The sequence below is a fragment of the Hydractinia symbiolongicarpus genome, chromosome 10, assembly GCF_029227915.1.
Source record: "Hydractinia symbiolongicarpus strain clone_291-10 chromosome 10, HSymV2.1, whole genome shotgun sequence".
In the NCBI taxonomy this organism is placed as follows: Eukaryota; Metazoa; Cnidaria; class Hydrozoa; order Anthoathecata; family Hydractiniidae; genus Hydractinia; species Hydractinia symbiolongicarpus.
In genome coordinates, this window is record NC_079884.1 from 590,016 (window position 1) to 812,607 (window position 222,592).

The window sequence follows — 222,592 nt, forward strand, 5'->3', positions numbered from 1 at the left end:
TGTTCATCTTATAGAGATGGCTAATTTAGGAGACGTTCGCCTTGAAAAATGTTGGAATACGAAGTTATATCGTAGAAGCATAACTATACGAACCCGCATTTTGTATAGAGGCTATGTTCAAAGCGAAGAAGACCATACCAATTTTACAAGGTCTAGATTTTGGGAAATTACTGTCATATTTCCAATATCTATAATATAATATATTTCATAATATGCCATATATATAGAATTAAATATATTTTAAGAAAATCAGGATATTAAAGATCAAAACAGATACTTGTTGTACTTAGTTTGTTTACTATTATTTAGGACGACCTGTGAGTTTTCGTTTTGTACGTCCAATGGTATTGCATATATCGGCTAGGCACGACGTCCTCCGCCTTGACATTCAAGGATGTCTTAAGGACATATCAGAGGGATGTCCATTGGTTGAATTTTTGGGACCTCTAAATGACGTCATAACTCGCCGTCTATACACAGTCTTACTTTCAGCAAGCATTCAAATTGGACGTTTTGATTTTGTCGTCCTAAAAACAGGACATCGACCAGTATTACACACGACGGATATTAACAATGACAACGCATAAAATAGTCGCTAAATAATAACGTTACGTGTATTTTTTTCATTGTACAAAGAGACATTGTCTAAAAGTCTCCGACTAAACCATATCTAATTAAATGCTGGCTAGTTTATTGCGAAATGCACCAATGGAAAATCCACCTTGGCTGGCTCAAAGACAAGATGAGGATAACAGTTATCTTGACTAAAAAAGTAATTTATATGTTTTGCATGTCATAAAAATAAGCAGTTGACTTCTATTTTTGTAATTTCTAAAAAATGTAAAGAGGTGTTTAGGAAAATCTCTTAAAGTTAATAGCGCCCTTTCAATATTTGCGACATAATTATACTTTAAGACCGATTACAGCACTTCTTCGATTATTCATTATTTGAACAATGAGAATTTTAATTCTGATACAATAGCCGAGACTAGGCGAAACTAAGCGAGACGAGGCAAGATTATTTTAAAAGCAAACCAAATCGACATGTTAGAAGCTGTAGCCTATAGCGCGCCTCTCTCACCAAAAGTTCTTTGCTAATGGTGTCCTTTCGTACAGTACTTCACGCTTCACAATTTTATCCAGTGATGTGTTTCACATTATCTCTCCTTGTCTGTATGTTTCAGCTTTCCATACTTCGATTTTCACTTATTTTATGTAACTTTAAACTTTGGTGGGCCTTTATCAATTTTGTTGGCGACGTTCGAATCTCAAGGTTTTAAGTTCCGCTAATTACGGATAAAGTCATTTGTTACTAAGCGAGGTGATGTATTTAGCAGTTTCAGCATTTGTCGGTGGTCAAAAATAAAATGGTCTGACAACCATTTCTTAACAAACGACACTAAACATGCATTTTTTTGTCACTGACTATAACCATGTTTTTCATCACTGTTTATAACTTTGTTTTTTTTTTCTCACTGACTGTAACCATATTTTTTTTCGTCACTGGCTATAACCATGTTTTCGTCACTGGCTGTAACCATGCTTTTCGTCACTGACTATAAACATGTCTTCGTCACTGACTATAACCATGTTTTCGTCACAGACTATAAACATGTTTTCGTCAATGTTTTCGTCACAGACTATTATAACCACATATTCGTCATATTTATACAAATATTAAACTAGTAAGTGTCACAGTTTCCAATTTTTAGAAAAAGGAAACAGTGATGCATGTTTATGGAAAGCATGGAAATATATTTGGTAGGATAGCCCTATCTTGTAATTTTAACATTGTATCCTCGTCCAAAGGTGTATGCGTATGAACATCTACTATTTTGTTATCACTTTCTGTTTGAATCAAAAATCAGGTAAGCATCGCCATTTGTGGTTATGTCACAATCTAAGTTTGGTGAACTTCCAAGTATGTATATTGATGTATATTTTTTATCCCCTTTAGTTACTATCGCTTCATTAACAAACTATTAGTGTAGAAAATTTAAAAAATAAATAAATAAAAATGAATACTTTTGACCTTCGTTTAATTTCAAAAATAGTAAATTTACTTAAAACAATTTTTCGTCTGTAGGATACCTTTTTTTTTCAAGGTGATTGTCTACAAAATAATTCAGAGTAATATGAAGCTGAAACTACAGTAGTGTACATTGTATGTCCATTATTTCATAAAGGAAAGAATTTTGCAATTGATTGCAATACGCATTTACTGAAAAGTTGCAATTGATGTTGTTCATCTGTCAATACTCTCAGTATTGACAGATGAATAAATAATAGTAGTTTTGATGTTCTCAAAAATAATTACTTTGGGAAAAGTGCGAGACGTTACGTGCTTAGGTAAGTAGGTACTAGACCTACTTGACACGCCAATGACATGTTGACGGTGTAGTAGCCATGCTGTGTGAGACTGACGTAAGCACAACAACATTAGTGGTCTACTCGTGGAATTGCTCGTCAACAGTAATATCCCTAGTTTATAAAATAAAATGTATGCGAAGGAAGTTATCAGCAATATCCGGACTTAGCTGGGGTACTTACTTTACACTGAATTTGCATTTCTGAAATCTACTTAGAATGATCCCCTTGTGGCGAGATGTCCATGGAAAGACTCACCAATAGCGGCATTAATGAACAACCAACAAAAAATTTTTTTAATGCCACCTTTGCGGGGACTCCCCCAAAAGATGTTGTTTTGATTAGGTACATTGGCGGTGCTGGATTATATTTAAATATATAAAACTGGTTTTAACAAGGGGCATTTCATATGTCTCTATGCATTTATATATTTTACAAAAAAAATACCCACTCTCTGGTTTGTGACATGTTATTGCCTAATTTTGAGACTGCAACTTGAATACATCCTAAATAAACACATCCTAGATAAATAAATTTTCGCGGCCATAGACAATGGTATCATTAAGGGAAAATGTTACATTTTATAAAAATTTCCGTGCTGGACATGACTTTTTAAACGTATGAGTATCTAGTATGTCTAGAACAATGTCAACATTTGTTTAATAAATTTACAATAACCACAATGAATAAACTATGTATGTATGCCTTGATTTACTTGAGATATGTTCTACCAATAATCGAATAAAATCCAGAGTGCTTATTTGAAATTAACGATTTTAGAGCAGTTATTGACTGTAGTGTTCTTTATAAGCTCTTATAAATTTTATATAAAAATTTTTGCTGAATAAAAGGGTTTTTTTTATTATGACTTTCAAATATTGTAAATCTATGATCATATTACGAGAGTCGTGATATGTGTTAGGTACGTGTAATTTTTTTGCTTTGTGGCGTTCAACCTATAATTATAGGATGTGCGTTGCTTTCATTAAAAATCTTATAATCAGATGTGACCCTACTTACTTACTAATTAGGGCCTCGTGCAATTGAGCTCTGGCGTCATTTTGATACGTCGTTAAAGTCAATTACTTTAATGAATTTGAATTTAGGTCTCGAGTTATTTGTTTAAAAATAAAATAATTTTTTTCTTCTTGTTATTCGATACACAAAAAGTATAAATGGAATAAAAATTTTACAGGGATATATTATTAGGAACATGTAATTAAAGGGAAGTTTTACACAATGTGTACCGGTACGCTTAACAATCAACGTAAGTCGGCTTCAATTAATGTCACCCTCCAACCTCTTCAACCGTGTGTTAAAAGAAGCTCTCTTAAAGATGCCAAACAATGCTGCAATCACAAAATGCTAGAAACAGGCATCTATTACTACCTCTGTCAATCTCGTCACTTTCAGTGTGACATCATTCTGAACGTCTCATTTTGTGTAACCGCAGCAAATGCTTTGGGTCAAAGATCAGGCGTCAGATTTAAATGTATGTTGATTTAGGTGGCGCGTGTAGTGAATTATTTCTTGACATCATTTAGAACGCAATTCAGAGCCTCTGTTCTTAATTTAAAAGATCTTTTTCAAATTTTGTATTTCAAGGAAGTTTAGTTTACTGTTTCATTTTTGAATTTAGGGTGACTAAATTCTGTATGTATTTAATTAAACCTCAGAAAGTTTTGGGATAATAGCTTTATGGTCAGAACTTTCATTTGAGACTTTTCAGGTCACGCCTTGATTTAGGTAGAGGTCGGCGGTCTTTTTAATTAGGCATCACTTTTGTTAAACATGTGATTTAGTGTTCTTTTTATTGGAATTTATGACGAAAAATCTTTTGGGGAAAAATGTTTACTTGGCAGGGGTATCGTAATTTTGAGACATGTGTTCGAATATAAAAAATAGCTGACATCCATGTAAGAGTGTTGTATTGTTTTTTATTGGTTAAATTTTGACTACCAGTTTGTTGTCAAGGTGTTGTCAAGGATAGATACGGGTGTTAGGAATAAAACTTTGGGATTTTCGATCCATGGGGATGATGTCCTTTTTGATTCTAGTAAGACGAACTTTTTTCTTTTTTCTTTACAACGGTTATTTTTTTATGCGGTATTGTACAAATGCACCGAGTCAAGTTTCTTGAAAGTGGCAAGTATTGTTTAGAAGCCTTCAACGGTTATACATACGATCTATACATACGACATTTTTCTTTCTTTCTATGAAACATACTAGAAATTATAGGTAGTATTCATTTGTTATACATAAGCCCAAATTCTGACAAAAAGTTTATCTTTTATAGATTGCATAGCCACTTGCAATGCACAAGCTCTCGGAATATAATGGTTCATTTAAACAAGGTAAAAAATTGGATTTGCCATTGATGGAGTTTAAATTATGACAGATCTGATAAATGCTTTACTTAATAATTGATGGAGGTGTAGCTAAAATTTTAATTGGCACTGTTAGAATGTAATTGAGGTTGAAGTTAAATTTCTGGAAAGGCTAATGTTGTCACTATATATGTCTAAATTTTTAAATAATAGACAATAAAGAAAAAAAGGAGGAGACATTACTGTTATTAACAAACCATAAAAATTATTTCTTGTGCATCAATAGCACTTTACTATTTAGGAATCAGTAGCGTTGAAAGCAAAACACCTCTGTGCGCAACATCCATTAAATTGTAATTTCTATTAAATATATTTTTAGGACAAGATACTTATTACTATTATACAATGGTTAAAAATTTATCGTTTTGCATACAACCAAAAAACAGGTCAGAACATTTAGCCCTAGTTAGCTCAAGTCATTCTGACGCACGGTCTAGTGGTCAACCTTAAAAAATAGAGCGTTTTGTGTCTGTAACAAGGTTCCAGAACATTTTGAACGCATAAAGAAAGTAATTCAATGGCGAGAAGCTTTTCTTGTTTTTGGAGTCCTTTCTAATTCTTGATCTATTAACTTCAACCTTTTCAATGTGGTTTTGACTTATTGATTCTTTGGCACCGAAAAAAAAATATTAAGTAAAACATCAGGAATGATGCTACTCTTCAACTGCGTTGCATCTTAAGTGGGAGATACGCATAACATTGCTCTAACTTGCTTTGACGATCCCTTACAATAATATTCAATAATATTCAAAGCCTTTTTGTTAAACTAATACCATTCCATAACTCATATTAAAAAGTAGGACGTGCAAAGTGAAATATAAAAGATATATTGATAGTGTTTTACTAAACGCAACCTTATATCCTGTCCCAAGAATAAATGTTTAAATTGTTATTGTAGCTAAATATGGTGGTGCTGAAAGACGTGTGTGTTGACTTGTCGACAAAGAATGCTGTGTTATACTTAACCAATTATACATCATGATGAATAGTGCATTTGATGAGGAAAATAGATTTTATGGTTGTTTAATGGTTACATAAAATTTCTTGCACTTTTTCTCTGACTGCGAATTATTTATCGTTTTGTAAAACGTACACGCAACAACTTATTCAAGTCTTAAACATGGCTTTAACCTGCAACGAATCAAAATAAATTTAGAAAGGAACACTCGATTTTCATGGATCGAAATATGGAGAAGTTTAAGGGAAAGATTCAATTAAATAAAAACTTCGCGTCCGTCTTTACTGTAATTTCAAACAAGTTATCCACGTCTCTATCAAACATTTTTTCGCGTTTAAACATGTTGCCTTTTATAGTGTCCTGGAAATTTACTGACAATCAGTTTATTATATTATTTGTAATGGTTATTGTAAAGAATACATATTAAAAATTAATTCTGGTTCATATTATACACACCATTCTACGCTAAATTATTATCTAAGGCATTTAAGAAAAAATAGAGGAGAAGATTAAATCAATATTTGAATGAATATTATCTGCTGAAAAATACTTGGTACGTAAGTCGATAAAATCCAGTAAAAGTCATATGTGTAAACAATGGAAGGCGAATATATAGGCTATTGGCAATTTCCCTATCGCGAATCTAGCTATGAACCGGACATAAGTTAGTGACAAGAGGGTGCGCTCCGAACTTTTTAAGGCAGAATTTTAGGTTGTTTATTAACATTGAAAATCTTACACGTAACGAATTTTCTAGTTTCCAGATTTTTCGCATCTTTCTACACTGTGAAGCGGATTGCTCCATAATGCAAATATTGCGGAAAGTGAAGATGCTGAAATAAATCCAAATTATTCGCCAAGGGATGCTGTTTGGATATCCACTTTTCTCTTTTGTTACAATCTATGAAAAAAAGATCTTTTATCTTATAAAATTTGGGTAAAATACTTATCTAAGTAACGGATCCTACTTCCTCCTGCTGATATCTGTAACCAAAAAAAGTTACATGCATTTCCTTCGTTTTGATTAAATTTTTTCAATATATAAACTAGTCCTGGATTGTGGTGAAGGGGCAGTGTCGGTATGAAACTTTGCAGTAGAAGTAAACACGCATAAGCTATAAGTGCGTGTGAACAGTCGTACAGCATGTCTAGATAATGTATTTACAAGATAGTTGAAATAGCGAATAACATCAATGCAACGACTTACCCGAAAAACAGAAACACACTGCTGATTGAGTTAAACATAATCTCTAAGATCGGTATGGAAAACATTTCTGTACTTTTGTTAAGTATTATATCCTTTTTTATATTCTCTAATAAAAAGATTTAGTATAGCTAAGAACCCTTCTTTTCAAAAATCTCTATAAGTGGCACATTTTAAGTTTTTATGAAAAAGTCCAAGTAAGATGGAGATTCGGTTACAGACCTGTGGGGTTAGCTAATTAAAAAAAAAACATAAGGAAAACACCTCCTCGTTGAAACTGACGAAAGCATTGTTTTAACTTTTATTGTAACCAATATTCTCCACTATATTTATTAGCTGTCCTTCAGACTGCGATGTTTTCATACAAGTTGCGTCATCATATAGCCTTCATTGCGTTATATCTAAATGAACACAATAAACTCCTGTTATTCCAGGTATTAAGCTTCCAAAAAGCTCATTTAGTACCATTTTGGCTTCTATGAGCGTCTTTAAGGTTGGATGTCGAAATATTAATCCAAGAATAACCACAATGTGTCATATTAAACATCAAACCAGACTCATTCATTTTTCAACAATAGAGGCTTCTTTCCAAATTCATACAACTACAAAAAAATATCGTAATTCCGCAGGATTTGGTAGCCATTATGGCTATTTTGAACAAAAACATCATCACTATTACGTCAAAGCAAATCTGCGGCTAAGAAAGAAAGCAATCAGCTGTGTCTTATTTTTTGCTACTTTAGAGTGTAATGTTGACAAAAATATACTATTTGTCAACATTTACGCTAATAATAAGAGGCCATCTGTTCAAGACAGGCTGCTACCCTTCGCCTGCATCAATTTTTGTAGGACAAGCGGCTCCAACTAATCGATCTTGCTGATTTATTCCAAATACACTAAACTCAAAGCTTCAATCTGACTTTTATTCCTCATGTTGAGCTTTGTATCTTTTGGGACAGGAAATATAAGATCATAAGCCGACATCATTGCCTTTACAGTACTATTATTTTGAAAAAATGACTAAATGAATTCCGTAATTTGATTTCCTCTCTTGTCACTGTAACAAGCGAAAAAAGCTTTCACTGTCCCATTTGAATAAACGATACTTTGTGCAACATTTGGTGTTTAGGTATAATTCCATTTTGTCTGAGCTTTTACGCTCTCTATTTCTAAAGTAGGAAATGGAGGAAGGAAGGGATTTTTGCACAAATGTAATATGTCTTGAAGTCCATCCAGAAACACATTAATTATGCGATAGAAGTGTGGGTATTACGTTTATTTTATTTATAAATTGAGGGATATATTGTATTGTATCACCTTGTAATCCCGTCACAGTTTGTAATTCAATCCCACTTTGTAATCCAATTTTTTTATACTTTGTAATCGCATCGCAATTTGTAATCCTTTTTTGTCGCTATTTTTAATCCCAAACCTATCGCAATTTTCAATCCTTTCATAACGCACTTTGTAATCCCCAACCAAGTGCTATAGAATTACTAAGTGTGGCAAAATTGGCCGGATCAAAAGTGATACATGCATAACTATGAAGAACATAATTTTGCCTAACTGTTTTAAGCTATTTTATTTGTTAATATTTTTGACCAATTTTTAGTTACCAGCTAAAGACATTTATTTGCCATTAGAGCTAAGTAGGCAGTTTGCAACCAATTTACATCTATATTTGACTATTTTTTCGTCTTTCTCAATCTTTAACTAGCTAACCATCTGAAATTTACTTGCATGCTATATGTACCATATTTATTCATGCAGCAGGAGATTGTCTCATTTTGGAGGAAAGAATACGGAAGGAGAAACAACTCTTTTAATTCTATTGAAACACTGCGTGAGGTTCTAGCAGGTGTCTGTATAGAAACTTAATTTGAAATTCTGGCGGTTGTGTGACTAAATTATTCGTGAATAACAATTCGCAACTATGATTGGTTATAAAAACAATTAGATAATTTGATGATGAATTTGATGATAATACCAAAACAAGAAGCCACATTGAAATTGGTAAAATTTCTTTTGTTCTTATGTTAACATAATTAGCGAAGAAGCGCGTGCTCGACACTTTCGTAAACAAAAAGAAAAAGTTTATATCTCGTTTTAAAACGACGTTCTGTTATAAGAAGTTATTTCTTTAGTTAGAATAAACATTAATCCAGCACACATTTTGTCGGCACTCGTCCGGCGCATATCTATCTATATTGTTTTTCATGATCAAAGTGGTATACTCAAGCCTGCAAAAATAGGTTTATATCATGGTTAAACGCTTATTTCCAAACGTATTGTTGAAGTTTTTAACAGCAATGTTTACCGACTTATATTAGGCACACTTTCCATACAAATATCACGTGCCTGCAGCGTGTTACAGTCAGATTTTAATAGAAAAAAGTTAGCCCCTATTAAAGGAGAATATGGAATTTGATCATTTTTTTGCGAAAAAGACTCGGTCGAGCACCTCACGCACTGATTCTTTTGAAATTAAAAACAATAGAAAATTCAATACATTTAAAGCATACAGAAATGAAGTTGTTTCTCCTTCCGTATTCTTTCCTCCAAGGTCTCATAGATAAAATTTGCTTAGCTGTTGGAGTTCTCTTTACCGAAAAATAAAATTTCTGCTGTCGCGTAGAGAGCCAAGTCATGCAGGCTGGCCAATTAATGCTTACTGGTAAAATTGGTTTTTTTCCTTCGGCTGAAAAGCCATCTTTTTGCTTATTTGGTGGAGTAAGCACAAATTCAATATTTTCGCAAATTTTTTCGACAAAAATTTTTTACAATATTTCAGCTCAACTTTAGTATTGAAAACTAAAACGCGGTTATTAACGAAAGTTTTACTGATTTTCAATATTTAACATTACGTTTTCTTTGTTAACTATTAGCTACGTATTTATTTAAAACAAACAAACGAAATACTTTTACATTGATCATTTTTTACTGTCATCATACTGTAACGAACATAAAGAACACGATGTTTTTTATCTGCACGAGAAGTTGATATGTTAAAGCATAATGTCCCACATGATAACCTTTTTGATTAAGCTTCTGTGAATAATATAGTTTTTCCAGGATAACGTATGTCGTTACAGCTTAGCTGAACATTGGAAACGTGGCTATTGATTGATTTATCGAAAGCAAATCTCAAACAAAATTACACAGCTTACAACAGACAGCATATTCTTAGTAATCAAAAAAGCAGTGTCTTGAAAAAAATTATACTTAATATGGAAAAAACATATCCAATTTCTTTGCGTCTTTGATGTTGAAAGGTAATATGGGTAACAAATGAAACTAACTATATAAAGTCCGACACTTTGATTAATTTATTTCGCAATTAGTTAAATGATTGGTGTCAAGTTTTATGCAGTTGAACAATTCTTATATTTATTTTCGGCAGTAGTCGCTGTTTTAGGATTCATGACCATTGGCACCACTTAATTTCGTGATGCATATTCATGCATACTTGTTGTACTATCATAAACATTGACAAAGGGATATGACGAGCAGCAATCCGCCACATGGCTACACACATGACAAAGATAAAAGTACGGTTTATTGAATAGCAATCAAGTTAACTCAAATGCATTTAACGAAGGTCTTTATCAATCAGAAACAGTCTAATATTTTGGAACATGAAAAAAATGCAAGGATCTGCGCAAAACTTGAAACTAAAGAAATGATTCCTCTCGCCAGGATGTACAAAAACTCCATTTTAATTATGTTAATTAATATTGGTACAAGTTGGGACGCAAGGTAACGCTTATTATTCTCATGGGCTGGACGTTTCGGCACTTTAGTTTAAATTACTCATCAAACAATACTTATAAAAATTCGTAAAAATCATATGTAATTATCTGTTTGAGCGTGCAGTTCCTTTTATGGTACAATATCCTCCAAAAGCAAAAAAGTTGTTTTGGTCATCTACCAAAATAGACACATTAGTTAACTAACTTCGTTTCGGCAGAAAGTTCGGCGACCGTTTGATGTTTCCTTAGATAACTTCCCGGAAAGCTGTATTTAAGTTTAGTTATCAGTCAAAAAGGGTAATAAGTCATGTTCGATTGCATGACATAATCGAACATTCTAATATCAAATGGTAAAAAACTAGAATGGTGTCTGTGTAATTGTGCCGGATTTGTACAGCACGTAAAAGACATTGAGTTATTATTATGGTAAATCAGGTCATCTAATTAACATGTTAATTGAAAGTCGGTGTGTTTGAAGTGAAAAGTTCACGCTAAAATAAAGGCAGAGGTTTAATGAAATTAGAAAGTTCTTCGAGGAAGCTGCTAATTGCAATTTTAAAGTTTAAAAGAATAAAAAAAAGGTTTACTGTATTTTCAAGCGGGCAATACGGGTTTTTAGGCATTTTTATTGGCTTGACGACAGGCCAGTCATTGCACCGACAACCTCGTAAGCTCGGTCGGTACTTAGACCTCAGGCGATATTTTGCAGTACAGCCCGGGGTAATCAGTTATTATTGTATTATTAATCACACAAAATCTGTATTAAAGTACCAAACTTTCCGTCTGTGATCTGAAGGTGGTAGCTGGGTGTAGCGGCGGATGAATTTCATGGATTTTCACGTTTTTATTATTTGTGATTTAATAATACCCTTAGTATTCTAATGACTGTGGCTTAGTTCCATTGTAGTTTAGGAGGGACATATACCGTTTCTTTAATTTGCTTCTCCACAACTAAATCAATTTGAGTTGTGGTCGAAAAATGGTTTGAATGGAGGAGTTTCAACTTTCATTGTAAGTGCGTTACAGATGAAATGGAGAATTAATTTTCTGACATCCAGTCACAAACCACTTTTCTTAGTCGTTAGTAACTTTCCAGGGTACATAGTTGTTAGCAAAGATAATGTTTTAGTATTATACAATTTGGCAATCTCGGCAAAATGAGTGATTAATTATTTTTATTTTTTAAGTATTTTTATTTGTTGTCAATGTTTTCCCTTGCATAAAAGAAGCCGAACTCCAACTAGAATTTCCGCTCAGCTGATAAATCGCCACGTTCACATTAAATTAGAAGTACTGAATGTTTTTTTATTTTCATTTACAGTGGGTGGTGATTTGTGAAAGAAAAACTAAGGAAAAGAGAACTCACAAGAAGTTATTGTTATAAAAATTACAGTTCTACTTCCTTAGTCATTTCGGCACTTTTGACTTTAATAACGATTTAATTTCGTATCCGGTCGTTGCTATAAATGTACCTGACTACTCCTTGACTCATATCGCAACCAAAAAAAATATGAGCAATATTTGAAGTATGCTACTAACAATAACAACAAAAAATACCAAAAATAACAACAACAATAACAACAAGGATAAAAAAATAATAGAAAAAGCGATAAGACACACGTTATATAATTTTTATATAATTTTAAGATGCACAATGGTCTCCTTAGAGTACAACATCAACAAAGCCGAAAAATTTTTTGCTACTAATTTTTAATTTGGAAAGTCTGGATCCCGTGTCGGTGATTATAACCGGTGGCCGTTAGGGTTGGTGTATTTATTATATAAAATAATATCAAAACACTTTAGTGTTACGGAATATGTTTGAAAACATTAGACCCAGGCATTGTCGCCACTGAGTCATTGTGATTATGTATATAAACATATTCTGCCAAATTTTGAATTTAAAAATAATAGTTTTCTTTCGTTATTTGCATTGAAAGCATTTTTCATGCGTTGTCATGAGTTTCGGTAGTTGCTTTCTAGATGTGCTGTATGCCTTTGACGTTTGTGTTAATAGGAAAGCGATATTATCTTGATAATAAGTCAATAGCCTCGCCTAGCTACTGTTCTTATAATGCGAGTTTGCGACTAAATATACAAAGAAACCAACGGCTATAATGCAGTATAACTTTCTTCGCGCAAAAGCAGTAAAGAAACAGAATGCTATGAAAATCAGTAGATATTTAAAAAATTAAAACAAGTTGCAAGTTCCACTCACCAAAATGTTTGTTTTTAAACATTCCATACAAATGACGCCTAAATTTAATAGGTCAGCGAACACGACAAACATTTAGTCCCGCGTCTTACTGTACATTTGTCTGGTCACTCTAATAAGGCTACAACTAACAAGTGTCATGGAAAGGTCAACACATGTTCAATCGCGTCATCAATGGCAATTTGTTGATACAGAGAAATGCAACACTGATATTAAATGAACTCAGATAATAACTATGATCTTGTAGCGATGTATGTAATGAAACTTTTCTAGTAGTTAGAGCCCTCGCAAAATTGAATAAACCTTAAGAACACTTGCAAAGCAGGAAGTTTTATTTTTAATACACAATCCGTCTTTTGTTGCGCTGTCATACTGTTACAAAAAAGTTAGGTATTTGATTTGTCATGAGCATTTAATTGCATCGTTTAGAGTTTTTAGCACTAATTAAACTTCCAATACCTGTAATAGATTCTAAAATTAAACATTAGAATTATCCTATAATTTTATAATTGAATCAAATGCAATTCTGACCAGTAAACACAAGGAAACTAATTTCCAAATAATTAATTATGTGACGTATAAGATGCGATAACCAGATGCTAATCGCACCTGTCTCTGCTTTGTCACGTATACAAAGAACACTGCTTCCTGTTAAAATCGTTCTTTCCCCGCTACGACATATTTTCATTCTTTTCTATTTTTTTAGGACCTTGTATTAGTAACAGCAAATGCTATATTATTTGTTTAATCATGTAAATTTGTCAAATTACTAAAATCTGACATTTTTTGTCTCTCTTTCTTGTTTCCTTAACGTAGGAATAATTTATGCCAGAGTAATGTCTGGTCTTAAAATGAATCTGGTAGCGTGAGTGTCAATAAAGTTTTCGCCATTCTTTCTCCCTGAATACAAACAAGCAAAACAACGTTAAAAACAGGAATTCAAAGAAACATTCAGTTACAGCAAATCACATGTAAACATAATTTCTTACAATATGTGATAGGAAATTGATCATCATTATAATTTAATAAGTCGATCATTTGCCAGAAGCCCTTATTGCATGACTGTCGCCACATTTAAAGTAATTTCGCAATGTGGGTAAGTTTTTTTATCCGCTCCTTACAAAGTTATTAAGTACAGAACTTCTGAAATGTTTGTGATTGTAGGTCTTCATGTGGTTGTCAAAACCGTGAATTTCTAATTTCATTGAAATATAAATTCAATTCAACAAAGGTATCTACACTATGAACATTAGCTACGTAAATCAGAAATTAGAAATGATGAAAATTGTTGGTGGTCTTCGAAAGTGTTTAAAAAGATGGTTGACTGTTCTTAAATCGTTTTATTTCAATCGTCATATTTCGTGAAAGAAATAACATAATAAATGTTTTTATAATTTAATTAACTCCATCACATTTTAAAGTTTAAAGAAAAAGCATATTTAATATACCAATGATAATGAACCTTCAACAGTAACAAAAATACGTTGAAACAAAATTATTTCAAGAAGAGATTTGACAATGTGGAAAAACGCGTACGTACTGACTAGCGTGTGTAATTTTTGCAGTTTAAAACTTTTGCAAAGTTAACTAGCTGTAAAAGGTCTTTTAAGCAAAAATATTGCTGCGGGTGAAAAACCTCAATAGAATACTTTTTGTCTCCAATATCGCCACTCTCCTTTTGATGATTTGACTATAAGAAAGTCACATTTTTAAATTCTTGACCAACCGCAAAACATATTTGAATAGTTTTGCGTCCCTTGCTTAAATAATACCTGGAATAATCATCTCCAAATAATACCAGTAAAAAGTTATCTTTATCGAGCCGCAAAATTAGACACGCAAAAACTAGTAATTCATTTACCAAATTTGATAAACACAACCTGTGATTTTTTTTTTCTGAGATTTTAAAACCTTTACTACCTTATTTACACGTATAACCTTTTCCCACGTGTTAAATTTCTCCACACATTGAGCAAATCTGAGTATTTTTTCTGCGAACTATTATATATTGGACTTAAGCTGTCTAATTTTTTGAAATTACATTTTACCGGTTGTCACTTTTTTAACTTGTAAAAGTTACAAAGTTTTATTCCTTTTTTCCTCTTAATAAACTAGCTTTTGCTAGAAATTCGTTAGAAACTAATTAATGAAATGTACTGACTGGCCTCCACTATATTATTAGTACAGCGCCACCACATAAATTTGTTACAGTAAAAATACTTCTGTTTACATGATTTCCGTTGTCGAAGTGTTATGCAATTAGATTGAAGTTATCTGGTTTTCCGTTGCTATGAGACTGTTTTTTTCTTCGTTTTTTTTAATTGGTAGAACGATTTTTTTATAATTTGAACAACAATCTGTTACAAGAAAATGTAACAGAATGTTTAAAAATACCAGAAGCATGATGCACAAATATCTGCTTGATTTCATCGACAACATTGCACTTGGCAAGAGCTATATTCCCTTGTACATGCAATATCCAGTGTTTTTCCAGAAAAAAAATGCTTAATTTTACTCAACTTTGAAAAATGGTTGTTACGGCAAAAATTCGAGTTAAATAAACATTTTAAGGTGTGACTATAAGCGCGTGTAAAGTTATTCCCAGCACGAAGAGAGTTAAAGGGGAATTAAGCGCCAAACTTAAATAGCATTATTTCGGTTAACATTATGTTCATTTCCCAAATTCTGTTTAAAATTATGAAAAATAAATATTATTTGGGTTGATTTTCATATAAAAGTTTCCCCTTCTATGAGCAAACGGTAAGCGCCATTTGAATTTTCCGAGGCCACGGCTGATTCTGGAGACTGTTATATCGTGACGTATGTTACGCTGAAGAAGCATAAGCTTACGATGAGCGCAAGCAGTGAGATATGGCAAATTTATAACCTCCTGCTCTGACTCCCCTATTTCTGGACTATTCAAGTGACTCTAGTGAAACGCCAGTAACAGGATGTTACATGAATGGCCTGAATACTCCAAACCAGAACTTGAAAAAGTGACTTATGAATCTAGTGAATTCAAGCAGAATTGAAAATTTGCATTGGTGTACCTGTCTTGTGGAATGCAAGTGTTGCCAAGAATTTTCCAAATTATTGAACGACAAGTTGAATAATAAGAAATGCATCACAATGCACAAGAATTTTGAAATTTTATGTTTGAACCGCACAGTGTTGAGACAGTCAACATACGACATCGACGATACCAGAAAAAATATAATGAACTCTCCACATATACTAATAAGTAAGTTTTTCTTCAAAAAATATGTTTCCATATTTCTCTAGATCATATTTCTCATAGTCACACCAAAATAAAACATTCTTCGTATCTTCTTATCTTCTCACTTTTCGCTTTATAATCTTACAGGTCCACGCACTATGAAAATACCCACCATCGCAGGTTATTTAATTAAATTAAAAATCATTTCATTCCTTAAATATTAAATTAAAAAGGAGAAGAGCCCTTGTGCCTCAAAGAACAATTTGTTTCAAAGTTTTGACGAATGAATAATTTCAATATATTTTATCCTGGTTTACACTATAACTTAAACTTTGATTCGTTGTACTGAAGTGAGGTACACCAGTTACTGACAGTAGATGGCCTGAGTACATTATTATGAAAGGGATGCCGCGTGGTGATTCCAGCTTGTTTTGTGTGAAAAATAAGGGAAGAATTTCATGATCCAAATGGAAAGTATACTGGTTTCAAAGAATTTGTCGATATACAACGGGACTTCGCATCTTCAAACAAAGAATAACAATAACTAAAAAGCGAAATAAAGTACAACGGGCCAGAGTTATTTTTTTTGGATCGTTACGGTTGTTCACATTACTTTAAAAAAAACGAAAAGATCAAAAAATTGAATGAGCGTAAAATACGTCATAGATCTCCGTCGCAGATATTGTTTGGATTTTAACATGGCGATTACTATTGTCAACTTTTATGCTAGAAAAGGGATGTAAATTCAAATAATTTCAATTTTGTTTATATACCATCAAAATATGTAGGGTTTGTATAAGATATTTCCAAAGAAAAAAAATCTGGGCTTAATTCCCCTTTAAGCTAACCCGGAAACTCCTTGATTTTAAAGTTTGAATGGAATTTTCAGCAAACTTAACAAGAGAATGTAATAACAACAATCTGCTGTATGATTTTCTACCTATCCTAAACTATATTAACTACCTTAAGCCGAATATCCACTGTACGATATTCGCGAAGATTTTGTGACGAAAAGTAGAAAGCAACTTTTCGTCATGTCGAAAATCGCGACCAATCAAATTCGAGTATTCATGTCGATCGTCGTAAAAGTCGTCCCGTGGAGGTTCGCCCTCATATTGAATCGATATTCCCACAGATGTATCCTATGAGAGAGCTTCAAGCCTATTGTCCATTAACAGTCATTATTTTGTTTCTTTTTACGTTTACCAAGGAATTTTTATATAAGCTGTTGCATGCTTGCTACTGATTTTTCAACGTGAAAAGAATACTATCTAATCCTTTAATTTATATCGACTCATAAGTAGATCTTTTTTTGTTTCTTTAGTCAGTGATGCAAAAAAAGGGATATTTGTTATGTCATAATTTAGTATTCTGCGATTACCACGCCAAGAATTGATTGCTCAACGGATGCTAAAAATGTCAACAAACAACAAGGAATTATGTATGATTATTTTAAAGTAGAATACTGCAACCATAGTGACCTTGATAGATGTTTTAATTGGAAGTATGGAGACATGCGGTAAAACATCCTGAATCGTCGACGTGAATTGTATGAGTCATGTTAACTTAAATAAAAAAATTAATCTTTGTTGTCAAAAACAAAATACATTGGCGGTTGTTCAAAAACCACCTTAACCACAAATTTCGCTGCTTATGCAACTTTTTTCCATTTGTTCCAGTTAAACTTATTAATTTGTTAGTTCCAGCTAATCTTATTTAAATATCTTTTTCAATTCTTCTTAGCTACCATCCATCTATCTTTCTTACATCCGCATTTTTTTCCAATCTTATCTTACACTTTTTGTTGATTTTAAAAATTGTATTTTAATATTTTAATTATACCAGAAAATTTGAATAAATAAGAAAAGTGCTGTGTGCAAAATTAGCAGCAGCTTTTCGGTATATAATAAATTTTCAAATTCACAAATATTCTTTGAGGAATTGTTCCTTTCTTGTTCTTACAATGGTAGTAATTTTGTGTTGATACTAAAGAAACTTAACAAACAATTTTAAACTAATGATAAATTTCACTTTTGGAATTTTAATTTTTACCAGTATCAGTGGTGCGCAGTTTTTCGATTTATACATATTAAATCATTGTTTTTTCTTTTAGTTGCGAAACCGATCAAAATAAAAAAAATAAAAATAAATAGGTTTCACCATTTAGAGCAGAATGTCATATAGATAATTTGAAAAGCATATAAGCTCACTTTTCTAAGTTTCATTGAATGTAAACAATCACTTTTCTTATTTTTATTGTTTAAAGCAAAAATATATTGTATATATTCAGGGAAAAAAATTTTGCCCCAAAAATTCCCGACTCAAATATTTGTACTAACTCAGTAATGCCTTGTTTCAACCTCATGTGCACAAATATGCAAGAGTTATATTTAACACAGAGTCCAGATTATTTCACAGACAGACGGATATTATTGCTAAACAGGATATTACTGTAACAGAATAGTCAGGAAACCTGTTGGTCAGGGATTTCATTTTGTCTAGACAAACAATTAGTCTAAAAAAATGTTGTCCACAATCTCATTGTGGATTGTCACTGTTTCTGAAGTTCTAGCGAGGTAGTCTTACAATAGCTTCTTATCACATCAGCAATATTCCTTCTTACAAAGTCTGAAGTTTAGAATCTATCGGTATGTGTTGCCATTGTTGAGTTAGCTAGTTCTAGGACGTATGGGACAGGACATAAATAAATGTGGCATATCTAAAGAAGGCGTGCACAGAGTTCTAAATTTATAACAGTATTTTTCTAAGTGATTCGGAATTTCTTGTCATATCCTGTTTGCGCATGATTAGGATCAATCCCAATTGTGATAGCAATTCGATTTCTTTTCAATTTCATATGTCCTTGAGAAACATAATTACAAGAAACTCCTTTTGCACTGATAAGATCTCCATTCATCACTTTTATAGGATTTTTATCTTGTGAAGCAATCAGAAACATTGTAACATATGACAACAACATAAACCGCAACAATCACAGATCATTCATGAAGCTAATGACAAATTGGAGACATACGGTAAGCAAAGACAATCAAATAAATCTTAATGGTTAATGTAGTAATTAAAAATATAATCTCTTTCCCTTCTTAATTAATGACGATTATGGAAATCAAAAATGTGAATAATTTGGCATGGGTTTTATGTGAAAACTTTTAGATTTTACTTCTAAAATTCATCTCTTTGTTAGTAAACAGTAAAGGAACACCACCTTAGCCCCCCTTTCCCCTTCACTTTAACATTTTTGATAGAACTAGTTTTTGCTTAACCTATATTCTCCACCGAAGGTCAATTTCGGACAGTGGTACACAATTTTTTCTTCATTAGATTTGAATTTCAATAAATACATCCTCCTCCAAAGATTATTTTCGGATAGTAGCTAATCCACAATTACTTTAAACTGCCTTTTCGCCTTACTTTGGATTGTTTATAGCATGCAAAATAGGTAACTAATTTTAAATAATCACTACATTTTAGAAGTAGCATTTTATTTGCTACAGTATAGAAATACTTTGCAAAAAAGGAAAATTAAGTTAGGCAAAGAATGTCCAATGTCATTTCCGTTGGCAAATTCGTGCAATAGTGATACCAGCGACTGAAAAGCGTTTTAAGTGTTAATATCTTTTACTTAACATTTTGGACAAGAAAGGATTGTTGTTATAAGTAGGTTTGGGCGTTAACTTGGGCGTTTACTTGGGTGCAGTTTATACAAATTTGATTGCATGACATGGTTCTTTTGTTATTACGAATAGTAAAAAGCTCTGTAACATTGTTTTTGTCTGTGCTTCAATATATTTCTTACAGTTTTTATTTGTACTGCAAAAGATAAGATCCTAGAGAGTTATAGCGCATTTAAACAAAGATCTTAATGCAAAAGCAACAATCGTTTTTAGAATCACCCAGAACAATAACGTATTTATTGGTCGAGTCCTAATTAAAAAGAGTCAAATTACTAGAATCATTGTTATAAGGCTCGTTCAAGAATATGGTACGATACCAAGTTTGTTTACGTTTTTAGAAGCAGAATGAGAGAGAAACTAATTATTTTCTAAACGCTGGTTTTAATTAGGCTGATGTTTTTGTTATTCAATCACACTTTTGCTATCGATATCAAGATAATATAGGAACAAACTGAGGACATTTTTCAAAAATTGATAGATGGTAATATTTGTAATTAATGATATGGAAAGTGGTTCTGTTGTTGCTATCGGAATATTAGTAATTTTCAATATTTTTTCCTTTTCAGAAGGAAGTCAGCAAACAATGCAGACTGCATGTTTGTAGACGAGGTTATAGAAAGGACACTTAAAAAAATGTCAACATTCTAAAAAATGTCGTGGTGAAGGAAGTAAAATAAACAAGCCAACGAATTCTCGACCGTTGCAATTTAAGGCATGAATGAAGAGACCACGTTTCCTTCTTTTTTGTTTTATTTATGCAAACTCATTTCTATCGAGTTCAACGTCAAAGATTAACGAAATAAAGCAATAGAATTTTAGCTTATACCAACACATTTGCTATGCGTCACTTCCTGACTAAATATCGCACAATATTGCGTTGATCAGCAAATATTCATATGTAAAACAACTTTACGTTTTTCAATTTTGTTTTTAGTTTGTTGACATTAATTAAAATTTCTTTCACAACGTTTTCGATTCACAATACCTAAATACTCACAAAAAATGTCTAAATCGGTTAAAATATCCAAATATCAGTGAGGAGATCCAGTGTCATGATATTCTGCGTAATGTTAAGAAAAAAATCTTCTTCGACAAACACTTCAAAAATATTCTACATATTCAATCGCTTAACGAATTGACAAGCACCACGACTAAATCGAGAGTTACGGAGTTACGGATCATGATGCCAATACTGGCTAAATTTTGTCGTTATAATTTATATCTTGATTCACTGTTAATCACAGAGTTATGAAACACCATGAAAAATATTGATATTAGGTCAAAGTGGTGAAACTCGATTGTTTTTCCTTCTCTCTGTTAGCTTCATGCAGTGCAAGTTATTTCCATCGAAGCGACAAATTTCTAGCATCCTGAGACAATATGGTAATGCAGTAAAGGGGGATTTTGGTAGGCAATTGAAGCTTCTTTCCTTAGGAAAGTTAAAATGGTAAATATTATTCAAATATTGAATGTTCCACCTATTTGGCATAAATACATATTTTAATTTTTTTTTATTCGCTTGCAAAAATGTACTAAAGAAGTACTAATTTAAATTTGAGTCAAAACTTTTATTGTTAAAAATTAAACATATTTGAACCGTTGATAAAAGATCAATGGATGTACGATCATTTAGACTATAGTAGAAATTAAAAAAATAAATGTGAACGCTGAAAAAATTGGTAAGGATAACGTGCATTGCGGTTTCATAGAGCCTTTCTGTATACTAGTGTCAACACACAATGTGTTCTGGTCGCTCAAAAGGTTAAAACATGAAAAAAATGTGCTATATACATGAAAATGAAATTTGATAAATAACAAAATAAAATTTGTTATTGATCAAAATTTTTCACGGGTAGAAAAATGATATTATAACAAGATTCCCATTACAGAGGACGAGTGGTTATGGATAACTTTTCTTGAATAGCTTTTTCAGCCTTTTATTTTCCTTCTCAACCCTTGTTTCTCGTTATTAATACACCTTAATCATCTTCTTAATTGATTTAAAGACTGGCACTAAATTCACCGAGAATTAAAAAATGGTTCGTCCAAAAAATTAAAATTTTTATTGGTACTGAAAAAGAGTAATAATCCATGTGTACCCGAATTTTGCTTTTTCTTATTCATTGATGCAAATAATTTGTTTAAGACGTTCCAAATTAAAAATTTTGAAGAAAAAAATTCAAACAACATTTGAAAATGTCTGTGATGTCGAATTACAATATCAATTTGTAAAAAAACAATTCAGACGAACAGGGTAAGGTAGCCGCAAAAGGTGGACCCATTATGCCAACTTTACGTCTAGTTAATTTTCAACAAAAGCATTTCATAAATCGCAAAAGATTAGCCATAGATAATAACTGTAGCGACATAGCAGCACACGTCAAGCCATTATATAATATGACCCCGCGCGTCTTAATTAACCCGCGTCAAAGCAATTGACTTTTCAACGAAAGTGCGGCTATTGACGTTCCCTTTCATTCTAGTTCCTGCGGATGTACAAGAGAATATTTTCTGTTGTTGTTTCGTATCCTACGCCGGGTTTTTCATTCCCTCGCAGTAAATCTTAATAGACATTTTTCGTATTTGATTTCTTTGATGCACCGCAGTTTTCACCTTTTTTGCAACGAAGCATATAATATTTTTAAAATCGTCGTCTAAAAGTTGAGAAATGTTGAAAAATTATAATTAAAATTAAACAACAAATATACAATCCGATACAACCATTTTTTTTGCAGCCGAACTTCCTTTTAAAAATGAGGCATTGAATAAATCAAAAAATAAAACGTTTTTTACAAAGGTGACGCAGCTCTGTAACGGCCGTAATAGTGTCAAGTCAAGTTGAAATTTTATACACATACCAAACTCGCCTTTATAAATAATGTAGGCCCGGCTAAAATTGCAGAGGTTAAAATTCACTCCAACCTCTATAATTTAGCTTTCAGGTGTCTACTAAAAAGCTTATATTTAAGAAAAATAACTTAACAAAAACTGTACTATTTATTAGCTATTCAGAAAAGAAATACGAGAAATCGAAAGTTTATTCTTCTGATCGTAGATGTAATAAAATTCTTTATCTGATGATAGCTCAACAATTTAAATTTCAGCATAAATAACCAAGGATTATGGAGACGAAGGTCATGTTGTAAAACAATTGAATGAGGAAATTTTGATCACTTCGTAGGTTATAACACACCTTAATTAGCGTTCAAATACATCACGTTTTTGATCTGTCAAGTCATTATTTGCGTTATCTTTACAATTTTACGCAGTTTTTCAACGTAAAAGACAATTTCACGCCCCATCTCAAGCATTTCGACCATCATTAATATGCTTGAAGTGACCAGTAAGGTAGCTGCTTCCTTACTGAGCCGACCTTGAATATTTTGTTTGTCGTTGTTAAGCTCTGAGAAAAACTCATCTTCCCTAATGCAAACAGATGCTTGTGTTTAAACTTGCCAGCTTCTTAATTAAGAATAATTCAGTATATTTCCTTTCACGTTTCACAGCACGCAAATACTTGTTTTTGTCTTTGAACTAACCCATGTTATTTCTCGTAAGATTAAGAAACAATTTTACTTAAAGTTGTTGTTCTTCCTTTCTCTCTTCCTGCATAAAAAATAAAACAAAACCTTTTTTAAGCATGTTGGATTTTTTTTACTCATCACTAAAAATTTTCTTAATAAATAAAAAAGTTACATCTACATACTATCTATATATTTACATTTCTTGCCAAAAAAAAGTTGCTTGGCTAGCTTAAAATGGTAAAAATAAAAATGGGAAGCTACAATCAAAACACAACAATATGCAAAAAGTAAAAAGGGTAGCAAACAAAAGTCACGACAAATACTTTACTGCTTTGTTTTGGACGATCATAAAACAGAATCATGCTATTTACCCACGCGAGTTTATATTATACTCATTTGTATACTTCTCAAATTAATTCACTTTACAGTATCTGTTTCTGTCGTTAATTGTAATAATTAGAAGAATAATGATTTCATTAGCATTCCTATATTATTAAGTCATTCTGTGTTACATAAATATACACATTCGGTTTTAAGTTTTAAATATCATCTATATTTACATTTATCTCTATATAAATTTCTTCGTAAAAGTCATTAGCAGGAATCTGAAGTTGAGTTGATTATTTTACGAACTGATTTGATGTTCCTTGTGTCGCAACGTGTGTCTCCTTACGTCAACTTTACGGTAAAAAGCACGACCGCAAATCTTGCACGCAAAAGGTTTTACGCCAGAATGTCGCCGCAAATGGGTGAGCATGTTCGATGATTGGCTAAACAGTTTTCCGCAAACTTCACATTGGTGAGGTTTATGTCCACTATGCATCATATCGTGTTTCTTTAGATCTGATTTACGAAGGAAGCTTTTATCGCATTTCGTACATTGAAACGGTTTTATATTCGTGTGAATAAGTCGGTGTGTTGACAGACTGGACATGCGTTTGAAAAATTTCCCACAAACGTTACAGTTAAATCTGGATTCAGCACTGTTGGCTTTGATAAATGGTAATGGAACCACTACATCGTAATCTCGTTTTGTATGATTTAATTCAGGGTCAGGTATCAACTGTGGAGGAGCAGAGAGATAGGTTGGTGAAGGTATGATTTCATTATCACTCTCCATGGTGATTGAGGAACAAGGTGAGTGCAGAGAATCCAAGTCTGAGCTTGAGTCTATAAATCAAAACAGGAAAACAAATAAGATAATGTTGATATAAACATATTAATAAATTACTCATTTCAAAGGTATGCTCAAATTGGTCTATGGTAACCAAGATGATTTCTATCAAACAAAGAAAAACATGAAATATGGCACAGAATAACAAAACAAAGGAAATAAACATTATAATATGTATAACTTGAATCAATTATAGAATAATTTTCGTCTCATTAGCAATTTTTAGGCTAGGCGTCTAAAATGATGGGCTGTGATGTCAAAATGTCAATTTAATAATCACCCAATGATTCGACATTTTAGCAACAATGGTCACAAGAACAAAAGAACTGATTATATGGAAGATATCTTTACTGTTTTGTTAAGAATTTGCCAAATGGAACATTTATTCGTTAAGGAAGCTTGTCATTAACTGTATTTGTTCAATTTGATTGGAGCGATTACTTATATAACAGTTTTTCAAAGATTAGCAAATCTGTTTCGTTTCGACACGACGCCGAGAAACAACACAAAAAAGCGTGCAGAATAAAAAATGTGATATAACATATTATGTAATTAAACCGAAAGCAATTGTCTTACCAAACGGCATATTCAAGTTAAATAAATTTTGAATATTAAACTCCGCGCTAAAATTTAACAACTCTCCAAAAAACATTTTCACTTCAACTATTTTGTTCTTATTGCACTTTTTAAATCTTCCAAGTCATCCGTTAAGAATTTTGTTATTCAAATGAATCCGCTACAAATTGCTTTTTTAAGTTTGGGACTTGCTTGTAGTTTGCAACGATAAATACTTATTATATTTTCTAATCTCTTTCTTTCAAATTTTAATAGATAGATGAGAAGGCGAAGAATAGAGATAATAGTTGTATTGTAAATTTGATATTCCCAAGGCTTGCTTACCGTATGACGTTCGCCTTTGTTTTCTTTGATACCATCTCTCTTGGGACATTCTGTGTGAAGTATCCATGGTTTCCTCAATATCACAACTTGCATAACTACAAAAGCGATATCGCTTTATTAAAAACACTTTAGGCATGATTCGAACTGTCGGGATCAAACAATGTATGATAATATTTCCACTTGTGTCCTACTTCTAGCTACACGTGAACTGATTTGAAAAACCAACAAATTCAGGCTTTTATATAGTTCCCTTGATTGACAGCCGTTTTAATTTATCGCTCATTAAAAGCATTCTTAATTTCCCGTATATTGTTTTAACGAGTAGATTTGATAACACCTAAATTATTCTAATTAAGTCATCTAGATTCGCAATTACGTTCGTTAAACAATGATAAATGGCATAAATTTCTTTTTCTTGCGGTTTTTGAAAGGTTGTGAAAGTTCATAAAATAAGAGAAAAAGAGTTAAAATCGTTAAATATGCGCATTACATCGTATTATAGGTTTATTGTCATGTTAATGTCTTCCTACGCGTTGCTTTAACAACATATCCAGAACAATCGAGAATCACTCATGCTGAAAAAGATTCTTTTGTTTCTTTTTTTGTCAGAACATTGTGGATGACTCAAATTGTATTTAAATAAAAAAAAGATGCAGTTTTCCATGCTTTAAAAATGCTGAGAAAAAACATTGTAATACATACATAAAACTTCATTATGATATGCAATTCTGCTCAATGTGATTCTTTTTGATTGCTGTATGATGTCTTATTTGGCTAATGTAGAAAATAGAAATAAAAAAAATCATATTTTCACACCAGACATAACCATTATTGATTGGTTTATACCATAAATGAGAGTTGAAGGATATTGTTTAATTACACTTAAACTATGGAGCCAACATCAAAATGTTTTCTTTGAAATTTTAATACCAAAATATCCTGCATGCTTTGCGTCTTATTTTGATTTAAATTGTTTTCGTTAGTTTGTTGCTATAAACAAACAGGAAGTACAAAATAAAGAACGGAAAGAAAACATCGCTTGTGCACATTTCATGCAATTTATTTGCCAACTCAATTTCAAAACTTGATGAAGCATCTAATTTAAGTCGTTGTTGTGGTATGGGAAAGTTTAGCTCATGTCCAAAACATTGTTCCCACTCTTATGTAAAATCTATTCTTCTATATATTCTGTAATAACTCATTAGAAGTAATAGTGGTCGGCTAATAAATTTGTGTTCTACTTAGCTGAAATCTGAACGATACTCCATGGTAATTACCATTTAATGCCATATTTAAACGAAGCCGCGCTTGTATGAGTCATTTCTAGAAAAATATGCACAATTTCAGTTCCAAAATTTCCCCCCTTGAATATTTTATTTTATAATTACAAAAGGAAATTTGGCTTGTCATATCTTTTTACCCTTATTCAGTAAATCATTTTAAAAAACAGTTTAGGTTTAGGAAATTTAAAATTCAATAGGCAATACCATGCGGATATTAGGACTAATAGATCTTTTCCAGATGTCGTTATGGTATGGTGCGGAAACTTGCTTCATACTCGGTTTTTCTGAGCTACAGAACAAAGAAGAAAGGAGTGAATATATGTTTCCGTTCATTCTCTTTCAGAGTACTAATCTTTTGACATTTTGCTTAATATTTCTTTTAATCGTTTTTTGATTTACCTAACAGTCGGAAGTATGTGAAAGGATGATTTAGAGCAAAAGAAATTAAAATCGAGTTTAAAAGAAATAATTTATAACCTCCACATGTCGCAACTTCAATTCTTTCTTTTCCCCTTAAAAAGTCTGCAATTTTAACTAAGGCATACGTGAACTTTCATGGAGCATCATCACTGGCAGTTTCGGTATAAGTTCAATATAACCATGAAAATTAAAAGACCTGTTTCTCTGCAAATTTCCATAGTTAAACTCACCCACACATTTTAAGCCACGCAGATTAGAATACACTGTGACAAAGAAATATATTTGGCATTTGACTAGCAAAGGCTATTGTTGTCTAATTAGCTACCATGCTTTGTGTAAATGCATTGACCGTTTGCTTTCCTGTTCGCAACGTGGTTAAAAGTTTCTATTGTTCTAAGATTACAAATGATGCTTTGTTGACGATTCTATGAATAGAGTGACGGTTGGCGTAAAAATTCAGAGTCAATGTTGTATTTCGGAACATGTTTTTAAGAGTTAATTGTTCTCCTTTTGATACTTCACGTTTTTATAATTTCCCCTTAAAAATCATTTCAATGGAGAGGTTAATGTCCAAAATATATACGAACATCATAAAAAGATTTGTTGTACAAGATTTTCTCCTTCTTTTCCGCAAAGCTGAAAGCATTTCTCAATTTGTGGTGAAAACGCAATATAAGTGACGTTCTTAATAAAATCTCGTTAACAGGAAACCATTTCTCCTAAATCATTTATATTGGGAAAAAGGAGTGACAATCAGCAAACTTGAGCTGATTTAATTGGCATTTAACTTTTCTATTGTTAATCAAGCACAATCGCAATTATAGTCTTGATGGCGTAAGGTCATCTCTTGTTGAAATCGTCAGTGTCTTTAAGCATGATGTACCTTCCGGAGGATTTCTTTCTATTGCGCACAAATGAATGTATATCGGCGGAAGCCAATGTCATTCAACGATCTTGAACCTATAGAAATGAAACAAATTTAACTTTCTAAGATTCTTTGATCTGTTGGAATTACCAAAATCAGGATATTTTTTTCTTTTTTAAGCTTCATGCAAAACAAATATTCATTTTCTTAATACTTGCAAGGTTACTTCTTTCACAAAAGTACCAATATTTATTTTTAACTGTTGACTAACAGTCATGAGTTCATCTATTGGCCGATAAAGGTGAGTAACCTCACATTTGGTGGATGAGGGAGGAGGAAGGCGGAAGAGGGCGAAAAACGATGGCAGTATTATAAGCATTTTAATATTATTTAACTGAGTAAATTATTTTCAGGTCAAACCACAGTGGGATCCAATCTTGTTCTGATGTGCAGAAACAGAAACCTACTTGATTAACATGTCCGTTAATTTTCAGTTTTTTAGTGCCGCAATAGACATTACCATGCACTCTTTTTCATTGGGATTCTTTGAGACAATTAAGGGTGGTATGCGTGACAAACAATGACAGCGATATTCGTCATCGGTCTTACAAATTATTTTGATGAAGTTTATCATTTAATTAATCGCAAATATATTCCTCGTTTGTACATTTTGAATCATGCGTTTGAAAAATAAATTCGTTATTAGAACGAGCGTGTTACGATTGCATCAAACAAATAGGGTAAAAAAATATACTAGCTTTGAAATGAAGTTAATGTTGGTAAAATTAGACAAGAAAAAAGGAAAAACAAACAATGATAGAAGTATCAGTTAGATTGGTGACGATTGGAAACCGGAAAGTGGTTTTTGACGCAGGTAGAAAGTTGCTGAAGTGGTTTGTACAAGTTTGGAGTTACGTAATCTCGCAATATACTAAACAAAAGATTTAAACGTTTGTGAAAAATATCTAAGCGACCAACGCTGCCGGGGATTTAAAGATAGCAAAGTCATAGTGGTTTAAAATAATAGCAAATCCGATACACAGTCAGCAGATTTCGTGGACGTGTTATGCAATTTTTTATTCAATAACACGGAAGTGAGATGAATTATAAAAATAAGGTCAAAAAGTTAGTCAATTGTGACTAATGAATTATACCTCATTTTTATTTTTCGTGCATTGTCTAAAAGCGTAGGAGAGAGGAACATTGAGATCGTTCTAATTGGCTACTTAAATATCACGTGCACCTCCCCTTTTCATTGTTGCCCTTTGATTTAGATAAAACAATTTCGTCCTCAAAGAGAAACATTATTGTTTTTCGCGGATATGGCTGATTGATTTATCTCACTTGTTTCGCCCACGATGCGCATTGTAGTTTTCCTCTTCGAAATATTTTGTCTCTCACATTTTCAGTTTTAGACAAGATAAAATACTGGATAGCATTAAAAATAAACAGAATTTAAAGTATGTCAGAGAAGCTAGATCTGTAGCTGTAATTTGCAGTGGAATTTTTTTGTTGAAAAGAGAATTCAGGCAACACTTCAGTAAAAATAACTTTAGAAATAACTCAGGATGCTTTGTTGCTAAAATGTTGCTTATTTCAATAATTCCAAGAATTAATCGTAAAAAGGAAAACAAAGAACTTTTATGTTGCATGATGGAAAGCTTTATGTTCGCCACGTCATTTTGTATATTTTGTGTCATTTAATAAAAAGCAACAAAATCTTGAAACTTTAGTGTATTTTCAATTTTTCATTGAATCTAACACCTTTCTAATTTGTTGTTTCTAAGAACTCTCAGTACGGTCACGTCGCCCTTGTTAAAAATCAAACAAACAGAAGTAGTTGTCTGTCGTTCAGAATCAAAATAATTACAACAGACTACCTTGGGGCAGACCTTTTCTCTATTTTTTTGTCTTCTTTTGATTAAAACTTTTGAAATTTTACTTTTAACGCTAATCCGTAACACATCTTTTTTATATAAGAAAGGTAGTCTGGATGTTTTTAAAAATAGAAAAAATATCACTGTTATATATTATTAAATAATATCTTTTGATAATAAAAATTTTAAAATAAAAATAAAATAAATAACGAAACATATAAAAAGTTCAACCACTATGTTTTCGTGCTTGTTCCCATTTTATTTTTTAAATCAATTCAACTGAATTAATCAAAGTATAATATCCCAAGACAACAACAACAGACAACAAAAATAATCGCGGCAGACAAAAAACAATTTTCACAAGCTAAATAAGCAAAATAAAATAAGAAGCGGTAAGATTAAAATTTGCGAAAATTGTTCCCTTTTTTATTAGATAGAATTAGTATGATTATGTAAATATAATAATGCGAAAGTCATTTGGAGATAATTATAATTTCTTTCACTTTTTGACGTCACCGAGTTTTAGTTTCCTTTTTATTGATCTCTTTGAGCACGATTTTTTCCCAGACTTATTCATCAGATTATTGTTGTGAAAAATTAAGCTGTATATGGGAGGAGAGAAGTTAATTATCTTTATATCAATTTTGTGGAGGATTACAGAATAGAAGTAGTTGTGGACTGTGTATCTAATTCTTTTGTATTCTGTATAGTAATGACATCTTTTGACTGAAATTTGTCTGACGTCAGTATTGTAATTGTTATGACCCGCTGGATTGAATCAAATAATCAGACTGTAAAATCTCTTTGAAGTGTATATTCGTAGGATAAAAAATCATCTTAAAAAGTGGCTGTTTAGGAGGAAATGCGTAAACCGCAAATTTACCGCACGGCTAGTATCTTGAAATATTGAGACCAATTTACTTAATTTAATATTTGGAAAATTTGACATATGATTATTAGTGAACTATAGTCTTTACAAATTTCGTCAAAATAAAATTTAAGTTAACATTGCTACGCCAAATCGAGTATTTACAGCTCACATTTTTCATTTATTTTCATTTTAACAACGACAGTGTACATCTTTCTGTGCACTTTATATAACTTTTACCAGCGCATTATTTTCCTTCTTTCGATTAAAAATTAGGATAACGAGATGCCAAGCGTATTGCTATGAGCAAAGAAACGGAAAAAATTACATTTCATCATAATGCAAAATTTTTCGCAGTTTGTTTAAATACATATAAAAGGCCATTCTTTAAGAACAAACGAACATTAATCAAATTCAGCCTTGATGGAATTAGAAAGAGCTGTCAAATAAATTTGCGATGACGCAGTTCGACAGAAACAAATGTCCACTCTATTTTTTGCTAATTTCTGTCTCCTTTTTAATTACATAATTAGTTTTGGTAAATAATAAGTAAAAAGGTTGGAAATGAGTATGAAAAAATTGGCGCCTTTAAACTACAATGCCTTATTGAAAAATTACAGCCTTAAATGAAGTAACTCAAACATCATCATTTTCCTTATTATATAAATTATACAAGGCAAGTCAAGATTTTTTTAATTACCAATATACATTTTGACTAAGATTTAGTGATACCTATTTTTTGTATGTTTGCTAACAAATACTCATTATTCGCACTATAATAACATTACGTGTAAATTCTCTGTGACATTGCAATTTGCCATAGTATCTGCTAGTTTGAGTTTGGTCTTAAATCTAATTTCTGTACGTCTTATAATCGTGTCCTTGCTTGATCATGGTTTTTAACAACTGTGTTAAAGAGTTGACTACTAAGAGCCAATATTCGGCTCAATTTATAGTTATGTCAGAACAAATTTGTTGCATCATGAGCAAGAACAAGTTTTTTGTTGAGAATGACGGTGTGTTTGGTAGGAGAAGCAACGCAACTTTTAGAATGATTTGTATCCCTAAATAAAGTGTTCTTAGCAAATATTCGGCCCAATTTTATTTAATGCTTAGATACCAGACAATTTTAAAACTTAAGATTTTTATTACAACACTACCATGAACTACAAGCTAAAACGCAGTGAAATTCAAATTCAATAAAAAGAGAAGACGTTTTGAAGTTTCCTTTCTCCATAAAAATAACTTAAATTGTCAGCTGTATCAACCCGTCTCAATCTAAAACAAAAAGAATGCAAGATATAATAATATTAGTTTCACTTTAATGACTCAAAAAATGTCTTTTTTCGCATGGACCTTTGTGACATTAAATTCTGTGGCAGCACTTTTTACAATCAGTTTAACTCTTAATCAGGGAAGTTTATAAAATACATTCTAAATTGTGCGTCGGTTTTTCAATATTGTGAAAATAAATCAAATTATACTTAACGGGCTATTAGCTGGTAATTTTCACCTAGCGTATGTAAACTCTTCTTTATAACTCAATCATGTTCGAAATATAATAAAACAAGACGGCTAATTTTAAATGTCGACGCCACAAGTAATTAAATTGGTTGTTTCTGTATTAGAGTCGGCGTTTTGAAACTGTCAATGTTACAGCGAGGCTTTAGGTTATTTGATTAGATCATTTCTCTTGGAACACGCCAATTGCTGTTTCACATCAAGACGGCAAAATTTTCCCTCAAATTTAACGACCTTTGTGGCCCCCAACGTGGATTATTTTTTTGTGCAGGCGTGCTAGGAAATGCCATTAGCAAATTTTAAAGTTTTTAAAAACGGACGACAAAAATACCTTTGTATTATTAATTTTTTCCAAAAAATCCTAATTTCCTCACGTAAAATATGTAGCTAATCTAAGATTAACTAAGTAACCATAAATATATTATTTTTTAAATGCAAAATTTTTGTAAGAAATGAAAAAAAATTCAAATTGATTGCTCCAATGAATTCTTTTTAGGATCAATGACTTTTAGAAATGTCCTAATTAAGGTTTGTCTATAAGTTTCATTTAAATAATCATTCAGAAAAGCAAGTCTCCAATGAAAAAACTTCACACTTTGTAAACTTCCACATATTTTGAACCGTAAAACGTTAGGGCCAGACCAAGCATTGGACAGACCTATTAAAATCAAATCAAATCAATACTTCTATACTTCTCAAGAATCAACTTTGTAATGATAAAGGTAGTGCAGGTTAAACATGGGCAGAGACAGCAATAGTCACCGTCATAGAAACGTTGGCAGTACTTGTAAATACCACCATTGTAGGGAGTTTCCATTACTGCTAGTTTCTACCTTCTTTTTCATTTCCAATTTAACCGTAGATGTATGGAAAGTTATTTTTTCTTATTTAACTAAATCAGAACAAAAATAACAAGCGGTTGAAATCTATTAGTACACAATTCATCTTTAGAATGCAAATCACAAATTTTTAGGATGAAAATGACAGGCTCAGCCTCCAGTGTCATTGAGACTTATTAAAAAACTATTAACATCATTCGCATGCCTACTAGCTTCCCAAAGATTAATTAATGGTGAGATTGAAAGGAATCAAAAAGTCAACCACTGGCAGAGTGTGATTTCTCTCTAATGTCTTTTTAAACAGTCATTGATAAATTAATAGTAAATCGTAATTCCATTTCCCAGCCATAATCGTTAGACAATCGCTTTTCACCTCTTCTATTTAGAAGCCTTCAATTACCTTTCGCGGCTTCATTATCTTTACAATGAACGTGATATAAGCCAAAATGAGATTCGTAATCATCCCTTATGCTAAATTTTGTGTTTCCTTCCGAGATGTAATAACGACATTTCGAGAGTGAACCTAAGTAAAATATTTAAAGAATGTTTTTGTAAAACAAACAAGCCAAATTATGCTGAAAGTGACTGAAATGCCATTGTTTAAGACGCATTGATGGTGTTTAAAGCTCTCCCTAATTACCTACTAAAATTTTATGTCCTCCCACTCAAGAATATTTCTTATTACAAGAAAACATTTATTACAGTAATCTAGGGTTACTTTAAGATCTTAATTCGTATAACTGAATTAAATCTAAGAATATAATAACGTCTAGCTTTGCTCCAAAAATTTGGCCTCTAAAAACAGTTTAGTCAATTCAAAACACTTTACGGTTTCAAAAAAAGCTTAATGGTGAAAAAAGAAGCAAAAGGGTAATGTATAATGAAGTAGAATACAAAGAAGCTTGAGTTACGAAATCTTAGATTACTGCTTTTAGTTGATTTATGACCTGACGTATATATACACAATCAATACAAATCAACTACCTTCTTAGTAATTGTTTAAAATGATTGATGAATACGACACCACTAATGTGAGATAAAGACCGCAACTGTGCGCATAGTATGTTAATGAGGCCATCAAGGTTAGCATTGCGCTTTCAAATGCTACGTAATATTTATTTATATGCTTAAATACTCTTCCCTTACGTTTTGACGCAAAGGGTTAAAAACCATTTAAAAAGAAATTTAGTTGGTTTAGTGCTATTAGGCAATAATTCAAGCGGAATACATCAGTGAACAGTTGCACAATCTCAGGAAGTTGGGATAATTCTTTTCAGCATATAACTGTCTTGTTCAGGCCCCTTAAGTTCTATCGTTTTTATTAGCGTTACGAAAATAGAAAAGGAAATTGTCATCATTCTGATTATAATTGTTTTCCAAGATAGCTCTTTCATTGAGGCTCCTGTGAAAACGGTCCTGCTATATTCAAAGCTCCCATTTTAGCTCTATAAAATAGATTAAGTAAAAAACCGCTGAATTAGACAACCGCCTTAGATATCAATCCTATTTTACGCAAGGCAACCTTATAGTCTCTTGCAGGACACTACGGAGTTTATACCAATGACTTCCCGCACGTGAAGGAAATGCACCAATACCTTGGAATATAGCATTTCTTCTTTACCAGCAAGCAAGGTAAAACGAAATGCTAAGAACTTTAAGATTTAAGTCTTTTCTTAAAACTGCACTTGTCACGCAAAAATACTGGGGATATATACATTTACTGCTGACGACAGAAGTTTTTGATTTGTTTTACACGAGCGTTAAAATTCCTAAGCAGAGCTACAATATCAATCTAATGGGTTTCAAAAGGTGCCGCTTTCCAATTAAGTAATGACTAATCACTTTGTTTTAAATACATATCTGGCCTAGTTTGTGGCCACGATTTCAAAATCGTACATGGCATCAAGTTAACGGTTGACCGTATGTGCTTCCGCAAGTGATGTCTGCCAATATTCTTTTTAAAAGTGATATATTTACATTCTCAGATTTAACATAAATTCCCAAATCTTATTTCTACATTTATACGATTATCTATTCGAACAGTCAAAAGATTTAAACTTCCAATAAGAGATAATTAAGAGTTAAACTAATTGCATTTTCAGCTCTAAGTATTAATACACAGAAATAACCTCAGTATTATGATTAAATTTGCATACATAGAAAGGGAATGTTTCTCTGCTATTTTTTTAAACTAGCAACATTGGGCCAAGGGTTCATACACGGTTTGTTAAACAGGCTTTGGCGGAATAGCTTTTTCTTCGTAATTACGTCGTCCGCGGTTTGGTGCAGATAAGGCTAGCAAATCCTTTGCCACAGTTACGAACTGCGGATTATGTTATGTGTGGGAAAATGTGTAGGTAACGCTGGTGTATATCATGTGTACATTCAGAACACAGGAAGGGCACTGCTAATAGTGTTTTTAATACTAAATTAGCTATCCTGTATGAACATTCGGGTATTGTAACAACCAGAGTGACCAGAATATCCAGCAGTAGAAATCTTATATTTTATTTATGGAAAGAACAACTCTAACTAAGTTTCATGGCATAACGCCAATGCAAAATAGAGAAGGTATAATTATTAAACCATTCTTGCAAAAAAGTAAGACGTTGCCAAAACGATAATACAATTGGTCATTGTGTTAACAGCCATTGAATGAATTAAGCGTTAATCTAGCTTAATTGATCGACGGTATTGGTGTTGAAAGACCTGTATTACTATATTGGACTGAACAAATTTACAAACTAAAAAGATCAGAGATTGTGGTATACTATGCTGCTATATATTGAACTGTTTGAATGTCCATTTAAGAGCATGTTAACGTTATTAGAGACTCTTTCTACAAAATATGCAATTAAGGAAGGATAAAAAAAGTGCTGAATTTGTTAATGAACATGTTAATTGCACAGAAAATCACGTCCCATCTTTAATTATCGAGGTGATTTCTTTCATGTTTTCCAATATGTCATTTAACCTAAAATCTTAGAATCTATCGTGTTGATACTATTGACATCATTGACAACAGATTAGCAAGGATATTTGTCCGCTTTTGGTCTCTTTATGGCACGTACTTGAAAATTGCCTATTTTAAAACTAGTTCAACTCTCATCTCGATGTACTAACATCTAGTACATCTGTTCCTTTATTTATATGGAAAAAATAACCTACCCGACATGCTTTCGTTAATAAATTTACAACAATAAGCCGAATGTCCTTAAACGTCAAATTTTTTTTTCGTAATTGGACTGTTAAAATCATTTTGAAAGGATTTTCAAACAACACCTCATATTTTTTTGAATTTCTGTATCTACAAAATAAGTTTAAGTGTGTCCTGTCATGTTTAAAATTGTTTAAATATTTTTTTTTGGTTAACAGCACCTCTTTACGTTTAAAAGCGCAAATATTTTCTAATTACACCCATAAAAACTCATATTAACTCATATTAAACAATATTGACCAACAGTTAATTTTTTTAAAAAATTTTTGTAAATTTGGCACTCTGTAAAATTATTCACAGTAGTAAGCAATATGAATATAACATTCCAAGTAACATATGTACTGTGTAACTGCTTGGAACCCCAATAATTCTTCTCAAGCAAAAGTCATGAAATATATGTCATTAGACCAAACTTTGCTGGTACCAGCTCATTTTGGTCCACAATTAATTTAAGCGATTTAAAAATGTTATTTGTTATTGTTTAGAAAGCAAAAAAATCCAAATTTTCTGGACAGTTTAAGATTGCCAAAAACCTATTATTTTTCTTGTTGCTCAAAAAGTCTGAAAAATAAATAATGCACAAAATTTCCCAAAGATTAACATTTTGCGAAAACTAATTTCGCAAAATGTTATTCTTCTAAAGTAGGTTAACGTTTAAATTGTAAACTAGCCTAAATTATTCGTAAGACTTAATTTTCAGTAGAACAAAATTTTGATTGAAAGGTACACCCTTTTTATGTTTTTTATTTGTTTTCCTTGTTGAAAAAACTCCTTATGATAGTGAGCTAATTTCAAATTTTTAAAAAGCCTAAATCATTTGTTAGACTTACCAAAACTTAATTGTACTTGATAGTGAGTTGATTTCAGCCCGGCTAATGTCATAGACTCCAAAAAACTGTATTTCAATAATAAAAAAATTAAAGGTAGCAAAAATCTTGTTTCTAACTGGATCTGAAGGGTTTAAGTGTATTTCAGGCATTTTCAGGGATCAAAGATAGCAGCAGGCTAAATAGGAATGTCCGAAAATGAAAGTTACCTTAAAACTAAACATTGTACATGGTCCACACAGTCGAACAATTAACTTGTAAGCTCATCAATATACGAGCTGTGATTCTGATTGTGTAACGTAGCACAGAAAATAGTGTAATGATGCGTACTAATGCTTTCTCAATGAAATATCCCATTATTTGTATAGATAACAGATTAATCATCACTTCTTTCGTGTGTTTTTTAATTTGTAATATTTTATAGATAATAATATGCATTCAATCAACATCAAAGATGAAATTTTCGTTATCTGTATCTGTATCTGTCATTTTTCTTATTATAAAGGGGAAGGAAATTTTAATTTGTAGACATAAATTTTAAAAACAATTTAAAGATTAAGTATTATAGTATACAAAACAGACTAACGTGTTATTTATAAGTCTTATAGAAAAAAAACATAAGTCTATAAAAATTGACACTTCCACGGTGTGTGTAGTTCAGAGCTTTTCAAGAAAAAAAGGTTAATTAGAAATTCAGGTGTAAATTGCGTATCTACTCACAATGATATTTATAAAGATATATCGTAGAGTAAAACACTAAAATGAAGATTTGACTTTTTTTTACTGTAAATCCAGTAAAATAAATTTATAAGCTTTTAGAATGTTTGTAAGGATAATCTTTAGATGTGATTGGTTTCTGCTGTTTGTAATTTTTATCCTGGCAAGAAATAATGAGATAACTATAGTGAAATATTTTTTAGAATGATCAGCAGCGAATATTTTTAAATTCTGATATCCTGTCATTTACAGAATATTTAAAAAGTGAATTATGTTCACCAAAATGGGAAACAATAGTTTTTCTTCGGGCCTTATTATAACAGGTCTTATTACAACGAAAGCAAGTATAATTATGCAAACGTTAGCAACGCTGAGGATTAGTATTTCGCAATAATTCTAACTCGATTACATTAAAAGTAGAATGAAAAGCGATAGTATGAATTTATTATAAGAAATTATTTGATAAGAAATTACATAGTTTCTTATCAACTTTGTGCAGGTGTTATTGCGTGTTTACAGGACTAATAAAAACTTTGCTCTTTTTGAGTCTATTATTATGACTAACTGGCATGAAACCAAATATTAATATTTCTTTTTAATAGCATTTGTCAATGTATTCACGAAAACAGTATAATCAACAAGGAAGTGAGTGTCAATCGCTAAAACATAGATAGTTTGCTATCATCATCAATTATTATCGATCATCACCATCATCCTCCTAATGTCTCTTTAGAAAATAAATCATCATTCTCTCAATGTATCATCAGAAAAGCAAATTATTAAAACACTCCTACATGGCTATGAAAAAGTTTTTATACCGCAGAAGAGAAAGTATGCCAAAAATGGTTTCAGTCTCTATCATCATTGCCATATCTTCTTTCCTGTTTTGGCCCACCAATGTGATATCTCTGGTCGTTAGCCAGTGGAAATATCCATGGATTCGCCCGTCAACAAAATATTTACTCTACGTTTCGGTGTAGTCATTTTGAACAGAATGCAGCTATTACTAAATAGATGATAATTCTATAAACCAGAACTTAACACAGTTCTATAGCCTCGAAAAAAATGCTAGGAACTCAATAAGAAATTAAATTTTGAAATCTTTGTTTACGAGGAAGTATTAATTTTGTGTTTCTTCTTTCTTAAGTTGTCCGATTTATTGTTACAATAGGTAAGCAGTTCAAAATTTGAAACAATATTGGCACTGGCAATACTGAAAAATAATCAGAAAAAATCAGCATTATATCGAGTCATTGTTCACTGTTAAGTCCTTAACGAGCTAACCACAAAATACAAAGTTATCGTAGAAAACAGTAATTAACTGCAAGTTCTCTGCACCCAGTCACGATATCACTATCACTACATGGCACTGTTTCCTTCTAAAAGGAAACGTAATTGTATGTCATGTGTTCATTCAATACAGAGTGGAAGGATAGTATAGTCTTAATACTTCTGTGCGTTAAAGACACAATTTTAGTGTTTTTACGATCCCTTCCACAACATCGTAATTAATAATAACGCAATCTATGATGCAGTTTTTAAGACTTATCTCGTCATTCACTCCACATTTATAACGTAAAATTGCAATATGGCAACAGCAGATCCTTCATAATTGCTTTAGAGAGAAGAACAGAGAAAATCATGTTTTGATTTTTCGATTTTTAGAAATTCATGTGTGATAATGTGGCATGGTAAAAATACAGCATTGCCAGTCATGTTTATTTCACTACAGAGTTCTTACCGACTAAAATGTAGGCACAACACTCCTTTTTATTTTATTTTGATTCATCTTAGTTTTATTTAGGAATTTTGGTCCGAAGGGAATAATTTGACTGTGTATACAGCGGATGCGAAAAAAATTCCTTTTTATAAAACGAGTATATTTCTTATTTCATTAGCTGTAGGTTTTATCTACAATATTAATATTAAAGTCCTGTTAAATGACTAACAAAAAGGATAAGAAGGATAAGAAATATTTCTGTTTTTAGTATTATAAAGAGTGAGTATATTAAGAATTGACGTCCAAGGGTTAAAAACTACTGTATAACATTTTAAGCGTACCAAGGCTGAAAGAAATCTAAAAAGTAAGCATAATTTTACCTGATCTTTATAACTAAGCTTAATAATTTGACCCGCTGTACAGACAGAAGCCTCGAAAAGTGAGAAGAGAATGTCACCTTAAAATGAAAAAAATGACTTTTACAGCGAAACAATATTTATAATCAACATTGTCTTTCACTCCTCAAAATAATACTCGAAAATTCTATGGTGTTATGTCGCAGTTCTGGCAATCGGTACAAACATAAGCGTATTTTGCGGCTGAAATAACAGTTTTCATAAGCATACTGAGATTAAGATCAAAATGCAGTAAGCTCATAATAAAAATATATTTAATGATTTTCTAATTAAGCAACCGAAAGAATTTTATGTCTTGGATGCTGTTACTTAAAAGTCTGTCCAAAGCAGTTTGGTAAAGTGCAAGCGATACTTTGCCATATTAAGTGTAATTGTTCGTATCAATCCGAAGAATTAAGATATTACTGACCAAAAAATTCCATTAGGATGCATGTGATATTTATAAATATCAATCAATAACCAATTTAAGGGAAACTAAGACAGACAAATAGAGGCGTTTGATTTCGCTGTAAATGCCATATGTCATTGTCTAGTTGAATAGTCATGGTTAATCGTAACGATCCTCCCTTACTTTTTATCGCCTGAAAATAACTTTTAATTGCATTTCGCGGCTTCATTATTTATTTGGTGAACGTGACAGTTGTCAAAATATTTCCTTCACCATCTTTTACATAAATTTGCGATCACTTTCTGAGTTAAATGACACAATGTTAGCCTAGTTTAGAATAAACAAACAAATATTTAAGTCTAAACATTGAGGTACAAGAACTAAGATAGTTTTGATCCCTCAATAATCAGCGCTTTTGTGTCATTTAATGTATCTTTAACATATATTGTTATTTTGTCATTACATTTGAAAATAAATAACACGTAAAAAATATCTTTTAATTTGTTGCTTTAAATTTTGCTTTGTTCAGTGTTTCTTTACTCAATAAAAAATTGATTTGAGTGCATATATGATGTGGGAGGACCACGTTGTGATTAATGGTGAGTGCTTATTGAATAAATTACATTGAATACAGTCACTAATGTCTGTTGTCATATACACACACATTTCCTGATTTAAGTATATATAATTTTTATTAGATATGAGAAAACGTTAATCTGCTACAAATTACATTTTACCAACTTAATAATAATTTATGAGAAGAGGAGGAGGAATATTAGCGATATTTCATTATGCTTTTTTAAGATTGTTAATGATGTTATAACTTTTATTTATATTTTACACTTTTAATGGTGTTAAAAATAAAAAGGAGCGGCTTAATTTTCTGTCTCACATATCCCAGATTGCAAAATGGACGGTTAGACAGTCAAATAGACAATAGATAGAAGAAGAATTTTTTCGTAAAAAAATAAAATTTGGTATGCACGTCCTTACCGCATACGCAATGGATAAGGAACAGGGAGGAACAAATAATTAGTTTGAACAGGAGGCTAAACTCTGTGGAATGACCTGTATTTGCACGTTTATGAGGGACTTTGCTTTTGAATATTCGTCACTCGTTGTTAGTACTGTATCCAAGACAATTTTTAAACCCAGATAATTTTTTTTCATTTATTGAAATTTCTTCGCATAAATAAAGTACGCGCAAAATGTTTTAATACAATTTGATGTATCGTCAAAAAAAGTTGTCACGTAGAGACCAAGATTTTAACAAAAGTGCATTTGTTCAAACATGTAGGTTTTAGTAAATAGTAAGTAAGTAAAAAGGAAGTTATAAATAGAATTGACGTTACATACTGATAGTCCCATACATGTTTTACCATATATTGGTAGATATGGAAACGTGGTATAACATTCTTAGAATGATGTCACCTTTAAACATTGTAAATAAGCTGTAATAATTTACTCGTTTAGCTTTGCGTGGTTGTCTTAAAGAATTCTTTTTATGTGTGAGATATAAACAGACACAAAACTTAAAAAATAGTTACACTGCTTAAGAATGGTTAAAACAACTCCTTAACCAGTTATAATGTCAGAGAATTTGGTGTGAAAGTAGAAGGGAGCGTGTTTAATAGGTGATCTATGATTATTCTTACTCAAGCAAAAACTTATTTCCTTCAGATGTAGCTTCAGAAGAATGAAATATCTTATTTTTCTATTTTTCTCCATATTAAACATATAAGAAAAGGGCAAAATTATTATTCATACATCCTCTATTGCGAGGCGAAAGGGTGGAGAATGAATAAATTTGGCGCATTATGATGAAGTTTCCCTTTGTCTTCAATAATTATTTATGAATTGGTAACACAATGTTACATATAAATAATCTCTACTGACGATTAAATATGAAATTAAGGCTACCTGAGCTAAGCTATATTCACCCTGGTACAATCATTAATCAGGTAAAGAGAGGATGACTTTTATATCTGGAAATTGAAAAAAGCGTCAAAAACCAACTACATAACTTATAAAATTATCGTGCAGGACCACTAGCAGCAATGAGAAAATTTTTAAAATTAATTCTCTTTGGAAGATGCGATGTATGCGTATGACTGTATTTATTTAACCCACTAACCCTATTAATTTCGGTTTTTATATATTACTTTTTTTGCTGAGCTGTATGACAATTCTGAGTTTTTATATTTAACTATTAGGCAGATTTAGCTATTATGCGAAACTACACTTGAAAATCTCTATGAAATTTTTCAAATCAGGAAAACATAATAACCTTCGTTAGAATTATCACTAGAGCAACGCAACTTTATTTTCTCATGGAAAATATTTCTGTAACATTTTGACACGTGTTTAATCCGATTTCCCTATTATTCCGATATTTAACCGAAAATCGGATTTTCGTGCAATTTTTGACGTTTTTTATGCGAATTATGTAAAAATTGGAAATCATAATATAATAGTCGGTGGCCAGTTTATAAATCCACGGGTTCACCTATCCATTTTTACCGCATTTCGTGTGTCTGGCTACTGCAGTTAACATTTTGCGTGACAGACAGACAGATATATACGGGTACTATAACATAGATAACCTATATTTGGCTGTGAGAAGCTTCATACAAAATGTGAAATTTCGCTACACATCTAAATTAATTCATATTAAAGTAGAAAGTGGTATTTTAAACAACTTTCAAGCTTCCGATGTCGTCACAAAGAAAATGTTAACATAAGCAAAAATTTATAACCGCAATTGTGGTTTTTTTATGGCGTAATACAATTGTACCACGTTTCATTCAATTTCACAAGCCTATCAATCTATTACCCCGGTCACAATAAGTTTGGAAAACCCCACCCTCGTCCCCAGGTCCTTTTGTATTTTTGATATGAGAAAAGACGACGAAAAATACCCTGGTATCTTTGAGTGATTCTTGGTCAATATATGGCCAGATTATGCGAATACGCTCATTTATGCTATTAAAATATGGCGGAACTTTAGCTGTTAGAAAATTTATGTTCCAGCAACAGAAAACATACTGATAATTGTATTGTCTCACGAGTAAAAAAATACAGGTAAAATTATCTTGGTAACTGCACTAAACGCCTTTAAAGGCTGGAAAAGAAGTAAGTTGTGCTGTGCAGGTTACGTAATACTTTGATATAGTTTAGCTAGCTGTACTCAATAGAAATTTTGCTTGCTGAACTTAGCTAGATAGTTCATTATTTAGATTTCAAATCCAGTTTATAACTAAATAAGTGAATAAGTTGTTATTTTTGTGACATTCTTAATTCTTACGGTATTTAAGTTCTTCTAATTCTTATGATTGGTACAATTGTTAAAGTCTCGCTTCATAGATATTCAGTAATCTTGAAATTTGTTTTTAAAGGTTTTAGATAGTTTGCGAAAGTTTCTGAAAACTCTGTTACGCAACAGATCAGAACTACTTTAGGAGAATTAATTCTTGTGAGAGCTAATTTTTGAAACACTTTTAAATCTTTACGAGAATTATTTTTTTGCAAAGTTAGCAAGCTTAAAATACCTTCTTAATTTGAGTACATTAACAAGTATGAGTCTATGTACTAAAAGAGATAAAGCTAAAGGTGTCCAGAAAAATGGGCTATAAAAATACTTCTCCTTCGAAACCGTACTTTTTGCTAGAAATAAAATTGAAGTACGGACTTGAAACTTGGCACGACAACACAAAATATTTTCACTATTATCATAGTTTTTGAGTTCCTGTTTAACCAGGGACACCGATAAATGATTTTGACAGATATATCAATTTTATCAGTATACAAAAATACCTGTACAAAAAACATTAAGAAGAGCAATTTTCATGATTGAAATATGTCAGAGTCTAAGTGTTAAAACTTTGTGCCATGTTTGATTGGTGCAACCCAGTTGCATAAAGTCTTCCATATTCGTGTTGTAAAATTGTGTTGGAGAAGGCCCATAAAAAAGGTCAACAAATACCAGCTTCGGCTAGGTTGATTTAACCTGCCCCTGTATGAATACGGTTAAGTTAGTTATGGAATTCTAGGGAGATTTTGAGAAACTAGATCCCTTTTCACTTCCTCGAGTTTAATAATTACGTTCTTTTCTTAAATAAATTCACAAATTTTTACCTAATATTTGATAAAGTTTTGCAAATAGGGTCCCAAGAAATACGCATATTTTTGGGATTTATTTTCGTGAATCTATTAAGAAACAAAGAAACAGTTTCTAATCCTCCCTGCAAATTTTACTATGAAAAAGTTAAGCTAGCTAGCTAATAGCTAAATGTAAACCAAAAACCAAGCTAAAATAATTAAAGCAAGCTGTCATTAATACGCCTACATTAGGTTTTTGGCCACCAACTACGTCCCAAACATAATAAAAACATTGTTAGCTAGCTAGAGCTACATAACACTTGTTTTTCTGAAGTCAATAGTCTACTTTATTATTATGCCGTTATCTTCTTTCCTAATGTACAATGCGATATCATGAACTTATCAGAGATATTTCAATAAATCTAAAAACGTAAAACCAAGCGTTTTTTATAAATTTAACTTAGCTTTACAATAAAGTTTTGTTGTTTACAAAATACAAAACCGCTGCCCAATGCACCATTTTAATCTTGACCTGAAAAAGTGCTGACTAAGGAAAAAGTCGTAACAATTAAGCGAAAATGTGAAAGCCAGTCATATTACAAAACCCGGTCAACAATACCAGGGTATTTGTCGACGTCTTCTCTTATGTCAAAAAGGAAAAAAAACCTGGGGACGAGGGTGCGGAAAACCCTAGACTGAACAGGTTTAAAATAGAGCACTTATCACCTCGTGGAAACATCCATGTTAATATTCCCTTTGTACGTATCTTATGGAAATGTCCACATAAAAACGTGTTGTGCACGTGTTTTGTTGTACAACGCCGGAAATACGCCCTTGCACGTATTTCTTTGAAATTTTTTCATGGGAATTTGCTTGTTCATATCCACTGTGTCGATATTTTCTGTGCACTTGTATTCCGTTTTTGTGCTTGCCGTAGCACAACCCTCTATTGACAGAGAAGAACACCAAAATAGACCGTGTAAAAGTTTTCCCGTCTATTAAATTCCTCGAGAAATCTCCCATCGTTGCAAAGTAAATAAATATATATCCCATTTGTTGTTTCATATTACTGCAGCACGACTTTTTCTTTGTGCCCAGTTTGCGGAAAAGCGATTTATATATAAGAATATACTCTATATGTATATTAAAGATGAAATTACATAAAATGTTAAGACAATTCTAAGAATTTTGCTCACATTTTAAATGGAATTTTAAAAAAAAGTATTTTCCTCTGTCTGTCAGTGGAATTAAACTGCTTGAACAATAACAGGGTTCATTTTTGCACCAGTTTATATTTTTAGTTCTTTCAATCTGCACTATGCTATGAATATGCTAACAATATATCAGGAATAACTTTTGCCTAGCAGTTAAAAATATTCATATTTTTAACTGTTAGGCAAAAAACACTATTCTTATGAAAAATAGTGTTTATTTTTAATAAGATAATGTCGTGGCATATTGAGTCTAGACGCGTACTTTTCAATCCATAAAATCATGACGTTATTGGTACCAATCAGATTACCCTTCATTGGGATGCATATTTTAATTACAAACATTTCTCAATGGCTAATTTAAGAAAAACCAAAGTAGCAAAAAGTGGGAAAGATTGATTTCGCAGCTAAATGCCAATAGATTGACTCATGAAATATTGCTATGTCTAATTTTAAAGTCAAATCACTCAATCCACATACGATTTTGACCACGAATTTGGGAACGAGATGATTCAGACTATTGTTTAGATAATTGGATACAGGAACCTAGAATGTTGTTTAAACTATCTGAAATCAAAATTTAATTACATATCGTAAATTTGTATTGCTTCATCTTTATGTCGTTAAGAACACAATAAGCAGTTTATCAATATTAAGGAAGGAAAATTAATTTGACAGCAAAACAAATATTCTAGTTTCTGTCTCTGTAAACAAATATTTCACTTTTTAAACGTATTCCAGTCTTTCGGGTCATCACCTTTTGATAAATAGGTGTTAGACTTAAAGTGAAATTGGGTCTATGGTAACAAAGTCACTATGTTAAAAGTATATGTCATGAGTAAAAGTAATTTTTTGCTGGTCTGACGTGGCATGTACTATTTTATTAAGGGGAGGAATAGACTTAACTTCTTGTATTTCTTATGTACCAGAAACAACGTTTGGCGTATAGTAATACTATTTTTAACGATTTTAATTGATTAGTACTGTGAAGATTGAATCTTCGACTGCAAGTTTCTCTTTGTTCTCCTTTGTGATAGAATGTAGAAAAGCATATGAATTTTTAATCTACATAAAAGCAAAATCATATGGAACTTTGCAAGTGAGATTTTTCTACTTATTTTTTATAGGTATTACCTAAGGAAGTGTCGCGGCTGAATTTGGATTACTTAAAGTGTCAGATTTTTCTGCGAATAACTACGGTCGTAAAAACGTATAGCTTGCGCAAGATGTTTTTTTTGCCGCCGCTAAAAAAAAATTAAAATTAATATCAAGCTAAGATGAATGTACTGCTTGTTTTAAAGATAATTTTAATCAAATTTAATCAATTTAAGTTTAATCAATTTAATAAAGATTTTAATTCCCAAATTCGTGAAGATGTATTCGGAAGAAAACTACTTTATCTACCTGCGACACTAACCTATACAGCCAACGGATTAATTGGTATTTTCTGCAAATATACTGAGTAATAAAATTGCCAATTAAAATTAAACAAAATCCCACTTCGAATTCCATTCATTTTCAAGCAATTAAGAAATGTAAAAATGTTAATTCTTTTATTAATGACTGACGCAGTTACAAATTACCGGTAGTAAAGACTCATTTATTTTTGTTCTTTCTTTTTATGAGCGCGTGCGCATTTTGAAAGAATTACAGATTTTATCCCAATGCTCATGTGCTATCTGAAAAACTCGCGAGCCTTTTGCGATATAGCAGTCAAACGGTAACGAGCCTTAAGACCAGTGAAAATAACCCGCAATTTAAATCTTTATTTTTATTCCAGTTTTGGTACGGTGTGTAGAAAAATATCAATTTATTCAAAAGACATGGTAGATACAGGACATTCTTATGAACTAACACCATACTATTTAAAAAGGACAAAAAATATTTTGATATAATACACAAGTGTGGAACTATCGTAAATTATTAACAAGTGTTACCGTAACTGCAAATGCAATATTATTAAACGCACAAAAAACACACTATTCAATATATGACTTACTTTCACGAACCCATTTAACACGTTCATACATTCATTTCGCACGGAGTAGGACGAAAATAATGGCTTTGAGTAAATTAACCCCAGAGTAACATGGTTATCTTAAAAACGAGAACTTTGTATCAATCATTAAAAGAATATTGTCTTGAGAGGCTAATTTCAACAAAGTAAAGCCATCAAACAAATACTCTCTTGGAAAGAAAACCGCTATGCAATCTTTTTTCTTAAATACAAAGCAATGGATTGGGACTGGAAAACAACCGCTAGTCGCAGCACATATTTACATATGATCTGAGCATCTTTTTACAGCGAAAGTTGATTAAACAGCTCAGATATAATCTAAGTTATATTATTTTATTTCACCATACTGTGATTCACTTCCCGTTATGCAATGAAAAGGCATAGTACTGATAATTAAAATATAATGTACTGAAGTTTCTCTGAGGAAAAGTCGCATTAAAAACGAAGACGTTGTATTAATTACTAAAAAAATATTGTCTTGCAGGGTTACTTTCACCAAGTTAAAGCCATCAAAGAACTTCTCTTTCCAAAGAAATTGGAAATGCTGTAACTAAAGATTTATTATTTCCATAATACAAAATCACTTAAAAAAATACCTCTGATTACCGTTTTTCTGCATTATTATTTACAAGCCACAGTTTTTTTAAAAAAAACCTAAAAGTAATTGCGGTGGTTTTTGTTTCATTAAGGCTCCTGCGATACTGGTTCTACTACATTTACAGCTTCCATTTCAACTTTAAACTGCTAAACTAGACAACCGTCTTAGATATCAATCCTATGTTATGCAACGCAAAGCAACCTGGAGTGATTCAGGCTTTTATAGTCTCTAACATGACACTGCGGAGTTTAAAATAAATGACCTTCCGTACATCAAGCAAACGCCAAGGTACCAGTAGTCAAAGTAAAACGCAATGCTACAAACTCCGCTTTAATTTTTTTCTAAACTGAAGTTTTTACGCCAAAATACTGGGGATATATATTTACTGTCGATGACAAACGTTTTTGATTTGTTTTACTCGAGCGTTAAAATTCCCAAGCACAGCTACAATATCAATCTAATGGGTTTCAAAAGGCGCCGCTTTCAAATTAAACAATGACTAATCACTTCCTTTTACGCATATTTCTAGCCTAGTCTGCCATATTCATTTTTGTGGCTGCGATTTCGAAATCGTACATGGCATCAAGTTAATGCTTAACCGAAGGTACTATCGCAAGATATCTCTGCCAATTTTCCATTCCAAATACAATACCAATTACAATTGCTCATTGTATCAAATCCCATTGAATTGATTGAGCGACAATCAAGGTTAATACACCTTCACCCAATGAGTTTTTCTTTGATGTCTTTAAACTTTTTTTAAACAAAATAAATGTGTTTTTTAAAATCCTTACAAAGAATTTGTTACAACAGGTTTTTTAATTTTGTCCTAATTAAACTGTGCCTAAAACAGAGTCATGTTAGTACAAGAAGAAAATTAAAAAGATTTTGACCGAAACATTAATACCACCAAAACAACATTTTCACATGACGGACTAAGTTTACGGTTTATTCAAACACCAATTCAACAATGTTGAATATGATATTAAAATATGGCGGAGCTTTAGAATATTGACGGTAGAATATTGACGGTATTGGTGTTGAAACTGACCTATATTACTATATTGGACTGAACAAATTTACAAACTAAAAAGATCAGAGATTGTGGTATACTATGCTGCTATATATTGAACTGTTTGAATGTCCATTTAAGCGCATGTTAAGTTTATTAGAGACTCTTTCTACAAAATATGCAATTAAGGAAGGATAATAAAAGTGCTAAATTTGTTAATCAATATGTTATTGGATAGAAAATCACGTCCCATATATAGTTATCTAAGTGATTTCTTCAATGTTTTATATCTTGTCAACAATGGCACGCATCCCAGTTTTTTAAAACGTGTTTTCCTAATACAGTTTACATCATTAACAACATACTTGCAAGTTTTTTTTCGCTTTAGTCTCTTGACGATACGTATTTTAGAATAGCCTATTTATGTATCTATTTTTTTCCTTGCTCATTTCATATGATAGTGGGCTAATAGACTTCATATGATAGTGGGCTAATTTCAGCCCGGCTAATGTGATAAACCCTAAAAAGCTGTATTTTTATTAAAAAAAATTAAAATTAGCAAAAATGTTGTTTCTAGCTGAACCTGAAGGGTTTAAGTGTATTTCAGGCACTTGCAGGGATCAAAGATAGCAACAGGCCAGATGGGGATGCTCGAAAATGAAAGTTACCCAAAAAATTAAACATTGTACATGGCTCATACAGTCGAACAATTCATTTGTAAGCCTTTTAATATACAAGCTGTGATTCACTTCTGGTTGTGCAATGAAGGGCGTAGTAGCACAGATATTAAAGTAATGATGCGATGAAGAATCTCATTATTTGTAAAGATAACAAATTAATCATTCATTTGCGTGCTTTTTAATTTGTAATATTTTATAGATAATAATTTGCATTCAATCGGTGTGACGTCAAAGATGAAATTTTCGGTGTCTCTATCTGTCATTTTTCTTATTATAAAGGGAAAAGGGAATTACATTTCTATACACAAATTTTGAAAACAATTTAAAGATTAAGTATCGTAGTATACAAAAAAGACCAACATATTATATTACAATATCTAAAAATACTAAGTTGTTACGTAAATTTTACGCTTTGTAAGTCATGAGTTTCATAGAAAACAACAGAAGCATATGATACGGTGTGCGTAGTTCAGAGCTTGTCAAGAAAAAAGGTTTATTAGCAATTCAGGTGTAAATAGCTTATCTATTCACAAAGAAATAACATATTTAAGGATATATCGGAGAAAAAAAGTGAGTAAAACAGTAAAATTAAAAGTCAATCCTTTAGATCCAGTAAAATAAATTTATAAGCTTCTAAAATGTTTTGTAAAGATAATCTTTAGATGTGATTGTTTTCTGTTGTTTGTAATTTTTATCCTCATATGAAATAACGAGATAACTAAAGTAAAATATTTATTAAAATGATAAACAGCGAATATTTTTAAATTCTGATATCCTGTCATTTGCAGAATATTTAAAAGGGAAATATGTTCACCAAAATGGGCAACAATAATTTTTCTTTTAGGTCTTATTACAACAGGTCTTATTATAACGAAAGCAATTAGAATGATACAAACATCCGCAATGCTGAAGGTTAGTACTTCGCAATAATTCTAACTCGATTACTTTTAAAGTATAATGAAATGCGATAGTATGAAATATAGTTTCTTATCAACTTTGAGCAGGTGTTATTGCGTGTTTACAGGACTAATAAAAACTTTGCTATTTTTGAGTCTATTATCATGAATTTACAGGCTCAAAATCAAATATAAAGATTAACGTATCGATCATTGAAACACAGGTAGTTTGCTATCATCATCATCGATCATCATCAATTATTATTATCATCATTAGTCATCATCATTCTCACAATGTGTCTTCAGAGAAATAAGTCATTAAAACACTTCTGTAAGGCAATGAAAGAGTTTGTATACCGAAGAGAAAAAGCCTGGCAAAAATATTGTCAATCTCAATTATTATTGTATATCTTCTGTCTGGTTTTAGGCCACACATGTAATATCTCCTTAACGGCGCAATTAATGGGCTTTAGCCGTTAAAGAAAAACAAGAGTTATCAATGGCGAGAATATCCTATAATACTTACTATTACACGTAGCTTACAAACGATGCCTTCTCATTTTACAAAATTATAAAGTAGACTGGAGAAATGTATAAAACAAGATTTATATGTATCTTGGTCGTTAGCCATGGAAATGATAAAAGTTTCGCTCGTCAGCAAATCATTTACTCTCAGTTGCAGTATTAAAGAGGCTAGTCATTAACCCGTGATAAAATACACAGGGCGCCCTTCTTTAAATTACACGCTATTCCGGCCACGCAGGCACAATACGGCTATTATCAAAGAGATATTTCTATCAGAACTTAACACAGATCTATAGCATCAAAAAACAAAACAAAAAGAAACAAACTAGGAACACAATAAGAATTTAAATTTTGAAATCCTTGTTAACGAGGAAGTATTAATTTTGTGTTTCTTCTTCTCTAAGTCCAATTTATTGTTACAATAGGTAAGCAGTCCAAAATCTGAAAAAAATGGCACTGACAATACTAAAAAAAATCATAAAAAACAGGTATTTACTCCAAGCATTTCTGTTATATATGAAGCATATATTATAGGCAATGATTTCAAGTGCAAAAAATGACCCTGATAAATGCCTTTTTTGCATCAGAATCTTATCGCATCATTGTTCTCTGTTAAATCCTTAAAGAACTAACCACAAAATCATCGAAGAAAAAATTAACAATAATTGCGGTGATTTTTGTATCATATTAACTGTAAGTTCTCCGCACCCGATCACGACAGCACTATCATTACATGGCACTGTTTCCTTCTAAAAGGAAACACGATTGTATGTGATGTGTTCATTCAACACAGAGAGCAAAGATAGTATAGTCTGAATACTTCTGCCCATTTAAGACATAATACAAGTTCATTCACAATACTTTTCTTCAACATCGTAATTTATAACAACAGAAGCCTTGATGTAGTTTTAAAGAGTTATCTCGTCATTTACTCTATATTTGTACCCTAAAACTGCAGTATAAAAAGAACAGATATAACCTAATTGATGCCTCGGATATTTCCCAAGCTTTGTTTTTAATAGGATAATTAGCTGTCTCGCGGAATGATTAATATTACTGGATAAATAAATATCGTAATGAAAAAGAATTATCATCTTTTCATGGAATTAAAATTAATTTTTCGTTGTCCAATAAGGTAAAAACAGTGTGGTGAATGCGTTTGGGATTCAGAATCAACCCCGTTATATTAGCCAACAAGATATTTCAGTAAACTCATTTTGCTTGAAGTACTTGCTGTGCACATAATAAGGTGTATACACTATAGAGAGCATGCTTAACACTTCTTCATAAGTGCTTTAAAGAGAAGGACAGAGAAAATCATGTTTTGATTTTTCGATCCTAAGTAAAACAAGTGAACTACAGAAGCAGAAATTCATGTGTGACATATGTGGCATGGTAAAAATATAGTACTGTTAAATATATCCTCTGAAACAATCATGTGGTTCAATCTGTTCTTGTTTAAATCTTTGTGGCATCTAAAGTACAAACTTTATAAATCTAATTGGACTTTATTTACAAAGTATATACCGTTCCACAAATATTTTAGAGATTCGGTTGAAGTGTTAGCGTATGCGGCAGTCGTGTTTACTTCACTACAGAGTTCTTACCTACTAAAATATAGGCAAATCAACCTTCCACCGCCTCCCACCCAACCTTTCACAATGTCTAACTCTAAAATTTTATTTACTTTGATTTATCTTAGTTTTATTTTGGACATTTTGTCCGAAGGGAATTATTGGACTGTATTTTCAGCGGATGCGAAAAAAATTCCTTTTTAATAAAGCGAGTATATTTGTTATTTCATTAGCTGTAGGTTTTATCTACAATATTAATATTAAAATCCTGTTGAATGACTAATAAAAAGGATAAGAAGGATAAGAAATATTTCTGTTTTTAGTATTATAGAGAGTGAGTATATTGGGAATCGACGTCCAAGGGTTAAAAACAGTTGCATAATTTTTTAGGCGTACCAAAGCTGAAAAAAATCTAAAAAGTAGGCATAATTTTACCTAAACTTTATAACTAAGCTTAATAGTTTGACCCGCTGTACAGACAGAAGCCTCGAAAAGTGAGAAGAGAATGGCATCTTAAAATGAAAGTATCGACTTTTGCAGCGAAACGACATTTATGATCAACTCCTTAAAATAATACTTGAAAATTCTACGGTGTTGAAATATGCCGCAGTTCTGGCGATCGGTATAAACATAAGCGTATTTTGCGGCTGAAATGACAGTTTTCAAAAGCTTAGATTAAGAACAAAATACAGTAAGCTCATGATAAAAATATATTCAATGATTTTCTAATTATCCAACCGAAAGAATTTTATGTCTTAGTGAATGCTGTTGTTTAAAAGTCTGTCCAAAGCAGCTTGGTAAAGTGCAAGCGATACCTTTGCATATTAAGTTTAGACAAGGTAATTGTTCGCAGGTTAATCCAAAGAATTAAGATATTACTGGCTAGATAAAAACTCCATTAGGATGCGTGTGATATTTATAAATATCAATCAATAATCAATTTAAGGGAAACCAAAACAGACAAATAGAGGCGTTTGATTTCGCTGTAAGTACAATATGTCATTGTCTAGTTGAATAGTCATGGTTAAATGTAACGATCCTCCCTTTTCTTTTTATCGCACGAGAATAGCTTTTAATTGCATTTTGCGACATTATTACTTTTTTGATGAAAGTGACAGTGGTCAAAAAGAGTTCCATCACCATCTTTTACACAAATTTGCGTTTGCTTCCTGAGTTTAATGATACAATTTCAGCCTAGTTTAGAAGGAATTAACGGATACAGGAAGTCTAAACGTTGAGGTACAAAAACTAAGAAAATTTTCATCCCTCAATTATCAGCATTTTTTGTTTCATTTAATGACAGAATAACGTATATTGTTATTTTGTCATTAGATTTCAAAATAAAAAACATCTTTCAATTTGTTCCTTTAAATTTTGCTTTGGTCAGTGTCTTTCTTTACTCAATATAAAATTGATTTAAGTGCATATATGATGTGGCTGGACCACGTTGTGATTAATGGTGAGTACTTATTGAATAAATCGCATTGAATACAATTACTAATGTTTGTTGTCATGTACGCAAACAGTTCCTAATTTAAGTATAATTTTATTAGATATGAGGAAACGTTTATTTGCTTCAAATTGCATTTTACCAACTTTATGAGAGGAGAAGGAGAAGGAGGAATATTAGTAATATTTCATTATGCTTTTTTTAGCTTGTTAATGATATTTATTTATATTTTACACATTAAAGTGTGTTAAAAATTATGATGAAGCGGCTTAAATTTTTCTCTCACGCATCCGAGATTGCAAGATCGTGAAATAGATAATAGATTGAAGAAAAATTATTTCGTGAAATAACAATTTGGTCTTCACTTCCTTACCCAGTACGCAGAACAAATAATCAGTTTGAATTCTGTGGGATTACGTGTGACACGTTAGTAATGGGTTTTGTTTATGAAATATTTTTAATTACTACTGCAAAACGACTGCTGTTAGTACTGACAATTTTTAAACCAAAAAAAAAAATTGTCTCATTTATTGAAATCCCTTCGTACAATTAAATTGCTAAACATGTAAAAAATATATTTAGATATTTTGTCAACGAGAGTTGAGGTTTTAATCAGGTGTTAAAGTTTTTCTGAGAAGTAGTATTATATATAATACGCCGGTATAAACGTATGCATATATATAAATTACAATGCTGGTTGGCATATAACAACGGCAGGAGCAAGTAGAAGACACAAGGAGTCTTATCATCGAACTCCTAGTGTTGAGCTTCTATAATAATACTTATAAAGTATACTTTCCTATATTTACAAGAATAATGTTTTCTCACACTCTCAGTCTCAGTTTTTTCTATGTGCTACAATATCTATCCTAAAAATACTTTATTTTGTCGATAACTGTTCAAAGTAACTTATCTTTTGTTACTTTTTTAAAAGAGATAAAAGTATCAATATGCTACGTATTTTCATTTAAGAATGAATTCCATATAACGGGACCTCTGTGTCGAATGGTAAAAGTAGTAGATTTAAGAATGGTTTTTGGAATAATAAAATTACTTTTTGCATACCTGGTATTGTATCTATGCTTGATATTGGAAAACTGATTTGTGAAAGTTGTAGGTAGCAATCCATGTCTAACTTTAAACATGAATTTTTAGCCAGATAAAAATGTATTTTCAACGTATAATCCTTTCCCAAATGTAAGGCGTTCGTCACGTGGAGACCAAGAGTTTAACATAGGTGCTTTTGTTCAATTTAGAGGAAATTTTACTAAATAGTTAGTTAAAAGGGAGTTATAAATAGTATTGACGTTACATATTGATAATCACATTCAGGTTTTACAATATATTGATAGAGATGGAATCGTGGTAAAGCATTTTTAAGATGACGTTAACGTCTATTTTTGACATTGTATATAAATTATAATAATTCCCTCGTTTAACTTTACGTGGCTTTACTAAAAAATTATTTTATGTGTGAGATATAAACAGATACAAAACTTAAAAAATAGTTACACTGCTAAAGAATGGTTAAAACAACTCCTTAACCAGTTATAATGTCAGTGAATTTGGTGTGAAAGTAGGAGGGAGCGTGTTTAATAGGTGATAAATAATTACTCCTACTCATGCAAAAACTTTTTCCTTCAGATGTAGCTTCAGAAGAATGAAATATCTTAAACATTGATTATGTTTATTTTGTCTGTTTTTTCTCTACATTAAACATATACGGGAATGGCTAAATGAAGTTTCCTCTTGTCTTCAATAAGTATTTATTAATTGGTAAATTTTACTTGCGAATAAAAGTGATATTAAGGCTACCTGAACTTATATTATTAGTCGGTTAGAGATAGGACACCTGGATATTAAGAAATTGAAAAAAGCGTCACAAACCAACTACTATAAAATTTTCCGCGCTTAACCACTGGCGAACAATGAGAAAATTCTATTTTTTTGCGCACTTGGATGCGCAAAAAGTTGTACGTGGTCACTTCAGTAGATGTGTATGCGTATGACTGTATTAACTCAACCCAGTAAGACTATTCAGTCGGCCGTTTATAAAATACTTCTTTTGCTAAGCTGCATTATTTGGTTATTACGCAAAATTACCGTTGAAAATTCTTTTAATCGGGAAAACATAATAAAAGGATTATCATTAGAGCAACGCAAATTTATAATAATTCTGTAAAATTCTGACATGTGATTGATCTGATTTTCAATTATTCCGATATTTACTCAAAAATCGGATTTTCGTGCAATTTTTGACTTTCTTTTAAGTGAATTATGTAAAAACTGGAAATGATTTTAAATAGCTTATATTTGACAGTCAAAATCTTTGTACATAATGTTAAAATTCGCACTAAATTTAAATTAATTAAATTTTAACCCTACGGACGCTTTTTTGGAAATAACTCTTTAATGCTATGTTCCATGGCTACAATACTTAATGAGTTTCAATAATTATCTATTAGACACCTGCATGCAAAATTTTTAGGTCCCATACCTTTCAGAGGCTTTCATATTGGCTATTACTCGAAACTACCCTAAAATTCTCTACAAAACCCTTATAAGAAAGAAAATGTAATAACTTTTGTTAGGATTATGTTTAGAACTTGAAACTTACAACACAACTTTGCCTCATCAAGAAGAATCATTGTGCATGTTTTGCTGACATGGGTAATCTGATTTCCCGATTTTTAGGGTTTTACCCGAAAAACGGTAAAAACATGATTTTCGGGCAATATTTGGCAATTTTTCATACCATCTATGTTAAAACCAAAAAATATGTTAAATAAGTTTTATTTAGCTTTCTGAAACTTTAAACAGAATGTAAAAATTCCCTCTAGAACTAAAGTAATTGAATTTGAAGCAGATAGTGGCATTTTGAACGAATTTTAAGCTTTTTATGACGTCACAGAAAATGTGCTGACGCAAGAAAAATTTATTGCTGCCATTTTGCTCCTTTTGTGACGTACTATAATTGTGCCAAGTTTGATTCAAGTTGGACAAGCCAATGAAAAGTTTTTGGGGAGGGGGCAGATTTTGCTTCGAAGTCACGACGTGATTGGTACTAATCAGATAACGCTTACATTGGGATGCATATTTCAATTACAAATATTTCTCAATGGCTAATTTAAGAAAACCAAAGTAGCAAAAGTGGGAAAGTTTGATTTCGCAGTTAAATGCCAATTAGATTGACTTATGAAACATTGCTATGCCTAATTTTAATGTCAAATCACTCAATCCACATAGGATTTTGACCGCGAATTTGGGAACGAGATGATTCAGACTATTGTTTAGATAATTGGATACAGGAAGCCCTGTTGTTGAAACTATCTGAAAGCAAACTTTAATTACAGGTTGTAAATCTGTATTGCTTCATCTTTATGTCATTTAGAACACAATAAGCAGTTTATCAATATTAAGGAAGGAAAATCAATTTGACAGCACAATGAATATTCCACTTATTCTTACAGGGACAGAAAAAATATTGAAGTCTTTCGCGGTTATCAGCATTTGATAAATAGGTGCTAAAATTAAACAGCAACCAATGTTTGAGTCATAATGTCTCCACAGTACAAAGTCACTATGTTAAAAGTATATCTCATGAGTAGAAGTAATTTTAAAATTTTAGCTGATCTGTAGGCAAAAATGTAACAATTAAGCGAAAATGTCAAAGCCAGTCATATTACAAAACCCGGTCAACAATACCAGGGTATTTGTCGACGTCTTCTCTTATGTCAAAAAGGAAAAAAAACCTGGGGACGAGGGTGCGGAAAACCCTAGACTGAACAGGTTTAAAATAGAGCACTTATCACCTCGTGGAAACATCCATGTTAATATTCCCTTTGTACGTATCTTATCGAAATGTCCACATAAAAACGTGTTGTGCACGTGTTTTGTTGTACAACGCCGGAAATACGCCCTTGCACGTATTTCTTTGAAATTTTTTCATGGGAATTTGCTTGTTCATATCCACTGTGTCGATATTTTCTGTGCACTTGTATTCCGTTTTTGTGCTTGCCGTAGCACAACCCTCTATTGACAGAGAAGAACACCAAAATAGACCGTGTAAAAGTTTTCCCGTCTATTAAATTCCTCGAAAAATCTCCCATCGTTGCAAAGTAAATAAATATATATCCCATTTGTTGGTTCATATTTCTGCAGAACGACTTTTTCTTTGTGGCCAGTTTGCGGAAAAGCGCTTTACATATAAGAATATACTCTATAGGTATATTAAAGATGAAATTATATAAAATGTTAAGACTATTCTAAGAATTTTGCTCACATTTAAAATGGAATTTTAGAAAAAAGTATTTTTCCTCTGTCTGTCAGTGGAAATAAACGGCTTGAACAATAACAGTGTTCATTTTTGCACCAGTTTATATTTTTAGTTCTTTCAATCTGCACTATGCTATGAATATGATAAGAATATATCAGGAATAACTTTTGCCTAACAGTTAAAAATATTCAAATTTTTAAGTGTTAGGCAAAAAACACTATTCTTATGAAAAATAGTGTTTATTTTTAAAAGACAATGTCATGGTATATTGAGTCTAGACGCGTACTTTTCAATCCATAAAATCATGACGTTATTGGTACCAATCAGATTACCCTACATTGGGATGCATATTTTAGTTACAAACATTTCTCAATGGCTAATTTAAGAAAACCAAAGTAGCAAAAAGTGGGAAAGATTGATTTCGCAGTTAAATGCCAATCAGATTGACTTATACAATATTTCTATGTCTAATTTTAAAGACAAGTTATTCATTGTTTATTGTCACACAATAGACTTGACTGCGCTAACATGGTTTTGGCACTTTTGAAAAGATATGATGGCATTTAGACCTATGTTTAGATAATTGGTTACAGGAAGCTAGAATGTTGTTTAAACTATCTGAGATCAAAATTTAATTTGTATTGCTTCATCTTTATGTCGTTACGAACACATATCAATGTTAAGGAAGGAAAATCAATTTGACAGCAAAATAAACATTCTAGTTTCTGTCCCTGTAAACAGAAATTTCACTTTTTAAACGTATTCCAGTCTTTCGGGTCATCACCTTTTGATAAATAGGTGTTGGACTTAAGTGAAATTGGGTCTATGGTAACAAAGTCACTATGTTAAAAGTATGTCATGAGTAAAAGTAATTTTTTGCTGGTCTGACGTGGCATGTACTATTTTATTAAGGGGAAAAATAGATTTAACTTCTTGTATTTCTTATGTACCAGAAACAACGTATGTCGTATAGTAATACTATTTTTAACGATTTTAATTGATTAGTACTGTGAAGATTGAATCTTCGACTGCAAGTTTCTCTTTGTTCTCCTTTGTGATAGAATGTAGAAAAGCATATGAATTTTTAATCTACATAAAAGCAAAATCATATGGAACTTTGGAAGTGAGATTTTTCTACTTATTTTTTATAGGTATTACCTCAGGAAGTGTACTTAACATGGTGGGTTACTCGAGGCTGAATTTGGATTACTTTAAGTGTCAGATTTTTCGGTGAATAACTACGGTCGTAAAAACGTATAACTTGCGCAAGATGTTTTTTGGCCGCCGCTAAAGAAAAATTAAAATTATTATTAAGTTAAGATGAATGTGCAGGTTGTTTTAAAGATGATTTTAATCAAGTTTAATCAATTTAAGATTAATTAATTTACTAAAGATTTTAATTCCCAAATTCGTGAAGATGTATTCGGAAGAAAACTACTTTATCTACCTGCGACACTAACCTTTACAGCCAACGGATTAATTGGTATTTTCTGCAAGTTTACTGAGTAATAAAATTGCCAATTAAAATTAAACAAAATCCTACTTCGAATTCCATTTATTTTCAAGAAATTAAGAAATGTAAAAATGTTAATTCATTTATTAATGACTGACGCAGTTACAAATTACCGGTAGTAAAGACTCATTTATTTTCGTTTTTCTTTTTGTGAGCGCATGCGTATTTTGAAAGACTTACAGATTTTATCCCAATGCTCTTGTGCTATCTGAAAAACTCGCGAGCCTTTTGCGATATAGCAGTCAAACGGTAACGAACATTAAGACCAGTGAAAATAACCCGCAATTTAAATCTTTATTTTTATTCCAGTTTTGGTACGGTGTGTAGAAAAATATCAATTTATTCATAAGACATGGTAGATACAGAACATTCTCATGAACTAACACCATACTATTTAAAAAGGATAAAAAATATTTTGATATAATGCACAAGTGTGGAACTATCGTAAATCATTAACAAGTGTTACCGTAACTGCAAATGCAATATTATTAAACGCACAAAAAAAAAACACTATTTGATATATGACTTACTTTTACGAACCCATTTAACACGTTCATACATTCATTTCGCACGGAGTATGACGAAAATAATGGCTTTGAGTAAATTAACCCCAGAGTAACATCTTTATCTTAAGAACGAGGACTTTGTATCAATCATTAAAAGAATATTGTCTTGAGAGGCTAATTTCAACAAATTAAAGCCATCAAACAAATACTCTCTTGGAAAGAAAACCCCTATGCAATCTTTTTTCTTATATACAAAGCAATGGATTGGGACTGGGAAACAACCGCCAGTCGCAGCACATATTTACATATGATCTGAGCATCTTTTAACGCGAAAGTTGATTAAACAGCTCAGATATAATCTAAGTTATATATTTTATAACACCATACTGTGATTCATTCCCGTTATGCAATGAAAAGGCATAGTACTGATAATTAAGATATAATGTACTGAGGTTTCTCTGAGGAAAAGTCGCATTAAAAAGGAAGATGTTGTATTAATTACTAAAAAAATATTGTCTTGAAGGGTTACTTTCAACAAACAACCATCAAAGAACTTCTCTTTCCAAAGAAATTGGAAATGCTGTAACTAAAGATTTATTATTTCCATAATTCACTTAAAATACAAAAAATACCTCTGATTACCGTTTTTCTGCATTATTATTTACAAGCCACAATTTTTTTAAAAAAAACCTAAAAGTAATTGCGGTGGTTTTTGTTTCATTAAGGCTCCTGCGATACTGATTCTACTACATTTACAGCTTCCATTTCAACTTTAGACTGCTTAACTAGACAACCGCTTTAGATATCAATCCTATTCTATGCAACGCAAAGCAACCTGGAGTGATTCAGGCTTTTATAGTCTCTAACATAACACTGCGGAGTTTAAAATAAATGACCTTCCGTACATCAAGCAAACGCCAAGGTACCAGTAGTCAAAGTAAAACGCAATGCTACAACTCCGTTTTAATTTTTTTTTAAAATGAAGTTTTTACGCCAAAATACTAGGGATATATATTTACTGTCGATGACAACGTTTTCGATTTGTTTTACACGAGCGTAAAAATTTCCAAGCAAAGCCACAATATCAAACTGATAGTTTTTTAAGAGGTGCCGCTTTTCAATTAAACAATGACTAATCACTTCCTTTTACGCATATTTCTAGCCTAGTTTGCCATATTCATATTTGTGGCTACGATTTCGAAATCGTACATGGCATCAAGTTAACGCTTAACCGCAGGTACTATCGCAAGATATCTCTGCCAATATTCCATTCCAAATACAATACCAATTACAATTGGTCATTGTATCAAATCCCATTGAATTGATTGAGCGACAATCAAGCTTAATACACCTTCACCCAATGAGTTTTCTTTGATGTCTTTAAACTTTTTTTAAACAAAATAAATGTGTTTTTTAAAATCCTTACTTGGAACTTCATAGAATATGAAATCCCCAGATTCATACAGCAAACAAAGAACTTGTTACAACAGGTTTTTTAATTTTGTCCTAATTAAACTGTGCCTAAAATTGAGTCATATTAGTACAAGAAGAAAATTAAAAAGATTTTGACCGAAACATTAATACCACAAAAACAACATCTTTTAACATGTCGGACTAAGTTTACAATTTATTCAAACACCAATTCTAAAGTCAAAACATCAAAGTTCTAAAATTTTACGGAACATGTAATTCTGTAAACGTGTATTGATCGGCGGTTATGGTGTTGAAAGTGACCCGTATTACTATATTGAACAATTTTACAAACTAAAAGATCAGAGATTGTGGTATACTTTGTTGCTACATATTGAACTGTTTGTCCATTTAGGCGCATGTTAACGTTATTAGAGACTCTTTCTACAAAGTATGCAATTAAGGAAGGATAAAAAAGTGCTAAATTTGTTAATGAACATGTTACTTGCACAGAAAATCACGTCCCATATATAGTTATCTAAGTGATTTCTTCAATATTTTCTATATTGTCAACAATGGCACGCACCCCAGTTTGTTAAAACGTATTGTCCTAATACAGTTTACATCATTAACATCATATTTGCAAATTATTTTCGCTTTAGTCTCTTGACGATACGTATTTGAGAATAGGCTATTTATGTATCTATTTTTTTCCTTGCTCATGTCATATGATAGTGGACTAATAGACTTCATATGATAGTGGGCTAATTTCAGCCCGGCTAATGTGATAAACCCTAAAAAGCTGTATTTTAATTAAAAAAAAAAAAAAAATTAGCAAAAATGTTGTTTCAAGCTGAACCTGAAGGGTTTAAGTGTATTTCAGGCTCTTGCAGGGATGATAGCAGCAGGCCAGATGTGGATGTTCGAAAATGATAGTTACTCAGAAAATTAAACATTGTGCATGGCTCACACAGTCGAACAATTCATTTGTAAGCCTTTCAATATACAAGTTGTGATTCACTTCTGGTTGTGCAATGAAAGGGCGTAGCACAGATAATAAAGAATGATGCGTACTAATATGCTTTTTATATGAAAAATCTCATTATTTGTATATTTGTATAGATAACAAATTAATCATTCATTTGCGTGCTTTTTAATTTGTAATATTTTATAGATAATAATTTGCATTCAATCAATGTGACGTCAAAGATGAGATTTTCGTTATCTCTATCTGTCATTTTTCTTATTATAGCTAAAGGGAAAAGGGAAGTATATTTCTATACACAAATGTTGAAAACAATTTAAAGATTAAGTATCGTAGTATACAAAAAAGACCAACATGTTATATTATAATATCTAAAAATACTAAATTGTTACGTAAATTCTATGCTTTGTAAGTCATGATTCTCATAGAAAACAACAGAAGCATATCACAAAGAAATAACATATTTAAGGATATATTGGAGAGAAAAAAGTGTGTAAAACACTAAAATAAAAATTCTTTTTTTTCCTGTAAATCCAGTAAAATAAATTTATAAGATTCTAAAATGTTTTGTAAGGATAATCTTTAGGTGCGATTGGTTTCTGTTGTTTGTAATTTTTATCCTGGCATGAAATAACGAGATAACTATAGTAAAATATTTATTAAAATGATAAACAGCGATTATTGTTAAATTCTGATATCCTGTCATTTGCAGAATATTTAAAAAGTGAAATATGTTCACCAAAATGGGCAACAAAAGCTTTTCTTCGGCCCTTATTACAACAGGTCTTGTTACAACGAAAGCAAGTATAATTATGCAAACGTGAGCAACGCTGAAGGTTATTATTTCGCAATAATTCTAACTTGATTACTTTTAAAGTAGATTGAAAAGCGATAGTATGAAATATAGTTACGCTCGTCAGCAAATCATTGACTCTGAGTTGCAGTATTAAGGAGGCTAGTCATTAACCCGTGATAAAATGCACAGGGCGCCCTTTTTTAAATTACATGCTATTGTGTGCGCCTGTAGCACGACTTTTTCTTCCGGCCACACAGACAGAATACGGCTATTATCAAAGAGACTAGCCGTTAACCCGTGGAAAATTCCACGGGGTCGCCCGTCCTTTATATATCGCATTTCGTGTTTCCGCCACGGGACTCGCCTATCGCAGACAGACAGACAAAATACGTCTATTATTAAAGAGATATTTCTATCAGAATTTAACACAGTTCTATAGTCTTATAAAACAAAAACAAAAAAAAGAAACTAGGAATTTAATAAGAACTTAAATTTTGAAATCTTTGTTTACGAGGAAGTATTAATTGTGTGTTTCTTCTTTCTTAAGTTGTCCAATTTATTGTTACAATAGGTAAGCAGTCCAAAATCTGAAAAAATGGCACTGACAATACTGAAAAAAAATCATAAAAAACAGGCATTTACTCCTAGCATTTCTTTTATATATGAAGCATATATTACCGACTTTCAAACAGCGCAGTCTGGACACGAATAAAGCGCTTGTAGGGACAAATTTTTAGCTTGTTTTTGTGTGACTTGATAGCCTAGTCAAGTTTCTTAGTCACGTAGAAAGGCGGAGAAATGTGTAAGCTTTTGTTGTTTCTTTCCTAATTCTTTGCTTTTTATACTAACGTTTAACTTTTAAATAACGTGTTGAAATGGTGCTGCTAGTCCTCTCTTTGGTATATTAACTTTATTAAAACAAGAACAACTTACAATTATTAACTTTTACAAAGTTCAAAGCTGGATGATGGTAAAAGGGTATTCTTAGCTCTGTGCCTGCAGAAGCAATGAGCCTGGACTGAAGTATCTATAAGAAAATTACGCACTGCTAGATATTACACATCTTTTCCTTATAATCAACTTTCATGGTATGAATTAAGTATAGCTAGATGGCTAAAAACCACCATATGTACAATGTAATGTATGTTTGGCTATGGCTACAACAAGGACAACCAAAAAGAATTAGAGGTAGCTAGCTAATTGTTGCAAAAGTAGAAGAAAAGGATAATCAAATATCCAGCTAAAAGAATCAAGATATGGATAATTTTTAAAGAATATTTTTAAATTTGGACGAAAGGTTATTAAAAATGCCACAACTGCATATGTAGCTAATACTGTCCTTATCAAGTGATTATCTAAAAGCGAATATTTGACCCCGCCAACTACATAACTTTATGGTTAAGCATTTCTAAAAATAACTTGTGATGGATTGGGAAGTCATCAGATGAAAAGCGAATTATTAAAAACATTCAAACATCCATTTAGCTTTTATAATTTTATTGTTTTGATGCAGACAAAGTCGTGGATGCCGACAAAGACGTAATCAAGACATATTTTCAGACAATGTATAAGGAACTGACATACATATTGGAATATAGATATATTGATAAATGCTAATGCCAAATTTCGCTAACAGATTCATTGTTAATCCTGTTGGGTTTAAAAGTGAATTTTAAGTTTTTTTATTATTTAATTCAACTTTTTCTGGCTAACTTTCTTTTTTGAGAAAAAGATTTTAAGGATAAAGGTAATTTTTAAGAGATGGATTTTTACAGAAAGAAGTTTTCATGATGTTTTTAGGCTTTCTTTTTTAGTTTACAAGTTCACAAAAAATTTTAAGAGTGACTCATGTGTTTGCATGTGTTTACAACTTATTCGCTGAAATAAATTCTTGTCAATAAGTATAAAGAGAACATTTCCTTACTTACATGTAATTTTGCTATGATATCTTTCCAACCTTTTCTTATTCTTGTCAGAAAAGTTTGACCTACCATTCCCCTTCTAACCAATTATATATATGCAATTTTGGAGTTTTTTTTGTGAGAATTAATTTTTTTATATCGGGTATTTATTATTAACTAAAAGATTATATATGTCAAATGTTGATGAAGATTTTTGCAAAAACAGTTTTGCTGATGCTGAAGATTTAGTAATTTTAGTAAAAGAAAAATCAGTATTGTTAAATAATGAAAACTTTATTGTGGATAAAAAATGAAAAACTTTGTGGTAGAAATTTGTGGATGTTGGATTTTTTTTGTAAATTTAGGCTTAAGGTAGATGTAACTAACAGCTAACATAATGATAATATAAGAAAAGTATTTACAGTGATGTTTTCCTTGCCCCTGCACACTGGCCAGTCTAACTAAATCTAACTGGCTTAAACTACACCTTTCACCACACCTTTCGTCAGCTATTTAACTAGCTAGTTAGCTAACTGCACTTGCTTTGTTTTGAAATATAATGGTATTAACTATTGGGGACAATACTTTTTAAAGGTAACAATAAAAAATAGCAATGTGGTGCCAACAATAACATTTCTTTCTGGTTTAACACGTTGGACACTTGACTTTTAGCTAGGCTAACCTTCTAGTCATTTAATAACCTTAAATTTTGTGTCCATAAACCATTAAAGAATACTCTCCTTTAATTTTAGTGTTATAATAGTAAAGCAAGGAGGTATAAAAGTTCTTTTGTACCTCCATGGGTAAGCCACAAGTTAAAGTTTCTGTTAATGTTGTTGTTGTCTTCTTCTTTTTGCGCTACCATTATGAAAAATTTGTCCCTACAAGCGCTTTACTCGTACCCAGACTGCGCTGTATAAAAGTCGGTAATGATATGCAATGATTTCAAGTACAAAAAATGACCCTGATAAATGTTTTTTTAGCATCAGAATCTTATTGCATCATTGTTCTCTGTTAAATCCTTAACGAACTAACCACAAAATCATCGAAGAAAAAAGTAACAATAATTGCGGTGATTTTTGTATCATATTAACTGTAAGTTCTTCGCACCCAGTCACGACATCACTATCATTACATGGCACTGTTTCCTTCTAAAAGAAGACGCAATTGTATGTCATATGTTCATTCAATACAGAGAGCAAAGATAGTATAGTCTGAATACTTCTGCCCATTTAAGACACAATTTAAGTTTATTAACGATACTTTTCTTCAACATCGTAATTTATTACAACGCAAGCCATGATGTAGTTTTAAAGACTTATCTCGTCATTTACTCTACATTACCCTAAAACTGCAGTATAAAAAGAACAGATATAACCTAATTGATGCTTCAGATATTTCCCAAGCTTTGTTTTTAATAGGATAATTAGCTGTCTCGCGGAATGATTCATATTACTGGATAAATAAATATCGTAATGAAAATAAATTGTCATCTTTTCATGGAAATAAAATTAATTTTTGGTTGTCCAATAAGGTAAAAACAGTGTGGTGAATGCGTTTGGGATTTTGAGAACAGAATCAACCCGTTATATTAGCCAACAAGATATTTCAGTAAACTCATTTCGCTTGAAGTTATTGGTGTGCACATAGTAAGGTGTATACACTATAGAGAGCAGGCTTAACACTTCTTCATAAGTGCTTTAAAGAGAAGGACAGAGAAAATCATATTTTGATTTTTCGATCCTAAGTAAAACAAATGAACTACAGATGCAGAAAATCATGTGTGACATATGTGGCATGGTAAAAATTGTACTGTTAAATTTTATCCGAAACATTAATACCACAAAAACAATATCTTTTAACATGTCGGACTAAGTTTACTTTATTTATTCAAACACCAATTCAATGATGTTGAACATGATCCTAAAGTCAAAATATCAAAGTTCTAAAATTTTACAGAACGTGTAATTCGGTAAAGGTGTAAACCCGTATTACTATATTGAACAATTTTACAAACTAAAAGATCAGAGATTGTGGTATACTTTGTTGCTACATATTGAACTGTTTGTCCATTTAGGCGCATGTTAACGTTATTAGAGACTCTTTCTACAAAGTATGCAATTAAGGAAGGATAAAAAAAGTGCTAAATTTTTTAATAAACATGTTAATTGCACAAAAAATCACGTTCCATATATAGTTATCCAAGTGATTTCTTCAATATTTTCTATATTGTCAACAATACAGTTTACATCATTAACATCACATTTGCAAATTTTTTTCGCTTTAGTCTCTTGACGGTGCGTATTTTAAAATAGCCTATTTATGTATCTATTTTTTTCCTTGCTCACTTCATATGATAGTGGGCTAATAGACTTCATATGATAGTGGGCTAATTTCAGCCCGGCTAATGTGATAAACCCTAAAAAGCTGTATTTCAATTAAAAAAATTAAAATTAGCAAAAATGTTGTTTCTAGCTGAACCTGAAGGGTTTAAGTGTATTTCAGGCTTTTGCAGGGATGATAGCAGCAGGCCAGATGGGGATGTTCGAAAATGAAAGTTACTCAAAAAATTAAACATTGTGATTGGCTCACACAGTTGAACAATTTATTTGTAAACCTTTCAATATACAAGCTGTGATTCACTTCTGGTTGTGCAATGAAAGGGCGTAGCACAGATAATAAAGTAATGATGCGATAAAAAATCTTATTATTTGTGAAGATAACAAATTAATCATTCATTTGCGTGTTTTTTAATTTGTAATATTTTATAGAATATGATGTACTTGCTGTGCACATAGTAAGGTGTATACACTATAGAGAGCAGGCTTAACACTTCTTCATAAGTGCTTTAAAGAGAAGGACAGAGAAAGTCATGTTTTGATTTTTCGATCCTAAGTAAAACAAGTGAACTACAGAAGCAGAAATTCATGTGTGACATATGTGGCATGGTAAAAATATAGTACTGTTAATAATATCCTCTGAAACAATCATGTGGTTCAATCTGCTCTCTCTTTAAATCTTTGTGGTATCTAAAGTACAAACTTTATAAATCTAATTGGACTTTATTTACAAAGTATATACCGCTCCACAAATATTTTAGAGATTCGGTTGAAGTGTTAGGGTATGCGGCAGTCGTCTTTATTTCACTACAGAGTTCTTACCTACTAAAATATATAGGCAAATCAACCTTCCACCGCCTCCCACCCAACCTTTCACAATGTCTAACTCTAAAATTTTATTTACTTTGATTTTTCTTAGTTTTATTTTGGACATTTTGTCCGAAGGGAATTATTGGACTGTATTTTCAGCGGATGCGAAAAAAATTCCTTTTTAATAAAGCGAGTATATTTGTTATTTCATTAGCTGTAGGTTTTATCTACAATATTAATATTAAAGTCCTGTCGAATGACTAATAAAAAGGATAAGAAGGATAAGAAATATTTCTGTTTTTAGTATTATAGAGAGTGAGTATATTGAGAATTGACGTCCAAGGGTTAAAAACAGTTGCATAACTTTTTTAGGCGTACCAAAGCTGAAAGAAATCTAAAAAGTAAGCATAATTTTACCTAAACTTTATAACTAAGCTTAATAGTTTGACCCGCTGTACAGACAGAAGCCTCGAAAAGTGAGAAGAGAATGGCATCTTAAAATGAAAGTATCGACTTTTGCAGCGAAACGACATTTATGATCAACTCCTTAAAATAATACTTGAAAATTCTACGGTGTTGAAATATGCCACAGTTCTGGCGATCGGTATAAACATAAGCGTATTTTGCGGCTGAAATAACAGTTTTCATAAACATACTGAGATTAAGATCAAAATACAGTAAGCTCATGATAAAAATATTATTAATGATTTTCTAATTATCCAACGAAAAGAATTTTATGTCTTAGTGAATGCTGTTGTTTAAAAGTCTGTCCAAATCAGCTTGGTAAAGTGCAAGCAATACCTTTGCATATTAAGTTTAGACAAGGTAATTGTTCGCATGTTAATCCAAAGAATTAAGATATTACTGGCTAGATAAAAACTCCATTAGGATGCATGTGATATTTATAAATATCAATCAATGATCAATTTAAGGGAAACCAAAACAGACAAATAGAGGCGTTTGATTTCGCTGTAAGTACAATATGTCATTGTCTAGTTAAATAGTCATGGTTAAATGTAACGATCCTCCCTTTTCTTTTTATCGCACCAGAATAGCTTTTAATTGCATTTTGCTGCATTATTACTTTTTTGATGAAAGTGACAGTGGTCAAAAAGATTTCCATCACCATCTTTTACACAAATTTGCGTTTACTTCCTGAGTTTAATGATACAATTTCAGCCTAGTTTAGAATGAATTAACGGATACAGGAAGTCTAAACGTTGAGGTACAAAAACTAAGAAAGTTTTCATCCCTCAATTATCAGCATTTTTTGTTTCATTTAATGACAGAATAACGTATATTGTTATTTTGTCATTAGATTTCAGAATAAAAAACATCTTTCAATTTGTTCCTTTAAATTTTGCTTTGGTCAGTGTCTTTCTTTACTCAATATAAAATTGATTTGAGTGCATATATGATGTGGCTGGACCACGTTGTCATTAACGGTGAGTACTACTTATTGAATAAATCGCATTGAATACAATTACTAATGTCTGTTGTCATGTACGCAAACATTTCCTCATTTAAGTATAATTTTATTAGATATGAGGAAACGTTTATTTGCTTCAAATTGCATTTTACCAACTTTATGAGAGGAGAAGGAGAAGGAGGAATATTAGTAATATTTCATTATGTTTTTTTTAGCTTGTTAATGATATTTATTTATATTTTACACATTAAAGTGTGTTTAAAATTATGATGAAGCGGCTTAAATTTTTCTCTCACGCATCCGAGATTGCAAGATCGTGAAATAGATAATAGATAGAAGAAAAATTATTTCGTAAAATAACAATTTAGTCTTCACTTCCTTACCCAGTACGCAGAACATATAATCAGTTTGAATTCTGTGGGATTACGTGTGACACGTTAGTAATGGGTTTTGTTTATGAAATATTTTTAATTACTACTGCAAAACGACTGCTGTTAGTACTGATAATTTTTAAACCAAAAAAAAAAAAATTGTCTCATTTATTGAAATCCCTTCGTACAATTAAATTGCTAAACATGTAAAAAATATATTTAGATATTTTGTCAACGAGAGTTGAGGTTTTAATCAGGTGTTAAAGTTTTCCTGAGAAGTAGTATTATATATATTTCGCCAGTATAAAAGTATGCATATATATAAATTACAATGCTAGTTGGCATAAAATAACGGCAGGAGCAAGTAGAAGACACAAGGAGTGTTATCATCGAGCCTCTAGTGTTGAGCTTCTATAATAATACTTATAAAGTATACTTTCCTATATTTACAAGAATAATTTCTCACACTCTCAGTCTCAGTTTTTTCTATGTGCTACAATATCTATCCTAAAAATACTTTCTTTTGTCGATAACTGTTCAAAGTAACTTATCTTTTGTTACTTTTTTAAAATCAATATGCTACGTATTTTTATTTAAGAATGAATTCCATATAACGGGACCTCTGTGTCGAATGGTAAAAGTAGTAGATTTAAGAATGGTTTTTGGAATAATAAAATTACTTTTTGCATACCTGGTATTGTATCTATGCTTGATATTGGAAAATTGATTTGTGAAAGTTGTAGGTAGCAATCCATGTCTAACTTTAAACATGAATTTTTAGCCAGATAAAAATGTATTTTCAACGTATAATCCTTTCCCAAATGTAAGGCGTTTGTCACGTGGAGACCAAGAGTTTAACATAGGTGCTTTTGTTCAATTTAGAGGAAATTTTACTAAATAGTTAGTTAAAAGGGAGTTATAAATAGTATTGACGTTACATATTGATAATCACATTCAGGTTTTACAATATATTGATAGAGATGGAATCGTGGTAAAGCATTTTTAAGACGACGTTAACGTCTATTTTTGACATTGTATATAAATTATAATAATTCCCTCGTTTAACTTTACGTGGCTTTACTAAAAAATTATTTTATGTGTGAGATATAAACAGATACAAAACTTAAAAAATAGTTACACTGCTAAAGAATGGTTAAAACAACTCCTTAACCAGTTATAATGTCAGAGAATTTGGTGTGATAGTAGGAGGGAGCGTGTTTAATAGGTGATAAATAATTATTCCTACTCATGCAAAAACTTTTTCCTTCTGATGTGGCTTCAGAAGAATGAAATATCTTAAACATTGATTATGTTTATTTTTTCTGTTTTTTCTCTACATTAAACATATACGGGAATGGCTAAATGAAGTTTCCTCTTGTCTTCAATGAGTATTTATTAATTGGTAAATTTTACTTGCGAATAAAAGTGATATTAAGGCTACCTGAACTTATATTATTAGTCGGTTAGAGATAGGACACCTGGATATCAAGAAATTGAAAAAAGCGTCACAAACCAACTACTATAAAATTTTCCGCGCTTAACCACTGGCGAACAATGAGAAAATTCTATTTTTTTGCGCACTTGGATGCGCAAAAAGTTGTACGTGGTCACTTCAGTAGATGTGTATGCGTATGACTGTATTAACTCAACCCAGTAAGACTATTCAGTCGGCCGTTTATAAAATACTTTTTTTTGCTAAGCTGCATTATTTGGTTATTACGCAAAATTACCGTTGAAAATCTCTATGAAATCCTTTTAATCGGGAAAACATAATAACAGGATTATCATTAGAGCAACGCAAATTTATAATAATTCTGTAAAATTCTGACATGTGATTGATCTGATTTTCAATTATTCCGATATTTACTCAAAAATCGGATTTTCGTGCAATTTTTGACTTTCTTTTAAGTGAATTATGTAAAAACTGGAAATGATTTTAAATAGCTTATATTTGACAGTCAAAATCTTTGTACATAATGTTAAAATTCGCACTAAATTTAAATTAATTAAATTTTAACCCTACGGACGCTTTTTTTGAAATAACTCTTTAATGCTATGTTCCATGGCTACAATACTTAATGAGTTTCAATAATTATCTATTAGACACCTGCATGCAAAATTTTTAGGTCCCATACCTTTCAGAGGCTTTCATATTGGCTATTACTCGAAACTACCCTAAAATTCTCTACAAAACCCTTATACGAAAGAAAATGTAATAACTTTTGTTAGGATTATGTTTAGAACTTGAAACTTACAACACAACTTTGCCTCATCAAGAAGAATCATTGTGCATGTTTTGCTGACATGGGTAATCTGATTTCCCGATTTTTAGGGTTTTACCCGAAAAACGGTAAAAACATGATTTTCGGGCAATATTTGGCAATTTTTCATACCATCTATGTTAAAACCAAAAAATATGTTAAATAAGTTTTATTTAGCTTTCTGAAACTTTAAACAGAATGTAAAAATTCCCTCTAGAACTAAAGTAATTGAATTTTAAGCAGATAGTGGCATTTTGAACGAATTTTAAGCTTTTTATGACGTCACAGAAAATGTGCTGACGCAAGAAAAATTTATTGCTGCTATTTTGCTCCTTTTGTGACGTACTATAATTGTGCCAAGTTTGATTCAAGTTGGACAAGCCTATGAAAAGTTTTTGGGGAGGGGGCAGATTTCGCTTCGAAGTCACGACGTGATTGGTACTAATCAGACAACGCTTACATTGGGATGCATATTTCAATTACAAATATTTCTCAATGGCTAATTTAAGAAAACCAAAGTAGCAAATATTGCTATGCCTAATTTTAATGTCAAATCACTCAATCCACATACGATTTTGACCGCGAATTTGGGAACGAGATGATTCAGACTATTGTTTAGATAATTGGATACAGGAAGCCCTGTTGTTGAAACTATCTGAAAGCAAACTTTAATTACAGGTTGTAAATCTGTATTGCTTCATCTTTATGTCATTTAGAACACAATAAGCAGTTTATCAATATTAAGGAAGGAAAATCAATTTGACAGCACAATGAATATTCCACTTATTCTTACAGGGACAGAAAAAATATTGAAGTCTTTCGCGGTTATCAGCATTTGATAAATAGGTGCTAAAATTAAACAGCAACCAATGTTTGAGTCATAATGTCTCCACAGTACAAAGTCACTATGTTAAAAGTATATGTCATGAGTAAAAGTAATTTTTTGCTGGTCTGACGTAGCATGTACTATTTTATTAAGGGAAGGAATAGACTTAACTTCTTGTATTTCTTATGTACCAGAAACAACGTATGTCGTATAGTAATACTATTTTTAACGATTTCAATTGATTAGTACCGTGATAATGGATTACAAATTTCTCTTTTTTCTCCTTTGTTCGATCAAATCCAGATATTTCGTGAGAACTTACTGATATATTTTTAGCTGATATACTTGTGGCAAATTTTGGAACAAAGGTTTGAGAATACAACTTTAATTCCCATAACTCGTGAAGATGTATTCCTGAGAAAATGATTTTATTTATCTTTATGTATTGGTATTTTCTGCAAATTTTGCATTAATTTAAATTTTTCTTTAATACCTTTGTTCTCGTGTAGACAAAAGAATAATAAAATAGGCAATTAAAAATTAATAAAACCTACAATTGAATTCCTTTTATTTTTAAAATCTTACTTTTGACAGTTTCTGATTGAAATTGTATAATGCAAAAATGTCAATTCCTACATAAAAGACTGACGAAGTTACAAATTACCGGTAGTAAAGGCTCGTTTTTATTGAATTGCATTTTTCCCTTTGAACAAAAATCTCACAAAGGTTTTAGATTTTACAGAAATTAGAGATGTTGTCCCAGTGGGCATGTGCTACCATAAAAATTCGTTAACCCTTTGAGGTACTGCAGTCAAGCAGAAACGAACCTCAAAACCAGTAAAAAGAACTTGCAATGCAAAATATATTAGTTTTATAAATTTGAAAGTATTTTTACCTCTCACTTCTTTAGTGAGATTTTGGTACTGTGTTGGGAAAAAGAGCAGTATATATAAAAGACACGAAACATTCCAACACCATATCATTTAAAAGGACAGGTGTTGTGGCTAAAGTGTGTGGAACCTTGGTAAATCATTATCATAATTAAGTCCTACCTGAAACTAAAAAAGCAACATTATTATACACAGAGGGAAGATCAAGATTTCGATATCTAACTTACTTTTATAAACCCACTGAAGACATTTACACGTTAATTTCGGCAGGAATCTAACGAAAATAATGGCTTACAGTACACTAGCCCCAGAGTAACATCGTTAACTTAAAAACAAGGTCTTTGTATAAATCATTGGGAGGCTACTTTCAACAAATTAAAGCTATAAAAGAACTACTCTTTTCAATAAAAAAAACGCCTTTAAGTATCATAGTAAGTAAACAACGGTGGCATCATAAAATACAAAAAAAACGTTCACACAATATAAGTCATTATTATTCCCATAAAAGACTTATCATTAAAAATTAAAGACTTCTACTTCTACGGCGTGCGTGTTGAGAGCTTGTCGACAAAAAAGATTAGATTAGATTTTTAGACATGAAAATTAAGTAGATATGTCACACTGAAATAACACATGTTTTAAGTATATATCAGAGAAAATAGGAAAGTAAAAAGAGTAAAATTAAAAATGGATCTTTTCTTCTGGAAATCCAGTAAAATAAGTTTAGATACCTATTTAAATGTTTTGAAGAGGAACATCTATATGCGATTTGTTTAGGTTATTTGTAATCTTTATATGCACCTTGGTATGAAATAGTAAAATAAATAAAGTAAAATATTCATTGAAATGATAAGTAGTGAATTTTTTTAAATACTGATATTCCTAGCTTAAGAACACGTAACCGCCTAAGATACAGAAAAACACACATCAGTTTTTGTTTTGAATAGCAACCGTCAATGTACTAGAGAATATTAAAGATAGTATTACTAACTAGGCAGTGATTACTAATCACCGAAACACGGATCCTTCTGCCATAATCATCGATTATCGTGTGTTATCATTGATTATCACCATGAATGACTTTTAAGGGAACAAAATATATTAAGACACTCCTATATATCTATGGAAGAGTTTTTTTCCCGGATTGAAAAAGTATCATTACAGGCGCTATCATCATTGCCTTATTTTCTATCTTGTCTAAATCTACAAATTATTATTGTTATTGGCGAAACTGATTGTGCTCATCCTTTAAGTGAAGTATAAACAAGAATTATAAATATCATCAATGCAAAGGTTGTCTTGATTTTAATGTTTTGGTGGTGTGAAATTATAAATTTGCTGGAGAAACACATAACGTTCATATGTAATATTACAAACTCAGCCTTATCACGGATTTGTAGCCTTAAAGGAAATGTAAGGAACTCAATAAACACTTAACCTTCGAACTCTTTTTTTACGAGGAAGTAATATTTTTTAAAGCAGTGTACTTCAAGACTGCCTTACTGAAGAAAAAATCGTAAAAAATCAGTTATTTACTTATAGCATTTTTATTATTATTTCCCTAATAGACAATCATTTAAAATACAAAAAAATCCTCTAATCACGCTTTTTCTGCATTACCATTTTATCGCATCCACAAAATTATCTTAAAAAACGTAAAAGTATCGGGGTGATTTTTTGTATCAATAATTGCAACTCCTCTGCACTCAATCGCGACATTATTATGACTTACACGGCGCTGCCTTCGTCTAAAGGGAAATGTAATTCTTAGTGGACGCTGTTCCCTTAAAATTTCGTCAAAATCAACTTGGTAAAGGACAAGCGATTTTTTTGCATATAAAGTGTGGCCATTATCTGTGCGTACATTGAGACATTAAAGATATTACTAACTAGATAAAAACTCCATTAGGACGCATGGATATTTATAAATGTCAATCAATGACTAATTTAAGGGAAACCAAAACAGAAACAAATTGTGGCGTATGATTTCACTATAAAACGACATATACCATTGCTTTGTGGAAGCGTAATGGTAGTTGCAAAGTTCTTCCTTTATTTTTATCGCCTTTCAATAGCTATTTATTGCGCTCAATTGTATTTTGCGGATTCATTGTTTACATGATGAACGTGACAGTTGACATTCACTTTGCCAAAATTTGCGTTCACTTTCAGAGTTCAATGATAAAATGTTAACCTAGTTTAGAATGAATAACGAATATAGGTAGTCTAAACATAGAGCACAAGAACAAAGATAATTTTATCACTTGAATATAAGCGCCTTTTGTATCATTGAATATCTCTCCAGCAATATATAATGATATTTATTGTGTCTTCAGCAGCATTTAGTATCTGTTTATACATCACGAAGACTCTAAGTCGCCATAAGCTACTTATTAGCAAATATTAAATAGGTTGGGATAAAATATTGAAAATTATTCAGTCAAGCTTGTGATGTTCGAAGAAGCGAAAGTAAGTCGAATATCATTAAAACGAGGCTGATAAATTTCGATATTCGATTTCACTGAATCCAGCATACGTTTTTTTATCCTCTAAAAAAAAGAAACAATTTTTTGCAGTCGCTCTCCCGTCAATATTCTTTAGAATTAATTAAGTTGTGTTTTTTTCGAGCCAGTGAAAAGATAAAAGAGTGTTAAATATTTATACGTCCAAAAATTTTCGATGGAGCAATTTGCTTACGGGTGACTGATAACTACCCTTATGGCATTGACATATTACTACTGCTTCGTACATAATATTTTTACCATCACTGAATTTATTGTTGCCTACAGTTTAGTTGCATGGTACGAATAAATAAGATTGTTGTACTAACAGAATCTAATCAATAGAGATACACAAGCTACAAAAATGATACCAAATACCCAGGCGGATCCTTTAGGTACTGTTGGCATACTGATTGTAACTTTAACACTTCGTTTTTACCTTCCTGTTTACCTATTGCGACTAGCTCTACACGCTCTTGTTCACTGATGTTATTGACGATGCGTTTTACTCGTTGTTGAATCTGTTTCTTTAGCACCGTATACCGCTGATTTTCCTGCACAAATAAGCTGAACTCAAAGTCGTTTACGAGCGAGTAGTCTGATACTCTCATGCTTCTGTGCCTTTACCTCTAACCTTCTCGAAGCATTCCTATAACTCCTGTAGCTATACACATCGGTGCGCCTAGACCTGTGGCTAGTGCTCCGAGTCCGCACCCAGTAGTGATCATGCTAACGCCTTGCAATCCATGATCACAATACCAAACCCACTTACTATGCATCTTGAACTTTTTTGCGAGTGTATCACTCTCTTTAATCCCCTTGTGGAGGTAATTCGCAATTTCTTCAATTTTTTTTAGTCTGTATGTCTGTTTTTCATCCTGCATGCTGTCGTCCTCAGGCGCAGTAGGTGATAATGTCGGATATAACTTCACACTATCCATACTTTTTCTATCAGCACCTGCATGGTAATTGCTGTAAAAGCTACATTTTTGTCATAATGGTATTTAACTGGAGACTGTCTGTTGGCCTCTTCAGAGGAAGGGAGATAGCGGGTAAAAATTTCATGTAATCATACTTTTGTAGGTTGTTTCTCTGATATTCAGTATAGCAAGAATCGTAGACTTTTTACCAACAGAAACACAATAGTGGTTATTCAGCTGAGGACAGACAAGTCGTAGTCAATTGTACATAACAGTCTTATACCACTTACCACAGTCGCCCTTCGTGAAATAGTTACCATCAGCCGGCTCCGTACGACTCCTCAAATCCCTTTGCTTACGGTCGATCGAAACAGGAATCCTACAGAGACCATTCTTGCGCACAAAAACCATGGCTTTTCCCTTGACTTTTGCGTTAATATGTGCCGCTATATCTTCAATCGTATACAACCTGTTCTTGAACGTGATCCAGGTAAAATTGTGAGCTAGCCCCACTTTTGTGATAATGGCACTGTTGGTGAGCAACATGTTAAACCACGTAGGTCGAATACTGATCGACTTAAACGCAATCCTCGTATACTGCCCTAGGTAATTGTCAAAAAGCGTGGGTGTAACGATGTCTGTCATACAGAGTCGTTTATATTACTTCTAGAAGAAAGGATGAACGTTGACTCGTATAATTCAAGTGCTTAGTACAAAGTTGAATCAGGGAGAATGGCCCCTGCCTATCACAAAGTTAAAACGCATATCGACACGCAACGCGCGTATACCAGTGGTATTACCAGAGTTTACCAAATATCCTAACAGAATCCTAAAAACAGGCAGGGCAGCCGTTGGGGTACTGGAACATTCGGGTCAATTTCGCAACGCATTGTGCTACAAAAGCACTGGGATTTCTATAAAGCATATGACAGATCTTCAACACTTACAAACAGCATATTTTGCTTCCATAGCTACTACCATGCGCAACGTATATTCGGAAGGATGAAAGTAAGCATGCCTTTCGATGATGGTTTCAGCCGGTACAAGACTCCTTACTCAACATTTGGATCTGCAAAAGTGTGTTGCGAGTAGATTTAGAACAGAAGGTGCTGTAATTGCCAATGGTGACAGGTGGCAACATGTTGAGGGTGACAACGCGAAATTCATCACGCCTACAAGTCAGGGTTTTACCTCGTAAGGTTGACCAAGCTTGGCATGTCCATAGGAGTTTGTACAGTGTTGATACTTGAAGGTTGAAGGTTGAAGCAGTTTCCACTCTTTCCGGCAGCCAAAACATGCTTTCCTGTATGTACAACTTGAACATCCGAGGGCCCACAGGATCCTAGAGAAGTGTATAAAAAATATGATGCTTTTACTATTATTTCGTGTCGCCTTGCTCAGTGGCGGCGTAAGCAGTGAAAGCACCGGAGCACGGCGAGAAGGATTGGCCAATTAGACCCACTTGCCTGGTCTGGGAGGCAGTAAGCCAGATGGCACCGATATAAGGTGGCGTGGGAGATGAGCTCGTAAATTGTCTGATTGGGATCACTTGCTCATCCCCAGAAGATCCGTGCTCATATGAAAGCCAGTGGAGAAAACTCGAGAGTAAGCTTTTGTATAGATTGCCAAAAAAAACCCAGTTGGATTCTAAAGTACAAGCAAGGAGGTTTAAAGAGTGAAAGAGATACATCTCAGTGATTTCTATTGAAACCATCCGTTGCCAATTTGCAGGTTGCTTTGTTTTCACATTCAGTTTTGTAAACAAAATTTTTTAAAACTCCCGCGTAAATTATAAAAGTAACGGTTGCTCATTGTTATTTCTGCATAATTATAAATTGTTCTTATAACGCCGTAACTGCTGCAGTCGTCGAGACTTTGTGCAATGAACACTCACATCCTCGAGACTTTTTGCAATCAACACTCACATCCTCGTTTCAAATGTGCTGATCTCGGGAGATTCTTGGGGATTGAAGATATCCGTACTTCTTGCAGAGCGCTTAAAATAGCTGGGGAAACCCGTGCTAAAATACTTGTCACGGGATCGACAAACCATGCAAGCCTCAAGAAAGGTAAAAATTGGTACGATCTATTTGTCACATCGGATGCTGCTCTGGAGATTACTGATTTAACGAACCTACAGATCAGATTCGTCTGTACAAGACTCTTGTCATCAAATCGGTTTAGCGCCAGTTTGTTCAACCTTGGGGTTTGCTTTTTCTGCTGGATCAGCACAGAGTTTCGTAATATATAGAATAACAAAAATTTAGTTAGTTATTTGCTCAATGTTTGTAATATTATTGGTATTTTATGTATTGTTTACTTACTTGTAGTTTGAACCTCATCTTTAATCCAATACTATTCACCTTTCGTCGGTGAGACTTTACAGCTAGCGTGTTCATCAACACATTCTTCCAAGGTACAGACTTATCTTATCATTGACATAGTAAAATGTGTTTTTTCAGCTTCTATTTAAAGAGATTGGTCGTGAAAAAAATATTTAAGCGAGGCTTTGGAAAAAAAAGGTAAACAAATGTCAATGATAAAAAGTATTTTATTTTGAGCCATAGATAGAAAAGGATTTTTACCACATATGATGTAAGGTTATTAGCAGTACTAAATAAGCTGGAAGATTTTGATAAATATATCATTAAGATCTCTCTTAGCCAAGCAGAGCTAGATAGCTTTTAATTGACCTGTTGTTGTAGACCAACAAATCTTACTAAGATAAAACATAACATCTAAACAAATAGATTTTGTATCCAGTCAATTTTAATTTTCCATGCCTGACATCAAAATCTCCTGTTTTTCCTATGCCAAATATATTTACACTTAAAAACAATTACGCTGAGAGTGGCTGAAAAATAAGAACACAATAAGAACATAGAGAGAGCAGAAGTTTTTTTGATAAGACTCTTAAAAAACACAAACGCACACTCAAAAACATGGGGAACATCTTTCAAGGAAAAAATTTCACCGAATCAATTGTTACTATTATTCGAAACGTGTGTATACTTATAAAAGGGATGTTACATTGTAAATACTTGCAATATACGTACAACAAAATAAATTTAAAATGCTGAAAATATGGAAATATAAGAACAATTTCAATCTCTATAGAATAGGATAGAATTATTTATTCAACAGTTTAGCTTTACAATGTTGGTTAAAATTAGGTTAAATAGCAAATATTTGAAATAGGGCTATCACTGTTAAGGACCAAATTATTAGCCAGGGGCAATGACAAGATGTTGGTAACCTTTAACAAATAAACAAACTAAACAAAAATATAAATTTTATACATTCTATACATAAACTTGTGCAAAACAATAATATCACGTATACTGATTATACTAATACTTAGCTGTACAATGAGAAGAATAACTGGCTCAACATAGATTTTAGCTTGGGTGGGGTGAGAGAGACTAATTAAGTAAAAGGGAGAGCGCTTTGAACATAATTCCATGAATGAATGGACTGTAGTCGAATAGAATTTGAGTCAAAAGATTTGGTGGACACAGTGGGGGATTTATCAGACCAACAGTAGATCCACGAGTCCGATGAGAATGGGAAAAGTCAACATTGAAGGTATAGAGAATTGCCTTAAGAAGATTCTCATGAAATAGATTGTAAAGAAAAGTTACATTTTTCATATGAACCAAATCAGGAAATTTTAAAATACCAAGATTAAAGAAAAGGGAGGTGGAATGGGATTGTTGCTGTTCAAATGAGGTGACTCTCACTGCTCAAAGGTTGAAGACAGTAAATACGGTCAATGAAGTGATGAAGCTATAGCTCCATTAACCCTCTTGAGTTTGATGGCAACCTCATTGATCTGAGATTTCCAACTAAGTTCAAAATCTAGTAAAATGCCAAGTTCCTTATTGCAGTTACTACGGAAGAGTCTTTTGCTGTTGATGAAGATTTTCAAGTCATAGTTTATAGGTTCAAGCTTGTGCTTAAGCAGGATATATTCAGTTTTACTTGCATTCAAAGAGATTTTGTTGCCGTTGAGCCATTGAGAAAGAAACTTCAAATCCATGTTGATTCTTTTTGAAAGGGACTTTAACGACTTGTTAAAACATATTAAGTTGGTCTCATCAGCAAAATGATGAACCAATGAATATTTGATAGCATAATAAAGGTCATTTATATAAATGAGAAGCACATGGACCCTTGCGGGAAACCATGACTAATAAATCTGTAACTGGATTTAAGGAGCAAAATAGATCAAGATACCAAAGTGGAACAGTTTTCTAAGAGGATTTCGTGGTCAACAGTGTCAAAAGGCTTCTGGAGGTCAATAAAAACACCACGCATACTGACCATTATTAATGCATCCATAATATGTGTGCTGTGGAGTGTTTTCGCCTGAATTCAAACTGTTGAGATGACAAGATATCATGTTGTGATGTGACACGTTTGTAGATCAGTTTTTTAACCTTTTCAATATTAGATAGCAAAGAGATCGGTCTATAATTTGTGCCGTCAAGTTTGGATCCTTTTTTAAATACAGGAATAACCTTGGCAATTTTTAATTGGCATGGAAATACACCAGAAGAGAAAGAAAGATTGATCAGAATTAAGAGTGGCTTGGCAAATTCAGATTTTAGAAGAGCTAATAATTGACTAGAAATACTAAATGGACCTACAGGCAATACATGAAGCCAATTCATCAATGTCAGTTGGCGAGAGAAAAATCGAAATAGAATTTCTGTTTTCATGAAAATGAGAGAAGTGCTTTGGAGAAAAAGGAATATTGGTATCAGTGTATGGTATCAGCAATAGAAGAGAAATGATCATTGAAGGAATTAGAAATTACGGAAGGATCATTGGCATTAGTGTTATGAAGATTGAGACAGGTAGGAAAAAGAAGATTTAGACTTTTTGGAAGATATGATAAAATTGAAGCCTTGCCACACCTTGTGAATACTGCCCAGGTTATCACTGAAATAGCTTGCATAAAATATTTTCTTCTCCACCTGGACAAGGTTACAATTAAGTTTCTATACTGCCTATAACGTTTACTGAGATCATATCTAAAGGATCTTTAGTCTTTATAAAGGATTTATAAAGACGATCACGTTGATAAATAGACTTAATAATACCTTTAGTCATCCAAGGATTTAAATCACGTTTGTGTTGGCGCTTAGTCAGTGCTTTTGTTGGTGCATACTGCTTAAGGAGGCCTTAAACTCTGTTATAGAATTTTTCGAAAGAGAGGTCTGCATTGCCAGAAGTTATTTCAAGAGTTTGTTCCCAGTTTGCATCAAGAATAAAACTTTCACGATCAAAATTTTTTCAATCTCTGACACCAGTCTTAACATTAGAAGGAGATTACACTGTTTTTTTGTTGTTTTTTTTGTTAAAGATAACAAATTGAGGCAAGTGGTCAGAGATTGTAGTACAGATATTACCAGACATGGTGTCAAGGTCAGATGCGTTAGAGATTATATTATCTACAAGAGGACTGGAGGAGTTTGTTATTCTAGTAGGAAAAGTTATGTGAGGAAGCAAGGAGAAGAGAAAGGTAAATCTAAAAATTTCTCGACAGGTTTGTCTGTGTCACAGTTTAAGAAGTTAATGTTAAAATCCCCTAAAAGAACCAGCATTTTCTTTTCTTTAGAGACAACTTCTAACAAATACAGTGAATTGAAATCAGCTACGGACATACAGGGATGTCTGTAGGTGCATCCAACAACTATACCCCTCCCCCTGTTTTGGGTCATCTCTATAAAAACAGATGCAAGCTGTTTACTTTTGAGCAAGTTGGTTTAATTCATCACGGCATACATAATCGAGTGATGATGATGTATATAAAAGTGCCCCGCCATTATTAGAATTAGAAGGGGTATGTTTAAAAGAATAGTTATGTAGGGAGAGGGAACATTTTGGGTGGAGATCTTAGTCTCAGTAATACCAATGATGCTGAAGTCAAACCCCCAATAGCTTATTAGGAGCTTAAGTTCGTCAAGATGGAGCGAAAGAGAGGCAATATTTAAATGCAATGCAGAAAAAATTGTCTTTCAAAACTCATTGGAGGCAAATTCTTTAATTTTTTAATACTTATAGTTGACTCCTCCCATGTCATAGAACTGATTACAAATTTTAGTTGAAAAGGAATTTGATTGCAAGAAGAAAGGTCTCAATAAATTCATTGAGATGGCAGAGAAGCTCTCAATACCATTACAAGCAGGGGAATCATTTTGTAGCAGAGAGAAGATTTCTTTGCGACATTTGATGCAGTGCCAATTATCATTTGGAATTTCGTAGGAAGGTATAAACAATATTAGTCAGAACGGATAGTTCCTGGAGAAATTCTTTATTGGCTAGCAACATTGATTTAAATTCTATGTGGTTAGCCCCCTCGAGGGTATAGCTCATGACATGTTTAGAGCAGCTTTTGAAACCTAAATCGAACTAAGATAGTAGATTAGTAAAGCCTTTTTGATATAACTTTTAAAAACGATAACTAGCCACAACTTGCTTTTTCACAAAAACTTCAAAGTTTTTAATGTCACGAGTTTTCCAAGACCGCCATTTTTATTAAAAAAACGTGGTATAATACACCGGATATATTTGAAGGGACACTTTATTAACACCGAAAATCTACAGTTGAATTTTGGCCTTAAACTTTAGCTAGCTATCATCCTTCATTAAAAGGTTATTACTAAAGTGAAGAATAAACGCTTACCTTCGTACATCTATGAAGAATTCATATTCCGTTCAGAATTTCTTGAAAAAAACACGTTTTGTTTTTTCTATACATACGATAACAACAAATATGGCTGGTTGACCTTCGAGCTTTTTCTCCAACTGATTTCCTTGGAAATTGTGCAGGTAAATCATTTCGAAGGCGAGAATAAGCCCCTGAGAGCTTTTTAACCAATTAACTTTGGCGGAATTCAGTGGATAACCTGATGATTTTCTTAATCTTTTTATGTAAAATTGTCGGGATTCTGTACTGAAAGAATCGGTAATTAGTCATATTGCGAGTAACGCACAAAATGAGCTGGAACCTAGTAACGAGCCTTCTCGCATTGTTTGTCTTAACAATGAGAATTTGAATAAACTAGTCGTTAGCCCGTGTAAGAATCCACGGGTTCGCCCGTCCTTGTTATACCGCATATTGCGTACGTCTCGCTACATGCGCAACTAAGCTACCATTTTGCGTGACAGACGGACGGACAGACGTATACATATCAGTATTTTAATATAGATCTCTTATAATAATACGGAGCTTCTGTCTGTGACTTTTGCAAAGTGGATAAAATTTCTTTGATAAAGTCTATAAAATATCGCCTATAAATTTGTTCTGTAAATTAGCAAACTTTGACGTTAAGGCAATATTGACGTCAAAGGAAAGTATATTAAGATTAGTGAAGCCATTGCATTGCACTTTTAAATTTAAGGCTTAATAACATGGAAACGGGTGGAAATAACTGACGTCATCTCCTGCGTGGGACCACCTAAGACCAATTTGGGTAAGTTTCCCAAACCTGGGTCCCCAAATCCGTTTCGGAATGGCTGGGTTGATGACGTCATCAAAATCCTTTAAACCCTAATATCTCTGCAACCGTTTGTCAAAAGTACATAATCCTATACATTTTCTTGATCAGTGTTTCAAGATCTATACGATAGAGGCAACAGGTATACAAATTTCTAAAAAAAAATTATTAGTTTTGACGGGGCCATTGCTGACGTCAGCAAAATCTTTACATCCTTATATCTCATTAACATCAAAATTTTTATCCTGCTTTAGTGGATTTTCCACGGGCTTTATCGACTAGTCTATATAATAATGCGGAGCTTCTGTCTGTGACTTTTGCAAAGTGGATAAAATATAAAATACATATACATACATAAAACGGTTCTGTAATTTATCAAACTTTAACGGTAAACAATATTAACGTCAAAGGAAAGTATATTAACATAAGTGAAGCCATTACAGTGCACTTAAAACTTTGAGGCCAAATAACTTGGAAACGAAGTGGTGACGTCAATAATTTTTCACCGCGTGGGTAACTAGGGACCACCTGGGACCAATTTGGGTAAGTTTTCCAAACCTGGGTCCCAAAATCTGTTTCGGGATGGACGGGTTGATGACGTCATCAAAAACTCTTCAAACCCTAATATCTCTGCAACCGTTTCTCAAAAGTACATGATCCTATATATTTCCTTGATCATTGTTTCAAGATCTATACGATGAAGGCAACAGGTATACAAATTTCTAAAAAATTTTTTGGGGGTTTTGACAGGCCATTGCTGCCGTCAGGAAACATTTTAAACCTTTATATCTCATTAATTGCTTATTAAAACCACATGATCATATACGTTGTCTTGATCAGCAGTTTACGCTCTACACAATAGAGGCAACGTGAAAACAAATTTCCATGAAAAAATATTTTGTTGTTGACAGATCATTGCTGACGTCATCAAAATTTAAATAATAGTTCTTTTTTACTGTTATTCTGTCTAAGTGGATTTTTCCACGGGTTTTATCGACTAGTCTATATAATAATACGGAGCTTCTGTCTGTGACTTTTGCAAAGTGGATAAAATATAAAATACATATACATACATAAAACGGTTCTGTAATTTATCAAACTTTAACGGTAAACAATATTAACGTCAAAGGAAAGTATATTAACATAAGTGAAGCCATTACAGTGCACTTAAAACTTTAAGGCCAAATAACTTGGAAACGAAGTGGTGACGTCAATAATTTTTCACTGCGTGGGTAACTAGGGACCACCTGGGACCAATTTGGGTAAGTTTTCCAAACCTGGGTCCCAAAATCTGTTTCGGGATGAACGGGTTGATGACGTCATCAAAAACTCTTCAAACCCTAATATCTCTGCAACCGCTTCTCAAAAGTACATGATCCTATATATTTCCTTGATCATTGTTTCAAGATCTATACGATGAAGGCAACAGGTATACAAATCTCTAAAAAAATTTTTTGGGGTTTTGACAGGCCATTGCTGCTGTCAGGAAACATTTTAAACCTTTATATCTCAATAATTGCTTATTAAAACCACATGATCATATACGCTGTCTTGATCAGCAGTTTATGCTCTACACAATAGAGGCAACGTATTATTTTTATTTCGCCGGTATAAACGTATGCATATGTATAAATTACAATGCTGGTTGACATATAATAACGGCAGGAGCAAGTAGAAGACACAAGGAGTGTTATCATCGAGGCCCTAGTGTTGAGTTTCTATAATAATACTTATAAAGTATACTTTCCTATATTTACAAGAATAATGTTTTCTCACACTCTCAGTCTCAGTTTTTTCTATGTGCTACAATATCTATCCTAAAAATACTTTCTTTTGTCGATAACTGTTCAAAGTAACTTATCTTTTGTTACTTTTTTAAAAGAGATAAAAGTATCAATATGCTACGTATTTTCATTTAAGAATGAATTCCATATAACGGGACCTCTGTGTCGAATGGTAAAAGTAGTAGATTTAAGAATGGTTTTTGGAATAATAAAATTACTTTTTGCATACCTGGTATTGTATCTATGCTTGATATTGGAAAATTAATTTGTGAAAGTTGTAGGTAGCAATCCATGTCTAACTTTAAACATGAATTTTTAGCCAGATAAAAATGTATTTTCAACGTATAATCCTTTCCCAAATGTAAGGCGTTCGTCACGTGGAGACCAAGAGTTTAACATAGGTGCTTTTGTTCAATTTAGAGGAAATTTTACTGAATAGTTAGTTAAAAGGGAGTCATAAATAGTATTGACGTTACATATTGATAATCACATTCAGGTTTTACAATATATTGATAGAGATGGAATCGTGGTAAAGCATTTTTAAGACGACGTTAACGTCTATTTTTGACATTGTATATAAATTATAATAATTCCCTCGTTTAACTTTACGTGGCTTTACTAAAAAATTATTTTATGTGTGAGATATAAACAGATACAAAACTTAAAAAATAGTTACACTGCTAAAGAATGGTTAAAACAACTCCTTAACCAGTTATAATGTCAGAGAATTTGGTGTGATAGTAGGAGGGAGCGTGTTTAATAGGTGATAAATAATTATTCCTACTCATGCAAAAACTTTTTCCTTCTGATGTGGCTTCAGAAGAATGAAATATCTTAAACATTGATTATGTTTATTTTTTCTGTTTTTTCTCTACATTAAACATATACGGGAATGGCTAAATGAAGTTTCCTCTTGTCTTCAATGAGTATTTATTAATTGGTAAATTTTACTTGCGAATAAAAGTGATATTAAGGCTACCTGAACTTATATTATTAGTCGGGTAGAGATAGGACACCTGGATATCAAGAAATTGAAAAAAGCGTCACAAACAAACTACTATAAAAATTTCCGCGCTTAACCACTGGCGAACAATGAGAAAATTCTATTTTTTGCGCACTTGGATGCGCAAAAAGTTGTACGTGGTCACTTCAGTAGATGTGTATGCGTATGACTGTATTAACTCAACCCAGTAAGACTATTCAGTCGGCCGTTTATAAAATACTTTTTTTTGCTAAGCTGCATTATTTGGTTATTACGCAAAATTACCGTTGAAAATCTCTATGAAATCCTTTTAATCGGGAAAACATAATAACAGGATTATCATTAGAGCAACGCAAATTTATAATAATTCTGTAAAATTCTGACATGTGATTGATCTGATTTTCAATTACTCCGATATTTACTCAAAAATCGGATTTTCGTGCAATTTTTGACTTTCTTTTAAGTGAATTATGTAAAAACTGGAAATGATTTTAAATAGCTTATATTTGACAGTCAAAATCTTTGTACATAATGTTAAAATTCGCACTAAATTTAAATTAATTAAATTTTAACCCTACGGACGCTTTTTTTGAAATAACTCTTTAATGCTATGTTCCATGGCTACAATACTTAATGAGTTTCAATAATTATCTATTAGACACCTGCATGCAAAATTTTTAGGTCCCATACCTTTCAGAGGCTTTCATATTGGCTATTACTCGAAACTACCCTAAAATTTTCTACAAAACCCTTATAAGAAAGAAAATGTAATAACTTTTGTTAGGATTATGTTTAGAACTTGAAACTTACAACACAACTTTGCCTCATCAAGAAGAATTTTAGGGTTTTACCCGAAAAACGGTAAAAACATGATTTTCGGGCAATATTTGGCAATTTTTCATACCATCTATGTTAAAACCAAAAAATATGTTAAATAAGTTTTATTTAGCTTTAAACAGAATGTAAAAATTCCCTCTAGAACTAAAGTAATTGAATTTTAAGCAGATAGTGGCATTTTGAACGAATTTTAAGCTTTTTATGACGTCACAGAAAATGTGCTGACGCAAGAAAAATTTATTGCTGCCATTTTGCTCCTTTTGTGACGTACTATAATTGTGCCAAGTTTGATTCAAGTTGGACAAGCCTATGAAAAGTTTTTTGGGAGGGGGCAGATTTCGCTTCGAAGTCACGACGTGATTGGTACTAATCAGACAACGCTTACATTGGGATGCATATTTCAATTACAAATATTTCTCAATGGCTAATTTAAGAAAACCAAAGTAGCAAAAGTGGGAAAGTTTGATTTCGCAGTTAAATGCCAATTAGATTGACTTATGAAACATTGCTATGCCTAATTTTAATGTCAAATCACTCAATCCACATACGATTTTGACCGCGAATTTGGGAACGAGATGATTCAGACTATTGTTTAGATAATTGGATACAGGAAGCCCTGTTGTTGAAACTATCTGAAAGCAAACTTTAATTACAGGTTGTAAATCTGTATTGCTTCATCTTTATGTCATTTAGAACACAATAAGCAGTTTATCAATATTAAGGAAGGAAAATCAATTTGACAGCACAATGAATATTCCACTTATTCTTACAGGGACAGAAAAAATATTGAAGTCTTTCGCGGTTATCAGCATTTGATAAATAGGTGCTAAAATTAAACAGCAACCAATGTTTGAGTCATAATGTCTCCACAGTACAAAGTCACTATGTTAAAAGTATATCTCATGAGTAGAAGTAATTTTAGCTGATCTGAAGGCAAAAATGACGTGGCGTGTACTATTTTATTAAGGGGAGGAATAGACTTAACTTCTTGTATTTCTTATGTACCAAAAACAACGTTTGGCGTATAGTAATACTATTTTTAACGATTTCAATTGATTAGTACTGTGATAATGGATTACAAATTTCTCTTTTTTCTCCTTTGTTCGATCAAATCCAGATATTTCGTGAGAACTTACTGATATATTTTTAGCTGATATACTTGTTGCAAATTTTGGAACAAAGGTTTGAGAATACAACTTTAATTCCCATAACTCGTGAAGATATATTCCTGAGAAAATGATTTTATTTATCTTTATGTATTGGTATTTTCTGCAAATTTTGCATTAATTTAAATTTTTCTTTAATACCTTTGTTCTCGTGTAGACAAAAGAATAATAAAATAGGCAATTAAAAATTAATAAAACCTACAATTGAATTCCTTTTATTTTTAAAATCTTACTTTTGACAGTTTCTGATTGAAATTGTGTAATGCAAAAATGTCAATTCCTACATAAAAGACTGACGAAGTTACAAATTACTGGTAGTAAAGGCTCGTTTTTATTGAATTGCATTTTTCCCTTTGAACAAAAATCTCACAAAGGTTTTAGATTTTACAGGAATTAGAGATGTTGTCCCAGTGGGCATGTGCTACCATAAAAATTCGTTAACCCTTTGAGGTACTGCAGTCAAGCAGAAACGAACCTCAAAACCAGTAAAAAGAACTTGCAATGCAAAATATATTAGTTTTATAAATTTGAAAGTATTTTTACCACTCACTTCTTTAGTGAGGTTTTGGTACTGTGTTGAGAAAAAGAGCAGTATATATAAAAGACACGAAACATTCCAACACCATATCATTTAAAAGGACAGGTGTTGTGGCTAAAGTGTGTGGAACCTTGGTAAATCATTACCATAATTAAGTCCTACCTGAAACTAAAAAAGCAACATTATTATACACAGAGGGAAGATCAAGATTTCGATATCTAACTTACTTTTACAAACCCACTGAAGACATTTACACGTTAATTTCGGCAGGAATCTAACGAAAATAATGGCTTACAGTACACTAGCCCCAGAGTAACATCGTTAACTTTAAAACAAGGTCTTTGTATAAATCATTGGGAGGCTACTTTCAACAAATTAAAGCTATAAAAGAACTACTCTTTTCAAAAAAAAAAACCCTTTAAGTATCATAGTAAGTAAACAACGGTGGCATCATAAAATACAAAAAAACAACTGAAGTGTTAAAATACAATATCTAAAACTTACTAAATTGTTTAGAAACGTTCACACAATATAAGTCATTATTATTCCAATAAAAGACTTATTATTAAAAATTAAAGACTTCTACTTCTACGGCGTGCGTGTTGAGAGCTTGTCGACAAAAAAAGATTAGATTAGATTTTTAGACATGAAAATTAAGTAGATATGTTACACTGAAATAACACATGTTTAAGTATATATCAGAGAAAATAGGAAAGTAAAAAGAGTAAAATTAAAAATGGATCTTTTCTTCTGGAAATCCAGTAAAATAAGTTTAGATACCTATTTAAATGTTTTGAAGAGGAACATCTATATGCGATTTGTTTAGGTTAATTGTAATCTTTATACGCACCTTGGTATGAAATAGTAAAATAAATAATGTAAAATATTCATTTAAATGATAAGTAGTGAATTTTTTTAAATACTGATATCCCTTTATTAGCAAAATCTTTTTCAGATCTTTTTATCATGAAGTAACAGGACCCAAGCTTAAGAACACGTAACCGCCTAAGATACAGAAAAACACACATCAGTTTTTGTTTTGAATAGCAACCGTCAATGTACTAGGGAATATTAAAGATAGTATTACTAACTAGGCAGTGATTACTAATCACCGAAACACGGATCCTTCTGCCATAATCATCGATTATCGTGTGTTATCATTGATTATCACCATGAATGACTTTTAAGGGAACAAAATATATTAAGACACTCCTATATTTCTATGGAAGAGTTTTTTTCCCGGATTGAAAAAGTATCATTACAGGCGCTATCATCATTGCCTTATTTTCTATCTTGTCTAAATCTACAAATTATTATTGTTATTGGCGAAACTGATTGTGCTCATCCTTTAAATGAAGTATAAACAAGAATTATAAATATCATCAATGCAAAGGTTGTCTTGATTTTAATGTTTTGGTGGTGTGAAATTATAAATTTGCTGGAGAAACACATAACGTTCATATGTAATATTACAAACTCGGCCTTATCACGGATTTGTAGCCTTAAAGGAAATGTAAGGAACTCAATAAACACTTAACCTTCGAACTCTTTTTTTACGAGGAAGTAATATTTTTTAAAGCAGTGTACTTCAAAACTGCCTTACTGAAGAAAAAATCGTAAAAAATCAGTTATTTACTTATAGCATTTTTATTATTATTTCCCTAATAGACAATCATTTAAAATACAAAAAAATCCTCTAATCACGCTTTTTCTGCATTACCATTTTATCGCATCCACAAAATTATCTTAAAAAACGTAAAAGTATTGGGGTGATTTTTCGTATCAATAATTGCAACTCCTCTGCACTCAATCGCGACATTATTATGACTTACACGGCGCTGCTTTCGTCTAAAGGGAAATGTAATTCTTAGTGGACGTTGTTCCCTAAAATTTCGTCAAAATCAACTTGGTAAAGGACAAGCGATTTTTTTGCATATAAAGTGTGGCCATTATCTGAGCGTACATTGAGACATTAAATATTACTAACTAGATAAAAACCCCATTAGGACGCATGGATATTTATAAATGTCAATCAATGACTAATTTAAGGGAAACCAAAACAGAAACAAATGGAGGCGTATGATTTCACTATAAAACGACATATACCATTGCTTTGTGGAAGAGTAATGGTAGTTGCAACGTTCTTCCTTTATTTTTACCGCCTTTCAATAGCTATTTATTGCGCTCAATTGCATTTCGCGGATTCATTGTTTACATGATGAACGTGACAGTTGACATTCACTTTGCCAAAATTTGCGTTCACTTCCAGAGTTCAATGATAAAATGTTAACCTAGTTTAGAATGAATAACGAATATAGGTAGTCTCAGCCACAAGAACAAAGATAATTTTATCACTTGAATATAAGCGCCTTTTGTATCATTGAATATCTCTCCAGCAATATATAATGATATTTAATGTGTCTTCAGCAGCATTTAGTATCTGTTTATACATCACGAAGACTCTAAGTCGCCATAAGCTACTTATCAGCAAATATTAAATAAGTTGGGATCGAATATTGAAAATTATTCAGTCGAGCTTGTGATGCTCGAAGAAGCGGAACTAAGTCGAATATCATTAAAACGAGGCTGATAAATTTCGATATTCGATTTCACTGAATCCAGCACACGTTTTTTTATCCTCTAAAAAAAAGAAACAATATTTTGCAGTCGCTCTCCCCCGTCAATATTCTTTAGAATTAATTAAGTTGTGTTTTCTTCGAGCCAGTGAAAAGATAAAAGAGTGTTAAATATTTAGACGTCCAAAAATTTTCGATGGAGCAATTTGCTTACGGGTAACTGATAACTACCCTTATGGCATTGACATATTACTACTGCTTCGTACATAATATTTTTAACATCACTGAATTTATTGTTGCCTACAGTTAAGTTGCATGGTACGAATAAATAAGATTGTTGTACTAAGAGAATCTAATAAATAGAAATACACAAGCTACAAAAATGATACCGAATACCCAGGCGGATCCTTTAGGTACTGTTGGCATACTGATTGTAACTTTAACACTTCGTTTTTACCTTTCTGTTTACCTATTGCGACTAGCTCTACACGCTCTTGTTCACTGATGTTATTGACGATGCGTTTTACTCGTTGTTGCATCTGTTTCTTTAGCACAATATACCGCTGCTTTTCCTGCACAAATAAGCTGAACTCAAAGTCGTTTACGAGCGAGTAGTCTGATACTCTCATGCTTCTGTGCCTTTACCTCTAACCTTCTCGAAGCATTCCTCAGACCTTATAACTCCTGTAGCTATACACATCGGTGCGCCTAGACCTGTGGCTAGTGCTCCGAGTCTGCACCTAGTAGTGATCATGCAAACGCCTTGCAATCCATGATCACAATACCAAACCCACTTACTATGCATCTTGAACTTTTTTGCGAGTGTATCACTCTCTTTAATCCCCTTGTGGAGGTAATTCGCAATTTCTTCAATTTTTTTTAGTCTGTATGTCTGTTTTTCATCCTGCATGCTGTCGTCCTCAGGCGCAGTAGGTGATAATGTCGGATATAACTTCACACTATCCATACTTTTTCTATCAGCACCTGCATGGTAATTGCTGTAAAAGCTACATTTTTGTCATAATGGTATTTCACTGGAGACTGTCTGTTAGCCTCTTCAGAGGAAGGGAGATAGCGGGTAAAAATTACATGTAATCATAATTTCGTAGGTTGTTTCTCTGATATTGAGTATAGCAAGAATCGTAGACTTTTTACCAACAGAAACACAATAGTGGTTATTCAGCTGAGGACAGACAAGTCGTAGTCAATTGTACATAACAGTCTTGTACCACTTACCACAGTCGCCCTTCGTGAAATAGTTGCCATCAGCCGGCTCCGTACGACTCCTCAAATCCCATTGCTTACGGTCAATCGAAACACGAATCCTACAGAGACCATTCTTGCGCACAAAAGCCATGACTTTTCCCTTGACTTTTGCGTTAATATGTGCCGCTATATCTTCAATCGTATACAACCTGTTCTTGAACGTGATTCAGGTAAAATTGTGAGCTAGCCCCACTTTTGTGATAATGGCACTGTTGGTGAGCAACATGTTAAACCACGTAGGTCGAATACTGATCGACGCAATCCTCGTATACTGCCCTAGGTAATTGTCGAAAAGCGTGGGTGTAACGATGTCTGTCATACAGAGTCGTTTATATTACTTCTACAAGAAAAGATGAACATTGACTCGTATAATTCAAGTGCTTAGTACAAAGTTGAATCAGGGAGAATGGCCCCTGCCTATCACAAAGTTAAAACACATATCGACATGCAACGCGCGTATACCAGTGGTATTACCAGAGTTTACCAAATATCCTAACAGAATCCTAAAAACAGGCAGGGCAGCCGTTGGGGTACTGGAACATTCGGGTCAATTTCACAACGCATTGTGCTACAAAAGCACTGGGATTTCTATAAAGCATATGACGGATCTTCAACACTTACAAACACACTATTTTGCTTCCATTGCTACTACCATGTGCAACGTATATGGGAAGTATGAAAGTAAGCATGCCTTTCGATGATGGTTTCAGCTGGTACAAGAATCCTTACTCAACATTTGGATCTCCAAAAGTGTGTTGCGAGTAGATTTAGAACAGTAGGTGCTATAATTGCCAATTGTGACAGGTGGCAACATGTTGAGGGTGACTACGCGAAACTCATCATGCCTACAAGTCAGGGTTTTACCTCTTTAGGTTGACCAAGCTTGGCATGTCCATAGGAGTTTATACAGTGTTGATACTTGAAAAGGTTGAAGCAGTTTTCACTCTTTCCGGCAGCCAAAACATGCTTTCCTGTATGTACAGCTTGAACATCCGAGGACAGGATCCTAGAGAAGTGTATAAAAAATATGATGCTTTTACTATTATTTTGTGTCGCCCTGCTCAGTGGCAGCGTAAGCAGTGGAAGCACCGGAGCACGGCGAGAAAGGTTGGCCAATTAGACCCACTTGCCTGATCTGGGAGGCAGTAAGCCAGATGGCACCGATATAAGGTGCCGTGGGAGGTAAGCTTGTAAATTGTCTGACTGGGATCACTTGCTCATCCCCACAAGATCCGTGCTCATATAAAGCGTGAAGGAGATACATCTCAGTAATTTCTTTTAAAATCACCCGTTGCCAATTTGCAGGTTGCTTTGTTTTCACATTCAGTTTTGTAACTCCCGCGTAAATTATAAAAGTAACGGTTGCTCATTGTTATTTCTGCATAATTATAAATTATTGCTCTTATAACGCCGTAACTGCTGCAGACGTCGAGACTTTGTGCAATGAACACTCACATCCTCGTTTCAAATGTGCTGATCTCGGGAGATTCTTGGGATTCTTGGGATTGAAGATATCCTTACCTCTTGCAGAGCGCTCAAAATAGCTGAGGAAACTCGTGCTAAAATACTTGCTACGGGGTGGGCAAACCATGCAAGCCTTAAGAAAGGTAAAAATTTGTACGATCTATTTGTCACATCGGATGCTGCTCTGGAGATTACTGATTTAACGAACCCACAGATCAGATTCGTCTGTACAAGACTCTTGTCATCAAACCGGTTTAGCGCCAGTTTGTTCACCCTTGGGGTTTGCTTTTTCTGCTGGATCAGCACAAAGTTTCGTAGTATATAAAAAAACAAAAGTTTAGTTAGTTATTTGCTCAATGTTTGTTATATTTTGACCTTGTATTAGTTTTTTATGTCTATCGTATTTTATGTATTTTTACTTACTTGTAGTTTGAACCTGATCTTTGATCCACTACTTTTCGTCGGTGCGGCTTCTAGCGTCTTCATCAACACATTCCTTCAAGGTACAGACTTATCTTATCATTGACGCAGCAAAATGTCTTTTTTCACCTTCTTTAAAGAGATTGGTCGTGAAAAAAATATTTAATCGAGGCTTTGGAAGAAAAAGGTAAACAAATGTCAATGATAAAAAGTATTTTATTTTGAGCCATAGATAGAAAAGGATTTATTAGCAATACTAAATAAGCTCAGACCTTGGTAAATATATCATTAAGATCTCTCTTAGCCAGGCAGAGCTAGATAGCTTTTAATTGACCTGTTGTTGTGGTCCAACAAATCTTACTAAGGTAGAACATAACATATAAACAAATAGATTTTGTAGAAAGATTGAGGCTTAAAATGATTGAAAAATAATATCACAAAAAGAACATAGAGAGAGCTGAAGTTTTATTAATAAGACTCTTAAAAAACACAAACGCACACTCAAAAACATGGGGAACATCTTTCAAGGAAAAATTTTCACCGAATCAATTGTTACTATTATTCGAAACGTGTGTATACTTCAACGTAATGTTACATTGTAAATACTTGCAATATACGTACAACAAAATAAATTTAAAAATGCTCAAAATATAGAAATATATGAACAATTTCAAGCTAAAAAGAATTATTTATTCAACAGTTTAGCTTTACAATGTTGGTTAAGATTAGGTTAAATAGCAAATATTTGAAATAGGGCTATCACTGTTAAGAAGATCAAATTTTTAGCCAGGGGCAATGACAAGATGTTGGTTACCTTTAGCAAATAAACAAACCAAACCAAAATATAAATTTTATACATTCTATACATAAACGTGTGCAAAACAATAATATCACTTATACTGATTATACTAATACTTAGCTGTACAATGAGAAGAATAACTGAGTCAACATAGATTTTAGCTTGGGTGGGGTGAGATAGACTAATTAAGTAAAAGAGAGAGCGCTTTGAACAAAATTCCATGAATGAATGGACTGTAGTCGAATAGAATTTGAGCCAAAAGATTTGGTGGACACAGTGGGGGATTTATCAGACCAACAGTAGATCCACGAGTCCGATTGTAAAGAAAAGTTACATTTTTCATATGAACCAAATCAGGAAATTTTAAAATACCAAGATTAAAGAAAAGGGAGGTGGAATGGGATTGTTGCTGTTCAAATGAGGTGACTCTCACTGCTCAAAGGTTGAAGACAGTAAATACGGTCAATGAAGTGATGAAGCTATAGCTCCATTAACCCTCTTGAGTTTGATGGCAACCTCATTGATCTGAGATTTCCAACTAAGTTCAAAATCTAGTAAAATGCTAAGTTCCTTATTGCAGTTACTACGGAAGAGTCTTTTGCTGTTGATGAAGATTTTCAAGTCATAGTTTATAGGTTCAAGCTTGTGCTTAAGCAGGATATATTCAGTTTTACTTGCATTCAAAGAGATTTTGTTGCCGTTGAGCCATTGAGAAAGAAACTTCAAATCCATGTTGATTCTTTTTGAAAGGGACTTTAACGACTTGTTAAAACATATTAAGTAAGTCTCATCAGCAAAATGATGAACCAATGAATATTTGATAGCATAATAAAGGTCATTTATATAAATGAGAAGCACATGGACCCTTGCGGGAAACCATGACTAATAAATCTGTAACTGGATTTAAGGAGCAAAATAGATCAAGATACCAAAGTGGAACAGTTTTCTAAGAGGATTGGTCAACAGTGTCAAAAGGCTTCTGGAGGTCAATAAAAACACCACGCATACTGACCATTATTAATGCGTCCATAATATGTGTGCTGTGGAGTGTTTTCGCCTGAATTCAAACTGTTGAGAGGACAAAATATCATGTTGTGATGTGACACGTTTGTAGATCAGTTTTTTAACTTTTTCAATATTAGATAGCAAAGAGATCGGTCTATAATTTGTGCAGTCAAGTTTGGATCCTTTTTTAAATACAGGAATAACCTTGGCAATTTTTAATTGGCATGGAAATACACCAGAAGAGAAAGAAAGATTGATCAGAATTGAGAGTGGCTTGGCAAATTCAGATTTGAAAACACATTGAAAAGAGCTAATAATTGACTAGAAATACTAAATGGACCTACAGGCAATACATGAAGCCAATTCATCAATGTCAGTTGGCGAGAGAAAAATCGAAATAGAATTTCTGTTTTCATGAAAATGAGAGAAGTGCTTTGGAGAAAAAGGAATATTGGTATCAGTGTATGGTATAAGCAATAGAAGAGAAATGATCATTGAAGGAATTAGAAATTACAGAGGGATCATTGGCATTAGTGTTATGAAGATTGAGACAGGTAGGAAAAAGAAGATTTAGACTTTTTGGAAGATATGATAAAATTGATGCCTTGCCACACCTTGTGAATACTGCCCAGGTTATCACTGAAATAGCTTGCATAAAATATTTCCTTCTCCACCTGGACAAGGTTACAATTAAGTTTCTATACTGCCTATAACGTTTACTGAGATCATATCTAAAGGATCTTTAGTCTTTATAAAGGATTTATAAAGACGATCACGTTGATAAATAGACTTAATAATACCTTTAGTCATCCAAGGATTTAAATCACGTTTGTGTTGGCGCTTAGTCAGTGCTTTTGTTGGTGCATACTGCTCCAGAAGGCCTTAAACTCTGTTGAAGAATTTGTCGAAAGAGAGGTCTGCATTGCCAAAAGTTATTTTAAGAGTTTGTTCCCAGTTTGCATCAAGAATAAAACTTTCACGATCAAAATTTTTTCAATCTCTGACACCAGTCTTAACATTAGAAAGAGATTACAATGTTTTTTTGTTTGTTTTTTTGTTAAAGATAACGAATTGAGGCAAGTGGTCAGAGATTGTAGTACAGATATTACCAGACATGGTGTCAAGGTCAGATGCGTTAGAGATTATATTATCTATAAGAATACCGGGGGAGTTTGTTATTCTAGTAGGAAAAGTGATGTGAGGAAGCAAGGAGAAAGGGAAAGTTAAATCTAAAAATTTCTCGACGGGTTTATCTGTGTCACAGTTTAAGCACTTAATGTTAAAATCCCCTAAAAGAACCAGCATTTTCTTTTCTTTAGAGACAACTTTTAACAAATACAGTGAATTGAAATCAGCTACCGACATACAGGGATGTATGTAGGTGCATCCAACAACTATACCCCTCCCCCTGTTTTGGGTCATCTCTATAAAAACAGATGCAAGCTCTTTACTTTTGAGCAAGTTGGTTTAATTCAACACGGCATACATAATCGAGTGATGATGATGTATATAAAAGTGCCCCGCCATTATTAGAATTAGAAGGGGTATGTTTAAAAGAATAGTTATGTAGGGAGAGGGAACATTTTGGGTGGAGATCTTAGTCTCAGTAATACCAATGATGCTGAAGTCAAACCCACAATGGCTTATTAGGAGCTTAAGTTCGTCAAGATGGAGCGAAAGAGAGGCAATACTTAAATGCAATGCAGAAAAAATTGTCTTGCAAAACTCATTGGAGGCAAATTCTTCAATTTTTTAATACTTATAGTTGACTCCTCCCATGTCATAGAACTGATTACAAATTTTAGTTGAAAAGGAATTTGATTGCAAGAAGAAAGGTCTCAATAAATTCATTGAGATGGCAGAGAAGCTCTCAATACCATTACAAACAGGGGAATCATTTTGTAGCAGAGAGAAGATTTCTTTGCGACATTCGATGCAGTGCCAATTATCATTTGGAATTTCGTAGGAAGGTATAAACAATATTAGTCAGAACTGATAGCTCCTGGAGAAATTCTTTATTGGCTAGCAATATTGATTTAAATTCTATGTGGTTAGCCCCCTCGAGGGTATAGCTCATGACATGTTTAGAGCAGCTTTTGAAACCTAAACCGAACTAAGATAGTAGATTAGTAAAGCCTTTTTGATATAACTTTTAAAAACGATAACTAGCCACAACTTGCTTTTTCACAAAAACTTCAAAGTTTTTAATGTCACGAGTTTTCCAAGACCGCCATTTTTATTAAAAAAACGTGGTATAATACACCGAGTATATTATAAGGGACACTTTATTAACACCGAAAATCTACAGTTGAATTTTGGCCTTCAACTTTAGCTAGCTATCATCCTTCATTAAAAGGTTATTACTAAAGTGAAGAATAAACGCTTACCTTCGTACATCTATGAAGAATTCATATTCCGTTCAGTATTTCTTGAAAAAAACACGTTTTTTTTTTTTCTATACATACGATAACAACAAATATGGCTGGTTGACCTTCGAGCTTTTTCTCCAACTGATTTCCTTGGAAATTGTGCAGGTAAATCATTTCGAAGGCGAGAATAAGCCCCTGAGAGCTTTTTAACCAATTAACTTTGGCGGAATTCAGTGGATAACCTGATGATTTTCTTAATCTTTTTATGTAAAATTGTCGGGATTCTGTACTGAAAGAATCGGTAATTAGTCATATTGCGAGTAACGCACAAAATGAGCTGGAACCTAGTAACGAGCCTTCTCGCATTGTTTGTCTTAACAATGAGAATTTGAATAAACTAGTCGTTAGCCCGTGTAAAAATCCACAGGTTCGCCCTCCTTGTTATACCGCATATTGCGTACGTCTCGCTACATGCGCAGCTAAGCTACCTTTTTGCGTGACAGACAGACGGCCGGACAGACGTATACATATCAGTATTTTAATATAGATCTCTTATAATAATACGGAGCTTCTGTCTGTGACTTTTGCAAAGTGGATAAAATTTCTTTGATAAAGTCTATAAAATATCGCCTATAAATTTGTTCTGTAAATTAGCAAACTTTGACGTTAAGGCAATATTGACGTCAAAGGAAAGTATATTAAGATTAGTGAAGCCATTGCATTGCACTTTTAAATTTAAGGCTTAATAACATGGAAACGGGTGGAAATAACTGACGTCATCTCCTGCGTGGGTAACTAGGGACCACCTAGGACCAATTTGGGTAAGTTTCCCAAACCTGGGTCCCCAAATCCGTTTCGGAATGGGTGGGTTGATGACGTCATCAAAAAACCTTTAAACCCTAATATCTCTGCAACCGTTTGTCAAAAGTACATAATCCTATACATTTTCTTGATCAGCGTTTCAAGATCTATACGATAGAGGCAACAGGTATACAAATTTCTAAAAAAAAATTATTAGTTTTGACGGGGCCATTGCTGACGTCAGCAAAATCTTTACATCCTTATATCTCATTAACATCAAAATTTTCATCCTGCTTTAGTGGATTTTCCACGGGCTTTATCGACTAGTCTCTTATAATAATACGGAGCTTCTGTCTGTGACTTTTGCAAAGTGGATAAAATATAAAATACATATACATACATAAAACGGTTCTGCAATTTATCAAACTTTAACGGTAAACAATATTAACGTCAAAGGAAAGTATATTAACATAAGTGAAGCCATTACAGTGCACTTAAAACTTTGAGGCCAAATAACTTGGAAACGAAGTGGTGACGTCAATAATTTTTCACCGCGTGGGTAACTAGGGACCTCCTGGGACCAATTTGGGTAAGTTTTCCAAACCTGGGTCCCAAAATCTGTTTCGGGATGGACGGGTTAATGACGTCATCAAAAAATCTTCAAACCCTAATATCTCTGCAACCGTTTCTCAAAAGTACATGATCCTATATATTTCCTTGATCATTGTTTCAGAATCTATACGATGAAGGCAACAGGCATACAAATTTCTAAAAAAAATTTTTGGGGTTTTGACAGGCCATTGCTGCCGTCAGGAAACATTTTAAACCTTTATATCTCATTAATTGCTTATTAAAACCACATGATCATATACGTTGTCTTGATCAGCAGTTTACGCTCTACACAATAGAGGCAACGTGAAAACAAATTTCCATGAAAAAATATTTTGTTGTTGACAGATTGTTGCTGACGTCATCAAAATTTAAATAATGGTTCTTTTTACTGTTATTCTGTCTAAGTGGATTTTTCCACGGGTTTTATCGACTAGTCCTTTAATATTTTGATCTATGATGAAGAATATAAAGGCAATATCTTCGTATATTGTGATTGCGAATTTTGGCTGATTAAATCTTTTAAATCCGCAATCTTTTCTGAATGATGACGCAATCTTTTCTGGCGCAATAATTTTCTTATTATTTATTGCATATTATAATTACAAATAGTTGTTTTGTGGTTGATAGGTGGAAACATTTAATAGATTTAATAATAATGCTCACGGCTATTATAAGCTGTAATAAAAATTATCCGCCATTTACCTGCAATTGTGTAGTTATATTTGACCTAACAACCTAGAGATCATCAGTCGAATTTTATGGCGTTGTGCTGTGTGATTATTTAAATTCATCACAATGTTATTTAGAATAAACTTTTTGTGTCTTCTTTAACTTATACATGTACTTTTCTTTTTTTAGTAACTTTAAATTATGTTTCTTCGAAGTGCAATATTAATATGTTACAAGAACGTCAAAAAGATGAAGTATATTTTATTTAAGAAGCAGTTGGGAGTGACAAACACCGCCATTGGTTTTATACTGTACGGATGTGGAGATTTGACAGGACAGCTATGTATCGAAAAGCAAAAAAAACTTAACTACCGGAGATTATTCGCTTGTGCTTTATGGGGTGGTCTGTCCTCAGGTCTAAGTCATTTTTTATTTAGGCTAATGCATTACATTCCGTGCTTCAAATATTTCCCTCATCGTCAGTCAATATTTTTGTTTTCAATTATATGTCCATTGGAAGATGGTGTGTATTATGCTGCCACAGGATATGTTGAAGGTCAAGACACGAGTTACATCAAAGAAGAAATCAAAGCCAAGTTTTTGCCTACTTTGTGCACTGACGTTTTCGCATACTATCCCTTCTTGTACGTAAATGTTCGATTTGTCCCATACCATTTGAAAGTGACAGCTAATAATCTGTACGCCTTTGGATGGAGCATATTTTTATCGTATATGAAGCATGATGTCGATAATCAGTTACATCAGCAAATTTCGGAAAATAATTAAATTCTGATGTTCATACTCTCCCACCAAATAAAGCGGAACTTCAAAGATGAGATTACTGTTTTTAGGCCTTTAGTAATGTGATACGTGTTAAAACAGAATATGATAGAAGCAAATATAGACTTATACATGGTGCTGAAACCTTCAAAAATGCAAAATAAAAATGAGAAATAAAGTAAAAAGCTATATACGAGACATAAAACTTCTTCCACGGTATTTATTTCCTTATTAGCGATTTTGTAAACCCTTTTCAACTTACAAAATTTAATACAAAACCACCTTCCTTTCAAATTTTTTTTCACCTTACTGCATACTTGGTTGGCAATTTCAATATAACATCGTTCAACATTTATTTTGTTGTATGTGACACAATGGTACGGCATGTTTCTGCTAAATTTAAGCTAGACTACTAATATTTTTTGCCGACTAAAATATCTGCTGACTTTATTATTGCTGATAAAACTTTGCCGACTGTTTTTTTTCCCGACCAAATTTTTTTGCCGATTTTATTTTATTTATTTTTTTTTTTTTTGCCAAACACCACTTTTTGCTGATTTTTACAGAAAATTTCTCTCAGTTGTATGCAATTATTCTAAAGTTGACTAAACGTAAACTTTTTTACATACCTACAACAATTTTTGTTGTTGTTGTTTTATTTTAAAAAAAAATCTTTAGAATCTAAACTTTCTTGATCATTTTTGTTTAAAAATTGGTCGGCAAAAAGTAACTAAATTCAAAAATTTAGTCGGCAAAAAGTGACTAAATTTTGCCCAAGTGACTAATATTTTGCCGAATTTTTGTTTTTGCCGACTAATTTTTTTGCCGACATTTTTTTACCGATAAGGTACATGGTACGAGATGTTATATACAGAAAAAATTGTACTGTGTGTTTTGGCCTTCAGCAGAAACCTAAGAAACTTTATTGCTGGTGTTCCTGGAAATATCCTTGGTCTGTGCCCTCTGATCAACAAGTTAAAAATTCTAAAATTTCCTGTCGTTAAGTCAGAAATTTAAATATTCTATTAAACACTTTCATTTGTAATAAAATAACTATCTTTAAAATTGCTAAAACACACCACAAACCTGCTTGTGAGCCAGATGTGTTGATACCAAAAACTCGAGCCCAAATCTTGTTACCACTTTCAGCTACAGCTAACTTGTGCTTGAGACGCAAAAAGAGGGTTTTCCCATGTGTAGATGCGATAGCTCTCAAAGTAAAACAAAAAATCTCAGTTTTTCGAGACCTGCTAATTGACTGACAGACCATGTAAGACGCTGTGAACCAAATGTATACTATGCACCTGATCAACCTTTTCATACCGTAACCAGTTCATGTAATGCAATGTCACAGGCCTATATTAATTAATAATGCGTGATATATATAAAAAAAATTATCAAAATTCTTATGTATTTTCAACAAAAAAAAACTTTATTTAAAATTAAAATATACGAAGATTTACAGTAACACATTATCTAGTAAAAATATTTCTAAGCTAAAAACTTTTATACACGTATCTACAGTAAAATAATTAGTTTTAAATTAAAAAACTGTCTCAAAGGACGATAAAATAGGTCTCAGAAGGACAATCAGCAATCAAAAGAAAATGAAAACCCTGGAGAGATTGCAACAATGGACTCATAAAAACCAAAAATAAATCATACACGATCGGGAATGCTAAAAACGGTTATCAAAGTTGTGAAAAGAAAACTAAGTAATACCGTTTCTAAAAAGTAATACACTTTTAACGTTGGTCATTAATTAACGGATGACTTGTTCGACCAACTCAACAGCTTTCATTTATTAACTTACTGACTTTGTTGACATATAAATACATTTCCTTTACTTTTCTACCTTAAGGAAAAAATGTTTGCGCAAGAAAAAGATTGCGGAATTAGGGATTGCGAATTCATGATTAAAAAAATTGTTTCTTGTCAGAAATACAACAATTCTTACCAGATATCTCTAGGATCTAACTTAATGATTTTAAGCACATAGCTGCAAGTTTTGATGATTCGACTTCATTGCATTCGACCGTGCAGTGCTTTGAAGTGAAAGTTTTAGCCAAAGACGGTCTAGCCCGGCCAGCTAAGGGGACGCTCTTGCTACCTAAATAAAACTTTGTTTGTAGCAGGTCGTGCAAAGATCATGCTAATACTGTATTTCTATTAGTTAAAAATAAAAAGAAAGCATTCCTATTGAATCATCAAAAACTCACAATTGTGTGAATGGACAACCAACCCTACGCGTCCAGTCGATTTTTGAGATTCCGTAGCGGCAGTGAAAATCAGTAAGACTGATAGACAGTAGCTAGCTTTTTAGAGGATGTTCAAAGCTTGGCTGCTCGTATAAATAAATAGGATAAGTGTAAACAACAAAGTCTACGCTTTCTAATTTTTTAGAAAAATGACCACTGTTCATTTTATAGGGAGATTATTTCCGCCCTTTGATGGAGGCTATTTGAAAATGGTTTTTCACCCTAGAATCCTTATTTTTATTTTTATTAAAAACACACGGTGCTTAATTCGTCATTTAGAAAAGACCGTTTATGATTTTACAAAAAGGCTTACAAATGCAAAAATAAATAATAAATGAACTCATTTCTATTGCATTCGGTTTAAGACTTCCATAGCATACCATCAATTTAACGTTTATAAAAAAGTAAAAGTGATAATAAATTTAATAGAATTTTTTTTTTTATTTATTTTTTTGTCAAACTGCAAAAAAAGAAAAGACATATCAGCAGGGATTTTAAAATATATAAGAGCACTGGTAACTAGTGACCTACCCTCTTTTGACCTACCTATATATACAGGTCAACAAAATGCAATCGTTCCATGTTGATGTTATAAAGTGTAAATTATCTACTGTAGTTACTCTTCATAAATACGTTACATGTCCAGGATGTTTATTAGAGTATACGTCATGACAGCACTTTTTCTTGGAGTAAATCTATTCTACATTAGTTGCAAGGAAATTCTTCTTCTACACCAACAGGATGATTTAAACTACAGCTCTGTAAATAACGAAGTCACCAAAGCGAAACCATTTATGCAGAACATTTCGGAAGGAATACTTCCGCTTCTGGAAGTACATGCAAATTATGACAAAATACGTACAATGTTTGTATCTCTATTGACTCCACGACATGACGATTTATTAGAAGCTTTCGGTGGTTACCATTTTGTAAAGTTATACAGTAATACACTAAAGGTAGGATTTCAAATTGTTGAGTACTGTTTAAAAGAATATGCCGGTTATATATCGATATTGTCTAAAGCTTGAGATGGCTCAGTTGGTATATTGAAGACATACCTGCATGGTTATGAAGATTATAAAAGGACTTATAGACAAATAACAAAGACAAACATAACATTAAAATTTTAGAACATTTTTACGACGTTTTTCTTGCTAGTGGGTCAATTTTTCTTTTTTTTTTCGTGGCTTTGCCTTTATACAGTGGCTTTGCCTTTATACAGTTTCCTAAACGCTCTAGAAAATTAGTACTTGATATTTTTTATCAGATGATACTTAGCCACAAACTTTTATTTTCACCAAAAGTCATTTAATTTGATCTAAAGCGGTACTTTCGATGACGTAATCACCAAAAATTAGGACCATTTTTAACATTACGTTAATTTTCTGTTGACTAATTATTGTTCTCCCAGGAATACAGTACATTTCGTCCAAAATCAGAACTTTAAAACGGGAGAGGTGGTATTTGGTATCATGTATTCTTTATATTTAAATTTTTATTGACTTACATCGAGCGTGATCAGTCACTATTTTAAATGTTTTTAACAGGCTACTAGGAACTTGATTGTTTGCATAGACTTTGACACATTCCGACCATGTCATTACAACCACCGGCGCTTACTCGCTATAAGATTCTCCTATTGGATTACCCGGTTTGACAGGTTTAAGAAATATCATATGTTCTTTCCAACGTTGTTGTGACCCATAAATTATAGTCTTCAGTGTGTGCAAATAAAACAAAAGCAGACAAAATAAGTTGTCAGCTAGAATATATTTGTGTCTTTTTAAAGATCAGAATATGCAAAAATAAATAAATATGCAAATAATAAATTTTCACCAGTTAAGATTGGACATACATATTATTGTCATAGTCTGAAGCCCCGTTAATTTGACTGAGAAATGAAAATTCCGCTAGATTAACTGTAGATACATACCCAAGAAACCAGACTCCATCGACGAATTAAACTGTTTCCCTTTTCCCTTTAAACTAAAAGGTTTTTTTGTTAAGAAACTCCTCTATACTTTATGTCAAAAGCATACCGCCATGTATGGTAACATAATTAGCAATGCAATTTTCTGCAAGGCTTTACATATGTGTAGCTAGGACAAAAAATGTATTTTCCTTAGTGATTGGTTTTGACCTAAATCTTAATCCTAATCCCTAGCTTAGGAAAAAAATGAAGGGGAAAACAAAATTTGACGGATTTGGCAGTTTGGGAAGAAGTTCTTTGCCCTCCGCTAAATTCAATTCTTATCAAAATTAAATATCTTTCTTTCTCCGCTAATTTTACAAAATAGTGTTTTAATGAAGTCAAATTCAAATTAAATTTCTCCTAAAATTATTTATTTTTGCTTTTCGACAATTTAAATTGCCGCCATATTCAATATTTCATTATTATCCGCAATTTAAATTCGGCCAATTTCGACAAATTTGCTGCCAATTATACCAACAACTTTCGTAGACTTACTTTAGCGACTTGAAAGCCAGATATTTTAAGTACCCTCAAGAACTACGCTCCATTGTGATTTTTTTTTCTGTTAGCTGTCGTCCAAACACGATGAAAGTTCCGCGTATTATCAAGTTGAATGTGGTGAAGGATTGACCAGCCTTATGATGGATTCTCAATTAACACACTTGTCTATTCTTGTCCACAACAATTGTAGCCATTTTGCCATAAGAACTTTAACATCTGAACTAAAAAGAAAAGGTTTTACTTATTACTGCACAGAAATTTACAAAGACCAGATATCGCAAGACTTTTCTCAAGTTGTTGAGAATGTTGAAATGATGCTTCTTCTGTTGTCTCCATTCGATGCCAACATTTTGCTGGAAAAAATGAATTTACAGAAAATAAGCACACCTATATTTGTGACGACAGGAATACCTATCCAAATATTTACAAAGATGAAATCAACTTACAAACAACTAAGATTAATCAATCTTGAAAATAAGAGACACGATAGGCTATTACTAAATAGAACAGAGGTGACAAGATTTGCAGAAGCATACGATTTAACAGAAACGTAAGTAGTAATATATTTTATGTATTTTCAACAAAAAAACATTTTATTTAAAATTAAAAATATATGCAGCTTTTAGTAACATTATTAAGTTTGACATGCATTAGACTTAGACTTGATAATGTAATACTGTTACGAAAAGGTGCGTATATTTCAATTTTAAATAAAGTATTTTTTTGTTGAAAACACATGAGATTTTGGCTGATCTTATAATAATATATCTAAGAAGTACGAACTAAGTATTTTTGCTTACCCGCTGACAACATTTGTGGAATTGAGTCTTAGCCTAAATTCTCCGCCCACAAAAACTTAAACCGTAAAAGTTCAGAATCAGACAATAACTGATTGAAATGTTCTCTAAAAAGAAAAGAAAACTGTAGTAAACAGGTTTTTTTTCATTCATTTAGTTCTATTTGTAATTATAGCAGTGAAGCCATACTGTTACTGCGAAGGTACTCCAAAAAAATTAAAGATACGTGCGTTGGAACAACCAACTTAGATATCAATTTGTTAAAAAATAGTTGGAGAGTTGTGAGTGTTATTTACAAACCATTTTGCACACTGCTTTCCATCAAACCAGTAAATCATGCGTGTTTGGTGGGTGTACCGTGCAATGTACCTCGTGTTGGTAAGAATAAAACTTCATGGGAATATTCGTGTTGTTCTGGAATGGCAGTTGACTTATTTAATCTAATTGCGCAAGATTTGAATATCAGATTTGAAATGTATATCGCAATAGATGGAGAATTTGGAGGGTTTAACAATGGAACATGGAATGGAATCATAAATGATGTTTATTCTGGTAAAGCTGATGTAGGAATACAAGGTCTTACACCAACCTATGAGAGAAGCAAAGTGGTTGATTTTTCCGTCGGTATTTTGAGCTCTAAATATGTTGTGATTCGCAGAAAAGAATTGAAAAAGAACCTGGGGTTCTTCAATTGGACATTTTTAGAGCCGCTAGACACTTTATTATTGATTGCAATTTTTCTATCAGCAGTGATAATTCAATTTGTACTGTTCATTTTTGAAAATGTTACAACCTGGGTTTACTTAAGTGGACAAAGGTTTGCTTTCCAAGAAGCGTTTGCATATACTGCTGGTCTTGTTTTTCAAAGAGATATAGGAGGTGAGAATCCAACCAGCAATTATGGTAGAGTCTGTGCCATATGTTTTGCTGTCACGATGACAGTAGTGATGTCAACATACACTGCAAAGCTGACTGCAAATGGTATAAACAACTCTGGGGTAGACGACTTTAAAGGATTTACTGATCCGAAGGTATTTTAAACTTTTAATTTTATATTTTGTACTAAAAAACAATGAATAAGCAGTCTCTCATATAAATTGATTTAACAAAGTTCAGCTAAATCAAGCATCAATCACAAGCATCAGTCAGAAAACATGAATAAAAGTGAAGTGCTTGAACTGTAGTGGCGTGAAATACACCAGGAATGAAAGGATTATATCATTCTAACAAGCAATATTTTCTTCTAGATAACAAATCCATCCCCAGCGTTCTCCTTTGGAACAATGGCCAATACTAGTATGGAGATGTTTTTCAAACATCACCCCTCTAACTACTTCCAAGATGTTTACAATTTCATGAAAACTTATTCTGTTGCCGATGATGAAGAAGGGGTCTCAGCTGTAGTATCTGGGTAAGTAATGAATAACTTGTATACTGTATAATTTTTTTTAATTTCTAATTCATTGCATTCAGTCGGAAATAACTTGATTTATTAACTCTGTATAACCTTTGTATATTTGAGTGTAGTAATCAGACTACGTAGTATGTGTGTTAGATTCCTGCTTATGACGCCCTTATGATTTTCTTGGCCACGTGACAAAGCAACTGTTGCTTTACATGCCTTTAATAAATTTAAGTAAGTTGGCCTATAATAATACATTTAGAAAAATCTTTCGGAAAATTAAAGCGAAGTACTTTATTAAAAGAAATGTTTCTGGTATTTTAATGTTCGCAAAAAATGTCCCGTGAAAAAATATTTTTAACTCATAATACATTTAATACATCCTAGCAAAGGTAAATGATTTAAGTACTGTTATTAGCTAAAATATGATTTTGTTAATAATGGTTAATATGGAATAGAATTGGGGTATGCAGTTTGTAATCAATCTCAGTCCTGATACATTTTCCTGATAAATGATGGCATCAAAATCATAGCAATTGTACATTTATAACTGCTCCGCTTCCTCAAAACACGACTTACGCGCTTGCTACGGTCTTGGAGAACATCATGAAATGTCTACAAATTAGAAGTCTCAATTATCACACCCTGTGTTTTCAAACTACATCCAATTAGAAAAATAAAATGAAAAAATAAATGAAAGATTCAAGCATACCATTACATTCTAACAAAGTAAAAACTTAATTTTTTTTAATATCAACATGCAAATTAAATTCAATTCTGTCCTATCTATAAGCATGTATGTAGATTTATTAAAAGGACGAAAAGTTATGACGTCACCGTCATCAACCCTCCGTTTAGCAATACTAATATAGAAAGACACTCTAACTTTTTGATATTTTTAGGTCGAGCCGTAACACAGTGCTAGTAAGCTACGTACGTCGATTTACGATGCATATATTTGTGAAAATGAAACCTAAAATATTTTTTAAACGCTTTCCTAAGGAGTTCTTTACACAGTAGACGTCCATTAATTCGAATGCCGCCTAATTCAAACTTTCCGTTATTTCGAACAAATTGCCAAGTCCCTTGAGTTTAGTTTAATAAAGTCTTATATTTTGAGCTGCCTAATTCGAACTCCGCTAGTTCGAAAATTTCGCTAATTCGAACATTTTTTAGTCCCAAGGCTGCATTATGCTCGTTAATTCGAAATTTTGTGTATCGATAAATAACATTTTATGAAAAAATAAAAACGTTTTCATTTTTATTCATTTTTATTGCATCAATGGTGGCAAAATTTCTTTCAATTTATCAATAAATTGGCAATAAAAGCAAACTACGTTAAAGATTTTTATAAAAAGTTGTAGTAAAGTTGTAATTCAACCTTTAAATGTTTATTAAAATTCTTGTTTTTTCTGAACTTCCGATAATCCGAACATCTGTTAATTCGAACAAATAATTTAGTCCCTTGCGTGTTCGAATTAACGGACGTCTACTGTAGTTTCAAAAAACGACTGAGCTTTTGCAAAAAAATTCTGGACGCCATTTGCTGCTTAATAGCGTCCTTTCCTACTTATCAGCACCCTTGTGCTAAAAAACAGATAGAAAAAACAGAAATCAAGTAAATTACCTTTCGCGAATAAGCCTCTTTAACTAAGGAGAAATATTTTTTGCAAACAGTGCTACAATGATTTTTCACGAGAAATTACAGGTTTTAAATCAGAAAGGATATAAAGGAAATAAAATTTATCTCACATGAGATTATAAAATGAAAAAAAATATTTTTGCAAACATATCACAAAATAAATTTTCTGTAAATAAGAATATAGAAAAACTGAATTTCTGAAATAATTTTTTAAATGTGCTCCCATTTTTTTCAGGACTCTTGATGCGTATATTTCTGATGATTTGTTCACGTTAGAAGTCACTTCACAAGCTAAATATTGCTCAAAAATATCTATATTTAAAGAAAGAGCATACGAAAGCGAGGTTGCTTTCGCTACTCAAAAGAATTCCACAATAAAAGACAAGATAACATTATCGATTCTGAAGTTTAAAGAAACTGGCGAAGTTGCTAGGTTGTACAAAAAGTGGTTCTATGTGCCAGTCTGTAATGAACTTCAAGGCGAAGATAAAAGATTTGGTTTTGAATATTTTGGTGGTTTAGCAATCGTTGTTGCGTGTTCAGTGTTGACCAGTCTTGCTTTATTTTTTATAGAGCATGTCTATCATTGGATAAAGAATATTTGGGTATTTCAAAAACTTTCAGCAATACCAAAATGAGAGAAAGGTGTAAAGCAATTGAAGTGTCTAGAGATCTGATGAATTCCATGTGTTTTTTTAATAGCGTTGTTGTTAGCTATGCATTAAATTATAGAATTTTGTTCACGGGGCTAATGTTTCAATATCGGTCGATAAAGCCCGTGGGAAAATGCACTTAGGCAGAAGAACAATGAAAATGACCTGCTATTTGAATTTAGATGACGTTAACAGGGACCCGTCATGTTTGTGTCATTTATTTACCTGTTGCCTCTGTTTCACTAAATTTCTGCTATTCTAAAAAGAATTTGATCATTTTTTATCAGTATAAAAAATTACGTAACTTGGTTCCCAGAGCTTCTTTTTCATTTGTTGTAATAGAGCGCTTGTTAAAAAAATGATCACCCCTACACCCTATTAAATCGTACAAAGCCTGTACACACTTCATATCATTCGATAGTCAGAGAAAGAAAACTCTGGAAGAAAAAGTATTAAAATAGGTGGAAAATAATAAGCACCTGTACTAAGATTTCGAATAAGACAGCCATTACCAAAACTATCACAATAAATCAACTAACTCCACAAAACCTCACCCTCCTTTTTACAGCACTATTATATCTTTCTGATACCAAGAAGAACACAAAAAAGTCATGGAAACGAGGTTGTACAGTAACTGTTTTTAATATCTACTTTCAAGGCAATAAAATTAACAAGGGTGTTTTGCTGACAACGCAATGTTAATTGGCCGTAACATTGACCATGCACGTATTCATATCAAACAAACTGCATCAAGAGATGACAAAAGTTAACTATCTATGGCTTTTGTATAAGAATTTTTAAATTAAGCAAAAGCTTTTGTAAAACCAAATATTATATTACATTTCGTGTTTTCGTTGTGCGACTATTTTCTTGAGCACAAACATACGGCTATTATTAGTAAAGTTCCTTACAGCTAATCAGAATCTAGAGAGTTTATGAGGGGAAGTTTTAAATTTTCCTATTCAACGAATCAAGCGGACAAGCGAACAAACCAATTTTTGTTATAATGTGTATATAGCTAAGTATCACAGCTTAGAGTTAAAAGTTTATACTTTTTGAAAAATACAAGTTCAAGCTTTTTATTTTTTAGCATGCGCTGACTAAAGCACAACTCATATTCGTTTTAGCTTTATTTCCCCATAATCTTTTGACATACGCCATTACGCGCAGAGAAAAGGCATTCCCCAGCGCGCCCCACAACAAAAAAATCTACTTCAGAGCACACGATTGCGAAAATACAAAAAAATGGCCGTACAGACGCCAGCAACAACCAACATGTTTCGTGGACATTGACAAGTTCGAAATGCGCGAATGTAATGTAGAAACAGCAAATGTAAACAACAAACTTCGAGGTTTACCGTCCTGTTTCGTTATATTTCGTCTATGATTGTATTTGTCGAGATCCAAACCGGAAATGAAAGAGGATTGTATTAAAGAATGGTTCCAACACCGGTCCATCGATATTCATGATGATCATAAGGTGGTGGAATCAGTTGGATGGGTGTATTACGAAGACAGTTTTTCAATGTTTATCACGGTACATGTGATGAACGGGATGTCATCTATGTCCATATCTTGTTGTTTTAATATACTTTATTCTTTTCCAGCAGTGTGTGATGTACTGACATCATTTAGTCTTTTATATTAGACCGGCAATGATGTAGAAACACACTCTTCGTGAAAACCAGCCCTTATGGTTTGGTTAGCATTTAATGTTATCTGTAGTTTATTTTTAATTGAAACTGCAACGACTCAAAAACTATGTATTCATGATTTGTCAAGAAATAAAATTATAGATTTAATGATTTTTTTATTCAAATTAGAAATTAACTATGTCGGCGGTTGGTGATTGGAGGGAAATTTATAAAAAAAATTCATTTAAATTGTTCTAAAAATTAGTATTCTTGACGCCGACTGGTGAAAGCTTTGTATGCAGGGGACTCCCTTTGTAGGACACTTGTTGAAATCAGTACCGATGGGGACTGAAGCGGTTACCATGGGTAAATAAATAAAAAAACAATAATAATAACACGATAGCTTGTGATCTACTAAAAAACAACTAATTTTAAATTGGGCGTATTACAGAAATTAATTGCCCAATTAAATATTACATTTAAAAGTTATGACGAGACGCAAGAAAGTTAAGTAATATTTCACTTGTTGATTTGTTTTGTTTAGAGCAAGATCATTAATGAGAATCTGACTAATTGCTCACTGGTTAAAAGAAGCTGATTTCAGCAGTAAAAATGAAATAGAGCCAGAGTTATTGCAAATTATCCAGGACTTTGCAGTATTGTCGGTAGTTCTGGCTAGCGAAAGTGTCAGTGTGATAATAATGCAACACAAATTTACGTTTGGTTTGATCAAAAAACGACGTCTAGCTTGTTGGGAGCATAAAAACATTGTAGGGCAGCTAGCTAACTACAATATTTGACAAAATTGTTTCTGACAACACATAACCACTACTTCTACGGATGTGTAACGCAGGTAGACATCGTTTGAAATTCACTAGACACACTTTCTAACACGCCTACATCAGAAGTATGGTAAATGTTGCTTTAAAATGAGGTAATTTAGTGTAGAAAAGAAAAGAATAAAGATTATATAATAAACGAGACGTAATTATTGTGAATTGCTAACTTAAAAAATAAATGCATTGGAAACAGGAATCAGTTAGAAATTCACGTTTGAAATGAATTATCAAGAATGTTTACACGTTTAATTCATTACGATATGCAACATATACTGATGCAAAATTTTTTTGTTTTTGTTTTTGTTATTCTCCTTGTGTAGTTTTTGTTTTGTTTTAAAAAATTCAACAAACTTTTGATCTACATCATGTAATTAATTACTGGTTTAAAGAGGGCATTAGACATGCGTTAACTAATGTTACTGGGAAAATTCAAACAATGTTGGCTAGGCTAAAACTCCTTTCCTCATTTTTGTTAAGTTTGATGCGAGTTGTATTTTTTATGTGTGTCTATACAATGTTATATGTTATTATGTTGTTATTTCATTATGTTGTTTTATTTTTAAAATTAACGAACAGATTTTTAAAAGCAAACATTTACCCTTTTTTTTAGTTTAAATAAAAATGTACTTGCAGGTTTCAACGTTGTTGAATGATAACAACGACAAGAAGGGCACCTTTACGTGCCTGTTTAAACATTCCTTAAAGTGACCAAACATTGTTACAAATTAGATGTAAAAGCATAAATAGAAAAAGTTTTACGTAGACGTTATGCGTCGCTTAATGTTTCAAAGTATTTTTAAAACTTCTTTTAACAAAACAGGCGTGCTGTTTTTAAAATTACCCGAATTTAAAAAACACAGCACGGATGGACATAAGGTAGGATAGCACAACCTTTATGCACAGTACTCTCTTTCTTACCTTACAGCCAATCTTTTCCTGAAAAATTACTACTCTGGATCTATTCTACCATAGTGTTACAACACCTGAATATTATCTACAACCAATTTTCGCTTTAGCTCAAAGCTCTCTTGGTTTTTATGTAAACGTGACAAGCAGTATGAACTCTTTTTTAATGAGTGTTGGAATATTAAGCGAAATCTTTGCCAGATATATCAATATTAATATGTTCTTTAACTCTACTAGAAATGTGCCTGGTGGTTTCACTCACATAGCTAGCATTACAACTAGCTCATAAAAATTTATACACAAGTCCAGATTTAAAAGATTCAGGAACTCTGTCCTTGCAAGAAAAATAATCTTTAATTTTACACGACTTCTAAAATGGAAAACAATTTTCGTGACATAGTGATTTACATTTAAGATTTGACTGTTAAAATATTAAATATTTGTGAGTTTTTATCAGTTTTCAAATGTTCTTTTACTCTACTTACAAATCGTGTAAATTTAAAAATTATTTTTCTTGCGTCACCTTCCATATTGGTTGATGGAGGAGAAATGTCGTTAAGGGAAAATTCAAATTGCGTGGTAAAAGGGGCTGCGAAAGATTCAATAAGCTCAATCCCCGCAATTTCCGAAGAATGGTGTGTAATAAACGGACCACTCAAAAGGTTAAGGTTACAAGATTATACACACTTGGAAACCCAATAGACGTCTAGACAACCCGTTTAAATAAATAATTCATTTTTTGTAATGAATTTGCTACTTTTTATTTTTCTAGTATTTTTTGGCGGTAAAATAAGCTACGGTCTGAAATATCTATTAAATGTCAGTAAATCGAAAGTTTGTTTTGATTAAGAACAGAGACAACACGAGGAGCTGTATTTGCTTAAAAATGCTATGTTACTGGTTTTAAAAAGTTAATGAAAACCTCTAAAAATGCTTTAAAGTCATTAGATTTGCCTTATGAATCTATTATGTATGATATAGCTAGCTAACTAGTTCAAAAGCTTTGAAGTTTATTTTATTAAAAAGTCATGGATATCCGATTATGTAGGGCACTTTTCTGTCATTTGCAGTTATATTTGGGCGTTCAATATAATATTTAAGATGATTTAAGTCGTTATTTTTGTCCTTAGTAATAATAATTTTTCTACCGCTATTCGTGTAAGTCACTAAAGTCGAAAACCAACAGTTGTTTTGTAGCTCCTTAAGAATTTGAAAGTTCTAGAAGTTAAAATTTATAAAATTTAAAATATAGTACACCAAAGAATTTAAAATTGGAAACTCGTGTGTCAAATAAATGAGATCAATGGTATTTCCTGTGCCACAAATACTTCTGATCAACGAGAATTAAATAGCCTGCTGGTTACGGCCATTATTAAACTTTTCTGCGTGTGGAGAGTTTATGCTTCACGGATGAAAGTAGTAAGCATGTAGAACGGCCTACCAACTTCTGGAAATAAATAATGAAGCGAAGGGGATATTTAAAAACAAAATACAATACAAATATCGCTGCATGTGAAATATACAAAAAGACAGTATAAAATCTAACAAAATCTATATTATAACACCCGTACACGTCTGTCACGCAAAATGGTAGCTTAGCAATGCGGTATAAAAAGGACGGGCGATTTTTCCACGGGCTAACGACTAGTAATATTAAATTTTTCTTTACCTAAAGTAATACATATTTATATGACGTTAAACACCAATAGGTAATGTTTGTTTATGTGCAAATTTATTAAATTTTGGTGAAGATTTTAACTATTTTATTCATTCTCTGTTACATGTTTAAAAAGCTGCGGCACATGAAAAACAACTTCTCTAGACGCGTCTATAGATTGATTATGTTGACTGGACTATTAAATTTGTTACTATGCGTCGCCTTATAAGGTCATAAATCGTTTTGACTAATTAAGTTGCATTAACATTATTAATTACAAAAATGGTAACAACTGCTATAAATTGAGACGACCTGCGCTATACAGATCAGAATGGATTATTTATAACTCCATAAGGCATCATGGACGTGATGTAGAAAAGAAGGATATGTAATTATTGTTGTTGTTATTCTTGTGTCTTCTGTCTTGTGGATAACAAGAGTGTTGTCATGTTATCAACACTAATTTTCTGTTGATTTTCGTAGCGGCGTGTTATTTTGCAAGGCTGATTTATTGCTTGGCAGTTGCTCTTTGCAATAATCTAAATTATTATATCATAATATAGTCTATAAGAAGAAAATATTGAGTTTAAAGAAGTAAACAAGAAAATTTATTGCATAACAAATTAAATTTAGTATCCGTTAATACTTTCATCAAATTGTGTTATTTTAGAAAAACTTGCGATTTAGCAGTTACCTTTTATTTGTCCAAATTTGGGCCAGCAAATAATTAGGCTGGTCAAAAATTTATTTAACATCCTTTGTCGTATAACGGAAAAAACTAAAATATCTTCTATATTAATTATAGTTTTCTGTCTTAGCGTTAGAATTACTTTTTGCTTAGGAACGCACCAAATAGTGATGATTAAAATGCAATTTATTTTACCGAACCTGTTTGTGTTTGTCATTTTTTTAAATTTCATAAATTGAGTCTTCTGTGGCTTTTTAAAATTGTTTCAATAAACGCTAATCGAAAATAAGGACGTGCTTTCGAGCATGTGCTTTAATCAAATTTAAAATGAGAATGTTATCAAAAAATTCGTCTCCACGGTTGCTTTTACACCGGGACGAGTGTGATTTGAACCAGCGACTATGAATTTAATCCTATCGCTCTGTCAACTGAACTATCTGTCTGATTGAGGTGAGTTTGCAACTGTCTTTCGCTTTACTACCGCAACAAGCACACTTGCTGTTGCAGTGCATGCATGTTAAGGAGGTCTAGTGAAAAACCTAGCTACACCACAATCACGGATTTTTCAAATACTAGGGTTCTTGATTGTAGTTATTAGAAAATGTGACTCAAGCTACCATATCGGACAAAAATGATGAGAAAAATGCAGTTTCTTCGTCATTTTTTCACATATGGACAAAAGTGTTAAGTTGTCAATGTTCTGTAACAGGTAAGTTGCAAAATCGCAAAAATCTAGATAAAATAAATTTTAACATTTTCTAGCGCGCCTGTATTCTCCAGCGTGACTAATAAAGGCCCCGAAATTCTTAAAAAATGATTATACTCACGCTAGCAACAAATAACTATGAGAACACTATGAGAATTTGGATTATACAAATAAGTTTCAAATCAGTTTTAAACAATGACTGTGTTGAACAGTAACGATCAGCTTCGAAATTTGCTGTCTTGTCAAATCATATTTTGATTGTAGTTAGTCTTGATTATTTGTGCACTCCTTAATTTCAAGAGATTCAAGAGGTTAAACGAGGTAAGTAAGTTTTTACCATTCACGATACGTGGTTATTTCAGTCGTCACGTTAACAGCCCTGGTCAGAGATCAGTATTTTTTTCATGTTCTGCCCGGTCAAAAAAGATGTGATCAGTTGAAATGTTTAAAAATTGAAAAATGCTTAAGTCAGTAGATAATGCTCATTAGTTTTGTCTGGAAAAATAGACAAGATGTGATTGGTTCAAATGTTTGAGAATTGAAAAAAAGCTCAAATCAGTAGATAATGCTCATTAGTTTTGTCTGGAAAAATAGACAAGATGTGATTGGTTCAAATGTTTGAGAATTGAAAAAAAGCTCAAATCAGTAGATAATGCTCATTAGTTTTGTCTGGAAAAATAGACAAGATGTGATTGGTTCAAATGTTTGAGAATTGAAAAGAATGCTTAAGTCAGTAGATAATAGCCATTGGTTTTGTCTGGAAAGATAGAAAAAATGTGATTGGTTCAAATGTTTGAGAATTGAAAAAAATGCTTAAGTCAGTAGATAATAGTCATTAGTTTTGTCTGGAAAGATAGACAAAATTTGATTGGTTGAAATGTTTGAGAATTAAAAAAATGCTTAAGTCAGTATATAACGCTCATTAGTTTTGTCTGGAAAGATAGACAAAATTTGATTGGTTGAAATGTTTGAGAATTAAAAAAATGCTTAAGTCAGTATATAACGCTCATTAGTTTTGTCTGGAAAGATAGACAAAATTTGATTGGTTGAGATGTTTGAGAATTAAAAAAATGCTTAAGTCAGTAGATAACGCTCATTAGTTTTGTGTGAAAAATTAGACAAGATGTTATGTTATTATATACCTGCGTGGTCAGCTGGAGACAACCTGAAACTAAAATTGGACCAATTTTTCGAACCTGGATCAACAAACATGTCTTGCAACAGACAAGTTGATGACGTCAAAAAACCTTCCTTAAAAAGTCTATCAATTTTCTTGATAAGCGTTTTAGGCTCTACACCATATATACAATGGGAAAAAAAGTTAAACCCTTATATCTTTTTAAACGTTCGTTGAAAGAACATGATTCTATTCATTATTTTTATCACAGTTTTATTCTCTTATCAATAGATGCAATTGGTTATTAAATTGCTAAAAACAATTGTTTTGTTTATGCACTGCTAATGTTATCAAAATTCCAAAAAACCTATATTTTTTACATTTTTTCTACCGCCTAAGTGAATGTTTCCACGGGTCTATAGAACTAGTCTAATATACTAATTTGTGCGTCTATGACTTTTGCAAAGAGGATGTTATTATATGTCTTTGGTAACTAACAAATTAAGCCATTTTTGACGTTAAAGCAATATTCTAAGCCATCGCAATGCACTTTCAAGTTTAAGGAGAAACTTGAAAACGGGTGAAAATAACTAACGTGAGTAACTAAGGACCACCTGGAAAAAAAATAGACCAATTTTATAAAGCAGGATCAACCCACCCGTTTTGGAAAATTAGTTGATGATGTCATCAAAAATCTTTAAACCATTCGTGAAAAGCACACGATTCAGTATTTTTTTGGTCAGCGTTTCAAGCTCTACAAAAAAAGCAACGGACTAAAACATTTTGTGTATTGACGGGTAATTTCTGACGTCATTAAAATTAAAATTACTGATTTGTTTCATTGTTTTTCCACAGTCTTAAAAACTAGTTTTGCACATTATTGAGTCTCAAAAAAGCGGAACCATGTAGCTTTAATTGGATACTTACTTTGACTTCTCAGTTTTCACAAACTACCCCATGTATTTTGCGTGCGTGAGCATTGTTTTCGTTGCAAAATTAAAACATCGCATTACGCCAAAGCCTGTCAATGCGCGGAACGTTACCATTGACAACAAATAAAAAGGTTAGGTAAGTTCTCTGAGTAGCAGGTATTCGAAAATACCTCGCTAAACGTTCGCAATTTACAGAATCAAATTGCGTGCGTAATGTGGCCCGCAGTAACTGTACACTGTACACTTTGATGTAATTTTGTTTTTTATCAATGGTTCTAACGTCCTGTAAACGACGCAAGTTATTCGAAATCTCACAAGGGGCTTCTCAGAGATTTTTTACGGAATGAACCTCATTACATTTTACTTTAAAGAAACTACATGCTTGTATGCATGTACTTCGTTGGGTAAAAGAAATGCACATTTCGGCTGTCCAAACTCAGAACTGTTATAACACACTTCTATTCGTGAAACACTTAGCTAGCCTAATTCCAAACATCCCAACCATACATATTTTATTGGTTTTACTTTTTCGTCAGTCCTAATTTTTCGTTAGTTCAAACATTGTTGATTTAAGCTTGATATTCAAATTTTACAAGGTACCATTTCCTGTTTTGTTTGATGATTACATTTTAAAGAACTGTTTCCTAGGTTGTCCGGTGAATTATCCAGATTTAAGGCTTGACTGCTTAGCAAATGCTGAAGTTACATTCTTCAGCTCGGCTCTATCCCTCTAACTCGGTTGCAAATAAACATGTATTTAGTCACTTAGACTCGGCGAGTGTTGTTGGTATTGTAACATCTATTATCCGCTGCCTGACGATTATTGGTTTAAATCAATGACGAAAATTTAAAAAACAACAACATATTTTTGTCGCCATTAATTTTGAATCAACCCTATTCTTCGTCGCTGAAGTTTGTGCCATTTAGGTTTGTGGCGAGGGTTGCATTATATACATATGTGGTTTTAGTTTTACCGCGCACGACAATTAAATGCCAGAAAAAATAAAGAAATGAAGTTTGCCTTCATAGTTAATATTGCTATTGAATTTACTTTTAGTAAGAAAACCCATGGAATGTACTAAATCGCCTGTTCTTTTCTCAGAGATTCTTTTGATTGAACATCAAAAACACTGTAGAAAAATTGTAGCGGTTGAAAACGAAAACACATCCAATCCTGACAGAAATGAAAATAATGAATCAATAGAACGCAAGGACAATTTAAAGTCGAGCGAGCTTAATCTTATTGTAAAATGGAAAGACTTTCCTCCAAATCCACCACCACTGATATATATTCCCAATGCAATGCATGATATATCACCTACTGAGGGTAAACTATCAAGTTTCCATGTTAGAATTGAAGACGAGAATGTATTGATTACGATGACGTTGGATAAAAAAACGTATCAGGGAAAATTAACCAAACTTGTACATAGTTGTACCACATGGGACAAGTGTTAACGTAATGAACACATCAATAAAAACTGACATTCCAAGTTAGATTTTTTTATCACATATTCGATACCGTCTTTACTAGATTTAAAGTCAGTATTATAGAAGTGTTAACAGCTCATCTGCTAGTTTACCAGAAATGTCAACATTTAAAAGGTTGCGCTTGTTTTCACAATAACAAACTCGCTTGCAAGATAGATAACAAAGCCACACTTATTTTTTGTATAAATATGTAAATAGTATGTACAAAGAAACGAAACCTTGGCATGTAACATATGATTTACCCTTGCTGGTAAATGTGTCGTTAGTTATCAGTCATGGGTATTATGAGCTTACGAAGTTCAGGTTAGATTATAAATTTAGGGAAACAATTTAAATCATTTTCGAAATATAAATTATGTATGATTTTGTGCACTCTCTCATATCTATAGTTACTATGTAGCTTTAAGGCCAAATATGTAATAGCTATACTTCTTTACACCTTTCCATCTCGTGTTTGAAGAGTATTTTAAATCAAATTAGTTTTTTTTTGGTGCAATCTTGTTCATAAATTATAAAAATTAACAATTTTTTTCACCATTTGTCCGACGTTCTACTTACGTCGATTGAGGAACGTTGAAAATGCGCAAGTTGCTGTTTCTATGATATCCGCATTATAGAACAAATAACGCGACAGCCCCTAAAGGTCGGGGAGATCGAGATAATAGACCATGTCGACGTCAGCAAGAATTTGCACGGTTTGAGGATTGTTCTCTGTTTTCAACATTGACATGTGTGTGTGTCTAATATAAAAAGAGTGTAAATAATTGTTTGTGTGTACAATCTTCGACTATTTGTTCCAATGATTTTCTAAACAATATTTTAGAGGCGCTACTTATATCTAAACCCTTTATTGATTTTTTTTAATTCACGTAAAAATGTTAAAATTATATTACCTTTAAGTTACTGCAGTTGTTTCGCTATAAAAACGAACCCAGTTGCTGTAAGGACTACTCAGTGTCACCCATGGAGATATAATAATATCTCTATGGGTGGTCCTAGGCAAAGTTGTATCAATTTTCTGCATTGCTAGTTAAACTTTTAATATTTATTTGGTTTGGTCATGTTGTTACATTGACATTTCTAGTGTACAGTTGCGAACATAGATTGAAAATCTGATGAGTTGAAAGTGAAGACACCTTAATAACCAACAGCACTGTGATCCATACCTAGCTATCCATACCTTAACTACCTCACAAAATATTTACCAAATCACAAATAATGAAATGGCAGTATAGCCAATCACTTGTTCAATTGGAACAAAACAATGATATAACCGTGTGTCGCACCGCAGGTGGGGCGCTCACCAATAATTAAATGTTCATTGCGGTTAAACCAACTAACTGCTAATGTCAGCATTTCATGTGTTAGCTCATTAAGATATTATAGGCATAAAATATCGCATGTTAGGGTAAATTCGCCAAATGGAAGCAATGCTATATTTTATCTCAATAAAGTATATTTCATTATTTCTAAGATGCTGTATGCTATAAAATACAGCAACCTGTGAACAACATAAAAAAGTGCGTGCAATGTGGACCATAAATCAGTTTTATTAAATATTCATATATATTTTTATTTTTTATTGTTTTGTTTTTCAATGGAGCGTTTACGTTTTGAACTTGCTGACTCTTTAATCAAACGGGAATTATTATTTTACAGTTTTTATCAAACAATGGTGTCCTTTTTATTAAGATTTGGTGCAACTCAGTGAAAAGTAGTTCGCAGCGATGTTACAGTTTCGTATCGTCACAATACCCACTGTTGTCGGTGGAGAAATCAAGTTTGTTATTGTTGGAGTAGATAGTTGATTTAGGTTGTTTGTACGTTTTCCATGCAATGGTATACAGGACGAAGGAAACAGCTAAAATAAAAACAGGATTGTCATGACAGCATCTAATTGACCTGCCACAGTGATGGGCTTACCCTTTTAGGGCGAGTCTCCATTAAATGGTTTTAATGGTTTTCTCACATTGTTCTTCTTCCAAACTTGCCTCTATAGACCACTTTCCTCGTGACGTAGTTGTTTTGATTTCATTTTCAAAAACAAATGGGCATGCGCGCACTTTTGTGTAGGTAAAAATGCAGGAATCGCACATGATAAAAGAGAAACTGGAATTATTCACTAATTTCGAGCGACTATTTTTTTTTAGATGAATTTCCTTGGTTATTGTGGTCTGTTATTTATATTACCTGTCCACAGAAATGCTTGTGCATGTGCAAAAAAGCTGCAAACTTTATAACTTTTGTAAACATTGGCAAGTCATCTATAAATACTGTATATTATACACTAATTTTTTACCTGAAACAGTGGAGAGTGCAAGAGACAAATATAATGATAGTCTGTCCACATCATACTCCGCACAGTTAGATTTCTTTCCGCATTCATCATATTTCCACACCAAACAAGTGGAATCTATAATCTTCCCAACCAACACTGGCCCTGGTAACATCGCAAGTGAACGTAATAAAAGAAACTGTAAACCCATGGCAAAACTTCTTCGATTATCTGGAACACTTCTGAAAAAGTAGTGTTTTTGTACACATTAATACCTCATAAAATTTCGCCGGTGAAAAGTGACGAAATTTTTCTGGAATACACCTTTCCCGAATTTCATAAATTATAATAATTATGACATCATCCAAAAATTTATAATGGTTCTATGTTCTTTAAACAAGGATATTCATATAGAATCTTAAATTATTATGATAATAATAAAGTTTTTAGAGCAATATAATACTCTGGTTGGATTTATTTAGATTTGAGGAAAATAATTATTTTGAAAACGAGGCTATCATTAGAAAGCTCAGTTATATACAAGGTTTTACCGTAACTTTCAGCTCGTAATTGAGCCACTCAAAAAACAGAAAAATTTACGAAATTAGGTAATTTTTTCTACCTTTTGCTAAGGAACTTAGAGATAAGAATCCTTTTTAGTATCGATCTCGTTAATTCAGTTTGGCATAATTAGGAAATTCGGGAAAGGTCTATTTCGTCACTTTTAACCGACGCTAAGTTTTTAAAAGAAAACAGTTTTTAATCAATAATAATACAAGTGTTGTTTTCTTCATTTTCAAGACATTTTTCGCTTTCTTCTTCCTCTTCTCTTATCGTAAATATAGTCAGGTTCGTTCACTATAAACTTGGACAAAATGCGACAGCTTAAATGAAAGGTGTTCTATGATACTTTTTTAAAAGTGGTTTAAATTGTTATTTTTTACTTATAAACTTGTAATGACAAACTCATGCTGTGTTTTTTCTTAATTATTCGGTCCCGGAGGTAGAATTCCGTCCTCCCCGGTCCTAATAAATTTAAAATACCCCAAACCGAATAGGGTTAAACTGAATATAAACTTGGACTTTTACAACAACTTATTCACTTATAGCTAGACGGGTTAACAGGACCGAATCGTATGTTTTATTTAAACCAAATTTACGAGAAAGCATTCCACACAGGTGTGGCAAAATTGTCTGATTTTTCGCCAGAACTTTTTCCACAAAATAGAAATTGCTGGCCATGACTATGTTGTAACTTGTGTTTTTATTTCAGTTGAAGTTACGAAAAGTTATTGTTTGAAAAATATGTAACAGCCGATGTACCTGCTTTAGCAAACGCACGTAAGAGACGTGAACCTAAACTTCGTACCTTAATACCATCATATTGTTGGGTGTCCCATTTGCAAAAGCAAATACTAATATCAGGAAGAGGATGCACACAAAGAGAACTACATTCTTGCATTTCAAGTTACATTTGCCTTTTGAAATCAGCGCTGATTCGGTTGATGAATTTCTCAACGGCGATATGCATGAACAGTTCTGGTAAATCTAAAATTGGTATGTAAATAAACAAATACAAACAGGAACAGGAACAGGAACAGGAACAATAAGATTGAACTGTCGAGAAAGTTTGCGGTTTGTTTTTACTGAGGGGAAGGGACAGGGCGATTGCCGGGACGAGGCGTTTTTCGGGATAATTTTGTTCCGTCTTTATATGGATAAAAGTTTGTCGGGATGTTTTTTAGTTCAGCGAGACAATTTCTCCATATTTCAATAGGGACAGATTGTCACGCTTGTCCCGGAACAATGTGTTTATATGGAAGAGACGTTTTGCATGAGCCGGGATCCCGTTTAGCTCAAGCACAACAAGCTCCTGGCACAACTCCGTCCCAGACCATTCCGAGGCGCGACGTTTTGTTCTATATAAACACACCATCATGGCACGAAGGAAATAACTTTCTTCAAAAAAAACTTCGGCTAACTGGAACCTCGAATAAATCGAACATTCCTTAACTTGATCCAATTTTCGTTATCGCTGAGGCTAATTTCTGCAGATACTTTTTAATCGAGAAAATAAAATCAAAGACTAGATAAATGTCAGAAGATTTATTTTTTAGTTTTTATTAACTGCTGATAGATAATGTTGCATGTCAAGGAAAATTTAATTTACAAGTCACATGCATGACTTTTTCATCGCAATTTTAGGCTAAATACGACTTAACGGAAGCTTCGTTTAACTTACACATTCGTTAAGTCCAACTATTTTCCTCGGTCGTAGGTTCCAGCTACCAGTTGTTAACTGTTGCACAAAATCATCCCGGAAAACGTACCGTCCCGCAATCGTTCTGTCCCGCGTCTTCTTTAAATTAATAATACTGTTACCCGGTGCTGGGATGATAAAGTTTTCCCACAGCTAAATATGTTAAACTTACAGTATTCTTTGTTTTATTTGTACATCCAGCGAAACAAGGTGAAAAATATGTCAAGTCGTCATAACAGATTGGTTCGTAATATTCTTTTAAACAGCCGCAGTTATGATTGCATGAATTGTCAAGGTTGAAACCAGTACTAAAAATTAAATCACAGAACATTTAAAATAACGGAATGTTTAGAAATATAAGCATAAATAAAACTCACAAAAAAAACAAGAAAGAGGGTAATAAATTACGTCAAAGATAAATCCAAGACCTGTAACCTTGTTCACACTCACCTTGTAGGGTTATAAATATTCACCCCAACTAATTTTATGTTTTCACAACCAGGGATCATAAAACTAAAACCAGTTACGACACCCAATAACGATAATCCACTACATATCATGGCTGCTACTTTGACCGAACTATTCACTTTTATACGACGCATCACCACTGACCCAATTGTCAGTCCAACTAAAATAAAGTTCAGTAGAAAAGCTTGATCGACCCAAAGTTTGTTGACTTAAATTTTCGACGGCCTTAATTATTCTCCTGCTTTTTTTTTTTTATTCACAAGTGACAAAAATGTTTGTTGGTATTCTCGCATTTGTTGCGGTCTATAAGATGTTTTGGCATTGAAAAATATCGGAAAATTAAAGCGGCGTCAAATTTACGTCACTTCCTCCAAATTTCGGGCCAAAAATGTTTGGACCGATAGAAAATTAACCTAGGAAGACAATTTTAGCAAGTACAATCTCCAACCACAACAAAATAAGGGACATTTGTAGTTTACAGAGAGAAGAATTTGAGTGATGAAAAGTTCGAGTTTTCGAGAACTTGTCCAAGAATAATAGTAGATACACAAGTTACAAATTACAGGGTATAGAAAAATTAACGTCATAATTAACATAGTGATCTTTTGATGAATCAAAACGAATGTTCGAATTATCCGACGTTCGAGTTAACCGGGTTCTTTTACAAAAACGTTTGATTAAAGAAGTGTTCAAGTGACTTAAGAAAATAGTTTGAAATAATGAAAGTTAAAGACATCGAGTGTTCTACCTACAGGAAGTTAACTGTAATGCCACTTTATTTTGGATCTTAATTTTAATTAAAGTTGTATTGAATTCTCCTTCAAAACCAACAGCAATGAAACAAGAAACCTTAAAAAGCTACAGCGACCTTTACTTCCTTCTGTAGTATCTTAGGAAGTCCTTGCGTCGGGTTATCCAGTTAGTCTTTTTCTAATGCTCTGCATTTTTCATACCAGAGACCGTATTTTGTTCCCACAAGAACTTACTAAAGAGATATTCTAAATATTATAAGAGAAATTGGCAAAATATCGAATAAAGCTGTCCGATCTACGGAGGTATTTCAGATTTAGAGAGCGTTGTGCGAAAAAAAGGGTGTGAGAGCCAAGGGACCGATTATAGTTCGGGTACAATAATCGAGTTTTTAACAGTCAACCTTGCGACTAGACTAAATAAATCACTCCCTTACCTGTAGTCCCGCATATGATAAGCGCGCCAACGATAAAATTGGATTGTGACTGCTCTGCTCCAAATTTTATGACTGTAATTTTAGTAAAAAACGGACCCAATCCACTTGCAATTAAAATTCGGGATGCCATAGCAAGACAAACTAACACTAACGTTCTGTTTTTTATTAACTCTACCGTTGCTTTCACAAATCCTTTTAAACCAGGTTGGTGTTCTTTTGATTTCTCTCGAACATCACCGTTTGAAATTGCTTTTTGTCGTATTTCAGCCGAGCCTGGCATAGACTTTGGAAACATCAACATGACAAAGCCAACAATGATCAGTACCCAACAAAATAAAATAAATGGTAGCCACCATCGGCCAACCCAGAGAGGATGGTTCGAGTCCAAATTACTTGGTGTCTATGAAGAAACTCAACGTAAAAAAGCTGCTCTTTGAAAAGAAAAATCAAGAGCAAAACAATCCATACCTTTCCTATATCAACAAAATGATTTAGCACGATTCCACCCACAAAAAACCCACTGGATGGTCCAATAAATGTCATTATATGCCAAACTCCTATATAAATCGGACTATTTTTCGGGGAAACATTTTCGTCCAAAAAGGAAGCGCCGAGGGTATATAACGGTGCGGTACCCAATCCCATAATCATCTCGGCTACACAGAAGATGACCAGGTATATGTTTGAACCATTTTCTTTTTCACAGGAGTTAATATTTATGTCTGTATTTGTCAAGTTAGATTGGCAGGTCTCGAAATCTTGGAATCGGATAGAAACTGTTCCGGCTGTATAATGTCCCTTTAAAAACTTAGGAAGAGCAAAAAAAAATGCACCTATACCTAAGAGAAAAAAATACATCCATGGTCTTACTTTCCTTGTAAGAGATAGCTTTAGATCTTTAAATTTGACGGAATGTTAAAAAGTCATTACCTGTTAATATGGCTCCGCATCCCAACCATTTTGGTTTGTGACCTCTGTCGCCATAGTAACTTACAATTAATACACACAATAAGCCGCTAACGTCATTTGATGCGCTGATAAAACCTGTGCTTGTACTTGTTAGACCAAACTCCCGTTCAAGATGTGGAATGGACGCACTAACTAAGCCATTTACTAACATTCCTAATGAAATATGAAAGAAAAATAGTCACAATCAACAACCTTGCAAAGACTATATGAACAACATACCGTGGCTGGTTAGTACATTTTGTCCCGTATTAAGATAGGCAACGTGCAGCCGACCATTGTAGAAAACCGGTCGAAGACTATGGCATTCCTCAGAACTTTTTGGTGTCCGGATGCATCTTCGCACGCAATATCTCTATGCACGCACGCAAATCCGAACGTTTTAATTTGTAAATATTCGGCCGAACATTTCTGAAAATCTGGTCTACCTAGTTTTAAAAGTCCGGCTATTTATGTTTAGCATTGAAGATGATGAGGAGTTGTGTTATATGTGTCGTACGTCGTAACTGTCGTGTGTTCTAAAATAAATATAGATTGCCAGTAGTCAATAAATTATGTTTTAATTTATGTTTAAATTCGTTAAGTGATGTAATAATTTAGGTCCTCTGCTAGTTATAGAGAACTTTGTGATTGTATAATTAATCCTAGGTTGAAAAAAACTGTTAATTGAAAACCTGGATGAATATTTATGTTGTATCTTCTGAAACATATCATTAAATACTCTTGGTAACATATTGTTTTCAAGCTTAAACATAAAAATAAGAGTTTGATAAATGTTTAGTTGGTATACATTCAGTACACTGAGCTTTTTTAATAACTCTCTGGAGTGAGTGTATCTGTCACCATTTATAATAATTCTGATTGCATGTTTTTGTTTATTTTGCAATTTTGTCAATTTTGTAGCGTTGGTACTATACAACCCAATATTTGCATAATTTTGATAGTAGTAAACATACGGCCGAACATCTCAAAAGCCCCACCGAGCATCACAATCTTTGCCTTGACTTTGTAATATTTGACCAAACATTTAACTATTAGGCCCACTAACTAAACAATTTACAGAATTGCAACAAATGATCAAAGAAAAACACTAGTGAGTGTTCTAGTAAGATAAGATACTTTAATCTAAAAACACATGAATTGATCTTTTTTCTTCAATTAAAAAGAACTATGTAGAATAATAAACAAGCACCATAATGTTTTATTAGGCAGAAGAATTCTGAGTCGAAAGCAATATGTCAAAACAAGATCATGCTCCACTTTGGTTGAACTTCAACTTTCGTGCGAGCAACTATAAACTTTGGCCGAATTTTTAAACACTTAAAACACACCGCACATTTTAAAAGACTTTTAACAGACGTTTAAAGGTTATTAAATATGAAGACCAGATTTTTAACACGCTTGGCTAAACGTTTGCAATTTAAAACGTTAGGACTTGCGGACGTGCAGGGACGTAACCGAACATGAAACACTCAAACGAGTGTATTGATTCGGAGAAACATATAAAAAGTTCAGCTGCACGTCACCTATCTTATCACGGGACAAGATGTACTAATTAGCCACGGTAATTAAAAGCATCTACTTTAAGTAAGTAGGCTACCATACACTTCTCTTAGTGCAGCCTTTAGTGGTCAGAAGATAGAATAAGCACATTCCCTCAAAACAGCGAACTCTTTAAAGTAGATTCATATTCAACTTTAATTTGTTTAAGATTTTATGGTTTTAGTAAACCTTGGAGCGGAGAAATTTGAATGATAAGGAGCACAGATTCCTTTTTTATCATAATCTCCACCACAACTAGCAATATTGGTAGAAAAACAGCACTTTTGTGGCGCTTCAAGACACACAATGACTTGTGAGATATTTCTGATGACGTAAGAAAAGACGAGGAGATTTCTCTAGGTTTGAAGTCTGGGTTTTTTAATCCAGTTGCACTTGTTTTGGAAAAAAAGACTTAACACCTAACTTCGTTCCAGAGCTTTTTGCTTTAATCAAATGAGAAAAGACGGCGAAAATACTTTGGTATCATTGTCCAATAGGTGGAATCTCGTCCTACAAAGAGTTCCCACTTTTGCGCCTATGCTGATTTTTTCTATCTGGATATCATAGGTTTCATAATGACATGGAGAGGAGGTTGGCTGTGGACTGTAGTCTTTTCTACAATCATCATACAAGACATGAAACAATAAAATTATGCAATGGATAATTATGACTAATATGTAAAAAGTTAATGCATAAATTACCCTGTAAAATTGAAAATAAAGATAGAAATAGCAGAAACCAGTTAACTGTAGCAAATCTTTGTAGCCATTTTGGTTGACACCTGCCCCAGCCACACATAAGAGAAACTTCTTCTTTCGTATCGGAGTCTGACATATTGACTGTCCAAGCTTTAGTCTCTGACTAAAACCAAACTATGTAAAATAAAATTTACACCGAATGCAAAAAATATGTTGTGCTACGGACGAAAAAATAACAATTGTAATGTATTTTTTTACAACAGGAGAATTTAAAGCTGCCATCTTTAAGTTAAAGATGGCAGCTATAAATTGTAGCGTTTTTATAACAAGTGAATTCCCAACTTTTCCAAGGGCTGACCACTAGTGTTATTTTTCTACAGAAGGTTACTGTTTTATTTATGCAAACCAATCTGTTCTTCAACTCTATCACGCTTCGCCTCAAACAGCAAGATTAAAGTTTATAGTGCCGCTGAAATGTTAATTTCAGAGCTAATAGGCGCAAAGATAGAGTTAATAATAGCAACGTTACTAGGACCTTGTGTTGTTTTACCAAAAAGCGAAGACTGGAAACGAGATTGTTAGTAGGTGGTTATTTTATAACTATGTTATTCCCTGAAATTAACGACTCAAAAAATTACCGCGAATCAAATTAGCGGTCATGAAATTAACGCGGTTCAATAAAATTATTTTGTAAAAGGCATTTAAGTAACGCGTTTGGAGAAAGGTTGTTTTAAAAAATGCATTTAATTAACGTGAATTTGAGAATACTAGTCGTTAGCCCGTGGAAAAATCCACGGGTTCGCCCTTTGCAGTTAAACTACCATTTTACGTGACAGACAGACGGACGGACAGACGTATACGGGCATTATAATATTTGAGAGTATGCAATATCACACGAAGCAAAAATTACAGCAATAGTCAAATCCACGGTAGTGAAGCGGTCTACTCTATTACAAGGCGGTTTGGAAATCAAATAAATGTTTTGTTAAATGTTAAACATTTTTAGATAATTCTCTACTTGGATCAGAGCATGAAAACCGCGTTAATTTCAAGACTCGTTAAATTGATGGAATAAGGTAGTCTACCCAAGGAAAATCCGTGAAAATTCAAATGTCGTACATGTATCGCATTTGCTGTTTTAAAACGTCAATATTTTGTGCGTCACTTGGCACAACCTTGGCCTCTCAGACAGATAGACAAAAAACGGCTATTATACTTTATTTATAGCAAAAGAAAAGATGGTTTATGAAATGGATACTTTGTGGCTAACTGATATTTTTATTTTAACTCCCGTTACAGATGATAAAAAATAACTGATGAAGCTTTACATAAGACACACGATTTCATGCCAAAATGGATGCATTGTTTCCAAGAAATGTGTCCTTTCCAAAGCAATATCTATTTCATCTACAGCATGAAATTTCATGTCTAACTTTTCGTTTCGCAGTTCGCTATTATTATATTGTCGTGGAGTACTTTTAACCAAAAACATGTACGCTCAGGAACATGTCACATATATATCTTCTGTTTTTATATTTTACTACCATTATAGTTACTCAAAAAGAAAGTTTTTACATAACATAAGCACCCCTACTAATTTACCGCCCCTCTCGAATCAGCGCCCACCCTAAAAGCTAAAATTTTGAATAATCGTCCAGTGCGCCTAATCGAGCATTTAGAATATGCCACATAAATACCTAAGCAACTATTTTGTGCATCTTGTCACGTAGCTATTCAGAACAACTTACAGAAATGATATTCCACTCACAATAATTTGCGCACGTGTAGTATTCACTTTAAGTTAACTAATCTTCAGGGTGAACAGCGAGACAGAAAATAGAACATACCTTTCCAGCTTAGTCTTCATAAAATAGAATCAGCGTTCGTTACTCAACTTGCATCGGGTCATAAAAGTTTAAATATTAATAAACATGTTTTTATTAATTCGTGTGTCAACAAGTAGCGTGTCTTTTTATTATATATATGACTCTGTTTACACCACACGATATTATTTTTTTATATAAGAAACAAGAAATTTCGGCTTTATCCTGAAACTGTTCTTATTTAAATTTGAGCATTTTTTTATTTCTTTGCAAATTTTGCGGCATTAATCAAACATAAAGTTTCGCAAAATAAAAATAATTATTTCTGCAAAAAAATTTTCCTTGAAAGTATTTCTCCATGTTTATTGTTTATTTCTTCTTTAACAAATAAAAAACAAGTTTAGTCAAATTTCAGCGTTTTCCAGCGTTAATAGTTTTTGATTCTCTGCTCAGTTCTTTTTTCTGTAAAACCCACAACGCGGGAAAGGAGTTTGTAGAATTTAATTTGGGTTTACAAAGCTAAGAATGGAAAATAGGTAGAAAATTGAAATCAGCAAAAAATAAAACGCGTGTTTCATCTGGGCGATCGAGTAATAAGTGTGTAAACAACCGAATCAAGTATTCTGGGTGGTTAGAAGACATTCGATTGTTGCACAATTCGTCAACAATACCCGCTGAAATGGATATATTTTAATCTCAAATTTGAACATAAATAAACAAAAAACAAAGTGATAAAATGTTTACGAAAGTAATAACATACTTTAAAAACCTATAGTAACCTACTAAACGGTAATACAGTCAACTCTCAAATTAGTGATGCAGAGAGTTTTGTCCGTTAATCAGAAGTGTCCGTTACTTAGAAACTCTTTTTTTGCCTATTTTTGGCTCAAAAATGATCACTGGTTACCTTGAGGTATTAAAAAGAGTTCAAGATACTAGCTGGGTGGTTTACAGACAAATGAAACTACCCACTTCCACCACTGAAACACCATCAAAACCTTCGAACAGAGGGAAAGAATTTGGACTGGTGATTCCTGTTACATACACCTCCGAGAACAACAGAAGGAAATCGAGCGGGTGTGAAGAAGGCCGTAGGGCAAAAACTGAAATTATATAATGATATGAAAAAGAAGTGTTTAAAATAAAGTTTTCTCGTTTGTTAGTTTGTTTTTTACCCTGCGCTAATCAGAAAGAAATTTTATGGGTTCATTTCGTGCAAAAAAATTGTGCGGTAATTAGAGTGTCCGCGAATTGACTGCCTGCCATATAAAAACTTTCTTGTGAGGTTTTGACCGTGATTTTGTCAGTGCAAAAAAGTTTACCCGGTAATTTGATGTGTCTGCTAATTTGTTGACTTAATGAAACATTATAAATTTAACATGTTAACAGCCTGACAATTTAAGGTTAGTCACTTTGACAACACATCAAATTAATTCAGTTATATTTAGATATCAACAAACTAATTCTCAAGATAAAGAACTTACAAAGACTCAAAATCTCGATTACTTGTTTTTTTCCCCCATTCGTATTACAGCCGTAGTCAGAAGCCTTAATTGACAGATAGCTTCAAGTTCAACTAACCCACTTTCTTGATTTTTTTTTTTTTTTTTTGAGCAATCCTTTTTACTGTCAATATTCTCCAGAAATACGCTTATAAACAGTTAACAAATAGGTTAACCACGCATGTATTTTACAGCCATAACGCTTACAGCATATTCAGGCTAGGTTGGGATTCTTTAAGCAAATTATAAGCACGCTGCCGAACCTTAGTGAATCATTGATGTGTTTTTTCGTGTGTTGTGTTGTGGGTACTTCTCATCACACAGACTTTCCTAATTCTTTATACGTAATAAGGCTTCATACCACCATACAGTCTGAATTTCTTTTGGGAATTATACTTTTAGTTTTGTGGCTGTTCCAATAGGTAGAAACGGGATCACCTGAATTCACCGCATAAAGGCAGCGTTAAGTTTTTGATTTTTAAGTTCTGGATTTGATAACAAACATTCGTTTACACGGAACACAATTGTGTCTGAGATATTTCGTAAACTTTTTATAGCCTTGTCATGTGGTTTAAGTGTTATTAATATATTTTTAAGTTTTAGTCCCTATTTTTACTAAAACGTTTTCATGTTTATTGTTCGTGTGCGAGTTGAAATTTCTCTCAAAAAAACTTAAGACTACTTTCTCTTGACAAAAACAGTTGCCACAAGACTAAATTTTTACCGAATTTCCCGAATAACTGAGAGAATACGACGACAGAAACTCGCAATGTTTTTCCGAATGTGTTTGATTAGGTGAAAACACAGCAAAAAAAACAATATACTTATGATTCTCTTATTACAAGTAATTATCTAAAATTTCTAATAACAATTTCAAAATAACATCAACAGATAAACATTAGCACTCATGACAGTCTTAAGTAAACAAATGGTGTGAAAAGGGTATCTTTTAGACATAGTCTGACTCATCTATCATGCAGCAACTTGTCTTCTACAAATACTTTACGATAAAACTAAAGGTACCTACCTAAAAACAGTATTTTTCACAGAAAATAAACATATATGCTTCACTTTAAAGATTATCGAGACATCAACACCACATCAAACGTCTGTAACACGACAGAAACGACACGGCGAATTTTTTCTGTCTATTGACACAAACTTTTAATACCTTAGCTTCAAAGTTTTCATAAACAAGCTTCCTATAGATATATACAATAGCATTGATGTGACGTCATAGCAAAAATACTGACATCGCCAAGAACACAGTTGACTAATTGTATTTGTTCAAACTAGAATGCCACCAAGTTTCTTACCCCAGCTTTATACAGTCGGACGTTATGGTAGAAGAGGGATACCAATATGTAAAGTGTAGATCTGATAAGGAAGGGCTGAGACAACCTTTAATGAAATGAGATCAGTAGGCGTATTTAAAACTCGATTTCGAGTTTCTCGAGTCAATAATTTTCATCTAAAATATCACTGAAAACGTTTAAGTGCCTGAGTTCAAGTTTAAAATGTTTTTTAGGAAATTCATTAGAGAAATAAAGTAGAAAAAGCAAATTAGCCAAGGTGTTGCCGCTCACTGTGAAGGATGATATAAATGATATGATAAATAAACTTTCACGCACACAATGAAATTTAGTATCATTTCCAATGTGCAACTATTTATAATTGATGCAGAACTCTGGTTTTGAAATTATGAGTTAACAATTTCAGACTTCCTATTAAGCATCAAATATTTTTACAACGAGGCTGACAATTCTCTTTCCTCTTTACCCATTCCTTCTTCTTCTGATTCTTTTTCTTCATCTTCGGTATGACATCGTATTAGTTCAGGACCTCCACCGTATCGTAAATGTAGGAATTGCCACGATTTTTTTGATATTAAGCCATAAGAAGATTCTAAAGATATAAATTCGTGGTAAAAGTTTCACATATAAAAGATCTCGAAGGATAGTTTTTCATTTGTGTACATACTGTCGTCTGTTATATCATCGTTATTAATCGGTCCGGGGTATTCTAAATAAAAAAGAAGTTCGTGATAAGAAAAAGAAAAGCAGGTCAATATTGTTCTTGATCCCTTTTTAGCTACTAAATTTGAGGGGATTTTAAGAATTTTGATGAGCATTTACAAGCTTTTTTAAGAAGACGGTGGTATTTCAGATTTGAAGACATTTTCATATTTTTCCAAGGAAATTGAAAAATTTAAGGAAATTTTAAAGGTAACGACCCAAGTAAAGAACAAATTATTTCTGTACTCATAAGATAAAAACATGTGACAAACCGTGTAGTTGTGTAAAAGAAAAATTGAGGTTTTAAGTTGTTGTTAAAAAGTCGATGTTTTGAGGAGGCGCACCAACCCTTTCTTCGTTTTCTCTTGTGAATCTCCGGTTTTAGTCTAGCTAATTATTTGTGTGGCAAGCACTTAGTTTTTTTGGACCAGAAATTTTATTGTTGCGTTTAAACCTCCTTAAAAGATGTCTCAAATAAAATAAATAATAAAAAAATTAAACAAAAAAAATAATTATAATGACAAATATAATTCGAACTCAATTGTTTCTAGATTTTCTAGGAAAAATTTAAGCTTATCAAAAAGATAAAATAATGAAGGTTATAACCTTGCTATGTAAATATGATACGTACCAGAAGTTCTCCCAGTAACAAAATCATACCAAGCGTCATACCAAATCAAGCTTATTTGATAGGATATCTTCACATTCTCGCCTTCTTGAAATTCTTGATAAAGCTGCAAAAATTATACACACACCCCCAGAATTGGAATATTAGAGAAACAGAAGAGCGGGAAGTGAAACTTAATGACTACTTACTTTACTGAATGTTTCAAATTCATAGTGTTTCCTTTCCTCCAGTTTCTGAGTAAGAAAACAATTGTATAAAGTGAGGAGCGTGAACCAAGAATTATCATTTGCATTGTGAAATAAAGGAAAAGTCGTACCATGCATAAAGGGCAAACTTCAAGTGTAGATATTTCAGGCCCACCACCAAACCTAAAATTAAAAAACAATCCTACTTAAAGCAGGTCGCACTGAATAAAAAACGACGACAATTTTTCTTTGCTATACTTAGGTAGCTTAAGCCGAGTTAACTAAGCCTTCTTCGAGCATATCAAATTTAGTTTCTCACAAACAAAGACGAAAATAAATTGTCAGTGCAAATCTCAAATTTCCAATCCATCTCTTAGTAGACCCCGAATTACAATCTACCAAAGTCCGCGTAGTCACATCTGAACCTCTTATATAATACAACAAAATATTATGTTTGTTCGGGTGAGTGAGGCCATTCATTCCCGAAATTGACCACGTAAACAAAGAACAATAGAAGTAACCAATCAAAAAGTGCGCCAGTATTTTGACTGCAAAAAATCGCTTGAGACCCAGCGTAATTTTTCCCACCTTAAATATTCCGATTTCCTAGTGGTAACAAAAATTACGCTGGGTCTCATGGCTAAGGAACCTTTCGGTCATTCAAAAAAATTTAAGAGGCCTAGGACGAGGAAACGAGTGTCATTGTCAAAATTATGCTAATCAATTCACCTTTATAATATCTATGCAAGGTTAAAATTTGCGATTAATCAAATATGACATCATAATCTATGCAGCATAATTAAATCTGAAATTCTTTAAATGTGAATATCTTTAAGAACGAAACAAGTTTTTTAAACAATTTAAAAACACTGGTTAACTAACTTCCTAAGTTCTGTAATATAAGTCCAACATCCTTTTATACCTTGGGTTCACTTCGAAACTACAGAAGAGACCGAAATGAAATTTTTATTTTGCCCTAAATTGAAACATCATGTAAAGGCTACCTTAACATTTGTTATATTTTCTTACCTTTCTAGCAGCTCGTTTGATATGGATTGAGGAACAGGTACAAATAAGGATTGTATTCGAGATGAGAAACAAAGACTAATATCTAAACAATGATGGTAACTTTTTCAGATTTTGTCTTCAGTACGTTTGATTAAACAAGAAGCTCTGCGGCTTAAAGATTTCCACCATTAGCAATAATATGAAAAATTACTGAACTGTGAAGAGGACTGAGTAATATGGGGGAACAAAATTATTGAATATTCTAAAATTTTAAAATTAAATTTTTGGTTATAATTGTAACTGAAAATCATAGCTAACTTAACTTACATAAATTTCATTTCTCTATAAGAAGAATTTTAAAAGAAAAATAATAATCCTGAAAATTGATGAACAATAAAAACCAAATAAGAACAACGGCAAGGCTGAAAATTTATCTATTTTCTCTTTTTCTGAAAAAACAACTTTGAAATTATCTTTAAAGGTGGCAGCAAATTTTTTTTTACATAATCAGTTACGAAAGGTTATTTACAGACAACATATTCTTATTTTTTCTTTTATGACACACTTGTCACGATTTCATAGCCATAATACATTATCTTTCACCAAAAATATTCAGCCTCAACAATTCCTCTTTAAATTAAAACTCATGAATAATAGCTGAATATAGCTTTAGTCTACGTGCTTGCAAAATTGTACAGAAAAAAATGACTTAAATTTTTAAAGGGAAACGTTAATAACATTAAAGATGGCGCATCATAGGACGATCTTCATTGTGCTACACTGCACGAGCTTTAACTTTCGATAGCATATAAACTTAAAAAAAAGTATTGTTTATTGGATAATAAACCAATTTGTTGCACTGGTAGGATTCTTATTGGCTTAAAACTCATTTTAGCCTCGTTCTCAGAAAAAATCTGTCAAAACGAGGAATAAGGCTTTAGCCTGGATAAGTTTTGGGCGTCCAGCCTAGCTGTGCTGCCTCTATCTCTCTATCTATCTATATATCTCTTCAGGCAATTTTAAAGATTCCGCTTTCGCTGGCGGAAATCAACAAGCTGCGAATACTATTCAGAACACGCTAGTTTTAAAGGTTAGAAAAAAGTATTTAATGTCTACATAAGACACAGGAAGTATAAATAGTTTACCCCGCAACAATACAGTTACATTTAAAAGACCTCACATAATTTCAACAATTTATCAGTAAGAACTTACTCCCGTGTTCGCAGATGAAATCGTAATTACAGATGGGACCTAAAAACAAATTGTCAATTATAAGAAGTTACGAAGAGAATATTTGACAAGTAAATGTTCAAGTGAGAACTGATCAATTTACCCACATTTTGGGAAAACTGACAAGGTTTTAACAAACACATTTAAAAACAGCAAAATAAGTGATAACATTTCTAAATAATAATGTTCACCGGCACCTTTGGCAAACATTCTAAAATTTGCGTTTTAATGACAAAAATTTTTAAAAACACTGCGCGTAAACTTAATTAAGGGCTAATCACACGAGACAAGCCGGCTTGTGACGGTTGGCCGGTTAAGTAGGCTTGCCCGGTTATGAAGCCGGTAAAATGGGCTAAAATTACCAAAGTACCATGAATTATAACACCGTTAATGTGCAAATTAATTCATGCTTTAATTATTTATGTATTTTCATAAGAGCACATAAATTTGTTAATTTAATACTCCATAACAACACACGACTGTTTGTAATTTTCGTTACAATTGCCGACTTTCTTCTGATTTTTTCTTCCGAGTGAATGAAGCGAACTCACCTGGTTGTACGCAGGAATCGAATCTGTTTAACCATTCTTTTGAAATATAACGTATGTCTTGAAAATTCTAAATAAAATCAACAGAAGGTTTTTGGGAGATATTTTAATGACAGTGAGATTTGAGAATTACTGGAATACCCTTGCCCACGTGACAAGACTTCAGCACAAACAGTCGTAAAAAAACATAAAAACAACAAAAAGAAACTTTTATGACGTCAAAATACACAGAAAAACCCGAATTTTTTAGCCTTTTTCCTGATAGAAGCAAACAGGGATGCCGGATTCCTGGTTAGCGCAGGATGACACACACATGAGTCTTCGCTTAATATTTTGATTGGATATTAGCGGGTATGTCGACTTGCGACAACATGCTTCAATCAGCCAATCCAAAATTCAAGCTCACTCAAAAATCTTATTAGTTCAAACAAAAAACATTCCGACAGAAGTATACACCTTTGGAACTTTTCACACATTTGTATATATCACATGAATAAAGTCTCGCTAAATAAAAACCTCTGGAGGAGAGTTAATTTTCAGAAAACGTAACAATGCTCACCGTATCTGTTGTTTCCAACCGAGAATTTATACGTTTTCTAAAATTTTCTGCGTTGCTATCTTTGAGACTGAAACAAAAATTGTATGATATAAAGTTCTTAGACTAAAAAATGAGTAAAAAAGTTCTTCAAGTCTTCCATACCTATAAAAGAGAACATAAGCTTCCGCAGCAGCAACCGTTGTTTCTGGAACTAAAAAAAAATTTCGATAGGTTATATTTGATTCGGTACAAATGTTAAATATGTTATTAACAATAAAATACAACAATACAAGACAAAGACACTTCAGCAAAGGTAAGTGAACCGTCGCCTGTATTTATCAAAACATGTTTTCTCACCTTCATGGATGCGTGAATCGTTAAATTCATACCATTTGTTATTAATACAATTCTTAGCGTATGCGATGTAGTGCCCACCTAAAAAAGATTCCAACGCAAAGAAATTTACTTATTTGTTATTTGAATACCATAATTCCCTCTATTTTCATTTAGTTTATTTACTATCCGTACTTCTTCTGTCATAAATTAGCGCGCCCCCTAAAAGAACACGTTAGCGTACCATTGCACACTTTACACATTACTCTGTTAAACTATATACATCTGGACATCTTTTGTAACTCAAGTCAAGTGCAAAGTAGGTCAAACAAGACGTATGATATACGCAAACAACCTCGCCAAAAAAGTGTATAAAAAGCTGAAGTTAGACACGACATATTTTGCTATTCGGATAGGCAATAATATTGATAGAAAATTTCTCGAAATTTCAATTTTCGTTAGGTCAGTCTGTAAACACGTCCTCGCGGGCGAGGTAGTAAAAAGAAAAAAAAAGTAAAAATAGTTACCAAGATGAGATTCGAACACACGACTACTCCCGTGTCGGTGCTCAGAGAGGCAAAAATTTCCATTCTTGTAGGACACATTTGCGTTTTAATACAAGCTCACGAGCTTGTAAAAATCAAAATTAAAAATCAAAGCCACAAGGCAACTTCAAGTGGAATTCAACGAAAAATTTACAGGAGGTTGCTTTCTTTTAGATTATATTTGTAAATAATATAGATAAACATCTAGCAGTTTCCACTATGATAAGTTTATTGTCCTTACAACAAACATTATACGGATTTTTTCCATGATTTGGAATAAATTGCGTAACCTTTGAGAATAAAACACAAAAATATACCTCCCACGTTTCCAAAATGACATATAATTGCGGTGAGATCATAATTTGATGTAGATTTCGCTTGGGTGGAATCTAACAATAAGAAAGAAATTCTTGATAAAAAGGATCGTGCATCATCGAGAGTCAAACAATAATCACCCAAAAACTTAAAATTGTCCCATCCACAACAAGAACATGATTCGGACAATTATCAAAGAATTTGCCGTATGATTATGTTGTTGTGCAATAGCTTGCAAATTGTTTACAAAACTTCGAATCAGAACAAACAGAAATAGGAGTAGCTGCTGCCAGAGCAGATAGAATGGCGAGTCCAACCTACCTTTAGATAAGAACAAGCTTAAGTCCAGATTACGTATTGGGAAAGAAATGTATGTATTTATTTTTGAAGAGTGGTAAAGTTCGTGTCGAAATCGTTTCAAGTGGATGCACAAAACCTATAAAAAAGTAAGCGATCGAAAAAACAACTTTTGTGAATTTGAGCAGGCTAACAAGAATGTGTCGTGCAATCATAATTTCCATACCTCGGGTAATGAATAGACACGTGAGTATTTTAGACCATTGCGTAATCTAAAAGAAGAAGAATTATTAACAAACATCACAAACAGTAGTAGCAAATATTCAACAGAGTAAAACATTTTCACTCACTTTTTGCATTTTTCACAATTATACATGTTATCACCTAAAACAAAGAGGAAACATTAAAAATAACAATTTTCTTGGTGGTTTAATAAATACATTGCAGTTTGTAATAGTTGCAGGTGTGTGTTTCTTTCACAAAAACATGTTAATTTTTTTCCTGTTTGAACAGAACAACCTTTGATGGCCAATTAAGGTGTATTCTAACCTTTGTCTTCATCAATATTAAAATAACAGCTGTTCCGTCGACCTAAGGAGGGTTTTGTTCAAAGTTTTTTGATCTGAGAGATAAAGCTAAACCGTTTGTTTTTTTGTTTTTACTTTCATTTTATACACTTGGTGACATACAAACGTTTCAGTAACGAAAATAAAAAATGATTCTTAAAATGACATCTAACTGGGGCAGTCCTTAAAAAGATATTCGTTTGGCGTTCTCCGACCGAACTCTCGCAATTTCTTTCTAACCATAATAATTTTAAGTCAGGATTTTTCATCACTCTTTTTCCAATATTTCTACCATTTTCGACTTAAAAACAGATAACCTAATGATCCAAATATTTTTTTATAGCTAAATAAAAATGATATAAACAAAGCGATAAAAAAAACAATACTGCAGGGGTCTTCGCTTTTTGGAAAGTTTATAATTTTTATTTTCGATTTATCTAACACATTCCATGTCTTTTTCAGGGTTTTTTGGGTTTTAAGATAGCTCCGCACAAAATGATTAAAAAAACAACAGAAAAATATCCAATTTCTACTGTAAATATCAGTACATTATGTAGTTACGCTGGCGTGATTTTAGTTAGGAAAGATGGTGCTGATGTTCGCTTTGACTGCTATGAAGCGCTCAACATCAAGAACATCGATTCCTCTTAAAAATAAAGCCTGATAAAAAATCATCTTTTGAGGTATATTGAAATAAGAATGTTCTATTGTCGAACACAGCGCAAACAGTAAGGCGAGGGTCGAAAGGAGATCAGAATACAGTAATGTATTTTTTTACCTGATGAAGAGGTAAAAAAAAAGGAAATCTCTCGGTCTAATGACTCTGCAACAAAACTATGAGTCAGAGGAAGTCAAACCAATAATTATTTAAGGATGGTCTGGTTTACTGCCTTTCAAGTTGTAAATTGGAACCCAAAATTTAAGAAGGTACGAATTGTATGGATGTTTTTAGACCTTTTGATGAAATTTGTGAAGCGAGCTACCTCCAAATTTCCGTATAGGGAACAACACTACCAGAGTGCTCAATCTTTCAAAAGACCTAGTTAAATTTTTCTCTCCAATATGCCAAAAAGATTTATGGCAGATACCTTACAAAAAGGGTAGAATTTACAAGGCAATGCAATAACTCGAAATGTTGCTTTCTTTCATCACTCACTCATCCGTACTGTTGGTACTATAAAGACATGTCAATTCAGAACATTTTGAAAGTCCAGTATTTATTAGGTCATTGATTCTTCTAATCAGAAAAAAAATTATAAAAAGTAGAAACTCCACCTTTCAGTTCATCATTTGTGAAGAAAGCTGAAAGACAATCTTGCAATTTAATATCTGGACCAACAAACCAACTAAAAAAACATGAATTGCATTACTTTCATTTAAAGAGGTATATACATAGTGACATACACACACAATACAAGCATCAACGAAAAGAAAATATGCTATAAGTGAGATGATTTCTCATGTTTAAATTCAAGTTTGTTTTAACCCTTTATGCTGGGCTTTTTTGTATCAAATACCATGGCAGAGTGAGTTAAACCACCTTAACTTTTGAATAAATTAAGCCATGTGGATGATATTTGGCATGGACTTCATCAATGACGTTATGACGTCTTCAGTATTCTTAGAACATGTTTTCTGAAGCTAACTTTATAAGTCAATTGATTTACATGTGAACTTTCTTCACGATGCTTTCTTTTGACATAGAACAAAAGTTTAAAAAAAAACAGTGCTAAAAAAACAAATTTTTTTTCTGGGAGTAACTAACACCGTGGCTATGGCAACTTCCAAAATAGAATTTCAAAATTTTTTCGTTAGTTTAGAAAAACTATAGAGTAACATCTTAAGAGCTGCATTAACAAGTAAATTTGTGGAAAACCTCCCTTAATGCAAAGCGAGTTGTCATACATTAACAGCTTAATGTGAACCTACCTTTTTATCCAATCCCATACATAAGGCATCCAACTAGTGCCATTATACTTGCCGGAAGAGCATGTAAACACTGCTTGAGTATGCATGTGATTTAAATCGTCTGTACCTATCCCATGATAAAAAAATTAGAATAATTGGACTAATTTCACATTTTTATGCAACAGTTAGGGTGTTGATGAAAAAGCTTTTTAAGAATGGTCAGCTAGAAGCAACACAGAAAATATAAGTGTTGATAAAAAGGAAATATAAACCAAAGAAAACCTGTGTTTAGAACAGGTGCTTTTATAATCTCCTAATTAAATTCCCATACTCTTCTTTTTAGAGTTGCGCTTTATATAAAAAGTGTATTCCATGCGGTTTTATAGTTTGCTTACTGGGTATTGGTAGTGAAAGGTCTTGAAACGTTTCGACAGTATCTGATTTCTAGAAAAAAAACATGGACAACGTTTTAATGCTTGTCTACAATAGCAATACAGAGGTAAAAGAAGTGAAAATATTTTGTTTTCTTGTGTATCTCCACTTACATTTTTACAAGTCAGACATTGTACTGAACTCAACAGCTTTCCATCAAACACACATGTTATTATGCTTCGATATTTTATTTCTAAAAGAAAGAAATGCATGCTGGATATTGACAGGGTTTAAAATTACCCCAAGTGAAAGCATATATAAGAATTTATTGTATAATTTGAGGAATAAATCATATTTTTACTTTTCGTTTAATGTATTCAGGAAATGTTTGTACATCTTAAAGTTTTGCGTGGAAAAAAAAAATGGGATACTAAATTTTTACATTAGCCATGTTAATGTGAAAATCAAAGGTGTATGAAAGTAGGCTGTCATAATTATGTGAGCGAGCCTGTGTTATCAGTGGAAGCTTAAAAGAATACTGCAAGAAAATATAGGTGACGAAAACGTTGAAAAGAATTTGGTAAGGCTTCATGAAGAAAAAAATTATATAAAGTAATATAAATTACAAAAAATTGCGAGACTATCAATATTTCAGTTAAAGCGTTTGAAATCTTTTAAATTAAATTTTTTATGATTTGTCCTGCAAATTCATTTTGTAAGAGGCCAATCAAAAAAAAAAAATAATAATAATAATAAAACAAAATAAATTTATGTAAGACAAAAACATACAGAATTAAAATTAAATTTTCTTGTTCCTAATTTTTTTTGAAATCTGCAAATATAAACCCCATAAAGTTTTCAAAAGAATAACAAAAAACCTACAAATCACAATTTTTAACATTAATCATTAATTTTTGCACAAATCACCTGTGCACACATAGAATTACAAAACTGTACAATATAAAATAAACATATACCTTGACTTTTTGTTAGGCATTTCCGTTTTCTACTACTTTCAGATTCGCTTCTCTGTCTTTTTGATGTTGAGAGTGATCTAGATTCTTTAGAAACTGACTTTTGACTATAAAGTAATACATTTGATTGTTCCTCATCAACATTCATATCCTCTGGGGAGTCTAGAAGAGATGTACAAAAAAAGTTATACACATTTGATATACACATTGGATTTCTATGAAGCTAATGCTTTTTTGTTGATTTTGCTTTCTTACGTCTTTCATCAACAAGTTATCTTCTAGTACATTGTTGATAAGCTAGTTAGCCACCTGTTATAAGCATGTTATACCCTGGTAGACGTATCCTTGAAAAAATGTTTTTTTACTTTTTTATGGGTTTTTTATTTCACATTTCCAAACATTTTATCTGACATTTCCAAACACAGCACTTTTTTGGTTTTGTCATGAAAAGATAGTATACCAAAAACAAAAAGCTTTGATTATTTTATTTATGTTTTTCAGCTTAATTTAAAGTAGTAATTCAGATAAGGAATGCTTAAAAAAATTCATGAAAAATTTTTCCCTGTGAACATGACTACATAAACAAACTAATAACACACAAACCATAAGAAGTTCTGTTACCACAAAGCAATTTTTTGTTACACTGAGCAGCAGAATCTTCATTATCATCATCACCACAACCGTTCACATTTAAACTCTTTGCATATGTGACTTCAGGATGTTTTAACTCCTCATGCAAACGGTCCATTAAACATCTTAAGAATTCCTGTGTGTCCTAAAAGCAAACCAAACCAAACACTTTAGTATGTCTTTAATTTTAATTTAATTTTTTCTTCAATACCTATGACCTATGAACATATTTTCTTTCCTGTCCATGACTGCGTGGTTATAAAAACTTCTATAATTAATTTACATTAAACAAGAACCCCTTGCAGTTTTAACGCTTATCTAGAACCACCTGAAGACCTAAAAAAGGTAAATGCAAGGCAAATGTTTGGCACTTTTCTTACATTCACAAATACCAACTTGCTTCCTTTCACTCCAATAAAACAAAGGTAGAGGTATAATCTACCAAATTTTTAAACTATTGATGACAGGCAGATAATTATTTTTGCTTCTAGGGATCAAATTTAACATGACAAACGTGGGTCCTGGTATATTTTACACAGAAGAAGTAAAAGCATTTTTTTTAATACGTACTGTACATTTAATTTTGTTCAGCTCTCTAAAATATTCTATTATAAATTTTGTAGAAACACAAAAGTTTCATCTACTTTTGAGAGAATATTTCTACTACATGCTAACTGTATAATTTGTGTTCTATAATCTAACTAACCTGCATTGATTTTTTGTCAAAACAACTGAATGGAATTACTTTTATCATTTTTCTTCTTCAACAGAGAGAAACAAAATATGCCATGAAAAAATATCCACAATTTATATTAAATTTTATACCTGTTGTGCATATCCTCGAAAAGTAGAATTCTGAATACGTATTGCTCTTAACAAAAGAGACGGTGTAAGTTGTTTCGGTCTATAATTTAGAAATGTAGCAGTACAATAGGCCCGTGAAAAAGTATAGTAGCACCAATAGTACTCTGTGTTGTGAAACTAATACTAATTTTTAGTCCATACCTTTTTTTGTTCCATAGCTGAGATATTAAATCTTTGTAACATTTAGCCACTGTCAATTTTTCATTAGTTGGTAGGGTTTCAAATTCATCAAATTTCAAGAAAAAATGTGTTAACTGTGGACTAAAAAAAATAAATGTTTAACCAATATTTACAAAAGTGTGCTTTTATAACTTTAGAATTGAGCAAAAATAAACAAATTGTATATATACAAAAGAAAATTGAAAGCATACCAATTAGACAAAGACTGTAATGCTGAGTTCATGTAACAAGTGTTTCCAATATTATTCAAGCCACATAAACCTAAAATGCAAATAATCAAAACTCATGTAATTGGAACAAAAAAACAAGTTTATTTGCAGTCACAAATTGCATTGTCAAACTTTTTATTTTGGTGTACAAGATTTATAGTAAGAGGTTTTCAAGAAGAAGGTTCAATTGAATCGGATTCTCCCATCTTCTTAGTATTACAACAAGATTGAAAATGTTTTCTATTAATATTAAGTCTGCTTTTCTACAAGGATAGCATTTGAAGCGAAACATACGTTACTCCACCAACTAAAGAATTGGCTAAAAAGAATCTTCTGTGAAAACTACATAAATGTGTCTATGGATTGAATGGCATTGCAAGGATGTTTTGCAGTATTAGAAGAACTTGAGAAGCTTCATTTCCAGAGGTCTTTAACTGACTTTAACGTTTTCTTTTGGAAAAAAAATGTATATAAAAACAAAGCAGAATATGCTTGCTATTACATCCTATAAGATTACCACATTTCGAAAAATTTAATGCTGCAATAGACTTTAAATGCTTAGATCTTGTTGTTACAGCTACAATATTTAAACGATTCATGACTTTTAATTTTTTTATATACTTCCAAGGAGAAATCTTTTGTTTATCTTGATCTATCAATCATTTATACAGCTTTACATCATTGTTCTGATTTATCAGTGAAATAATTTTTTACAATTGTTTACTGGAGAAGAAAGGAGACGGATAACTGTCATTTGAATAAGACCAGGGGTCCCAGGGCAAAAACACACATTTTATTTATGATTTTATGCCAATTTACACCCTATTTTTATGCTATTTTATGCCCTCCACTTCTAATGTTATGCCATTTTTATGAAAATTGAGCTAATTTTATGCTATTGCCTAATTTTGATAAACATGTGGTTCAATGATCCTTACTAATTTCTCATAGATTTGACATATCTATAAAAACTGGATAACGCTTGGAAAACTGGGTCAACACAAAAAAAAATGCTTTGAATTTGCTTTGACAGTCTATACTGTTACTATGTACCAAGGTTCATTTCTAAACAATGGGTTAAATCAATTAAGTCTAAGGGTTTGCCTCTAAAATTTGTTTTTTGGTTTTTATCAACTATCTACACAGCTTGTATAATATCTGCCTTTGTTACTAAATTTTCTTGGCTTAGGAATAAACTGCCTTGACTGAGATTTAACTTGCCATCTTCGGAATTAGTTGTAAATGTCCTCTGATTGATAAGATCATTTTTTGATCCAGATGCATGACACTTTGCATGTGATTTTACTTGAGATAACCCACTGTTGTCAATTTTGAATGCTTTAACACAAATTTTACAATAAGCTGAAAATTTATCATTTTTAACAAAACTGAGCCTAGGATAGCTTTGACAGTGTTTAATCAATCACTATTGTAATTACTAACCTTGAAAAAAGTTGTTCTACTCTCTTCTCGACTTAAACAATTGCTACACAAAACTCTGGGAAATGTCATAAGAATAATAAATGCTAAGTAAAGAGCAAACAAAATTAAAAATGCATAAACAAAATTTTGGAGAACACATGTACAAAAATTATGATTTTTTATGCCAACAAATCAATTTTATGGTGATTTTATGATTTTTGAGAAAAAATTGGTAATTTTATGATTTTTTATGGTTTTATGCCAGCTGGGACCCCTGTAAGACTCAGATTCTACAAATATTCAGTACCATAAGTAACACTAACAAAAATATCTCACCTCTTGGTTTAAATTCCTGTTCATCAATTTCCATATGCAAATTTGTGTTTTTTGTAAATTTGTAAAATATTTTTATATGTTTGACTAGATAATAAAGACAATCAATGATGAATTACAACTCAATGAAAAATCGATTCTATGTGTGATGGAATATTTACATTTAGTGTCTCCATTTATAGAGTAAGTTGTAAGCTGGTTCAAAAAATTGTAATGAAACAAAAACTCCATCAAGCATTAGCATTTTTAATTTTAGTGAAGCTATTGCATTGCACCCAAAAGTTTGAGGCCAAGTGAAAACAAGTGAAAATAACTGAAATCATCTCTAGCCTTGTGGCAATTAGGGATCAGTTGAGACCAAATTAGCTCAAATCACGAGAGCTACACCACAAACCACAACAGCAGGGTGTCAGCTACCTAACCTTTATTTTGTCTTAATCAAAAATACAGCACATCAAGCTTTACACAATACCCTTGTAAATTTCTCCAACACAATGTTTTTTCTATATTGCTGTTTAATTATACAAGATTGCTAAGCAACTACAAGTAATATTGGATATATAAACAACAAAATAATTTTTTTTGGAATAACAAACGTTGGTTTTGACAAGTGTTTTTTGTAATGGCTTATACTCACTCTTTGAAAATCTTTTTTTTTTAATTCTGATTTAAAACTGAATAACAATTTGCTCCAGACATTATATAAGAATTGACGTCAAATTGGGAATTCGGGTGCGACTACAGGTTTTCCTTAGGAAGTCTCTGGTAATCCTCAAAATTGCATGAATTTCTCCTAGGTATATAACCGTGTTAATTAACTTTATCAATTTATAATTTAATTTTTGATATATAACTGATATATATATTGATATATAACTTTATTTCATCAATAGAAACTACTGTGCATAATTTCGACACATGACTGATATAACTTCCCTAATATTTTAGAATTTATTAAAAAAATTTAAAAAAATGAGATTTGCAAGTGACTTTCACCATTTGTTATATAAGAAAATAATGTTAAAAAATGTTAAATTTGACTTACATTTTAAAAACACAGCAAAGAACAAATTACATTGAATAATATAAAAATATTATCATGTCATGAACAAGCGAGTTTATTCTAGGCTACGTTAAAAAATAAAATACATTTTATTTCTACCATTTTGTTAATTTTTTACTTCAACTGGGCCAGTTTAATTTTACCAGGGGAGCCTGCAATTATTTGTGAAACCTACATCAGCGAAGAGTATTAGGATCATATCAAATCACCTTTTTACCATAGTAGCCTGGTATACCACCAATTTCAATCTTCAGATGGAAGCCATGTTAAAGAAAAAGACAACAATTTAAAAACAGAAAAATATATTCCACACTGAAATATTCCAGTACTGGCAGCTAAAGTTAATTCAGTTATGCGATTACTATACTTTGATCTTCAAATTCAAATTGGCAAACTATAATTATATACAAAAAAAACACAAAACATTTTATTAAATAAAGGAATTACGCACATTTGCTATGAAATTAACAACATAGTTACAATTCAGCTCCCTTTTTTTATAGCATCCAATAATCCTTGAGCAGTAGGTTTTTTTGCAACACCATAAACATCTGTGTCAAAGTTTTTTAAAGCTTTTTCTGTAGTCCTTCCAATACATAAAAATTTGACAACAGTAATGTCACCTAGAAGTTCCTTTATCTGTGAAAAATAAAAGTCTACACCTGAAGGACTAAAATATGCAATATAATCTGGTATCGACTTCTCCAAAAACAATTTAAATTTCGAAATAAACTGCTTGTTGGGAACTGTTGTATAACATGATACACTTTTAACTGATATCTTTTTCTCAGCAAGTTTTGTTGGTATAGTTTCTTTTGCTAAATTTCCACAAGGAAATAAAAATGGTTTGTGCACTTCTTGTTCCTTTGATATGATCAACTCTGACAGTTCCTCTGCATTACCAGTATTTTCACCAATGCATTTTAATCCCAATTTTGTCAAACTTGCAGCAGAAGAATGACCAACAACATAAATATTGAAATCAGAAAGCTTCGATATATATTGTATGTCAGATGAGCTGCAACAATTTGAAAATGCAGTGATGGCTCGTTTACTTGTAAAAATAACACCAGAATAATCGCTAATATTACTAATTATGTCAGTTAGTATTTCCAAATTACAAAACATAAAATCAAGCACAGGAATAGATGTTGCATTGTAACCATTTTCTTTGAACAAGGTGTGGTATTTATCGTTCTCTCCATCTTTTTCACGCAACAGAAGAACATCCATTTTAGTAAAACCTAATAATTGGAACTATATTTCACATCAACAAACCTTATAGTAACTTATTTCCATATTTTTTATTGGATTAAAAAATCCCTGTGATACTGTTTCTGTGGAAAACAACGTAAGTTTAATTTAGTTAAAAGTAGTCACAAAAAATATTTAACCAAGACAACTTGTTACAGAGTATACCTATTTTATTCAATGCAAAAAGTTTTTGTCTTAAAGTGCTTTTGATTGGAAAACTTATAATTAGCAAATCCTTTCCATGTAATTCAGAGTTGAGACAATTCAGTCAGATGATGTGACAAGGTGACACAAAAAATCTTTGTTTGCATGAAGCCTGAGAGTTCTTAATAAACTTAAGGTGTAAGGGAAAAAAATAGTTTTTTTTTGCTTTTTTTTAATTTCTTTTATAAAAATAAAAAATTAACTTTTTAATGGTGAATTAATTTTTTTATAAAGGATAGAAATGCGCCTTTTTTCCAAAAACACAATCCTCATCATTTGTTTTCCAGCTGAACGTGCTAAAAAGTTCAAATGTAGGTGTAAATTTTTATATTTCTCACTTTGGGAATAAACTGTGATATGAGCATAGTTTGTAACAATAACGTAATCACACCCGTTGTAAAAAACGATACCATTGAATTTCTTTGTATCGCTTTTCTTTTAACGATTGTTTGTTTTTATCCAATCAATTAAAAATCACTTTTTTCACTTTGACTTTCATTAATGCTTTTTCAGGAAAAAGTTTTTTTTACAAGCGAGCAACACTAACAACATCAAGCTATATAAAATATTAAAAAATGTCTACTTATTGTCATAAAGCTTCTGCTCCTTCAAAAAAGAGAAAAAAAATTAGAACAAAGAGTTTTAAGCTCCGGCCAAGCGAAGATTTAAAATAAAAAATAATACGCAAATTGAACAAAAGTGTAAGTCGAAAGAAAATAATGGATGTTTTATTCAGCGATAGCGAATACGACTCAGACATTTATGTTATCATATCATTCTTTTTAATCTCTATTCCATCAGGTTTTGTAACATTTTTTCCTTTTTGTTTATTTTTACTTTGCCCATCTCTCTTCTTGTGAATATGTTTTAAGTGCGAATATGAGCAGAGACGCGTGTTGTAGAGAAGTTGTGAAAAATACCAGTAGCGACCATTTAACTATACGAAAGTGATGATATTTTTAAAAATCTTTAAAGCTCTTTTTCGCAATGTTCATTTTTTGTGTTAGTACTGCTAGCCTTTTCATCTCCATTTACAAAACAATAAAAGCTACAAGGTGGAGGGTGAGCAGCTTTCAAAGACATATGTTATATCTAAAAACGATTTTAAATTTAATTCGTAAGTGTGAAGAGATCTCGAGTTATGACAATTTTTTAGCGAATTATGGTTTGTAATTCGATAAAAAAAGTTAATGGAAAATATCTTCAATACGGAAAATTACACTACAATTTTCAGATCGTTTTTATAGATCAATGTGATGTGATTACAAAACTGTGAACATCAATTATGAAAAACTAAAAGTTTTGTAAATGGAGATGTATTAGTAAAGGAGAGGTCATTTTTTTTAGTGTCCTTTAACAACTTCAATTTTATTTCGTTCCCAATAATTTTTTAGGCAATTTTATAATCTTTCAGAAAATATTAAACAACAATATTACCATTTTCACGTAATTTTATTAGGAGCTATTTTAAAACATCGCACTTTTCCCTTACTCACACCTTAACAAATACAGTACATTAAACACTGTAAAACACCTGTAATAATAATCTTTGTTTCTGTTTCGTCATCATTCTGACTGTGATAGGAGTCAGTTTGCACAACATACACAAATCAATTACTGCTGGTCTTTCGTTTTGAATTTGCTTGCATAGTTGAATAATTACTTTATTACAAATGAGAAGATATACAAAAGATTCATGAAAGAGGTGTCACATGTTTTTTAGTTTTATTTATAATTTATTATACACATTGCTTCTTTCTAATTTCTACAAAAAAACATTAAAAAAATCTGACATTTTTGCTGTCACAAAGTTCAACATCTGTGGCAAATTATAAGTACAATTTCTCTGTTATAACATAGGGAAAAACAGTTGAATTTAACACATAGGGAATGTTTGGCAGCCATTGACCATTTATTTGAAAATTTATTCTGTCTTTTTTCAATATTAAATGTGTGGAGATCGTAGAATAAATATGAACATGTAACACTTTTTCAACACAGGGGAACCATTACCTTTTATGGAATATGGTAAATAAATAATAATAAAAGACCAGAAATTCTCAAAAACCTATATAGTTGGTGGATTGTTTCCACTATGGGCTACTGAAACAAAAAAGAACCCTAGACTATACCTCAGCTCAATCAAACATAGTAACATTTTTAATCTGTGAAAAATGAAAGGAAAAAGAATTAAAAACAAAAATTAAAAAGTGATCTCCATTAGAATTTGCCGCAGCCTTCCATTACAGGTCACTTGGTCTGAAAGATTATTTCACACTTTTGCAGCTCTAAACGGGAAGGCTCTTTTGCCAAATTACGTGTTGACCAAAGGAAATGTGAACCTGTTTTTAGAAGCTCCTCTGTTTGGCACAGTAATTGTGGCAGTTTTTTTGTCAAAAAGAATTTCGAGCAGATGTAATTAGGAGCAATGCGATTCATGGCTTTGAATACTAACATGGCATCAGTCTTGAGAGTATAAAGTTATTTAATGAATATTCCCTTTCTTTCCCAAGAAAGGTATGGACACATTTAAATTGTTTTTCTAGTTTGACCAATCTACTTTGGGTGGCACGAGCCTATGCTGAGGCGCAGACACATGGCATTACAAGTGCATTATTAAAAAGGTTTTGGTGTTAGGTGTTAAACAAGATGCAATGGTTCTAATTTTAAAATATTTAATTAGTATTTTTCTATTTATGTCATTAATGTGCTCTTCCCTTTGCATTTTTTTATCAAATATTACTCAAATATATTTATCTTCTTTCTTAGTGGTGTACGATTCGGCGATTTGGTTCAGCTTTGTTGCCGTAGTGAAAATTGACAGTTGGCTTAATTGACGAATCGCATTTGTGCTACACCTTTTTTTTTAAATTTCTCTGGGTAAAAACAAACCTAGTTTGTAGGGGGGAAGAATGCTTTAATTAGCTAACGAAAGGCAATAACAAGTTAGCTTAGCTATCTAGATTTTGCTCCAAAAAATTATCTTAGCTCAAACTTCTTAACATTGTTCTTCAAATTCCAAAATAATGTGTCTAGCTTTGCACACTCTCTTCACCTAAAATACAGAATACCCCCAGGGTTAACCCAAGCCATGTGACGAAAATTGGGGAGATGGCACATTATGTGGTGGGCCGTTGGATGTGCACCACACCACAGACGTAGAGCACAGACCCTAATTGGGTAGCTCAAAATGAACACATAGCCTATTCCTTGGGGCCTTCGAAAATTTTTTTAGGGCCCTGTTAGCGGGATATCGCAGCTAAGATTCAGACCCCCTCCCCCCTCTTTTAGCGGATTTCCGTCCATGAAATACACACATTCGGATAAATCTTGGAAGGCTCAGGGGGCGTGTTTTGTGGATAAAAGTTATCTGAATTGATGACAAGAGGAATTATGCTCATGAACGACCAAAAAATTTTCAGGCCACAAACAAATTTTTAAAATTTCTTAATTCTCAGCGAATTTTTTTTTCAAACTTCAGACCCCCTCTCCCCCTTAGCAGCGATATCCCCCTAACAGAGCGCGAAAAAATGTTTCGAAGGTCCCTTGATATTTGTGGGGCTAGCTACACATAGATAGATGTGCATATTTTAAATGGCTAGCCTCACTAATATCGAAGTCCTAGAATATTAATTGCTGATTTTAGGCTATGCAGTCTCAATTAGGGCCTACGCTCTACTAGACAACTCCTGGCAACATCCAACAGCCCACCGATGGAGCCATCTCCCCAATTTCCCTCACATGGCTTGGGTTAACCCGGGATATGGTAACATTTACTTGCCCATGTTGAATTGCCGTCAAGAGGAATCGAAGTGGTTATATATAGCTCCTGCACAGAGTACGAGAGCTAGCTATAACTGTTCTGCCCGGATAATGAACGTTGGCCTGATTAAGTACGGCAGCTTGCACCGGTTAAGAACAGGGCAGAAAATACATAATCAGGGCAACATAATCAGGACAGGCCGGCTTATTACTCAAAAAATATTATTTGGCACTTATAAAAGGGACATATAATCAGGGCAGGCCAGTTTATATACGACAGTGTAATATTATTTCTCATTTATTATAGAACGAACATAATCGGGGCAGGCCGACTTATGTATGACACAGTCAAATATTATTCGAGACTTATAGAACGAACGTAATCGGGCCGACCGGCTTATGTATGGCATTTTTCTATTATTTCTCACTTTTTATAGAACGCACATAATCGGGGAAGGCTGGCTTATGTATGACAGTCAAATATTATTCCAGACTTATAGAACAAATATAATCGGGGCCGACCGCTTTTATATCATTCGTCATCACTTCTGACAAGCGAATAGCCCTGGTGGCAAAGTTGTTGTTGCTCTCAAATGAAACGAAATTTCGCGGCAAATACTAAATTTTGGGATTCGCAAGTTTAATAACTTTTCACCAAACTTAATTCCCGCAAAAACAATAATTTAGGTTCCGTGAAATTTAGTTACTTCAAAGTATATTATGCTGAAATGTATTTACTACAAGATTAGTTTTAAACTAAGAATTACGTCGAGACTTTTTTCTTCCGCCATCTCTAGTGTTTAGGGGTGTTCTATCTTCCAGAGAATGTTTAATTCACAAAAGTTCGAAGAAAATGCCAATCACAGCCTGCCTGGCCAGCCATTATATCTGCGTTCATAATCCGGTCACCACTACATAACCAGTGCAAAAAAAACATAATCGGATCATGTGTACATAATCCGGCTGTCCCAGTTGTAAACAGGCCGTTTTCGCAATCTGGGCAGAACATAACCACTAATCTACAGCAACATGTAAAATATGCACATTTAATTTATTTATAGGAGAATTTAGTTGTTTACAATTTCAGCGGTAAGCTCTTTCGCTTTGGCGTTTGTGTGGCAGTTTTCAAAAGGCTTTCTATGTGGTGCTAAAAAAAGTCATGCAAGTTTCAGATAGCTACATAGCTATAGCTATAGCTAGCTAGCTAACAACAAATGTGATTAAAATTATTTTTTCTTTTTTAGCTAGCTACTCAGGCTGTTGTTTTTAAAACAACAGGCTGTATATGTGCAGTGTATTGTAGCAGAAATCTCTCCAAGCAGACACAGTGAGTGGTAGGCACACCACACAGTGAGCACCATCACAGACACCGCCATGTTTCAAACCATTATTATCAATGGGGCAGGAAAAAGAGTGACCCGACAAACAGACAACCTGACGGCTGGAGGAGTTTTCGGGGACATTTTTAATTTGCTGTTGTCGTTCATCCTCGTCCCCAGGGTTTGTGGCCTATGCTAAAGCCACTGCCGGCGCTTACTTGACGGCCGCTTGCCTCGATGTCAAAAAGCAAAAAACTCTGGGGACGAGGTTGATTGTCGTCGTCGTGTTGTTGCCGCGCGGGATCATAAATCCCCAACTACTTTTGTTTATACTAAAAGGAATTAGGTGCAGTTGTAGAGTTCCACACGAAACTTTAAGTTAGTGATGTGTTATAGGGATAAAGATAATGTCACACATATCTAAAATAGGACATTTTTCTCACCTTTTTTCTCATCAGTAAACTTTAATTTCTCACGTGTTAATGATGTCCATGATTTAATTTCATATCTCCAAGAAGGAACTTGACGATAAAGGTAGAAGCCTTTAGTACTCGTGCGTCCTTAGTAGCACCTTGGTAACCACCTTAATGACCATGTATCTCGATTAAGCGCCAAATCTCGTGCGCCCCCCTCTCGGATAAGCAATTGGTGACTTTTTTTGCTCCGGCCATTTTTGTATATATTTAAAGAAATTCTCTGAAATAAGTACCCATGGGTGGTAACTTGAATGTATTTACTAGCGCTCAAGACGGCGCTTAATGTTTTGGAAATTGGACAAAACAACCTTTCATAGACTAGAAAAGTCCTGGGGATAGGGTTGCGTCTGTCCAAAATCGTTTCGCGCCGTGCGTCTCGGATACCAAACAAAAAATTACATCTTTTGGTTTTAGCTGGTCTTCGATTTTACCAGGACAAGGTAAATTCTCCAAGTAAACAAGGACTGCGAAGCGAAAGTTGCAAGCAAGTAAGGAGAAAAGAAGGTAAAATGTTGTCATGCGGGCGTGACTTTATTTTTTGTGCTAGCTACCTATACTCTCTGCATTACTAATTAAACTTGATATTCGTCGTTGTTGAAAATGATTTTAGTGAGATCATGTCTTACTTTTAATATAAAATAACTTTCTAGCTAGCTATATCCAAACAAACTTTCTTTGCTAGCTAGCCATTGTTTAGCTAAATAAATCTTTCTTTTGTTGCAACGCTCTTATTGAGCATTGAAAAATGGGAGTAATCTGTTATAAATTACGAAGCTTTGACCATGAAGAAAAGTGAAATAATTTTTTTGTGAAATATTTTAAAATAAAAAGTTACAAATCACATATGTTTTAAGTAGGGTTACTACTGGCAATAACATACTAAATTTCCATGCTGTGAGACTAATTATTTCTTCAGAAAATGCAAAATATCAATAATGCTTTGACCAAAGCCTTATTCACTCTATTTACTTCCTTTTTTCAATACAGAAAGTAAGCAAACAACTTAAACTGTGAAAAGGTGTATTCATCATCATCATTATAGATAGATAGATGTGCATATTTTACATGGCTAGCCTCACAAATATCGAGAAGTAGGGCCCACGCTCTACTAGACAACTCCCGGCAACATCCAACGGCCCACACAGTGTGCCATCTTCCCTCACATGGCTTGGGTTAACCCGGGGCTATGGTAACATTCACTCGCCCATGTTGAATCGCCGTCAAGAGGAATCGAACCCCGGTCTTCCGCACAGAGTACGAAAGCTATAACCACTAATCTACGGCGCCACAAAATCATTATTCATCATTCTCGGCTTAACGTCCGTTTTCCATGCTAGCATGGGTTGGACGGGGTATATTAAAGACACTCTTCCAATCTGATCTAGACTGTGTTAGATCTAAACTCAACTTCCTCTGTATCAAGTCTGTCCTTATAACCTCCTGGCAAGTCTTTGTCGGTCTGCCTCTTGTCTGCCTTCAAACTTTATAATTTAGATTACGAAAATAGTCTTATTAAAAATAAAATGATATGTACAAAAGATTTAATAAATTGATACTTTTGAATTTTGTAAATTGTAAAGCAAATAACTTTATATCCCTGTAAGATCTGATAAATACCTGGATCAAGAGATCTGATGCGTAGAACATGATGCAGGGATTTTCGTTCATATTTGATTTCCCTGATCAAGGAATGCTTGTGCTATAATATACAAGTTTAAACCAACTTGACTGTCATAAATGTGTTCAGGCCTTGCCATGAGTCGTGAGCAATTGCTCGCGCCCGCGTAGTGCTCGTTACCCAAGCATTCTATTGCTCGCGTAAATATTAACATTTTGAGATAAGTGTAAGCGTTTTTCTTTGATTCGAATTGATTGATTTTTTAAGTGAAACTGAAAAGATATTTGGTGTGATTATTTTCCACCCATCGTGCAAAACAGTTCATTCGCCATTTTATAAAACACGTGCCATACGGGCATTAAGGTTAATCTTTGTTGCGCATTCATTTTGCAGTAGAAAAGTGGAGGACATTTTTAATCGTGAACCCCTAACACGATGATCGAGCGTCTACTGGTATAGCGACTCTCTCAATCTTAACTTCCTTTTCTACATATCCGAAATAGTATGCATGACTATACTGTTGTTTTCATAAATTTAATGATATTTTTCAGGTCATCACAAGCAAATAGGAAAAAATATGCTTCGTTTTCAAATTAAAAAAAATCTTTATCCGCGCGGTTTAAATAAAACTAATAAATAAAATCTCTTTTTAAAAGGTACACGTCAGGTACATAAAATTTATACAGAAAAAAAGTTATACCGCACGTGGGTTTCGTTTTTAAAATTGTTTGAATAACAGTTGCGGCATAAAGAAAATATTCCATTAAATTTGGACCTGCTATTGTTTCCAATTGTTTCGTCAAATGAAGAAATTATCTACAACTAAATCCATGATAAATTGTCTGTTCCGCCTGTAAGTGCAATTTTGCAGACTTGCGTCATCCGTGCTCAGTCGGCGTTCACCTCCGCATTAATTAAGAACCGCATGGCTGGATTTCTTGTGTAAGACCTGGTTACCAACGACGAAGGGGCCAGGCAAAAGAGATTTATGTCTACGTAGTTTTTTAACTAAGTCAGGAGTCGGTAAATTAGCTAGGATGGTCAGGTTGGCTATGAATAGGCTTGCTTGTGGATTTAAAGGACCAGGACTATTCAATAATTCTGAGATCTGAAAGTGTACGACCCAAGACGGAAATCTATCGGACGTTTTAGCCGACGAAAGTCCGAAGCGAGCTGCGGACATGTTCGACCAAACTGGAAATGAGGCGGACATTTTAATCGCACGCCTGAAACGATTTAGGTGTGTGCCAAGGCGCACGCCTCTCCTGAAGAAGATGCCCTGAGAGACTAAATGTAATGTTTTTTTAGCGAAAAATATGGCGAGCAAAATTGCTCGCGTAGAGATTTTGACGCGAGCAATTAATTGCTCAGGAGGTTATTTGCTCATGGCAAGGCCTGGTGTTGTAGTTCTCGTGTTTGAAATGCACTGCCAGCATTGGTTACAATATATAATCAGTGTATAACTGGCAAAACAACATATCCTGCATGTCATCATGTTTGTCACGCTATTTTAAATATATGTTGACCAAGATATTATTTCGGTTTGTCTGTTCAGTATTCATATTATTGTGGAAAGTTTATCATTTCTTGAACATGATAGTTTAGTAGGCGACGTTTCAGGAGATCCTTCTCCCATCGTCAAGCAAAGTAAAATGATGTTGATCATGTATTTATATAATTGCAGTGCATCGAAATTTATAAAAGTTAACAAATCAGAAACAAGCTGATAATTACAGTTAATTACGGTAATTTACATTTTTAGACCTACATGTAGGTAACTACTTCTTCTGTAGGGCTGGTAACCAAATCTCAGGAAGTTGATACGAGATGCTGTTTATGTGTTTGTTGTTTTTCTTCACATCTCCGTGTCTCACTGCGCGCATGTTGTACTCGTTGCTTAAACTTTCTTTTTGTTTCGCCTATGTACACTGCATAAACGTAAACAACATTGCTTTGTTCTTCCAGGTTTATTTTGTTTTTTGGTTTATACAAAGTGCTTCTTAGGGTGTCTTTAGAGTTAAGAATGCATTTGATCTTGTGTTGCCTTAAAGCTCGACGAAGGATCTCGCTGGTGCCTGGCACAAAGGGTAGGAATGCTGATGCGATAAATTCCTCTGATGTTTCCTTGTTGTCTCTGTTGCATCTTCTCTTCATTTTATTTTCTACTTGCTTGATGACTTTATGACTGTATCCATTTGCGATTAATGCATTTCTCACACGTCAAATTTCTTCTATCCTCTCCTGTTTGTCACTGACTACACTGTTGGCACGATTCAGTAATGAAGATATGACACTCTTTTTGCAGGATTTCTTATGGTTTGATTTGAAGTTAGGGTACTGGTCAGTGTGTGTTGGTTTACGATACACTGAACGGAACCATTCTTGCGTTTGACCGAAGTGTCTAGGAAAGCGATACTTCCATCGTGTCCAAGCTCAACAGTGAATTTGATTTGTCGATGTAGGCCATTGATGTGTTCATGGAACTCTTCTAGATGAGATCTTTTGATTATGGCGAATATGTCATCAACAAATCTTTTCCAAACTTTGGACGTCTGTCTGATGTGACTAATGCTGTTGTCTCATGTGCTTGCATGTATATTTCTGCCACTACTGATGATGCAGGGCCTCCCATGGCAACTCCGTCTGTTTGGGTGTAGAAGTTCTTATTAAACAGATACCATGTTTTGGTTAGAACAAGTTCGACCAAACGCAGAAAGTCCGGTACTGGAATCTTCGTCTTTTCACCGAATGCAGCATCGTTTTCAATAAGGTCTTTAATGATGTTTAAGGTGTCTTTTATGGGAACTTTAGTGTATAGTGATGTGACATCAAATCATACCATGCTTTCATTGTCTGCTATCTTTATTTCTCTGATGTATTCCGAAAATTCTTTTGAGATTTTCTTGTGGTCACTTGCTGTAAATTTGCTGAGGATAAAGAAGTTTGAGAAGTTTGTAAGGCAACAGAAGATCAAATGCATTCTTAACTCTAAAGGACCTATAGCTAATGTTATCCATGTTGGCATGTGTAGATATAATTGAATGGAAAAGAAAGCATCACCAGGTTCATCAATTAAATATATTAACGACGTTTCGGCCATATACGGCCATTTTCAAGTCATTTACAGATACTATTTTGTAAAAGATTATTTAAAGTATTTCCAACTTTAATGATGTACAACAGTGGCTCGTTAGAGATTATTGAGAACTTCTGTTACTTAGATAATATGTTGGGCAGTGAAGGGGGTGTTGGAAGAAGTGTTACTTGCAGGATAGGTTCTGCTTGGAAAAGGTTCAGAGAGTTACTTCCTTTGTTGACTAGCAGAGTCCTGTCAATTGAGGTAAAAGGTAGGTTGTATGAGGCCTGTGTAAGAAGTGTTATGTTGTACTGTAGTTAGACATGGGCAGTGAAGCAGGAAGATCTTGACCGTTTAGAAAGGAATGATATGAGAATGGTTCAGTGGATGTGTAACGCCAGTTTGACAGACAGAAAGAGTTCAGATGAGCTAAGAAGCAGGCTAAGTCTCTGTAGAATTAAAGATGTTATCCAGATAAGAAGATTAAATTGGCTGGGGCACTTGGAAAGAATGGAGGAGGATAATTGGGTAAGAAAGTTTTGAGACTTGATAGTTCCTGGGGCAAAGCCCAGAGGCAGACCGAGAAAGACTTGGCAGGAAGTTATAAGGACAGACTTGATACAGAGGAAGTTGAGTTTAGATCTAACACAGTCTAGATCAGATTGGAAGAGGGTCATTAATATACCCCGTCCAACCCATGCTAGGAAAACGGACGTTAAACCGAGAATGATGATGATGATGATGATCGTACGATACAATTATCGTACGACATATCAATTAGCGAAGAGATACAATATTCCTATTTAAAGTGGGTTTATCCCTATTGTTTAATAAACTCTCCTTCAGTTCTAGATGACTTGATAATGGCTGTATACGGCCGAAACGTCGTCAATATATTTAATTGATGAAACTGGTGATGTTTTCTTTTCAACTCACCTTTAGCTAACAAAAATAAAACATGAGCAAAGACAAGAATTAGTAATATCAGCAAATATTTAAGCACAAGAGTGTATGAAATCTAACCTGCATTTATATCTTTCAATTCACTTATAAAAGGGACTTTATTTCATTTTCATTGACTTCTAAAAATGTATGTTAAACATGAATAAAAATGGATGTTTTCTTGGCCAGCTACTTTTTTTTTTTTAACTATGGCAGAAATAGGATTTACCTGGCGAAATGAGGATCCCGATTTCTTTCAGCCTACAGAACCACTAGTGCAATTCATTGCATGTTCCAGAAAATTTTAAACACAGCAAAATTGACTATGTGGTTGCTGGATACATACCATCACAGAAAACATAGTTGATTAAAAGAACATGTATAACTGTACTTCCATCACAATGCTTTTTATTATCAACAAAATTCAAACAATGATAAATCAGTAAAAGTTTTTGTGTTATTGTCTGAGTTAAAGGTTTCAACTTACTCATATCATATAACGTATGTTGTTGTTTTCGAAGACACCTTCACCTGCGTATGTCTTGCGGTTGGTTGCTTTCTTATGAGGAAGTATTGTATGTAAATTTTAGAATACAATATGCTTTCAGAAATCTCTTTTTAATACAAAGTTATTTATCTTCATAGTACTCTTACTCCCCTGTGTAAAGTTCTGAGGAAACTTATGCAATAACCCTGGTCATACATTTTATAGAAGAGGGCATTATAAAAATTAATTACCATATCTGGTGGTCATAAAGCAAGGAATTTAACTACTTACTTACTCACTTACTTTACTTTTCTTTGGTTCGATAATACATTGTGTCTTTTTTTCAGCGGTTTCATGTGCAATAGGTTATTTGATTTTGCCCTTGTCTGTGTGCTGTACGACTTCTTTACATATCTTCTATTTTACACAAGTATTTGTCCAAACTTTTTTTGAAGACTTCAAAAATACTTGATAGGTCTCTTATGTAGCGAGGTAGTATGTTAAACAGTCTGACACCTGGGAATGAGAGACTAGACTCTTTTATGTGTCTAATTGATGTTTGTAAATTTGAACTGTTTACAAAATCTAGCTTAAGATTAAACTACTGTTAGTTCTTTGTTTTCAATTTTTATATTGCAAACAATTCCTTCCAGTATTTTCCAAGTATAAATTATTCAATATCTTTCTCTGCGACGTTGTAAGGAGTAAAGTCTAAAGTGTTTTAATTGCTGAAAGTAATCTAATTTATTTTCACATACTATTTTTAAATGTAGGATAGCTGTATATACCTCTCCAATCATGGCAATTTGTCTCTTTTTCACTGGATTTCATGGCAATTCTTGATCTGCATTTGCAACTTTTAAGAATTCAAGCTGGTATATCTTTAGCTTTTTTAACCACAAAGTTAATATGTTCAAAGAAAGACCCATGCGAGCTTATTAATACTCGAAGGTCTTTCACATGTTATATTGTTTCCAGAAGAGTCAATGTACTTTATTTTTTGTTCCTTCATACATCCATTAGTTCCCAATGCGACCATTTTAAATTTGTCACTATTAAATTTAATTTTTGCCTATTCTTGAATTGATTTTAAATCTTGCTTAAGGTTTTCGGTATCATTTTCAAACAATTTTTCTATGATATTCTTTTGTCATCAGCAATTAAGGATAAAAAGAGTGTTTAGTTTCAACATCTACATCATAATATCAAAATATAAAAGATCAGGGGCCCCAGCACTGATCCTGAGGGTACACTAGATTTTAAATTTTGAACTTTTCAACGAAAACCACTTACCAATGTATGTTGTTTCCAATGTTTAAGAAAGAAGGTTAACCACTTTAGCAATTTTCCTTTGATTCCCTATGATTTCTTTTTGTTGTTTTTGTCTGTTTAAGTGCTAATAAAAGGTAAGACTGTCTGTTTACCTACCACGAACACTGTTCTTTTGTAACAACCAGCTTCTTGGACAGGAACAAGTGATCAAGTAAATCGTTAGAAATAGCATTTTGGAAAAACAAACAAGAAACTTGAAATTAAAGTACCATTATTTCCAGTTTTTGTAACTCATAACTCGTCCTGCTCTTTGAAATAAAAAAGATGTTGGTAATATATGCATATTTTTTTGTTAAGGGTGATCACGCACCTCTAATGTGAGAAATTTGTTTTACATTATAGAACAACAAAAAATCTTTAAAAATGGGTGGCAGTTCAGCAATTATAAAGTATCTGTTGTTTGTCTTCAATTTCGTCTTCTTTGTAAGTGTCAAAATATTAATTATATTTTTTCTCTTTCATTATTAATAAATTTATAATAAAATATTATTCTGAAAGTTTGTTGATATCATGCTTTTTTGTACTGTAGCTAAGGTTCACGCATGCTATTTTAGAGGTCACAATACAAAATAATTGTCAGTCACATGTAGTAAATTACTTTATCTTATGTGTTAGTGGATTAACAAGGATTAAGAAGTTTTGTTACTTTGCTTTCAATGAAGCATATAGCACATTAAAATTTTTGGGGTGGCGTATGGAAACAAAATAAAAGAGATTCATAAACAAAAAACATTCTCTTTGAATTGGTTGGTCACCCATGAAAAAGTCCAGCTAATAATGACAATGCTATCGAAGGATCATGAAAATCATTAAATAAAATAATATTCCTGACCTGACAATTGTAAAATAGTTACTATCAAAATTCCAGCGATTATACTTTTCTAAGGAACGCAATGATCACACACCTCAAGCCCCAGGAATCCTTGCATGCACAAGAGCAATTGCCTGTCCCTTATTGATAGGCCTGCATATATAAACAGGATTTGTAAGACAATTGATGAAGATTCCTTTACATTGATGTCTTTAAGTTTATCGCAATCATCGCAGCCAAATGTTATGTTACAGCTTCTAATGCTTACAAACCAGAACATCAGAGAATTCAAATGATGAAGAAGGCGAGTTAAATTTCGGTAGACAACATTTTTATAGAAAAATAAAGAATTTAAAAACGTGAAAAATACAGAAAAGAAATAATAAAACTACCAAAATTCTTTCTAAGCTCTTTACACCATGCACTATGTGAACAATGAACTCTAGAGGCTAAATTGAGTCAATCACTTTTAGTTCAGTTTAGAATGGAAAGTTACCATTCCATTGTTTCTGGGAAAAAATGTTTGCAGTAATTTAACCTTATTTTCTGCTTAAGTTTCCTCCGCAACACATGCCTTATTTGCTCAACTGCTTAAGTTTATTTTGGCTAACACATTTAGTAAAAATAAAGTGAAATAATTTGTTATCAATTTCAATTTTCATTATTAAAATCGAAAACCACCAGATTTTACTTCTGCGAGGTAATGTTAATGTTTTTCTTGGCTAAGATCTAGTTTTTCTTAGCTATAGTACCCATATTTTCCACTTGAAAATATATAAAGGCAAATGTAGTTTTAGAAATGTGCTGAACAAAATGACAAATGAAAACTGTTTTTTGTGAAACAATCTTGCATTTGGGTAAGATAATGTCCAATTATTTGAGAACAGCCTGTTCATAGGAGGAAACAAACATACTTTTGCATCGACTAACTGTTACCTTCTTCATCACAATGACTTTTTTTGTAGTTGATGGGATGTGGAATCCTTGGTATTGGAATTTATCTAAAAGTAGAAAAAGGTGATTACGCAGAATTGTCTGATTTGAATTACATCACAGCCAGCAATGTTATCATTGCTGCAGGTGTCATCACAACAATTGTGTCATTCTTGGGATGTTGTGGTGCAATTAAGGAGATTGCACCCATGCTATTGACAGTAAGTTTAACAAATTTTTTATTTCTTTTTCGTACAAGCAGCTTAGTGATATATTCTAACTTCCATAAATATGAATGACAGGAGATTTGATGTATCCAAACTCTTGTCTTCCTTTTGTGATAATTTGTGGTCTATTGTTTCAAAACTAGACTGAAGCTAAAATCATACCCCTTTGATTTCGTTTCATTTAAGTAGAATCCCATTGGCTTATATTTATCTATTTATATTAATTTTAATCTTTTGTTTCTACACAGTTCTTTATATTTCTGTTGATCGTTTTTATCATGGAAATGGCAGCTGGAGGATATGCATATGCCAAAAGAAATGATGTAAGTACATAATGATTACATTTGCGAGTCACAGAATGCGCAAAAGACCTCTGTATGCAAATTACCAGCCACACTTTAACTATAGAGTTTTCTGATGTGATCTTTAGGTTGAGTTGTGATGAGTTGCTAGCCATTGGTCTCATTTGTAGTAATTTTCTTTGTGGGTGATACAGTGTAGTTGTAATCATAGGAAATTGTACTGCAGCTAGGATTTATAATTATACTAATAGTCATTGCATTTTTAATATTCACTTAACATTTACTTTTGCTTACACAAAATTACCAGAAATATTGACATAGTATTTGAAAGTTTTTAAAATTTTATGTTGCAACTTCAAGCACAACGTTTTTTTACATTTTTATAACTTTGTTTATGTTTTGCATACTATGTATGTTTATTTTAGTTGGAAAGTAAGTTAGCTGAAGAGTTTAAGTTTGCCATCAACCACACGTATGGTCAGATTAATGGAGAGGGCTTTACCAAGGCGATTGATAAATTTCAAGAAGAATTTAGTTGTTGTGGTTACTCCAACTATATTGATTATCGGCTCTCTAAATATACCGAACAGAAAAATACCATTCCTAAATCATGCTGTAAACACAAGGATACGGATCCTAAATGTGGTAGCACTAGTGCAACATTGTTGAACGAAGTATACAACACAAAGGTTTGTATGTGATGAATTAAAGAAAATATTCAGTGGTTGTAATGTGTATTTTTTGATACCCTGGAATTTAATGGTGTTCTTTTTTTTTTTGTAATATATTAGACTATGCTGTAAAAATATTGTCTTTCAAAAGCAGTACCTATACTCTCTATCTTGAACAATGAATAAACAATAAATTTAACAATGTCTTTTTCTGGTTTAATAGGAAAGCAATAACCTGCATTTGTTTTTTTTTGATTTTGTATTAAAAATTGACATAACTATTTTGTGTGAGGGCTAAATGTCACCATATTTCATTTTTTGAATAAGAATTTAGGTACAAAACAATGTTTTGTATTTCTTCACAAACCTGAAAGGGAACCCAAGGTGTAAACTTATATTTTATAGCTTAAAAAGTTGTCCAACAAGTTTTTCGAAAAGCTCTTTTTGTTCTTAAGATATTCACATTTAAAGAATTTCGGGTTTCATTATGTTGCATAAATTATGGTGTCATATTTAAGTGATAGCAAATATTGACATTTTCAGTCATCAGTAATTTTAGACCTGGTAAGGGGTGTGCATTCAAAATTTATCAATGCATAGACATTATAAAGTTTTCATTATCATCTTCTGTTGGTCTTACCTCCTGCTAAGTCCTTCTCTGTCTTTACTCTAAAAACTATTAAGCCTCCTATACTTTTAGGCTTGTAAAGCACTAAGACACTTAGTCATGTGAAAATTAGACACATGGACAAAGGCACATAATTTAGCAGATGCTATGAAATTGTATAAATTTATTTTTTAAATGAAAGACATGAAAATTAAATTTGTCTCTTTCCCTGTCAGAGAAGGATGTTTTCACATGCAATTCTTGTGTTTTTATATAAGATATTGAAGGAATTAATCCATTTGTATCACAAATATTCCATATAGTTTTATAATATAATATTTTAATAATCACTTTCTGGGCCTAGTTGTGCAATACATATAAATAATGCTTTTGAAAGGTACCTACCATATTGTTTCTCAATGAGTGAATCAAAACACATTCCTAGTGCTTTGTATCTATATTCTATAAAAAACATGTTATTAGCTACCTAGCATTGTTTGTTGCTACAACACGTTTTAATGCATGAAGAACAATGTCATAAGCCGAACAAATTTAGTGGTAGCAAAACATGACTTTAAATTCTATGCGATAAATATGTCACATATTAGATAAAAATGTATCGTTATTCTAAAGACGTGTGAAGTTTTTAAAAAAAGTTACACCCATGCAATGAGATCAAAACAAAATGTCTTTTTATTGAAATTACAACTTGTTCTGTAATGTTTTTTCGTTTTTAGACATAAAACCAAATACAAGTGTAGAAAAATAAAAAAAGGCATTCAGCCAAGTAAAAAAAAAAAACATGCATAATCTAATTTCGAACACAATCAGATCAGAATAGATCTATGCCATATATAATTTGATATACAATGCGATGTACCATAATGTAGATATGGTTATGCTTTGAATTTTTAATTTGGTGACATATCACACCTCATGGTGTATCTAAATAATTGCACTGTTCTGAAAAATTAAAAAATGTATAAGCAAGGCCAAAAGCAGACATCAATCTCCAACACATAAACTAAAAACATGTTATTTGTAAATTTTTAACAAGCATTTAAATATTTTAGGGCTGCTATGATGAGGTAAAGAAATTTCTGGAGGAAAAACTATTGTTAGTTGCCGCTGTTTCAATAGCTTTTGCTGTTTTACAGGTACTTAGTTACTGCAAATTTTCGAAATAAATATTGTTTATCTAGAATTCTCACTATCTTGCCACTGATGTTAACTAATAACAAGTTGCTCTTTCCACCTGTACATGTCTCAAGTCTTGTAACATACTACTGAGAATTCACAGGACTATGGTCAGAATTGTTAGGCCTTTTTATAAAAATCAAATTACAAAAATTCCAAAACTGAATCATGGAGGTAGAAATAGAGAAGGAGATTGTACTAGTGCATTAAAATTCTATTCTAAATTTTATTTTTTCATCCCTTAGATATTCGTGTGCGATGTGTATTTCACTGGCTTTTTACAAAAAACTATTACATAATCCTTTAGTGGGCCGTTTGTTTTTATGTAAAAAAATCTTCCAGTGCTTTCGTGTTGTTCTCTCTCAGGGAGTTTTTTAAACTCCTGTATGTCTGAGTCAAGAGTGAGTTACAAATGGAAAAAATAGAAGCATTAATAGTCATTTTTCTTTATAAATGGTTTAATATCATAAATAGATTTGAAAGTTATTAAAACCTTTTTTCAGTACTTTTTCTTCTTGACACACATTGGCATATCAGCCATTTCTAAATCAACTACTGTTTGGCCCGCTAGCCATGGATTGTTTTCTCAACCAAAGATAACATGAAATGTTTGCAACTGATCTCATCACAGATGATTTCACTAGAATTTAATCTGCTTCTATATTTCCAATTCTATTTCTGCATTATCACTACCTTTGCAGCATTTAAAAAGCTAACATTGCAGTGGCAAATTACAAATCATATTTTTTGAATGTGTGATGTGCCCTAATAGATTAGGTAAATAAGCTAAGATTTTTGAAATTCAAAATTGTTTTTAGATACTCGGCATGGTGTTATCAATGGTGTTATACTGTCAAATTCGCAATGACAACCATGGAACTATGGCTTAATGTGTGTAGAGGTGTGTAGAGGTGTGGAGTGATAGTAAAAATACTTTGCTATGTTGTTGATGTGTTAAATCCAAACGGATGATTTTTTTGCACTTTAAAAAAAATAATTAGTTTTTGATGATTAATAATGATTGTATTACTTTATGTATATTTTTCATGTCTCCTTGCACATATATAGACGTTTAAAAAGTTACTGGTGCATCAATGTATAATGGTGAACGCTTCCAGTATGTAAATGAGGCATGAATTATACTAAGTTTGTTATTCGAAGCTTTTTTTGTTTAAAGGATTGGAAGCATAATGTTTGACTTTGAATAGCGGTAACTTTTTGAAGTGTATCTATTTATGTTTTTCTGACAACATTGTTAATGTTGTATTTATTTTGACTATATTGACAATGGAAAATTGACAAAAAGGTATTGACTTCTTTCTTTACATTTTTTATCTCTTTATCAAACCATTTGCATTGCAAGGAATCCACAATTTATATCTTTAAAAGGTTTATGTCTTTTACTGCGTATTTAGAACACAGTGGTCTCGTGATATTTTCTTATGTAATTTTTTAAAAGTTTTAATATCTTGATCACCATAAAATTACCGGGATTTTTTTCACTGTTAGATACTTACTATATGGTATGTAACTTAAATATATCTTGTACACGTTGTATGCGTATGCTTACACGTTAATTTACAGCTAAAATATATAGTTACATTACATGTAGTTATTTACATCCTCCAATTTTGTTGTTGATACTTTGTGCTCACAGTTTCAGTGGTTACTTCTCTCGATATGATGTCTACTTGTGTATTACAATACCTAAACACCACTCCATGGCCAATGATATATATAGAATGTGAAAAAAACTGCTTTTTATATAGTTGTCTTATACACAAGTAGTGGATAAACTAAGTGATGTAAAGTTTAACTATTTAGTGACTTTAAGTGTTCGTATAAGTCTTGAATGAACTAGTGATGGTTTTACTTATTGGAAATTGTATTTCTTATTTCTTATCTAAATTCTTATCTAAATGAACAGACTGTGGTGAAGTTTCATTATCACTATGTAACCACAATTTAACCATGTTTACACATGAAGACGTTGTGAGATTTGTGAATGCAGCAAATTTACAAGGTAGGTTATACCCTACTGAATTGAAGTAACATTTTTTACCCTAGGCAAACTTTTTTTCCCCTACAATTCATCTTAACACATTAAGAAGTAGGATGAGCAGTTGTGTGAAAGGGTGAGTGTTGAAATAAAAACATATAGATTAAGGTAAAGTCAAATATTTAGAAAGGAATTTTAGGCGAGTTTTTTTTCTTATATTTTAAGTAGTAAGCTACGGGCGCACAAAATAATGTGTAAAAGGACATGCGACCCCATGTATTTTTTCACAAGTTAACGACTGGTATGCTATCATAACATAACCTTAAGAAACATGTTGTCCCTTTCCTCGTTAATTTTTACTCTCATGATACGGACTGTTTGTAAAGCCCAATTTTGGTATGTGTTTATTTTAAAAAAAATATTTTCATTATTGCCAGGGTTTTCAGCCGATTTCTTTGCTCGTAAACAGAAATTTGAGAGAAAGGTATGTCTTTATTCCCTTCTTTTTACGTCAAATATATTTCCAAATACTTTTATTTATATGTTTTATTTATATGTTTTATTTACCTTGTTTTTTACCTTTTTCATAGGAAATTTTAAAAAACTCAGAAATAGATGATGAAAGGCAGTTAGCTGCAGCTATAGAAATTCAACGTTGTTGGAGAGGATATCGGACAAGGTAATGGATATGAAGTTCTCTTAGTAACATTGCTGTGCTTTTTGCATTGTGGCACAAGTCATGGAATTTAGTTTGACCTAGAAAAAGTCATTAAAACACCTCCATAAAAATTATGAAGAAATCTTGGAATTTTTTGCATAAGGGGTCTTCTTTTATTTTGGTGACATTCTTTATCCATTATTAGCACATTGTTTGTGCAGCTCTCATGTTGATAAGTTATTGCATTTATTTGTTGTTTGTGTTTTGCCATCTCTTTCCTTGCATACCATTGCCACTAAAAGAAGCATTTTTAATCCATAACCTTACGGCGTAATACATGAATTAACTATTCGAATTCGATTTGTCAAATTCGATTAGTTGGATCGTGTATCATTTAAAAATGCTTTCGTCATGCTCGACTTGTCGAATTTGATTTTTAAAAAAGTCGGCCAGGTTTAACTTTTTCGATTAATCGAAAGGTTTTTAGCTAATCAAAATGCTTAAAATCTGTACATCAAATGTGCTTTCACAAAAATGTGAGTTCTTATATGAGAAATAACATTAATAGAGGACGTTTAAAAATGTCTTCAAAAAAAGATAAAAGAGAATTTAACGAGATTTTTTATCAGTGAATGGATTTTGGAAGAAGCCCACTGGAGCTTATTAGCAGAAGACATCCAAAGAAAATTAAAAAAATCTTGCTCTAATCGAAATTTGTTTAATAACATATCAACACTCCTAAATTAGGTCTTTTCTGCAGCCACTTTTTCGTCCACATACGACGTTTTCTTAACTTTGTAGTTGCTGAAACAATACTGCAACAGGCTTTTAACAAAAAAAATGTCAAAAATCTCTTCTCGTGTATGACCTGTCAAGTTTCATTTTAGTTTAATGCTCAACATAATTTTGACAAATCAAATTCGATTAATTGGACCGTGTATCATCGCCTTGTCACTGTGTTATTTTATTTCAGAGCACTGTTGATTTCAATTTTACGACCCACATCATGCACTGGTACTTATTTATCTACACATTATACGTCTTCACCAACATATTCTGAACTCAGAACGTCACTCAATTCATCAGAGTTATCAACAAGAATAAAAAGCTCACTCTCCAGGGTACAATCTCATTTTAATACACATATTATGCATGAGTACATAAAGATACAGAATTTGAATTTCTCACCCAATAATAATGAATAGTGTAATAACCTCAGGTGTCATATATAATCTAGAGGATTGTGTTTTGGCCACATTTAATTGTCATAACTAATATTCTTTAAATCATGGAGTTTAGACTTACTTACTAGTTTGACATTATGTGTATTCCCATCCAGGGTGTGTCAAAAGTTGAACTGAATTACCAACAATACACTGAAGAAGCACTTAATGTTAATGGTAAAAAAGAATCCCCAGACACTCTTCTGTAAGTTTTTGTTTTGCTTGTTGTTGTCATTGTTGTTGTTTTGGTTGTTGTTGTCATTGTTGTTGTTGTGGTTGTTGTTGTTGCTGTTGTTGTTTTGGTTGTTGTTGTTGTTTTGGTTGGGTTGGGTTGGCTGAAAAGCCTGGAAAAAAGGATTTTTTTTAAATTTTGGCTATAAAAGCAGAAAAATTATCTTTTTTACTGAAGTGTTAATATAAGTCCCAATTGCGCCTTCGTTTGTCTCTGTAGAAGTGGCCTCATAATTCATGTTACTTTAATAACATGGCGTGACAGCGATATCTCTTTTAGCTTTAGAAAGTTATAATTATACATTCTTCAGCAAAACAGCTTAAAAAACAGAATTCACATTAGTGAAACTCTATTTGTTGCTAGTTATTATTGGCTATTTCAAAACGATTTGTGCTTGCATTGTTTTAAGATTTGATAGATCCTGCCTGTTATGTTTGACTAAACAAGGCATTTCCTGCAGGTCTATTGGATAAGAATATTTAATGTATTTAGATTCGCGAATTCTAAAAAAAAAATTCAAGCTTTACCCGGACGGGTGTTAAAACCCCAGGGTTTTTTTTTGTTGTTATTATTGTTGTTGTTGTTGCTAATTATAATTTGAGATTTATGAAAACAAAACCTTCTAATCAGTGCAGTCTTGTGCGTGCTATCGTGAAGGTTATAGGAGGAGAATTTTCTTTATCAAATTTTACTCAATACAAAAAAAACATTAAATTAAATTGTTTTTTAAATTCATTTAAACAGAAATCATTTGTTTTAATTACTCCCTAAGAAAAAAGCGTTTTGATTGTGTCTTTTAAGACCAGGATATTTTCTCATTAGCGGTCAAATCAAAGAGATAGTGGAAATGTTGTTTTTTTACATCATGACGCAAATACTTTTTTTTATAGAACCTTCACGGCTTACTGTGCTTTCACTATTCAGACATGGTGGAGAAGAGTGTCGTCAAAACTTTTGAAACAGAAAGTCTTGAATCAGAAGTCACTTGGTTTTGTTAACGTGGAACAGCAGAAAAAAAAGAAAGTATTGAATGCCAGTGAGGCTGTTCAAATTATACAGAAAATCTGGCGAAAACATATTGTACGTCTTGAATCCTTATTTTGAAAAAAATTTGGCATTTGTTCGTTTATGAACTGTCTTGGGTTTTGTTTTAGGATACTCAAGTTTTCACATACTACAAACAGCTCATAGACTTTCAAAACAAAGGTGATCCTCGATTCATGCTTCGTTGCATTAATCCAAAAGAGGTATATGTTTTGTTTTATTATTTTGAAAATATATATATGGTTTAAATCCTATATTTTACGTCCTGTGCCGCTATGTTAGATACACGTGTTTTATGTGAATTTAAGCTATTACCGTTGTCACAGTGTTCTAATTATTTTTCTTCTTTCTGCTTGAAGCTTGAGGTGTTTTTCATTTGACGGATCCGCAGTCTCATAGATCTTATATTCTCGATTCTCATCGAAATAACGTTTATTTTTGTAGGCAAGTGTATTGGATGAAGCGTCGGGTACACATGTTAGATTTCGCCTTGGAGGGGTAAGCTTGCTTTTTTAAAATTATAAAAAATATATAAAAGAAAAATAATCAAAGTTTTCCGCTATTTTGTAAATTAAAGTTTATCTTTTGCCATGTGCTAAATAATATTTTTTAGGCAAAGTTTCCACCAAACATATACTACAAGATATTCACACATAGTCACGTGACAGATATAGGTTCATTTGCTCCTCGATACTACACGGCTGCATCTGCGAAAATTATACCTGGTAAATTTATACACAATAAAGCCTTTGACGTTGAAGGTATGTGCCTTGATTACTTAATTCTTAGCCCAGGCGTCATCACGTCATGTGTGGACGAGTTTTATTCTTTTTTCCCTTAGAAGATAAAGACATCGATTGGTATCAACGAGTTGATAATAATGGTTGGAGGCCTGTTAATGAGAGAGTAATAAAACATTTTATTTGATAATTTACTATCCTCAAATTCTTGAAATTATCACCTAGACTTCATATCCTTTAGCCTTACCCAGCTACGACGGTTTAATGTTGTCTATTTTAGCTCTGTTTAAACCAGTCGTGATTGAAGAAATCTCAGTTCTTGCAAGAGCACCAAAACCATTATTATATTGAAATTTAAATAAAGATTTCGTGTGCTAAATTTCGCTATACTAACTCAAAGAATGACTCTTCCCCACAATAAAATGTTTTTGTTTAAAATTTTATTTTTTAAATGGTTTAGTATAAAGCGGTTTAAATGGTCTAGTTCGCCTGAGTACTAGGTTAAATTTGAAAATAAACAAAGAATTATGTTTATGAAAAATGATCCAATTAAATTTTAATCAGTTCATTTGTTACATTTATTCTGAAATAAAAATCTGAAAAAGGTGAGATGTTAAAAACTTTTATATTATGTATTTAAAATATGTTGAAGAAATATTTTTTCTGTTATTTTTCTACTACATGTAAAGTGGGCGTAAAATGGGCGTTAAAGTCATCAGCTTTTTTCTTTTTAGGAAGGTGAATGCCACAATGTGGTTTCACTTCACAACATAAGTGTAGTTTTTTTCTTTTCAAGGTTTTGAAGTTCCTTAACTCCGATCCAGTTGCGTACGAGACTTCGAAGAAGAAAGTATTTTACCCTCACGATAAGGTGCAACTTATTACGTTTTTACCTGTGTGTGTTGTGTTGTGTTTTTTGAGTTGTCGATTGTGATATGTAATTATTTTTTTGTCAGCTTTTGAGAAAGCAAGATCTGGAGATTAAGAGAAAACGTAGAAAGATCTCCTGGATGAAAAAAATGTATGTAGCTGTGTTGTTGTTATACTTTTTCGTTTGGTGGTTAATGTTATTGTTGTTGTTGTGTTCGAAAATAGTTTATACGAAATGAGGTTTAAAAGACCACAGTGGTAAAAATCCTATAAAGATTACAACACGTGTTTATGGAGTTTTCGTAATTCTTTTTAATGATGATTCAATGCTACAAATCGATATTACTTTGTTCTCAGTGAGTCTACATATTGAGTCTATATATTCAGAAGGAAGTTAAAATATTGAATAAATCCCATATTAATTTCTTCGTTACAGTGTGTAAAAATTGAGACTCAGACAGAAACGTTATTTTGTTCTAAAAAAATATCTAAAATGCAGACGACCAAAATGGTGGATTTATATTCGCTGAAACTGTGAGAAGCGTGCGGTGTGGATATACACATTTGTTGTACGGTATAATTTTCAAAATTTTTATTATAGCTCTTAAACGTTCGATTCTCTTCAGGTATGCAGCTGGAATGCTCAAAGCGAAAGATCGAGAAGATACGGAAGTAAAAGATTTAGTTGATGCAGCTGCGCAGGGTATATTTACGGCAGCCGAAGAATCGGGAGCTGAATGCATTGAAGACTGGGAGGTGGACGAGTTACTTCAGTGGACTGATGGTCTAAATTTTACCAGGTCAGAGGAGTTTGGTCTTGTTTTTATTCAGCGAAGTGACTTTCTTACTTTACCGGGTTGGCAGATATTTGTTCAGTGCTTGAAGTGTGCTCAGCTATGTCAGTATATCTTACATTCGTAGCGTAGGTTTTACCCCTATTTTACCCCCTCATTTAGGGTCTCATTTTTAGGGGGCCAACCCTATTGAATTCAAAGAAGGACAAAAGCTATTACTATGAAACTTCTTAATAACTGAAATTAACGAAGTGATTTCAGATCAAAGAATTAATGCTGACGTCATTATTTCTTGCTGACATCATATTTTTCCAAAAAAAAAACAATTTTCAAATGTTATAATAAAAAAAAAAATTTCTAAAAAAGCGATTTAAAATTTTTTACAACCAGATTCGACAAAACGAAAAAAAATTCACTTTTGTTTCATTAACGGGAATTAAACTAAAAAGTAAGTATTAGTCACACAATTTCTAGGGATGAGACTTTTGTTTGGGCTACACGAAACATAAAGAGTGGATATTTATAATTTTTGGGCAATGTTTAAATATTTCTAAATTGGAATTGTGGGGAAGTTAATTTTTGGGTCAAAATATATTTCTAATAACTAGTTTTTAATATTTCAAAAATAAAAGCTTGTACTCTGATTTCTTGTGAGAGTTCGTATTGGAATGCATGTCAGTAAAAAATGTTTTTATTTTTAGCGTTCATTTAGAGGCTGTAAATTCATCAATTTGGTTATTTTACGATCTGTTGTATACATTTTGTTTTGTGATTACGATTACGTAATACTCGTGTATTACAATGTTCATACAATTTCATTTGGATTGTTATCATGTCTGTCTTTTTAGTTATTTACAGGACTGGCAATCGTCTGGCACAACTGCTATGTATGCAGACATAAAAGGTGCGAAATGATTTACGATAAGAAAGTACTAATTAATAAGTGATTGAGTCAAGGCATAACAACAAGAAAGTAACATTAATGAGCATTATCATAGACATTTCCTAATAACAATAATAAATCTCTCCGCCTTTGTCGGTTTAAATTACGATTAATTAAGGTTTCACATTCCTTGAAAACCTCCGTGGAGGAGCGTAGTATTAACAACATATTTTTAAACCAATGCGTCGATGTTTGTTTGTTTTAAAAAAAACGTAAACGCGTGTATGGTTGTTTCATTTTATTAGCTGTTTTAACTTTTCTATTTTGAATTTCTAATTTTATTCGTGTCTGTAAAAGCGTAATGTAAAAATTTAATATAAAAATAATACGCTTCAAAGCAATTAAGTTGTTTTATGACAATTAACATAATTGTCAGATCATATTATTGTTGCTTAATCTTGTTTTAAAGACAATACGTTCTGTTTGTTTATCTGCGTTGTAAGAAAGAGTTTAGCACTGTCTGTAATATACGTGCAGATTCCCAACCCTTTCTATATACTAGGATGGATTACTTGTGTTGTGTTTTACGTTATATATTTTTAATTTATAGGTGCGCTACAGAAGCCTGACCCTTTGTCAGCCATGTTGGAAGAGAACAAATAAAGTGTATCGGGATGGTATGACGTCAGAATGGTTGATACTGATATTTTTTAGTCATTTTTTTAAGACCTAGCAATGTTTTAATTTTTTGGTTGTGGTTTAAAATGGCTGCCACATAGCGTGTTTTAATAACATTAATTTTACCGCGTCTTTAAGTCTGCCAAGGTAATTCAGTTAAATAAGATTACTTAGTTTTCTCGTGTGCAATATGGTTAACTTTATTGTAACTCGTTTCTTATTTCTTTTTGTTTTTTCGTAATCAATTTTAACTCGACTTCTTGTGGGCAGTATTTATTTAAACAACAAAGTGAATGATCGCACGAGGTCAGTATGAATATTGATGTTTATATATATATTATATTTTTATGTAGCGAGTTCTAATATATTATACTTTTTAATGTTTATACTGGATTTGGAAGGTTTTTTACTAATAATTTAATAGAAATAGTTATATATTCTTGACTAAAAGAAAGTTTTACACTCTGGGGATGTTTTTGAAACAAAAAATGAACGTAGTTGTTTGCTAACTCCACCTTATTCACATCAGTCTTAAATTAAATCGTTGATTTTTTAATCATTTTTTTATTATTTTTTTCTACGGTTAAACTCTCACAAACAAAACTAATTTCAGCCTTATTTTTTGCCCGTAGCTAAGAAATTACCACCATTCAGACCAACAAAAAAAACCAAATGTGGACATAGACTTACAATCTCTTACGTTTAAATGCCGTATTAATTGTTAAGTAACTTATTCGTCAATCCTATATATTTAGTGAAGAAAAAAATATCCATGTATTTCAAGTATGTACGCCACATCATATGACATCATCGACTGGAAGTCATGCGAAAGTTACTCACAATCAGCCTCTGCGCAGGTTTCCAGAGACATCGCCTCTGGCACGGAGATCATCTTTCCAAAGTTATTTCATGAACGACGGGAGAACAGTGAGACGAGTATCGTCTCTTCGAATCCCGATTTCGAACTACCGGATGGTCCGTTGAAGTTTTACAATTCGGAATATCATGCAGATTCTATGGATCAGCAATCGGTTTATCAGAAAGTAGCGAACTGGGTTCTAACGCAACGCAACTATTTTCGTAATGTGGAACAGCAAGTGAGAGATGATGATATCGAAGTGATCGATCCTGTTGATTTGTTTCATGAGTCGATTCTCAATGATTATCAGGTTATAACAGGTATGTCACGGATGTGTTACCATTGGGTTCACACTTTCTTTTTTTACTTAGTATTAATCGTAGAAACAAGAACAGTAAGGGCGGAATCTTCACCGGCGATTATTACGACGATCGTAAAAAATACTCGAATTTGATTGGTCGCGATTTTCGTCATGACGAAAAGTTGAATTGGTTTCTACTTTTCGACACAAAAATCGTCGCGAAAATCGTCCAGGGGAGATTCGGCTTAACTGCTAACGTTTTCATTGTTGGGCGATCTATACCCCTAGTATTTCTTGTTGCACTTCATTGCGATCAAGAATTGTTCTGCAAAGCCGTTTGTTTGGCAAAACGAACCTACCTTTGATTGCTCGGCACGAGGCGCAACATTTAATTTTCTAGTGATAAAAATCACTTTTTGGGGGAACTTATAATTGTTCCTGGAATACCATAATTACGAACACCATTTTAGCGACTTGTTTATTTTGTCTTAGTGTTCCAAATCGTTTATTGTTCGCTTTCTTACATGTCAAGATATGAATAAAAACGTGTGAAAAGAAAGTTTTAAAAATAATTGTTTGTGACGTACAGTGTTAAGATTTCAAAAGAGAAATATATTTAACGCACGTATCTTTAAGCCCTATATGAGGTGAAATAATGAATGTTGTAGCTAGCTATTATGCAGTGGGGCACTCACCGTGCTTTCGAATTCTTTCCTTACTTCTCACTCTTGTTTCCTTTCGTTGCAATCGATTTGTTAATATAGTGTCTTACCTCTAAAATCTCCTGTTTAGAAAACGAATTGGAACGTCGGGTACTGCTTCGTGATTTCGAAACGCATCGCTACCATATCGAGTCAATCGAGCAAGCTATGTTGATAAACGATTATCGATTCTTACGGCAGCCGAAAGGTAATATTGAATTAGAGCTGACACCGATAATAGAATTTCATACACTTTATAAAAACGAAACTGCGCATAGAAAAAGAAGAAATTCGTCATCCTCTTCGGCATCGTCATACGTCGAGCAAGGCGAGGAACAGATAAAATTTCTCGGAGTACCAAGGTTGCTGGAGAATTACGTCATCTTAAATCGTGAAGGTTACGTTGTCACTAACAATCCCGACAGAGACATCTGGTTAGAACCTTTAAATGAATTCGAAGCTGTCGACGAACCAGTAGACGAGGATGAACTTGATATGGACTTTATCTCTTCATGGTTTTCGGACGTGTATCAAACGGATTTGAACACTGACGAAGTAAGAACTCTAGTGACTGTCAACACAGACATTTTAGAGAAAGTAACAGTTATTTCAGTGAGCAATGTCAGTGATGAAGATGTTTGGGTTGATGCGCCAGACATTCCACACTGGTTGGATGAGGATTATGAGGAACTCGAGTTGTTTAATCAACCAAGTAGGCCTTTATACTATTATCGTGATCGCATTAAGGGTTGTTATAGGATAGTTGGCGTGGAAGATGAAACGGTGGTGTTGTTTTCCGGCAATGATGACGACAGTATATTTTATCCTGGGGAATGTGGGAATTGGGATGAGAATCAACAGAGTGAAGAAGACAGACTCGGTCGGTTCGTGAGAACTGATTCTGATAGGAAGAACGATTCTGGTATAGAGGACGATATTGTGACAGAAGACATCGCTATAGCCTCTTTATCGTTATCTAAAAAACGAGACAGGAATCTGGACCATAAAACTGCTTTAAGAGTAAACAAACGCGTGACATTTAGTAAAGATATGACGGAGAACTCAAAGCACGTAAACGCAAAATCTTTGATCGAAATTTTGTGGTTAGTACTTGGATGTGTGTTTATATTGACGGCAGCCATGTTGATTCAATACACACTGAATGAAAGAGGGAATGACTGGTGGTTTAAACAAAAAAAATGATGCAAAAATCTTTTGTAAAGAACTATGGTTTGTAAAGCAAATAGTTGCTTTTGTTAAGTTTAAATACTTTTATTTATTTATTTTATGCTTATCTTGTTTTGTTTGTTTAAAACCGATATCGTTTCTCTTCATTCATCAAATTTATGTTTGATTTTTTTTTAATAATAAGATATTTTTTTAATAACAATACTTAAACAGCAGTGATTTTAATCTTCAAGAATACTGTTGGCATCACACTGCATTTACTCGTCATTGTGTACCCTAAGCTTGCTGTATACCGAACCATCCAAATTTTTTATCATTCTTTATTTTTATTATTATTTTTCATGTGATACTAAGATTGTAAATATGATAAATAAAAATATTTATAGCTATTAGAATTTATTTTATTGACACTAAGAAATATTTTCAATAAATTATATTTTCAAAAAATATTCTTCAACTTCATTCGAAAATTTGTATTTTTTTCCGACCTACTGTTATAGGTGAGGTCCTACAAAGTGACCTGTGTCCGTCCCTCCTTTGCCAGCTTTCCTCAGAATTGAATCATTAGTTTCTTCTGCTGTTTTGTACAACGATAGAGGACAATAGACCCTTTTTCTAAGAACCGACTCAAAAATGACGGGTTTATGCGTAAATGATCAAAAACAGTTTTATGGTTTTTGGGACATTTCTCAGGATTGGATCATTAGGTTATTCTAATTTTGCACATAGAAAGAGAACAATTGCCCCTCAAATGCTACAAAGTCAATTCTTCCGGCCAAATGATGCTGGTTACGTGAGCAAAATGAGTCGAAACAGTTCAAAAATTTGTTTTTTGCTGGTATGTAATATTGTTACGTTTCTTAGAAATCCTACAGATTTTAATATAGTTGGTTGAAAACTTGACTTGACTTGACACCAGTTTAATACCCTTGTTTTACTTAAAAGATATCCAATTTGAAATAAACTCTGTAAAGAGTTTTGATGCTGCTGATGTAAACGAACAGTTTGAAGAACTCACCACCAAAAATTGGTCAAGCTTTGTGGAAAATAACTTATTAAAGTAACGACATCTAATTTGTTGATGGTTACCAGCTGTTAAAAGCTCCGGCAACATTAATGACATCTATATATAAGTTACACTGTTGTTCTTTTATCTTTTTCATCAATTGACGTACGTGAAGATCCCATGAAATCGTTCCACCTTCACTTCTATGCGTGCTGGAAAATGCAATGTTCCAGAAGAAATTTCATTTTCTTATGCAAAAGCGCTTAAAAAATGTACCTAACTACTAACCTAGAAATTCTTTGTACTAACCATCCCTGGTTGAAATCAGAGTTAACATATTTCCATGCAGTTAATCCGAAAACAGTAATTATGCTTACGTTACCTTGTTGCAATACAAAAGTTACCTTCTTTCAACCTCATCCCCGGGATGAGGTAACCTTCTTGAGAATAAATTAGTGTCAACATGGTAAATTTTTTCTGGCCCAAAAAACAACAACAGATTCTCTTTCAACAACACCGCCAAGCGTCTTCGTGTCGCCGTCGTGACTTTGCTGGAACCCTGGTCCCCCGGGGACTTTTTTGCTGCCGCGGCAGCCACACTCCTAGCGATAAATCATGTGAAATTGTTTATTCGGCGACAATATGGTAGACAAGACGCGTGCGCTACTGACTGTTTTTCTGTTGACTGTGATTTATTTTGGTTGTTTCTGTTGGTTGGTTTTATTTCTTTTGATGTGAAGTAAAAAAATTATTTCTTGTGATGATAGTGTGCAAGGACTAATTTCTCGTTCCTTTTGTTAATGTAGTTGGCCAGCCAGGAAAATCCTCTTAATTAAGCTGTATAGCTTAATTTGGAGATTTCCTAAATAAGCTGTATTATACAGCTTAATTGGGTGACATACATCTAAATTAGGAGGTAAAAAAGGTTTTTCCCTGATTTCTCGAAAAAGGTAAATTTTAGCAGAATCACCGCCGCAGCTCTTTCATCGTCAGTTTGACCACTATATTATAAAAGAAGAACAGTATTTCCAGCACAAGGGTGCCGATAAGCCGCATACGCCGTAAAAAGTGCGGGCGTTTTCGGGCGAGTTCGGCGTTTTGAAAAAAATTCAAGTACTCGCCTGAAAAAACCCGCATAGACCCGAACAATGCCTGAAAGAAAAAAAAAACAGACACTAATCTATGATTCAAAAAAACTATAAAAATTAAAAAAAAATGTAATAGTCTATTTAAGCTGTACTGCATCCTAGTTAGGATGTCACGTCACGTGATACATCCTATTTAAGCGGGATATTTTTAAAACTTCAAATTTAGCGGATCTCTGGGGTGCTACGAAAAAACTAATGTATTGGAGTTGTTTATATGCACGTAAATATTGCATTTATTCAGTTAGATAGATGCTAAAATTCAGTTAAATGTGTGTTTTAGACGATCAAAGTTTTGTACATCTTAACTAAGCTGTAAAACGCCTAATTAGAATGTATCATACATCCTAATTAAGCTGACGTCTAAATTAAGCTGTACAGCTTAATTAAGAGCATTTCTATGACTGTTGGCTAGCTATTAGGAATGTTATTATGCTAGACCTAAGATTAAAATTGCCTTTTAATTGTTTTCTTTTGACTATTATCATCTCCGTTACAAATTTGAGCTTCAGTTGTTTTTTTAAATTAAAGGCGCATAATCACACTGATCAAAGAAAATTATGTAACATTTACTTACTTTAAATACTTTGAAGTAGATTTGTGAGATCTTCAGGCATCCAACTCGGCAGTCCAATGCTCATCATGTCAATGATGCTGTTCGTGTTGGCCTTTCGAAACTGAATCTAATTTGGTAACAGTGGCTCATCAGGAACAGTAGCAAGAAAGCAATCCAACTTCGACTTAAAAGAGTCTATGCTGCAATCAGATAAGTTGCGTATTGCTTTTGGTAGACCATTAAACAATCGTACTCCTTGAACAGCCAAGCTAGCACAACGAATCTTATAAAATGGCCCTTTCTTCACTACAGGAACAACACATTTTCAACCCAAATGATCATTCGTGTACCATGTGATGCCTCCTTTCCCAGTTTCCTGACCAAAGTTTGGTACTATTTTTTCAATCACTTTCCAGATGTAAATTATGGCATACCGTTCCCTTCTTCTCTCCAGAGAATACAGATTCAATCTTTTTAGTACGTCCAAGTACGAAAAACCTTGAGTTACAAGGATTTTTCTAGTAAAGGTTCTTTGCCCCATTTCTATGTCTTGTATTTGTCCTTTCATTAGTGGAGACCATAACTTGGAACAATAGTCAAGGTGGGGAATAACTAATGATTTCCAAAGAGTCAACATCACATTTTTTTCTCTGCTCTCGAATGTTCGTAATATCCATCCAGTTATCCTGTTTGCCTTTGATATTAGGTTTGAGATATGCTTATTAAATTTGCAATCATTCGACATTATAACTCCTAAGTCCTTCACAGTGATTTTTTTGTTAATCTTTTCTGACGTGTTACTTAGATATACAGAGAGTGGTTTCAAAGACTCAATCTTTCCATAACTTAAGTGCTCGAACTTACACCCATTGAGTTTCGTATTATTTTCAGTTGTCCACTTATAAATTATATTTAGATCACTTTGGAGTTTAAAGGTGTCCATGAGGCCATTAATCTCAATCAGAATTTGTGTGTCCTCTGCAAAGCTGGATGCTTAAAAATATTTTAAGTTCTGATTGATATCACCAACCATGATTAGAAAAAGCAGTGGGCCAAGAACAGACCCCTGTGGAACCCCTGATCCAACGTTAGCAGGTATAGATTTTACACCATTGACATAAACATGTTGTATTCTGTCTTTAAGGAATGATTTAATCCATTTTATCAGTTTGTCATTTATACCAAGTTGCTTCAGTTTAGCAACTAAGATGGAGTGGTCCACTTTGTCAAATGCCTTGCTAGAATCTAAGTAAACTGTATCTACATTTGAACCACTTTCAAGAAAGGATAGGATTGTATCATAATGGGTCAGTAGCTGTGATAAACAGGAACGACCTTCTCTAAAACCATGTTGTGAGTTGTTAAAGAGATTGTACTGTACAAGATGATCAACTATGTTCTTTTTTATAACTTTTTTACGATATTTTAACGACATGTGAAGTCAAGGCAACTGGTCGAAAGTTGCCCACTTTGCCTTGGTCACCTCCTTTGAAAATGGTTGATTTATTTCAAACTTCAGCCCAAGAAGAGGATGCTGATGATACTGATGAGCTGCAAACGCCTGCATAAAAGGGCGAGTTTGGGCGGGGTACTTTTCGAATTAAATTGGGGGCTGTCCTCCAAAACCACCCACACTTTCCCAAAGTATTCCCGAAATGCAATTCCTTGTTAACATAGTTGACAATATAGTTTACAATAATTGGAAGAAGAAAGGGCTTAAAGAGAGTTAATAAAGAGTTAAGGCGTGACACAAAATTATGTTTGGTTAGTGTCCTCCGCCCGAACGTCCATTGAAAAAAAATGCACTGTTGTGATTTGGGTGTTTTTCTGATTAAAAATTGCCTCTAAACTGAATCAGTGAGCCTTTTTCTTCCTTTTCGTGGCCCTGGGATACACTTCACGATAATTTTTGCGTTTAACAAAACAGAAAATATCAAAAATATATAACATGAAAAATATTGCACATGTATAAACCAGCCTTTGAAATACAATACACAATTCAATCTGAGTAATTGATTTCTACACATATTGCAAGCAAGTAACTTTTTCCTATCGTCAATCACAAAGCATTCTTTATGATTTATATTTTTTTTTCTATTATTTTTCTAGTGTCAAACTTTTCGTTCTTAAATTTTTAAAACACGATCTAACGAAGCTTTTTTATCGCTGTTCTTTGTTCTTATCTTTTAACAACGCGATCTAACAGAGCTTTTCTGTCGCCTCTTTTCATCCTTAAACTTTTAAAATGCGATCTAAAAAAGCTTTTCTATCGACGTTCTTTGTTCTTAAATTTTTAAATCACAATCTAAAAAAAGCATTTTTATCGCATTTTAGAAATTTATAAACAAATGGTTTAACATTGCCGTTCGTGAGTAAAAACAATAGATACTTAAATCTTGGTTAAATTTTATTTTCTTTCATTGATCTCTTGGCGTATATAGCAACTAAATACAACAATGGGACACACATAGTTCACATGAGCTAATTAAATTTTGCGATCAAGACATGAATTCTATTGTTTTCAACATGCAAAAATGGCTTATGTATTTAACAATAGGTTAACAATAACAACGAAAGTTCTGACGCTACCGGAATCTCATTCAAGGTGATAAGTATCGCGTACATATAAAGTTACATTTGGGGGGTACTGTATATATCTGTAAAATTTATGAATGGAGCAAGGGAACGTGCACAATCCCTAAATAGCTATTCAAAATATTTGGAAACACCATGTCAGCAAATAGATCTGAAGTACAGGCGCCAAGAACCATCAACAAATCTTTCTCCTTGCCAATCCCTTTTGATCCAGTATCAATTGTAAAAGAGACATACTGTAAGCTTGATCGCAAGATTGGTTTTTGAATGGTTCAAAAATATCGGTGTTAAATCACGGTATGTTTATTTTATGTAGCGAACGTAGTTTTTCTTGTTCAATAGTTCTCGGCGAGAAAGTGCTCTCACCAGTAAAATGTTCTGACATTTAGCTTTTGACTCTCTTCAAAAATTTGTACTCAGAAATATGTAATAAAAACGTATATTTTAGCTTGCAGATATAACAATACAATGCTGGTTCCTCAGTCTTAAACTTGTGCTATTGAGAGAGAAATCCGAGAAAAGTACAAAAATATGTCACGCCTGCTATTAGAAGAAATTTGGTACACTTTGTCACTGGAGCATTAAGTGAGTAAGAACTTAACATTTATGTTCTGTTTCAAATTTTTGCAGTCTAATGTGTGAGTAATTATTTGCGCGAAAGGTAATGCATAAATAAATGTTTGCTCATGTTAGGTCAAGAACAACTACGGATGAGTTATTCACGCAATATATGGCACTACCTGATGATGGGGAGGAAAAGACTACTATTTTTTATGACCTGAGAGGAGCAAGTGGCAGGTCTAATGGGGAATCGTTTAAAATATGCTACAATGAACTTGATAGTATGTTGGAAGATGTTGAAGAAAGGAGGCATGGATTAGCCGTCCACATGCCATTAGCTGTGTTTGTTCCTGAAATGATCAGGAAGGTAATATTATTATTTATATTTGATGTCTTCTGAATACTTCGAACTGTGTATCTGCGTTTTTACACAAATTGGTCTCAAAAACGTTCACATTTGTTCAATAATGTAGGTTAAAACAAGATTAGAAGAAGCTGGAAAGGGTGACGCAAAAATACCCAGTGAAATGACAGTCAGGTATCAATTTATACCTCACACTAAATCAATTCATACTTTCTGTTAGATATTAGTATAGGCTTTCATTGTTAACTATAGTTACATTTTTTTTTAATAAGAAACCAATCTATAAGAAACATCAGTCCAACATTGACAAACTTGTCAGCCGGTGACAGCTGCAGCTGTTAAAACACAGCCAAAAGTAAACTCGCTTGCTCATGACATGATAATATCTCAACAAAAATAAATTATTTTGTGTGTTTCAGTCACTTGCGATCATGGTGTGTGGCGAACAAACGGCATTTAATCCTGATATTCCTAGATGATAAAGCCAAAGTATCCGTTGGTGAGTCAGGTACGCCATAATCTGCAACAAGCCATAACAAGCGAGCATTCACAACAAAAAATGTGGTATTGGAAGTGTCTGACCACAACTATCACATAGTTAATACACCTTCCGTGCAATTGGTCTGCCATACACCAGATAGCCCATGATGAGTGTCGCTGAAAGATGCTGTTTTCAAATCATTAGAACCCCTCCATCATGTCATTGAAATACTGAAAGTTCCTGACAACGTAACTGGTCAACACAAGCCATTTCTCTTTCAATGTTCAGTAATGGTGGTTTTGATCATAATATCACCCACTTGTTTGCTCAGTGTTGTTTGCTAGCCCTGTTTCGACTCAGAGATTTCAATATTTTGAACGGTGGCAGATGTGCTCCATGTCAAAGCTACATGAATCCTGCTGAGCGCTGCATGTCTTTGTTAAATATTGGTCTTCAAAGGCTGTCACTTCAACGTGATAAAGCTGGACCTTACAAGCAAGTTATAAAGTTATACAATCAATGCAAAGCTTACAGGATGCTTCAAAGAAATCTGAAGGTCTAAAAGAAGTATCCGCAGCTGCTAGATGATTTCATTTACTTGTGTAGGTCAAGCTTATTATTCAAAACCCTGTACACGTCATCAAGAATCAAATGTCAAAGCATTGTGGAGCATCGTTACTATCTAGCTAAATTCCGTCTAAGCTGGTTTGCGCGTGCATTGTGGCTGTGAAGAAATCTAGCAGATTCACAATAGAAGCTACTAATGTCATACATACTGTATACAGGATATACAGGCAGTATGTCCTGTATGCAGTACCTGCAAGGAAGGAAAAGAAGATATTTGCCCAGAAAAGTCAAAAAGACCAGGAAATGGACCAAAAGCTCCTACAAACCACACCACTGCAGCTACTCCAGCACCATCTATACCATCTACTCCATCTTCTGTGAAAATTGACATGGTGGTGGAACCGGTAGATACAAAACAAAAAATACAATGAATGTTAGCATTTAAAAAGAAAGCCAAAATTAGCAGCGTCGAGGCTGATGAAGAAATGGCTTCTAATCACGACAGTGAAGAGTGTGTTGTTTGTAAGGATGACGATGACGCAAGTAGAAGTCGGGTTATCAACTGGGTTTCTTTTTTGTTTCGATGACCTAAAAAGAAAGTAAATAAGAAATAAGAAAGTGAAAATCGTTTCTACTTATTTTTACGCCCGATCTCTCTCACGCAATAGAAAGAACAATCTTCAATTGGCGCGTTCGTAAAAGTACCTTAACAGCCTTTTTATGCACTGTAAGTAATGTTAATTTTTGCAAGGTGGTGGGGGTTACACCAAATCTCTGGAATGGCAGAATTTTGCCAGGGTAAAAAGGCCAGATGATTTATTTGAGTGGATGATTAAACATGATGGCACCTGACTTCGACTATGTGAGATGTTTAGCAAAATAATGTAACCTTTTTTGAAAAAAATGTATGTTTTTTAGGGCCTACCGACAGAGCGAACCTTTTCTAAACCCTCAAAAAGATACTAACCAAAATCTTTTTGTGTCACGCCTAATAAAGTTTATATATAAGTTATTTATAAAGTAAATTTTATGAAAAGCAGTTAAGAACTTTGCTACCACATAGTAAGTTTATTTTAATTTTTGTAGTTTTTTTAATCATTTGTGTCTGTTTTTCTTTTTCTTTTTTCACACATTGTTCGGGTCTATGCGTGTTTATACTTGAATTTTTTTAAGAATGCTGAACTCGCTGAAAACGCCTGCACTTTTTACGGCGCATGCGGCTTATTGGCATCGTTGTAGCCTTAGTTACTTCTTAAAATTTGATGCTGTTTTTTTTTTTTATCTTTATCTGTAAAAGATGGCATCAATTTAATTTATTTTTATTCCATTTAACATAAACAAAGAAGAAGAAATCATAGCACATCAAAGCAAGAAGGTGCCAACTCGCTGACAGCGCCGTATATAGTCAGATGAGGTAATCATTCCACACTGGCAACTTTTCCGCACTTCCGTTTTTTCCTCGCTGGGATGCTTTTCACATGTTGTATTATACATGCTATTAAAAATATGAGTTTTGTCACCTTTTTCCACGGATTTTAGAGAAAATAACGGTTAAAACAACAGAAAATCTGTGCACAAATTCATGTGTGATCCATCTGCCATATTGAGTTTCTTGTTATGGTATGTAGCTTTTTGATCATGCGCTCTACAAACTTGATATTGTTTGTGTGTTAATTAAGAGGACCCTAAGCCACTCAGAATAATTTAGCTAAATGGAGCGTATTTATAGCATGCAGAATAATTCGCGCAGAATTTTTAGATACGTATTGTAATCATTCCGCACAAAATCTTAGTTATGAATTATACTGAAATCGTTGCTTCTATCTCAAATACTTGTGATTACAGCTTTGTGTTTGCAATGCTAACCCTGACTATACAAAAATTCATGCTACATGCTGCAACTATTCCGCACCTGCTATTTTACAAACATTTCATTGGTAAATATAAGAGTTTGAATGCCATACTATAAATTTTCGTAACTCTACGATCTCATTCTTTTTCTGCATAGAACTAGAGAAGAGTAAACTATTGTTTAGCTGTTCGAAGTACTTTTACGTCTTAATAATAGAAATAACAAAAACCTATATTTCCTACATTATTTTAAGACAAAAAACCGTCATAGGATAAGTAAACAAAACAGCGCGAAAATTTAAGAAAAGGCAAGTTAAGCTTCGTAACAACTGGACAGAACAAGACATTCAAGACGCTCTTCACAAGTTAGATTTGGTTCCTGGAAAGTCAATATGTGGTGTTGCCGCCCAATATGGCCTTAAGGAATCAATGCTCCGAAGATTTGGGCAAAGGTGGTTGCAGGTAAACCAATGTCTTTTTGCAGTGCTAATTGACGTAGAATACAAAATAACTAGCCGGTAGCCCGTAAAAAAAATCCATAGGTTCGCCTTTCCTTCTATACCGCATTGCGTGCGTCTCGATACTTGCGCAGCTAGGCTACCATTTTGAGTGTTAGACAGACAGACGTATACAGGTGTTATATTATAGGTACTGAAAAGCATGTCAATTATGTATGTGCGACACAGAGACAGAAGCTCAATTAGCTGATTGCATTACCGTGATTTGCAACCTAGGGTTTAGTTCCACATTACACGAAGTAATTGTGAGTGCAACGTTATTGAGGTTACTAATATGAACCTTGCTTTGCCAAATAAATAATAACCTAATCTTGTGTTTAGGATGTTGTCCATGATAACATTGTTGCTAACAATATAAATTGTCTACAGTTCAAGAATAGACGGCCAGACTTAATTTGGATGAAGAACTTCATAAAGGGAAATAGCCTAAGCCACAAAAAAGCGGAAATGATTAACAGCGCAAGGAAAGCAAACACGTCCAACCCCTTCATCATTTGTGACTTTATCAGTCAAGTTGATGAGGTATATACTGTCTGACGCATAACCTATTATTATTACTTCAAATTTGAAATTTCATTGTATATAAGCAGTCTCATTGTGTTTCCAGTATTATATACTTACTTACCTTTCCGTATTAGATATTGAGAACACATCTAGATCTTGATGCTAGCCGTATTTGGAACTGCGACGAGTCCAGTTTTTCTACTGATCCGTAGCAAGAAAAGTAGTATTGGTTAAAGTACATAGTGGACTCTTCTTTTACAACAAATTCTGACTTTTTATTGTTTAAAATAATTAATTTTATTAATTTTAGGGTCAACGAGCTACAAAACTTTGCTTCGAAGCCAGTCACGAAAATGTTAATATACTCGCAGTGTGTAGTGCTTTAGAAGTCTTCTTGGATCCAAAGATTGTTTTCAAAAACAAAAGCATGCAACAATCTTGGTTCGAAGATAAAACCCTTCCAAATACATACTACGGGAAATCCGAAAATGATATGCAATGATATCACAGTGCTGTCCCGATATCACAAACCTAAAGGAAAGGGCAAAAAAGCTCGTAAAATGGCAAGTATCGAAGGGTTTTTTGAGAGTTTTTTAAGGAAAAGGGCAGAATTTAGTTCGAGATATTGAGAGTTCTTACCCAACCGAATGCAAAATAAAATTCTGTTAGGGTAGATGGAAACTAACACATTCGCGGAATGGTTCGACTACTCTGTAAATTTTGTAACATACCATTGCTCATGATGGCCATTTAACACATGTGTCCAACCAAGTAATCCGACTGGCAGTTGAGGAAAATATCGTACTGTTGAAATTTCCTTAGCACGTTACCGAAGTAATGCAACCTTTGGATGTGTCTTGTTTCAGGCCTCTTAGACGCTTATGGGTAAAGTTTTACATCAACGCATCAATGAGCAGGGAATAAAAAATTTATTAATGAAGTCGGAGTTTGATGAAGCCTAAAAATGCCATAAGTGGTTTTGTGACAACAAGTTTATTACTTTAATGATGGTTTAGATCTCACCTTTAAAATAAATTTCCATTTCTACAATACTGTATTTTGATTATTATACACTTAGGTATTTATCCTGTCAATCCCGAAAAATAGCCAAAGGATCACTTAGACCCAAGACTTCTGCAAAAATACGAAGTCTGAAAGCAGTCTGGAGAACCTTTGGACTGGGGCAAACTGGTTTATTTGGAAACCAAAATGGGAACTTGGCCCTACTGAAGTAACAACAACCCCAACCAGCAGTGTTAAAATCTTTCAAGAGGGGTTCCTTGATTAGGTAAAGCCACCAAAAAGCACAATCAACTTAAAAGACGAAAATTAGACGTCAGAGGAAAGTTAAATTTGATGTTGCTTTATTTTACTTTGGTGTCACTCGCCTTCTGTTGCCCTACATTGCTTAATATTTTTTTGAATCTAAAAAATGAAAGACATGGATTTGTAAAAACATTCACCTTTAACAATTTAGGTAATTATGCAAAAGGAATTTCTGGAGGAGATGGAGCGAAAAGAACAAGAACGGAGGGAAAAATAAAGCAAACCGAAGGGAAGGGAAGGAGAGGAAGAAAGAAGGTGGAGGAAATGGTAGAAGAAGAAGAGTAAAAGGATATTACTGTCCCTGACTATGGTTCAGAAGAAGTTCAGGATGAAGAAGAGGAAGAAGAAGAAGAGGAAGAAGAAGAAGGTGCCTTTAATACTTATAGTTGAAGGGGATGATATGCCACAAAGATGTCAAAAATTTACTCTATCCACTTTACTTAGACGAAGAAGAAGAAGAAGTGGCAAAACAACCAAATCTAAGTCTGCCTTCTATGGAAGCGTGCTGGAAAACCCTTGCAAATAAGGAAGAAATTGTTAAAAAGTAGTTTGGTTTTATTTACACTTCCAAGAAGTCTGAAAATCTATTTATTGGAAAGGCAAAAGGACCTTTTTTTAATGATCAAGGAGATATCACTGCCCTGGAATTGGACTGCTTAGAACAGAAATTGGGAGTGACAGACTGTATCTTTCGGAAATCTAAAAACGCTGACATGGATGACTTTCCGGCAAAAAATGTAATCTGTGGTCCCCTCGACGCCAAATTTTTATCGCACAGGCATTGGGAGATACCTTGATATTTAGCAGTGAGGAAAGCCTTCAAAAGTGTGAAGAAAATTGACCAGCAGAGGGGTTACGATTGTTTGTGTGCAAGACATTAAAAACCAAAGATGTTACTTTTAATGTTGAATCAAGCACCTCAAACACTGTTGTTCTCGTATGTGTCAGGGGTTTTCGCGGTTGTTTTGATCATTTATATTGTGCGAACTTTGAAAAAACGTATTTTCTATCTATATATAGAAACGTTAAATGCTCCTGCTTAATGACACCCTTGCGTCTGTTTAAATAGATGTGCGGAATGATTAAAATAAACGTGCAGAGTAGCATAATTCTCAAAATTCTGCATTTTTTTAAAAAACAGTTGCGGAATTAATGCATATTTTAATTTCAAATATTCTGCCCAACAAAAAGGCCTACATTATGTGCTGAAACAATAGTAATGAGATAAATTTAATGATGCTGTTACAAGAATCCAATAAGGAATTCACACAATACAATGAATTGTAAGTAGAAAAAACGCCGCAAAAGAAATTAGAAAATTTCAAAAAGTGCGAAATGTTTACCTTAACTGACTATATATGTGAGGGCGTTTTTTTTTTTTTTTGGGGGGGGTTCTTTCAAAGTTTTCATCTGTATCCAATATATTGTGGTTTAAATGTTTTTTGCTGACATCATCAACCCGTTTATTCCAAAACTGATTCAGGGACCCAGGTTTGAAAAACTTACCCAAGTTAGTCCCGGTGAAAAATGACTGATGTCACCACCTTGTTTCCAAATTATTTGGCCTCAAAGTTTTAGTGCATTGTAACATCTTTTTTAATTTATTATAAGATATTGTAGCTCCTGTTACTTTTGTCACTGGAACTTGCTTTGTATTTTAGCATTTGTTTTATTGCAATTTTATTGCGAAATGTTTACCTTAACTGACTATATATGTGAGGGCGTTTTTTTTTTTTTTTGGGGGGGGGGGGTTCTTTCAAAATTTCATCTGTATCCAATATATTGTGGTTTAAATGTTTTTTGATGACATCATCAACCCCTTTATTCCAAAACTGAATCAGGGACCCAGGTTTGAAAAACTTACCCAAGTTAGTCCCGGTGAAAAATGACTGATGTCACCACCTCGTTTCCAAATTATTTGGCCTCAAAGTTTTATTGCATTGTAACATCTTTTTTAATTTATTATAAGATATTGTAGCTCCTATTACTTTTGTCACTGGAACTTGCTTTGTATTTTAGCGTTTGTTTTATTGCAACAAACAAATAACTAAAATATTCACATTTTAAACACTGATAATTACATTCTAATATTTTTGCCATTATCAAAAACGATTTAATAAATTACCAGGTTTTTGTAGGCTTGTACAAGTCAATTTCTTCATTAGATTGCTCACTTTGTATTTGGATAAAAATAGCTATTATATATATTTGTTTGTTGTTTTTAACCATGGTGTACAGAACAGCAACAATTAGTTCAAAAAAACACATATGTTTGTAGAAAACTACGCATCATGATATTAACTATTTAAAACTATTTATGCAGTAAATAGACTTTTGTCAGCATCAATTTTTATTTTTATCAGTTGTTGAAACTTAATTACAAACCTCCTAAATTTTAGTGCACACATTTTCCGCCAATTGACTATAGGAATATCTCACAGTATCTTAAATATTTTAAAAAAATTATCTATTGCTATTAGATTATTATTATCATGCCAGTAGCTGATGATCGTTTATCAAAATTGCAATCTTTAAAGCTCATTCAGGCTGTTAATGAAGGTGATATTGATCAAGTAAAAAAGTTGGTTGAAAATGGAATTCCTAATCTGGTAAATTATGGAGGTAAAGTTTTCTTAATCCTGTCTCAATAACTTGCAGGAAACATTGGCCAGATACAAAGAACTTTTCTTTTCTCATATTTTTAGAGCCTAATGATGGACAATGCGGTCTTCATGTTGCTGCCTCTGCAAATAGTGAAACGATGATTAAGACGTTGGTGGAGCTTGGTGCAGATTGCAATGTAGCTGATAAACACGGAAAAACGCCATTCATAAGAGCAGCTGAATTTGGACATGTTCAAGCTCTTAACTTATTAATTGAATTGTGTGAAAAACCTGATCTATCAGGTTAGTGTAATCTTTGTTTGTCATGGTGTGTTATTTACTTCAAATTCTTTTGTATCAATAATGAATACCTTATTGTAATTGTTATGTTGTTATTCATAGCTAAAGAATCAGAAGGAAGGAACATATTGTATTTTTGTCTTTGTCCAACAAAACGTCATCAAATTTGTTTGGAAACTGCTATCAAATATGGTGCCTACATTCATAATGTGGTAATGATAACAAACAATTGATGTATATATTATCAATATAAAGTTATCTATTTGAAAGTTCATACAAGTGCCCCATTCAGTATTTCATCGATAATAATGCATTTCGTTTCTACAATAGTCGCTTCTCAGTTAAAAAAAAATATTGCCATGCTTCCATTCTTATAGAGTGGTAAAGGAAAGAAACTCAACATTTTTTGTAGAGCATCTGAATATTCAATGCATCCCTTAATTTTGTTTAAAACATATGATAAACAAACTTTAATAGATGCTCTGAGCCAATTGCTTTTAAGAAAATATAAAATACTGCATACATTGCTCCACCCAAGTGAATATGTTTGTGTATCATAGGGTCATGATGGTAAGTCGTTACTGGTAAAAGCTTGTGAAGAAAGATTGGAAAAAGTTTTAAAAACTCTCTTAGAAGCAGGAATTGATGTTAATAAACAGAGTGAGGTACAAGACTGTACTTATTAGTTTTAAAATTGACATCCCAAAGCGTCAGGTGATATATATTTTATTTCTTTATAGTTAACTGGTGAACCTGCTCTACACTACGCTAGTAAAATTGGTTACGAAGAGGGTGTACGTCTGTTGTTGAAGTATGGAGCTAACCCAAACCTTTTGGATGACAATCATATGCATGCAGTGCACAAGTGAGATAAATTGCACCAATCATAAAGTACCCATCTTAAAAATACTGTGTTTTTAAATGATTATAATTTTCCATTTAGAGCCGCTACAAATGGACATCTTGATGTTATAAGAATTTTATCTGCTTATGGTGCAGATGTTGGTACTTTGAATATTGTACTTGACTCTCCGATGCATTGTGCTGCCATGAAAGGCTATGCTGCTATTTGTAAATTTCTCGGTCAGAGAGGTAAATAAATCTTTTGTATGGTATTAAAAATAATCATTGCTTTAAAGTATTTCTTTGTTACATTTTAATTACTTTATTGTTTTGAAATCTCAAAACATTTTGCTGTTTTTAAGATTTCGGATGTATCAGAAATCTTATTTAAATGAGCGGTTGTTTCCTTCTTCTTCTTCTCCTTCTCCTTCATTTTAACCAATTGCCATAACGTCACGACGTTAAAGTCCGGTCTAACCCCGCGACCTAGCAGTGCGCCGGCTGTGTGCATATCTTGATATTCGTGAAATTGGCAAAAAGTAAAGACTGTGTTACGAATTTAATCACAAATATTGTTATAGACTGTTATTTTAATATTATTTGATGAGCTATGCTAGATACTTCTTCAAATTTTCGTTTCCAGTTATGTTTTTAACGAGCTCTAGGGTTAAGGTATGAGTTGTTTCTTTCAAGGGACCGAATTCAAGGACGCTATATTTGTTATACTCGCCTTCTTCACCAAGCTGTGAATCAAAATTTTTTTGAATGAAGAGGAATATTTGGTTCTGTCAGTATAATTTTTTAACTGCCTAAATTTCAGTTCTATTAACGTTTAAGATATTCTCTTCATTGTGTCTATGTTTTCACATATTAAGATGAAAATATAATCACGTTTACTAGCCATGTGTTAATCTGAAACAAAACAATTTCAAGATTTTAGCTGGCTAATCTAGATTTCAAGGCAGCATCCTGCTGAAGCCATATTATTTTTAAGTTTGGTTTATTATTATTTATTTTTATGTTGGGGTTGTGGCTCTCTTCTTGCTAGCTCTAGCTACTTCTGCCTGAAGAGTAAAAGTAGCCAAATGCAGTTTGGCTAGCTACAACAAAATTTTTAATCAATATTTCTTATTCTAAATGCAGTTAGTAGGTTGCGACACCTTTTATCAGTGTCATGAAAACTTACTCCACCAAATAGAATTGCTGATTGATTTTTTTAGCTGGACAGGGTAACGACAGGCTGTTTTACCCTTGTTCTTATTTAAAGTGAAGTTGCAATAAAGTTTATTTGAAAAGGGTATTACGCCTAAACGCATTGATGACACGGTTTACCTGTACTAACCGCTAAGTCCAATGTTAATGATGGCTGCTTCATGAGTTTCTGTTTATCCGAAGTTACGATAAAGTTTTTTTTCAAAAAAAGGGTATTATGCTTGCCTATGGATTGTTTGCCTGTACTAATCCCTCAGCCAAGAGTATGTTTGAACACAGAGTGTGTGGAGACATTCTCTGAAAAATAAAAAAGGTTGGCCAACTGTTTTTGCTATAACAGGGGAGCAATGAGTTGTAAACTGTGTTTTTATTTCAGCTAAAGTTGTGAAAAGTTATTTTTTAAAAAATATATTACACTGGTAGGATCATAATGTTCTGCGCCTATTTTTTCAAAATATATTCCACCGGAAACACCACAATGTTTTGCGCCTCACTCAATTTATGACATACTAAAGCGCTTCACCTAAATGTGTGGCACAGTTTACACTCCTTATTAATCGCTCTTTTAGGTGTTCAACGCCAGGTAACACAGTTAATATTGTGGCTTAACCCGGCGTTTCGACTCCGGGTTCCCTGGATGGTCATCATCATCATCATCATTCTTGGCTTAACGTCCGTTTTCCATGCTAGCATGGGTTGGACGGGGTATATTAATGACCCTCTTCCAATCTGATCTAGACTGTGTTAGATCTAAACTCAACTTCCTCTCTATCAAGTCTGTCCTTATAACCTCCTGCCAAGTCTTTCTCGGTCTGCCTCTGGGCTTTGCCCCAGGAACTATCAAGTCTCTACACTTTCTTACCCAATTATCCTCCTCCATTCTTTCCAAGTGCCCCAGCCAATTCAATCTTCTTATCTGGATAACATTTTTAATTCTACGGAGACTTAGCCTGCTTCTTAGCTCATCTGAACTCTTTCTGTCTCTCAGACTGGCATTAGACATCCACCTAACCATTCTCATATCATTCCTTTCTAAACGGTCAAGATCTTCCTGCTTCACTGCCCATGTCTCACTACCGTACAACATAACACTTCTTACACAGGCCTCATACAACCTACCTTTTACCTGAATTGACAGGACTCTGCTAGTCAATAAAGGAAGTAACTCTCTAAACTTTTTCCAAGCAGAACCTATCCTGCAAGTAACACTTCCTCCAACACCCCCTTCACTGCCCAACATATCACCTAAGTAACAGAAGTTCTTAACTATCTCTAACGAGCCACTGTTGTACATCATTAAAGCTGGAAATACTTCATTCTCTATAATCTCACCTTTGCAACGCTTGCATACAAACTGAATGTCAGCTCTTAACCTTCCACTAATACTACTACACTTCTTATGTACCCAATGCTTACAAGTCTGACAAAAAATTGAGTTACTACCAACCCCTTTCCTGTAAACTCCACAAGGCCACTTTCCAACTACAAGGTCACACTTGGCTGCAATGCTACTAATCATGACTTTAGACTTTGCTGTGTTCACCCTAGTCTAAATATATATATACCACGGAATCGCATTTTGGATTTAGTCTCTATTGTTAATTCTAAACCGATGAACGTAGTCTTAACCTTTTTTATCTTTCGCCTACTTCTATTTCTGTTTTTTGTTTTTAAACTTGTAGGATCCAACTTTATGGTCAAATCTTAGATATCTTAAACTTGATAAAGATTTTAGTCATGTCACAGGTATAATAGAACATTTCCAAAAAATCGCTACACCACAAGCAATGGTATTTAATAAATGGATATGCTAAAACGTCTTCGTTTCTTATAAATGTTAAGTGTAGTGCTGTATTGTTAAAGTATTAATTTTCACAAATCACGTTTGGGACATTTGTACTACATGAAACATTTTGATAATACCACGGGATAATACCTATTTATTTCAAATAACGGAACAACACTGTAGAAGTTCTGTACAAAACAGGCTACTGCCGACCTTAGGTATAGGGAACAAAATTACACACGAACAAGAATCTGAAATCTTTTAGCCTGTAAGGACTTTTCTTTAAAGATTTTAAAATTAACATGGAGGTATCTTATGTAACACTCCTGTGGTTGATTACAAAGTTGAAAGCATTTACTCTAGTTATTGGATTTATCACACCTTTTTGAATAATAAGAATGCTTTTTTTAAAATTCTTTGATCATAAATGCACCATCATGGCCAATTGATCTTATATTTTTAAAATGCATAAAAAGATTTGCTATACAATGCAGTTACTGTCTGTGATTGCGTTGGAAATTGCTACTTACCATAGGTTAAACCTAAGACTGAATAGACTTGACATTTTTATTGCATTGTTTATTTTTTCATATTGCTGTGATGTTTTGTAATGTAATGGATAAATAAATACCCTTCTTCATGATAGTTAATTTTTTCTCTTTGTTTTTAATTTAATACAAAATTTTAACTATCTTTTTTCCTATTTTAGCACTTAAATTTTTTCTCTGTTGTATTTAGTATTTATCTGCATTTACTGATTGTTAAAAATTGTATAAGGGATCGCGTTCTGTATACTTATTAGGTTGTTCTGCCACAACAAAAAATTCAAATGGAATGACTCCACGTGCAATCGCAAAAGAAAAAGAATACAAAAGTGTTCTTAAAGAAATAAAAAAAGCTGAAAAATATGATGGTAAAAAGCCTGGAACCCAACTTCATATTGTGAAGGTCTGCTTTAGTGTTGTATTATCATTAATCAATATATTTGTTCATACCACAGGCTAATTTTGCATGCGTACGCATCTTTTTAGTTTTATGATTGGATAATCGAGCAAAAAAAGGAATTAGAATCTGAAATCTTTGAACATGATGTGGAAGTAAAAGGAAAAAGAACAGGCAAAATTAATATTGAAACTTTTTTGATGATTCTCATTGCTCACAGTAATGTTTATTGTTTTTGTTTGTTTTATTTTAATTGTTTCTGTTGTGTTATTCTTGATTCTTTTCTGTATTTTGACATGACAACAATTGTAACATCTATTGTGAGATAGATACAACAACATCTTAATCGTCTGTATTAATATAAAATGTACAAGACGTACAGTCAAAATGTTTGTTCTTCAGAGTCTCCGCTAACTGAAGATCAAATGAAGCCAATATTAAAGTTACATGATGGGAAAAAAGATGGAAACATTAATTACGAATTATTTTTCATTGGCAAGAAATACGTAAACAAGGTAAATTGTTATCAATAAAAATAAACAATGTTTCTTGTTAATATTTCTAAGGAATATGTTTTTTAATCTGCGGATTGTTACATGTTTTTCTTTCCTGCAAGATTACACCAAAACCCCGGATACCATAAAGGACCAAAGTTCAGTAATTGAATCTCATTTATAGTTGGAACAATGTTTTTTTTTTATTTGTGCAGCTACAAAGTTTTTTTGTTTTTTGTTTTATAGTTTTACCTGGTTGGTGGTGGAAAGGTGTGTGAATTGATGTCATATAATATGCTTGTCACTATCACAACACGTGGAAAATTCCATGACTTTTTGCGTCCAAATAACTCTAAAAAAGCTGCGGGCAACCATTCGTTTTATTCGTTAATTTGTTCTTCCGATTGTTTTCTTGTTTGCTTATTGATGGAGAAATGTATTTTTGTTATTCCAGAAGAAGAAGAAAGAAGGAGGAAAGAAAGGAAGCAAAAAGAAGGTAAGCTTTGTTGTGTGATTGTATATATCATAGGATCTCTTTTTTGATTTTATATTGATCTGAACAAGATCCTAACGTTATAGTAAGCCGAAGGTTATTTTACTTTGAATATTTAGGTTGCCGAGTTCTTATATCGATTGTTCTTATGTAAACAATGTATGTAACTGCCATGAAATTAACTTTACTTTGACAATCTTTCTTTAGGGAAAGACGAAAATAGAAATGCCAATATGTACAAATGCTAACATACCACGTATCAAAGATGGCGGGCCATTTTTAAACTACTTGCAAAAACAAGAGGTACTGTCGAAATTTAACACAAATTAAAATTAAGTATATTCTAACAAATGTTTTGCTTTTTAGCATTTTGTTATTTTTATCGAAAATCGGACTTTTGGAGTTATGAAAAAATCGTGTTGTGTTTATGTTTATAAAATTGGAAGGGAAAGTCAAGGAAACTTTGGTATTGGTCAAGGAGAGTCAGGGAACTTTCTTATTGGTCGACGAAAAGCATAAAATTTCTTATTAGTCAGGAAAATGTAGAGTTAAATGCGTATTTTCGAGACTAGATCAGATTTTAATAAAAGGTGTGAACACGTGATGGTTATTTTTCATGGTAGAGTCATCAACAGCTAAGATGTCCACTCCTACTTTTAAAATGAAAATTCTCAAAAATTTATGGTATGATTCTTTTTTCTGTATTTAGCAAATTACTGATGCAAATCGATTTGATCGTGATCACCAACCAGAACATCCCATACAAGACGATTCAATTTGGTATTGTTACAGACCAGGTAAATGTCAATATAATGAAAGGTTGAAAACTTAAACCTATCCTAAACATTAGAAAGTGAATGAGACCTCAGTTTCCAACAAAAATATACAGTTCCTTAAGTGTGGATAAAACTGTGACAGTATGATGGCCAACAACATCTTGCACAGTTTGTTATATATGTTTTTTTCGAGTGAATAACATGGAAGCGAGTTAACAAATGTGAAAAAATAATCGCAAACATGTTGACCACGTTGAATATTTCTCATGTTTTGATCCACCGTCGTGTTTTGTCAAAAACCCATGTTATCCAACTAAAACAGCTTCACTTATTTCAACTATTGTTATCATTGTGCTCGTGGTTGTCATTGTTTTGGTTTCTTCCACCACTTAACGTACTTGAGGATTTTGCAGATGTTTTAGATACTGCAACAACAATTTTGCTAAACACCAGTAGTTTGTGTAAGTAGTAATAGTCTTAGTAGTTGATAGTTAATGTTTCTCACCAATTCTGTATTTTCATCATGGAAATTGGATGAAAACTCTATACAGATTGTATAGCTTACACGTTATTTTTGTAGAGACCACATTCGTGCATATTAATGAAGTCATCAAATATAATGACAAGAGGTCGCTCAAGATTGCCATTAAAAACGGTTTGGAAGTCAACCAGCATGACAAATATTACAAAACACCATTAATGTTGGCGTGTTTGGAAGGAAACATCGAATTTGTCAAGTATCTTCTACAGCACGGGTAAAATGTGTTGAGTATTATCGCGTATGCCCTTTTCTGATGCATGGGTATTGTAAACTCCTACGTAGAAACTAGTGGCATGCAAAAATGTCGTGTTTTAAGGAGTATTTTGTTGGTATTACATTTCTTGGATTTGAGCAAAATCTGTGCAAGTTAGAACATGCCAAGCATGCTCAGGTTTGCTTTGTCCACGATTTATGTCTCACGTACGATTGTGTCGATAAATTTTGTATCAATGTGCTATCCAATATAACAACTTGTGATGTTAAGGAAATGAAGTATATACGGCGCTACAGAATATAAGTCAAAAAGTATCTAAATGCCCATTATTTTCTTTAGTGCTGATGTAACTGCTCTGGATAATTTTAAGTGGACTCCGCTTCATTTTGCTTGTCATATTGGTCACAAGGATATTGTAGAGTTGCTCCTCAACAACGGTGCAAATATAGATGCGCGTTCATATAACGGAGGCACACCAATGATGAGAGCAATCGAAAGTTCGAAAGCAGATGTTGTTCAACTTTTAATTGAACGAGGGTATGTCTTTTTGTTAATCGAACGGTTGAAAGAGAATATGTCTCTTCTTTGTGTGATTAATATTTGATGCAAGCCTTTACCAGGATATCCATTCATCTCCTTTGCTTTAAAAACATACTATTTCCAAAGAATTAATTCTATGAATCATATAACCCGAATTTCTTTTAAAAAAGCGATATTGCGCAATAAAAATTAAAAGCGATTACATATCTCAAATTCGATGTTTTGGAATACACTTATATATGGTACAATATGAAAAAACTCAGAAAGCTAAAAGTAATTCTCTGTAATTAAATATTTTGTTGCCCAATAATATAAAACAATTTTTGACACCATAATAAATAACTCTTTTCTGTTCAAAAAAAGTGCTGGTTTTTCATTATTTCTTCGCTAACTTTAGTACTATTTCGTGTAAAGCCTTTTTTTTAAAAAAAATGTGTATTCGTGTGTTAATTAACCTCAAACTGAAAAAGAAATATACTCCACTGAATAAATATTTGTTGTAAAACAGTATATCAAAATGCACGAATCAGGAACGATGTTAAACTGCGGTGACATGTCATTTAACGCACAAAGCAACCATAATTTCTTTTCCTCGAAATACCCATTCTTTCTGTCCTCTTCTCTCTTTCCCCTCTCCCCTCCTCCCCCTCTCCCCTCCTCTCCTCCTCTCTCTTCTCCTCCTCCTCTCTCTTCTCCTCCTCTCTCTTCTCCTCCTCCTCTCTCCTCCCCCCCCTTTCCACTGCCTTCCCGATTAGTTAAATTTAATACATCTTCCAACAAACATCTGAACTTTCAACCAATTTGTCTGTACCATCAAATATTATTTTAGTGCGAAGATACAAGTGGAAAACAAGAAGGGTCAGACAGCTCTAGATATAGCGAAAGCGTTTTCCGATCCTCGTATTATAAGCATTGTACAAACAAGATGGGATGAACTCCCTCCACCCGTTGACAAAAGAAAGAAAAAAGGAGGTACTTAACCTAACGGAAAATGTTTCTAATGGAACTTCAGATAAAAAGTGGTGTTATGTTGAAGCGCCTAATTAGTTGTTGAACAATGCTTTTTACGGTTTTTTGATACGCTTTTTACGTTTTTTTGATACGCTTTTTTTCCTTTTTAAGATTCGCATTTACAGAACGTACGATGCATAAATTATGATGTCACGTTTCAATAAAAAAAAATCTTGACATTTTCTGTCATAGGTACTTTTGAAGGGATATGCCTTCTCATTTTATAACTATAATGAAAAATAACCTCTGAATCCGTTTACTGATTTTTAATCTACTCTTTTCGTTGTTTAGGTAATTCGAAGAAAAATACGAAACCAAAATCCAGCAGTACTAACCGTCTTAGCATGCCTAACATCAGAGTCTCTGATCAAAATGACGAGGTTGGTTCGTTTGTTTTTTTACTTGTTTGTTTGGGTTGGTTTGGTTTGGTTAAGTTTCATTTGTTATTTTTGTTGTTTTTTTTTTGTTTATTGTTTGTTTGTTTTTTATTTTAACTGATTATTTTTTACTCATCTGTAATGGACAACATTCTAGGCATTCGGGCATTGTTTTATGGTGTTAAATTTTTGTAGGCTGTGCGATATAAAGAACGCGATAAATCTCTCCTCAGGGCAGCCTCCGCATTGGCTGAAGGACAGCCCTTTGAAAAGTCGATTGTGTATACCCCCAAAAGAGCTTGGATGCCTGAGTCAAATACGGTATGTTTTTTTTGTAACTATTTTGTTTCATCCCAGTGCCACAAACATTAGTGTCCACGCGAGCAATTTTTCGCTAAAAAACTTTACATTTAATCTCTCAGGGCATCTTTTTCAGGATTCTAATTCAGGAGCCTTGGCACACACCTAAATCGTTTCAAGCGTGTGATTAAAACGTCCGCCACATTTTCAGTTTGGTTAGACATGTCCGTAGCTCGTTTCGAACTTTCGTCGGTTAAAACGTCCGATAGATTTCCGTCTTGGTCGGACACTTTTAGATCTCAGAATTATTGAATAGTCCTGGTCCTTTAAATTTACGAACAAGCCTATTTTTAGCCAACCTGACCATCCTAGCTAATTCACCGACTCCTGACTTAGTTAAAAAGTAGTCGTATATCTCTTTTGCCTGGCCCCTTCGTCGTTGGTAACCAGGTCTTACACAAGAAATCCAGCCATGCGATTCTTAACTAATGCGGAGGTGAACGCCGACGGAGCACGGATGATGCAAGTCTGCAAAACTGCACTTACAGGCGGAAAGGCAATTTATCATGGATTTAATTTTAGATAATTTCTTCATTTGACGAAAAATTGGAAACCATAGCAGGTCCGAATTTAATGAATTATTTTCTTTATGCCGCAACTGTTATTCAAACAATTTTAAAAAGAAACCGGTATAATTTTTTTTTCTGTATAAATTTTATGTACCCGACGTGTACCTGAACTTTCCGAATGAATTTTGAAGTTTTATTTAAACCATGCGGATAAAGACTTTTTTAATTTAAAAACGAAGCATATTTTTTCCTATTTGCTGAAAAAAAACAATAAATTTATGAAAACGACAGTATAGTCATGCATACTATTTCGGACATGTAGAAAAGGAAGTTAAGATTGAGAGAGTCGCTCTACCAGTAGACGCTCGATCATCGTGTTTGGGGTTCACGATTTAAAACGTCCCCGTCTTTTCTACTGCAAAATGAATGCGCAACAAAGATTAACCTTAATGCCTGCATCGCTCGCGTTTTATAAAATAGCGAATGAACTGTTGCACGATGGGTGGAAAATAATCACCCCAAATATCTTTTCAGTTTCAGGTTGAGCGTTCGTGCAAGAATGTCACTTAAAAGACCAATCAGTTCTTAAGAAAAACGTTAATACTTATCTCAAAATGTTAATATTTACGCGAGCAATAGAATGCTCGGGTAACAAGCATTTACGCGAGCACTACGCGGGCGCGAGCAATTGCTCGCGACTCATGGCAAGGCCTGATATGTGAATGTAAACAATGGTAAAGGTATAGAAGCTGTTGGAAATAAAATATGAATATTTTTATGGTGATAGAAGTTCCGAATTTTCGAATGTTTTAAAGTTTGAATTTTAAAGAACCTCCCTTCATTGTTTGAAACTACGAAATGTTTTCGCTTTTTTTAAACAAAGATGAAACGAACTGTGACTTCAAAAAAGACTTTTTTATTTATATTTTGTGGCTTTTTTGTGTTTCTCATTATTTATTTATTTTTTGCATTACACGTTTCTACTTGTCGCAGGGTTCTCACGCCTACAAGTTGAAAATTTTTCTCACTTCTTAAAAATCAAAAAGTTAAGATTTCTTTTCAGTCCTCCTCACCAAAGTTTTGTGATTCTTTTTTACGGTGTTCAGCTTTAACTCTCAAAAACTGTTCACTGTTTATTATGTTACACTAGTCGACGTCCCGTAGATAAATTCATGGGTTCGCCCGTTTTTTATTTATCGCATTTCGCGTGTCTTGCTACTGCGGTTTTTGGAATATTTTACGTTATGTGCTGCTTTCTCGTACTCACTTTTTCACTGTCCTTTGGAACAAAATGACTTTTCTTGTGTATGAAAAATACGGATAAAAATGTCCTCGTTTCTCCTTGTTTATGGTATCAATACCTCCCACAAATCTGTAAGAAATTTAGATGTAAGTAAGAGTGGAGAACAGACTTCCTAGCTCAAGCAGATAACTTCATGTTTATTTTGTTTGTTCTACGAAGCCACGGCCTATGTGAATTAACTTTTAATCTTAATTTGTGCGCTGTAATAGAACGCATTCTCTAAATTTAATTTTGTTATGATGCTAACATTTAGAACGAACTGCTTGCGCAGAAAAAGGAAAAACGGGATCAATTCGGATACGAAATTGATTTTTCGGATTATAAACCGCCTTTCCAGAAACATATTGATGATCTTGTGAAGAGCATGGAGAAGTCTGGTGACTAGAGCACCCATGAGAATCAAATGATGAAAGAATTGTTGGTGTTCTTTAGGAAAAAATTACAAAATCTTGCCAAAGGAGATGAACGTGGTAAAGGAGAATGGAAATATCATCCGAAGCATCTTTGCATGCTCCGTGCGCTGGTTTACTAACATTGACAATGTATTTATGTTCGTTGGTAGAGTAAAAATATCACGAGTTTTGTGAGTTGATTGGTAGAGCGAAACCTCTCTTTAAGTTCTGTTTGTTTATGGTAGAGCAAAACCTCTCTTGCAAATTCTGTACGTTGATTGATAGAGCATAGCCTCTCTTGCAAGTTCTGTATGTTGGTTGGTAGAATAGAGCCTCCCTTATATGCCCAGTGTCTTGATTGGTAGAACTTAAAACAGTGCAGAACGATAATGAATTGTTCCAACTATCCTATCTGAATTGTCTTTAATATCCAGACAGAAAAACTATTACGAATCCCTTATCAAAATAAGTTTTGTCTTCAGAAATAAAAGTTTAAGTATCAAGAAGTTATAATTAATAAACCGTTCATTTTTTTGAGCATTTCAAATTTAATTTATTTTTAACTTTTATGTGTATATATAGCTTTAATAAATTTTCGTGTTATTTTTTGAATAATGTAATTTTAAAATATTTATATTTTTAATAGAAGAGGCTATTGTAGTGGCTAAAAGATAGTTCAACAATAAACCGTGTTTTTTGAATTTGTAGTTACTTTAAGAAGAAAAAGCAGCATATGTTTTCCATAAACTAACTACTTTATATAGCTCTTCTAGTAGCTGGCATTGACCACAATTTTGGAAAGTACTAACATCCCGGTTATGTTGGAAAGTGATGTTAGTTTTTTGGAAGTAGAGAAATTGTGCTTACTTAAATCTCAAAGTTGATTCAACGAGATTCAACGAGTTTTTTACGTTCACCGTCTTGTTTGTTTGTTTGTTTACTTATATGCTTCGCGACCATATAGAATTAGTTTAAGATCAAGGTAGGGCGCATTCTCTTCTTGTGGATGTAGATAGCCGAATACTTAGGTATGCACGAAATAAAGATGCCGGGTGTATGTACAATATCCGATTACCTGAGGACCGAAGTTTGTACGACGGTGAACTCGCAATTTTTCCACGGGCTGACGACCAGTAGATATATGAAAGCTACCATTTTAAAAAGTAATGGTGGCAAAAAATGACTGGCCAATGTAAAATATATTAGTTCGAAAAAAACGATACGCAAATGTAGAAGAACATTTTAGGACGAGTTTAGAATATCCTTGAAGACTTACAGAAGGCTGTGCCTGTGAACATTGTTTAAAATGGCGATTAACGGATTCTATCGTCACTTGTTTTACTATATTTTGTAACGCGTTTTACCATTTCTGGAAGGTCCAATATTTTAAGCTTTAAATCGCAAAAAACAGATATAATGAAAGTCTCTTCCTCGAACTTCAATATTGTTATAGAAAAAGGTGTGATTTTAATGAGAACATATTTTCTAGTTTTTTTATTTCAACAGCAGATTTCGTATTAATAGAGAAAATTGTTTAGCTTTTAAGAAACTTCTGTTAAAGTATCCTTTTTTTCAATACACTGGCTGTTAATATTCAGAAGCCATTTAAAAAGAATGAATCAAAATCAAGCTGTTGGAAGAGAATGATTATTTAATGCATATTGAGAACGTTGGTTGAAAAAGTTTAAAAATTTAATGAACTCCTTCAATAGATTCCCGTTCGTCTCTGTTACCGTAACTCTTCTTCTTTTTGTTTGTGTTTTACTTGAACTATCCAAAAATTAACGTCTTGAACATCTGCATAGGAGTGTTCAAACCTATACTGTCGCGAAAGAATTTTTAACCATAGTTGATATTTTCGCATATTAATGTTACTTTTGAGGTTGGATACGCTTGTTTATTTTCTTCAATCAAAAAAAAAAGGAATAGAATTGTTAACTTGTAAAATTTACCGTATTAATAAAATTAGGGAAAAGATCAACTTCCATATGGAAAAGACATACAAAGTTGATTTACCCATGGCTATTATCTGCATATCTTATATATTATATCCAGTTACTGTACTAGAAGACCAAGTAAAGATATGATCAATGAATTGTTGTCGTTGTTGTTATTTTTATTGTTATTGTTTTGTTGTTGTTGTTATTGCTGTTTTTGTTGTTATTATTGTTGTTGTTGTTGTTGTTTTTGCATTCTCATAAGAACATGATTTTGTTCCTCATCATAAACTGAGAACTGAGTTTAAGGTGCAAAACCTATTAAATGTTTTCTGTAAAACTCCCAAAGTTTTGATTTAAGTTTGGACACGAGAATTAATTTATTTTCCTTTTAATGACTAAAATGTTTTTCAAGAACGAACAACTCGTTCTCAGGCCCTATTGAAAACAAAATATATCACCAGTCTTGATCCTAGGATTTCTTACCTTTTTACATCGGAGCAGGAAGGCAAAAAAGGCCTTGGAAACCACCTCAGGTATGATGTACGTTGTTGAGTTGCACCTGGTGGAAAATTTTATTTACTCTGTTATTTTCATAGCCGAAAAGGGGATTAGCTGAATTGCCGCAACCTTGTCACCAGTACTTGTTAGGGTTTTTATTTGGACGATTTGTCCCATTAAGAAAAACATTTCAGGTCTTGATTACGAGGTTAGTATCTTCATTAAAAAGAAATAAGGTCACTGTGATTCCGTTGTCTAGCAATGTAAGGTATTGGCTTTTGTATTATTAAAAGCACAAAAGAGATTGAGTACGAGTTTGCATTGTATTGCTGAAGCACGTAGACATGCTTTAAGAAAGTTTTGATATTAACATGAAGATAGATCGACCATCTGTCTTTACACTTTGTTGTAAAACATTCTTTTGCTTGCATCGCATGTATTCTCAATATCTGCATTAAGTCATTTTCTTCTCTGAATTATTTATCACTAAACACATTGATTTTTTATATTCTCATGTTCTATAACATGTATTTTTAAATAAATATTTCCTATCTGCCATGTTTTGTTTTTTTCATTTTTCACTAAGCAGAGTTATTGAAATTGAAACCTATAAAAGTTATTTCCATTGCGTTTATCGTGGATACACGCTTTCTTAGGTTTCGCGCGGTTGTTTGTGTGGACTTTCTGATGACTAAATAATGTAAAAATGTGTATAAAAAAATATGAGTCATAATCTTTTCGAGTAGTTCTGGCATAATATCCACCTTGTTTTATTTCTATTTTAATTTTGACTAACACCAATCTAGTGAATACTATATTTAAGAACAAAGACAATGTTTTTATGGACTGGTCACTTCGCACAACCTGAAGAACCCAACAATAAGCGACCAGTTATTAATGTTTCCAAACTAACGCCACTGGCCAGTGACAAGTTCAAAGCTGTAAACGCATTGGATCGAGAACTGTCTGATGCGGTTTCCTTTCAATATCCGAAACGGAATGGCTGGTTTTTAACTTGCAAAAATGACACGTGCTTCATAGAACCTAAAAAACGGACAATTAGTTTTGGTAAGTGTAAATAGACAGTAACGAGAATATATTTGAATTATATGGCGTATAAGCATTTCTTGATTACGCCTTGTGCATTTGTAAATTAGTTCCGATAATCTAAAATACCGGTAATCGGTTTTTCTGGAATATTATTTTTAAGGAATTAATTTTCGTGAGTTACGCAAGTTTTGGCAAAGTTCGCAAAAATTAATTCCGCGAAAATAATTGGGATACTCGTTATTTGCAAAATTCGCGAAATTTAATTTTATTTTTTCTGCTGATTTAGCACTTATTATAAATTAGTTTCAACTTTAGCAATCTTTATTTTGTTTTTTCTCCATAAAAAGCTCTAGAAAAAACGAAAAAAAAAAACAATAACTTCTTTTTGCGAAACTTAATTCTCGCAAAATATTCTAACAATTTCGTAAAATTAAATTCTCGTAAGGTAGTTCTGGTTCTATCATAAATTATTTGGAGTTCTAATCTAAAAATGTTTAAAAATGGATGAATGATTATGATGATGAAGTGTCGCAATAGTAACAAATCATATGGAATTATGTTGAAGAAGTAATAATTTGAATCCAATGATCTCAATCTCGTTCCCATTGCAATGATCTATTTTCCTATTTTATTGGATAGAGAATTCAAGTTTTATTTTGGCTAGCTGACATACTAATAATTATGAGGGTAAAACACCGTCTTTAGAAATCTTTCCTTTTTAACATCAAAGAGGGGAAAACCCTGGGAACGAGAGTGCAAATAAATTTCGATTAACCTAATATCATATCTTGGCTTATGTTAAATTCTAAATAAATTTAAGACGATTTGTAGGCAATATAAACCTTTGAACTTTTATCAACTTTTTAATACTACCGTAATATAACTAAAGCGACCCAACTGCGTTGTTTTAGAACGCCAAAGTTCCTTCTTCCCGCTCATCAATTTTTGGTATGAAGGCTACACCGTGTTCGAATCAACTGTGAAAGCTGGATGGTATATACGACGAACACGATCAAACTTAAAACTTGAAAAATATGACGGAACCGAAGACTTTAAAAAGGATGCAAGTTTTAAAGTGAATAAACCAGGTACAATTTTAACCGGTTTTTCTTAAAAACAAATTGCTTTTTTCTTAATTTTCTATGTTGTTTTTATGTTCGTATATCCACCCTTCTAGATAATCAAAGAGAGACAATAAACCGGCCTTCAACCTCGAATTCGTGTAGAACATGTTGTTGTTCAATTTGTGACAGCCAATCAGATTTCTGTTACAGCTGTCAAACTCAATGTTTATGTAAAGAATGCGAAACTTTAGCAAAAATGAGTACTGCTGATAGAAAAGATGAAGAGCAATGTAATAAATCAGAATAAATCCGGATAAATTGGAACCTAATTGGAAGATATAGTGTTAATACCGAGACGCAGCAACAAGGATAATTTGTCAGCCACACACAAGTAGGATAAACTTTACTGAAGATAAGATACGTTTACATGTATGATCTAACGTGACACACATCGCAAAATCTTTGGAGTCTTTAGGGCTTGTTGTAATCAAGTAATAACATACAATTAAAACGTTTAAATAAATGATGATTTTCTAAATAGTTATTTCTTTTTTCAATAGACGATATAGTGAACGCTTTTTACCTTAACGTTTAGCTGACACAAAAGTTTACAATTTCTCACTTTACGATTCTTCCATCCCAAACAATAACTTCACCCAATTAGAAAAATGCATAGAAGTAATTCAACAATACGGAAGCTTCTGATCTGTAGTAGGTAGCAGCGAGAAAATTGTACCTGACAACTATTGCTCCCACCCAAAATATCGAGACATTTAAATTTTGTGATGAAAATGGACAGCTATGTCGATTTAACTATATTTTCTCTTCCTATGCTAAGCTGAATTGACCATGGATTAACTAAGTTTGTGGCTTTTAGACCCATTTCCTATTAAGTTTAAGTGGGAAAACGAAAATCGACTATACTAAGGACAGAGAGCATGCTAAACAGTCTGAAAATTACGTTAACTGCTGTTTGCTTCTCTTTTAAAGCCGACCGTACTGCACTTCAACTGTATATTTTGTGGTGATAAGCAGAAGATTCATTAGAGCGCAGTTTATTTCCTCAGGCGGTTGTTCTACAAAAACATTTTAAGTCTTCGTACTTCTGAAGTTTTCGCGATGTCTTAATTTGTTAAACTCATCTGGAGCGTGACCCTTTAACGACAGATCAAATATCGTTGAAATACAACCTCTGAGTTTTCAAAAACGTCAAATTTTCTGTTGCGTACGCAACTCTCTAAATTGACGTAATATAAACGCACGCGTCATCAAGTTAATTTGACGTCATTGACCTAGACATATACTTCACCTATGAAGCATCAGTTGGATTCAAGATTGATCATGTTTCGATACTCGATGTTCAGAAGTCTTCGTAAATCTTCAAAACAAAAAGAAGAAAAGGAAAGTGAACAAATCATTCAGCAACCAGTTATCGGGTCCATCTCCGATCGTTCGCTTTTATCGCAAAGAGGTTATGTTCTGTCTGATCAAACACTTGGCGAGGGAAGCTACTCGAAGGTTAAACGCGCTTACTCGAAATATCAAAACTGTGATGTTGCTGTTAAAATTATCAATAGACAAATAGCTCCACAGGATTTCCTTGAACGTTTTTTACCTCGAGAGCTTGAAATAATCGGCCATCTAAACCACGAGAACATTTGCAAATTCTTTGAAGTTTGTGACACTGGGCGGCGAGTGTATGTGTTTATGCAATACGCTTGTGAGGGCGATTTATTGGAATATATTCAACGAAATAGTTTTGTTAAAGAAAGTATGGCAAAAGAAATGTTTCGACAGGTATGTTGTCACCGCTGCTTTACATAACTAATGTTTTACTATGTGGAACAGACGGAATACGCTAAGAATAATTTTTAAACTTTTTCCTGTACATTCGTTCAAACTGATCAACTAAAGGCCGTCCTATTTTATAAGCAATGCTAATCGTACATAAGTGAGAAGACGTAGTAAATGCACGACAAAAATGAAAAGAAATTAGAATATAAAGGAAATCCGATTATTTATGTAACATTTCTTTACTTGTGTTCTTTTAGTATATATTACCAAGGTAACTTATTAAGCATATTTTGGTGGGGCTAAAATGTGTTCCCATCCTATTCTTTCCAATTTATTGTTATGAAGTATATTGTCCCAGGTGTTCAAACCATGATGACTTAAATTGTTAAAAAAATGGTTAAAAAAAGAGATTCTATCAAAAACTAAAAACTAAAATACCTTTAACAATTCTAAAGTTGTAATTAATCTTCTTAAAAGTATTTTTCACATCTCAATCGCTCGCACGGCTTTTTTTACTCCAGATCATTTCCCACGATTTTAGCGTTTTTTTCATGTTTTGAAATATATGATGACGTCATCAAAAAATCGATGACGTCATCCACATTTTTAATCTGAATTGTTACATCTCAATGACCTAACAAGCATTTGTAATGTGTTGCGACTACTCTATGACTCCTTTACCACGTTAGTGTGTCACGTTAGTTAGGCTTCCTACTTCATAAATCCAGCGTTTCTTCTTGGAATCTAAGATGATCATAATCTGTATTTTTTTCAACAATGTTTTGTCGTTTAGATTGTAGAAGCATTAGATTACCTGCACGTACATAACATTTTGCATCGAGATTTGAAATGTGAGAATATACTCCTTGAAAAAGGCTTTAAACCTCTGCTTACAGACTTCGGGTTTGCGAAATATACAGCTGATATTACCGACCTAAACAAAACGTACTGTGGTAGTTCTGCATACGCTCCTATTGAAATACTTAAAGGTGAGATCTTCACATAAACAGCAGCTTTTCTTGAATAGAAAGTAAAGCCTTATTTTCACGAGGGAAGAAAAACCCTGTCACAATTTTTTTTCTTTACGCACGAGGAGCATAGAACAATGGCCGTATTTGGTATATTTAGCCTCGCTAATTTCATAGGATATGTGATGTGTTTATAAAAAAAGTTCAAGAGTTTATATAAGTCAAGAACAAATTATTGTTTTGAGTCAATGTTTTTTCAGGTACCCCTTACGATGGACGCAGTGCTGAAGTGTGGAGTCTTGGGTGTATACTCTATACCATGACCACCGGTACCATGCCATTTAATGACAGCAACAAAAGTGAACACATCAGACAAATGAAGAGAGGACCAGTGTTTGGTAGATCACGTCAAAAGATAACAGTCTCTCTTCAAATTTTAATATCAAATGTGCTTCAGTTGAAAGCAACAGCACGACCTACGTTGAAAGAAATACTTCAAAGTGAATGGTGCGCGACAAGCATAGATGACTTTGAAGTTAATTCTTAATGTTTATTTTCCTTAAAAACATTTTTAATAAACTCTAAAAATATGTGTTAATAAATCAATAAAATTTCATATTTTCTTTTTATCGACTTTTTTTGTAAATTAATTACCTTCCTATTGGTTGCGTAGATCAGGTAACAAAAAAACTGTTACACGAAATATGTCAGAAGAAATACAGAGGAAAATCTGAGGACCGGCAAACTCGTCCGTCCCCGGGGGTTGTCAAAAAGAACCCCTGAGGACGAGGTTGTTAAAACCGTGTAACTGTATATTAGGGAAGCACTTCATGGAAGGATCCATTTAGTCTGTGAATATGTCGTATCCGACATTGTCGTATTCTTCCAACGACATCCGACACACGACGTTAAGCAATTTATCAACGTCGTAATGTTGTTAGCACATAATACTGCCTAGTATACATACTAGTGCCTAGCATAATATCTTTGTAATATACAGTAATACAGTGTAGTACATAGTAATATCCCGTATTTTACACTGTATTACTTTGTAGTATATTCAGAAATACACTGTAATACCTTGTAGTATTCAGTAACATACTGTAATACTTTGTAGTATTCGGTAATATACTGTAATACCTTGTAGTATTCAGTAATACACTGTAATACCTTGTAGTATTCGGTAATACACTGTAATACCTTGTAGTATTCAGTAATACACTGTAATACCTTGTAGTATTCGGTAATATACTGTAATGCCTTGTAGTATTCAGTAATATACTGTAATACTTTGTAGTATTCGGAAATATACTGTAATACCTTGTAGTATTCGGTAATATACTGTAATGCCTTGTAGTATTCGGTAATACACTGTAATACCTTGTAGTATTCGGTAATATACTGTAATGCCTTGTAGTATTCAGTAATATACTGTAATACTTTGCAGTATTCGGTAATATACTGTAATACCTTGTAGTATTCGTTAATATACTGTAATGCCTTGTAGTATTCAGTAATACACTGTAATACCTTGTAGTATTCGGTAATACACTGTAATACCTTGTAGTATTCAGTAATACTCTGTAATACCTTGTAGTATTCGGTAATATACTGTAATGCCTTGTAGTATTCAGTAATATACTGTAATACTTTGAAGTATTCAGTAATACACTGTAGTACCTTGTAGTATTCAGTAATACACTGTAGTACTTAGTAATATACTGTAATATTGTGTAGTATACAGTAATACACTGTAATATCTTGTAGTATTTAGTAATACACTGTAATATCTTGTAGTATTTAGTAATACACTGTAATACTTTGTAGTATTCGGTAATATACTGTAATACCTTGTAGTATTCGGTAATACACTGTAATACCTTGTAGTATTCAGTAATACACTGTAATACCTTGTAGTATTCGGTAATACACTGTAATACCTTGTAGTACACTGTAATACCTTGTAATATTCGGTAGTATACTGTAATACTTTGTAGTATTCAGTAATACACTGTAATACCTTGTAGTATTCAGTAATACACTGTAATACCTTGTAGTATTCGGTAATACACTGTAATACCTTGTAGTACACTGTAATACCTTGTAATATTCGGTAGTATACTGTAATACCTTGTAGTATTTAGTAATACACTGTAATACCTTGTAGTGTTCAGTAATACGCTGTAATACTTTGTAGTATTCAGTAATACACTGTAATACCTTGTAGTATTCAGTAATACACTGTAATACCTTGTAGTATTCGGTAATATACTGTAATGCCTTGTAGTATTCAGTAATATACTGTAATACTTTGTAGTATTCGGTAATATACTGTAATACCTTGTAGTATTCGGTAATACACTGTAATACCTTGTAGTATTCAGTAATACACTGTAGTACTTAGTAATATACTGTAATATTGTGTAGTATTCAGTAATACACTGTAATACCTTGTAGTATTCGGTAATACACTGTAATACCTTGTAGTACACTGTAATACCTTGTAATATTCGGTAGTATACTGTAATACTTTGTAGTATTCAGTAATACACTGTAATACCTTGTAGTATTCAGTAATACACTGTAATACCTTGTAGTATTCGGTAATACACTGTAATACCTTGTAGTACACTGTAATACCTTGTAATATTCGGTAGTATACTGTAATACCTTGTAGTATTTAGTAATACACTGTAATACCTTGTAGTGTTCAGTAATACGCTGTAATACTTTGTAGTATTCAGTAATACACTGTAATACCTTGTAGTATTCAGTAATACACTGTAATACCTTGTAGTATTCGGTAATATACTGTAATGCCTTGTAGTATTCAGTAATATACTGTAATACTTTGTAGTATTCGGTAATATACTGTAATACCTTGTAGTATTCGGTAATACACTGTAATACCTTGTAGTATTCAGTAATACACTGTAGTACTTAGTAATATACTGTAATATTGTGTAGTATACAGTAATACACTGTAATATCTTGTAGTATTTAGTAATACACTGTAATACTTTGTAGTATTCGGTAATATACTGTAATACCTTGTAGTATTCGGTAATACACTGTAATACCTTGTAGTATTCAGTAATACACTGTAATACCTTGTAGTATTCGGTAATACACTGTAATACCTTGTAGTACACTGTAATACCTTGTAATATTCGGTAGTATACTGTAATACTTTGTAGTATTCAGTAATACACTGTAATACCTTGTAGTATTCAGTAATACACTGTAATACCTTGTAGTATTCGGTAATACACTGTAATACCTTGTAGTACACTGTAATACCTTGTAATATTCGGTAGTATACTGTAATACCTTGTAGTATTTAGTAATACACTGTAATACCTTGTAGTATTCAGTAATACACTGTAATACCTTGTAGTATTCAGTAATACACTGTAATACCTTGTAGTATTCAGTAATACACTGTAATACTTTGTAGTATTCAGTAATACACTGTAGTACTTAGTAATATACTGTAATACCTTGTAGTATTCAGTAATACACTGTAATACTTTGTAGTATTCAGTAATACACTGTAGTACTTAGTAATATACTGTAATATTTTGTAGTATTTAGTAATATACTGTAATACCTTGTAGTATTCGGTAATACACTGTAATACTTTGTAGTATTCAGTAATACCTTGTAGTACTTAGTAATATACTGTAATATTTTGTAGTATTCAGTAATACACTGTAATACCTTGTAGTATTCGGTAATACACTGTAGTACTTGTAACATCTAACTGTAATATTTTGTAGTATTTGGTAATACACTGTAATACTTAGTAATATACTGTAATACATGTAATAGATCTTTGACGGTTGCGCAAAGCATTCTGGGTATTTTTTCTTCCCAGCGTGGGCTGGTTCACATATCACATGGAACGTTGGCTGCAGATACAGATGTAGATACGGATACAGATAATCTTTTCTGGGAATGAAAGTTTACAAAAATTGAACTGAATAAATACAAGGAAGTATTAACAAACTATCACAACCAGCAGGGGACCTCTCAAAACAGCCCGAAGGCCAGTTAAAAGATGCGAGTAGGACCCTATGCAAAAAAATTTGTACAAACTTCAATACTGCAAGAGCTCTGATTGCTCATGAGCAAAAAGTAAAAGTAAAAGCCACTGCTGAATATACAATTTGCTTCTGCGTAACATGCGAAAAGCCTTTTGAATCAGACGATGCGCTGACTTGGAATGTTTGGAAGGGTAAGTCGGTTTAAAATAAATGAAACAAATACCCTTATTTGGTTGGTTCGTTTCTTATGTAATTTCGAATGTTTTTTTTCCTTCGAAATTCGAACTGTATATTCTAATTTAAGTAGTTGTGGAAGGAAATTTGTCATTGATATTCTATCATGTGCAAAATTTGATTATTGCTTTAAGACGAGAATAGAATCCAGGTAATAAAATAGCTACTGACTGGTTTTGATCCTGCCCTGTAAAATACAAAGCCATTTGTCAGACCTTGGAGCATGTGCAATAACTTTGACCTCCAGGAGGAGAAAATCCCTCTGACAACTACAACAAAAAAGTTAAAAAAATGTTCCTTTAAAACAAAACTTTGGCTGCGAGAAAGAGTAAAGCTAAGTCTGTAACCTTAAATTTTGATAAAGCTGGATTTAAAAGCAATCCAGTACAATTCCCTAGAGACAAAATTAGGGGCCTTCAAAAAAACTTTTGGTTCCCGTTAGCGGGATATCGCCGCTAAGATTTGGACCCCCTCCTCCCTCTTTTAGCAGATTTCTGTCCGTGAAATACATACATTTGGATAAATCTTAGAAGGCTCAGGGGCGTGTTTTGTAGATAAAAGTTATCGGAATTGATGACATGAGACATTATGCTCGCGAACGAAGAATTTTCAGGCCACAAACAAATTTTTGAAATTTCTCAATCGTTCGCGGATTCTTTTTTCAAACTTGAACCCCCCTCCCTCCCTTAGCGCCAATATCCCGCTAACAGGGCCCCCAAAAATTTTTGAAGGCCCCTTAGGGCTCAATTAGGAAACTCTGATTGTATTTCGGCCACAAGAACACAAATATTGCCCTCAACTGTTACTGACACAACTTCAGCTGCCATTCTCCTTTCGGTTTTGCTGTAATGGCAATGTTGATGCTTTGCGCACTTTTTTCCCTTTATTCCGCCTACCCATCCTGTGCCCAAAAGGTACGTGGAAATAATTAAGAAGTGCTAGTATGTTAACTTTGACCTGCTTCTTCTCCTATGCTTAATGCTCTTTTAGCCTTGCGTATTTCGATGGATGATATAGGTGAGTATGACCTGAATGTAAAAACAGTGGCAGTGGTCACAATGTCTCCCTTATAAGAATGACCACAAATAAGTCACACATAAGGGTTAAGTCCTGGTGTGTTGTCTTTTTTCTGCATCTTTGCAAGGAAATGATTACATACAACACTTTGTAACTTAGTTTGCCAATCAATATAAGTTTTTTTGCTGTCTACGCATTTGACCAACTCCATTGCTTGCACATGGCTAGTGATCCAGCACGTTGGTTAATGCATAGATGACCTTTTACAGTACATGCATAGTGCCTCATTGCTTCCTTCAACATCATCCTCGCAATCCCTCTTCATCTCGCGTCCAGGACCATGACCTGTTTTTTTTTGTTTCGAGAAAGGGCATTTTGCGTTCACCTCTCCAAATCGGTTGAACAAAGGTTTGTAAATTAGTTGAAGTGGGATGTAATAACTAAAACAGGTAACTACCAGTCTCCACAGAACCAGCAGTCCCTGTAGAACGACCAGAAAACCAACAGCGAACCAGCAGTATCATCACAGAACCACCAATGAATAAATAGTTCCAATATTAAACTTCCACGCCAAAGTGAGCGCAACGAAGCTAATTAAATACATAAGAGTCGAAGACCCTACTTTCCAC

At 32.9% G+C, this 222,592-nt stretch overlaps 14 protein-coding genes and 1 long non-coding RNA gene across 17 annotated transcripts; 10 read left to right on the plus strand and 5 right to left on the minus strand.

The window, feature by feature from the left end:
• Positions 1-23,422: 23,422 nt before the first annotated feature.
• On the minus strand, positions 23,423-105,035 carry LOC130612143 (zinc finger protein Gfi-1b-like). 3 transcript variants are annotated; one of them, XM_057433440.1, is made up of 3 exons: positions 104,803-105,035; positions 25,391-25,485; positions 23,423-24,486 (listed from the first exon to the last, which is right to left on the minus strand). In XM_057433440.1, exons 2-3 carry the CDS (start codon positions 25,455-25,457, stop codon positions 23,942-23,944), a joined length of 612 nt encoding a protein of 203 aa, XP_057289423.1. In that variant the 5' UTR covers positions 25,458-25,485; positions 104,803-105,035; the 3' UTR covers positions 23,423-23,941. The 3 variants fall into 3 exon arrangements, with proteins under 3 accessions (XP_057289423.1, XP_057289421.1, XP_057289422.1); XM_057433438.1 differs by lacking the exon at positions 104,803-105,035 and having other exon boundaries at positions 25,391-25,631; XM_057433439.1 differs by lacking the exons at positions 25,391-25,485; positions 104,803-105,035 and adding an exon at positions 25,067-25,271.
• On the minus strand, positions 82,472-82,864 carry LOC130612071 (uncharacterized). The gene has a single exon (XM_057433361.1). It carries the CDS (start codon positions 82,862-82,864, stop codon positions 82,472-82,474), a length of 393 nt encoding a protein of 130 aa, XP_057289344.1.
• On the plus strand, positions 103,138-103,722 carry LOC130612074 (peroxisomal membrane protein 2-like). The gene has a single exon (XM_057433364.1). The coding sequence runs from the start codon at positions 103,138-103,140 to the stop codon at positions 103,720-103,722; it is 585 nt and encodes a 194-aa protein (XP_057289347.1).
• A 3,004-nt stretch (positions 105,036-108,039) lies between the features above and the next one.
• LOC130612076 (glutamate receptor ionotropic, NMDA 2B-like) lies at positions 108,040-110,659 on the plus strand. Its single transcript, XM_057433365.1, has 4 exons — positions 108,040-108,069; positions 108,516-108,997; positions 109,420-110,275; positions 110,492-110,659. Exons 1-4 carry the CDS (start codon positions 108,040-108,042, stop codon positions 110,657-110,659), a joined length of 1,536 nt encoding a protein of 511 aa, XP_057289348.1.
• A 13,696-nt stretch (positions 110,660-124,355) lies between these two features.
• LOC130613118 (solute carrier organic anion transporter family member 4C1-like) lies at positions 124,356-134,206 on the minus strand. Its single transcript, XM_057434444.1, has 10 exons — positions 134,154-134,206; positions 132,310-132,480; positions 130,031-130,222; positions 129,569-129,939; positions 129,101-129,500; positions 127,897-128,074; positions 127,619-127,754; positions 126,556-126,734; positions 125,211-125,428; positions 124,356-124,772 (listed from the first exon to the last, which is right to left on the minus strand). Exons 2-10 carry the CDS (start codon positions 132,440-132,442, stop codon positions 124,642-124,644), a joined length of 1,938 nt encoding a protein of 645 aa, XP_057290427.1. The 5' UTR covers positions 132,443-132,480; positions 134,154-134,206; the 3' UTR covers positions 124,356-124,641.
• Positions 134,207-136,287: 2,081 nt separating this feature from the next.
• Positions 136,288-150,839, minus strand: LOC130612086 (ubiquitin carboxyl-terminal hydrolase 20-like). Its single transcript, XM_057433375.1, has 25 exons — positions 150,735-150,839; positions 148,959-149,028; positions 148,729-148,848; positions 148,549-148,627; positions 147,697-147,868; positions 147,097-147,255; positions 146,293-146,372; positions 146,143-146,191; positions 145,769-145,874; positions 145,115-145,185; positions 143,624-143,657; positions 143,500-143,545; positions 143,298-143,412; positions 142,979-143,050; positions 142,141-142,218; positions 141,946-141,994; positions 141,805-141,871; positions 141,249-141,315; positions 140,680-140,718; positions 139,489-139,570; positions 138,591-138,642; positions 138,463-138,507; positions 138,278-138,380; positions 137,612-137,653; positions 136,288-137,536 (listed from the first exon to the last, which is right to left on the minus strand). The coding sequence occupies exons 1-25, from the start codon at positions 150,766-150,768 to the stop codon at positions 137,376-137,378; spliced, it is 1,992 nt and encodes a 663-aa protein (XP_057289358.1). The 5' UTR covers positions 150,769-150,839; the 3' UTR covers positions 136,288-137,375.
• A 136-nt stretch (positions 150,840-150,975) lies between these two features.
• LOC130612087 (uroporphyrinogen-III synthase-like) lies at positions 150,976-156,682 on the minus strand. The gene has a single exon (XM_057433376.1). It carries the CDS (start codon positions 153,025-153,027, stop codon positions 152,278-152,280), a length of 750 nt encoding a protein of 249 aa, XP_057289359.1. The 5' UTR covers positions 153,028-156,682; the 3' UTR covers positions 150,976-152,277.
• Positions 156,683-159,190: 2,508 nt separating this feature from the next.
• Positions 159,191-172,623, plus strand: LOC130662724 (tetraspanin-4-like). The gene is made up of 7 exons (XM_057461642.1): positions 159,191-159,313; positions 166,607-166,687; positions 168,041-168,229; positions 168,484-168,558; positions 168,963-169,226; positions 170,889-170,972; positions 171,831-172,623. The coding sequence occupies exons 2-7, from the start codon at positions 166,628-166,630 to the stop codon at positions 171,900-171,902; spliced, it is 744 nt and encodes a 247-aa protein (XP_057317625.1). The 5' UTR covers positions 159,191-159,313; positions 166,607-166,627; the 3' UTR covers positions 171,903-172,623.
• A 278-nt stretch (positions 172,624-172,901) lies between these two features.
• Positions 172,902-180,595, plus strand: LOC130662723 (protein MFI-like). Its single transcript, XM_057461641.1, has 15 exons — positions 172,902-173,035; positions 173,449-173,495; positions 173,602-173,690; positions 174,643-174,790; positions 175,009-175,097; positions 176,015-176,204; positions 176,279-176,371; positions 176,613-176,666; positions 176,782-176,929; positions 177,010-177,074; positions 177,705-177,779; positions 177,865-177,929; positions 178,405-178,578; positions 179,421-179,476; positions 180,066-180,595. Exons 1-15 carry the CDS (start codon positions 172,984-172,986, stop codon positions 180,116-180,118), a joined length of 1,398 nt encoding a protein of 465 aa, XP_057317624.1. The 5' UTR covers positions 172,902-172,983; the 3' UTR covers positions 180,119-180,595.
• A 154-nt stretch (positions 180,596-180,749) lies between these two features.
• Positions 180,750-183,652, plus strand: LOC130662722 (uncharacterized). The gene is made up of 2 exons (XM_057461640.1): positions 180,750-181,312; positions 182,086-183,652. The coding sequence occupies exons 1-2, from the start codon at positions 180,919-180,921 to the stop codon at positions 183,195-183,197; spliced, it is 1,506 nt and encodes a 501-aa protein (XP_057317623.1). The 5' UTR covers positions 180,750-180,918; the 3' UTR covers positions 183,198-183,652.
• A 5,094-nt stretch (positions 183,653-188,746) lies between these two features.
• LOC130662758 (uncharacterized) lies at positions 188,747-192,254 on the plus strand. The gene is made up of 4 exons (XM_057461683.1): positions 188,747-189,069; positions 189,178-189,412; positions 189,519-189,583; positions 189,829-192,254. The coding sequence occupies exons 2-4, from the start codon at positions 189,215-189,217 to the stop codon at positions 189,926-189,928; spliced, it is 363 nt and encodes a 120-aa protein (XP_057317666.1). The 5' UTR covers positions 188,747-189,069; positions 189,178-189,214; the 3' UTR covers positions 189,929-192,254.
• Positions 192,255-192,577: 323 nt separating this feature from the next.
• Positions 192,578-196,830, plus strand: LOC130662763 (uncharacterized). Its single transcript, XR_008989096.1, has 6 exons — positions 192,578-192,770; positions 192,957-193,071; positions 193,148-193,348; positions 193,465-193,565; positions 193,641-195,023; positions 195,101-196,830. It is a non-coding gene; the product is annotated as an uncharacterized LOC130662763 (long non-coding RNA).
• A 289-nt stretch (positions 196,831-197,119) lies between these two features.
• Positions 197,120-211,348, plus strand: LOC130662759 (ankyrin repeat and EF-hand domain-containing protein 1-like). The gene is made up of 19 exons (XM_057461684.1): positions 197,120-197,278; positions 197,362-197,562; positions 197,662-197,771; positions 198,120-198,224; positions 198,300-198,424; positions 198,503-198,651; positions 202,203-202,348; positions 202,432-202,561; positions 202,745-202,857; positions 203,083-203,106; positions 203,291-203,332; positions 203,537-203,632; positions 204,039-204,126; positions 204,686-204,860; positions 205,200-205,397; positions 206,230-206,372; positions 206,703-206,791; positions 206,984-207,109; positions 209,214-211,348. Exons 1-19 carry the CDS (start codon positions 197,149-197,151, stop codon positions 209,343-209,345), a joined length of 2,322 nt encoding a protein of 773 aa, XP_057317667.1. The 5' UTR covers positions 197,120-197,148; the 3' UTR covers positions 209,346-211,348.
• A 699-nt stretch (positions 211,349-212,047) lies between these two features.
• Positions 212,048-214,380, plus strand: LOC130662761 (uncharacterized). Its single transcript, XM_057461686.1, has 3 exons — positions 212,048-212,858; positions 213,752-213,928; positions 214,018-214,380. The coding sequence occupies exons 1-3, from the start codon at positions 212,624-212,626 to the stop codon at positions 214,209-214,211; spliced, it is 606 nt and encodes a 201-aa protein (XP_057317669.1). The 5' UTR covers positions 212,048-212,623; the 3' UTR covers positions 214,212-214,380.
• Positions 214,381-214,883: 503 nt separating this feature from the next.
• LOC130662760 (testis-specific serine/threonine-protein kinase 6-like) lies at positions 214,884-217,228 on the plus strand. Its single transcript, XM_057461685.1, has 3 exons — positions 214,884-215,701; positions 216,492-216,687; positions 216,927-217,228. The coding sequence occupies exons 1-3, from the start codon at positions 215,216-215,218 to the stop codon at positions 217,211-217,213; spliced, it is 969 nt and encodes a 322-aa protein (XP_057317668.1). The 5' UTR covers positions 214,884-215,215; the 3' UTR covers positions 217,214-217,228.
• The last annotated feature ends 5,364 nt before the right edge of the window (positions 217,229-222,592 follow it).

Excerpts from the sequence above, each read along its gene's own strand:
- LOC130662723 (XM_057461641.1), top strand. The coding sequence starts at position 172,984 with ATGTTTACACATGAAGACGTTGTGAGATTTGTGAATGCAGCAAATTTA. Across the intron at positions 174,791-175,008 it reads TAAAAAGCTCACTCTCCAGG|GGTGTGTCAAAAGTTGAACT; the intron begins GTACAATCTCAT and ends ATTCCCATCCAG. Across the intron at positions 176,930-177,009 it reads TAAAGCCTTTGACGTTGAAG|AAGATAAAGACATCGATTGG; the intron begins GTATGTGCCTTG and ends TTTTTCCCTTAG.
- LOC130662760 (XM_057461685.1), top strand. The coding sequence starts at position 215,216 with ATGAAGCATCAGTTGGATTCAAGATTGATCATGTTTCGATACTCGATG. Across the intron at positions 215,702-216,491 it reads CAAAAGAAATGTTTCGACAG|ATTGTAGAAGCATTAGATTA; the intron begins GTATGTTGTCAC and ends TTTGTCGTTTAG. Across the intron at positions 216,688-216,926 it reads TCCTATTGAAATACTTAAAG|GTACCCCTTACGATGGACGC; the intron begins GTGAGATCTTCA and ends ATGTTTTTTCAG.
- LOC130612074 (XM_057433364.1), top strand. The coding sequence starts at position 103,138 with ATGTTTCTTCGAAGTGCAATATTAATATGTTACAAGAACGTCAAAAAG.
- LOC130612076 (XM_057433365.1), top strand. The coding sequence starts at position 108,040 with ATGCAATTTTCTGCAAGGCTTTACATATGT. Across the intron at positions 108,070-108,515 it reads CTGCAAGGCTTTACATATGT|CTGTCGTCCAAACACGATGA; the intron begins GTAGCTAGGACA and ends TTTTTCTGTTAG. Across the intron at positions 110,276-110,491 it reads AAGGATTTACTGATCCGAAG|ATAACAAATCCATCCCCAGC; the intron begins GTATTTTAAACT and ends ATTTTCTTCTAG.
- LOC130613118 (XM_057434444.1), bottom strand. The coding sequence starts at position 132,442 with ATGTCAGACTCCGATACGAAAGAAGAAGTTTCTCTTATGTGTGGCTGG. Across the intron at positions 129,940-130,030 it reads ATGCGGAGCCATATTAACAG|GTATAGGTGCATTTTTTTTT; the intron begins GTAATGACTTTT and ends TTTTTCTCTTAG. Across the intron at positions 128,075-129,100 it reads TATCATATGCGGGACTACAG|TTGGACTGACAATTGGGTCA; the intron begins GTAAGGGAGTGA and ends ACTTTATTTTAG.
- LOC130612087 (XM_057433376.1), bottom strand. The coding sequence starts at position 153,027 with ATGGATGTTCTTCTGTTGCGTGAAAAAGATGGAGAGAACGATAAATAC.
- LOC130662758 (XM_057461683.1), top strand. The coding sequence starts at position 189,215 with ATGGCACTACCTGATGATGGGGAGGAAAAGACTACTATTTTTTATGAC. Across the intron at positions 189,413-189,518 it reads TTCCTGAAATGATCAGGAAG|GTTAAAACAAGATTAGAAGA; the intron begins GTAATATTATTA and ends TCAATAATGTAG. Across the intron at positions 189,584-189,828 it reads CCCAGTGAAATGACAGTCAG|TCACTTGCGATCATGGTGTG; the intron begins GTATCAATTTAT and ends TGTGTGTTTCAG.
- LOC130662722 (XM_057461640.1), top strand. The coding sequence starts at position 180,919 with ATGTACGCCACATCATATGACATCATCGACTGGAAGTCATGCGAAAGT. Across the intron at positions 181,313-182,085 it reads TGATTATCAGGTTATAACAG|AAAACGAATTGGAACGTCGG; the intron begins GTATGTCACGGA and ends TCTCCTGTTTAG.
- LOC130662761 (XM_057461686.1), top strand. The coding sequence starts at position 212,624 with ATGTTTTTATGGACTGGTCACTTCGCACAACCTGAAGAACCCAACAAT. Across the intron at positions 212,859-213,751 it reads AAAACGGACAATTAGTTTTG|AACGCCAAAGTTCCTTCTTC; the intron begins GTAAGTGTAAAT and ends GCGTTGTTTTAG. Across the intron at positions 213,929-214,017 it reads TTTTAAAGTGAATAAACCAG|ATAATCAAAGAGAGACAATA; the intron begins GTACAATTTTAA and ends CCACCCTTCTAG.
- LOC130612071 (XM_057433361.1), bottom strand. The coding sequence starts at position 82,864 with ATGAAAACAGAAATTCTATTTCGATTTTTCTCTCGCCAACTGACATTG.
- LOC130612143 (XM_057433438.1), bottom strand. The coding sequence starts at position 25,526 with ATGCCTAAAGTGTTTTTAATAAAGCGATATCGCTTTTGTAGTTATGCA. Across the intron at positions 24,487-25,390 it reads ACAAAGGCGAACGTCATACG|ACTCAAGCTCAGACTTGGAT; the intron begins GTAAGCAAGCCT and ends TTTGATTTATAG.
- LOC130662759 (XM_057461684.1), top strand. The coding sequence starts at position 197,149 with ATGCCAGTAGCTGATGATCGTTTATCAAAATTGCAATCTTTAAAGCTC. Across the intron at positions 203,333-203,536 it reads AGAAAGGAAGCAAAAAGAAG|GGAAAGACGAAAATAGAAAT; the intron begins GTAAGCTTTGTT and ends ATCTTTCTTTAG. Across the intron at positions 206,373-206,702 it reads CAAAAGAAAGAAAAAAGGAG|GTAATTCGAAGAAAAATACG; the intron begins GTACTTAACCTA and ends TTCGTTGTTTAG.
- LOC130662724 (XM_057461642.1), top strand. The coding sequence starts at position 166,628 with ATGGGTGGCAGTTCAGCAATTATAAAGTATCTGTTGTTTGTCTTCAAT. Across the intron at positions 168,559-168,962 it reads CATATGCCAAAAGAAATGAT|TTGGAAAGTAAGTTAGCTGA; the intron begins GTAAGTACATAA and ends TGTTTATTTTAG. Across the intron at positions 169,227-170,888 it reads ACGAAGTATACAACACAAAG|GGCTGCTATGATGAGGTAAA; the intron begins GTTTGTATGTGA and ends TAAATATTTTAG.
- LOC130612086 (XM_057433375.1), bottom strand. The coding sequence starts at position 150,768 with ATGGAAATTGATGAACAGGAATTTAAACCAAGAG. Across the intron at positions 148,628-148,728 it reads CAGCTATGGAACAAAAAAAG|ACCGAAACAACTTACACCGT; the intron begins GTATGGACTAAA and ends TCTAAATTATAG. Across the intron at positions 147,869-148,548 it reads TTCGAGGATATGCACAACAG|GACACACAGGAATTCTTAAG; the intron begins GTATAAAATTTA and ends GTTTGCTTTTAG.